The sequence below is a fragment of the Pristis pectinata genome, chromosome 26, assembly GCF_009764475.1.
Source record: "Pristis pectinata isolate sPriPec2 chromosome 26, sPriPec2.1.pri, whole genome shotgun sequence".
Taxonomy (NCBI): Eukaryota; Metazoa; Chordata; class Chondrichthyes; order Rhinopristiformes; family Pristidae; genus Pristis; species Pristis pectinata.
Window position 1 is genome coordinate 11247529 of NC_067430.1, and position 288358 is coordinate 11535886.

The window sequence follows — 288358 nt, forward strand, 5'->3', positions numbered from 1 at the left end:
CCATCTTAAAGGCATCCACTGAAAGGTACAAGGGACATTTTTAAATTCACATCAGTATCTTATATGGATGCATATCTAGCTTGGAGATACTGTTTGCTGAGATAAGACAAAGGGTCTGAAGTTCAGCATTCAGCTTTTTGTAATGATAACAAAAACCACATTAGATTTTAAATATTTGGCATATAAACAAAGACATGCAACTTGATGGATATCCTTCAGCCTCTCAATCCCAACCCCACCATATCTGTGAGCTCCAGCACTTTGATGAGGATGCTGTGTAACAAGAACTGTAAAGAGAGTGGCCCAGAAATTTTATTGTGTACTTCAGTGTTTATGTGCATCAGGTGATGGAATTATCAGAAAGCTGGTCACAGTGATTGGTTACTTACAGTGTGGTTCCTGAAAGAGGCCAAATTTCCACTGGGTTCAGCATGTACATGGCACACTTACACAGAGAGGCTTTTGGACACATGCAATGGCATGTGATAGTGCACAATACACATCTGATTTCCATGTAAAACAGTGGCTATAAACATAGTAGACAAAGTAAAAATTATAGTTCACATCCATATTACATACATCACACAATGTCCCATTTTTAAAAATACCCATTTAACATATTTACAAGTTTAACCAATGCTCCAGTTTCTGTACTCTCTGTGATCTTCACAGCAGCACCAATGTTACTTGTTTTGAAGTTCAACAGGTACTTTTTGGAGTATTTTCATCCTTGAATTTAACAATGTCATCAAATCTCAAATCTTACTTGAAACAGTACTTGGTGACTCCTCTTGAACAATAGTTGACTAACTTCAGAAACATCTTCAATCCCACAGTCCTTGCTAATCTCTCGGATGTCATTTGTTAGGATTAAGTGGTCAATGTGGACTTTAAGGAATTTCTCTCCAGTCTCTGCAAGATAATTCTAGTGTTTATCTGGATAATAGCACTTAACTAATTTTGTGCATTCTCACAAGGTCTGCAGCTGTTCACATCAATGTGTTGAATATTAATCTTTAATTTTGAAATCGCTTTGTTTTCTTTTACCCCTGTTGGTGGTTTATATATGCACTCCTTAATGTCTGTAAAGCTCCTTTACCTCTGTAATTATACCTGTTCCATTGGGACACTGCTTGACTGTCACAGTTTAGGCTTGCTGTACTCTGTTTGGCCCCGCATAAAGAAGCTATGCAACCTTGATTACTACGGTTGAAACATCGTGCTGCTCTGAATTGGCACACTTGTGCTGAATGATACAATAGCAGAACTTATCACCCAACCCACATCTTACACTACTCATGCTCGGTGTCAGAGCACTCATCATTCTTCCTAGCATTAGCCCATGTACTGTACTGACAAAAGTGGTTATGTGCTGGGCTGGCCAAAATGCATTTGCATTTTTAGAGGCCATTTTCATTGATATTTTATATTCTTCATTGAATGTTTGGTAACTTAAACTGATATGTCATTAGTAAAATTACCTTGCTGTGAACAATCCTGAAACATACCAAAGTGGCAAAGATAGATCTTTGGAACAAGTGTATAATTGCTCATAGTTTCACCTGACCTCTGACTACAGGTTTCAAACTGATGTGAAATGGTTTGAAATGGTTTTTCAGATTTTTTATTACTTCATTAAATGGGACATTGATCATCTTTTGGGGAGCAAATTTTGCCAACAGTAAGTATCTGGCTGTTTTCTAACAAGATCACCTTTTCTGCATGCCAGAATCGCCTTAATCTGAGTCTTCTGGCCCATCCTCCAATTTGACATTATTCATCCTCAAAAAAAAGTTATCATCCTGTTCAATGTATGAATAGGAGTGCTCCTGCAATGCAGAGATTTCCAAAATAACTGGGACTGGAATGCCATTTTGTACTGCCTTTCTCTTCAACAAGGATTGCCTTTTCAATTGCATCAAGTTTTCCAGACATTTCCTTTTTCCCTCATGTTCAAATTTGCACCTCAGATTTGTTGTGATTAATTGTGCCTCCACCAATACAGTCAAATATTTGATATCCTCAGTCACTATCACAATCAATGGATGGGTTTCTTTGCAAACCTCTTGCCAGGGTAAGCTATATATCAGTGGGTTCTTAACCTCTAATGAAGTCCATTACAGAATGTACAGTCTTACACACGTGGGACATGAAACTGTGTATAATTTTTTCAAAGACTTTTCACAGACTTTCTCTGGAGCTTTCTATAAACATTGTTATAATCCAAAGAGAAGTTAGTCACATGACAGATACTCAAAGGCCTGGCAGTCTTAAAGTAACAATCATCATTCACACCCACTACATGAACGTAATTTATTAAGTTAGGAAGGAAATGGAACTTGACATCTTCTGATTGGTAAGCTATTGAATATTGTAAACCAGACCCTAATTGCACTACTGCCCCAATTCATATTAAAAAGCTGCAACTGGTCTCTCTTTAAACTGCTATGAAGAACAGTATAGACTGGCTTACAGAGTTTGCCTGAGGCATGTAGGAAATACCATTGATATGAAATTGTTTAATTACATCAAAAGAAGTAGAACAGCACAATTCCATAAAAGCCAATGCTGTAACAGTCAAGTTTGGTAAAACTGCAGCTTTTTGGTACCAGTCATAAATAGAGAAGCTGTGCACATTTATTTTGCTGTCATTAGTGACAAAGGGAGACCTAGACATTGGGAACCAACAACACAAGACCAATAATGATGCCGATTGTATTACCAAGTACTGTTCTAAAGGATCTGATTCAGCAAACCCTTCTCTACCCCCATATGGTGAAATAATGCTTCCATCAAGAATCGCCTCAAGTCTTGCTGACCCACATAGGAAATGGCTCAAAAACTGCTGACTGTAAATTGAGGAGGCAGTGGTCAGAGAGCCATGCATTACATAAATATTTCATCACTGATCCAATGACTGACCTCTTACTTACCTTACTCCAATGGAGGTACAGAACTGGGCTTTCATCAACTAATTAGGATCACCCATAGTAGATCTCAATATCTTATACACAGCTGATATTATATACCCCTAAACACAAATGTGGAGAAGTTCAACAATCCACACTATCCAATCCTAGTACATGGGGTACCATAGGAGTCCTGGAAGCATCACCTGGAGTTGTGAAATGGCCTTTAAAACTGAAAATAAAACATAAGTTTGGTATAAACATGCAAAATTTACTTACTATTCTACGGGTAGATTATTTGGCATGAGACAGGGATTTTAAGAAAAAAGAGAAGATGATGGGGTTTGGGGAGGGGGGCTTCTGGTGAGCCACTGAGAAAGAAAAAGTATGTAATCTATGGATAGTACTATCAGAGGAACTGTACAACAATGTTTTTGCTTTAAGTATTAAAATGGTACATATAAGTATGTATATTGCTCTTTGGCACCTTCCTATGTTACACTTTTTCCTGTCCATATAAACTTTCCGGAATTGTTTTCCAACAGATGATGAAGAATCTTTTCCTGGCAGCCAATTATGATGCTAACAAATAAGCTTTAGCAGTGGCATTTAAACTTGGCATTATTTTCCATTAATTTCTTTGCAACCTGGACCCTGTTTTATGGTAATCCTAGTCCACATGGGTGATTTGACCAAAATGTCATGTCACCCTTGCAATTGGAGTGAATGTTGAGCCTTTATGATCTTGCCAATTTACACAGAAACCAACTGCAGCTTGCAAAGTAAAGATAGAAAATACCCAGTTAGCTTGTTTATTCTCAAAACTCAGATCGACATGTAATAGTAGCTTGTGAAAATAAACCTACAGATTTTTGAATTGGAAGCACAGAGTTCTCTTTGTAAAGTAACTTTATTTGTATGCACCCACTGAGCAAAATTAGCATCTGATAACATTTAAAACATGGTTTCAGTCAACAAAAGAGGTGTGGAAAATGGGCTCTTGGTGAGACACAGGAGGGCTGTTGTTGCCTTTGGATTCATACTTCTGCAAGAATCAATATCCTCAGGAAAAGTAGGAAAATAAATTGGAAACAAAACTATGCAGAATGTTTTGCTGTCTCTTTCTTCACCTCTCCACCAGCTTCTTTCATTCATTCCCCATCAGTCCCTGCAATTGCAACTAATTCACTCATTCTTGGTTAAGGATAATTATGCACAATTCTGACTGACTTTCACAGAAATTAATTTAATAATTTGTAAGTATGGTTTTAAAACCTGCAGAATATATCATTGTGTAGTTGTTAATGATGACAATAAAATTTGGCTGCAATACTATACATGAGTAGAATTGGTACATTCAGCTAAATCATGCTGTTATTGACACACGGTATTTAAAAGTGGTCAGCTTCATGGTAGGTGGAGTTCACTGTGGACAGTACAAAGTGTTATGTATTGAAAGAAGAAATTGGAGATATAATTAATGAAAAATATCTGATATACGAACCCATCCATTCTTTCTAGGGATGATGTTGGATCTGCTCTGCATTTCAAGTTCTTCCGATTTGTATTGTAAATATAGGTATTGGACTAGCTATGAAGGAAACTGAGAGATCGTGGAGTAATAGCAGACTCAGTACTGATCATGTCACTTACTTCCATCAGAAGGTGTGAGAGAATATGTTACTTATAAGTGGAGGAAAAGGGATTTCTCCTAAACACAATCGCGAGTTAAACAAGGTTCTGGAAGCGGGGGCATAGCTAGATTGAGTACTGATATTCAAGAGCGGTATGTTCTCAGATGATCAGTATTTAGGATTGTAGGGTTATGGAGGTAAGAATGTAAGTGGTGGATGCTGTCATGGGGTGTAACAGGCTTCCATTGAAGAAGAGCACAATGGGCTACATTGTCTCCTAAGTCTGTACTTAATTACTTTAGGTACAGTTCTAGCATTAATTTTGCAGCTAGGGGGCGCACACCTATTTCAAATGGTTTAACATTCATCAGGACATATATCAAAGATGCTGATGCAGTGTTTGGATTTTCCTGAGTGGGGCCCCCTACCTGCACTCACCACTCAACTTTCCAATTTCCTTTTTCTTTATTTCCCCCAAACTCATGTTCTCTGGATCCAGAAGACTGATGTTGTTTGTCTACACAGCCCTGCAGTGGTGGCAGGACCTTGATAGGTAACGGGATGACGAGCCCAGCACATGAAACCCCTTTGGCAGATGGCAAAGCCCCATCCCCAATTCTGTCATTTGTCAGAGCTGTCAAATTTTTTCAATCTAACATTAAAAAGTATTAAAAGTGAAATAAACAATTGCAAACATTAAAGTGATTAAATATTTTGGAAAATGATGTATAAAATCAACTAAAATACAAAAACACAAAACATTGAATAAAACACATTACAAAAATGTAACTTACCTTCATGGATACAGTGCTATAGCTACTAGAGCTACTGCCTTGCAGTGCCAGAGATCTGGATTCAATCCTGACCTCAGGTGCTGTCTGAGTGGAGTTTGCATGTTCTCCCTGTGACTGCATGGGTTTCCTCTGGGTGCTTCAGTTTCCTCCCACATCCCAAAGATGTTTGGGTTGGTAGATTAGTTGGCCACTGTAAATTGCCCCTAGTGTGTGGGTGAGTGACAGAAACTGGAGGGATCTCATCAGAATGTGGGGAGAATTTAAAAAAGGGGATTAATGTAGGATGAGTGTAAATGGGTGGTTGATGGTCAGTGTGGACTTGGTGGGCCTGGCACAGGATCCAAGATCAGATTCCCCAGCATAAATGCTGGGAAGTCTCAGTAAGATCCTCTTCTTCTGTTAGACTTCATTTGGAGTCCAGTTGTGAAGTGCAGCCAGGAATTTATTGATGAAACTTCACCAGCAAGTTCAGGGCCTTCCTAATTCACATGGGAGTCCCAAAAACATATGAGCACTCATACTGAGAAATGCTGTCGGCAAAGCCCAGCAAAAACCAAGTCAAATATTCTGGAGGTGTGGTTTGTAAAATAAATCAGATTGAACCTTCTGCAATTAGCTATTAAAAATTATTTGATAATATTGAAAATGTGTCAGAAATACTGCCTAGCTTGTGTTCTATTCAGTTAAGAACCTTATGACTTCTGAAAATTCAACTCAGATTACATACTCCAGCTCTATTGTCTTCAGATAATTTGGCATAATTTAAAATATGGACTTATTACTGCAGTGAGGTATAACAGAGATTGATTCCCTCCTGCTTCTGTTGTCTTCAGAAGGAGTCCTGCAATAAATCTATGGAGTCACCATGTAGGTTGTAAGAATGCTGCACCAGTTGAATGGCTACTCATTGTTGAGACTCAACAGGGTGCAATGACAGTAAACATTATTGCAGTTAAAGGAGGATTATGCTTTTATTTATTAATTATACATTAGCAAGTTTCCCATGGCATGCTTATGTTCCGTTATTCTCCTCCCTCAGCCCATGCTTAGCTTCCAGAGCAGGAGCATTGGTAAAATAAGCAAATATCTCAGAAATTCAATCCTGTAATGCTTTTTTTTTATCAGCTCTACATTATTAAAATAGATTATTTTCACTGAGGAATGCAATCGCAACCACATCCAAGTCAATTTTGAAACTGGTCTCTGCACTTCCAGTCACATTACCTACTTGTGTCGATGACATGTTTATGAATGTGCATTTCTCATGCAACACTATTTTAATGTGTTTCCTGCAGACATTAGGTGACACTGGAATGAAAGCACAACCATCATTGGCCAGTCACAACCCAGTCAAATCTGCTTGCCCTGTAGCAGTGGCACTTGAAGTACCATTTTGAAGATTTGCTGCAGAGTTCTGTAAAGACTAGATAATCATCCTAAAATCTTCTCATCTTAACCATGAAGAATTCTACTGAGCTCATGCAATCCTCTTATAATGGGTACTTCTATGGAAATCCTACTGGCTATGATTTTTGATTGAGAGCTCGGTATTACCACTGCCACAGGCATAGCGTGAAGAAGCATTGAAGTACTCAAGATCAAAGACCTATCCACCCAGAATCTGCAGGGAATAAAGCTTCTGAACCTCCTTCTACTGAGTTTTCCACAGTAATTGTCTCAGAAATATAAAACATTCTGCGGCAGACCTCCAGCCATGCACATGTGCCTGGACTTTGTTGAGCTCAAAGTCATTAACACACTCAACTTCTCAGCCTCTGGATCATTCCAGACAGCCACTGCTGATCTACACCACTCAATACCTCCTACCCCTAACCACTATCGCTACCCAATGCCTCCTATCTCAAACCAATTCTCTACCCATGTCAATAGATACTTACAATGCCAAACATTCTTCATTTTGTCAATGGTCTCCCGTGTGGAACTTAATCAAATCCATTCTGAAAATCCACAAAAATAACTTCTTCAGAGGTTAATGTACCTATGTTGATTGCACCACAGTATTATGGATTCTCTTCACCACAGTGTAATGGAGGTTATTGATTCTCTATACTCCAGGAAGAGAGATATTTTTTTCTTTTTTTTACTTAGTGAAGAAAATGAGGCAGAGTGGGTACATGGATTTTCCAGTATTGTGGGCTTTCTCAAAGTTCAGGCCATGATATTCAGCACTCATCTGGCACTTTAAGCTTTGCATCAGAACCAGGAGCTCTTCATGATTCATATGAGCTACTACTAAACTGTTCAAATCGTGGTTGACCACGAGAAGGTAAAGAACCCAGAAAGCCCATGACCCATTCACTCACAGGGAATCCACTTTATCAGATATCTTTCAGGGCCAATTGCTGGATCTTGAGAGGTAAAACTAACTTTCCCTGACTCCTGATTCCTGTTTATGTTCCATCAATTGCAGCTGAGATTTGTTATATAAAGTGTTTAACTCTGTGCAGACCTTGAGTGGGAGAGTTTCTTTGAAAGAAATATAACAGTACATTATCATTGACCCACACCACCTACCAAACAGCAAAAAAAGAACATTGTCTCATAGGTTTAAATTGTTGGCATCAAGGAATTTTTAACATTCAATCAATTGTATTAACTAATCAGGTCTGGAGGCATCATCCTTGATATATGTCCATGCATTAGCAGAATACCATTACAGTTTCTTCATAATTAGATGGATCATGAGGTTCCTTTAAAATAATTGTTTGAATTAATGCCAATTATCAACATAAATAGTGGATTCAGATAAATGTCCAAAGTCTGCAATGCAGATGTTTTTAAACCAATGACATGCTCTACTAATTTGTGAGAAAAGATTCGGGAAGTGGATGGCTTCTGAACTTCATCATTCTCAATTTGATGTACTTTCTGAGCACCACTCAGTTTATGAGTTCCCTGACAGGCAAAAGACCCCTTATCCTTATAAACTCTCTACCACAATGTAAATAATTTCTACATACAATGCAGCTAACTCCTTGATATTGTTGTCATTTGAGCAGTATAGTCTTACCATATTAGTCAGTTTAAGGGGGCTGGGGATGTGATGAAATGGAAGTCTAAACTGGGTTATTTGAATTTAGATTTTAGCAAACCAACATAAAGAATGACTGTTACTGAAATGTGAACTCTGAATGGGTGGACCAAGCCCACCATACGATTCACTCTTTGTCCATCAAGTTGTACGTTGTTTTGGCTACAATGTCCATTAAAATTGAGCTTCCATTTCCCTCTGTTTCATTGGTATATACCTCTGTAATGAGTAAGCTCCTCAGAATAAACCACACATTGTGCAGAGTGCTTCAGCACCAGTATGTTATACCAACCATTCATGTACCTATTGTCTAAAGGCATAATGTCATGTGGTAATGACTAGCAGTAGTTCATCCTCGCTTCAGTTTATACTCAGGATCTTTAATACACGTGACTCCCGACAACACTTCAACAGAGGCTTTTTTATTATGAGAGAAAGGAGAGTCCACTAGCTGTTTTCTCAGCAATTTCAGAGGATTCTTCATGGTCTCTAAGCTATCATTGAACCGAATGAAGGATTAATGAAACTGAAAGGTAAACTAGCATAACTTGTCTCCATTGCAAAGCAGTGTGTCATTTTTCAGTGCCCTACATCTTAGCTTCATAGAATGTTTCCCAATGAGACAATTATTTTAATTAACATTACAATAGACATGGCTAGGTTTGTGTGGTGCAGTATTACTTTCATGTTACCAACACTCATAGAGTCATACAGCATGGAAACAGGCCATTCGGCCCACCACATCCATGCCAGCCAGTGGGCAACCATTCTATCTTCCAGCACTTGGCTCATAGCCTTCTATGCCTAGGCAATTTAAGTGCTCATCTAAACACTTCTTAAATGCTGTCAGCAAATCTGCTTCCACACTCTCTCAGGCAGTGTATTTCAGGTATTCGCCATTCTTTGGCTGTAGAAGGTCCCCTCAGATCCTTTCTAAATCTGTTACCCATTACCCTAAGCCTATGTCCTAGTGTTTTATCCACAATGTATGTTCTCTAGTTTACCTACAACCTACATCATAGAATCACAGAAACACTCATCCCTCTATGTCTTTTCTATCCAGGTACCTGTCCAAATGCCTTCTAAACGTTGTAATTGTATCTGCCTCTACCACCTCCTCTGGCAGCTTGTTCCAGATATTCACCACCCTCTGTGTGAAAAAATTACCCCTCAGATCTGTATTAAGTTTCTCCCCTCTTACCTTAAACCTGTGCCCTCCAGTTCTAGACTCCTCTGTCCTGGGAAGAAGATTCTGACTATCTATATTATCTATGTCTTTCATAATTTTATGAGGCCATCCCTCAGCCTTTTATGTTCCAATGAGAATTAACCAAGCCTGTCCAACCTCTCCTTATCACCAGAGTCCTCCATTCTAGGCAACATCCTGGTAAATCTCCTCTGCACTTTCTCTATTGCTATCACATCCTTCCTGTAGTGTGGTGACCAGAACTGTACACAATACTCTTAAGTGCAATCTAACCAAGATTTTGTACAACTGCAACATGACACCTTAACTCTTATATTCAATACCTCAGCCTACGAAGGTAAGCAAACTAAATGCAGTTTTCACTACCCTATCCACTTGTGTCACCAATTTCAGGAAGCTTTGGATGAGTATCTCTGTAAATGAAGATTCCTAAGGTCCCTGCCATTTACTCTATATGTCCTACCAGAATTTCACCTTCCATAGTGCATAATTTCACACTCGTCTGAATTAAATTTCATCTGCTACTGCTCCGGCCGACTTTCCAGCTGATCCATCTCCTGCTGTTATCTTATGACGACCTTCTTTGCCGTCTGTGACTCCACCAATTTTTGTGTCATTTGTGTCACTTACTAACCATACCATTTACATTCTCATCCAAGTCATTTATACACATTACAAACCACAAAGGCCCCAACATCATTCCCTGCGGTATGTCACTTGTTACAAATTTCCACCTCTGATGTACTCTAGCTTTATCCACCAGGCTGCAGGAAGACTGATCTCATTCATCAGGGCGAACAGGAGGTATCCACAATGCACACCAATAATCAACTCAAGCCCTGAAAGCATTCCACCGCCGGTGGCTGGGACCATTGGCTATGGAACAAATATGAGTGGATTACCTGAGATTTAGTGGTGGGAGTTGAAATGCTGAGATCCAGCCACACCAAATCTGCATCCTTTATCTACCTGTTCCCTGTAGATAAAGGGTGCAGATCCATGCAAATCCATTGTTACTGACACCAGACCTGTGCTGATGCCAATGACAGCATCTCATATAGCTGCTATCTGAAGGCCTCAGTGTCGTCTCAGGTGTCAGCTTTCTGCTCAGGCAGAACAGCAAATTGCTTTCCAGTGACATCTGGAAACTAATGAGCTCATGCATGTTTTCTATTTGTGAAAACAGCAACCTGTTCACATGTGATTTCTCTGTGGAAGACAACAAGGTGCTCACAGGTGGCTTCTCTCTGTTCTCTTATGACAACAACCTGCTCCCAGTTAAGGTTAGTAGAGCTCTCATGGTGGGGCTCCACAAAGGGCATAAAGACTTTAAATGGTCTTCACTATAGAAGTGTCCAACCACTGTTGAATGGCAGTGTTAATGGACCTGGCATAGAAGTACATGCCTCCCCCAAAGTGGAAGTAATGATCTCCTTGCTCCATGGAGTCTCCTGCAAGAGGTTGGAGATGAACTCCAACATGCTTCTTGCCATCTCCTGCATTCAGTGAGGCAGGTTGGATGAGTGCCAACCATCCAAATATGCACTAATGCCAGTATTCTTGCACTGAGACCCACTATGCTAGATGTCCATAGGTAGATCCACGAGGCAAGAATACTGAAAATTGGCTCCATTCAGTATTTCAGGCCAATATTGTAAGGAATCATGACTAGCTGTCCAGACTGGAGAGCAGCTCTCTTGGACTCTGAATTTCACCAGGTTTAAAGAGAAGGTTCTCTTCCTGACGGGCATTGGAACAATTAAGGTCCATACCAGGCTCACAGCAAAGAAAGCTATCTATTTCCAAGGAAATACTATCTTCTGTAAGATGATTTAGCACTCCAAAACCAGAGAAGATGAATTTCTTGGTATTAATGTTCAGAACTCTTTCAGCCCAACATTTCCATTTTCTTAATTTTGAAAGAGTGAAGTAAGACCTCATAAATTGAGGCTGAAAACTGCTGGCTTTGTGCATTTTCATAAATCTATTTAATGAGGAATGAAGCAATGTCAACCTAATGCTTGGCCCTTGGAATAGATATGAACATCTGACATTGACAGGCAAGGTAAGGTCAGCTGCTCTGCCAAGACCACCCACATAATGGCCAGAACATCATGAGTAAACATTTCTTTTCCTTCCCCTGTCTATCATTTGCTTTGGAACCATGTAATCTGCTAGGAGAACAAAAAAGCACAGGGACAATCGGGGGAAAAATATAACATTTCCCTTCCACCACCAATCCCTCCCAGGTAGTTGAAACATGTCTTAGATTTTACACCAAAATTACCAATATATTTCACTATGTAATATTAGCTACATTTGTAATTTGCATGATAGCATATCATCATGGAAAAGTAATAGTTTGAACTCAGGGCAGCATCCCCTGAACCAAATCAATGACTGCGGCCCTACATGGACATGGACTGAGAATAGATCATCAGACAGAGAGCAAAGGATGGCTCCTTCTCAGGTTGGCATGTGTGTACAGCAGTGACCGGTGCTTGGGCCCTAACTTTTCACAGTCTGATTTGGTTGAGGGGATCAAATGTCATATTTGCAAGTTTGCTGGTGATATTAAAGTGATTTGCAAGTTTGCTGGTGATTGTGGACATGGAGGGGCTTCAATGGATATAGACAAGCTGGGTAAGTGGTGAGCATAGTGGTACAGGAGTAAGGAAATCTTACTTCAATTGTACAGGGCTGTTGTGAGACCGCACCAGGAGTATTGTTTACAGTTTTGCTGTCTGTAATTAAGAAAGGATGTACTTGCTGTTGAAGAGTGCAGTGAAGATTCATTGGACTGGTTTCAGAGATGGCAGGTTCTTCCGATGAGGAGAGATTGATTAGACTGGGTTAATATTCTCTGGAATTTAGGAGAATGAGAGGATATTGAAACTTGCAAAATTCTTACCCAGCGTGACAGGGAGGGTGTTTTACCTGACTGAGGAGTCTAGATCGATGGCTCACAGTCTGTTTAGAGCTGAAATGAGAAGAAATTTCTTGACACAGAGGGTGGCAAATATTTGGAAAGGTCCACTCTGGAGGCCTCTGGAGGCTCAGTTGTTGGATTCACTCAAAAGTGTGATTGAGAGATTTTTGGATGTTAAAAGAATCGAGGGATATGGGGATACTTCAGGAAAATAGTCCAGAGGGAGAAGATCAGCTGTGATCTTGATGAATGGCAGATGTCAAAGGGGCAGATATCTAATGCGCTTGTGTACCAACAGCTATTCCACTGACGTTCCAAGTGAATACAAAGTGCAGAAGCTTAGAACAGCCTAGTTGTGATCCCAGTATCTGGATCTGAACTGGGTAAAGAAGCATAGGTGTAGCCCAGAAACCAAAGCACCGTGAATGTGTAGAGGTTGGGTACAGAAAGATAGAACTAACTTGTTAAAATAAAGTGCAGTTGGAAATCATTCTCATAGTCACTTACTTGTTTGGAGTCTCTGATGTATTTTAGTTAATGGTTAAATGTACTCCATCTGTTGATTATCTTGTTAACGAAAGGTCCTGCACTACTGGAGTTTGATTAAGCTAGTAGGGATATTATGTGATAGACAGGCTCAAAGCTTTCTGCCTTCTGCCATATCTGTTAACCCCTGAAAGTTAGCCACGCTAACAGTTGGGCAAGAAAGTTCAGCTGCAGTGTGATCACCTGGTACCGGGAACACAGCAGAGATGGTTGTACGTATGTTGTTTTCAAATTAATACATCACTGGTGATAAAAATTGCAAAATGCGTTAAGAGATCTGTCAGTACCCTAATGAGGCCATTGTGATGCTGAACATGTGGTACTTTATGCACCTACAGAGCTGGCTGTTTGTCTCGAATCTGTAAGGAATCAGTATCTTGGTTAGGTTATGGAGGTTGGTTAACTACATGTGAGCAAATCACCACCTTCTTCCAGAGAGAGGAGAAAGAAAATGAAGAAGGATACAGTTGGCAACTGCAATCAGATTGGATAAAGATATCAAGTTAATGAATGACATTAACTTGATAACTTTACCCAATCTGATTGCAGCTGCCAATTCTTGCTGTACAGGTTCCATGACATAAGATCAGAAGTGGGAATATTCACTGATGATTGCAGATGTTTAATTTCAAATGACGCAGCACATGCCTGAATGCAGCAGGACCTGCAGAAGGCTGGCAGCCCGGGTCCAATTCTGACCCTGAGGTGCTGTCTGTCAAGTTTGCGTGTCTCCCTGTGACCAGGTGGGTTTCCATAGGTGCTCTGGTTAACTCCCACATCCCAAACACAGTTGGTAAGTGAGTGGTAGGATTTGGGGGAAGTAGATGGGAATGCAGGGAGAATAAGATGGGATTAGTATAGCATTAGTGTAAGTGGGTGTTTGATGGTCAGCATGGATTCAGTGGGCTGCAGGGCCTGTTTCTGTGCTGTGTGGCTCCATAACTCTATGAAATGCTGGCCTTGCCTACGATGCACAGATCCTGAAAACAAATGTAAAAAAATCCAATTGCCCAGACAAACATATTCCTAATTCCAATTTTTTAATAAGTAACATAAGTGTTGAAAAAAAACAAAAGAGTATTTAAAATCCTCTCATAATATTCTCCTTTGCCAACTCATACAGGGGATGAATCTTTAATTCCTGGAAGCTCTAGATCAGTTCTGAAGGATGACAATCCTTAATCGCAAGAGCTTTGGGAAGTACAAGCAACCAGGTTTTGGCTCAGATACATCATCCGTGACCCAGGGCCTCCAATACGGTACACAAGTTCATATATACTGAAATCTGACACCAGCATGAAAACAATCGATGTTCTTGTTACTTGAGAATTTTGCATTTAAGCCTTTTTAAAAGAAACATGGGATGAATTTGAAATAACCCCAAACTCTAAAAACATATCTGAGATTCAGAAAACTTTACAATGAGTGCACAGTACATGTCTGAGATTGGAAGGAATCTGAACATTTCTGAAGTTATTTTGTTTAGTCCATGATGGATTTAAAAGGAATATTGGAAAAGTTAATGGCAACTGACATTGATGTGAACAACATGGAGACCAGAGCACAATTGGTACACATAAAACTGAAGCTGCTTGCTCAACTATCTACGAATAGTTTTGGCTAAACTCTGCATAAGGGATCCTTTCAGCAGCGCACTGCAAAGATAAGTACAGCAATAGTTCTGCACTTTGTTAAACTACAACTGAGGGGTTATATGATAAACAATGAACAAAAGGATGGACTGGTTTTTAAGTCAGTAATATCAAAATAAACCCTCTGCAGTTCTTTCAACTTCGGTCTCATTGCAAGGGAAATTTAAAAAAGAAAAATGTAGTTGTAGTCATCAATTTAAGGAATGTATTGTTTTTATACTATCCACACCCAGAACCAGCATCATGTAAATCAACAGAAAAACTACAGATGCTGGAACTCTCAAACAAAAACAGAAAATGCTGGCAGCATCAGTGAAAAGAGAAGCAGTCAACATTCTGGGTCAGCAACCCTTATCAGAAGAGTTTCCTGGCTACGTTGCAGCATCATTTGGATATAATCTAAAGTACACATTTCTAAAAATGTGCTTTTCTCTGACCGTATAAGAGCATTCATTACTGAAGTGGTGTGAGATTTCCATTTTTAATATCAATAGAAGAGGTTACTACAGTAATATAAATCTCAAGACAAGGCAGGACCAAGGTCCCATAAAGCCCCACATTATCAAATTACTGGGATGTCAAAACTAGCAATCTTAAACTTGGCCCATAATACTGACACCCATGAAACTCCATCCCATCACAATTCTCTATATCTGAGTAGAGAGAATTTTAAAAGCATAAAAGACATACAAAAGTTTTAAACGTTGAAAGGAATATCATAATCTATTTTAAAATTCCTTTCCAGTTTCAGGCTTGCTTGTATCTCAGTATGCCCAACTTCCCTCTCAGTGGAGAGCTGGGAACTTAAGATGGTTCATGAATCCATTACTAAGTACAGGCTGTCAATGGACACAGATCTCCTTTTGTCTGGCAGCTGGTTCCTTATCTGGTGCAGACATCTCTTTTGTGACAACACACTAACTGCATGTGCCCTGTCAGTCCTTGGCATCAATATCTAGTTGCAGTTAATCTTCCCTTTCAAAGTGCAAAGGGTTGTTCCAGAATGCAGCCAGGAACCATAGAAACTCAAGTCTAACATCAAGAAACAGGGTTGGAAAAAAAAGGGTAGAGCAAGCATAACTCAGAGCTCATTGGCGTTCTCTGCTATGTCACAGTGTAATAGGATGTGGTTTATCAGTGTGATTTTTATACATGGTGAGTAACAATTTCAAGTTCTCCTCACACCATCTCCAAACCTACAAGAGTAAGGGCTTAAAATGTGCTACCTATTTTTAGAAGGATGAACAGCTAGGAGAATTTGCAATTGCGAGCTGAGGGGTGAACTAAACAGAAAACAGAAACAATGGCTTATATGTAGAAAAAATGAACAAACTGGCATTTTACTGGGTGAGTGCCCTTCCTGGTGAACCATTGTGCATCACATATTCAAGGATGGCCCCATTTCAGCATTATCACCCCTCAAGCCATCCCTTACTTCAACAATAGTTGATTATAGTACAGGTTCAGATCTATCATTGTCTTCTTTTTAGGCGGAGCTAGATCGAGTGACTTAATGGCCAAATTCTCCATCTTCATTCTTCTATGCAACCACTCACACCCCCCCCCCCCCACCACCACTGCTCCCCTTTGCCTTTGGTGTAAACGCTTTTTCCTCAAAACTTCACCACTGCCCCACCTCCCCATCCTCCCACCAAACCTCCTTGACTTTTTACCTCCTCTAAGATACCTTCTTAATAACATTAATTTTGTCAGCTCTTCAATTCCCTCATTGTGCCATGTTGTACATTATTCCTTTTACTCCTGGAAAAACACCTTATAAATTTTCAGTTTGTTGCGGGAGATACTTAGCAGATCAGGCACCATCTGTTGACAGAAAAAGAGTTAATGTGTCACTTCTTGTCAAAACTGTTTTTGGATGATTGAGGGGAAAATTGATAGAAGTGTACGATATAATGGGTTCAGACATGGTAAATGGAGAGAAGCTTCCTAGTGACAGAGGAGTCAAGGACAGGAGGAAATACATTTAAGGTGATTAACAAAAAATTCACAAGTGACATGAGGAATTTTTTTTTACATGGTATGATTTGGAATGCACTGTTGGAACTGTGAAGGATGTAGACCCAGTTGTGGCTTTAAGCAAAGTAAATAAATATTTGAAGGTAAAAAAAATAAATATTTGAAGGTAAAAGATTTGCAGGGCTTGGGGGGAAAAACACAGGACTATGACTTACTAGGTTACCCACTTGACAAAGATCCAGCACCTGCACAATGAGGCAAATGGTCTTCTTCTGTGTTATAACATTCATATGTTTCTGCTTTTCTTATTACTATTTATAGCATCTTACATGCACTAATTAACTTTTGAATATGCCTTTTTTGCAGCAGAGACTCCATCTTAAGTGTGATTATTGATTATGAACCTTTCTTTAGATATTACATTGAGATACCAGTGCTAAAAATTCACCATTACTAAATGTTAAATCTCCAAAGTTTTATATTCATCACAAAGTCTTATTTGCTACTAAATTAGTGTGTTTTGGATATTATTCCCATTTCTCATTATCCACACCCCTCATACATGAATTTCCAAAATCGCACAGACCAGGAAGCCCAAGATGGAGAGAGTGGCCAAAGTCGACCCATTCTTGCTCTATGCCATGATTCCTAGCTGAAAGTTAGTGAACATTCCATGAGATCAGGATCTGACCTGACTATAGTGTCCCACTGTCAAAAGGCCAGCTGGCCACGGTACCAGAAGACAACCAGTGTTTGTGGGGGTCAATGCCTTCATGAAAAGAAACAAGGGCAATATTGGCAAGTAAAAGTCTTATCCAACCCATAGCATTTTCACAAAGATGAAGAAGCAGGGCTTCAGTTTCACGTGGTATTAAACACAAGAAATTTTTATGGAGAACTGAGACTTGTTCCAAGAAAATCTTGTACCTAGACCAAACAGGTAACATATCGTTGCCCCTAAATGTTCTATTGGGTGTTGCTGGTATAATGGAGTGTGTGATGAATGAGCACAAGCAGGGACTTATGGAGTGTTCCCTCTGGAAATCGAGATGAAAGTGCCAGCCAAGTAAGAAGGCAAAACCACTTAAGAACATAAGAAATAGAAGCAGCATCTGGCCTTGCAATCCCTCGTGCCGTGCTATTCAGCAAGATCATCGCTGACCATTACACCATTTTCCTGCATCAACCCTATATCCTTTAATTCTCACAATATCTAAAAATCTGGTGATCTCTTTCTTAAACATTCTCAGTGACTGAGTGTCCACAGTCCTCTTGGGTACAGAATTCCAAAGATTCACTACCCACTGGGTGAAGACATTTTTCTCATCTCTGTCCTAAATGACTGAACCCCTTAATTTTGAGATTGTAATTTAACAATGGGCTCTAGGCACCAAAGGCAGGGGAAATATCTTCCTGTATTTCCAAAGAATTTTGTACGTTTCATGAGATGAAAGATCTAGGCTGCCTAACCACTCCTCATATGACAAACCTACCACCCAAACAATTAATATGATGAAACTTTATTGCACTCCCTCTATTACAAGCATATCCTTCAGTAGGCAGAGAGCAGACCTCTACATAGGGCTCCAGGTGCAGCTTGATCCAGCCATGCACTGAAATTTATATTTACAGAAGTTACTGAGTAAAGGTCAAGAGCTGGATTATGGGTGATTACTTATTTCCATTATCCAGCAACACAGTAGCAAAAGGGTCGTTTAACTTGATTTAGCAGATGGCAGAAGTTACCCCTTAACCTATCAGAAGCTGTCACATCATCCAGGTTGAGTAATTATGTCTTTCTTCTAAAATTGGGCCAATTGTTAAATACACATAAACAAAATCAAGACATAGCTGAAAGGAGGTCACCCATAAACCGTAATAACATGAAAATGAGATGGATTCAGTTTTATTCTGAATTCCTGACATCAAGGAGAAATGATGGTGAACCGCAGGTTTTTCTCCAAAGGCGACAATGAGACAAACATGGCAAACTGAGCTCCTCTGACCCATTGGCACAGCCACTCCAAAAGGCAAATTATACCAACTATTTCTCTTGCGTCAGATTGTGCTTGTGAAGGTGTTTATCTAAAAGGTCAGAATTAAGTGGCAAGAGTTTTTGATAAATGGTTTGTGCTTTAACAAAAAGAGGCAAATAAGAGAAACAATATTTATCAAAGGCTGTAGTTGGTTTAAGTATTATGAATATTCTATTTCTCAATGTCAAAAAGCATAAAACAACCAACCAATCAAGACTAAAATGATTCATGTCACACCAAATGAAGTAACTTACAATCATGCCAATGCTTTAAAAAAAAGTTTCAAGGTAATTTCATTTTAACCTGCTTTTGCCAGGAGGACTCTTTTACCTATGGAACTTGTGAATCATGACTCTTGTTACAGCTGTGAAATAAACCTTGTGATTTTCCACCAACCAGTTATAATATATCTGAAAGTATTTGCAGAGGAGACAAAAAGTCTTTGAGATTTACAGTACAAAAGTGCCAAAAGATGTATTATTATTGGGTACCCCTCAATCAATGCAACAACTGGGGACACAATTTAGACTTGGTTGGGGGAAGGGAAAATTTAATTAGAATTCTTGCTCCTGATCATCCTCCAGTGGTCCTTAATAGAGAGAGAATGTAAGCCTGAAGATCAAATGTAGACTGTGGCTATCTTGGCTATCAAATTCACAGTGGCTGGTCTTAATATCCAAAGGGTAAATTTTGTAAGGATCTGCCCCAAGAAATCAAGATTGGACAGTTAGGCTCTCGTGCTAAATCTGAGCTCTGGCACATGAACTCTCCCACTGAGGCTGTTTGCCATGAACAGAGGTTCAGTTAATACACCTCTGCAGTGTTCAGACGATAACAACAAATCTACCTTAACATCGTTTTCCAGATGTAAATTCCGACTCTATGAGTCTGCATAACTTAGCTTTCGTTAAACAATTCTTTAAATATGTCCAAATCATACTGGAGTTATTGCATCATTTTCAGAAAATATGATTGGTTCAGCTGTGAAGCACTCAATAGCCAAGGACTTACTGATGCATGTCCAGGCAGACAAATGAAAAATCTACTTTGAATAAAGTACTGAAAGGGTATTAATGCCATGCAATGGAATAAAAGAGGAGAAAGCAGTCCTTTAATCGGGTGCTCTATGTTATTCCTAATCAAGGCATGTCTTTAAATGACCCTTGGTTTTGTGGTGACTCCAATCACAATATGTGTTTTGTTTTGCCTGCACCTTTCAAATGAAAATCAAGCGACTCCGGATGTTGGAAATCTGAAATAAAAACCAAATATGCTGGAAACACTTAACGGGTCAGGCTGCATCTGTGGAATGAGAAACAGGGGGGTTAATATTTCACCTTGAAGACCATCTCTTTTTAAATGCTGTCCAATAAAATCTCTCTTTGAAGCCGTCTTCCCACATTATATTGAAGGGATTTCTAGCATACTAAACTTGGACAAAGACATACAGCAACTTGCCAAACTAGCAATAGCAAAAACAACCCTTTGCCAATGTAAATCCTGGATATGGCTGAAAGAAGGTCACACACTGACTAAGATATCAAGGTCGTCATCTTGTTTAGATTTCAGTGCAATTCAAAAAGGGCTCTCAGCACACTATGCTGTTTTTGCAGGAAAAAAGCTTGTTATTAGACATCTCAAATAATGAAGTATGACAAAACTCTTCAGAAGCATTCAGCATAAAGACTACTAACTCCAGTTTTTGCTTTCAGAAAATCTTTTAACATAAGGATTCAATGTGATCGGTCAGCTTTTAATTGCACACTTTGGGTAAAATCCTGAATGAACTTTTCTCCAGGTTTGTGGCGTGAATTACTTTTCTACAAATAAACAACAAACCGAGAAATGGCAGATGGAGTTTAACCCAGATAAATGTGAAGTGTTGCACCTTGGTAGGACTAATGTCAAGAGGCAATGCACTCTTAAGGGCAAGACCCTTGACAGTGTTGAAGAGCAGAGAGACCTTGGGGTGCAAGTCCATGGCTCATTGAAAGTAGATAGGGTGGTTAAGAAGGCTTATGGAACACTTGCTTTCATTAATCGAGCTATTGAGTATAGGAGTCAAGCAGTTAGGACGCATCTCTAAGAACTCTGGTTAGGCCGCATTTAGAGTATTGTGTGCAATTCTGGTCACCTCACTATAGGAAGAATGTCGAAGCTTTAGAGAGGGTGCAGAGGAGGTTTACTAGGATGCTGCCTGGATTAGAGGGCATGTGCTATCAGGAGAGACTGGACAGACTTGGGCTCTTTTCTCTGGAGCAGTGGAGGCTGAGGGGTGATCTGTTGGAAGTGTATAAGATTATGAGGGGCATAGATAGGGTGGACAAGCAATATCTTTTTCCCATTATTGAGCGATCCAGTACCAGAGGGCATGCATTTAAGGTGAGAGGGGTGAGGTTCAGAGGAGACGTGAGGACTAAGTTTTTTACTCAGAGTGGTGGATGCCTGGAATGCGTTGCCTGATAGGGTGGTGGAGGCAAATTCACTGGGGGCTTTTAAGAGGGGCTTGGATGGGCACATGAATGAGAGGAAAATGGAGGGATATGTGCATTCTGCAGGTGGGAGGGATTAGCTATGTCAGCACAACATTGTGGGCTGAAGGGCCTGTTCTGTGCTGTACTGTTCTATGTTCTTATAAACAGGGATTTGCATTGAAATGACATATTCCACTTCCCTTTCAGGATATCCTGAAGTGCTCTACAGGCAAAGAAGTATGTTTTTGAAGTGTGGTCACCACTACAGAATGCTCAAAGCTTCCTTGAAGAAGCATAGCACCCTGGGAACCTCTGGCCCACATGTATTCAAAGTGAGGAAGAAGCACTTGGGATGGTATAGAGAACCTTGAGCCGATGCATTGGGCACACACAGAAGCCCCGCGCAATTGATAGAAGGAGTGCAGCACCTCCCAAGTTACCCACCTGCAGACCCCATCAGTCACTTCCTTGTTCCATCTGTGGAAGAGTCTGATTGGCCACATTAGCCACCAGAGAACCCACAAAACTGGGGTAAAAGCAAGTTATCCTTGATCCCATCAGACTGCCTAAAGAGAAGAGTAGGAAATCCAGCAGCTAATATGTTCGAGATCCCACAAAGAGCAGTGTGGTACGATCAGGTGAGTGATGTTGAGTGAAGAAGCAACATCAGCCAGGATACAGGAGGTAACTCATTCCCCAGTTCTTCTTTAAAATAGCACAATGGTATCTTTCATATCTACCTGAGCGATCAGACGGAGCCTCGATTTAATATTTCATTCAATAAACAGCACCTCCAATGGTGCAGCTCTGCTCCTGTAGTGCACTGCTGCAGCAACATAAAGTATTTTGCTGAAGTCTCTGAAATGGAACTTGAACTCACTGATTTCTCACCCAGAGGGAAGAGTGCTGCTGACTCAGCCATGGCTGACTTCTGATATTTATTATGGGGTATGATTTGAATGGATTATGAAAAAATAATTGATTCAGGGTTGATCCTGATGCAGGGTTTCGACCCAAAACGTCGACTACTCCTCTCCCCCTCCCCCACAGATGTTGCTCGACCCACGAAGTTCCTCCAGTAGATTGTTGCTCCAGATTCTGGCATTTGCAGTCTGTTGTCCATTGACTCATACACCTCAGAAGTAGACCATTTTGCCCATTTTGTGTGTGTGTGTGTGTGTGTGTGTGTGTGTGTGTGTGTGTGTGTGTGTGTGTGTGTGTGTGTGTGTGTGTGTGTGTGGTTGTTGAAAGAGTTTTTTAAGCAGTCACACAAGCCTGCAGTTTCTAATTGCCCTGCAATTTTTTTCTTTTCAAAATTCAACATCTAATTATGCAATCTGTCATTTAAGAAGGTTAGGAAGGTTCATACTTAAAGCATTGGAATCACAACTAACCATGAAGTAATTCTATTTCTACAATGGTGATTTGAAAATTGTAAAAAAAAAGACTTCTTTCTGCATTGAGTTGTTAAAGTCTGTAGTTGTTATGTGGAAAGGTATGATCTCAGGCTCTGCTCTGGTTACTTTACCTTAACAATTAAAGTTCTGTCATTTTTATGTGAGATTTTAATCTAGGACAGGACTACGTGCACAAACTGAGAACCAAGTTGACTCAATATTGAGTGTGCATTATGTATGGAAAGTTGCATCTTTCAATTCCACCCATGTTATTGGCGGTGCTGGCTGACACCATTGGAAGTTTTTATAATGGAATTTTTGGATGTCCTTGTCCAAAGAAAGGGGACTATAGGTCATCTCAAGGCAGGGAAGGCTTAAGTTTCCCCACTCAGGACAGGGTTAAGAGTACAGCTCGACAAGATAGTTTTCTTTAGATATTTAAAGAAGGACCTCATTGGTTTTTCATAACTGTCCTATGCCTATGATCAGAAGAACAGACTTTTATTCAAGACAATCGAATATGGGTGAACACTGACACTCAAGTTGTCTGGTTGAACCTAAATACCACTCACTTTCCATCCAGGCCAGAATTAAAATCAAATCTATAGTGATAATTAGGGATCTCCCTGAACCCAAGCAAAATGCCAGCAATCACTTTGGTCTCAAGTGTGAAAATTGTCCACTTGGATAAATCCAAAAAGCCTGTGGAATTGCATTCAGCATAAAGTCATTGCCTTTAGAAAAGGAGGTGGTTGGAGGGGGGAGCAATAATGGGAAGGAAAACGGAACTGCGATATCAAACTCCGAAAATGTTACATCTGCCTTTCCCTTTCTACTCAATTACTTTCCAAAGGTTTACCCTCAACTGCCATAATGATTTGATGTTGTTTATACAATAAGGATGAACTCCCAATCTACCTCGTCATGTCCCTTGTTTGTCTACCTGCACTGCACTTTCTCTGCAACTGTGACACTATATTCTGCATTCAGTTTTTTATCCTTTTGTATGACATCAATGTACTTATGTTTGGAATAATCTGTCTGGGTGGCATGCAGACAAAATCTTTTCACTGTATCTTAGTACATGTGACAATGATAAACAAATTACCTATTGCCTCTGCCTTCTTTGTTGGAACCCTGTGATTGACTCGCACTGAGAACAACAGTGATTGAAATCTTGTACATAAAAGTATATGTGAAAATCATTAAAGGCAATTAAGTGTTGAATGAACATGAACCAACACAATCCAGCACATTACTTGGTTTGATCCCCAGCATTTATATCTGTGATCTCTATTTATTGTACTGTTTACCAGAAGTTCAGAGCAGTCAGTTTTGAGAGATGCTTTTTTCTTTGCTAAACAATGGGATAAGTGCAGCTTATCAGTAAAATTGCGGTATACCTTGGAAGAAAATGAGGGATTGAATGAATTGTAGTATTATACACTACTTTTAGAGGATGAAACATGTTCTGAAATGTTGAAGGAAATTTTGTGCATAACCACTTAATCATTGCAGTTTGGGGGCTCAATCCACACTCTACCAAGTTAAAACATTAGAATTAATGATATGTCATTGGAGGTATCATTTAGCATCTCACTAAGCATTATTTTCTGATGAAAGATCATTGACCTGATTCCCTCTCCATAGATGCTGCTCGACCTTCTAAGTATCTCCAGCATCTTTTGTGTTTACTTCAGATTTCCAACATGTGCAGTGTTTTGCTTTTTGATTGTTTCCTGTTTCCTGTGTCATGTCTGCTGCTTCATTTATAATGCAGGATGGCTAAGAAAGGAAAACAATGTTGTTTTTCAGGCTTATTACACATAGCAATCAGGACAATCAGCAGAATATCTATGCAAATATTTAAGAAAACTCAATATTTGTAGCATCTGAAATGCACGTCATATAATCAGAACTCCCCTCGGCCTTCAATGATAATAAAGGGGTGCCCTGTAAGCATATAAACCATGGGACTGGTTTGAAGAATTACCGTGATCAGCCCATTTCTAAGACTTTCAGCCATTAGTTGAAGTTCCACTGCACAAATGCACAGACACCATAACAATACACGGGCAGGTCAACAGTGTCTCACAAAAGTCTACCACCCAGAATCTTACCATGTAGAAGAACAAGGGTAGCAATTACTTGGAAATGGCATTACAAGTAAGTTCCTCTCCAAGTCATTCATCTGAGACTGGAAATATTCCATGGAGGTAAAGCAGCCTCTCTGGAGGCAAAGGGACAGTTGATGTTTCGGGTCGTGAAGGGGGAGGTAGCCAATATAAAGAGGTGAGAGGTGTGAGAGGAAGGGGTTAGACACATGCTGATAGGTGATACATGGAACCAGGCGCGGTGGTGGGGGTTATGGGCAGATGGAGCCAGGTGGATCAGGAGGAGGTGAGTGTGGAGACAGGGGATGGTGGGTGGTAGATAGAAACAGGTAAGGATAAATAATGTGCAGGTGGAGCCGGGGGTGGGGTGGGGTGGCGTGGGGGGAAGGTAGAGACAAAGGTTGGAAGGTGCAATGAGGAGGAGGAACAGCGATGGTTTATGAAGCAAATTCCAGTTGAGGAACAGTTTATTTACCTCCCAACAGGCTTGGGAGTGAATAAAAGGAAGGTGGGTTCTAGCAGAGGGGCCATTTGGAGAAGCGCTGACTTGAGGTCAAAGTGCCACTGTGAGGCCAAACTCCAGGCTTTGGTGAATGCCAGGCTTCTGTGAGGAGGGTGAGCAGTAATGAAGTGAGGCAAGGTAAGATATTTCCTTCACTTTATTCCATTAGTTATTAAAGGGGCAGTAATGGCAGTCAGTGAAGTGGTGTGCTCCTCCTGTGAGATGTGGGAGATCAGGCAGAAGTCAAGTGTCCCTGATGACAGGAAGTGTTTCTGCAGGAAGTGTCCAGCTCCATCTCCTCTCAGACCAAATGGATCAGCTTGAGCAGCAGTTGGACTCACTGAAAGGCATACAGGAGGCAGAGAGTGTTACAGACAGGAATTTCAGGGAGGTGGTCACACCAAAGGTTCAGCCAGATAGATGGGTGACTACCAGAAAGGGCAGGCAGGTAGTGCAGGGATCTCCTGTGGCTGCTCCCCTCTCAAACAAGGATACAGTTTTGGATACTGTAGGGGAGATAGCCTCTCAGGAGAAAATGATAGAAGCAGCCAGATCAGTTGCACCATGAAAGGCTCTGTTGTACAGCATGGCAGGTCAAAGATTAAGTGAGCAATAGTGATAGGGAACTCTTTAGTCAGGGGCACAGATAGCAAGACTCCAGGATGATGAGTTGCCTCTGTGATTGCAGGGTTAAGGATGTCTCTGAACAAGAACAGGACGTTCTGAAAGGGCAGGGTGAGCAGCCAGAAGTCATGGTCCATATTGCTACTAACCACATAGGTAGGTCTTGCCAAGAGAATTTAGTGAGTTAGGTAGAAACCTCTAATGTTGTAATCTCAGGATTATTCCCTGTGCCACATGCTAGCGAGGTAAGAAATAGGAAGATAGTACAGTTCAATGTCAAAATCAAAGTCAAAGTCAAGTTTATTGTCGCATGCACAAGCACATGTATGAATAAGTGCAACGAAAAACACTTGCAGCAGCATCACAGGCATAAAACAGAGACACAACGTTCACAAGAAAAACATAAATTAAACATAAATTAGACCAAATTATGCAAGAAAGAACACAATAAGAACAAAAAAAAACCAAAGTCTGTTGGAGTGCAAAGTTGTCATTGGTGTTGCTTTACTGAGGTAGTGATTAGGGTTGTGCAGGATGGTTCGAGAACTGAATGCTGAAGGGGAGTAGCTGTTCTTGAACATGGTGGTGTGGGACTTCAGACTTCTGTACCTCCTGCCTGATGGCAGCTGTGAGAAGATGGCATGGCCTGGACTGTGGGGATCTTTGATGATAGATGTTACCTTCCTGAGGCAGTGCCTCATGTAGATACTTTCAATGGTGGGGAGGGATGTGCCTGTGATGTATTGGGCTGAGTCATCTGTGCAGCTTCTTACATTCCTGAATTGCCATACCAGACCATGATACCAGACCAACCAGTCAGGATACTTTCAACTGTACATCTGTAGAAGTTTGTTGGAGTGTTCAGTGACATGCTGAAGCTCCTTAATCTTCTAAGAAAGTAAAGACATTGGTGTGCCTTCCTTGCAGCTAAGCTGAATGTGTGGCTAAGGAGCTGGTCTGGGGGAGGACAGGTGGGACCTGTACAATAAGGATGGTTTGCACCTAAACTAGAAGGGTGTCAATATTCTTGCATAAAAGTTTGCAAGTCATATTGAAACTGTGTAAAACTTTGGTTGGGCATGCTTGGAGTACTGTGTGCAGTTCTGATCACTGCATTACAGGAAGGATGTGGAGGCTTTGGAAAGGGTGCAGAAGCAGTTCACCAGGATGTTGTCTGGATTTGAGAAAATTAGCTTTAAGGAGAGGTTAGGCAAAATTGGATATTTTTCTCTGGAGTGTCAGAGACAGAGAGGTGACCTGATTGAAGCATATAAAATTATGAGAGACCTAGGTAGCATAGAAAAACAGAAACATTTTTGCCAGGGTGGGAATGTCAGATATTAAAGGGCACAGCTTTAAGGTGAGGGGGGGAAAGTTTAAAGGAGATATGTGAGGTAAGTTTTTTTACACAGAGAGAGATAGGTGCCTGGAACATGTTGACAGGGGACATTGTGGAAGCAGATACAATACCAACATTTAAGAAGCATTTAGACACATGAACAGGAAGAGAATGGAAGGATATAGACCACATGCATGCAGGTGGGTTTCAATAAAATTGGCATCGTAGTCGGGACAGACATCATGGGCCAAATGGCCCATTCCTATGCTGTACTTTTCTATGAATGTTTTAAGGTGATAGGTGGAACAATAAAGGAGGGATGACGGGAAGATGGAACCAGATGGGGGAGGGGATAGGAAGGGTAGGCCAAGGGAAACCCAGGTGAATTTGTGTGTGGGTGATGGGCAAATGAAAATGGGAAAGGTGAGCAAAACAAGAGAGAACCTAATTGGACTGGTCGGAGTGGGGAAGGAACACAGGGAAAATAGGTCACTGAAAATGGAAAATTCAATGTTCATGACAGTGGGTTGTAGGCTACCTAAGTAGTTCTTCTAGTTTGCTTTTGACAGGGGAGAAGGCTGAGGACAGATAGGTCAGTATGGGAATGGGAAAGGGAGTTGAAGTGATATGTAAAACGGTTGCCTCGTCTATGCTTGGTCTCGCTGACGTAGAGCAGGCCACTTCGAGAGCACCGAATGCAATAGACAAGGTTGAAGGAGGTGCATGTGAATCTCTGCCTCACCTGGAAGGGCTTTCTAGGTCCCTGGATGATGGTTAGGGAAGAGGTGTAGGGACAGGTGCTACACCTCCTACGGTGCAGCGGAAAGTGCCGGGGATGGGGAGGGATGAAAGGGGAGGGATCAGTGGACCAGGGAGTAATGGAGAGAGTGGTTTCTCTGGAAATATACCACCATTACCTCATCTTCACTGGGACAAAATTTTGGAACTCCCTAGCAGCACTTTGAGGGTACCCTTGCTCTTTTCACATCAAGGATTGTAAATGGAACTTATGCAATTATCTGACATTGAGCATGCTGTGACTGGTCAATGGAATTCCCCCTGCTTGGGGATAGAAATGAAAAATGTACTGAAATATTGAAGGTGTGTGTGCCTCAGATAACAGACAAGAGCGTCTGAAGAGGAAGCTCTGGGTGAGTTGTTGATTCAAGGTAATATTCCCCAAGATTATGACTGCTTGCCCTCCCTCACCAGATAGCTTTTAGAAATTCATTGTCAATACCAGTTACACCAGCTGCCTTACAAGTGTCTTGGCAGTTGAATGCAGGGTCCACTTCCTCCCACTGAGTTGCTTCACTAAGGTCTGCAATCTGTGCACAATACATGATCAGTTTTTCCAGGTTTCATGGCCAATTACTGCAGGCCATAAGCCAACAAGGTATAATATTCTGTCCAGATCTTAAGAATGCCTTCACATCGATTTGTTGGGGAACAGAGGACATGCCAGGAATTAGCATGAGACTAAAGCAACCCTTTTGAACATGACAGAATACATACAATGTAAACACAATTTATTCTATTGTACCAAACAACCTGCTGGAGGAAGTCAGGGGGTCAAGCAGCATCTTGGAGGAAAGGAATTGTGGACGTTTCAGATCGAAACCATGCATCGGGATCTGATCCAGTCCTGATGCAGGGTTTCGACCCGAAACGTCAACAGTTCCTTTCCTCCCACAGATGCTGTACGACCTGCTGAGTTCCTCCAATAGATTGTTTGTCAATCCAGATTCCAGCATCTGCAGTCTCTTGTGTTATTCTAAAGTACATTCCTTAACTCAGGACATCTTGGCCAATGATAGTGTCCTACTGCTGCTCCAGTTTAAATGAGAAACACAGATAAACAATGAATGTCTGAGCCTTTCTGCTCTGTATACCACAGTGGAGGATATTCTTGGAGCAATATTTAGTTTCTCATTGTATAAAAAATATTTATTTGTAAGGGAGTTATTTGTGGTCCAGAAACTCTGTTACACAATAGGAAGATCCATCACTTAACTTCTTAAGCACTCCTCTACCTATTTTACCAACAGTACTATGATCTCTGCACCTCTCAATTTATCTTTTATGGTCTAAGCTGCAGAACCAGTATCTGACATATTTTTCTTTGTTCTGGCATCCTCACATTGCTGAAATGAGTTTCCTCTGCTATTTTATTTCAGCAAGGGATGCAAAATCACTGGCTCTTAATCTCCCTCAGTTTTCTCCCTCTGTGTTTAAAATCCAAGCATGGCCTCATCACTGTTTTCTGTTCAGTTTCTTTCTTAGTACTGTCAATTTCAGGCTGTGGTGTGAGTGTTGTTTCTTCATCCGTGCCTCTTTATTTACAATTTGTTTCGTTTTTGCTGTCTCCAACTGCTGTTTTTCTGAAGTAATTGTGCCAAATATAAATGTAGGCTCCATAATAAACCAAGAACTAAAGTTTCCTCTGTGTTATAAGCACATTATGGGCAGATGGTTTTAGTGGAGATAATAGACTCTGAGCTTGCAAGTTATTTTGTTGGCTGCAAAACAAAACAGTGTAACTATCAGTTTATGTCTTGTACCCATAAAGATATGATGAATGAACTGTGTTTTTATGGAGTGTTTACATTCTTTGTAGAGGACTTATAACACTGGCTTATATTCTAAACAATGTGACTGAGGCATTTAATAAAACGGAATAAAAAGTGAAAATTGAAACAGCTGAAAACTGAATTAAAAACAGAAAATGGTAGAAATGGCCTGAATCTGAACTTGTCAGGGCAGACCTTTCAATGGAACCCAATTCTGATCAAGAGTATTACTTTTATCTGATAGTCCATCTGTTAATGTTTTTCTCAAAAGCATGCTTTCCATTGTATTGTAAAACTGTCTTTAACCTGTGTTGTTAAGGAGGAAATGAGAGCACTGGCTGGGAGAACTGAGATCTGAAGATTAATCAATATTTCCCTGTCAAAGTTCTGACGAAATGTCTTCTTACTGAAACATTTACTTTGCTTCTCTTTCCACAGATAATGTCTTGCTTGTTGAATATTTCTGGTATTTACTCATATTTTTATTGTAGTTCCAGCAACCACATTTTCTCTCAAATGGTTCTTAAACCTGCTTTTAATTCCCAGTCAGCTGATTGAACAGGAATTCAAAACAGCTGGACATTCACTAACTGAAGCAGAAAACTGGAGGTTCTGGAAGTCTGGATTGAAAATAGAAAACAGAAAATGCTGGAAGTATTCAGCAGGTCAGGCTGCATCGAAGAGAAGAAAAACAGAGTCAATGTTTCAGGTCAAGGGGCCTTCACTGGAACAAGAAAAGTGAGTAGATAAATGTGTGAAGTTGCAGATGGAGGTAGGGGTGGAGAGAACAGATGGAATGTCTGTGATAGGGTGCAGATCAAAGTTAATTTAATTAGCTAAAAAATAGCAGTTGGAGACAGGAAGAAAAAGGAAGCAAATAGAAGCAGAGAGAGGTAGCCACCTATGTGGAGAGAGAAAACAAAGGTTACTTGTAAACAAGTAAACAAATAGTTACTTGAAATTGTTAAATTCAACATTAAGTTCTGAGGGCTTCAACTTGCCCATTTGGAAGATGAAGTGCTGTTCCTCGAGCCTCAGAACCAGCAAAGGTTGTGGGGGCAAATACATTGGAGACTCTTAGATAGACATGAATAATAGAGAAATGGGGGGGGGGGGCTATGTGGGAGGGAAGGGTTAGAGAGATCTTAGAGCAGGATAAAATGTCGGCACAACATTGTGGGCCGAAGGGCCTGTACTGTGCTGTAATGTTCTATGTTCCATGTTCTTCATTGGAGCAAGCGAGGAGATTGAAGACAGAAAGGTCCAATGGGAGTAGAGCAGAGAATTAAAGTGACAGGCAGGCAACTGAAAGCTCAGAGTCACCCTTGCTGACTGAATGTTCGAACAGAGGTGTTCTGCAATCTGTGTTTGGTATCCCTGATGCAGAGGAAACCAGATCAAGAGTGCTGAATGCAACATGTGAAGTTGGAAGAAGTGTAAGCGAATTGCCTCTGGGGTTTGTCTGGGCCCCTGGAAGGTGGGAAGAGAGGATATTCATTAACCCCAACTATCAATATAACTCTTAACCTGTTGACTGAAATAGCGGCATTTGAGGTGTTGCTGAACTTTCCGTTCTCAACACTACCAGAGAGGAAATTTCACATTTCAGTGAGGGAACTATGGTCAAAAGTTGAACTCCTCTGACAATACTCATAAAAGCTGAGGGTAACTCATTCCCTGAAGTCAGATAGAGAATGGGTCATATATTAGGCATTTGTAAAGGTCTGCAACCTGTATGTCCCCAATGCACAACACCACACCAACCCCCTCCCCCCCCACCAATTAAGGTCCATGACAAGATCCTGGAAAACTTGGAGTACTTCCCATATCTTGGGAACTGCATTTCAGCAAAAGTTCACCAGTGCCTCCAGTGCTCCAGCACAGCTTTTGGCCTCCTGAGGAAAAGAATGTGTGAAGACCAAACTTGGCATAAAACTTATGAGGAGCAGTGATCACACCCTCCGGTGTGCTTCACTGACATGGACCACCTACATCATGCATTGCAAAGCATTGGAAAGTCCCTCTAATCCATAGGCAGGATAAGCAAACCAATGTCAATGTCCATCCCAGGCCAGCATGCCCAGCATCGAGGCTCTAATTGCACCCAGCCAGCTCCAGTGGGAAGGTCACATTGATTGCACGGCAGACACTAGACAATCAAATCAGGCACAATACTCTGTGCTCCATCACAGCAAGAGCTTACCAGGAGGGCAAAGAAAATGCTACAATGATGTTCTCAAAGGTTCTTTGAAAAAATATAACATCCTTACCAATATGTGGGAATCCCTGGCTTTGTCGGCAGCATGCAGAAACCCAACAAAGAGAGTGGTAGAAGCACTCCATCTTCTAGTCTACCCACCCACTTGCTTCTTTAAACACTTCTTGTCCCACTTGTACCGAGTTTGAGGGTCCTACGTAGGACTCTTCATCTACCTCAGAACTCACCAAATTAGAGTGGATATATGTCATTCTTGGTCCAGAGGGACATGACCAATCAAAGCTGGGGGTTGTGCTTCTGACTGATCTATTCCAATTGTGAATCCATTCAATTCAAGTGACTTTATGGTGGTAATCTAAAAATTGTTCTTACATCATTTTGTTTTGAAAAGGAAAACAAATTACAGGAAAGGGATGCACAAAAGTGACCTGGTAAAAATGGTAGATAAGTAAAGAAATAAAAGTATATTTTTAAAAATTTCTGGATATAAATCACCTTAGAAATTTCTGAGCCATTTGACAGACCAATCTATGAAATACAACCGACATTGGTTTCAATTTATTGAATAACTCTAATTACATGAAAGAAATTGAAAATAATAAAATAATGTTCTAAGCATATCTAAATTGATTTTTGTAGCTTCCTGAATTTTACTGATACTTTTCATTGAACATTTTTCCTGTAAATTAAGTGCTTTTTCTGCTGATTTTATGTTTTATCAGAAGTTCAGACAATTTTCAAATTTTATTTTATACACCCTCCCATCCCAATTTTCAACAAATCATTCTCTGCTATCTTGGCTTATTATAACACTCCTTGTGCATGAGCCAGGCGGTTATTCCAAAATAAGGGGAAATCACAGCCAAGACTGATTTTGTCCTTTTGAGATCTCTCATAATCACTCTGTCTTGCATTATCTTTTATATTACATATTTTATATTTTCTTATGACACAGAAGGAGACCATATGGCCCATCAAATCTATGCTCGCTTTCAGAGCAATCTCAATACTTCCCTTCCCCATTTATTTCCCTTTAATCTATTCTCCATCACATGCCTATCAACAGCCCTGCCCCCAATTCTCCTGCCACCCATCTGCAATTTATAGTCTCCAACTAACAACCAGTGCATCTTTGGGATGTGGGAGGAAGCTGGAGCACCTGGGACAGATCCATGTAGTCACTGAGGGAGTGTGCAAATTCCACAAAGACTGCACTTTGGATCAGGATCAAACATGGCCCACCGGAGCTGTGTGGCAGCAGCACTACCCACTGCCAGTTAGTTTAAAAAGAGCATGATTCAAAAGATTTGCTTTTAAATTGTATTTTTCATAATCTCAGAACAACTCAAGGCAATTCAATATTTCTGACTCCTCGTCTCTGTAGTAATGCAGGAAAACACAATTTGTACACAGCATGATTCTTGCAAATGAAAATGTAATGATGACCAAATAAGTAGTTCTGTCAATGTTGACTGAGGAATAAATACTGTCCTAAACAAGAAGGAGAACACTCCCGTTCTTATTCATGTGTGATGCAGTCCTTTACATCCTCTTGAAGGGCCAGTTTCGGTCTTAGTTTGATATCTCATTTAAAAGCAATGCCTTTGGCCTTGTGGTTCTTGCTTGGTACTGTTCTGAAATGGTAGCCTAGAATTTGTACTCAGCTTTGGAATTCCTAGATAACTATAGTGCAGGAAAGTTTCTTCTCTCTAACCCAAATACTGAGCTAGTTATCACTCTACAGATACTGTCAAACATGAGCAAAAAACAAACTGCTGGAGGAACTCAATGAGTCGGGCAGCTTCTGTGGAGTGAAATGGATAGTTGATGTTTTGGGTTGAGACCCTTTATCTGGACTGGCCAGTCCAGACGAAGGATCTCAAACCGAAACATTGACTGTCTGTCTCCCTCCATTGATACTGCCTGACTTGCTGAGTTCCTGCAGCAGTTTGTTTGCTCCATATTCCAGCATCTGCAGTCTCTTGAGTCTCTGTCAAGTAAGAGGGTGGAGATGGAATCTGATGACTTCTTGGCTCTTAAAGCTTGGTTCTGTTCTAATCACTGTCTTCACTGTGACAACTGTGATCAAGCTGTGCTCCACATATTAACACTGTCTAATTTGATGGTGACATTACCAAAACAAATTTCCTCCAAGCTCATCACCTTGGTTGAATTGCAATAACTGTTTGTGCAAACCAAATTGTTGCTACAAGAAAAATAATTGTCTTTACCAACTCAGCCATCTTCTTAATTTTCTGGCATAATTGACCTATTAGAAAAGGGTGAAAATATCCCCAAAACAACAAAATCATTGATCCTTTTAAAATCCATTTAGTCTGTGGTATTCACTGTGACGAGTAAAGCTCTTGTCAAAGAGAAGTACAGTAGTGGAGATAACATATAGACAAACAATTTTAAGGAGTACATTTTCAGTAGGGGCAAAAGTGTCCCCAATGTTGCCCTCATCCTGATGACCACCTTCGTCTGTGGCTGCATCAGGCTGTGCTTGGAACCAAAGTACGTGGGCACCAAGTGTCACTACGTGCCAAGATTCCACCTGTCCCCGGTGTTGCGAAGGATGGGCCTGGCCCCATTGCCGCACAATGTGACAGGTTGTCGCACTACCTGTCCTTCGTGGGAAAGTTCTTCCAGACCAACACCTTTGAGCACAAGTCCTTCGAGCGGTGGTCTGCACATAACATCCTGCAGACACTGCCGGAGATGGACTTGATGGATACTGTGGGGTGGTTCCCTGAGCAAACTGTCCAGACCATCTGGCAGAATGCCTCATTGCCAGAACTCACCAACAAGCACCAAGACCTCGCCTGGCTGGCGGTGAGAGGGGTCCTCCCAGTTCAGATCCTTCCTGCATGGTCGGAACATCACTCCCAGCGTGCACTGCCCCCAGGATGACTGCGCTGGGGACAAGACAGTCACCCACCTCTTTGTGGGCTGTGTGGCGAAAGATGCAAGGGTCCTTGTCACGTTTCATCCCCAGCTGCATAACAGAGGATCCTCTGATCTACGGGCTGTTCCCGGGGATGCACACAGAGACAGACATCAACTGCTGCTGGAAGGTCATCAACTCGGTGAAAGACGCCCTCTGGTCTGCCCGTAACTTGTTGGTCTTTCAGCACTGCAAGATGTCCGTAGGGGAATGCTGCCGACTGGCACATTCCGGACTGCAGGAGTACGTGCCGAGGGACCCACTGAAGCTGGGTGCAGCCAATGCAAGGGCTTGGTGGGGAAAGTGGGGCGAAGAAGCCCCTTAAGTATTGTAAATATGGGATTGGGGTATCACCCCATGGAGCCACATGAGTGGCATCAGTGCTGTTGGTTAAATAAAAAAAGGTAACACTAATGACTGATCCATACATGATGTGAAGGTTTGCACTGTTTTATTGTTGTATATAGTTTTTTTATGATGAATAAAGTTCATTTTGTAATAAAGAAAATCAATATTAGTCCCTCCATCAGTCCAGATTACGTTTACAGCACATGAGAAATACTCTTCTATTAAAAGCAATCTCCGATCTGATGATGAGTTGGCTAGGTGAATCTAAAGAATAACTCAATTGTTTAATTTAGCCATTAGGCAACATAAGGTAAATACAGCTATCTCTGACACTGCACCTCATGACTCACAGATTTTGCTCACTGTTTGACAGTGGTGATTGACAGTTACAGCACAATGATTGACAGTGGTGGAACATGAATAATAATATCCATTTACTATAGGGAGGAGGTTGAGAACAAACCTTTAATTATACACAGCTAACCCTCTATTAACTGTTATTAAACAGAACATTACAATGGCCTTAAACCCGGGGCATTTGGGAGAGACTTTATTAGTCTCATTCCTCTCTGGATGGGAAATGGGGAAAGGCAGGGTTGCTAATTCCAATCACTAATCTGAAAACTACATATGAAAGAAAGTGCACTTGTATGGAAATTGGGTGTGTTGAGTTCACAGCTACAGGTCAATGTTTTACAACGTGCTTATTAAAAATTTTATGGCGATAGAAATACAACGATATTCATTAGTATTTCTAGACTAAGGCACTAATAGTTTAGTTTAAGTAATTGAATAGAAGAGTTATAAGATAATTCAAAGCGAGGACTCCTTACTCGCTACCCACTCAATTACTCCCTAACTCTGATTCATCCAGTCATCCGAGGAACATTAAATCTCGATTGGGTGAAATTCTAAATGGCTTTCCCCAAACACTGGAAGTTTTGTTTTGGGAAAAAGAAAGCATGCGTTGGTGTTTGAACAAGGCCGGCTGAAGGCTTCCCCCCACATCGAGGTCACGCTTGCTTGCTTGCTGTCTCCTGGATACCAGCCTCTAATGAGATCTGCGCATTTGCAAGAATTAAACTTTAACCTCCCGCCCAGTTTTCTTGATGTGTGTGTGTTTTCTCCCCTGGGAAACTGGAAAGTTGGAATGAGACTTCAATTGCAAGATTAGGAAATCCATACAGAAGGGAAAGCCTGGCCCCACGCTGTTCATTACCCGAGCTGAGTTGAGCACAGCAATTGATAAATATTCATTGCCGCAACAAGCGAAGCGCCCTGGAGGATTGTGGAGCAACTTGCAGTGATCCCATTGGTTGTACGGGTGTCCAGCGCTGTGAAGGATCTGAGCTCTTTCTATTGATCAGAGGGAAGGAGAGTAAGAGACCTAGAACACAGCGTCCTGGTTCTGGTGGGAGATTGCTTACGAAGTTGCCAGCAGTTTATTATTAAGGATTTTTTTTTGTGTCACTGTAGGCTGTGTCGACAAGATATGGGATGTAAAATGCTCTGATGCAGAGACTATGAGCAACGAGGATTTATGCTCCCACCCTTGCGATTTAATATCAGTGTTGCAGGAGCCGTACAGCCTCTCGCTCTTTGTACATGGCAACAAAGGCATAGCTCGGTAAGTGGGAAAGTCTGTTTCTGCACCGATAATGTATCTTTAAACATTATTTAGACGAGGCTCTGATAATCGCGTTGCTATCCAGTGTATTGGAACGGGATTGACTGGAACTGACAAAGGCGATCCCAGCTTCGTTAGAGCGGGGGGTGGGGGGAAATGAAAAGGCACTGGGATTAAACGAGCAAATAACGTTTACATTCAAAGCTATGCGTGCAAATAAAATGTGGTACTGGAGAACTGTGACCGAACATGTGCAAAATAACCATCTCAGGTGATCCTTAGGATGTGTATCTGTGCATTTTGTGATAAAGTGGGTGGGGTTTGAGTTCGCTTTATTTTCCTGGAAGTATGAGTGACTCTCGTGTGTGACATGTGGTTGGAGAGGTCAAGGATGACGTGGTGGAGGGTCCGAGAGAATTTGTTGAAACTCTTAGTTGGTTTTGAAGATGCTGGATAGGGCTCATTGTCATTTCTTTGGCTTCTCTTGGGCCCATGCCAGGTACACTGTTAACTCTTTTTGCTGCAAGTCACGAGCCAATTCTCTTCCCATGCTGCAACTTAACAACACTTAACGTGGTTGAGTTACTGGACTAGTACCCAGAGACTTGGCCTATTGATCTGGGGATGAGTTCAAGGCCCTTTATGGCATTGGGGAGTTAAAATATGAATTACTGAATAAACCTGGAATATGAAGGTGGGCAAGAAGTTACTGGAATATTGTTTTTTAAAAAAAAGCTGGTACTCTGATGTCCCTCAGTGAAGGAAATCTGCTGTCCTTGCTTGGGCTGGCCTACCTGTGATTCCAGACTCGCCAATATGATTTGCCTCTCCCACCTCCTAGCAAGTTACTCAGTACGTCCCAGTGGTTATTAGGGATGGACAATAAATGCTGGCTGGTCTTGCAGACCATTCCTACGTCCTGTACAAATAATTTCTAGAAAAATCAAACCTGTAGAATATTGTGACGTTAGGCTGGGCAATGGATCAGTCTGTATTTGATGCCAACTTTTCTAAAATATTTTTATTCTTTGCCATTGTTCTTTCATGTTGGGATTCTAGCAGGGCTCCTGGGTCTAGTTCCTTACAATGTTGTTTTGTGTGGGATTGTATCACTTTGATTAGGGAGGACATCCTTGGGCAGTTGCTTATGCTCAAGAATGCCTTGCTTCCAACTTCAGTTTGGTGTTTTCTTGGGTGACTGATGAGACCAATATGGGACCCACAGACTGCTACAGGTGGAGCAGGAATTACTTGGCAGGCGAGTATTGGGAGGTGGTGTGCTCCTTCTGCTATTTATGCTGGGTTTTTGTGTGCCCCTAGTGCTCAACCTCATCGGTGCCATCCCAAATGCATCATCTTCTCTTTGAGTGGTTGTGTGCCAGGGATCCTGAAGACTGATTGGGGAATGTTGCATTTTTTTTTCCAGAGGCTTTGAAAACATCCTTGAATCCTTTTCTCTTTCTGCCTAGTAACCTCACTGTGAAAAAGCTTGGAATGGAAGTCTGTTTTGGTAGTCTGGTGTTCAGCATGCGAATAATGTCACCTATCCAAATGAAGAAATGTGCAACATCCCCATTGGAATTGACTAAGTTCAATTGGGTCTCAGTGCTGGGTTTGTTGGCATGAGTGAAGATGCTGATATTGGCTCATGTTTCCTACCAGTGCATTTGCAGGATTTTGCAAAGTCAGCATTGGTGGTACCTTTCCAATACTTAAGGTGCCTGCTGTAGTTAGTCTCTGCATCAGAAACATTTAGGAAGGCAAGATCTGTGCTAGTTTTGAGGTCCTGATTTCAAACACTGTTATCCTTAAATGGTCAAACCCTGTCCTGATGCACTAAAGACAATTGTGAATTTCTGTAGTGGTTAGTGTAACGCTATTACAGCACCAGCGTCCCGGGTTCAATTCCAGCCGCTCTCTGTAAGGAGTTTGTACGTTCTTCCCGTGTCTGCGTGGGTTTCCTCTGGGTGCTCCGGTTTCCTCCCACATTCCAAAGACATACAGGTTAGGAAGTTGTGGGCATGCTATGTTGGCGCCAGAAGCGTGGCGACACTTGCGGGCTGCCCCCAGAACACTCTATGCAAAAGGTGCATTTCACTGTGTGTTTCCATGTACATGTGACTAATAAAGATCTTATCTATTGCTGACAGTTGGCTCTTGACCTATGGGCAGTAGTCCATATTTTATAGAGTATCATTGTGGACCTTTTATTGTCAGAGGGTGGTGTTGTAAAGCAGGAGCCAGTTGGTAGAGGACTTTTTGTTTTGGATGCGAAATAATATAAGGTCCACCTTTCATATGCTTCACTGAATGTATTGATATTGATATTGATTTGCAGCTCAGCCTGTGAATACAGGCAAAGTGCAGCTGTGTGACTAAGGTTGGGGTGATCTTACTTCTTGAGTGCCGGTGACAGAGGTTGAACAGTTTCCCATTATACATGTGCGTTAGTTCCACTCCAGGAATCCCATTAGTAATGAAGTGCGATGTTGTATTTGAGAAACACTGTAAAATGTGTTGGGTAAATGTTGCAACCTTGCTTGATGTCAATCCCCATTGAGATTGGTTCTTTCCTGGACCTATTAGGATCATGGTTTGCATGAAATAATGAGGCAAATGTAAGATGGAGGGACTTTTCTATGGACAGTCACTTGGAGGATGCTTGGTATTGGTTTATTATTGTCACTTGTACCGAGGTACAGTGAAAAGCTAGTCTTACAACCGATTGTACAGGTCAGTTCATTACACAGTGCAGTTACATTGGGGTAGTACAGGTAAAAACAATAACAGTACAGAGTAAAGTGATGCTTCGCCATCCCTCTTGATTCATGGAGTTTAAGGTTTTGAGAAAAGCCTTGTATAGTGACTGATACTTTCTGCTGCACTTCTGGAATTGTTCACTGGTGAAGATCATGTCTGTTGTGCCTTTAGATGGACAAAGTCCACACATTGATATGGAGAGCAGCTGTTCAGCCACTGGGAGGAGGTGACTGAGGAGGACCCTGGCAATGATTTTTTTCCCCTGTGGCAGAACAAGGAGACCCCTCAGTAGTTATCACTATTGGATTTGTCATCGTTCTTGATCATGATCCTGATGACAATGTTTCTGTGGACCCCTGGAATGTCCTCCCATTCACAGGCCAGGAAGGTCACAAGTCTCAACTGGTGCACTACCTGAGTTACAGCTCGTTTAAGGTACGCCAGTGTCCTTCAGGGGAAAGTCACACTGCAAATATTAAGAAAAGATAGTGTGGGGCTTTGTCCCATAATAACAGCTTGCCAATAATGTATTTATGCAACTTAAACTGGCATGTGAGGAAGAATGGCAATTTATGCACAATATTAATAGAGGAGGACCAACCTACCACGGCATGACTTCCCAACCAGGGCATTGAAGCAGATTGTAGTCTCTGCTACTACTCCAACTGAGGGCAGAAACTTGGCTCTGACCTGGGATCTTACAATTGAGTGTTAAAATAGATATTTATACTTCCAGCCTTTAATGAATAAAGACCTTGGTTTTAGAATCAACTCGGCTCGGCTTGTCCATGCTGACCAGGTTGCCTACCTGAACTAGTCCCATTTCCCTGTGTTTGGCCCATATCCTTTAAACCTTTTCTATCCATGTAACTGTCTAAAACTCTTCTATAAATGCTGTAATTGTACCAATCTCTACCATTTCCTCTGGCAGCTTGTTCCATATATCCACCACCCTTTGTGTGGAAAAAGTTCCCCATTTAAATCTTTCCCCTCTCACATTAAACTGATGCCCTCTAGCTTTAGACAGCTTTACCCTGGGAAAAAGACTTGTGACCATTTACGTTATCTATCTTCCTCATGATTTTATATACTTCCATAAGGTCACCCCTCAGCTACCAACACTTCGGGGGGGGGGATCCCCTCCCCTTCTCCCCCCCCCCCCCCCCCCCCAGCCTATCCAGTCTCTCCTTATAACTCAAGCCCTCCAGTCCTAGTAACATCCCTGTGAATCTTTTCTCCACCCTTTCTAGTTTAAGGATGTCCTTCCTATAGCTAGGTGACCAGAACTTCCCACAATACTCCAAGTACGGTCTTGCTAATGTCTTATACAGATGTCCCAACTCTTGTACTCAGTGCTCCGACTGATGAAGTCAAGAATGCCAAATGCCTTCTTCACCACCCTGTCTACCTGTGTCACCACTTTGAGGGAACTATGTACCTGTACCCCTAGGTCTTTCTGTTCTGCAGACACTCTATTGGGCCTTACAATTTACTGTGTAAATCTCACCCTGGTTTATTTCCCATGCATTCCCCTGACCTGGTCCCCGATCCAGTAGTTATGATTTTATTAATATAATGAATTGCCTACTGTTTAATAGCAGGTTCTGAATAGCTCAGCAGTCTGGTTTTAAAATTTATGTGAATGTGTCAGAGTGTTCCTAAATATGATGGGATACTAATCATGGAGCATCAGTAGGAGTGAAATGCTGATGACCTGAATAAAAAAGATCTGAAGATGAACTAATTAAGTTAATTTATTTTTGTCTTTTCTGTAGCCAGAAGTTGAGACTGGTGTGCTGAGGAATGAACTTCATTCATTGTTACCGATTGATTCTAAAACAGATCCCACTGCGTTCGGGTTACAGAATTTCGACCTTATACAGATCACTACGCAAAAATTTGTGATGCAGAATAACATTCACTCTCACAGAATTTGTGTGAAAAAATGTAAATAGATAAACACTTTCTTTTCAACTTGCGTAGCTCAATGCATGCGCAGATGACACTGGTGATATGGACCATTTTCTAGGAACACAACCAACAACCCCCCCCCCCCAACTTGCTTGGTGTGGGGGTGACTCTGTTTGAATAAGAAAGTGGCCCATTATGGAAGTGAACCATATACATAAGGAAGTTACCATGTTCTGAACTGTATATGGGACAAGGATAGGAATGATGTAACTGGCCTTAGTATCTGGGACAGTCCAGATGAAGGTCTCAACCCAAAACGTTGACTGTCCATTTCCCTCCGTAGATGCTGCCTGACCCACTGAGTTCCACCAGCTTTTTGTGTGTGCTGCCCCAGATTCCAGCATCTGCAGTCTCTTGTGTCTCCAGTGAGACTTGATGAGCTGTTCATTGCATTGGTAGATACCACACGTTATGGCCCTTGGATGTTAACCCAGGATTCTCATTTAAAACAAAATATGGAATAAATTGAAAGTCTGAGAAGTAGCTTTCTAAGCTACTGGGAAAGTCTAGATGTAAAATTTCAAGTCGGGCACTGGCATGCTATAGGGCTTTCCCAGAAGGAAATCGGGAACTACAGAGAAAGTAAAAGAGAATTCAAGGAGTCTGGAATCAATAGGTAGGATCGGTTATAAAGCTTATTTCAGACTTATTTTTGTGGGGTTGTTGGGTGTTTTGGCTGGTGCCAACATTTTTGATGCATCTTTTGTCCCATTTGCTATTGGGTTGCCCTTGCCAATTTCCAAGCTCCCAGCCCACCCTGCCAGTTCACACAAGGTAAAATGGCAATTCTACTAAAGTTTCTAATACCCGAGGACTTTAGAAGGCTGGAACAATGTAAGGCAGAGGAGCGATTAAGCGGCATGGGAGCTATGCAGAAGAACCACTAACACTCCACTGTAGATCAGGGTCTCTGCAGGAGGTGGGAGGGGGATAGTGAGTGAAATATTGAGCATTTAAGCATATGTAATTATATGTTTAATAATAGTTGTCTGTTTCAAAGATTCCTCCAAAAGCAATCAGATTTAAATTCCTGTGCACTTCCCCCATCCCCAACTGAAGCATTTGTGTTTTTTTTAATGGATCAGAGCATGATCAGACTGCCATTGATTAGTGCTGCATTCTGCAAATTGACTTGTTGGCCACTTTCCCCCCCACAGGCACAACATTGCTGGAGATAGTTAAGATCACAACTGCCCTTAAAAAAAAAAAATTTTAACAAAAGGATGGTTTCTGGCTGCCATTTGTGAACCCAATTGCGTACGGTTTCATTAAGCAAATCATGAATGTGGTTTGCAAGCAAGTTCACATTTTTTCCACACATAGTTGGTAGAGTCGTAGTTTGCACCCACATGTTGTCCTTATCAATGGCCTGCCTACCTCATTGTTTCAATGGACAGTTCATTAAACACTGCTTGATTCAGGAGAATGATCGTTCCTTGGGCACTGCTACAATGGCTTCACTTTAGGGCACTCCACCTACTCTGTGTGCAGCAAGTTGCCAGGTTCTCATTAATGTTGTTTTATAATATCTAATTCCTAACCCATTCAATATAGGCGTGGTTTAATCGGCCAGTGGCAAAGAGGCAGTGTTAGCCACTGAACTTGAAATCCAGACAAACAGAATAAGTGGGGACCGTGTTGTGGACTTCAATTCTTTTTTCCTGATGAGATTTGTAATCGGGCACTAGCTGCTTATGGAGGGTGGGGGGTTTGGGATTGGTGTTTATTGTCCAGCAATGAATAGAGCAAGTGAAAATCAAGTAAACTGCAAATGTTGGAAATCCAAAATAAAACCAGAAAATGCTGGAAATGCCCAGCAGGTGAGGCCACATCTGTGTGAAGAGCAACAGAGTTAATGTCTCAGGTTGAAGACCTTTTGTCAGAACTGACCTCTTGTCAGGTGCTTGAGCTGAAATGTTAACTCTGCTTCTCCTCTCACAGTGCAGCCTGACCTGCTGAGTGTTTCCAACATTTTCCGGTTTTATTTTGGGTGATCAGATAATCATTTTAGATTTCCTGTGGGCAACAAGGAAGTAAAATGCCTGGATTCATAATTAGCTTGTTAATCTACTTCAGAGAAAGAAAAATTTAGAAAAAATTGAAGCTAGAAAATGTTTAAAAACTATGGAATATTTATCAAGCTGTGGAGTGAATGACAATTCACAGGGATAAATTGGTTTTTCAGGGTCTGAGAGATTGTTCAGCAGCAATTACGGCTTAGTATACCACTTACAGATCATCCAATGTGGTTGAAAACTTTCATTGGGTTTTATAATGAAAATAGTGCATAAAGCACTGAAATAATTGATTCTGTTTTGATTGCATGGCAAATATTTCCAACAGTGCATCATGTTGAGGTGTAAGGATACTATTTTGAGTGTGTAGATGCCAGAAGTCAGTCTTACAGAACAGTGATAGTGAAGATACAAAAGGCTGCAGCTGCAAGATGTTGGAGGAACTCCGTGCCTCAGGCAGCATCTGTGGAAAGAAATGGACAGTCGACATTTCGGGTTGAGACCCTTCATTTGGACTGGTGAAAAGGCAGTTTTGCTATGATTGCAGATGCATATTCTGACCCATAACGTTGGTATGAACAACAATTTCAATTCAATCATAATATAAGTAATTTCAATGAAAACATTTATATTTTGTTTGTTCCTGTCACGCATAGGAATACGCTTCCTTTGATGCCATAGTGTGAAGTATGAGATCATGGAAAATTTTCATGCCCTGTCACACCCATTCTGATGTAGTCAGAAATAGTTCAACATGAGTGTCAGCAGATAGACAATGAGGTGTGATGTAATACACAGTTCCTCCCAAGGGTTTTGTAAGCTGAATGTGCGCCGGGATAGGAGTGAAGCAACGTTCCCAGCTAAAGGTTGGGTGTGCCCGTGGCACGACAGACTCAGAGGGAGGCATTAAAGCACATTAGCTTTGTGTGGTGTGTAGGACATTGTAAGTGTGAATAGTGCTTAATTCAATACATTTTAGATGATGTTGATGGGTTGTCCTAGTTTAGCTGTTCAGGCAAATTTACTGAATTACTTCTGGCACCGCCTGGTTGAGCTGGTGTGACGAAAGATGTTATGCAGTGTCTTGGGCATCTCCTGACGTGCTGGACTTATCTTGCTGGGGTCATGAGGATCTCCTTGCCATTGCTCTGTTGGAGTCCCCTTGATGGCTCCATGAACTTTGCAGCTTCAACAACAAGTTTTAATTTGTACAGTATTCTTAATACAGTATTCTTAACTTGCAGTACACAAGAGCTTTGTTAAGCAAGACCCTACCCACTTGAGTACAGGTGACCTTGGTGTTAAGGAGAAAAGAGAGGTGGTGAGATTTTGGAGGCAAATCTAGAGTTTAGGGCATTGGCAGAGATGTCAATGATAGTGATTAACATAATAGATGCAACTTGAATTCTTGCTGAACCAATAACCAATACATGTTGATGAGATGAGGGTTGATTGGGACCAGTGAGAGTTTGGAAAGTGGGAACCCAAAGAGTCTTGGAGCAGTAAAGTTTAGAAATACCATTGCATGGATGAGGGTTTCAGCAGTAGATGAGTTGATGCAAAATTAGCATTGGGGAATGCAAGTTAATGGCCTTGGGTAATAGTTTGGATTTGTGGGTCAGAGCTAAACCTGGGGTCAAATGTGACACCAAAGTTGTGAATGTTTTGCTTCAGCCTTGAACATCACTTGGGTAGAGGGATGAAGATGGTCTGTAGCTAAGGAGGAGAGTTTGTGGGGGTGCTTAATACCAGATCTCACCCTCCATGTTTTAGCTGAAGGCAAGTTTCTACTCATTTGGATATTGATCTCAGGCTGATTTTCATGAACAAGAGCTGCAATGATGATTGTTACTGTCTTCAATCTGCTGCAGACATTTAGATCAATGGCTGAGCTTCAATCGTGATTCTATGTGATGGGCGTATTTTGCCTAAAACTCTCCTTTGATTAATGCTGGAAACCACAGAATGTTTGATCATTGTGCTGAATGGTGGCTATCACTCACTGGCAAACCTTCAGTCAGGTTCCGGATTGCAAATGCCAGCCTCTATGGGGTCCTGAAACATGCTTCCTTCTCCCTGAAACTTTTGCAGAATACTGTGTTGTGTAATCATTGAATCCTGTTGACTATATTATTTTGTTGGGGGCCAATTTCAGAAAGGTTCTTGCTTAACTTCCGTTCTGGGGAATGATTCAATGTGCTACCAGCACAGTGTGATGGGTCGCATGATAACTCCTCTAGTTCACTAGATGCTGAGGTTCTGATTTCAATTCCACCAGCTTGCAAGTTGGACATGGGCAGCTCCCCCACCCACCCAACCAAGAAGTAATAAACTATCAGTAAAAAGTGCTCCTGCAGTTTTGATGGAGATCTGAAATGAATGGTACATAAAGTATTCCCCTGCTGTGGCTCTTTGGTTGGTCAGAGAAGAATGGCAAACATTGCTGCAGACCGCAGTTGCACCAGAGGCTCATTGTGATTGATATTGTGGGTGAGAAGGCACAAGTGGCCCTAAGCTGCCCAACAAGTTGTGAGGGGAGTACACAAAGAAAAGTATAGCTGGAACGATAAAGGTAAAGCTAACACTGTTATGAGACCAAGTTATAAGGTACCAGTATGCTGCTTCACTAGTACTGCAATGCTAAGATAATGTCATTAGCACTTACTAACAAAGAATAGATCTTTGATGCCCTGGGGCACAAGTTGATTTTGGGTAAACTTGCTCAAATAACCTTGCAGAGAGATTTGGAGTGTTTTGGATGAAAATTGTTAATGCGTTGTCTTAAGCATCTTGCGTTATTTTCCGCCTTTTCTCCAATGAGTCACCAACTCCAAAAGAGAATTAATTTTTATTTATTACAAATAACTCTATCCCATGGCGATTGTCAAGACACGCTGTCTCATCTCAGTGGCTTACCTCCCCTTGACCTGTTCCAGACCTCTCTAAAAGTCAAGGATTTTACTCCTCTGATTTCAGAAGAAAGATTAATGCAGATCAACTTTGTCTTTGCAATAACACAACAAAGAAGAAAGCAGAGCCGTTGGATTTGAAACTGCTGGTTGGCGAGGAAGGGGCAAGCTTTCACTTGACAGGTCTGTTGATTCCCAAGGCAGGACTGATGCAGTTTTCAGGAGTCAATGAACGACATGCCATGTTGTGTTGAAGGGGAGGCTGTTTAAGTATTGGGTCCAAATGTTTGGGTGCTCTGCTTATTTGAACCACGTTTACTGTAGCCTAACCAGCAATTCTTGTAAGTCCTGGTGGTAGCACTCGAAGGCATGTTTTTGGGAAAAACTTTGAATAGATGGGAGTAAGTGGAGAGCTCAGAAATACCTCAGTAACACTCCAGCAGGTGAAATCTTCTTTGTCAATATAATTTTATTTGAGAATACATTTGTGAGGGAGTCCATTGTGCTTGGCTTTGGCTCCTTGGCCTGAACTAACTGTTAGTGCTAGATGGGGATTGCTGATTGGCAGCTTTCCGACAGCTGGTGAGCAGGATTTAGGAACCTGTTTGGAGTCTGTCGTTCATTGCAATGCCAAATATGGTTCGGACATCTCAAAGCCAGACTTGGGGAGGTGCTGCAGTGAAAAGCTGACCGACATCCATTTGGGAATGAAGTTGAAAATAACACCAAAGTATCAGGCAACTGAATTTCAAGTGTCAATCTCACTGCTGTCTACGAGCAATTTTCTAGTCAATATATCTGGCTGTGGTGGGTGTCTAGACGAACAAATGGAGCAAACTGCTCCAACAGATTGATTTGTTACTTGGAGTGTTTGTTTTTAATTCTGTTTTGGAATCAGGGTGGTGCTGGCAGGGCCAGCATTTACTAGCCATCCTTAAGTGCCCTTGGTAATGTGATGGTGATCCATGAACTACTGTAGTCCTTCTGCTGAAGGTACTCGCATACTGCTGTTAGGGAGAAAGTTTCAGGATTTAGACCCAGCAATGATGATGGAATGGCAATATATCTCCATGTTTGGATCCTGTGTGGTTTGGAGGGGAACCTGCAGGTGGTGGTGCTCCCAATTGCCTGCAGCCCTTGTGCTGCTTGATGGCAGAGTTGTGGTTTTGGGAGGTGCTTGGGGAAGTAGCTGTCATCTACTTTGTGGATGGTACACACAGGAGCCACTGCTCACTGGTGGTTGAGGGAATGAATGTTTAGGGTGGTTGAAGTACAAATCAAGTAAACCACTCTTTCCTGGGTGGTACTGATCTTCTTGAGAGCCGTTGGAACTGCACTTGTCCATACAAGTGGAGAGCATTGCATTACACTTCTGGCTGTGCCTAGTGGATTGTGGAAAGGCTTTGGGGTGTCAGGAGATAAATTGCTCGCTGCAGGGTACCTAGCTCTGCCGTTTATGTCGATAGTCCAGTTAATGGTGTCCCTTTATTGCTTTCAAAAAAAAAGACTGGATGCTTTGAGCTAAGGCATTGGAATATCGAATATTGACCTTGCAAAATATTGAATGGGGTTGTTGGGTGGCTGGCTGGCTGAGTGTGGTGCTTAAGGTTAAATTTGTTCTGTCAATCCTATTTGAATTGCTAATGAGAGAAAGGATATGGAACAGGTCAGATGATGTATCCAATTATTGGTTAGTTAACGTGCATTTCCGGTGGGATTAACCAATTGTGGCGGTACCTTCAGCAAAAAGAGGGCAAGAATGGGAGAAAGTAGCACTGTACCTTGTTGAGTAAGTACAGTTGAATATGAAGCAATAAAGATGAGTTGTGGCTGAATTAACTGAGGGTACACATATGTATGACCCCTTAATATAGACAACCATGATGTTAATTGAGTGATGTCTTTGATCTGATGGCATTGGCAATGAAATCCCGGGCTTGCTTTTATGATCTGCGCTGAATTTAATACCCTGCGCTGAGTTTATCATTCTTGGTGTTGGGGGTACTATAGTTGATCTATGTCTTGGGATTAAGGAGTAGAAAGACAATAAGCAAGTTTACCTCAGTTGCTTGGCTTCTAAATGGTTTCACGGGAGGCATTAATTACCAGCCAGCTGCTATTGTCCTTGGTAGTGCACTGACTGTTGATATCTGTTTCATTGCTGTTAACTGTGCATGTTTCATTAGTGGGTAATGCTGTAATGTATTAGGAATATCTACTGACACTTCTGGTCTTGAATGAGCATTTTTGTGGGCCTGTGGAACCATACTCTAAGTCAACACCTTTCAATAAAGGAAGGGAAAATATCCCATTTGTGAGATAAATTTAGCCATCATTGTCACGTTCATTTATCCTTGAGTGTGGCAGATTTAACTGTGTTACTGTTATCCGACTCGTCTGTACCACTGGCAGAATGTTTCATGTGTCGCTCTTATAGGTCTCTGCGCGAGCTACATTTTGTAATTTAGCCTAATATCAAATTATAATCCCAAAGGTTTTATTAAAACAAATGTTTCCCACAACAGGAAGGGCCAGGAATCTTCTTGCTGATGTGACAGAAGGCACTGTTTCGTGAAATGGCTTCCTCCGATTCCTCTCTTTTCCATCTGGAAGGTAGGATATTGCTTGCTGAGCTGTGTTCCCACCACCCCTGAACTACTTTTGAAGGTTATTGTAGTAATATAGCATGGGTAGAACTGCATGTAGGAATAGGCCACTGAAGCATAGCCAGTTCAAACTGTAGTTAACCACTATAGTGCAGTATGTTAATGACAGCTGTTCTAGCTGAAGAGACAGTGTCCATTGATTCTCTGGAAACCTTTTGGGACTTCTGGTTACCACTGGGTTGGAGTGCATCCTGGATAAGGATGATTACCTTATAATTTGAGAACAATGTAAACAGTGCAATGCAAGTTATGTAAATAAACCATAAAGAAAAGGACAACCAAAGTTTCCCCTGTCACAAACAAATTGGATTTATATTCTTTGCAGTTTAGAAGAATGAGGGATCTTGCTGAAACGTAAGATCTTAAGGTGATGGGACAGTGTAGATGTTGAGATGTTTCCACTAGTGGAAGAGTCTCAAATGAGGGAACACAGTAACAAGGTAAGGGGACATTCATTTAAAACTGAGGGGTGCAGGATTTTCTTCTTGCAGAGGGCGGTGAATCTCTGGAATTCTCTACCCACAGGGTTGTAGAGGCAAGGTTACTAGAGGTATTTGGAGAAGGGGTGGATAAATTATTAAAAGATTAGGGAATTGAGAACTATGGGGAACTGGCAGAGGAATGGAGCCCTGGGGCAAAGCTATCGAATGGTGGTGCAGGCTTGAGAGGCCAGATAACCTACTCTTATTTTCTTGTGTTCATTTTGTGTTCTTGAAGGTAATCAAAACAGAAAATGTTGGTGTTATTCAGCTGGTCAGCAGCATCTGTGGCAAGAGGATTAGTATTGATATTTCAGGTCAATGATCTTGTATCAGAACTGGAAAAGTAAGAAAACAAGCATGTTTTAAGCTGCAAAGGGAGAGAGGGGTGGAGAGGAATTTCTGAAAGGGTGGAGCCCAAGGATGTCCAGGTGACTTTGAAGGTGTTTTTGTCTATCCTCCAGAGGCAAGCGTGGGTGATGGTAAGGGTGCTGCTGCTGCTATTACGTGATGTCAGGCTGCCTTTATATTCTGATCACGTGCCTGCTGCTTGCTCTTATGCAAATGATGTTTTGCAATGGACTGACTGAAGTTCCTCCTCCAAACTGGTCGTGTCCCTCTTGTCTAAAATGTTAAGGCAAAAATTCCAACCGATGGGCCTATTAATAATTATGGCATTTTTTAAAACTCATTTCTCCACACCCCCCCCCCCCCCCCCCCCCCCCCCCCGTGCTGAACAACCTTGTGGTGAAATCTCTTCTCCAATTAACTGTGATCACTCCTTGATGTTGCATGGTGTACAAGGGAGCCTTGCTACTGCTCTGAAGTTAAATGTGTATGATCCAGAGTATATAATGTCTTCCTGCTATGTTCTTTGGACCTACACTGACTGTAAACACAAAAATTAAAGGCCCCTGTGCAAGAGAATTCTTAAAGCACAACTGTCCTAAACATTAACACTGCATTTGTCTGGTCTCTTGGTGGATTTAATTGAGGAGGATGAAGTCCAATAGGCTGCATTAGAGGAGAATTATTTTACATATTGGTACTCAAATCAGGCATAGGACTCTGCAGTTTTAGAGGGGGCTTGTTTGAGATTCAGTGATGAAGCAATTATAGAAGTGTGCAATCTGTTGCAGGACCACACTTAAGGACAAATGAAGGCTAACAATACCTTCAAACCTCACAGCTGAAGTTAGTAAGAAAACAGTTGTGTTATACTTTTGCATTAAATGGGTGCTTGATGCATTCCTTAGCAGGACTAAGTAGCAGCATTTTTAACTTTCCTTATTAAACCGTGTTTTCACACTGTTGCATGGGGTTCACTGTTACCCATAATAAATCTAAATGAGTTCCTTGAAAATTATGAAGTGTATTGAAAATGAGGTGGATTTTCAAAAGGTATTTAAGAAAATATTAAACCAATCTAGAAAATGCTGAAAATACTTAGGCGGTCAGGCAGCATCTATAGAAGGTTAACGTTTTGGGTCAATGACTTTTCATCTGGACTATGGAAAATCATTGACCTGAAACATTAACTGTTTCTCTCAGCCATAGTTGACCTACTGAGCACTTTCAAATGGTTGTTCATGTTCGAAAGCTTGCAGCCAAAAACAAATTATTGTTGGAATTCTCAAGTGGTCATCTTGGGTCTGGTGCATGCAGATGTGCCTATTTTATTATGATGCAAGGGCAATTAGTATAACAATGGTGGAAATAGTAAGAAGTGATCTAAGTCATGTATAAGAAACACAGCATTGCATGTTTTCATTCTTGTGCTAGATTCTTTTGAATTCTGCATCATTTGGTTTCTCTCTTTAGTGGACATGCAATCTTTACTGCTCATGGATCTGCCAGTACAATGCCTCTGTTGAACTCCTGGCAATGAGAGCCCTTTTTCACTGAACCATATACTGTCACCTCTTGTGCTTCTCTGATCTCCGGAAGGTGATCTGAAGGGCAGGTTAATGAGAGGAGTTTAAATATAAAGGGACAAGTTCAATTTTTCATGCTACAAATTGTGAATGTAGCATTGATTATGGAGACTTGCAGCCCATGATGTGAAAAGTATACTGCACTAGCCTAGTTAGCTAATTATAAATAACATTTCTGGCCAAAAATTTCCCTTAATATCATTGTTACTAAACTTAAAGTGGGTACAGTTATCCTTCATCTACCCCCCACACTAACTCTCCCAAAATGGCTTTTTGGGCAAGTCTTCATTTTGCTCTCAACCTTCCCTAGCTCCGTTTGATTGACCAGCTTAGTCATACAGTTGTACAGCAGTGAAACAGGCCCTTCGGCCCATCGTGCCTATGTTGATCATTCTGCTCATTCAAGTACCTGTCAAGATGTCTCTTAAAAGTTGTTGAAATCTTTTCTGCACCCTCTCTAGCTTAATCACATCCTTCCATGTAGTGTGGTGACCAGAACTGCACGCAATACTCCAAGTGCGGTCTAACCTTCATTTTAAAGAACTGTAACAGTGTGTCCCAACTCTTGTACTCAGTGTCTCAGCCGATGAAGACAAGCATGCTGTCTGTCTTCCTCTCCACCTGTGTTCCCATTTTCAAGGGACGGTGTACTTGTACACCACGGTCTCTCTGTTCAATCACACTCCACAGGGACCTGCCATTCACCGTGCATGTTCTACCCTGGTTTAACCTCCCAAAATTTAGCACTTTACATTAAATTCCATCTGCTATACCGATAAAACTAGCTCATATCCTCTCAGTGAACGTGTGCCCTATCTGAAGACTTGGAACTCTGTTGATTACCTTCACCTGGTAACTATCATTGGGTGTGGTGCATTTTTCCTCAACTGCAAAAATTGGGGAACAGTCAATGTGATAGTGGCCTCCTGTCAGAACTTCTGCATAGCTCTCAACGTTAAGATTGATAAAGTTTGAGTATAAGTGACGTGGGGATCAGGCAGGAAAGCGTGGTTGTGTCATGATCATCAAGAATGTGGAGAGAAACAGGGAAGCAACAAACAGGACCACACTTCCTCCAACAACTTGAGGTGCAGCATTATACAATCTTGTCATTTCTGTGACTATGGGCCTCCATTTAAGTTGTCTTTGATAAATCTTTGTAACAAGTTTTGAAGGTGTCCATGAATGAAAGACATTTTTCTCACTCCAAGCACCAATCTTTTCTTGGCTGCTTCAGACCTATCTAAACTTGCAACAAGTTGTTTCAACAAATTCTCTCCATTTGTGTGCAAACCCATGCAGGACCCAGAGAGAAACTCTTCTTGAAACAGGAACAAAACCTCGAACAGTGAGAAATAAGTTTTATTGTGCTTTTGTTCTTGCCCAGTTGTGGCTATCTATGGAATTTTTGCTCTGCTGTGGCACACCTTGTGTAGCTAAGTATATAGTTTCCCCACGTCAGTGAATCTTGCATTTCTGTAACTACTTGCATGATTTTGGGACACCCAAGATAATACTGCATTAATCCCTCAATACTGTAGTAAAATGCTTGGCTAGAATTTGTGCTGACGTTTTTGGAGTGACCTTCTGACTTGGGCAAGTGTGTTTGTCATTAAGCCAAAAGTGACACCTTGTTAATCTTTTGAGAAGTAAAGTTCTAACCAGTTGTGGCCTTGGTTTTTGGGAGATTGGCATTCTCTTCATCTTCTTGGCCTCCAAATCTGGTGTTGATTACAGATTCCCTGATACTTGGAAATGTCAGAGGAAAAAGCTGTATTTTCTATTAGAATAGACGTTCCAGGCACTCTGATGTGTTTTCCAGCTCTTGTTATAACATCATTCCCAATTCATCAGGAATGTGGATTTATCCTTACAAGGAGGCATTATCAAAGCTCTGGTAACTGGTGCAGGCTAGAGGGTGTGCTGTAACAGACACTGTGCAGGATTTCAATAGTAACAGAGACTTGCATTTACATAGCACTTTTTAGTTACATATTTCAAATGTGTGTGTGTTATGAAGTATTTAAACCACATCAATTATTATGTTGGCAAATCTGATAATGGACCTGCAGTTTCATAATTCCTGAAGCAAACGATTAGGCAAAAAATACAGCATCTCTAAGTGTATTTAAAAATAGTTGCTTTGAATCCCAAGAGGGTCTTGTGGGCATTTGCCATAACTCAAATGGTAGGTGGCTTGAATCCCGATAGAACTTCAGGAATAATTCCTTTCAGGATGTGTTAGAAGAAGAATAAATGGATTTCTTTTTTGATTTGCCCTTCCTCTCCTGAAAGCACCTTCTGATGCTCAGCTGCGGATCCACAGGCGGCAGTCGTTATCTTCTCATGATTGCAGACTCATGAGTTCTAAGCCTCATTATGCTGTTCTCTAAAGTATTGCTGGGTGAAAGTGGGAGCAGGAACTGTGGCTGATTTGCTTTTAAGTGTTAAAGTCAGTTGTGGTGCTTCATTGCTGCTCTGATTTTTAGTTTGGGTAACTAAGTCAGTGCGTTTTGTTTTTGCTCATCTTTGTGGCTCACTGACCTAGATGTCAACAACTTGAACATACTCTAAGGTGAGATGGAATCTTTGAAGTATAAACACAGGCCATAGCAAATGATGGAGTCTATAGAGAAAGATGTAATCAAAGAAATCTTAAAGTATTGAGCAGAGTCAGCATGGATTTGTGCAAGGAAAATCATCTGACTAATCTACTGAAGTTCTTTGATGTGACTGGTAGATGAGAGAACCAGTGGATGTGTTCCTGGATTTTCATAAGGCTTTTGATAATATCCCACACAGGACGATGGTCAACGAGGTTAGATCGCATGAAGTTGAGGTGATATACTGATGCAGATTAAAAATGGATTCTTGGACAGAGAGCAAAGAGTGGGAAAGTGACCGTGATTCTCAGCTTGGCTGGTTGTGACTAGTGGAGTACTGCAGGAATTAGTGTTGGGGCTCCTGCTATTCACACTGTGTATCAATATTTTGGCTGAGAGGACCAAATGTCATATTTCCAAGTTTTTTGATGATACAAAACTGGGTGGGGTTAAGAGTTTGAAAGGAGCTGTAACGAGGCTTCAGTGGGATATCAGCAAGCTGAATGGGTAGTAAGAACATGGCAAACACAATATAGTGTGCAATTATTCACTTTGGTGAACAAAACAGGAAAAAAAAATATTTTAAATGATAAAAGATTGAATAACATTGATGCTCCAGTTGATGTGTGTCCTTGTGCACAGATTACTGACAGCCAAAATGAAGGTGCAGCAAATAATTCTGAGGGTGACCTTTATTACAAAATGCGCTAATTGTTGTGCTCTGTAATTATGGGGTAGACTTTGCTGATCATCTTATTTATGCATGTTGATGTTTGATTTTTTTTTACCGAGGGTGTTGCTGAAAAGGCTTTGGCAAGGGCAATGGGGCATGTTGGGCATTGTGCACTTTGTTGTTCACCAATCTCCTTTAACAGTGGGATTAAAAGATTGAGAAACAGGAGGAAAAACTGAAGTGGATGAATTATCAAAAGAGAAATAGAGAGGGAGACTAAGACTGGATGGAAAGAGAGAGCAATTCAGTAAGGAAATGAAGGAAAATGTTAAGATCAACAATTTGACATGATAAAGATCTCCAATAACAATTTACCATGTGAAGAAATGAAAGCCCATTCTTTCAGTTATGCATATTCTGGGGAGAGAGGTTGATTTTATAGTGAGTTAATAATTGTCCAGTTAAGCTGTAGGTTATTAGCAACAATAAGTCATGGGAAAGGCAATACCATTTATTGAACTCCTGATGGATGGTCCACATCATTTAAGAAATGATCCACATTGTCTGGTATCTATTGCATTAAAGTTTTGGGTACTGGGGAGGAGCCATGCATGAGTCAGTGGCTTTATGTGTGAATATAGATAATTGGGGAGAGGGACTATGGTGGGGGAAGGTGTTCATTGTATGGGAAGTGGTGGTGGGGGAAGAGTTAATGTCGCATCTGGCCTTGCAGGTGAGGTCTACTGTAAACAAAAGGCCCACACATTTCTGTGCATGAAGTCATGGGAACTGTTTCATTGGCCTTGTATGCAACATAGTTTCATGCAAAAAAGAGTGCTTGTATACTACAGAACACTAGCATTCTTTATCTTGAATCTTGACATGGTGTGGTTCAATTCAACTGAAAACAGTGCACATTTAGACCACCCCCCACCCATTGTAACACACACTCTTATAGGCAGGATGGCTGCAATTATACACCAGCAAAAGAGTACCGAAATTGCTGCATATTCATTGGGGACCTGTCTTAATAATCTAATAGTTCAAATGTATGTTTTGAATGAAGGGAAAATGGCAAAGTAAGCTCTGAATTATTCCCCAGCACTTTTCCTTTTCAGAAAGATGCTGATGGCTGCTAACATCATGGTTTTCCAAGTATACTGTATGTGTGGGCCCGGATTTAGCAAGTTGTTCCACCACGGAGTAATGCATCAAGTCATACCTTTTTGCCCTGTGCTCACACATGCATCTCTGCAGCACTAGTCATTGGTTAGCAAGGTTGAAGGGAAAAGCAGCAGACTTTGCACTTGATTTTCTGGGGTGCTGAGGCTAATTGTGGTGAATCTACAGCTGCCCCAGCTTAATACAGCACAGAATCTGGTTCAACGATACTCACTTTGGCTTAGTAATATTCATGCTGTGTCAAGCATTCTTAAAGTGTTAGGCTTTTTTCCCTCCTTGAATTGGTAGGGAATATGGTATAATGCAAAGTATGATGTTTTGATAGATTCAATTCATGATGACCTGGATTCCTAGTTCTAGTCTCCTTCCATGAGGGACATGAAGGTAAGACTGGTGTTTGAGGAATAAGGGAAGTATAGATTTGGGATTACACTGGAAAGATGAAGCACTTAGATTTTCTTTCCTGGCAGAAGCTTATGACTATTGAAATAAAGTATTTCACAGAGTCGTACAACACAGAAACGGACTCCTCAACTCACCATGTCCATGCCAACCCAAGGACCTATCTGTACTGATCCCATTTATCAGTGCTTGGGCCATAGCCTTCTATGCCTTGGCAATTCAAGCACTCAACTAATACTCTTTAAATGCTGTGAGGGTACTTGTCTCCTCCACTTTCACAGGCAATACATTTCAACTTTCTTTTCTGACCCTATGCCCCTCATCGTTTTGTATACCTCTGAGGCTCCACCCTCTGTTTCTTCCATTCCAAAGAAAGCAAACCCAACCTTTGATGGAAGGAAGTTGGTTAGGTACTTCAGAATGAGGTACAAAAGATCAAGGAAGTGGATGGGAAATGGGTTTGAAGTAATTGGCTCCAGTTGAGGAGATAGCATTGTTATGAACTTGACTTGGTTGTAGCAGCCAGAGGGTAGTTTTTCAGAATGGAGGCCGATGACCATTGCTGTGCCACAAGGATCCATGTTGGGTCTCCTCTTGTTTGGTTCATCAATATTAACAACTTAGGTGAGAATGTAGGTTGCATGGTTAAGTATGTGAATGATGCCAAAATTGGTGGTATAATGCACAGTGAATCAAGCTATCTGAGATTACAACAGGATCTAGATCAACCGGGAAAGTGGGCTGAGGAATGGCAGATGGAATTTAACTTGGACAAGTGCAAAGTGATGCATTTTGGGAAGTTAAAGCAGGACAGGGCATGCACAGTGAAAAATGGCAGAGCCCTGGGGAGTGTTGTTGAACTTGAGGTTAAAGTACGTAGTTCTTTGAAAATGGGAATACTGGTAGAATTGGTGGTGAGGAAGGCGTATGGCATGCTTGCCTTCATTGGCTGAGACACTGAGTACAAGTGTTGGGACGTCATGTTACAGCTATGAAAGGTGTTGGTGAAAGTGCACATGGAGTATTGTGTGCAGTTCTGGTTGCCTCGCTATAGAAAGGATGTCCTTAAGCTGGAAAGGGAAAGGGCACAGAAAAGATTCACAAGGGTGTTGCCAGGACCTGAGGGCTTAAGTTATAAAGAGAGATTGGACAGGCAAGGTCTGATTTCCCTGGAGCCAAGGAGGCTGAGAGGTGACCTGATAGAGATGCATAAAGTCGTTAAGGTGAATGGTTACAGTCTTTTTTCCCTAAGGTAGAGGACTCTAAACCTGCAAGGTGTAGGTTGAAGGTGAGAGGGGAAAGATTTAAAGGGGACCTGAGGGGCTAGGTTTTCCAGACAGAGGGTGGTGGGTATATGGAACAAGCTGCAAGGAAGATTCTTTTAAAAAAAAACATTTAGATGTGTACGTGGATAGGAAAGTTTAGAGAGAGATGGGCAAAATGCAGGCAAATGGGACTAGCTCAGGTAGGCACCTTAGACAGCATGAATGGGCTGGGCCAAATGGTCTGTTTCTCTGCTGTATAACTCTGCTTCTATGAACACAGTATGTCACATGAGCCTCATTGAAAGTGTAGTGAATCAATGTTTGGTAATGAACTAATTTGAGTACTACTTTAAAGTACCACTTTGATGTTGATAACCGTACTGAAACACTTTTTTTGAGGAACTGTACTTTAGAAAGACTCACATAACATGATCTAATAGTCTACCTTGTACCGATGCAACACATCCATGGCTGTCCACTCCATTCTGTGCTGCATTGTTTGCCTCTGTGTTAGAATGGATGGCGTTGTCAGGGGAGTGGATGGGTGAGTGGTGAAGGGGAATGCCAGATATATAATTGGGTAGGAAGGAAAATCAGGATTTTACAGCTCAGTGGGTTATTTTCATAAGAGCGTCATTTGGGTGGAGATTGAAATACATGTGTTGAGAGCCAGCTGGCATGCAGTACTAGAAAACATTTTAATTTAAATTTTAATTGAAATATAAAGAACCTGTCCAAATGATAGAAGGAAGTAATGCAACATTTCAAAAAAAAGTCACCAGAAAGTATATTAAGCTATGCAGAAAGTTTTAAATGCAAGATGTGGTGGAAGGTTAAATGTTGTGTACGAAATGTAAGTGAGTGCTCTGAATCCAAGCACACCCTGGCCCGAGATAACAGGAGAGTGGTGCTAATGCTCATTCAGCTGATAAATGCTGATCTTATTTTTTTCCCTTCCTCCACTATTAAATATCTATCATTACTCTTCACTACCTATCCGCCCCACCAATTTTAGCACGGAACCGACAAATATATCGAGGAATGTAGAGGGAAGCTCCTGTCATGGGCAGTACGTAGTGGACCTTCTGATAGATTGCACCAATAGATCATGCCAAGGCTCCCGGGAACGTGGTTTGATCCTGATGTCGGGTGTTGTTGCCACGTGATTGTATGAGTTTCTCCTTGGTGCTCTAGCTTCCTACTATGTCCCAAAGACATGCTAGTTGGTAGACTAATTGGCCACTGCATATTACCCCAAGAGTAGGAGGATGGCAGGAGAATCGGGGAGGAGTTGATGGGCACGTGTGAGAGAATAGGTTACCAGAAAATAAGTGGGCCAATGGATTTGTGCGTTTGCTCTGAGAGCTGGCATAGACTTGATTGGCTGAATGGCCTCTTTTGTTGTGAGGAATCTAACTTGAAATGCCTGGTGTTAACTGTTGCCATGCCTCAGTTCAGGTGAGCACAGATCAGGAGGTACATTATACCATTTACATCAGTAAAATTATCAATAATTGTTCAAGAGCTCTCACCCTGTTGTGCTGGGTGGTTCTTTAAATATATTCTGGAGTAGGACAGAGACCTTCATGAAATAAAATCTATGATAACATTTCTATTTGCCCATGCAGCTATATATTAGTATTTAACATCTGTAGAGTTCCTTCAACATGCAATCAAGAAGCAGAACCCTGGTTTAGTTGGTTAGTGCCTAGTGTAATATTAAACCATAAAGTTCAAAAAGGCCGCAGACCTAATTCCCACTCTGAGATAATTGGTTTTGGCTGGGATGGTGGTAACGTAGGTCAGCTTGGTCTTGGTTCTCTTGGGAATGAGAGAGTTGTGTCATATAGGTTTACAGATCCAGATTATCATCTAGTTATCCTCATGAATGGCAAGCTTTTTATTGTGGTCACTGTAATGTCTCATGCTGTTGTATAGCCCTTGGCACTAACTGTACTCTTGTACAATATAAAACTACTCAGCAGAGTTACTGAGACAGTGTGGAATCAGTGCGTCTTTTTAAAAAAAACAGAGAATTGAAAGGCATGCAAATAAAAATCCCTTGGAGCTGAGGGGACCCTTGAGCCTTAAGTAGTATAATGTGAACAGGCTGTAGGCAGAGCTGTGCGGTTGAATCTTGACAAGATCCTTGTTCCTCTTGTGTCAGATTCCTCTGCTGTCTCTGAAGTTGTTTACTCAATGAGAGCATTGAGGCCTGGAAATTTCTGTCGGGCTGGAACTTGTCTCCTGGCTGATAGCTGACTTCCTGAAAAAAAAGGTCATCAGCTGGAAGACCGAATATTTTTAAGAAAAGGAGTGGGCACGGCCATCTGTTTCCAATTCATTTTCTTAGTTATTGAGAACAAAAACAACCCTCAGTGACTTGCAGTTAGTGGCAGTGAAGACAATAGAAGAATGTCTGAGCTAAATATCAATTTTCTTGGTTAGAGTTCAAACAGTTGATAGCTTTAAAGTGTTTAAAATAAAACTCCCAGATCCAGGAAGGTCGTCTGTTTATTGGAAGTTTTGCATATCAATGTTTATTGTTCTTCATTAATAAAACATCAAGCTTGAAGGCCAACAACCCTTACCTAAAACCTTTCAATCTTTGCCTTTTGTGATAATTTATTTGACTGATTTCCTAGTCTTTGTCTACCAACTTTCTCCTTTCCTCAAGGTGGAAACTCCATGTGGCTTCATAGGAGCCAGTTGCCTCGTATATTGACCCAATTGACATTCTGTTGTAAGTAGCAGGCTGTTGTCATTCGCCACTGCAAGCAAGACTGGTTAAGACCTCCAGCTGACATTTAGTTTCCATAGGGATCACAAGACATCCCTGTACCACCCCTCCCCACCTTCCCAATGCCATCTTCTCCCAATCCCACCCTGAGGAGGATTCGATACCCCTGGGGAAAAATATTCTGAAAGCCATTTCATGTTGCCACAGGCAAAATAATACCGAGACCACCTTGACAATCCAAGTGAGGTACTTACTACCTGAATTAATTAGAGCTTGCAGTGTAATTGTATTGTAATCTTTCCACTTAAGCTTGTCAAATTTTAGTGTCTTAAATTGGGGCACAGGGGGTATTTGCTATTCACTGATCTGTTTAGATGTATTTTGTTAGTATTTGTCATAAAATCTAATTAGCGGTACATTAACATGTGTAAGAGTCACTTGGCCACATGCTCCTTTATTTTTTACTAGGTCCAGGGAAAGCTAAAGTGCCCTCCTTTAATATGACTGACTGCAGTTGAAAAGCGAATTGCTCATGCACATAAACCATCCACTCCCAAGGCTAATCCCACATTGGACCATTGGTCATCCCTCTGCTCCTTTTGGCCATCAGGGTCTGGGACATGCTGTTTCATTCCAGTTCTAAGGTGACTGATGAGTCCTGTGTGGGATGCACATACATTGCTGCAAGTGGGACAGGTGAAGCTTGACAGGGTGGGTTGATTGGATTATTGAGCATTTCTTTTGTTTCTGGTGTTCGAAGAAGCTTGAAGTGCTTGGTACTTTCCTGGCTCTTTCATAGAAAGATAAAACATGGAAGCAGGCCCTTTGCCCCATCAAGTCTGTGCTGACCATCAACTGTTCATTTTACTCTAATCTGACATTAATCCCATTTATTTTAACCTCCTCATTCTTATCAACTCTCCTCCGGTTCTACCTCTCATCTATACACTGGGGACCGTTGATGGTGGCCAACTAACCTATCAACCTGCATGCCTTTGGGATGTGGGAGGAAAGCGGAGCACTTGGAGGAAACCCACGCAATCACAGGGAGAAAGTGCAAACTCCACTTAGACAGCACCCAATGTCAACTGTGGGCTAAAGATTCTCACGACTCAGTGAGGAAGTTGCCTTTTGTCAAGGGGCCTCAGAAGTCTTTCTTCTGTCATTCTGGAAGTTGTTTGCCCAGATGGAACTTGGAACAGAATTCTTGCGGTTGGAGTCTGGTGCAGGCATGGGGATAATGTGGCTCACTGATCATTGCTGCTTCAGCATGACCAGAGGCTCAATGCTGGGAATGTTGGTCCGAGAGAGGACGTTGAGGTTGGTTCATCTATCCTTCCAAATGGATTTGGAAAATTTTGTGGAGACATTGTTAGTGGTATTACTCCAGAGCTTTCAGGTACCTGTTATAAATTGCCTATGTCTTCAATGCATATAGTGAGCAGGGATTTCTATTTCCTTGTATACCATGAGCTTGAATATTCAATCCAAGATTGTGAGTTTCAAATGCTGTTATTTGCACTTGAGATTGGGGATGTGATCCACATTAACCAGGGTTGCGTGGATAATGGTTGTCAGGAGGTAGTGTTGTATGGAGGTTGCAAGTTGGTGGAGGCCTTTAGTCTTTGAATATTTAATGAGGGCCATCCTCTTGTACAGTCCAGCGAAGGAGTTAATAATAGTTTGGAGCCTGTGCTCCGAAGGTGTGCATGTGGAGATGTGTCTGTGTGCTCTAAGGTAATGACTGGCGCTTGTAAAATCAGATTGCAGGTGACCAAGGTTGAACATCTCCCACTTGTCCTGTAGATTAGCTCCGTTCCGGCAATGCTGGGTCACTGTGTCAATGTTCTTTTCAACCTTCATACTTCACCTCACCACCAATATACAACTGTAAACAAATGCACTGGTCTCCTGGAGTTGTGGGGTTATGGGCAATAGGGAAATTCAGGATAGAGCAGCTATGATGGTGCTCAGCGGCAAGGAGATTGAAGGTTTCTTTTAGTAGCCAGGATGTCAGTGATAGCCTACAAGGATTGCTGATTTTCACCAGAAGTGAAAGGAGACCGGAACTAGCAGCTTTACTCCTTTTCACTTTTGATGTTCCCAACCCTCTGGGAAACTTGGACATCAGCACTTTAAATCGGGCTCCAAATTATACTGTGGGAGCCCAATGTTGCATGTTAATTGTGTCCCACCTCTTGATGACACAATGCTGAATCACCTTGGGGGTGATGGGGGGGGGGGGGGGAGGAAATATGATGGGAGTGCAACACTGTTTTTGAGGAGGTATTCTTTGTATTTAACTCGACACTTTCTGATCAGTTGTTGGTTTGGGTGGGTAGCGTTAGTACTGACATCAGTGTGTTGTGTATTCAGTTAGTTTGCTGAATAATGGATCAGATTTGGTGGAGTTGTATTTGTTGAGCTAGACAAGTGCACCAGTATCTTTGAATATATTGGGAGTAGCTTTGGGCAGAATTGGATGGAGATGCTTGAGCTTGGATGCATATTGTAGTTCATGGTCTGGTTCAGTGTGCTGGGGTTTCCAACTGGAGGTTTCATCTTGTGGCCTCTCTCGTGAAACAGCCCTGTCCCCCTACATCGATGCATGTGACACATCCAACCATGTGATATTTTCTCTGGAAAGCAAACGGAATCTTACCAATCTGTGATCCCTACTCAAATGGTCTTTATTAAAATACTGAAGACGGGGAGTAACTAAAATGGAAAACTGTTCAACAAAAGTAGAATATAGACGACACAATTTTTATTTAGTTGCCAATTTTCCTTCCAAATTGCTGGGATTATTTTCCTGGAGATTGGTGTTTCATTCTTGGAGACTTCAGAACAACACGGGATGATTGTGCAGACTGGTGTGCGCTAAGGTGTACAGTATGTACATAGCTTTGTAGAGGCATTAAGTTACATTGGCCATAGTCAGAAAGCATTGGAAGAATTTGCTCACATCAAGTAGATCTTATCCATGCGTCTTGACCTGTGCCATTTTATATTAAGAGAAACCTTGTGTTCCTGAAAAAGGTAGTTTCAGTAGTTTAGCAAGTCCACTTAAAATGCAAACAGTAGTACCTCACCTTGAAGAGCTTTATGTATCGTTGTTATCCAAGGATAACACCAGTAATTGGTGATTTAGTGGCATTGATTGATATGTGAGGTGATTTAAAATAAAAATTATCAAATGAGTTGAGCCTGATTTGATCCTGCTGAACCAGTGCACCTAAATCGGGTTTCAGCTGGAGTGTTGCACACTTGTCAGGTCACCCTGACATAACAGAACCGCTTACACCCCGGAGGTAGTGCAGAGAAGAGCAAGGAGTTGTTCCTGAGGATCAGAGGTCTGTGCAGAGTTTGCACATTCTCTCTCTCTCTCTCTCTCTCTCTCTCTCTCTCTCATTTTCTCTCTCTCTCTCTCATTTTCTCTCTCTCTCTCTCTCTCTCATTTTCTCTCTCTCTCTCTCTCTCTCATTTTCTCTCTCTCTCTCTCTCTCTCTCATTTTCTCTCTCTCTCTCTCTCTCTCTCTCTCTCTCATTTTCTCTCTCTCTCTCTCTCTCTCATTTTCTCTCTCTCTCTCTCTCTCTCATTTTCTCTCTCTCTCTCTCTCTCTCTCATTTTCTCTCTCTCTCTCTCTCTCATTTTCTCTCTCTCTCTCTCTCTCTCTCATTTTCTCTCTCTCTCTCATTTTCTCTCTCTCTCTCATTTTCTCTCTCATTTTCTCTCTCTCTCTCTCTCTCTCTCTCTCTCTCTCATTTTCTTTCTCTCTCTCTCTCTCTCTCTCTCTCTCATTTTCTCTCTCTCTCTCTCTCTCTCTTCCCCCCCCCCCCCCATGCGCCAAAGGTGTGGTAGTGGGTTAAATGGCCCTTGGTGTGGGTTAATGGTAAAAAGAATCAAAGGGGCAGTTGATAGGCATGTATGAGAAAAAATAAATTGCCCATAAGTAAGGAGAGAGAGAAAGGGATCGCTCCCCTGGGTGCTGAAATGGATCCAATGAGTTGAAGGGGCTCCCTCTGTGTTGTCGTAAGTATAAGAAAATAACTAAAAGTTCTTCCAGTTTGAAAAGAGATATTTCAGATGCATGTTTTAATAGGTCACTGTTAACCCTAAACAGTTCATTGAAACATTGCAGGGCAGCAGGCTAATAAGATTCAAGATTTGTGAAGGACGCATTTGGGACAGATGTCTGGAAGTATCTCTTTACACAAGGGTGATCAATAGTTGGAATGGGTTTCCACAAATAGTAGATAAGGTTAGCCTACAGAACCTAATTAAAAACACATTCTGCAATGATTGCAGTGTTTCTTTTCTAGACCAATAAAACCACATGGTCTGAATGCTTTAATAATTCTGAAATGTAGATCATAATTTTTGTCTTGGTTGAAGATGTCAGGAAAATTGAAGTATTTTACCTAGATGTGTCTCAGTTAGATTGTGGATAGAAAGCATTCAGATGCTTTATTATACATTGCACAGTTAAAGGAGTACAGAGGGAAAACATTAATTGTAGGTCAATATTTGGCAACTGTAGCAGGGAAAAGCTACTGAACACAGGTCAAAAAGTCTTTGGATTAACACCAGAACTGAGTTAGCTGATCTCAGTTGGGGTAATCTCAGCAGAGATAAATCAACTAAAGACCTCGCTGATAATCTTTGTCCACCCTTGCTAGAAGACACTTGTGTGTGGATCATACTTGGCTGTGAAGTCCCCTTGGATCCCATTGAACCAGCTCGTTCATGGTCTCTTATGGGTGAAGGCAGGGCCTTTGACAGAAGTGCTGGAGGGGCTGGGGCTGTCTTCATTGCAACAGAGAGTTGGAGAAGATGGAAACTGCATGTTGAGTCAATATATTTAGCAGTGGAGCAAGTTGTTTGTGTGTATTTTTGGAGAGGGAAGGCTGTTGAATGATTTGTTTTCTTTGCAACATAATAGAGGTTTCAGACAGATATTGTACTCTTCCTCTAAGTACTTCTCTGACGTATGTATTTTCCTGAACCTCGGTAGAAACAGCTATAAATCAGGGAGTAAATGTTGTTGTCGCCAAGATTCATAAAGTTCTGATAATTAAAGAAGGAAATGTAGTGGAAAAAAAATTGGAAAGATACAGAATAGGAATTTTGCTCTTCACAGTAATTGTATTCTCGAAAATGAGAGATCCCTGGCTGAGTCATTGTAGTTGGAAACACTGATTTCTTTTGCTTTCCGCTTCCACAGTCTGCATGCATACCGCATCTTCTGCCAAGTCTACAGCACAGGCAGATGGCAGCAGAACTTTGGGATCGAAGCGAAGCAGGGTTCTGAGATTTGCTTTGCTACTGGTGAAATTTGATTGGAAACTTTTACTTTAGTAACATAATCCAAATGCTGGAATCTTTGGGATGTGCTAAGGTCACGATTATAAATGCAAGTTTGCTTTTTCTTTCTGCCAGTTATTATAAACACTGTTTTCAGCCTGGTGAAAGGTCAGTGAACAAAGCACTCGTGCACGGGATGGCTGTGGCCCCTTGCTGGACTGGTAGAATCGTAGAAACATACAGCACAGAAGTGGATCCTTTCTGCCCACCTCGTCCATACCGACCGTTCAGCCGATCTGTGCTGATCCCATTTGCCCACATTAGGTCTGTATCCCTCTACTCCTTTCCTATCTCAGTACCTGTCCAAATGCCTTTTAAACGTTGCAGTTCTATCTGCCTCTACCGTCTTCTCTGATAGCTCATTCCTGATGCCCTCCACCTTTTGTGTGAATAACCTACCCACACTGCCCACCAACCCCCCCCCCCCCCCCCCCCCAGCACAGTAGTGTAGCAGATGAAGTAATGCAATTACAGCACCAGCAACCTGGGTTCAATTCTGGCCACTGTCTGTGAGGAGTTTGTACGTCCTCCCCGTGACTGCGTGGGTTTCCTCCAGGTGCTCCGGTTTCCTCCCACGTTCCAAAAAGACGTACGGGTTAGGAAGTTGTGGGCATGCTATGTAGGCGCAGGAAGCGTGGTGACACTTGCGGGCTTCCCCCAGAACACCCTACGCAAAAGATGTATTGCATTGTGTGTTTCGATGTACATGTGACTAATAAAGATGCCTTAAATTGCTCTACTCTCACCTTAAACCTGAGACTTCCAGTTCTGGATCCCCTGTCCAGGGGGAAAAATGATCTATCCTGTATGCATGTCTCATAACTTTATAAACCTCAGCTTCTATGTTCCAGTACAAATAGACCCAGCCTCTCCAATCTCTCCTTATAACTACAGCCCTGCATTCCAGGCAGCATCCTGGGGAATCACTTTTGCCTCCAGGAACTTTGTTCAGCCATCAGGGAAAGGCAGAGGGATGAAGAATTGCTCTTCAATAATTTTACCTGTTATACCATGTGTAGTAAGTAGAAGACGCTGGAACTGCTCAGAGTGTCAGGCAGCATCTGCGGAAGGGGTTAATATTTCAGGCTGAGGATCCTCCATCAGAATTGGGAAGAGGGTAAAACAAAGAGGTGTGTAGGGCAAAGGGTTGTCATGGTGATAAGCTGTTTATGAAGCCACCTGGTTTCTAGGTCCCTGAGGGTAGTTGGAGAGCAAGCAAACAAAGGGATGTAGAAAAACCATGAAATGCTGATGGAAGCTGTTGTAGATGACCAAAACCAAAAGGAGAAGGCAGGAATTGCCCAGAAGTTCAAGCATTGTGTCTGTGGAGAAAGAGAAAATCCAAGTTAATGTTGCTGGTGGATAACCTTACAGCAGAACTGCTCAGTTCTGATGCACAGTTTAGCCGAAACTGTCAAATTAATTGTTAAGGCCCAAAGGCTGTGTTGTGCCTAGACAGATGCTAAGGTGCTGTTTTTCAGGTTTATATTGGGTTTTGTGGAGCTGTGCAGGAGACCACAGACAAAGGTCCGATGGGTGTGTGACGGAGAACTAAAGTGACAGGCGACCGGAAGCTCACCCCTGCAGACTGAATGGTGATGCTTCTCCAAGCGGTCACCCAATCTGTGTCTGGTTTCTCTGTGTAGAGGAGACCACGTTGTCAGCAGTGAATGCAATGCACTATATTGGAAAGATTGCAAGTAAATTGTTGTTTCACCTGGAAGTTCTGTTTGAGTACTTGGCCGGTGGGGTGGGATGAGGTAATTGAGCAGGTGTGGCTTCTTCTGTGGTTGCTTGTGAAAATATTGTAAGAAGGTGAGTTGTTGGTGGAGTTGGAATAGTGGACCAGGGAATTGTGAAGGGAATGCTGAGAGTGGAGGGATGGGGCTGATGTGTCTGTCAGTGGATTCTTCTTGAAAATGGCAGAAATTGAGAGGGACGATCCGATGAACACTAAGGCAGGTGGAGTGGAAAGTGGAGACCAGGCAGTCTTACCCTTTGGTCTGTGTGGGAGAAGAGGGGTGAGAGTGTGGATGCAGGAAATAGATGAGACACAGACAAGGGCTTTGTCTAAAATGGTAGACTGGAAGACATGGTTAAGGAAAAAGGGAGACATCTCGGAGGCACCCGTGTGGACGGTCCTGTCGTTGGAGCAGATATGAGGGATCCAAGGAGGAAGTATAGCTGAGGTCACTGTGGAAGTCTGTGTAATGAACGTTTGTTACTGAGGCAGATAGATGTGGAAAAGGAACATTTAGAAGTGGACAATGTGAAAGTAAGAGGACAGTGGAGAAGCTGGTAGAACTGCTGACTCCAAGCTCCAGCAACCCAGGTTCAATCCTAACCTCGGGTGCCCTCTGTGGGAGTTTCCTCCAGGTGCTCGGATTTCCTCCCACGTCTCAAAAATTTGTGGCTTGGAAGCTTGACCACTGTAAATTGCCCCTAGAGTGATTGTGAGTGGACACACCTAGGGGGAAATTGATGGGCATATAGGAAAAGTAAAATGGGATTTGTATATGCTTTGTGTAAATGGGTTGGTGATAGTTAGCACTGACTTGGTGGGCTGAAGGGCCTGTTTCCATGCTCTCTCTCTATGTGACTCTATGAAATTGGTAGTAGGAGTAAGACATTTTTGAGTGCAGAAGGCAACACTATTGTAGTCAATTTACCAGAAGAGAAATCGAGAGACAAGGTCTGGGTAAGATTGGATGAGGTTTGTTCCACTTAGAGATGGACGTGGCTTGGACCAATGCAACTTCCCACAGTTACACCTTTGATCTACTGAAAGTGAATAGAGTTGAAGGAAATGTTATTCAATGTGAGAACAAGTTCAGCCAATGTACTGTATGTCATGTATTCTGCAGAATGAACAAGGCAGTGTTTATAGTAACTAGACCCATACTATGTTTAGAAGACAGTTCTCTAATACCATTCCAGCATAAACAAGGGTGATTGAAGTTATGAAAATCTCCCAGGGGCTTTTCAGCTTTGCGTTAACCATTTCTTAACTCCCAATTTGCATTGCAAGGTTCTAGTCCCCTTCATAGACTTGGGTTAATGTTTTAAAGTAGTATTTAGGAATGTTTGGACCATTTGAAGGCGCAGTCTTAAAAATTGAGGCACAACGTGATCTGTGGGCATTTTAAAAACCTGCAGCTCCATGTTAAAGTAGAGCAGGATGTTCTCTCAATGTTCTGGCCAATGTTTCACTCTCAAAACAAAACCCCCACCAAAAACTGGTTGTTCATTCCATTTGGCCACATGGTAGGTGACTATATCCTTACTGAGGGAGCAGTGAGATGTGTCTCCGGTTAGTAGCTTTGATGCAATAAAGGGGAGCTAGATCGGGGGAATGTGTTGGTTGGATGAGATGAGGTAAGGTGGGAAAGAGACTCGTATAGTGGGTAAACACTGGTATAAGCCTGTTGAGAACAGTCATTGTCTTGCAGCACAGAAACAGGCCCTTCGGTCTACCAAGTCCATGCTGACCATCAAGAATCCATTTGTACTAATCCTACACTAAACTCATTTTTTACTCTCCCCATACTAGCATTGACTCCCCCCCCCCCCCCCCCCCCCAAATTCTACCACTTAGCTACCCAGGAAAATTTACAGTGGTCAGTTAACCGACCGATCCATGTGCCTTTGGGATGTGGGAGGAAGCCCACGCGGTCACAGGGAGAACGTGCAAACTCCATATAAACAGCATCGGAGGTCAGGATTGAACTCTGGTCACTGGAGCTGTAAGGCTGTGATTTTTACTAGCTACTGCACTGTCCCACCCTTGCCTCGATCCTTTGATTCTGATCTCTGATTCTGTCTGTGTGGAGTTTGTACCTACTCCCTGTGACTGTGTGGGTTTCACCCCACACCCCAAGGACCTGTGGATTGGTAGGTTAGCTGACTGCTGTAAATTGCCCCTGATGTAGGCAGGTGGCCGGAGAATCAGGGAGGAGTTGATGGGAAGGTATGAGAGAATAGTTACAGGGAAATAAGTGGGGCAATTGATGGGATTGCTCTGAAATCAAGCATGGATGTGATGAACTCAATGACCTCCTTGTATGTTGTAAGGAAATAGAGCATGAAATGTATCTGAGTGGTACGTCTCTGCAGCAAACTTCAGTGTGATTTTTGTTTTGCATGATACACATCGAAGTAGAGCTGGGCCTTGGCCAGATGCTGAGTACATCTTTGGCTAAGTGGAAACAGGAACATGACGGGAAGATCCTGAGTAGCAAATGACTAATGGGGATAATAACAACATATTGGCAATTTTAGATAACCAGTCTTGCCTGTTTGTCAGTCCTGACCAGTTCTGTAACATTAACTCAGTTTCTCTCTCTCTCTCCACAGATTGGCTGTTTCCAGCATTCTCTTCTGTTTCAGTTTTCTAGTCTCTGAATTTTCCTCTCTCGCTCTCTACTGCCCTCAGCCACCTACTTTTAGTTATACACCTACAGACAGATCAGTAGTAATCCACAAACATTCATTTCCTTCTCTTGAGCAGTCACCAAAAGCAATTGTCACCTGGAGCCTTGGTCTCCCAGATGTTTCTTTTTGTTCCCTCCGCCCCCCTGCCCCCCTCTGCAATTTAAAAGACACTTGTTTTCTCATTTATTTTTAGTTCTCATGAAAGGTTATCTGGCGTTCTGTGTTTCTCTCCCTCCACAGATGCTGTCTGACTCATTGAGCATTTTCTGTTCTGTTAGTGAAGTGCCAGAGAATAAATCAGAAAATGGAATTATTCAGCAGGTTAGGCAGCATCTGTGCGAAGAGAAGTATTAGGTTGGTGACTAGACTTTTGCGTCTCCTGAAGATGGCTTCCACTCTTTTCACACTTGGAGCAGTGTGGTGATAAAGTTAAGATCCATATACTATTAATTCCACCCTCAAACTGCAGGATGTTACTGTAGATATTGGAGCCCACTCTTAAGCAACTTTCAGTTTTTGAGATGGCCTCCAGCAAGACTAAGTAAACCAAGGAAAGGAAAACAAAATGGATTGATTGAATCTGTGCTTTTAATTTGAAAGCAGTTCATTTTGCCCTGAACTTAGCCCAGAATATTGTGGCATTGCCCAGCTTTAAGTCGGGTTAAGTTGAGAGGTGCCTTGGAGGCAGAAAACATTTGGATTTTTTTGTTGCTGTCAATTGTATGTAGGTCACAAAGTTGTGTGACAGGCCAGACATCTTCACTTCACGTACGGGATGATGTCTGTGTCATTTTAAAGACTGTGGCCTCGTGTTTACTCAAAGAATCCAGCACATCTCCGATTAACAGGGAGGCTTCTGTTATTGATACAAGTCCATTGAACAGTTGTAGCCTGAATTAAGGAGTAGACCATGGTTTGACCAGAGGACTGGTCAAATTCTCCACATCACAAGGGACAGAACTCTAATGGTTGGTTTACATTTTACTCATTCAGCAAATTCCACTTATAAGCTTGGTGATTATTAACTATCATGAACAGCAGACCAATTATGAAAGGTCTGTAAAGGAGATGGAGAGGTTACAGCCAATTGCGTGTGTAGGGCCCATCACAGTGATGAACTGCCAAAAAGTTCCCATCCGACTCTGGGAGTACTGGTGTAGGTGCAACAGCAGAGTAGAAGGGGTGGGGATGGGGCTCCAGGTGAGAGATCAATCTATAAAGGACTTCCCTTTCTCCCTGTAAGAGCAGAGGCCAGCTAAGTGGGGTCCTAGGGAGGAGTCCTGTCAACCACTGGCATGTCTGCCCATGCCATTCAGATAACTGCCTACGATATGGGCCCATATAAATCTGCCCTCTTGATGACCCTGTCTGCTGTGTTGAGATCATTGCTGGAGGATGCAATCACGGCACTCTCGCCAGCTTCCTATCCTACGGAGTTTCAATGGGCTCTATTGAGTCAGATGGGAGCTCTTTGGCAGTTCACCACTGCGATGGGCCCTACACACGCACTTGGCAGAAACCTCTCCATCTCCTTTACAGACCTTTTATAATTGGTCTGCTCTTCATATACTTAATAATCACTGAGCTTATGGTGGAATTTTCTGTATGAGTAATACGTAAACCAACCATTGGAGTTCTGTACCTTGTGATGTGGAGACTTTTTAAGGTATTGAAGTGTGCTTTCTTTAATGCAATGGCAGCATCAGAACTCAAGCCAACATCCTGTTTCCCTCTGTCACTTTTAGGATTTGTCAATAGCTGATGACCCTACCCTCTTGCAATCGATGAATGTTTTACCTCCGTTATTAACAATGGAAGCCCTTGTTCAAAAGCAGTCAGTCCCAGTTTTTGCACAAAATTCATCATTGAACAGTACCCTTCCATTGTTGGAATGCAGCCAAATGCAGATGGCTGCTTGTCTGGTATTGGCTCCCACACAATCCTCAGGTACAGCTTGACTCACCAAAATGTATATCAGCTCTCAGGATTAGGCCATCTGTTTCAGGAAGTGGGAACTCGTCCCGCATGTTTACACCCCAGGTTTCTGTCCACCTACATGATGGAGCTGAGTAATCCCATGGAAAGTAGTGCATTACTCCAGTAGACATAAGTGCAGAAGAGTATAAAATGTACTGTACAGTGAGTCATGCATGGACAACTGCTATTTCTCCAGAAACAACAAAAGGTTGTAATTCCACAACACACCAGCAGGTGGTAGGATTTCCCCAAACTCCAACTTTCATTTTGCTTGCACTGTTTTGAATATTTCAGCAGAAGATTAACTGCATCAAGACCCCTTAACACTAGAGCTGCTCAAAATTAAAATTACACACTTTTATTTGGCTGTAATATCTATGGATCTGACTCTTTAATGAAATTTGTTTCCTCATTTGCCTTGTAATCACAGAGATTTGACTGGGTGCAAAATGGCTTACTACTTAACCTACATAATGCAGTGCCAGCATTTAATAAAAATAAAAGAATACACAAATGAAAGTAAAAAGGGGAGATGAATAGCAAAGAAATATTGTTGGGATCATGTTGAGGATCTTCCAAGAGATAAAAGGTTCCAAGCATATATTTTGAATCAACTTTACATCAATAATTATTGCAGGGGCTTATTTTACTGTTTCACTAAATATTCAGCCCTGTTTATTTCATTGATGAGCTTGTCTATCGTGTTGGTGCAATTAGCTTGTCATTGAAATGTGCGACAACTTGCTGCTCTGGTCATCTAGTCTCAGAAGAGGTGAGGGGAGCACTGTGCGGAAACCTAATGATATAAGAACCAGGTCCCCCTGCTCACCTGTACATCTGTACAATGTCATTGCCAGATGACAGCTCGTATCTGGGTTCGTGGCAATCGTTGTCCAGCCACCCCTCAATATTTGCTCCATGGGCACTTTCACCTCCGTCCATGTGCTGCTCTGTTTCTGCTAGGCCTGCTGCTGACATTACTTGTCCAAGTTATTATCAGTAAACTCTGGGAAGGTTTGCTCCATGATCTGGTCAGTGTGATTAGTTTTGTCACTTTGTCATTAGAACTTTATTTTACATAGAACAGTACAGGCCCTTTGGCCCACGATGTGCTGACATTTTATCCTGCTCTAATATATATCTAACCCTTCCCTCCCACATAGCCCTCCATTCTCTATCATTCATATGGCTCTCCAAGAGTCTCTTAAATGTCCCTGATGTATCTGTTCCCACACCTCTGTGGGCAGTGTGTTCCACACACCCACTACTTTGTGTAAAAAAAACACTTACCTGTGACATTTCCCCCCCCCCCCCCCCCAATACCTTCCTCCAATCACCATAAAATTATGCCCCCTTGAGTTAGCTATTTTCGTACTGGGAAAAAGTCTCTAACTGTCCACTCGATCTATGCCTCTTGTCACCTTGTATGCCTCTTATCACCTTGTACACCTCTATCAAGTCACCTCTCATCCTCCTTCCCTCCAGAGAGAAAAGCCCTCGCTCACTTAGCCTATCCTCGTAAGAAACACTCTCCAATCCTTTCTTTGTTTATTTTTCACATGTTCCCATTTGGTACCATCAGCCACAAGTGATAACACAGCAGTCAAAGTCGAGTTTTTTGTCAAGTACATGTATGCATAGGTGCAATGAAAATCTTACTTGCAGCAGCATCACAGGCACAGAGCATCAGATAAGCAGCATTCATGAGAAAAAACATAAATTATACACAATTTTTACAAGAAAAAACAATTAAAACAAAGCACATTTTATTGCAAAGTGATCAAAGTGGTTGTTGTGTTGCTTAACTGTAGTGATTAGGTTGGGCTGGTTGGTTCAAGAACCGAATGGTTGAAGGGAACTAGCTGTTCTTGAACCTGGTGGTGTGGGACTTCAGGCTTCTGTACCTCCCGCCTGATGGTAGCTGCTAGAAGATGGCATGGCCTTGATGGTGGGGATCTTTGACTGATGGATGTTGCCGCCTTGAGCATTAAGGTATTTAGAGAGCAGGAGCTTCCCTGATGACTTGGTCAATGTGGCTCATTCAATCAACTCATTAATATCATTCATCTCACTGTTGCTTGAATGACATTCCTAATACTTGCCGGTATAAAAACAGTAAAAGAACTTGCAAAAATAGAAAACTTCTGGGATGATTTGAGAACAAAGACTACAATCAATAGAAGCATAGTTTGTTTTCAAAGCTGTTGATCTGAATTTCAACCAGCTTAATGCCAAAACTGAATTCATCCTTATCCGTCAATGACTCCAAACTCTAAGGTTGTTGTGTCATAGTGAACTTGTGTTATATTTGACCATCTGTGTTCCTTTAACTTAAGACCACTCTATTTGCCTTTGGAACAATATCGCTGATGCTAAAACTCTAATTGCTTGTCACCTTGAGAGTTGATCCCTCTAATACTCCCCATCACTTGTCTCCATCCTCGACTGACAACCAGCCGAGATCTGCCTTTCCCATGCAACATCGTGTCGTTCAAAGTCCTTCTGGATTAACTTTCTCACCCTCTCACTTTGTCATTTTCACCATTGATTGTCCACATTCCTCTGATTCTGCAACATGGCTTGTTATCGTTCCTCATTGGAGGGTGAGTTTTGTTTCAGTCACTATATCCCTGCCCCTTTCAATTCTAACCTCTAATCAATCTGATCTATTGAATGTCCACCCGTTTCTCTGACCTTCCCCCTGGTAAAGTTCTCTGTTTGATGGGTTAGAATGCTTTAACACTTGTTAGCAGTGTGAGTTTTTAAAAATTATTAATGCAACTGGATTTGAATGTCCCTGATAAAGGGAGTGCAACTGTTACCTCTCTTGGCTTAAGTGAATTATTGATGTTCCTTTCAGATAGGAAAGGAGAGGAAATTGAATGCCAATTGTCCAACGCGGCCCTGGGTGAAACTGTGAGAGAAGAGAATATGATTGATGAGGCCTCGGTGTCTGAGGGTCAACTCGAAACGGAAGGACAGAAGCCAAAACCAGGTACATCTGTGGGATGAAATGGAGAATAAGCCTTGAACCCAAAAGAGTTTATTCTGAGCAATAACTTCTTCACTTCCAGAATGTGGCCTGGAACTTGCATTAGATAATGTATCAGTTCGTGCCTTTTTGTTACCTGTCTCTTTGATGGTTGAATTTGTGGTTAGTTGAGTGGTCTGCAGGCGTCTTCCAAAGAACAAGCAACGCTTGGCCTTGTATTCTACGTCTCATGACCTTGGGAGATATTGTTCAGCCATTGAAGTGCAGTAAATGCTTTGTTATCCAGCATTTAAAATCTGGCATGCTCCAGTGACTGGCATTTCATTGGGAGTGCCTGTCAGTGATGTTTTAGGATGTTTAAAGCAAATATTCAGTGGGGTAATGGCTGTAGCCATAACTATGATGTAGGGAAAAATGGAAGAAAGCTTGCCAAAGAGAGAGACACCTTGGAGATTGAGCTGAGTGAAGGAATCCTTTTCAAATTACAAGCTGTTTCATGGATGCTTTTCAGGATTTCAGAAGAAATGTTGTAAGACTCTTACCAGTTTTGGTCAGACTAGAGCATTGTGGTTTTGCATGGGCAAAAAATGTGACCTTTGCTCTCTTTGTACTGATAGGTAACCATTTGACTGAAGAGTTGGAGTCCTCTTCAGATGAAGAATACGGTGAAGAATTTGTTTTCGATAGCCTGGGTGAAGATGATGACAGTATCGAAAACAGGCCCCAGCTGAACTCACCAGAAAAACTGGGTGATAATCAGGCTGCCGATGTTCTACATACAACATCAATATCTGATGCAACAAAGTCAACACAATTTGTACAGGATGATGCCCTCCTAAACACAAGCCAACCTTCCATATTCCCTGCAGAGGAAACTTTGAGCTCTGCGTCTCACCTGAATCCTGCTGTGTCTCCTACAGCTTCGATTGTGCATTCTATTAGCATGGGTAAGAAAAGCAGGAAAGAACCATTCCCGTCTCACAATAACTGAGTCTCAGAATGTATAGCTTCATGGTTAGCTGAGCCATGCGCGGCAGGAAGAAGCCACATTTAAACTGATATCTGCCTTGAATTAGCTGCCTTCAGCTTAAGGAATGTTTGCGCATGGGGAAGTGATGGATCAGTTAATATTTTGTTCCAACCCGTGAATCAGTAGCTGAATGCGTGGTTTGTAAAGTGAATGAGCAAGATATCAAAAGGTTTAACGTCTATTGATTGATCACCAAGATATGTCAGGGCGTTTCCTCTGGAGATCAAGGTGGACGCCTTGATTAGCAAACAAGAAAAAAATAATATAAAAACTGTACTAATAACAACAGTCAGTAACTTCTTTCTATTTTCTTTCAGACTCTGCTACCACAGCCCCCGGGCCAGGGTAAGTCTCCCTCTTTTAAAGGTTTCAGTCTCTAATAGTCAATGTAATTGTTTGAAATATTAAATAAAAGGAAATAAGAATCATCAGCCAACAATGTTCTAAACTAGATTTGAGCAGAACTATGAAGATTAGGCCTAATTACTCTTCCTTAAAAAAAATAAAACTGCCTTTGCTTTCCTCTGTACTAGAAGACGGACCATATCGAGATTTTCCATAATGCAAAGCCACATCATTTGCACGTGCATCAAGAAACACGAGTTGATTTTTATTATAAAATTGTTATTTTTTTCACACAAATTCCGTGAAAGCAAATGTTGTTCCATATCACAAACTTCTGGGTAGTGATTGCTGAGCTCTCTCTAAGGGTGAATTTCTGTAACCCAAACGGCTGTAATATGGTGGTCACCTGTGCAGTCATATTTAAGAATATAGGAGTGGAAAATAAGTTTTTGTTTTGTGCACTTGGAGATGTTTCACCTTATCTTTGCTGACTTCTATGAAGTGATATCTAGACTTGCCTGAAGTGATGAAATTGGGACAAGGTTATTATTTGTTCATAAGACATCTCTGAGCAGGGAAAAGAGTTTCCAGTTCTGAAGGGACTTGGCAGAAAACAGTATCAAATATTGTTTGAAATAAATGAACATTTCAGGAAAACAACTATGAGGACAAACTAGGAGAATTGTCTTCACTCCATCCAGGAAACATCAAGAGTAATAGGAGGCAGGCATAATTCGAAAATTGTATCTCAGTTGGTAAATTCAGTGCTTACCATCCTTATAGTAACAGAAGGGATATTGTTGTAATTCTCTGCATTTTTTTTAAAGAAAAAAATCACTTATTGAATGTGTTTGTACTTTGATCAGGACAGAATTGCTGTGATTAAGTTGAAGTCAAGTACCTTATTCACACTTGGTGTCAAGAATGCAAATGAATAATGTCCATTAGGTGAGGTACCAGAACTTGGGAAATGCTTTTCAGGAGCAGAGTGAAACAAGGAAGTAGGCATTATGGAAAAAACAGTGAAATATTAAATGCAAGAAGCTCATTAGTATTTGATCAATCAACAACTCCCCATATAACTTCTCACTGCTTTACTCAGTCTTTTATTGTTCCAAAAATTAGCGTAAACATTTCTAGAATTGTTTGCATCTCATTCCTTCCCTGATAACTCCTGCTTATAATTTTTTTAGCATTTGGTTTACCAAAAAACCTCACCAGACATAAGTTGAATGCTTACCCTTCACGAACAATTTGGCTGAAAACATGTTGATCAATCTTGAGTGCTTTAATCAGGTCATTTGGGGTCACTTATTTTGTGAATTGCTGCTCAGATGGTCTCCAGATGTCTTTTCGGAAGCAAAATAAAACAGGTCTAGCATTTATAGGAATCTGATTTGGAACACATTCTCTGAAGGAGAAAGACATTCGTGTGTTTGGCTTTATTATTTTTCATTTAGTTTTACTGGAGGGAGGTTGAGCTAAATGTCATTTTGGCTCAGTTTATATTACCCCTTGCCAGAGAATCATTTTGGGGGTTCAAACCTCACTGTGGACAAGTATGTAATCACTTTAGGGCATTTCTTGAGGGAAAATCTACTCTGAGGGCATTGCAGTACACCTTTGAATGTGGCATCAAACTAATATTTAGGTTGCCTACTCAGATAGAAAACCAGGGGAGAGTTGATGTGCACGTGAGGGGGAACAGATCAAGGGGAAATAAGTGGGGGAGTGGGAGTAATGGGGTTGCTTTGAGACCATTGAGCCTATGTCCCATGTATAAGAAAAAGCGATATAAAATAAAATCCCATTTCCCTATTCAAGAAAATAAGAAATTTCTTCCTTTTGTCCTGCTTCAACAAATTCCTCCAAAACGGATAACCTGGTAATTTAGCAGCTTTCTGAGAGCCTTTTTCTATGTGCAAGTTAGCTATTGTGTTTGCCAACTTGACAGTGGTGACTGCTCTTTTAAAACCAAGTAATTCAAGTAATTGGTTATAAGATTTTTAAGATGGATAATCTTTTTTTTAAAAAAATCTTATGACTAAGTAAGTCATTGTATGGAATTTTTATCTTTGTATCTCAAAACAACTGAAACACTGAAGGATTAAATTGCAGGATGTTTTGGTTAATTATACAGGAACAAAACCCTTCAGTTTGAAGCTTCTGTCTAATCTGCTGAGTGCTTCCAGACCTTTCGATTTTGTTTTTTATTTTTGGGAAATAATACCATAGAACAATACAGCACAATACAGGCCCTTTGGCCCACCATGTTGTGCCGACCTTTAAACCACATCTAAGACTATCTAACCCCTTCCTCCCACATATTCCCCCTATTTTAAATTCCTCCATATGCTTATCCAGTAATCTCTTGAACTTGACCAACGTATCTGCCTCCACCACTACCCCAGACAGCGCATTCCACGCACCAACCACTCTCTGGGTAGAAAACCTCCCTCTGATATCTCCTCCCTTAAACTTCCCATCCATTACTTTAAAGCCATGTCCTCTTGTATTGAGCATTGGTGCCCTGGGAAAGAGGCACTGGCTGTCTACTCTATCTATTCCTCTTAATATTTTGTACACCTCTATCATGTCTCCCCTCATGCTCCTCCACTCCAAAGAGTAAAGCCCTAGCTCCCTTAGTCTCTCCTCATAATCCATACTTTCCAATCCAGGCAGCATCCTGGTAAATCTCCTCTGCACCCTTTCCAATGCTTCCACATCCTTCCTATAATGAGGTGACCAGAAATGGACACAGTACTCCAAGTGTGGTCTAACCAGAGTTTTGTAGAGCTGCATCATTACCTCGTGGCTCTTAAACTCGATCCCACGACTTATGAAAGCTAACATCCCATAAGCTTTCTTAACTACCCTATCCACCTGTGAGGCAACTTTCAGTGTGCCTTAAGACTGTGCATAATTCTCATTTCTGACAGTGTGGCCTGGAAATTTGTGTGTGTAACATGGTTTATTCCACCACTGTGCAATGGAAAATGACTTCCTCTGATAATGGCCATGAGAATGGGTACTCTGACAGTACCTGTGTCTGACACGGTTTCTGAGTTAGTTGTGGCATAGCGTTCCATCCAAAGCTCCTTTTGGAGCATTGTGAGGGGAAATTGGACTAAATTAGAGTCATAGAATTGTAGAGAGACACAACAGCACAGAGACAGGCCCTTGGGCCCACCAAGTCCATGACAACCATCAACCACCCATTTTCACACTAATCCCATGTTAGCTCATTTTATTCTCTTCATGTTGCCATCAACTCCCCCTCCCCAAGATTCTACCACTTGCCAATGCCCTTGGGAAAATTTACCATGGCTAATTAAACTACCAAGCTGCACAATTTTGGGAGGAAGCCAGAGGACCCGGGGGAAACCCATGCCATCACAGGGAGAACGTGCAGACTCCACACAGACAGCACCGGAGGTCAGGACTGAATCCACGTTGTTGGAGCTGTGAGGCAGCAGTTCTACTAGCTGCACGGCTATGCTGCCTGTTGTCACTTCCAGGACAACCAAGGCCTGTATAATGCTGCAATGGAGTGGGCCTCCTAAGGCACTCCCATTACTTGTGTTCTATTTCTCAAGCCACAGGCTGAGCACCCACCCAAAGCTGCTGACCCTCATTAGGTTTGGATGGCTGGACTCGCCTCTAGCACTAATTGTGCTTTCAACCTTTCTCTCCCCTGTTTTCCCCACCCAACCCAATCTCACCTCAGACATGGCCTGTCTCCCCCAAGGATAATGTGTAGTAGTGCCCAGGGCCATGGGTGCTGATGCACCTGAACTTTGCAGTGGCAGGTCCACAACTGCTATGGTCATTGATGCACTGGGCAGTGGTTATAGAGGTGCATCCATTTTGAGGCCACTGAGGGTGCAGCAAGGGGGGCTGTCTTAAGGAGTACAGGCAATCCCTGCGTTATGGGAGGGTTGCATTCTGAGAAAACGGTCTGTATCCTGATTTTTGTTTGCCATAACACGAAGCCGTGTCACCTGTGCACATGTCAAAGAACACGAGTTGGGGAAAAATAGATTTGTTTTTATTTACTTTGTTCACCTTAAGCTCTGTGGGAGTGAATTTTATTCTGCATCTCAAATTTTTGGGCAGTGATTTGTGAATTCCATAAGGGCAAATTTCTGCTGCCCAAATGGTCATAACTTATGGGTCACCTGGACCTACCAAACCTTGTGGTTCAAGTGTCTCCAAGCACGACAGTTTCTCATCTGTTACCTTGATGGGTGTAGCTGTCATTGTGCGGTTGCAACATTTGAACTTTGAGGATTGACCTCTCATTATGGATTAAAATTAGGAATGATAAACTTTCAGTATTGTATCAAAGATGCTGGAACTTGTTTCTCTGGAGACCAAATGTTACTGAATACTAGTCAGATGACAAAAGGATAATTGGGAATAAGTTATAAGGTAGGGAACAACCCTTGGGGTCAGGAAGTAGTTGGTGGATGCTTAATGAAGCAATTAAAAATTCTCTGGATTAAATTGCTAATTAAACAATAATATTTTCATTTGACAGTTAATGGGATTTTCCCAGTGAGCTATCTTGAGCATCAGTACACAGGCAGGGCAATTTAGATGCAGAGTTGCTTTTGCTCTTTGAAATTGAAGTATAGAACCATGGCTTCAAACAGAAAATGCTGGGTGAGCTCTGCAGGTCCAACAGCAACTGTAGAGAGAGAAACAGATTTAAATGTTTCTGTTCAATGACCTTTTCATCAGAACTCATCAACTTGAAATGGTATCTGTCTTTCTCTTTCTGCAGTAACTGCCTGACCGGCTGAGTATTTCCAGCATTTCCTATCCTTACAAGATTTTCGACATCTGCAGTAATCTGCTTTAAAATGGGCAGTTGTATCTATTGAGTCAGACTCAAATCTCCCAGCATTTTCATTGATATTTGATTCCAAGTTGAGTGTTCCACTTATTTTCAGAAACGGCTGTGTTTATCCACCTGTTTGCACCTGATTTAAGATGTACAGTAACATGAATAAATAAAGATATCTTTATTAGTCGCATGTACATTGAAACACACAGTGAAATGCATCTTTTGCAGTGTTCTGGGGGCAGCCCACAAGTGTCGCCACGCTTCCGGCACCAACATAACACGCCCACAACTTCCTAACCCGTACATCTTTGGAATGTGGGAGGAAACCGGAGCACCCGGAGGAAACCTACACAGGTACTGGGAGAACGTAAATACTCTTTACAGACAGCGGCCGGAATTGAACCCGGGTCACTGGTGCTGTAATAGCATTACGCTAACCGCTACACTACTGTGCCTGCCCCAAGGACCAAGAACATTGAAGAGTACAAAAAATAGGAGCAGGCCATTTGCCCTTGTAAGCATGTTCTACGATTCAGTAATCATAACTCATCTTCCTGCATTAATCTAATATCTCTTAATTTCCTGGCTATCCGAATGTCTGTTGATCTCGGTTTTGAACTGAATGACAGACTGAACATCTACAGTCATCTGTGGTAGGGTATTCTAAAACTTTGCAACCATATGTGTGAAGAAGTTTCTCCTGTCTGCAATACTCGGCTATTCTGAGACTGTGATCCCTAGTTCTAGATGCTGCCACACTCCTTAAGAATGAGATCAGTACAAGAAAGTGATAAATTAACCAGATAATCTGATTTGGTGAGGTTGATTAATATTGGCCCAGATATCAGGAATAACTGCCCTTTTTTTAAAAGACCATCTACCTGAGTAGATGGGACTTTAAGTCCAGGGATGAAAGTAACTTAATTTCTTAATGATATGGCCTTGTAAGTTTCCTTCTGGTATGATTTGTATCATAAACTCAGCAATGGTCATTTTCTTACAATACACACACTAGTTTCCTTTCCCTTCTCTTTGTTGCTCCACCTCACAAGAAGTTCTCCACACTTCCTGAGTTGTTTTTGTCTGCTAGTATGAAAATGAGCACGGAGTACTTGTTTAATGTTTCTACCATTTCTGTAGTGCCCACTAAAATGATTACTATCTCTCTTTATTTGGGCACACATTTACTTTTGCTAGTCTCTTCCACTTTACATTCCTTTAGAAAATTTAATTATCTGTGTTGATGCCTGTTATTAAGCTGCTTTCATTCTCATTTCCTTGCTTGATTCTGTTTTAACCCTTGTTGAATTCAAAAATGCTTCCAATCTTAAAACAATTATTTTGGTAACATTACAAACTTTAATCTAATGCACCTTAGTTCTAGTACTTGGGTGTGTCTTGTTAGACAGTCAGGTGATCGCAACTGGTGTATCAAATGGCAAAAGTTAGCCAAACCAGAAATTATTACTTAATGGATTGTATAAACCTATTTTGTGTTCTTAAAATCTTCTTATTCCTACTTTGTAGACAATTTGTGACTACAGGCAAAAGTAGCAAAAATATTTCAATAACAAGCTATAATATGGTCATAATGTAACCCCAGTACACAAGCCAGTCTGCATGGTTTTGCAAATTGCATGAGTGCCAATGTTAAAAGCAGTGGGAACTGCAATCACTGTCTCCAGTTTCCTGGGCCTGCTATCTTGATACTGTTGACTTCCAGATTCATCATTCACGTGGCAGTGTTCCTGAATGAAACGAGAGTAGATGCCAGTGGGGCATTGGACTGAAGTTGATATCTTAGCCAAATGTCCTGTCTCCATGGGCATTCATACACATAAACTTCCAGCAAATTGGATCAGGAGTAGGAGTAGAGAAACTAACCAAACTTTCTTTTTGGATGCAGGACAGTTTCTCAGGTAGGATCAGTACTGTGATCATTGGTGAGGACTGATGAGTTGGGGGAGTGGAAAGGAATGTAGGAATGATTAGTTTGTTAAGGGGGAGCGTTACCATTCTCTGCAGTCAGGTCCATGAGTCCTGAAAGCTGTGTTGCCTGCTTGTTCCCAGGGGTAGGGACATCATATCAGGGCTGGAGAGGAGGGAGAAGAGCCAACTGTTGTGGTCCATATAGGAACAGTGATGTAGACAGGATGAAGGAGAATGTTCTTCTGGAAGAGTGTGACCATCTTGGGTTTGAGTTTAAAAACCAGACACCGGTAATAATCTCTGGATTATTACTTGTGCTTGTTCCAAATTGCCACTAGATAAATGAGATCAGAGGTTGAATATGTGGGAGAAATTGGTTTAAGTTCATGGGGCACTGGAAGAAGAAGAAGACGCTGTGCTTCCAGGTCTTCACTTGAATTGGGCTGGTTGGTATCGGTGTCCCAGTGAATCGAATAACGAGGCAGTAGATAAAGTTGTGAACCAAACGGATGGGGGAGGTTTCTGGTGAGGGGAAATTTTAGAATGTTAATGAGAAGGGACAACACAGTAGAATGTGTTATGGGCACCAGTGGTAAGGCCAGCATTTGTCTATCCCTATTTGCCACTGACGCTATTTCAGAGGGTAGATAACAGTTGCCCACATTACCATTTCTGAAGACACACAAAGACCAGACTGTGCTGGCAGATTTCTTTCCCAAAGAGACATTACTGAACTAAATGGGATTTTACCACCACCAATTACTTTCATGGTCACTGTTATCAAAACCAGCATTTTATTTAAAATCCATTTAATTACTTTAACTTCTCCAGCTATTGTGTGGGACTTAGACTCCAGGTCTCTGGATGTTACAGGCATGGTAGTGTAGCGGTTAGCGTAACGCTATTACAGTGCCAGTGACCCGGGTTCAATTCCGGCCGCTGTCTGTAAGGTTTGTATGTTCTCCCCGTGTCTGCGTGGGTTTCCTCCAGGTGTTCCGGCTTCCTCCCACATTCCAAAGACGTACGGGTTAGGAAGTTGTGGGCATGCTATGTTGGTGACAGAAGCGTGGCGACACTTGCGGGCTGCACCCAGAACACTCTACGCAAAAGATGTATTTCGCTGTGTGTTTCGATGGACATGTGACTAATAAAGAAATCTTACCTATGTTGGCTTTGGTTTTCTTTGCTTTTGAAAAGTGATACTCTGGGTTTGCTTATCAGATGAGGAGTGCTAAGTGGCTTGTCCTCCCTGTGGCTCTGTCTCTGTGCCACAATGTGCAGAGTGTAGCACACCACCAATATCCTGGACCCCCAGCTAGTAACTACATGAGGGGATCTCGAGACGTGCCCAGCAACAGAAATGCAACCCGAGTACATGCCGATGGCTTGCAGAATTATACATGGGGTGGTCAGGGGACTCTCATTTTGTCCCTCCAGGTGTTCGTTGCTGGAGGGTCCTTGGGCTGTCATCAGCCATGTCTGAAGTGGTATCTTTTGTTCTGTAGCATTTAGTTTTTAAGGTTATTTCCAGTGCTGAGTGGGACAAAGCTGTTAGACTGCTGCTATGTGTAAATATGATGACAGTTTTGTATGGTTGCACTCTAACAAGAACACAAGAAAATAGCAGGAGTAGGCCACTCGCCACTTCAAGCCTGCCCCACCATTCAATATAATCGTGGCTGATCTACCCCAGGCCTCAATTCCTCTGTGCCAGATCCCCATGGTCCTCAAGCCCCCAATCTTTCAAAAATGTAACTACTTCCACTTTAAGTACTTCCAAAGAGCCATCATCCACAGACCTCCAGGATAGAGAATTCCAAAGATTGCTACCCTCGGCCAGAACAAACTTCAACGTACCTTGACTTTCAGTGACAGGCCCCTGATCTTGAAACTGTGTCTCCTTGTTCGAGACTGTCGCACTCGTGGAAACGTACCGACATCCACCCTGTCGTACTCTCTCGATGAACGTTGTTGGCATGAAAGCCCTTGCAGTTGTGGACTGATCCATCAGAGGTTTTTGTTTGGTTTGCACTGTGGGGAAACAAGTCAAGGATGCAAATACTGCTCATTCTGGTTTCTGTTATCGTAGCCCAGCACTCCGTCCGTTACAGGCCTCGTGCATTTACGTGCAGCCAGCTGCAAGTTCCTCTCTGTAGCATGTGGGCAGGGACCAGAGGCAGAGCAATTGATTCATTAACTAGTGACAATGTATGGCAACAGGCCCAGCAGGAGGCTGGATATTAAAGAGGCTGCAGACATCTGACACCATGATGCACTGAGCCTCCAGAAGTTCTGGAGAAAGCTGAGAATCTCCCGATCAGCTCTCTTAGTGGATTCTGTGGTCTTGATCCCTCAGCTGGTCACGTGCATCTCTCCGCACATGATGCTCTTGCTGCTGGTGGCACTCGTTCTCTTCCACATTGATGGCCCCGTCAAAAGCATCTGTGACGTGAGACATTTTGTTCTCTGCACAACCATCTTCAGACTCTACAAATTTGTCTTCTAAAATTTCTCTTGCCTTTCCAGAGGGAACTGACAAAGTTTTTCCATCTGCCTTTGACCTGCTGAAGTGCCATTCAGTCCTGCTTCCTTTCCACTGCTGTATTTCCTTTCCCCACCCACAATCTCCCCCTCCTCCTCATTAGGATTTTGGGACTCTATTTTAGTCTCGATTCCACCTCCTGTGATAACATATCCGGCCCTGTAAAAAGGGAAATAGTTTCATGTGTGGTGGGTTAGGGTCACTTTATGGTTCTTAGACCCTCTCCTTGGCACGGAGGGGAAGTTAATATTGAGGCTCTTGTCTTTAACTATTACCTTTTTTTGAATTTTAAGCATTTTATAGATTGTCCTTCATTTCTTAAGTAACAATGTTAGAGGCTGGGCAAGACGCAACGCATTTGGGAACTTAAGAATGCATTCTTGGAAATCCTTATAAAAGCTGCTGCTTGCTAACATTTGACCTGTGCCTAACAATGCATTGCTTCAGCCTGACTGGTGCTGAGGTCCTTGGTGAAATTCAGAATGTGTTGGAGTTTATAATTAGGTGGATAAACAAGTTTGGCTTGATGCTCATTTGAAGCGTGCATCCAATATTAAATGTTCCTGCAAACAGGCTTTTATTTTATTGTACTTCACAAATCTCCCGAGGAGTCCAAAAGTATTAGCCACCAAATTTCCAGGCCCTTCCTAATTAACACTACTTCGGACAGGCCATGAGATGGTTTATAGGTAGTGTTCCGTTGTGCTGAACGGACCCGCACATTTGGATTCCAGCTCTGGTCTGACGGGGTTGGGTGAAGTACACTTCTGGTGCTTGGTGTGGAGCCTGGATGTCTACTATTGTGTTAACCAGGGGCCACAAATGGGGATCTGATTTTGTATAATGTCTCCTGATTCAGTTTCGAGGGTTGTGATTTTCATTCATTTAGAGTCCCAAAGTCATAGAATTATACAGCACAGAAACAGGCCCTTCAGCCCAACTTGTCCATGCCGACCAAATTGCTTATCTGAGCTAGTCACATTTGCCTGTGTTTGGCCCATGTGGAGGCGTTGGAAAGGGTGCAGAGGAGATTTACCAGGATGCTGCCTGGATTAGAAAGTATGGATTATGAGGAGAGACTAAAGGAGCTAGGGCTGTTCTCATTGGAGAGGAGGATGAGGGAAGACATGATAGAGGTGTACAAGATATTGAGAGGAATAGATAGAGTGGACAGCCAGCGCCTCTTTCCCAGGGCGCCAATGCTCAATACAAGAGGGCATGGCTTTAAGGTATTGGGTGGGAAGTTCAAGGGTGATGTCAGAGGGAGGTTTTTCACCCAGAGAGTGGTTGGTGCATGGAATGCGCTGCCTGGGGTGGTGGTGGAGGCTGATACATTGGACAAGTTCAAGAGATTGTTAGATAAGCATATGGAGAAATTTAAGTTAGAGGGATGTGGGGGAGGAAGGGGTTAGATAGTCTTAGGTGTGGTTTGAAGGGTGGCACAACATGGTGGGCCGAAGGGCCTGTATTGTTTTGTATGGTTCATATCCCTCTAAACCTTTCCCAACCATGTACCTGTCTAAATGCCTTGGGTGTTTTCCTTAGTGCCTTAGGCCCAAACATATCTTGCCCTGTCCTCCCTTTCAACACCCCAGAACGACAATGGCCTTGGAGCCCCTGATCTATTTCTTTGTTGTGCCCCCAGCTCCTGCTTTCTTTCCCAGTTGGCATCTTCCCTTAGAAACGTGGAATTTTCTGCCAGAATCCTCTCGTCATCTTCCTCACCACTGGCCAGGTCCTTGTATGCTCCTGTTTCGTTTCCACTTGTACTACTTCCAACCTATTTTCTATCATTGCAACTCTCTTCATTGTCTCCCTCTAAGTGAGGCAACCAATCTTTGGGTGATCTCGTACCTCTGTGCCTGCACATGCAATGCTGAGCTCTGGCTGTTTGCTCCTGCAACTTTTTGTCACGCTCCCATTCTGACGCTGGTCTCCTCCACTGTTCCAGTGTGGCTTTAATGCAAGCTTGAGAAACAGAATCATAGGCATACAGCAGAGAAACAGGCACTTTGGCCTAGCATTTGGTCCATAGCCTTCTATGCTTTGGCAATTAAATAGAATCTCAGATTTTTATTGAGGCCTTGCATCTTTCTAAATATTGACCCAAACAACTTCAGATATTAAATCACTGCTCCCACAGATGATCTAGGATGGTGGACCAGAGTTCTGGGAATGGAGTGAGGTCATGTTCTAATGTTTGGATGGGGGTCTTCCATCCATTAATGGCCAGGAGGGTGGTGTCACCTACTTTATTGGTGACCCAGGGCACCAGAGTCTGATTTTCTGTTTCTCTCACCCCCTAGATTCCTGTTTGGAGGCCCGGATTCCAGAGACATTGAGGCCAAACACCCACTACCTCCCAGCCACTCCACCTATCAACCCAGCACTTTTCTCTCTCTCTTCCTTGTTCCCAGCTCTTCCACCATACTATTTATTAGGGAGATAATTGTGGTAAATTCTATATTAGTATTTGATGAGGAAAACATGGGTGGTAATTAAGAGTTAATCCCTTTGGTAGAATGTAAATAATCTGCATGCACCTTTTGACTCTCAGGCATGTCTCATTTCACTGTAGCTTCAGCCCCACCCTGGCAACAGGGAAACACAGGAACTTCCACATCTTTTGTCATTTTAGTTTAGTAGCATGAAGCCAATTCGTTCGACTGGATTCATGGAAGGGATTTTAAAGAGAAGTTCTCTATCGAGAAGGGGTTAGAGGACTGAAGGAGAATATGTGTTGTGTAAGTGAGAGAGCAGGAAGTGGATCTTAACTTAAATGCACAATGACCTTCCTGAAGCAGGCCTGCCACAGGTATGTGCTGGTGTTGTTTCCAAGGCTTTTTTTTTGGTTGCTGTCGTTACCAAGAAGGGGTTCTGCAGTGGAGTGGATCGTATCTTGAATACTATGATTCTGCTGATGGTGTACTTTATTACAAATACGTTCAAACTAATCTCGGAGGAGTCAGGTTTAGTAGAGTAAAATTAAAAGATGAACTTCTTTATATTTTTCTTTTTTATTATGAATACATTTGCCGTCTGCAACTTTACTGTTGTTCAATGGCCTTGAATAAATTTAAAAAAATTAACCCTTTTGAGTGCAGGATTTTCTTTCTGGTCCACAATAACAATCACATTTCTTCTCTCTGATCCTTTTTTTGAAGACTTGTTTCTTGAGGTTTGGGTACTAACCATTCTTCTACACAGTACCCCATCAGTATTCTACATGGTGCCCCATTCTATTAGCTCTTTTGGTGAACATTTGTAAGCTGCTATTCTGTACTGAAGCATAGCTGCGTACAGTCTAGTTCTTACTTTGTATCAAAATATTGGCACTTAGCAGGAGTGTCTCTTGACAGCAAGCAGGAAAGAAAATATTAGCCCCTCACCCCTGCATATCCCAGGCAGTGCATTTACAGCACTAAGCTTCATCCTTATGAATGGTAAAGCAAAAACTGTAAGTCTGAAATAAACATAGAAAATGCCGGCAATTCTCAGCAGGTCAGGCAGCATTTGAGGAGGAGGAACAGATTTGTGATGAAGGATGATCGATCTGCAGTGTTGATTCTATCTTTCCACAGATGCTGCCTGACAACACTTTATAAACTGACTCTCTGAAATAGACTGATTGCTTCCAGACTATTCTACACTATTAGCTGTTAGGAGCTGCTTGGCACAGTATCAATCAATATTTGTAGCAAGGTCTCTAATTTAAAGCTCCAGCTGGACTGTGTTGATTATCCTGACCAGGGGTGATAGACTTCAGTTCTATTAAAGATTAAAGCAGCTGAAATTGTTCTCCATGGAGCTGGACAGCTCAAGTGGAGAGCCAATAAATGACAAGTGATCATGACACTAAGTAAAATGAAGCTTGCCCAGAAATTCTGTTATAAGCCTTGGGTACAACTGTAAATTACAGGAGAGGGGCGCATGAATAAATTGGCCATTAGTGACCTGCTGCCATGCCAATATAATGCACGGGATTTTAAGGCAGCTGCTTCCATGAATGAGGGGTTGGTAACAAAGCAGACAGAGGCAAATAAACCAAAGGGGAGATGGGAAATTTTATTCAACAGCAAGTTATTGTGACCTACCACATGTTGTATGGAAGGATTGTGGTTGCAGATTCATTAGCAGATCAGGCACATGCTCAGAAGAAATCTTTGCAAGTGAAAGATCAGGAGAGTGGGATGAATTGGGATTGAAGAGTCAGTACAGCCACAATGGGCAGAATGGCCTCTATTGGTGTGGTATGAATCTGTTTTCTCTCTCAGTAGAGACTGGGTGCAAAACTACACTGTCAGGACCATGTATTCAGGAGAACATTCTCACCATCATTCCTCGTTTACAAAGTTGGGTCAGTGTGTGCTGAGGCACGGAGAGGGGTGGGCTGAATATCCCAACCTGTGAGCTTGCCCTGCACCTTACCAGCTTTCCCTCATCTTGCCAATATTCCAGTGTCAGGTGCTTGTTATATTTGACTGATGAGGCATTTGTCTGTTTTATTCTAATTTTAAAGCCCTGTAAACAAAAAAATTGATTAGATCTATGAGCTACAACATGCACCATTGACTTGTTCTGTTATTCTTCCTCTTACAACCTGATAGATGTTAAAATTCAAATCTAATATTATCCACAAGATTTTGGCCTAAACATTCTAATGTTTCCCCAAAGGTGGGAGAGATGTTGTGGCGAGAGTCTGTCAATGGTCATTTTGGTTGAGGCCCTGTAATTGCAAACTTCGGTAAGATTTTGGGTGCTATTGAGTGGGGCCCCTTGGGATCAAGGTTGGATCTAGGGTACTGTGTGAGAATGGGTTGGCTGCTGGGTAAGTGGCCAGGGAGATTTGAATGTAACTTGCAGGATGATTAGTTCAAGCTACTGCCTAGTTCACTAATGACCACATAGCTACTGTTTCTTACTCTTTAATTATATATATTTTGTGTACAAAATGGGAACATATGAATTAGGAATATGAGTAGGCCACTTGGATCCTTGAGCCTACTCTGGCATTCAATGATCATGACTCAGCAGACAGTAATTTCAACTGCCTTCCAGTCTACCCACGGTAACCTTTCACCTGCTTCCTTATCAAGACTCTCTTCTGTCTCTGCTTTAAAAGTATTCAAAGACTCTGCTTCCACTACTCTTACGAGAAGAGAGTTCCAAAGATTCTCCTTGTGGGGGAGAAAACTTAGCCTCATCTCTGTCTTAAAGAATGGCCCCTTGTTCTCAATCCTCCTGTGAGGAACCATCTCCGCAGCCATCCTGTCAAGACCCCTCGGGATCCTACATGTTCCAATCAAGTCCCCTCTTGTTCTTCGAAACAACACCAGTGGATACAAGCTCAATTTTTCCGGGTAAGATAACCCACCCATTCCTGGTATCAATCCAGAAAATCTTTTCTGTACTGCTTCCATCATTTAGTTACCAATACTGTACTCCAGATGTGGTCTCACCAATACCCTATACAACCGAGGCATAACCTTCCTACTTTTGTATTCGGTTCCCCTAGCAATGAACGATAACATAGTTAGCTTCCCTAACAGTTTGCTGTACTTGCATATTATCCTTGTGCAAATCTTGCACTAGGGCACACAGATCTCTCTCCATCTCAAAGCTCTATAGTCTCCATTCTGATAGTATGTTTCCTTTTTACTTTTCAAAACAGACAATTTCACATTTCCCCCGGTAAATCCTGCCTTTGAATGTTTGATTAAATAAAATATTGATCTAAGGTTTAAGTAGCTGATTTATTTCCCATAGCTTGTGGTGGTCACTCAGATAGGTTTCCCTTGATGTTTTCCATTGTGTGAGCCAGCTCTTTGCTGCTTTAAGTGGATCCTCTCACAAGCTTGCTGATCCCTGGAATTCAAAAGGCTATGAGCAGTCCTGGTATGGTTGAACTGAACAAGTTAGATGTATTGGGTAATACAGCTCAAGCTATCATGTATGATGAACTATCATCGGGCTAGTGTGTTTTTTCTCTCTCCATAGATGCTGCCGAACATGCTGAATATTAACAGTATTTATTATGTTTATTACAGATTTTAGAACCTGTTGTATTTTGGTTTGTCACATCAGAAATCAAAATTAGTCCTGAGATTTAGGTGAGCTGCAACACTGGGTGTGTGATGCACTCTGAAATCTGCACAAACTTGCCCATCTCTGAAGAGAACTGCAGTACAGTTATTCTCGTATGATTAGATATCACACATTTTGAAACATCCCAAAGTACTTCATGCATAGTCAGGTCTGAAATGCAGTGACTCATTATGTAACCAGTTTCCACAAAACAAAAGCAGGCCATTGGAACTAACATAAGCTGGTAAAAAGATTGCACAATATTACTGTGCTTTGATGTAAGTGCAATTTGATCCCATCTATATTGACGCCAGTATGCCTAATGACAGTCTTGTGATTTACAAGTTGCACTGGTGGCTTAATAGATGGTAATAAACTGTACTATCAGAAGGTCTGGGTTTGTTTGCTGATTATATTAAATTAACTGATCTTAGAGGATGCAGTTTACAGCATAAATATAGGTATCAGAGCTCCCAAGATTAGCTGAACTTCCCCTTATCAATAGCTTGTAATCTTGTAAGGGAACTTGTAAAGATATTAGGTGCAAACAATCAAAAAGAAAACTGCAGGTGCTGGAAATCTAAACTAAAAACTGAAAATGCTGGAAGTACTCATCAGGTAAGGCAACGTGTAGGAAGAGAAACCGTTCATGTTTCAGGTCGACAAAGGGCCTTTGACCTGAAATTTTAAGTCTGTTTCTCTTCCCACTGATGCAGCCAGACCTGCTGAGTATTTCCAGCATTTTCTGTGTCTGTCTTAGGTGCAGACAATGTTAAGGTTGACCAAAACTGCTACCAACTTTACCAAAATTTTTATATTTATTTCAAGCGATTCCAACTTTCATCCTGAAATCTTTTTTTGATGCTATTGATTCTAAAATTCTTTCATATATTTGGCAGAATAAAAACCCAAGGTTAAGTAAGAAATATTTACAAAAACTAAAAAAGGACGGTGGTATGGCCCTGCCTAACTTTAGATTATATTATTGGGCAATTAATATCAGATATTTAATTTTTTGGATACAAGATTCAGATGTAATTCAGTGCCACAAATGGGTACACCTTGAGCACCAATCAGTACTTGAATTTTCATTAGTTTCTATTTTAGGAGCTTCACTCCCTTTTGCACTTAACAAATTAAGTAAATATATCATTAACCCAATTGTTAAGCATACAATACGAATATGGTTTCAATTTCGTGAATTTTTTGGATTGAATAAATTTAATCTGTCAAGTCCCATTCAATCTAATTTTTTATTCATCCATCCAAAGTTGACTCAGCTTTTTCCATATGGAAAAAGAAGGGAATAGTATGTTTTCGTGATTTATTCATTGATAACTGTTTTTCATCTTTTGAACAATTGTCTAACAAATACAATTTGCCTAGATCACACTTTTTTCGATATTTGCAGATTAGAAATTTTTTAAAAGCTACTATACCCTCTTTTCCAACACCTTACAAAACTGAAGTTACGGAAAAAAATTTTAGGTCTTAATCCTTATCAGAAGGGCTTGATAGCAATAATCTATGATTTAATTATGAAAATATGTCCAGAATCACTGGACAAAGTCAAGAATGAATGGGAAAGCGAACTCCAGACATCTTTACCTACAGAGACTTGGAAGAAAATTCTTCATTTAGTTAATACATCTTCAATGTGTGCCAGACACTCGTTGATACAGTTTAAGGTAGTTCACAGGACCCATATGTCAAAAGATAAGCTAGCTTGTTTTTATCACCATATAAATCCTATATGTGACAGATGTAAATCGAATGTGGCTTCTCTGACACATGTTTTGGTCCTGTCCTCTTTTGGGAAAAATATTGGAAAGACATTTTTAACATTATTTCAAATGTATTGAAGATTGATTTACAACCTTACCCTATCACTGCAATTTTTGGACTACCAAGGATAGTCATTCATCTGCTTCCACTAAACGTATGATTGCCTTTGTTACATAAATGGCCAAATAATCCATTTTGCTTAAATGGAAGGATCCAATACCCCCTACTACTTTTCAATGGTTCTCTCAAACTATATCATGTTTAAACTCGGAAAAAATTAGGAGTGGTACTGTTGATCCTTCGCTTAAATTTGAAGGTATTTGGAGTCCATTTATTCAATATTTTCACATGATATAGATCTCTTTTCAATAACTTTCCAACTTAGAGGAACGGAGTTGATGACATAATATTTCTCTGTTTCTACTGAGAAATTTTAGTCCCGTCTTTTTTTTGTTTGTTTTTCATTTGAAATTGTTCTGTTTAGTTTAGTTTCGTGTGATATATTGTTTATAATTTTTCTTATTGATCTGGGGATTTTTTTCTTTTTTTATATAATAAATCTTTTTCTTTCCTTTCTTTCATATTATATTCATTTACTAAGAGATCATTGGATCTACAGATTTTTTATATTTTATTGTTCTTTATGATTATCTATGCCATGATTGTTCTCCTGATCTTTGTATCACATGTACAAACATTGATGTTATATATTAATCTGTATTAATTTGAAAACTAATAAAAAGATTGAAAAAGAAAACTGCTACCAACATTTGAGTAACCCACCAATGCTGAACACTTTCCCCCAGAACCCCATGCAAAGTGTGGCATTTGAGTAAAGTACTAGCACCTGATGTCAGGACATTCCACATTAATGAGCTGTGTTAGCGGTGTGGTCATTGTAGTAATGTTGATAATGCAGCAGATAATTTGCATTTAAAGGTCCCAAAAATGGCCATGTAATAATGACCAGATGATCTGTTTTGTTGGTTGTATTTGATGAGCATTATCCTGTACCCAGGGCATGTTCGACTGTGCTAAAGACAAGAACATTACATAAATCCAATATTTGACTTTATTCTGTGTGATAATCTGACTGCTAGCTATGGTCTAATCCTGATTTCCATCTTATGCATTGTCCCTTTGGCTTCTGTTCCTAGGAGTCCTTCCACTGCTCTGCGCAATGAATCTACCAGTAGCTTTGAGGCTGACATCAAAGATGAATCCTGGAATGAAACCCTCTTGTATAACAGTAAGGTGTCTTAGTGTTTACTTGCATTGTATGTGCATTGGTGATGTGAACAGCAAATTTAACAGCTGCAGGAAATGTTTCTTAACACGGATAGTGACAGGCCACTGGGTCAGAACATGCAAGATGCTGGTTGCGATCAAAACTTTTTTTGTTAGGAAGTGGCTAGACTTTGTATGAAGAAGATGGCAGGGTTGGTTTTTTTTTTAAAAGGGTGAAGGACCACTACCTCTGATTTAACATTCTATTCCTCTGTATCCTCATCCTGCACATCCATCAGTGATATAACTTTGATTCTGCTGTATTATCATTCCTATATTTGCATTACCACTGTCCTAGATACTCAATCAACGAGAGCTTCGCCATAGATGTTCTTTAGATCATCATTGGTCAGAAACTCAAAACCTACAGTGGCTGCAGGAGTAGGTCAGAGGATGGTTATCCTGTAGTGTGTGACTTCATTCATTCTTTCTTTCTTTATTTGTCATTGTACTGTTGCAACAACAACACAACGAGATTACGATGGCACTCCCTTGCCTATTAAAAACTAAAACAGTAAATTGATGAGAACAATTATAACTATATAAAATAAAACAAACATACTTACACAAATATAAAGTGTAAAAAATATAAAAAGGCAGTGTGTAAATGAACCATGATAATAATGATAATCAGCAGCATATCAATATCAATATATTAAATAACACCATGATGAGTCCAGCCGGTAAAGGGGGGAAGACATAGTATGTGTATATATGTATGTATAGGAGGTGTCGGTCCATGTTCAACAATTTAACAGCTTTGGGGGAAAAAAGCTGTGTTTTAGTCTTGTAGTGTGTGCATGTATTGTCCTGTATTGCCTACCAGAGGGGAGTAGTTTAAAAAGGTAGTGAGCAGGGTGAGCTGGTTCTCGAATGATGTTTAAAGCCCTGCTCCGACATCAAGCCTGACAGATGTCCTCCGTCGCTGGTAACCGAGTCCCAATGATGTTTTGGGCTGTCTTGATGACCCTCTGCAGAGCCTTCTGCTCCTTCCTAGTGCAGCTGGCATACCAAGCAGTAATGCTGTATGGCAGGATGCTCTCCACCGCACACTGGTAGAAGTTCACCAGAATGTTCTGAGACAGTCTGGCTCTCTTCAATTTCCTCAAAAAAAAGGTGTTGCTGTGCCTTCCTAATGACAGCTGAGGTGTGTATTGCCCAGGAAAAGTCCTCAGTGACGTATGCCCCCAGGAATTTAAAACTGGAGACTCTCTCCACAGCCTCGCCGCCAATGAACACTGGACTCATCTCCTGACAGCCCAAAGCCTTGCTACCATCAATGTGATCGAATATTCTTCACTTGCCTGGAGAACTGCTACTCTAATAATTCTTTAAAAGGCTTCAAGGACAAAGCAGCCTAGTTGATTGGTACCCCATCACTACCCTAAACATTCATTCCTTCCACCGTTGGTGCATCGTGACAGCAGTTTGTACCATCTTAGATCTACTCAGTTGGGCCACTCCACAACAGTGCCTCACAAACCTGTGACTTCTACCAGCAAGGACAAGGGCCTCTGGTTCATGGGAACACCATTACCTACAGGTTCCCTTCCAAGTCTCACTCCATCCTGACATGCTATTCCTTCACTATCACTGGGTTTAAAATAAGGAACTCCTTCCCATACAGCACTGTGAAAGTACCTTCACCAGAAAGAGAGCAGCAGTCAAGGGAAATTGGGGATAAGCAATAAATGCTGGCATCGAAATCAGTGCCCACATCCTGAAAAATGAATTTCTTTTGTAAAAAAGATTTTAAAAATAATTCTTTTACCCAAATAAAAATGGAAAATACTGAAATACTCAGCAGGTCAGGCAACATCTGTGGAGGGAGACAGAGTTAACATTTTAGGTTGATGATTTCCGATTTGTTGAGTATTTCCAGCATTTTCTGTTTGTACTTCAGACTTCAGTGTTTAACTTCTGCTTCCACATTCTGATCCCCTTTTAAGAGTGGAACAGATGTAGAGTGGTTGGAGCAATTGCATTACACCAGTCATAACCAAGTTGTATTAATAGTCGACTCTTAAACTTGCAAAACCCTTTTGGTGGGAGGAGTGAGCAGTTTCGGAGGTTGAAAACTGTAACAAGAGCAGACACTGAATTAAGAAACAGTGGCAGAGGCCATTTGGTCAATCATGTCCATGTGGACCATAAGTGGTGCACCTGCCATCTCATGGTCTGTAGCTCTGGAAGTCAGAAGTCTTCATGTGATCATTCAGGTACTTAATAAATGTGTGCCTCTATCACCATTTCCAGACAGCAGATTCCAGATCCCTGCCACTTATTGAGAGAAGTAATTTTTTTCTCCTCAAACCCCCTCTAATCCTTGTATCAATTAACAATGAATTGCACAGAATTTCTTCAATATTAGTGCGAAAATTATCCTAAGTAGGATTTGTACCATTCGTTATGGCTCCTTGGGAGTGATCGCCACCTATTGATCTATTCGGTAAGTGATTGGAACCTTTGCAGCATTTGTCCTTTTCTTGCCAATGCAAATAATTTTCCATTTGGCCCGTCATGAAGGTGCTGACCCATTTGAAGATATGGTACTCCTGTAACCGGCAACCCTCCACTATCCTCCTCAACTGGTTCTTCCTCCAGTGCCTGAAGCCCAGGAAATGAGATTGATGGATGCTTTGACCACGCAGAACATCAGTGCTGGGTTTGATCTGCACAGGCAGACTCTTGTATGTCAGTTGCCATGCCCAACTCTTACCCAAACTATGGAGAGCTAATACGTATGGAGTAGGAATCAAGTTTTGGAACTTGCTCATCCGAATGAATCGGTAGACTGGAAACCCCATGCACAGACTGAACTCAAAGGAAGTTCCTGATTTTATTTTAAAGATTTTGAGCAGCAAAAGAGGAAGTAGTTAAAAGTAAATCAATGAAATGTCCATGTTTTTAATTGCCCATTTGTATAGCTCTAGTTATAATAAGTTTATAGACTGGAGTCTTTAAAACTGAGTTTTAAACTTACTGCATCCAGGATATTTCCCCTGATGTTGTGATGAAATCTGCAAAGTATTCACAAAGGGACAGAACAAGGTAACCAGGGACATGGCCACTTAATTAACTGGCTTTAAACTGAAGTAAGGGATTTTTCCTAGTATTTTGTGGATCATTTTCAATGATTCAACCTGTCTCTCTATGCGAATGGACAAGTCAGGAGCCTTGCCTATAATGCTCTTTGAATTCCCCTATAAAGACCCAATAAATTTGTTTGCAAAATACAGCGGTGAACATAAATTTCTTACTGTACTGTCGTAGTACAATCTTCAGCCAATTTCTTACTGATGCATTGTATGGGACTGTACCGGTTCTCTGCTGCTACTTGCATAATGCGGCTTATTTCGGAGCTACACAATTGGAGAAAACACTTTGGGCAGAGGAAACGTAACAATGACTATTTCTGGGTTGTGTCTGGTTTATCCAGAAATTTGATGGGGCACTTCCTGTTATTCACAAAAAAAAATTGTAATGTCAGTTCAGTGGCAGCTGAGGCCTTGGATAGAATTGGGCCTGTGGCCAAAATGGTTATTGGTAAGCCATGCAATGATTAACTGTGCACTACAGTTTCTAGGCTGATATCTCTCATTAAATGGGAAGTTTCCCTGCTCTCTCCTGGATTGCATCTGGTGATTCCGCTGTGTTTGCGTGTAAATAGAAATCGATGGCTGTTGATGTGACTGATTTATTTTTTTTACCCCTCAGGAAAACTAGCCTTACAATTGAGTTGCTAAATATAAAATGAAGGAAGTAGAAGGATTGGAAATAAATGAATAATTGTGGCAAAACGTGATGAAAGAGTCCTCGGAGCACCCTCTGCACTCAAAGTTGCTTTGCTCATCAAGTTTTGATGTGTAACCTCAAAGTTAAAATTGCTTCTTTAGGACAAGTGCCTCAAACCACTTCCCATTTGAAAACACCAGGATGCAATGGGGGCATCTGTAAAGAGGAGTCCAACAATTTGAGACAGGGAATGTCAATCTTTCTGGTCTTTCTATAATCAGGGCGTTCTTTAGTTAAAAAGAGCACGCATGTCCCACACTAATCAATGACTTGTGAGGCAATGTCAATGGTGAGTTTGTACTCTGGCACGAGTCCAATGATCTGCGACGGCACAAGGGAAATTTTAATTTGCAGAATTGTATGTCAACTCTGATTAAACTGCCGCAGCGTTCTTCCAGATGATTGGGAATGATCTGTCCCATTCCTTCTGGGGAGCATGGTTGCAGGGTGGTTTCTAATTGTGAAAATGCACAGAGAAAACTAAAGGAATGTATCCTCTGCTTTCTGGCCTTGCTGAGCCACATGCCTACTTTGGGCTACGTCACTGTTGGCGAATGCGAAGGTTATTTGCAGGAAAGGGATGTGGCATCAAGTACCTTTCTGATTTATTTTTCCTCTCGATCCCAGTGGGCCAGAAGTGGGAAAAATCTGGAAGGAGAGTGATCACTAGGCTGTTCCCTGTTTTACATCCTGTGACCTGATTCAGAGCAACACCATTCATGTCTGGGACCAAGTCGACCACCTCCAATGTTAGTTGCAGCCTGGTGTAAGGCACAAGACGATCCAGATTGAGAGGCAGGGTTACAATGAATATCTGAAGGCCTTCAATAAGGAATCTCACAGAGCCATGGCCATTGTAAGGGACTGACAGATGATGGCAAAACTGAGATTACCAAAGAACAGGAAGCAAATTACCTCTGAGATCTCTGCTGTATTCTCTGTTGATAAATCTATGTTTTTGGGAATTGAAGGTATAATGCCAAACTTTGGTAGATGATACCAAACTGAGAGACCTTGTTTACAGCTATTGATGCAGAGAACTCTACCAAAGTAGGTGCTTGGAGTGTAGGTCAGCAAATTAAATACCATGTAGTAGAGTATGAAGCGAGTTATTTTAATGTGATTAAAGAGGCCTCTTGGAAAATTCCTTTTGAACACTTCAATGACAATGTGCATTTATATGGCACTCTTAAAATAGTGATAATGCCCCAAGGCATAATCAACAAATTTTGACATGCATCAGGGCAGATGACTGAAAACATCAAGGAGTTCAATTCCAGCCACTGTCTGTAAGGAGCTTGTACGTTCTCCCTGTGGGTTTCCTCCAGGTGCTCCGGTTTCCTCCCACATTCCAAAGACGTACGGGTTAGGAAGTTGTGGGCATGCTCTGTTGGCGCCGGAAGTGTGGCGACACTTGTGGGCTGCCCCCAGAACAGTCTATGCAAATGGGGTAGAGATCTGGAAATATATACATTGTTAAATGTAGCAATGCAAGTTCTTGGGTTTATAAAAAATATAACAGTGCCATGGATCAATGCTGAGGAATAGACTAGAAAAGCATAGTGGTAATGTTAAATTTATGAAGAACCTTGGTTAGACCATAGTTGAAGTTCTGTCCATAGTACTGAACTGAAGGAATATTGAAATGTAGGAATGCAGGCATACCAGAGGGCGGAGCTCTTTGCTGTGGGAAAAGGGACATGCAGATAAAGATCTTTAAATTTATGAAGGGGCTTATATCATTGAGTCATACAGTATGGGATGAAGTTCTTTGGCCCACCGAGCCCATTTATTCTAATCCCAGTTTACTCCCTCCCTCCCCCCCACACACACACCATATTTCCTCCCTTCCCAGATTCTACCACTTACTTGCATGCCAGGGGCAATTTACAGTGACCAATTTACCACCTTGCTGTGCCAGTATGCCATTTGATGGGATGGATATGAAAAAGATTAGTATCCATTTTCAGGCAAAGCTAGAGCAAAGGAGCAGAAGTACTAGGGATCCACTGGCAGGGTTGGATAAAGAAACAAGAAATGGATAGTTTGTGGAAAGAATCTAGGATAATGGCACTGATGCATCCACAGGCAGGTTCAATGTTTACCCAAGACAGGAGGAGGTTTTAAAAGAGGGAGAATAATGGGTTGAATGCCCTATTTCTGTTCTGAGGCCTGTTACCTGTTTGTAAGCATGAATCTCAAGTTCTGAATTCCCCAGTTTCGAAATAACAATTTATATCATGCATTCTGTAGCTGGCAAAAGTTATGCAAAGCTCCATTGGAAGTGAATAATGCTGTGGTTGCTCGGAGAGGGATCTGCAATAAGTGCTTGGGTATTTCAAATGTGTGGGTGGTAGTCTCCACATTCCAGCAACACTGCTGAAGCTTAAGGTATTTTTATTAGTCACATGTACATTGAAACACACAGTGAAATGCATCTTTTGCGTAGAGTGTTCTGGGGGCAGCTTTCAAGTGTCGCCACACTTTCACCGCCAACATAGCATACCCACAACTTCCTAACTCATACGTCTTTGGAATGTGGGAGGAAACTGGAGCACCCAGAGGAAACCCACGGGGAGAACATACAAATTCCTTACAGTGGCCGGAATTGAACCCGGGTTGCTGGCGCTGTAATAGCATTACACTAACCACTACACTACCGTCCTTCTCCAACTCTATAATGTCAAAGAGGCTCCACAGAAGGATGCTCACACTCTGCTATCTTTTTGGAGGACTTGATTTGAGTTATCTGGTTAATTTTATGTTGTTTTGAAGTAATGTAAAAGGGGTTACATCGCAACCTTGACTGCCTTCCCAGCAGTGCACGCACCTACAATCTGCACATCAATCTTCAGATTGCTTTTTGCCACTGGTTTGGGATTCATCTGCAGTGTAACTTTAATCTTAACTGGTCTGTATGCAACAGTGTCCTTCTCTCGTCAGATAAGGGAAAGCAAGAATTGTGGGCAGGTTCCTCAGCAGTAGTAGTAGTTCAAATTATAAGGTTGATGCCCACGTTTGTTGGTGGGTCTGCAGTCGCGCGGTATTATTCCTTCCAGTGTGGTCCGAGGTGCAGTCTTCTGCTGGCAGCTCGAATGGTAAGGGATGGGCCAGCCATTGGCTCTCCCGATGTAAAGGGATGGCCACGGGCAAGAGTGGTGAGGCCTCTACCCTGATCTGCTCCACCGTCTCCCCAGTAAACCATCTTAGTGACCAAACCTGTTTAAATTGAATGAAATATATTTTTTAAAATTGTAGATGCTGGAAACCTGACACAAAAACAGGAAATGTTGGAGAAACACGGTAGGTCGGAGATGCTGCCCGTCCTTTGAGTGTTTCTGGTTTTCTTTTGCTTCTATTTAAACTGAATATGTGACATCTGCAATAACTTGGGACCTACCAAAAACTAACGTTAAAATTATTACAAACATTCTTAGATTCTAAAAAATGTACACACTTTGAAACAATTGAGACAATTTAATTTAAACTTTTCTCCCAGCAGCAGTTATCTCCTTTAATTTCAATGGGCCCCTGTATTGGCATCAAGTTAACCTGGTGTAGGTTCAGGGCTGGATCTCCAGCCGAAAAGGTGGGGAGGCTGCAGAGGATCGTTCGGCCCCACTGGACTCTTGGAGGAGTGCAGGACTCCCACTATTGGTGCTATGCTTGGTTGAAAGCTGCACTACCATCTCCACTCTCTCCTGAGCTCTTCTGTTGGTTGATCCTGTGTGGACCACCGCCCCACTATAACAGAGTGCACTTGATTGAGCTTAGATGGCAAACTTCCTAGCTTTAAGAAGATTGATGTTGGTTGCTGCTTGTATGAAATATTCCACAGGATATAATGACTTCTCTGCAGAGAGGAATTGTTGTCAGGAGGCTGAATTACAGAGACATGCAATGGATGAATCCTTTAGAGCCTGTAGAACTGTCATGCAGAACGATGAACGGTTAGTCCAGAGCCTTTAATAGGATAGATCTTATTGAATTGTTGGAATGAGCAGGGAACTGAAGTTTCAAATAATAGTGCCTCTCGCCATTACTGCGTCATGCTGTTGGGTGATAGCTGGAGATGTAGTCTGAAAGTTTCACCAAAAGTACTTTGGGGACTGATGTACGCTCTTCAGATACACCAGTCTAGTCCTGCCTTCCTGCTTTAAAGTAACCTTTCCACCAGAACTTGTGAGCATCTATTTTTTTTATTGAGGCTGATCATCCTTGTAGAGTGAATTCAGTCATCTGGGATGCATCACACCCAAACTTCTCTAACTTGCACAATGCCAACCTGGAAAACTTTTCTACCTTGTCCAATGCCGACCTTTTAATTTAAAACAAAATCTATTTTGATCTAATTTAAAGTCACCTCAATTATTGCTGCATTTGGAGTCCTCACTTCTGTTGTGGAGACAGATATAAATGATTCATTCAGTGCCTCTGTCACACCCACTACCTCTGCAAGCAGGTCACATTTAAGCCCCTGAGCCATTCTATCCTTTGATAATAATTTTATGATGTGATTATAAAATTTGAATTTTTTTTTGTCGACCACTGATTTATTCTCCTTCCCTCTCTTTTTTGCATCTTATTCCATTTTTTCACGTCTTTCTTTACTGTCCATACTCTGCTTAGTTCTCCAGTTTACTTTGAATTACATGTTTTAAATTTTAAATTCGACAACATAGCGATCACTGTTCTCCAAATGTTATTGCGCTGAAACGCATTCCACTTGGCCCACTTCATTAGACACTTAAACACATGAATGATAGAAAAAGACACATGAACGATAGAGAAATGGGGAGCTATGTGGGAGGGAAGGGTTAGGTAGATCTTAAAGCAGGATAAAATGTTGGCACAACATTGTGGGCCGAAGGGCCTGTACTGTGCTGTAATGTTCTATGTTCTATTCCTGAGCCACCAATCTGGCACTCCTCTCTCTTCCAAGTGGACAGAAATACAATTCTGCAGGTACAGGAAACCTAAAATAATAAGAAAAGAAAGTGCTGGTAATAGGTGGCATTGGTGGGGAGACAAATGTGGCACCTTCAACGGAAAGGCTCAGCAATTTCCTGAACTGGGGATCCTTGCTGGGCCACTGAGGGTGGGCAATCTCCCACACCTCGCATGTGAACAATTAAAACTAATCTTTTCCATTCATCCCAAATGCTTGAATCTTGTAATGAAACAGGGCTGTTCAACTCATTGGGTACCTGCAGGCTCCCAGGGGAACTGTCTCATTCCCCCTCCCTGTTCTCCTGCACCTTATTCTTGCCCAAATGCCTTCAACTCCCCTTTGATTCAGTTTGCTACCATCCTCCATCAAGGGGTCATTTACAGCAGTCAGTTACCTACCAGCATGTCTTTGGGATACGGGAGGAAACTGGAGTACCTGGGGGAAACTGGCAGGGCGAATGTACAAACTCCACACAGAAGCACTTGAGATCAGCATCTTCAAGGTCAAAGTCAAATTTATTTTCACATGCACCAGTGCATGTATGTACCGGTGCAATGAAAAACTTATTTGCAGCAGCATCACAGGCACATAGCATCATATAAGCAGCATTCACAAAAAAAACATAAATTAAACATAAACTATACACAATTTTTAAAAGAAAAAACAATTACAACAAAAAGCCCATTTTGGTGCAAAGTGATCAGGGTGGTCATAGTATTGCTAAACTGCAGTGGTGATTGGGTTTTGCTCGTTGGTTCAGGAACCGAATGATTGAAGGGAAGTAGCTGTTTATGAACCTGGTGGTGTGGGACTTCAGGCTTCTGCACCTCTTGTCCAATGGTAGCTGCAAAAAGATGGCACGGCCCAAACGGTGGGGATCTTTGGATGTTGCCGCCTTGAGGCAGCGCCTCCTGTAGATACTACCGATCATGGGGAGGGATGTGCCTGTAATGTATTGTGCAGAGTCCACTATTCTCTGTAGCTTCTTATATCCCTGTACATTTCAATTGCCCTACCGGACTATGATGCAACCAGTCAGGATGCTTTCAATAGTATATCTATAGAAGTTTGTTAGAGTGTTTGGTGACAAGCTGAACCTCCTCAACCTCCTAAGAAAGTAAAGACACTGGCACACTTTCCTAATGATTGCATCTATGTACTGGGCCCAGGACAGATCATTCGATATGTTAAAGCCCAGGAATTTAAAGTGCTGACTCTGTCCACCTCTGATTTCCCCCAGCATAGACTGGCACATGTTCTCCCTCCTTCCCCTTCCTGAAGTCAACAATCAGCTCTTTAGTTTTGCTGATGTTGAGCGAGAGGTTGTTCTTGCTGCACCACTCAACCAGGTGTCCTATCTCGCTCCGGCAAGCTGACTCATCACCACCTGTGATTCATCCAACAACGGTAGTGTCGTTGGCGAATCTGAAAATGGCATTAGAGCTGTGCTTAGCCACACAGTCGTGTGTGTATAGAGAGTAGAGTAGGGGGCTGAGCAAGCAGCCTTGAGGAGCACCTGTGTTGATGATCAGCAAGGAGGAGATGTTGTTGCTGATCCTCACTGATCGAGGTCTGCATGGGTCGCTGGAGCTGTGGGCTGAAGTACTATCCGCTGTGCCACCTTTTGTGGTTCTTCTCTTATGTTACACCCTTTGTATTGCCTGTGACATCAGCCGTTCACACTTATTCTCAGCTGTTTTTGTTCCTCGTTTTCCCATTTTGCTTTTGCACTTGCCCCTCCCCACTGTAACTGGGGAGATGACGGTAAGCTCGGAGTTGGAATGAAGAGGAAGGCTGTTAATTATATCTAATTTATGTGGTCAGCATAACTTCCCGCTGTCCTCAGAACTCCTCCCGAACCCCACCACTGCACACAAAATACCCATTGGGCGACCTTGTGAAGTGAGGGCACTGATCACCGAGATTAATAAAGAGCTTGCAGCCTTCTGCCAGTTTCTTCCAGGCATGGGATGAGTATCAGCCTGGGGATTTGTGATCCCATGTTTTATATACGTGCCTTTTAGTGCAATTAAATTTTCCTGACAGCCACAGTATGGTTCTTGGGTCCAAAGACTGAGAGTTTTAGTGCAATACTAAAACAGCATTTGGCTCATTAGCAAATTTGAAGCCCTTTTATTTGTTCTTTGATGTTGTTGGCTGACCTAGAGTTTGTAAAAGTAAATAAATGCTGTTGTAACTCCATGCTACATTTGTATAAAGCTGCAAGTTTAGAAGGAATTTGCAGAAATCGTGAATGATAGTTGTTTAAAAATTAATCATTACTCCAACAAGAAAAGCAGATCTTCTGTTAGCTTATTAAAATGTGACTGTAGCTTTTATGTTTTTGCTTATCAAATCAATGGGTGTCCGTACTGAGAAACTCAGCACAACCTTAAAGTCTTACAAGTTGAGAATCGATTGAAGTTTTTCTGCATTATAACAATGCAGAACTTGTATAAATCCAGATACGATAAACTGAGGGTCCATTTTAGATGTTCTTTTACATTACAATAAAACTCCAATAATTTGGGGTATTAAGAGAAATAACATCCAATAATCCAGCAGATTTCCCAGACTATTGCATGTTATTTCTCTTAATACCCCAACATACTTTTAATTCACTATTTTTAGATGTTACACAGTATCATAATAAATTTTCCAGTTTAAAGAAAGTGCGGAACTGGGCCTCTGAGTGGAAAGGGAGTGTGGCAAACATTGCCTGGTGAGCCAGATGCCGAACCATTGGGATTTCCAAATAGTTCGATAGTGGATTGTCAGAATTTTACTTTAACAATACTTTTCTCTGCTATAAGCAAACCTCCATCCTTTATTGTTTACTTTTGTTAAGCAGTGTCTCACAATACGTTTGCATAAAGAACTTGGGTTAGAATTGGGGATGGTTAACGATGAGACTGTCTTGTTCATATTGACTAGTGTCTTCCCTTGTGCACCTCCTAGTTTTCTGAATCTGGTCATCTTCACTAATGTGTTAAACTGTCTTAAATCGAGTCATGCTGGAAACACTCAGCAAGTTGGGCGGTATCTGTGTGAAGAGAAGTACAGTTAATGTTTCAGGTCATCAGAACTGAGCGAGAGAAAAGCTCCTTGTTCTGGTAAAGGGACTTTGACATAAAAAGTTAACTCTGTTTCCCTTTCTAGATGTTATTTAGAAATTTATTTATTTATTAGTTACATGTACATTGAAACACACAGTGAAATGCGTCTTTTTGCGTTACTGAGAATGTGCTGGGGGCAGCCCACAAGTGTGGCCATGCTTCCGGCGCCAACATAGCATGCCCACAGTTCCTAACCTGTACGTCTTTGGAATGTGGGAGGAAACCGGAGCACCCGGAGGAAACCCACGCAGACACGGGGAGAACGTACAAACTCTTTACAAACAGCAGCTGGAATTGAACATGGGTCGCTGGCGCTGTAATAGCGTTACGCTAACTGCTACACTACCGTGCCACCCTTGCACTACTGCTGAGTGTTTCTAGTATTTTATGTTGTCATTTTGGATGTCCAACATCTGTAGTTTTTTGATTTGCATTTTCTGGTTTATAGTTGGTTGTGAACATGCAAATCTCAATTAAATTTAACTTGAGTTCTCACAAATAAGAAAAATAATAAACCGTGCCTACGTGGGAACATTTCGTTATGATTAACTTTACAGCTGAGTCAGACTGGGCTTCTCTGGGTATGGTTGGATCTCTTCAGGTAAATTGACCCAACCCTCACACATTTCATATCATTCCAACTAACCGTGAACCAGTGAGTGTATGAATTCTATCTAGTGTGACAGTAATACAGGCACTCAGGCAAAGGTTTTGATGAGGCCTGTAATAACAGGACAAGTGTGTTTGTCTTTAAAGGCTCTGGTAACTTGACCTCCTAAACAGTTTTAAACCACTTACCAGTATGTTTATTTGTAAACTTCAATATTTTTTATATATAAAAATGAAAAATGCTGGAAACACTTAGCAGGTCAGGCAGCATGTGGAAAGAGAAACTGAGTTAACATTTCAGGTCAGAGACCCTTCAGAAGACAGATGTGACCTAACCTACTGAGCGTTTATAGAAATTTTTGTGTCAGATTTTTATCATCTGCATTTTTAAATTATTTTTGTGCATTGTCTAAGTCATATTGTACTATCCCTGCCTGTAATTTTTGTGTGCTCATGATGATACTCATGCTTCTAACACCCTATTCCACTCCTCTCTGATTAAACTTCACCCAGTGCCATCATTTGCCCGCCTTATGGGGTATAATTGCTTTGTTTAAAACTGGCAACATTTGTCACCTTACTGAAGCTTGCCAGTCTGTCTGTTGCTCCCCAGACACTTTGTGCTACTGCAGCGAAGTTTACATTTTAACAGATCATTGACGATAATGGTTGCCTGTGCATTTGGAGTAACAAAACTACAATTTTTAAAAGGCAAAAATCCTATCTCATGAACTTCTGAAACAAATTAGAAATGTTTAAATTCCAGCAACCTTGCTAAGTTGGATGCTGAAACATGCTCCTCAGTTTGGATTTATTTTACTAATTGCTCATTATTAATGGCAGCTGAGTTCCATTCCCTATCTGATCCATTTTCACCCTGCCTGCGATAGAAGCTGTGTGTGTTTGTACATTTTGTTTTATTTCTGACTTTCTGCTTGTTAGCATGAGGTGCTTGTGTTGCATTTCTTCTGGTGATTCCTCCTGTCTGCATTTTGAGTGTTTTTTTTTTGTCTTGGCTGTATTCCCTGCAAGTTTCATTTTGTGCCACCATTAGGCTATGGAATTCTTTTCAAGCCTAAATTTTGGTCAGATACCTTATTTATTTTATTCATCCCTCTCTATTTTACAAAATTCAGCACTCGTTCTTCTGTTTGGTTTCAACATATCACAATTGTTTTTAAATTGCATTAACTTGAAACTTTCAATTGCGTTCACTTTTCCAATGTGCCTTTTGTATCTTATGATCATAAAAATATTTTTAATTTATAGGTCTGCCCCCGCTTCCTATTTTTGGGAATTGTGAGTGACCCTTCTCCCAAGGCCTCTGCTAATGCAAGTTGTGGGAAGAGGCAAAGGATTTTCTGAAAAGTGCCTTCAGCTCGTGTATTAACCTCTTCTGCCTTGTCATTTCCCTTTCACATGATGGTTTTTTTGGTTTCCTACAGTGGACTGGTAAAGTTTTACTCAAAGTCCATTTAGGAAAAGTTTTTTGTATTGTATGTCTGAGTCAACATTTTAGTGCTACTTGTATGAAGTGTAACCTCCCTGTTTCACTCCAGCATTTTTATGTAAAGTCAGCAATTTAGAAGGAAGGAAGTAGAGCAAAAGTTTTATTTGCCACATTAAAGTACCTCAGATTTAGTAAGTTCTTAGAGGAGGGTTTGAACCATAGGGCAACAAATTGGGATTGGTCTAAATGTGCCTATGTGTTTAGTTAGCATATAACTAATAGGCCCTGTTTTGTGGCTTGTATTTCTGATCTCCATTTGACAGTCTCTATATTGTTTCAGCCCAGTGAGATCTTCTGGAAGTTCCACTTCCCCCTACATGTGTATGGTTAAGTTGATATCACAGGTAGTTCGAGTAGATGCTGTAGTTATTCAAATTGATCACAGCAGTGCCATTCTCTACTTTGAAATCATTATCCCCATTTCTTTGCAGCTCAGCCTCCTGTGGATCCCTGTACATCACCAGATATGCAGGCTGATGTCATCTATGATGATGTTGCTCATGACGATCGATCTCCTCAGGAGCAGGGTAGGAACTTGCTCTATCACGTGTGCACAAGCAAATGGATATTGCACTTTACCAGCTTGTTTTCTTGCCCCCTATCTCCAGGTTTGGAACTAAAAGGATACCGTTGACACTTGGCAGCTTAACTGGCCATATCCCTGTGTCCTTCAATACTTGAGTGTTGTCATCGCCCAGAATGCTGAATCTCATTGCGGTATCAGCTTTGATCCATTAATGTGGCAAAGGCTGGGGCTCAGTTTTTACTGCATATTGCTATTTATTTTTAAGTTTTACCCAACATTTTCCTTGTACGTCTTGTGCTTCATCTCCTCCTCAAGCCCTATGCCACCAATAATCAAGAAGCAGGGCAGTGAAATGAGAAATAGCAAGGGGTTGAAATTTGTCCTCTGTAGTATGTGCTGAAAGTTCTAATGTGTCCTCCGTGGGAAAGGATTTCAGAAGCTGAGCGCCATATATACACTACAACGCTGCACATTTAGTGCATGAAACTGAGGATGATTTTCGGTCCCTTTATACGTGCATGCTATCAGTGACTTTGAACACTGAATCCTAAGTACACATCAATGCCCAACTTCCTCCACGGGGCACACAAAGCCTTTTTTGCATTTTGGTCCCTTTTGGTCATCAATTTTTAAATCGTTCATAGCACTAAGCATCATGCATATAATTTTATCAAGAACACAGTCACAGGTAGGGGTTTTTTGTAATGGTATCAAATTTGTATTCTAGCTGTAGCTATTGATGTTATATAAATAATTATTGGCAGATATCTGATTGTAATTCCCTAGTGTCCTTGATAAGCTTCTGGCGGTTAATTATTTTCATTTTAATTCCACTCAAAGCATTTTGATAATGTCACTGGTTGTGTTATCAGTCAATGGTGCTCAAAATGTTACCGGTAATTTCACATCTCGCAGTGCCGATGGATGAATTGATCTACGAAGATGTACAACGAGAAACTGGTTGCGTCAGTCCAAATCAGCTGGAGGAAGGCTGGAGTTCCAGTGAGTTTGAGAGCTATGATGAACACTCTGATGAAGAAAATAAACCTGGAGGCGAGCAGCAAAAATACAAAGCGGTCCTTCAGCCAAAGGTAAAAATTGTGGTGATCGATAATGCCATTGAATACATTGGGACAGAAGTCATGTCGGTAGGCTGATTGGTGATAGTAAATTACCACTTAATGTAACCTAATGGTAAAGAGAATCCAAACACACATGGAGAATTAATGGACACGTGAGAGAGAATGAATTGCAGGGGTACAGGGAAGAAGGGCAGGGAAAATGGGACCTTTGGGTTTGCTCGCCAGGAGCCACCGTGGAGCCAATGGGCCAAATGGTCTACTTCTGTACCATTACAAGTTTGGCTTTGCGGACAAGATTAGATTTCAGTGTCTCAGGAGATGAGGTCTGGGCTTGGAACTGTGCCACCTATAGAAGTTTGGATGTTGGTTGCTTAGCAGAGCATAATACGTGAAGTACAGACAAGCTTTTGTGAAATGGATGGACATCTACATTTGGAATGAATTAAAAGAAAAATACAATGGCCTAGTAATTCAATGATGGGCAATCCTGTCCTGAATTAGACTTGCCCAGAATGGCCAGTTCCTGTCAAACTTGAAAGTAATATTGCTGTTCTCCTTTTAAAAGTAATGCCAGGAGAGATTGGTTCATGTTGTTTTGTAGTGTGCACCCTCAGCTCAGCTAGGTTTGATTTTGAGCTGAATGCTCTGCAATGGCACAATTAGTGCTGCTGAAGCAAACGTGTCAGCTGGTAATTGAAGGACATGGTTGGTTAAGTTATCAGACTAAGATCCAGTGGTCTGCACCATAGATCCAAGAGCATGAGTTCAAATCCCACCATGGTAGGTACATACTTAACTGAAGGTTTAGTTAATTGAATTTATCAGTAAAAATAACATTATAACTAAAAGCTTGATGTGAAATTCCATCTCATTCATAATGCTCCATAGGGAAGGAAATCCTATCTAATCTAGTCTGATGATTGCCCCTGACCCTACAATGTGTTTGATTCTTAATCCTCTCAATTGAGGGGTAATGAGAGATGGGCAATAATTCCTGATACTGCTGGTAAGGTGAGATGGCCTCAGGATGACTTAGAGATCAATGTTGCTGGGAATCTTTAGAGTTCCCTTCCCTGGATAGCTGTGGCTAGATCATTGGAGGTAGATAATTTTTTTCAAACATTGTGGCATTGAGGGCTCTGGTGAACTGGCACAGAAGAGGGGTTGTGCCTGGCACAGATCAGCTATGATCATACTGAATGGCACTGCAGTCCTGAGAGGGCCAGGTGGTCACCTCAAGTTCCTAATTTCCAGTGATTTTTTTTTTGTGAATTAATGACATTTTTAGGAAAAAAAAACTAGCAACATTGAAGAAATTCTGGACTCAACGATGGGTAGATGCTCTTTGCCATAATGCATTCGCAACTAGGAGTGGAATGTTATGGGAGAGTTTCATGAGGGAATGTGATTGAGTGCAAGGGTCTTTCTCTGTGATACTGGAGATTCTTTTCAATGCTAAACATGCCATCCACATGCAGCTGCTTGTCAAAGAATAGAAATGAACGGAGACCAAGAACGTTGGGGAGTAGAAAATAAAACTAAACTCTGGATGTATTTTAGGGGAAGTTGAACAAACATGCAAAGGGGAAAGGAACAGAGAGTCACGCTGATAGATTTACTTCAGGAAAGACTGGAGGAAGTTTGAGAGGAGCACTAATGCTGGCTTGGGCGAGTTCAGCTGAATGGTCTGTCACCTTGCAGTAATCCTGACTGTATCTTTCAAATAATTTCTTACAAAAAAAGTCTGCAATGTACTTAAATATGGTTACAAAAGAATAAGACTAGTCGTACAAAACTGTGGGTTAAAAAAAATCCCCACTTCAACCATGGGTGCATTGCTTCTCCAGCAGAGGCTGAAAATGAAAGCAAATCTTATTAATTTTTATTACAATTTTGGTGCACCCATTTTCAGTTTGCATTTTGCTAATGTGCTGATGTTCTAAGTGTAACTTAGAAATACTTGGTGTCAGGACTTCATTACTTCCTGACCACTCTGATTCTTTGTGCAAGGACACTGCTTGCCCTAGGTAACTCAAACAGTTTGACTAACAATAATGTTATTATTTTCTATGATCTTTCATGAACTCTAATGCAATGTCAACATTTTATTTTAAATGCAATAGGCTATTGTACTTTTAGCTGCATTACTGACAGTTTTAAGATGCTTGTCACTTAAAGATGAATTGGTTGTATGTGGATGGTGATGGGTTGCTGGTAACATGGCTGAGGCTGGAGACCAAATGCTTGACATATTTTGATGGACTGCTTGCTCCTTCTGTTGGGAATAAAGACCCACGCTGTGTCTGAGACCGGGATTGCACAGCAAGTGCTTTCCATAATACAGCTGTGGACACTTCAAAATAGGAGATTGTAAAAGAAATAACATTACTGAAGAAATATTGTTTAACACAACCAAGTTACTGAATCAGGACGAAAACTAATTTTGTGCAGTGCAATGTTTGAGGTGTGTCGTGAAGTCTGTAATTCGTTAAGGCTGAGATGGAATTAATCCTGACTGCTCTTGTAAATGCAGTACCAAGTGTAAAACTGAATCATACACTCAAGCAAACATTGGGTTTGATTACCTCCTCTCTACAGTTGCTTATTTTCCACTGAGACAGCCTTAGGGATGGCTTTAAGTAGGGATCGATCTTGCTGGGTTGGGGTTTGTGCTTTTCTGATCTTCATTGTACCATAATAATTGAACTGTTGCTGAGCTGGCATACGTGGATTTAGAAGAACGTCTCAGTAGTGGCACGTTTGAGGCTACATTGCAGATGTGCACTATCATGTGACACTATAATGATAGAACGCTTCCAGATTTATTTTGTATATTTAGTTTTATTTTTCAATTGATTACCATTCTGGATCCATTACTACTTGTCCCAGGCTTTTGGGTATTTGACTTTTCTGCATTGGACAGTGTCTTTTGCTTCAAATGTGCATGTTCCACCCTTGCGCATAATACTGCCTAATCTTCAGTGATAGTACGCCTCACATACAGATGTCACTTGTTGGTTCAGTATGGGTAAAGCAGCCTTGTATTTAACCTCACCAAGTTTTAAGAGAGATTTAACCATCAGGACGTGACCCCCTAGCATTAATCGCATTTCTGCTTGCAGTTCTTTTATCTCTGCAGTATCAATACTGGACTTTCATTGAATGTTAAAGCACACAGTGTCTTCACATACTACGTCACTAACTCTCATGCACTTCTATTCCTCTGCTGCCCATCTTTCTTTCTCTTTCCTGTGCTCGTCCTCCTCTCCTGGTTGCTGCTCAGCTTTCCCCGGATCTCAGTAGACTGAAGGAGAAGTACGCCAGGACTAAGAGAGAATTCCTGGCCATGAAAGTCAGGGGCAGAGACGTGCAGGAGCTGAAACAGCGATATGATTGCAAGGTATCTCTCTGTCTTTCTACTTCTCTCGGGTTAGAGAAGCCAAGCAACACTTGCTGTGCTAAAGAGCAATGCTTCTTCATGCCACTTAAAAACAAAATCTGGATGCTGAGATCTGGGACAGTCTCAGCCCAGTTGTTCTTGGGCATAATTCCCACTGTAACTCCAGGCCACAGGATAGCTGGTTGGGAAAGGAGATACTTCTGCATTAGAGCTATTTTCAGAGGTTGGTGTTGAAGATTGTTGTTGCAGTTTAATTCAAAACCTTCACTCTGCAACAGACTCTTTAGCCCATGACTTGGGAAGTGCTTGAACTAAGACTGGATACCTGAAATGGGCAATCCTCTGTTTCTCAGCACTGACATTCCTCACCTTTACGAACTTTTGTACAAATCCACTAAATGGTTCACATTGTGGTCCTGCATTTAATTAAAAGGAGTACTTTTTGTCTTGCGTTTCCCAACACTTCTGAGCTTCCACAATGAAGGAGATTGACCAAGTCAGGCAGAAGTAGTTTGCTGCTGGAAATCATGGGTTTTAGCTGGTTACAAGGGAAGAGCAGGCAGTAGTATATGTTGATTTCAACACCTTGGGATAGAGGAGGTGCATGTGAAGCGGTTGTCAAAGCTTTGGTGAAAGCTGAGAGAAGCCCTGACCTTAGCAGCATGACTGAAATGGAGAAGAAAGTAATGGAAAGAAATTTTAAAGATCAAATTTGGTTTGTTGGACTTTTTGCAACAGAGAAACTGCTTGTTGGAACAATCTTAATTGAAGTTTGCTTTGCTTTTGAAATAAGAATGACCCTAATAGGTAATGGCAGATATCGGCATCAAACTTTTATTGGCATCTCTGGGAATAAGTGTCATGGCTCCACTGTGAACACGTTAACCATTGCATTGTTCCTCACATTAGATGCAGCAGCTCATGAAGGCGGCAAGGAATGGGACTAAAGACGGATTGGAGAAGACAAAAAATGCAGTAATGCGCAAAGTATCCTTCCTCCAAAGGAGAGAGTCTCAAGGTATTGTCAGTAATTGGTTTGAATCATGTCATGGACTCATTCTGTGGACTAATACAGTTACTTTCCAGGAATTTGGTACTAAATTGCAACTTATCTGTTTGTAGCTTCTTCAAATATGTTTTGAAAGCTTTGTTTCTATGTTAGAGAGTTGATGTTGTGTGCCAGCAGCAGTCTGCTGGTCTCTTGATGTCTGTGTTTATCCATGATCCATGACCTGATCATTATTTAATAAAACTTCTACACTCTTTTAAACACTCTTTGCTCATTGTCATGGAAACAGATATTAGAAGCCAGCATCGGCCATTAATCCCTTCAGACCTGCGTCACCGTTCAATATGATCATGGTTGACCATCCACTTCATTGCCCTGTTCCTGCTTTGTCCCCATGTCCCATTATTCCTTTAGCATTAAGACCATATCTACCTCCCCTGTATTTAAGGACTTGACCTCCACTGCCTTCAGCAGTAATGAATTCCACAGGTTCACCCGCCGTCTGGATGAAGAAACTTCTCATCTCTGTTCTGAATGGCACACTCCCTATCCTGAGGCTGTGACCCTGGCTCTGGACACCTGAGCCATCGTAAATCCTCCCAGCATCTGGTCTGTTTAGTCCTGTTAGAATTTTATAGATTTTCCATTGTTGTGAAAAATACTAAAATTATGAGAAACCTATTTGGTCCAACAAACGTGTGCTAATTGGTTTCCCTTTGACGCATCATTCAGTCTTTTTACCATCGACCTTGAACTTTTCTGGTTCACCTACTTTGCTCCTTCATATTAACCCAGTTAATTGCAGAAAGAGAATCTGAGTTAACATTTTGGGGTCAATGACTTGTTCATCATAACCGATGAAACATCATCAGATTGAATTATTAACTCTGTTTCTCTCCAAGGTGCTGCCCAAGCTGCCGAGTTTTTTTTCCAACATTTCCTGTTTCTATTTCAGATTTCCAGCATCCCTGGTCATAGAGCATAGAGTTGTACATCACAAAAATGGGCTCAACACCTGTTGTCCATCTACACAAATCCTATTCGCTTGCGCTGAGTCCGTATCCTTCCATGCCTCGCCTTGTCTAAATGTCCCTTAAATATAGTGATTGTATTGAACTCTGCCATCTCTGGCTGTGCCTTCCAGATATCAACCACTCTCTGTGGGGTGGGTGGTCAGGGCTCAAGTCCCTTTTAACACTCCTTCCTCTCACCTTAAACCTATGCTTTTGGGAGGAACGTTCTGCCTATCTGATCTATGCCTCTTATCACTTTATATACTTCTGTGAGGTCACCACTCGGCCTCCTGTCCCAGGGAAAACAAAGCAGCGTATTAGATCAGTGCTCCAATCCAGGCAACATCTTGGTGGATCTTCAGTGCAGCCATGTCCCTTCTATAGTGTGGTGACCAGAACTGCATACAATGCAGTAAGTGTGGTCTAACCAGTGTTTTGTAAAGTTGCAACATAACGTCCCAACTTTTATATTCTGTGCCTAGGTCTATGAAGGTAAGTATACCACGTGCCACTTTTATCCTCTGTCTACTTGTGTTGTTGCTTTCAGGGATCTAAGGACTAGAATCTCAAGGTCTCTCTGTCCATCCACATTCCTTAGTGCCCTACCACTTATTGTCTATATCCTACCCTTATTTGCCTTGCCAAAATGCATCACCAGGTACTTAATGAGATTAAATTCCGTCTGCCAATGTTCTGTCCAACTATCCATCTGATCAATATCCTGCTGTAGCCTTAGACAACCTTCCTCGCTCTCTGCACCACCACCAACTTTCATCTCATCCGCAGGCTTACGAATCGCATGTCCTGCATTCACATCCAAGTTGTTCACGTATCTCACAAACAACACAGGCCCCAACACCGATCCCTACGGTAAACCACTGGTCACAGACTTCCAATCAGAACAGTGTGGTTCCACCACTACCCTCTGCCTCCTATCACCAAGCCAATTTTATAGCATTGATTATCTTCCCTCGTAATTTGTTCTATAAAGTCTAATACTGTTAGTGTGAAAAAAATGACTTCTATGCTACTTTTTGCTGCTCCCCTCTGATCATGTCCCTTTCTCCCATCCCCCACCATCTCCACACCTCCTTGTTTTAAAGATGCCAAAACTAATAAACAGTAGACTGGGCAAGTTGAAGAATGGACTTTCCCTCAGTGATCTAGAACAATGCTAGCGTAGACACAAGAAGCTGCAGATGCTGGAATCTGCAGCAACAAACAATCTGCTGGAGGAACTCAGCGGGTCGAGCAGCATCTGTGGGAGGAAAGGAACTGTCGATGTTTCAGGTCAAAACCCTGCATCAGGATAACACTAGTGTAGCTGGCTTTAGTCAGTGTGACAGGACAGACACTAATGCTGTTGACATTCCTGTGGAACAGAAGGGGAATCACAAGCATTTCTCATAACTATTGAGAGGCTGTTCAGACAAGGTGCCAGAGGAAGGTGAGAGCTAACTGACTGCTTGCGATGGATTTTGTCAGTGATGGAGTGATGTGCTGTGACTCTGGGGATGGATTTTGTCTCTTGAGCACAGTGAATGCTAACGAATCGAATATTTGCATTGGGCTGTATCACTTGCTTGAAAGGCTGGAGCTATTGGCTGTCGTGGTCTGCTTCTGAAGGGTAGCATCACTCCCACATTCTCGGATTACGCAAGGTGCCCAAGGGCAGCTGATACTATAGGAGTGGGTAATCAGCACATTTAGACAAGTGTTGGTAGGAAGTGGATGGGTGAATCTTGAAGGCAGATGGTGACAATTTGTCCTATATCGAGAGTGGCAGGAAATCTTTCAAAAATAAATGTGTTCTTCATTTATGGATCTGTGGCTGCACCATTCAATATTCAAATAGCTATTAATCTGTAGAGTGTGGGCTTACTTCTCAACAATAGATGGTTTCCCGTATAATCTTATTGTGCTGTGCCAATAGCGAGGGACCATCTTTCAGAATATTTGCTATTGCATTGCGCCCAACAGTTGTGGATTGAGTTATGCCAACTGTACTGGAAACAGCAGGAGGTGTTATCTTAAAATGGTAATTTGTTGTAGACTTCAAATTTGGACAGCTTGTATAAGTGAAGCAGTCACGGTCTCCAGCAGAGTAGAAGTTTCCCTTCCCTTGCTCTTTGTGCTGAATCAGTACGGGCAATACCACAAATGTGAGCTTCTCTCCTCACTCACAGGCTCATTCTTCGTGACAAAGTCAGACTTATTGGTCTGCAGCTGCGACTTGGCAATTGGTTTGTTTCTGGCCTTACCCAGCCTAAATCTGAACAAAGCACGGGTTGGTGACTAACGGGTTAGCAACAGGAAGCTTGGCTCATTTTATTTTTAATCCAATGAATTCTTCTTGCTTATCCAGAGACCCAGAATCTGCTGTAGCCCTACTAATGTCCTGGCTCATGGAGTTAACTGAGAACAGGCTCTGAATCCAAATGGGCATATGCCTCATAAACTAAAGCCGTTGAGAAGCTACAGCTCCTGGAAATCTGAAATGCTGCAGTCAGCAGGTCTGTTAGCAACAGGGGAGAGAACAGGCGGGGACGAAGGGATATTGGCGTTTAAAAGGGAGAAAGAGCAAAGAGAGGAGGAATACTCTTGATGACCAGTTTGATCCATGCTCTGTCCTTGTTTCCCTAATTTTCCCTTGTTACATTCTGTTTTATATAATGTTCTGCATTTCTAATGTAATCACTTAATGTATTTCTTGTATGCAAAAGGTATAAAATGCAGAATGAGGCTGTTTGGTGCACCATAGTGGATGAAATAGAGTGATTTGAGATTAATCACAATATCCAGCCCTTGGCATGTAGCCTTGTGAGTTATGGGCACATCAGGTTTTTATCCAAGTACTTTTCAAATGCAAAGAATCTTTCTTTCTCACCTATCTGCCTCTTTTGGACAGCAAGTTCTGCACTGCACTTCCTCTCTCTCATTCTCAATTCCCCTCCTAATATTTTTGCCAATCACCTTAAATCTGTGTTGTCTGGTTATTGACATCTCTGCTGGGATCTTCCTATCCTCCATATTCAAGACCTCTCGTAACGTTATGTACCTGCTTAAATTTCCGCTTGATCTTTTATTCTAAAAATAAGGAGCTACAGTCTGGCCAATCCCTTGTAGCTATTTAACAGTAATAACTACTTCTAGTGCTTAGTAAATAAGTTTGAAACTTCATTTTTTTTTCTTTCAGATCAGTATGAAGAGGATGATGCTGGATATCTCGATGTTCAGGTGTCGGACTCGAAACATCCTCCACCGGAGCTTAGTCCGATGCCACCAGGGCTGAGTCCTCAGCAGGTCAGTACCTTCTAATCCTTCTGCTCTCCAGGATGATGCTAGGATGTATTTTTGTTTGGTAGTGGTGTGTCTTTTTTTTCTTGCACAGTTGAGTGACTTAATCTGGACAAAGAATGTTCTGACTGATGATTAAATGGTTATTAGCAGATCGCAGCTTGAGCAAGGTTGGGATGGATTGCCATTAGTCTCAGCTGGCCCCTGCTGAAGAAGGAGGGTACAATCTATAAAATACTGCTTTTTGGTTGTTATGCACTGATTTTACATAGAACATAACAGCACAATACAGGCCCTTTGGCCTGCAATACTGTGCCGACATTTTATCCTGCTCTACCTAACCCTTCCCCCCCACATAGCCCCGTATTACTTTATCATTTATGTGTCTATCTAAGAGTCTCTTAAATGTCCCTAATGTATCTGCCTCCACAACCTCTGCTGGCAGTGCGTTCCACGCACCCACCACTCTCTGTGTAAAATAAACTTACCCCTGACATCCCCCTTGTATCTTCCTCCAATCACCTTAAAATTATGCCCCCTTGTGTTAGCCATTGTTGCCCTGGGAAAAAGTCTCTGACTCTGATTTTCTTACGTTTTCCATAAAAAGTTGGGATGGTGAAATCCCAGTGAGTGGCCAATGTCAATTGAGTCAATCCTTAAGTCAGAAGAGGCTGGGTGGAAATAAAGAACAGAGCTAGCAAGTGACTTGTTTCCGTGGCTGGATAATGGCTCTCTTGAATTGTTCATCGGGATGTAGCTTGATCTCGTTTACCTTTTTCCTCCTTGTTAGGTCACCCCACCACCCCTTGTCCCCGTGCCTATGGTCCAATGCTCTTAGTGACCCACTTGAATAGCGCTCGAGGCCCAGTAGGATAATGGCTCAGCTGGCTCTTTGGAGCTGACCTTGTCTTTGACACAAACGTTCAGGAGGTCACGCATCCCAAAGTGTGCATTTTCGGAGCTGGAGTAGGTTGCATTGGAAGGCTACCCTATCTCCTTGGTCTGGATCTTAACCTCTATAGTCACTTCTACTAGGTACACGTTCCTACATCACGTTTCTAAGAGTTATATAGAATAAGGTCTATAATGTGAAATGCTGAAGGTCTTTTATAGTCTATAAACTTGATTCTGGGACAAAATTTTATGCCTGTTTTGCTTAACAGATTGTACGAAGGCACATCTTGAGTTCAATTGTACAAAGTGAACGGAGTTATGTCGAATCTCTGAAACGAATACTACAGGTAAGAGTTTAGAATTCAGTTGTGCGTTGTGATGAATGTTCTACTCCAAAGGTTTGAAAAAGGAGCAGAGAAGCAGCAGAATACATCCAAGCATGTGCTGAGAGACTTGTACTGCTCATCTCATTTGTGAGGGTGACACTGTTATTCCAGCAAAAGGATTTGCAGAAATGTTTGACAATTTGCGGGGAGCTGAGGAAAAATATTTTCACTCCGTGTCGAGGTTTTGGAACTCTCTGAAAGGGTGATGGAGACAGCTAACTTCATTATATTTTCTTGCTCTTGCAAGGCAATTTCAGAGCTTTGGATTAAGGATTGATTAACAGAAAAGGGCAACACAGTGGCACAGTTACTAGAGCTCCTGCTCAATTGAACCCAGGTTCAATCCTGACCTCCAGTGCTCTCTGTGTAGAGTTTGCACGTTCTCCCTATAACCATGTAGGTTTTCTCTGGATGCTCCTGTTTCGTCCTGTTTCCTTCCACATCCCAGAGATGTGCAGGTTGGGAGCTTAACTGGACACTGGGTTTATTATATGGGGAGAAATTGAGTAGTCTAGGTCTGTGCCATCACTAGAGTTTAGAAGAATGGGAGCATATGTCACAGAAATGTAAAAGGTTCTTATAAGGCTCGAAGGGGTGGATACAGAGCTCTAGAGATGTTCCTCCTGACTGAGGGGGGGGGTTACTGTCTCAAGATGAGGGGTAGGTAGGCCTTCTCAGACTGAGATGAAGAAAGGTGTCTTCACTCAGAGAGGGTGGTGAATCTTTGGAATCCTTCGGAGGGCTGTGGAAGCTTGGTCATGGAGTTCATTAAAACGAGGAAAGTGAGGTATGTGGGGGTAGTCCAGGGAAATGGTGCTGGGATAGAAGAAGAGCAGAAGAACGGGCTGGATGGACCAGCAGTTTTACTCCTAACACCCAATCTACCTTGTCGTGGACCTTGCACTTTATTTGACTGCCAGCACTGCCCTTTCTCTGTAGCTCTAACACTATATTCTGCATTCAGTTTTCCTTTTTACTACCTCGCTGTAATTATGTATGGAATGATCTGTCTGGATGGCATGTAAAACAAAAGATTTTCACTGCCTCTTGGTACAGGTGATAATAATAAACCATTTCCAGTTCCAATTCTTGTGCCTCTGTTGTCCACGCAGGAGTATAAGAAGCCATTGCTGGAGGCTGAGCCCAAGCTGATGAGCCTGAGGAAGTTGCGGGTGGTGTTTTACCGTCTAAGGGAAGTTCTTCAATGCCATTCAATGTTTCAGATTGCCTTGTCTTCACGGGTGGCCGAGTGGGATGTCACAGAGAAAATTGGAGATCTCTTTGTAGCTTCAGTAAGTGGTCATGATGCTAACGATACTTCTCATTTCTCTGCTCGACCTCTCGCAGTTTTGTGTATCACCTTGTACTAGAGGAGGTGGGGTGGCCACTGTAAAATAACTCCATCCAATCTTACAGGGCTACTTGAGTGCATGAAGTTCACTGATAATATTGAAGGGTATTATTGAAAGCTGGGGTTCTTTCTAATTGTGTCCTTTATCATATAATTTAGGTTTAATTTATTTTTTTCTTTAAGGCTATGTGCCTGTGATGCACACAGTTTTTCATTGTTTTTAATTTCTTTCATTGTTTTTTGTTTTTCATTGCACTTGTGCATATGTGTACTTGTGCATATGACAATAAACTTGACTTTGAAAGGGTAGTTCACAGTACCTTCGTTGGATACAGTAGGGGGAATGAATCTATTTGCAGAAGAGATTGACTGAAATGATTACAGGGCTGAGGGACTACCCAGCTGCAACTTAGCAGAAGTCATGTTATTTTTCTCTTCCAGTTCTCAAAGTCAATGGTGCTGGATGTATATAGTGACTATGTGAATAACTTCACCAACGCCATGGCTCTCATTAAGAAAGCCTGCCTAACTAAACCTGCTTTTCTGGAATTCCTGAAGGTGAGTCTGAATGCAAGGGACAACTCTTGGTTGATGACAGTAAAAGCAGGAAATGCTGGAAATGCTTAACAGGTCGGGCAGCATCTGTGGAGAGAGAAACAGAGTGAATGTTTCAAGTCAATGATCCTTCATCAGAACTCTTCTTGTTAACTGTGTTTCTCTATCTGCAGAGCTGAGCACCTCCAGCATTTTCTGGTTTTATTTCAGCTTTCGAGCATCTGTAGTGTTTTGCTTATGGGTTGATTTTTGTTCCTTCAAATTAATTAGTTTTAAGGTGGTTTTAGTTGATTCTTCTTCTTAATAGTTTTAGCCATTCCAATAACCTGAAGGGGTGTGGTGGAAGAGAGAAAACTTGGAGAGATGGTGAAGTGCAAGGAGAACAATAAACGCATCAAGGAAATGTAGGCAAGCTGGTGAGATGGGTGGCAGGTGAATTGTGAAGTGTTACATTTTGGTAAAAAGAGTGGGAAGAGGCAAGATAAACTAGAGGGTACAACTCTAACAGGGGGAAGAGAACAGATATCTGGGGGTGTATGTGCATAGTTTATTGTTAGTGGGAAGGCAGGTTGAAATAGTTTAACTAAAAGCATATTGGATCCTTGGATTTATTTTGGAGAGCATAAGAGCAAGGAAATCATGATGAAACTTATAAAACACTGCAGAATATTGCACATGTTCTGGATGCCACACTTTAGGAATGATGTGAAGACTTTGGAGAGGGTGCAGTAAAGATTTACTGAAATGGTTACGGGAATAAGGGACGTGGATAAACTGGAGAAGCCGCAGTTGTTCTCAAAACAGGTGATTATGAGGAGATCTGACAGGCATTTAAAATGATGAAGGGCATAGATAGAGTAGGTAGAGAGAAACTGTTCCCATTGGTGGAGGGGTCAAGAACCAGAAGACATGGAATGAATGTGATTGGCAAAAGGACCAAAACTGACAGAAGGAAAAACTTTTTTTAAACACAGCAAACGGTTGGGTTGGGAATGCATTGCTGGGGAGAAGTGGAGGCAGATTCAGCCATAGCATGAGAAAGGGGGCTAGATAAGAATCTGAAAGGAAAGACCTTGCAAGGTTTTGGAGGGAGGGTGGAGGAATGGACCGATATACACTACTGTTGCACACATTGGAAATGGACTTGATGAATTGCCTCCTTCAATGCTGCAACTATTCTGTGAAACTATTAATAGACTGTTGTAGCTTTTCATATAAAGGCAAAGTTTCTTAGAAAACTTGATTTTTTTTCTCTCTCAACTTCCAAAGGGCCCCAATGGGATTATTTAATACTGTTCAACAGACAACAACAATTTATTCTTTCTCCCCACTGCAACCTTCCTCTCTTATACTTAAGGATATTGAAAGTACTGCTTGTATCCACTGCCCACTACCAAATGCTGGTTAAGCTGAGATCAAATGGCTCAGCGGAGACTGGGTATTCCTTGGAAGTCCTGCTCTGGGTTATTCTATACTGGTGCAGATATTGATCATCCAAAAGCCTTTTGATTTCCTTCACGAGGGAGTGATTGCAAATCCCCGCTTATTGTCAAAGAGAAAGGTAATATCATTACGGTTAGAAAATTTCTGTGGAATTGCTTTAACAATGGAGGAATTTAAAATAGGGGGATATGTGGGAGGAAGGGGTTAGATGGTCTTAGGCATGGTTTAAAGTTCAGCACAACGTGGTGGGCCGAAGGGCCTGTGTTGCGCAGTACTGTTCTAAATATTTATTGTGAAGAATGCTGGGACTCAATTCCACAAGGGGGCAGCAAATCCAATCTTTTGTCCCTGGTCTTGACGTAAACCTGGCACTTTGGGAAGGTGATGACAATGTGTTACATTGCTCATTAAAATGATTTAGATACACCTTGTTAAACATTTTATGTCCTATATTAATCTTCCGGAGAGGATGTTAACCAGTTTCTGTCATTATGTTCTATTCATTTCATTAGAAGCTCTTGTATTGTGGCTGTTGTTTTTGAAGAAAGGATTCTAGCTTTTCCCAAGACTCAGGGAAGGTGGGCTGGGAAATTGGGTCGAGGTCCGCTGTTTGCTTTATTGGGATGGTATTGAACACCTTGAGTCCCTTTGATTGGAGCAAGCAGAGGCCAAGTGAAAATAATGGGAGATCAAAAGTTACCAAACTGCTCACCTGCCCTGTCCAGCATCTTCTGCCTCAGTTGTGGCAGAGTCTGTGGGCCCCATATCAGGTACCTCAGTACTAGAGTGGAAGCAAGTCATCCTTGACCCTGAGAGACTGCATGTGAAGAAGGCAGGGACAACCGGAACAATTCTAATTTTATTTCTTATGGCTTAAATAAAAAAGCTGCTTATAAAAATCATTGATGTTCCCACTGCTTGTGATATTTTAAGAGAAACTGGTCTAATTAATCCTGATCTGCACTGATGGAGTTGATGTTTTGAAGTGGCAATCGCCCAGTGAATGGTTGCACCTTTTATCCTAACTGTTCTGAATAATGTATACATATGTGCAAGAAGTTAGAAGCTAACATTGTACCCAGGTCCATATAATCTTGGTATGGATCCATAAAGGTAGTGGCAGTTTGTGTGGGTGTCTAACATGGAGTGTCATTCTTGAAATGTTTTTGTGATTTTTGACTGTAGCTGGTGCATATGTTCACTCTCTAAGCATTGACTGGAGGACATCACAAACTTATGACAAGTGCTTGGGGTTAGGTGAAAATTTGAATTGTTCCACTATTGCCCACACCCAAGGACATGCTGTAGTTTTGTAATGTAGCCTGGTTATTGTTCAGTGTTTGACAAGTTATCTCTGCACCGGATATTATAGAGTTTCTCTTTTATAGGTTTGTATTGGTGGTTATCAGCATGAAGTTCTCTCTACTGTGGTAATGCAGTATAAGCAGCTCTCACTAGCCTTATCATCTTTCTACATCTATTCCCTCACGTAAGAACATAAGAAGCAAAAGGAATCACTGAAACTCTTGAAGTCTGTTGTGCAAATCCTGGATGGTCCTGTAGCCTGTCGACTTTCCCACCTTGTTCCCCTAAAAATGTGTGGCCCTCCATGGTGAATGCATTCCTCTGGGATTGTGAGTGCTACAAATGTACAACCCTTGGTTTTCTCCTCATCTCAATCCTAAACAGCGTGAACTATTCTTGGAATGATCATCCTTGGCAGAGATGACAGCTTAAACCTATGAAACTAATAGAAATGGTGAAATGGAACAATAAAGACATGACATGCAACATTTGTTCTGTCAGTGTATCCTAAGAATCACATGGCCTATTCCACTTCGCCTACAGCCTTCTGCACCCTTGCACCCTCCTGTGCATAATAATCGCTTCCTGATTGCGATCATAATGGGGTTGAATACAGTTCCCTCTCTTGCAGTTCCTTGTTCGGTTTTGTTAGAAATCAATTTATAATTGGAATTATGCTAAATTGGTGGTAACCTTGGAAGAGGGTGAGTGGATAGGCAGTTTAGGTTGAACAGTTTTGCTGAATTGTTGACAGCAGGAATGGGAAGCACAAGGGCTGATTTGTATCAACAAATTCAATAGATTATGTAAAGTGTTGTAGTAAATTTTCATGGGGTATATTTTCCAGACACTGATGTGGGCTGCATGATATCTTCTGGTTCTATGTTGTAAAAGGATCCCTACTGCATTGTTGATATTCAAGTTTTACTGTTACTGCTTTGTTTGTCTCTCTGCCTGGCCCCATCTAACACAAATCCATTTCTTCCATCTCCAAGTGTCTTGGAGATCGACTCTTGGTCAAGACAAAGCTCACAGTTGTGCACCCTTCAAATGTTTGTGTGATGTGGTGAAGATGATACATATGATTTGTTTCCCCAGTATTAACACTTCATTACAAAGCACCATTTGGGAGGTGCAGGTTGGCCATGTAAAGGTTATGCTACCTGTCCAGAACAAGTAGCAAGTGCTAAGACTAATGGACGTGAGATGGTAAATTACTGAACGTCTGTCTGATCTTTTATAGAGGAAACAAGCCTCCAACTCTGACCGGATAACGCTCTATGGGTTGATGGTGAAGCCAATCCAACGGTTCCCACAATTTATTCTATTGCTTCAGGTGAGAGAAAATAATTTTATAGTGATGTTTAAGCTCAACGTTCAAAATGATTGGTTTGCGATCTCTACTGTTAAGTGTGTTAATATGTAGCCTGTACAGCATTCGGCCAGAGGTGGCAGACTAAATGGTTGGCCCTTAGCGAGCTCAACAAAAGTGAGGGGTGGGGTGGGCGGGACATGGGGGTTGGGGGAATGAGATGGAATTACTCAAAATTCGTGTGGAACTTGGAAGAGAAAGGACGGAAGGCCACAGGGAGACTAAACTGGCAATAAGATCTCTTGAACCAAAGAGGTTGCTGACAGATTTACAAATGCCTGTGAACAATTGATACCTTTTTGGGGGGAAAATGAAATGTTGCTATAATGCTGAAAATAATTCCTGTCACTTTCATTTTCTTCAGTGCTGTGGGTGAGGTAGGCCCCACGGAGGCCAGAACTTCAGGGTCTTTCACAAAGGACCTAAAGAAAAAAACAAAAATGCTAGAAATACTCAGCAGATCATTTCTGGAGAGAGAAACACAGTTGATCTTTCAGATTGGTGAAACACACTCTGTTTCTCCTTCTGTAGAAGCTGCTTGATCAGCTGGGTATTTCCAGCATATACCATATTATTTCACATTTCTAACATCTGCAGTATTTATTTTTGGAAGGTCAAAATGGGATTTATATAAAACTTAGTCTGCTCTTTATTTCATGTTGACTTTGTCCTCCCAAGTTGTGCTCAAGTTTCAAAGCTTAAATCATTATGAATCTGCCTCCGGTGTTTGGAAACCAGGCTGCCTCCTCTATCATTGTTTCTTCTCCTTCTCCTGTTTTGACTGCCCCAGGATATGCTGAAGAACACACCAAGGGGGCACCCCGACCGGCTCTCCTTGCAGCTCGCTCTGACGGAGCTGGAAACCCTGGCTGAGAAGCTCAACGAGCAAAAGAGAGTGGTGGATCAGATAGCTGAAATTCAGCAGCTGGCAAAGAGTGTGGGAGACCGCAACCTCAACAAGGTGACGAAGGGGGAGGAATCCGGGAGATAAATGTGTGGCGGCAACTGCATCTAAACTGGCTTCAAAAGCCTGATATAATAGTGATGGTCACTTATAGAATCATGGAATTATTTGGCCCCTCTGGCTCCTAGTAGCACAGTCAAATTACTTCCATTCCCTCATTCTTTCCCCTAAGCTCATTATTCCTTCTCAGATGCCTATCCAATTCTCCTCTGAAGGCTCTGGCTATCCGTCCGTCACCCTTGCATGGAGTGAATTCCACATCGTAACTGTTATATGTATTAAGAAGTTTGTTCTTGCTGTATCTTGTATCCACAATTTTAAGTATGTGTCCCCTAGTCCCTGGGCTCTCCGCCAATGGGAACAGCTCACTTCTGTCCTATCTAATCCAACGTAATTCTGTACTTTGCTATCAAAACTACTCTCAAGAGCCTGGGGTTGTTTTCCCTCAATCCGTCATTGTACACTGAAATTCTTCATCCATGGAACAATTATCATACTAGCCAGTCCGGATGAAGGGGCTCAACCCGAAATGTCGACTGTCTATTTCCCTGCACAGATGCTGCCTGACCCACTGAGTTCCTCCAGCATTTTGTGTATTGCTCCAGGTTCCAGCATCTGCAGTCTCCTGTGTCTCCATAGTATTTTCTGCACCCTCCCCTGCACCTTCACGTCCTTAATATGCCTGAAATTGGAAGCAATTCTGCAATGTAGCCTAATTGCAGCCCTAAAATCTGAACCATGTTATTGGTTGAAAAGCATTGAGACCTATCATCAAGACCACAGTCTAACGAAAAACAGTCTGAATTCCAGGGAGGTGACCACAATAATACATTATCACTTGTGATGCCTTGTTGCAGGCTGTAAGAATGTTAGCTGTGGCTCAGCTTTAACACTCTCACTGGGTCAGAAGTTTGTGGGTTCGTGCCCCGATCCAGAGACTTGAGAATGGCTGCAGATGTGTTTAGGACAGGAAAACAGCAAATGTGGGAAATATGGGATAGAAAGAGTAATTTTAGGCCAATCAGCAAACTAGTCATGGGCAATTTTGGCAAAAAAAATTCTTGTGGGACTGTCATTTAGAAAGGCAGATGTTATTCAAGGGTGGTCAGCATGGATCTGTCAGACACAGACTTCTTTTAACTAATGACTGAATTATTTGAGTAGAAAAAGGGCTGACGAGGGTAGCATGTTTGGTTTGGTCAGTGTAGATTTTACCAAGGCTGTTGACATGTGGCGAACTAATCAACAAAGTCAAAGCTTTTGGTATCCAAGGGAAAGAGACAAGCTGGATCTGAAAAGCAAAAAAAAAAATCTGGAGATGAAATTTAAAAAAAAGAATGCTGGAAACACTCAGCAGGTCAGGCAGCACCTGTGGAAAAAGAAACGAGAGTTAATGTTTCAGGTTCAAGACCCTTTCAGACAGCGAGGTATTTGCAGTGAGGTTAACATTGGACATGGTCTTTTAAATTTTGTCTGCGTGTTGTGATGGGTGGGTAGACACACATGGAGCCATCGGTGACCAGAGTGTTGCATTTCCCGATTGTTAACCCTGAGTCACGTGATCCCTGTCTCCTCACTTTTAACGCAGTCTTTACTCAGAGGGCTTTATACGCTTGTCTTTGGAAACTAATTTATGGAAACTTATACTTGTCAGAGGTGCTGCTTTGCAAGAAATTTGCAATGAGTTTAACATAATTTGACAACAGCAATAGATTTGTACAGGAGGCCAATGCAAGATGTTAACCTATTAAGAAATGGTTATTTTGCATCTCTTTCCTCTGTGGGGCTATGAGGTCTTCGTCCCCTTCACACAGGATTTATATGTCAAGCATGGAGTATTTGGGTTGGCAACAATCAGAGTTAATGATGCTAGAATCGCTGTGAAATTTCACTTGTTACATCAGGCAAGCACTCTGTCTAAGTTTTGTATTTTTTTATTTGGTTCAGTGGCTGATGAAATAAATTGCAGCAAAAAGATTGCAGCATTTTCTCTGAAATCCATTATAGAAGAAAAATCTAATTGACCCTTCTGCTGTCTAATTGACCCTTCTGCAATTATCTCAGTCTGCAGAGTGCTGTCTATAGAATGAGATAATGTGCTATGCAGATCCGAAGGGTCCCATGTTTGTGCCAATGGAATTTGCAGGGGCAGTAGGATTGTGATGGTTGGTTTTAGCATCCAGCAAGTAGGCAGGAAGGGGCTTGGTTCTTGCCTGTTACTCAGCCAATTGATGGACCAGTGCTGCTTTCTGTGGTGGAATAGTCAGCAAGCACTTGCTGTGCAAGTTTGAAAGTGATTTAATGCCATTTGTCTGAGATACTGCAGGCAACTCAACAGTGCATCAGGTGGTTAGTTGACTGAAGAATACGGGTGTCGCCAAACAGTGAGTAAGGATCCCGACTAACGACTCCGGATCGAACAGCTCGCTGAGGTAGGGGTGTGGTGTGAGGAGTGGTCTGGGGTCTTTCGGGAGAGGGGTGTGAGATGGGCAAAATATACAGACAGGAAGTTACGGGCAGCACGTTAGCATAATGCCATTACAGCGCCAGCGATTTTGGTTCAATTCCTGCCGCTGTCTTGAGTTTGTACGTTCTTCCTGTGACTGCATGGGTTTCCAATGGGTGCTCCGGTTTCCTCCCAAATTCCAGAGACGTACGGGTTAGTAGGTTAACGTGGGTGTGATCGGACGGCACGGTCTTTTTGGAACGGAAGGGCCTGTTACTGTGCTGTATAACTAATAATAAAAGAAGAAAGTTAAAATCCTCTTACCAACATGCCAGGGATAAATTGATTTGGTATAACTGGCAATCAAGTGCAAGATTTTCCTATACCATCTGGCCTGGGTTGCATATCAGCAACACACAACCGCTTCATGAGAGAAATTGTTTACTGTGGACTTGCAATTCTTTTTTATAGAAACATTCTACAGTTTGGATTATATAATTAACTTGTGTATGGAGATTTACCAAATGCTGAACAGTGATGCCCTTTTAGAATTCTGTTCTGCTTTTATATTTAAATTGGGTTCTGGAAATGTTGAACTTCACCAGGTGTTGGTGCCTGCAGGGCAGCCAATCATGAAATATAGTATAATAAGGAATTTAATCATCTAATCTGAAATATTGACATTAGGTTATTTAATAAGCGGTAAATTGACATCCTTCATGCAGCACACAGTGATGTGACACATGGTCTTCAGAAACTGTGACGGATCCCACTGGATCAGATTTGTTTGCAAGCAGCTTAATGCGGAGACTTGGAAGATGAGCAAAGTTAATGACTTTCATGTAAATGGCACAGACTTTATTTTAAAAAAAATCAGGGGAAAAGAGTCTGGCAGATGTTCAACATGATGTGCGTTTGGCAGCAGCATTTTGCAATGGTTTTTGCATTATCTTCATGTAGTGTGACAAAATTGCACAAATTTTCTCCTTTCCTGTAAAGATAACATTCTTTACTCAAATCCCACGCTCTTGCCTAAAAATGCTGACTCTTTTGTATTTAAATTGAATTCTAAAAATGTAGAACTCCACAGAGTATCTTCTCTCCTTCTGGCACTAAGCACAAAATGTAGGAAAATAAAAGTTTTGATCACATAATCTGTTGTTGCGATATTTGAAGTCACTGCACAGGAACGTGACAAATTTGGGTTCAATTCTGCCCCAAGGGCACTTTGCCAATTCATTGCCCAAGGAACTATTCATCATATTAAGTATAGATAGTAACTGTCAGAAGCATGTGATTATTGTCCCTGTGGGTCACTTTCGTCCCTGCCTCAGGATCGCCCATTGTCCAAATCACGGGTTACCTGTCAGGCACGAGAACATGCATGGACTTTATTCCCCACTCCCTGTTGTTATCTGGAAAGAGATCAATATTAAGTTCAGTATCTTCACATCCTGAATTGTATGGTCAGTGGCTGAGTAAGTCGAGAAAGACCCTGTGCATTAATCATAAATAGACCACGTCCATTGGACAGGCAAGATTTCAAATGGATGCACCTCCTGTTAAGATGCAACTATACATCTTTCTCACCTGTGTCTTCAATTTGTACAAGTCCTTGTGTCACAGAATGTAAAGCTAATATGCACACTAGTACATATGTTTCTAATACCTCTTCTGCCCCTGTGCAGTTGCTAGGTTCTGGCCAGCGGCAGGTGGTCCTGTGTGAGACTCTGACAGAAACGGTTTATGGAGAGAGGGGACAGATCCTAAAATCCAAGGAGCGGCGGGTGTTCCTGTTGAATGACCTGCTCGTCTGTGCCAACATCAATGTAAAGTAAGTATGCAGTCTGTGGTCACAGTCCACTCCATGTCAGGTTTGTGGTTCCATTTCCTTTTGGGCCACTCTTCCTGTACTTGCCTAACTCTCTGATGTCAACAGAGCAGAAGTTCAGTGTTTTCCTCTCCTTTCCATGCGTTGTGCAAACACGGCAAATTAAAGTGCGTGGGATACATTAGTCTCTTGGTGCCAGCCTTGTCTCCCCCGGCAGGTGTCTACTCTGTCGTGGTGTGAGAAATCTCCATTGCTGACCCAGATACCTTCATGGGGAGGTAAAGGGTTCAAGCTAATACTTCCAATTCAACCCTTGACACTGGAAATACTAGAAAAGGAAACTAGTAGTGGCTGTTACTGGACTTATAGCAAATCTCTGACCCAGAACAAGCTTCTAACCAAAAGCCTTGTGCTGCATATTTAAAATTTTCAAGTCTCTTGTCTTTTTGCAGTCCTCCTTTGCTTTCTCTCACTGCAGCGTGAATAACGTGGAATTCCAGCTCAGTCGCAATCCCTCAGCCAGGCCAATGACAAATGGAGACGTGAGACTGTATGCTGGAATCTGGAGCAACACACAAGAAGCTGGAGGAACACAGCGGGTCAGGCAGCATCCATGGAGGGAAATGGACAGTTGACGTTTCGCGTCGAGACCCTTCACCTGGGCTGTAAAGTAGAGGGAAGACGGCTGTATAAAAAGGTGGAGGGAAGGGGTGGAGCAAGAGCTCAGTCTAGATGAAGGGTCTCGACCCAAAGCGTCGACTGTCCATTTCCCTCCATTGATGCTGCTGAGTTCCTCCAACTCTTTGTGTGTTGCTCAATAACAAGTAAACTTGTGCTCAGAGGTAAAGTCCCAGGTCTGCTGAGAGTCACTGGAAAGGAAATCTGGTTCACAAAAGGAACTTGGTGTAAAGGGATAATTGGGCTCCCTTGAGGTGTGGGTTAACATCTAGCCTAGCCCAGACTGATGAGTGAAAGCCCCCTCGAGCATTGCTCAGTGAATATTTCCAGTATCAGTCCAGTTTATGCATTGATCTGTTGGTCACTGCACCAGACTGGTTCCCACTTGACACAGTTAGAGCTCATTTGTAACCTTGCTATGACAAAATGTGGGAGTGGGCTGGAGGGGAGATGCATTTTACTATGTTTCAGCTGGCAGAGGGGTGTTCCAATGCATCACAAGGTTGTGCAATGCACTCTATATTACTAACATTATTGCAGAGTAAAATATTTCTTCTTTGCACATATGTGGCCTCGAGCAAACTTTATTAAACTATCTTAGGTGTTACTTTCTTTGCCGATTTCTATGCATGAATGCACTGTAACAGAGGCCACAAAGATGATTGATTTGATCTCCTGATCGTAATAGTAGATTGAAAGGTCCTTGGGATCAATCTGAGATATCAGAAGAAATTAAGCAGCCATCAGCCTATGACCCCTCTTCCACCCCACCCGCAGTAAATCAAAGGGTGTGGACCCAGAATTGGGCTTGACTTCGATAACACCATGGGCAAACAGTCTTCCAATATTTGCCCGAAGTTTGAGCACCCAAGTTGGGTACATGAGGATGGCTGAGGCCCAGGAAACTACTGTCCAGTACTAGCTGAGGCCATTCTGACAACATTTCTCTACCAGCAAGAGGAACAGGGACAGCAGGAACACTGGGGCACCACCCCCTCCTATTTGGCAGCCCATTCCGATTCTTAAACACTGGAATTCCCTAAGTATCAACGATGGGAGAACTGGGGAGTGGTAGTTTCTTCCTTCCCTCTGTCCCTTTTTTTTTGCCAGTCAGTCACTTCATTCCTGTTGTGTTACTCTCTTCCAGGAGCCAGCCAGACATCGGCAGCCTGGTCCCAGTTGGCCCAAAGTACACTGTGAAATGGAGTGCCCCACTGCTGCAGGTTCAGGTAGTGGAGGTTGGCCAAGAAGGGAAAGGCTACGACAAGGACACAATAATCTTTCAGCATCCAGGGAGTAAAAAGACCTCCTCTACCTCTCTATCAAGTAAGTCTGGCTTGCTGTGTCTTTTATCATCTGGAATTTGCTTACAAATCTATTAACAAGACTTAAAGGATCTTGAAGCTTTGTGAGATACAAATTTTTCAAAACCTTTTATGACTTGCAGCCGTTATTGGCGATGCCATCCCTAGTTGCCTTTGATAATGGTGGTGAATTGTCTTCTTGAGCTGCTGCAGTCCTTCTGGTGAAGGTACTCCCATGGTTGATGGTTAAAGAGTTCCAGGGATTTAAACCCAGCAGTAATGAAGGAAAGGTGATACTTTGTAATTTGGAATGGGGTCCTATCGGAGAGGAACCTGTGTGTCTGCTGCTCCTGTCCTTTCCGCTGGAAGAGGAAGTGGGTTTGGGAGTAGCCTCAACAAGTAACTGCAGTGCGTTTTGCAACTGGTCAAGGAACATAAAGCAGAGTTGTTTTTGTCATTTGGTTAACATTGTCCAAATCCATGGAGGTAACAGATTTAATATTAATTTTTTTACAAGGGTATTGGATAAATACTTGGAAGAGGAAAATATTAGGAAGGCTCCAGCAAAAGATGTGGGGAGTGGGACAAATAGAGCTTTTACAAAGAGATAGCACATGCACATGATCAAAGCTGAACAACTTCCTTCTATGAGGTATCTTTCTACGGTATAGTAGTAGTTAAAACCAGAGTAAAATAGGCTATGTGCCACCATTTAGGTGATTATGGCTCTTCTATTGGTGAATATGCTGTTACTCACCAATGCCCTGTAGAGTATCAGGTGTGTATCATTTCCTGATCGGTTCTCTGCATGAACACCACAATAAGAATGAACTTGAGTGTTCTGATTTCTCTCTTCCCACCCCACACCTTCTACTAGTTGATCCTCAGTCTTGGCTAGGGCATGAAGAATGACATCCTAGATAAAGATGTGCCTTTGAACCTACACAGCAGTAAGGATTGATATCTTCAATCATGAATGAGCGAGTTTATGCTTCCTGGGACTGGAATGAATTTTCTGTTGATGCACTGGAGTTCTGACATCCCTGTGTATTATCTGCAAATTAAGCTCCTGCCCTGCATTAATTTTCCTTTTCTTCCTCAGCTAAGATTTACATGGGTCCTCCTCGGCTATACCAGGAACTTCGGGAACTACAACAGGATCTGGTTGTTGTAAATCAGATAATGCAGCTTATTAGCACCCTTAATGGCACTTATCGGGTAAGACCACCTTCTATAAAAAGTAACAATTTCCTACTTCTAAAAAGCACATTCCTTTTTTTAACCCTTGAAAAATTGGTCATCTTGGCATAGAATGTGGGACAGATGTCCATTTTGTTAGCTTGTGAATGTGCAAGTATGTGTGAACTAAGACCTACCCAGATCATTGAAGAACTGTATCCGGGACAATTCCACTATATTAAGAAAGCGAAGCTTGGACTTGGGGATATTTCTGGTCTGGTGACTTGGGCATAACTGCATGAGGATCATCATTACTTAAGGTTATTCAGAGATTGCTTTAAGTGCGTAACAGAACACAGACGCCTTCTCTTTGAATTTACATAATTGCTTTTGGTGTAGCCTTAACTCTTTGGATGAGGTTTTCTGAAGGGTTGGACTGAAGACTTGGGATGTGCTGCAACTCTTTGAGCAGCACTGCGAAAGATTTTCCCATTACTGGGCTCTGGATGTTAGATTCTTCGAAGTAACATTTGTACCACTGAAGTTTCGGCGGTGACAGCCTTCATTAAGGCAGGGAGTCTCGTCTACTCCCTTTGACATTTCAATTACATTAACAACATTGAGCCAAACCCCAGCCAATTCACCATTTTCAGTATCTTGGTGGGGGGAGCACCTATAACTATAAGCATAATTGGGCCAGCCACATATATACTTGTGGCTACAAGAGTGGGTCAAAGGCTGGGTATCCTGTGGAGAGTGATTTGCCTCCTGATATTCCAAAGCCTTTCTGGCTGCTAAAAGGCACAAGTGGTACACATGATGGAATAAACTCCCACTTGTCTGGATGAATGCCACTATTCACTGTTTGGTCAGTGTATTCATTCCCTCTCTCCCTTGTGCACAGTGAGAGTTCCCTTCACTTTCACACATGATCCCATTCTTTTCTAGTCCTTGAGCACTGGATCCAAGTCCTGGAACTACATATTTAACATTACAGCACTTTCACCTGAAGTTGTTGTGTTTCAAGAAGGCAGCTCACCAGCACCTCCATGAGGACAATTGGGGATGGACAATAAACATTTGTCCTGTTTGCAAAAAAAAATTAAATCACCAGAATAGCTGGTCTAAAAGCAATTGAAATGGGACACCACACCAGAGACTCTAGCTCAGAATCTAGGTTAATAACTAGGGTACCATTGGAGTGCTGCAGTGTTGGAGGTCTCTCTTACCTCAATGGGGATATCAGGTTGGATCGGGTTGCACCTCAAGGTCTTCCCCATGCCATAGCTCCGTGATCCCACTGCTATTTTGTGGATGTGTGGCTCCTAATGACCACCGCCATGGTTGTTCTGTGAGGTCAATGGGGTTCACATCCTATCTAGTCCTAGACTCCTGGACCTGGGACTCAGCAACTCCCTGTGCAACTGGATCCTTGATTTCCTGACCGACAGACTGCATTCAGTAAAGCTAGGCAGCAACACCTCTGCCATGATTATCCTTCACACTGGTGCCTCACAAGGCTGCGTCCTCAGCTCACTGCTTTAATCCCTATACACTCACGACTACATGGCCAAATTCTGCTCTAGCTCCATCTGTTAGTTTGCAGATGACACCACCGTCGTGGGCCGAATCTCAGATAAAGATGGGTTGGAGTACAGGAAGGAGATGGAGAGCCCAGTGACATGGTGTTATGACAACAAACTTCCCCTCAATGTCAGCAAAACAAAAGAGCTGGTCATTAACTTCAGGAAGGGGGGGGGCGGTACACATGCTCCTGCTTTTCATCAGCAGTGCTGAGGTCGACAGGGTTGTGAGCTTCAAGTTCCTTGGAATGAACATCACCAATAGCCTGTCCTGGTCCAACCCCATAGACCCCATGGCCAAGAATGTGCACCTGCACCTCTACTTCCTTGGAGCTAAAGAGATTTGGCATGTCCCCATTGACTCTCCCCAATTTTTTGGATGCACCTGAGAAAGTATCCTATCCGTATGCATCATAGCTTGGTGTGGCAACTGCTCTGCCCGAGACCACAAGAAACTGCGGAGAGTTATGGACACAGCTCAGCACAATACAGAAACCAGCCTCCCATCCGTGGACTCTCTATACTTCCAGCTGCCTCGGTAAAGCAGCCAACGTAATCAAAGACAATAATAAACCAACTTGCATCCCAAGGCTCCAGAGACCTGCGGGAATTGCTCTGCTACAGATGTGAATGGAGTGTGTGGCAGCTCTACTGGAACCTGCTGCTCCACACTTTAGGAAGCAGCTAGGTTCCTGGTGGTGGCTTCCACCTCCACAGTTCCACAGATGAGAGCTCTGTCAGCAGGTTGTCAGCATCCCTGAGCTCATGCTGTCAGAAAGCCTCTTCACTGTTTCAAAATATCTTTGATCTGAGAAGTTTCAAAACAGTTGCAAAAAAATTTAAATCATTTATGGGGGGAGAAAAAACAAAAACACATTAATATGCCATTAATTAAAAATATTAATATGTAGATATGTATGTACATTTTAACTTGATCTCACATTAATCTACTATTCTGGTTATGTTATACAGCTAAATGTATACCTTCCCACTATATAATATATGTAGATACCAGATAAAATGAAGAAAAACAAACAACTTATCTAAAATTAGCTTTTTAATTAAGTTTGACTCCATTCAACTATGTGGATGCTTCCATTATGGCTGGTATAGAGCTGAGGGGCCAGGTACAAAGTGCATCTGGCCCCTTGGTTTGGGTCACTAAGGAATGTCCCCAAACTGATGGTGAGACCGGAGGCAGAGGGAGAGCTCGGGCGCCTTCATCTGACCTCGAGTGCCATCCCATGTGGAGGTGTGGAAGGTGCTGATGTGTGCATTGAGTAGTCAGTGGTTCCCTATGTTACTGAGTTCAAACCCTTTAAACCAAGGCCCCCTCTGAACCCACAGCTGGGTCAATCCATGACAATATTCAAAGAGGAGCAAGCAAAGTTCTCCTGCTGTGTTCACCAATATGTAATCGTGAGCCAATGTCACTCAAACACTGGTCAGATAATCCATTCTGATTGCTTGTTAAAGCTTGCTGTGCACAAAACTACCACACTCCTTTCCAACCTTACAATAGTGACAATATGTCAAATACACCTTGTTACTGTAAAAGCCGCTCGCGGCATCTTGAGACCTGTCAAAGTCACTATTTAAATGCATGTCTTTGCTGTAGAGGATCATAGTGAAGATATACAGATCAGAATCACTCTGCCTCCTTGACTGGGGATACAGAAATGTATGCCCCACACCCTACACAGTACATGCCCCAAATGTATGTACATACAGCAGTTTCAAGTGCTGGTACTCAAACTTGCCATCAGCAATGTGTGAAGCAGGCAACATGAAAGGCAGCCTGGGTCTTCAATCTGGTACCCAGAAGCTGACTAATCTGTTAGCATGGCTCTAATCTGTGGAAGCCACCTGCTGATCCTTCAGTGTTTCCTAAATTGTGGTCTACAACATGTTCCAGTGATTCCATGGGGTATCTGCAGTCATGGGATGTGAATGCCATAGACATGCACGTTCCTTGCTGCCCAGCTGTGGGAGACAAAGGAGGGCGCTCAGTATATGGTTGTGGTTGAGGCGGTACCTCCTATGTTGCAGCATTCCCCTAGTGCTCAGTATTGAAAACTTCCCATTGAGTAAAGTGGCAGGTTTGGAAGAGGAGTCTATACAGCACAAGGTGCTCTCAATTACACAGTGCTGAAATATATTCATCAAGTGGGTTGTGGTGATTTTTTTTTCCTTGAGCAAAGATCTTCTAATTATCCTTTTATTTAAAATAAGTATTTTCATACTTCAAAAGTAAAATACTTCACACAAAGTAAAAGAAGGCAATTGAAGTGAATCTTTGGTAGAGTGTTCAAGTGCAGAGAGAAGGGGTTAAAGGGATTTGGTAAGAAAACAACCAAACCAGGTTTATGTCTGACCAAGGGAAAGGTTTGTTGAATATAATGGCTCTTTTGGCCACTTTTTTTTTTAGTGATGTAACTGGTGTTGTACTTGTTCTATCACTCATCTAACATCTTCACAGGATCTTTGTAATTATAGCTGTATAATTATTCTGATTTGTCCTATTCTCAGAACCTAAACCTTACTGTTGCCCAGGACTGGACGAGAGCCCTGCAGAGGCTGATCAGGATTAAGGAGGATGAGATCCAGTCAGCAAACAAGTGCCACCTCCGTCTCCTGTTACCAGGGAAACCAGACAAGTAAGGGGGGTGGTGGTGGTAAGAGGAGTAGAGCAGTGTCCTACAAAATCACTTTAATCTAAGCAATTTGAATTTGTCATCAAGTTTGTGTGCCAATGAGCTATAGTGGGAATTATTTCCCTAGATACTGCTGCAGATATTTTTAAACTACAATCTAAAGATACAGTACTGTAAAATGTTTTTGAAGGAACTGGGCTATTCTGGTGACTCTTTCCATTACGCAGGTTGCAGAGCACGTTGAAAATTTAAAGAAAGCACTAGAGTCACTGTAAGTCTGAAATAAAAACAAAAAAATGCTGGAAACACTCAGCAAGTTAGACAGCACCTGTGGAAAGAAAAACGGTTTACTTTTCAGCTTGAACACCCTTCATCAGAACTGGGAGAGAAAGAAACAATTTAGTTTAAAGTTAGAGAGTTTGGAGGAGGGATCCTATTGAAGACAGTCCCTTTTGTCCTATCTCTCCCTCCTCTACCCTCTCCAGAACTTAAGACTAACTTTTCTCTCTTTCCCAGTCTTGATGAACCTTCAACCTGAAACATTAACTCTGTTTCTCCTTCCACAGCTGCTGCCTGACCTGCTGAGTGTTTCCAGTATTTTGTCTTTATTGCAGAACTCATTGCCAGCCAGTTTTGTGCAATTGTTTTTGCTTTCCTTCTGCTTTATTAATCTGACTAGCAAATGTTCCACTGAATTGTCCCACTCAAAACTTTTCCTTTTGGTGTTGCTTGGCCTACAATGTATTTGTTGTGTTCGGTTCGTAATGCTGACAGCTTCATTGGTGCTTTACCTTTCAATAATGCAGTTAAACCTTTTTTGATTCTTCTTCCTTTTTGGAGGCTTCTGATCTTAGAGCAGGATAAAATGTCGGTACGACATTGTGGACCGAAGGGTCTGTGCTGTGCTGTAATGTTCTATTGTGAACAGTATGATCCAAGACCCCAGCTATGCAAGTTGGGTTTCTCTGGCAGTGGGATATGAACCACGGGAGAGCCGTCTGCATTTACTAAGATGTCCTAAATAGGTCAAATGGCATTTTCTTTATGTGACTGGTTAAAGTTTCTTAAAATAAAAAGGCATCTCTGTGGCTTTTGCTGTTAAATGTCTTAGTTAATAACTAATTTAGTAGAATTTCTCCATTTTTTTTAAAAAGAGTTGCCATTTTCTAAATCTGCTTGCAGGAGTGCCTTTTGAATGGTTGTAAACGGGTTTAGCTTTTAATCTATAATTCACAGCAACTTGCACCCTGAGAGAGCCGTACAAAACTTGCTTAATAATGAGTAAACCTCCTTGACTTTCTGAGAGTTGTTTAAGATTTCTTCTGTCTAGTAAACTAAACTGTGATTAATTCTTCTTTTCCTCCCAAACCTCCTTTCCCTTCCCTCCAGGTCTGGAAGGCCGGTTAGCTTTATGGTGGTGTTCAACACGCCAAACCCTCGCAGCAAAATCTCTTGGGTGAATCAGCTGCACATGGCTAAAATTGCACTAAGTAGGTAATGGTCTGGTGATGTGTGAACTTATAGCCCAATACTTGTCCCTCCCCATACACCACCTAACGAGAGTTAATGTTGTTTGCTTTATACTCTGGTGATTGAGTTCAGGTACCAGTGACAGTGAGCACTGTGATTTGCCGTATGTGTGTGCACGCAGGGGCTTATGTATTCTCATCTGAGTTGAGTAGGCAGAGTTATTCTTGCCTCCATAACTTCACTGATTCTCTAATCAATAGCTGGAGCAGCAAGGATGTGTTCTTTGACTTTGTCCACACTCTTAACCATGTCCAAGTCAGCACAATGTGAATGAGCTCCAGTGAGGAGCCTTTTCCCACCAGACCCCTGACCCTTGGCTTTTACCAAGTGAAAAATTTAGTTGCGAGATGGGCAGTGGGATCATGCCCAGTATTAATTGAATTGTGGCTGGAAGATTTTTCAAAATCCTAATAATGGTGTAAATAACAGGCAATTTTCTATATATATAAAAAAAAAGTAAGAAAATTGGAGCATAGACATTCAGTTTTTAAAATAAAAATTTCAGGCAACCAGTTCAAACGATTTGATGAAGGCATTGGTGGATGGCAACCTTTTTATCCTTGGTCTGGAGCTAGTAATTACATGAGTCACTGTAAACGGAGTTCTTCAAAGCAGAAATATTTCGTCCTGGAGGGAGGAAGATAGGATGGAAGTGCATGAAACCACTGTTTACTCTTCACCAGCAGATGGTGAAGTGTTCTTCTCCCCACTACTCTCACAGTACATTGTCGAACAATTACATGTTCTGAATTGACCTGGAACGACAAACACCCCCTGCTGGACAGTGTGTGTCTGTACTCTGACACCAAGTAATTACAACATCTGACACAACTCGCTTTATAAATTTGATCCGTCAGCTGGTTTTCGAGATTAATTAGCTTTCCTATTACGGTGTGTAGGTCGCTTTTCATTTTGAAGGCATTTAATTACCTAGCAATTCATAGCACAGAACGGATTTTAATGGTTTCTGATCTACATACCATGAAATGGTCTCATAACTACTCACTGAAATTGTTAGGACATTCACATTATGGATAAGTGGGAATTATTTAGCATCAGAACTTTAATCAGGATTTAAAGGCTTGGTTGTCTTGAAAGCTGCTATGGTAAATCTTTGCCTAGCTTAACTCTGAAACATGCAGATTGGAAGACACTAGGTTCAATCTCCCACCAGCCAGTAAGTGCAATGTTTTCAGCGAGATCTGACAATGGGTGTTGCACAGCTGGAGTTGCTACTTGCAGCTGGGAATGTTTGGTAGTGGCTGGATTGAGACATGCTCATGGGTGTCATAGTTGAGACTTGGCACAATGAATAGCCATGTGCACAAGGATTCAGGAAGACCAGGTGCTGTGCCACTGTTTGGTAACATAAGTCAGTCACTTCTGGAGAAGATGATGAAGAAAGCTAGGTGATTTTCAAAGGGCACTATTTTGAACCACTTAAAGCTAATTATAGCTGAATTAGAATTAATAGTTGAAACTTGATGATTGAAATGTTCTGAGTATCTTGTAGTAGCTTTAGAGTACGTGCTTTTTTATTTTTAAAAATTGATTGATTTATCTTCCTTTTCTTTCTCATGTCCCCAGCAACAGAGAACCAGCCTGGCTGGTTCTGTATCGAGGATGATGGAAAGACAAAGGCTCCTTTTTGGTGCCCTTTGCTCGCCTGTCGTATGCCCATGTATGGCTCAAAGTGTCAGGACCTTAAGGTAAGCCAAGAAAAGGCATCAAGCAGTCCTGTGCTCTTTAAAATGTCTACATTTTATACATGTTTAGCTACATGTAAGTGTTTCAGTCTTTTTATTCTTAAAGAAGGATCATGTATTCAAGTAGCACATTTTGCAATAAAAGGGCAGCATGATGATGCAGCAGTTAGTACTGCTGCCTGATATCTCCAGGGTTCTGACCTTGGATGGTGTCTGGAGTCTGTACGTACTCTCCGTAATCATCTGGGTTTCAGTGGGTGCTTGGATTTTGTCCCACATCCCAAACAGCTGCTGGTAGGTTACTCTAAAGTGTCCTTTAGTGTAGATTAGTGGCAAAAAGAATCAAGAGGGGAGATGATGGACAGGTGTGAGAGAAAATAAGATGCAGGAGTACAGGGTAATAAGGAGAGGGAGTGGGACTAATGGGAGCCAGTGTAGACCTGATGGGCCAAATGGTCACCTCTTTTGCCAGTACAAATATAAGAACATACCAAATCATTTACAACCACTTGAGGATAATTGACATGGTGTCACTGTGATAAAATGGATGCCACTGCAGACACAGTTTTATGTAACCATATTTGTTTTTGGGAATTATTTTTCAAAATTTTACTAATCCCTGTTCAAGGTCTGTATCACCAGTCCTCCTGGGCAAGGGATGGCATGAGTGGAGTCTGCCTCTGTTTGCAGCAAAGTGTTGTAGAGTAATTTGTAGGAAATTCATTCAGTCTACTTTGTGCCTCAAGTGACAGGCAAGGGTACCACTGGTGTCGGTCTGTGACCTCCTGGATGCCACTGTCTCAAATAAGGCCAAATGACTTATGTTCTCACTTTTCTGCCCACTTGGGCAAGTTCCAAGTACATTTTGATTTGACATCCAGCATTGGTTACTCCAGACAGTGTGTATGATGGCATTCAGCACGATACCCAAGTATCCCCACCCTTTCCTTTTCATCATTTGGGCACCCGGTTTTGCCTTTGTCTGTTATTAGTGTGAGGCACTCCTCATCAGAAAATTTGCAGCAGAATGGTTTGATTTTCAGAGCCAGGGAGAAGCAATGTGGCCAAAGAAACCCATGCCTCTTCCAAAGAAGAACCCTAAAATTGGCTACCTTGTAATGTTTCTTGGTTCCTTTTCTCCCCAGAAGTCTTGAACCCATTTGTAGCGTTCACTTTTGTAGCCTTCCTGGCTACTTTCTCCATTTTCCTTCTGGATCTCTGGTGTTTAGTTTTTACACAAATAGCGTAATGTGTCGGATTGTGTATGATAGGAGTGGACACAAATCTTGGCTTCAAATAGGGGCCAAAAAAAAGTTAATTGATTCCAAGTCAAAGACATTTGAAAAAGTACATAGGAAAGGTTTGGAGGGATATCGGCTAAATGTGGGCAAATGCAACTAGCTTAGGTGGGTGTGTTGGTCGGCATGGAAGAGTTGGGCTGAAGGGCTTGTTTCCATGTTGTTGTACTCTGTGACTCTAAGTCATCATCATGGGTGAAGCTGTTTGTTAAGGTGCCCTGCACTTCTAATTTGCAATTCTCCCAGGCTGGCACTGAAGAAAATTTGCTTTCCATCGTACCACAATTCACATTGTGATGCATTTAGCAATTGAACTAACTGGGAAGGGATTAAAGGAAAATATCTTTTGGATGTTGGATGCTTGTGCGGGGTAACCCCTGAATTAAATGTCATCTTTGTTGATTGTGAGTGGGGGTGGGGTGAGGGAGAGGAGAGTGGGTAAAAGATGAATTGTGTAATATACTCCACTTGTGCCTCCCACTGTGTTATATGGGCAATCGTCCTTGGCCTTTTTGACTCCAATATTTTGGATTTGCAAGATTAAAATATATCAATCTCCAAATAGCAGTCTGAAATCCAATGTTATCTAAATGCTAATCACTAATTGGAAGCTGGAAGGGGAATGTAGTGAATGAATCTAAGTGGAACATTTGGCTGATGGCTTATTAAAACATAAATTTTTATTTGTGATTTGCTTTTGGGTGGGTGGAAGAGGTGGACTGGCAGTTTGGTAAGGTGAAATGGATGTACTTGGAGCCCTATAGGCAGCTGTTTTGCATGCAGCAAGGTGTGGCAAAAAGCAAATAGGATGAATGAGCATTTGACATATTTTTGCTAGCACTTTATAAAGAGGCCTTGTAAGCTGTGATGCTAGAAATCTTCCCTGCTCTGAGTGGTCCCAAGGATCATTTGTGTTCATTTCAAAGAGCAGAGCAGGTAGACGGAGACTTCCTTTCAGGTGTAGTCTCATTGGAGAGATGGTCTCAGTATATCATGGGGAAATGTTGACAGTAACTTGAGCCATTTGCCTGCTCAACTGACAATAATTCTGGGACTTCCATGCAAATACAAAAGTTCTGAAGTTATAGTCTGTTGTTAGCAATATTTTTCACAAGTTTGACTCCTCGTGAAGTCTAGCACAAAGTTGCAACAATTCCCCAGCAATTGTATTGGGGAATTTTGTCAAAATAACCTGTGCCAGATTAGATGTGATGCAGGAACGGTGTCTTTATCCATTTGTAGGGAGAGGCTAAATATAATTTTAATTGTTTTAATTTATTTTAATGTTTTAGTTATTTTTAAGTATATTTAAGTAATATTTTTATTATTTATTTTTTCTACACCTTGTGCATTAATAATTTTAGAATGCTTTGAATGATTCCGAATGTTAGACTATCAGAAACATGCAGAGTCTTTAATAGTTGACTAAGCTGGGAGGCATGGTTTGGCCATCTCTGGCTATTTCATGGACAAATCTTTTTCTGGTTCCCTGCTCTGTCATGTGGCATTATTTAGACATGGAGCATCCTTCAATTAGTCTTCCTTCCTGTCAAGTACTCTTGTTTGACATACTTTTAGTTGATGTCCAAAGACGGAGCCTTGGGTTAAGAAACTGGCATCTGGTAGGTGCTCTTAGATCTGTGCTCCAGCATTAGTCAACAGCAACAGCTCCTGTTTGCATTGTATTTTAATGTATTTTAACACCCTGCCCCACACACAGTTCACATATACAACTAACACACACCCAGCCCCCCACATAAACCTCCCCCGCCCCCCACATAAACCTCCCCCACCCCCCACACACATTGTCCCTCACACACACTCCCACCCCACAGACATCTCGTGTATGCATTTCTCTCACCCACCCCACACACCAACCACACATGTATACCATTTGGACTGTGAAATCATAAATACGAATATATAAGTCATAAATATGATTTTATAATATAAGCAAAGTAGGACAATGCAAATGTTTGTAAAGCATATCATTTTTCCAGTGGAATATTGACTGTCAGTGACACTGTTTGTGTCGATCTATATTGGTGGATGGAGGAGGGAAGCAAATGGGAGTATTAGTCAAAAAAGATCTATGGAGAAGAAGAGAGGGGATGTGTTACTGTTAAAGGTAACAAATTAACTGGAAAATTAGTGCTAGTCATGTTTAGGAGCTGCAGTCACTACTAATGCGATAAATGTTCTCGCAGCATTGCCACAGCTTGACAAGAGAAAGAAGGTTTATTTTGGAAAGTGTTAGAACTCAGATGATTCGCTGCATAAACATACTCAAATTTCTGTGACATTCCAATCCTCAGAGTATTGAACTAGTCAGAATAAATTGTTGAAAGAAATATGCCATGAAGTGCCTGTGTGTGTGGTTGATGGTGGGTTGTGAGAAATGTATGTAAGAGTACATAAAAACCGGTCACATGAGAGTTGTGTTAACACTTGCAAAACTGTTTGCATGATGTTGGTTATGATATTGTTTGCAGCTTATTGTTTCAAAATTCAAAATGTGAATTCAAATGGGAAGACAAGATATACTGGAAAATTTATACTTACCAACTGTTACTGGAATATGTATGATCACTTTTTATTTAAAAGGATGGTCTAGCTGCGAGAATTAAAAGGAACAATGCACTTTGGTCCATGATTGTTTGATGCTACAGATAATGGGCAGATCGTGCTAATGGCTGGCTGGTGGTGTCTTGAGTCAAAAGACCTACAGTAATGATCTGAACTGAGAGTTGGATACACTTCTCATCTGACACCTCAGCTTTAGGTCAACCATGGCTGCTACATCTAAAGCGTTCCAAATGGTGGAAAGCAGTTTGTTTTCTATAACTTTAATTAACATTGATAGGAGATCAATGGTGCCGGAGCATGGCGACTCATTGCAAGCTGCTCTACTCTTTTAAATTTAAGTTCTATTATAATCGTTCTACTCTTTTAAATTTAAGTTCTATGACTCTAAGATGACCTTGCACCTTATTTGTCTGCCTGTACTGCACTTTGTAATTGTAACACTCTTTATTCTGCATTCTGTTATTGCTTTCCTTTGTACTACCTCAATGCACTGTTGTAATGAAATGATCTGTATGGATGGCAAAGATTTTTCACTGTACCTCAGTACATGTGACAATAATAAACCAATTTAATAATGCATCTCAAAAGAAGGAAGAGAGCTTCATTAAAAATTATGATTGGTCCAATATGAAAATGAGGAAGTGGGAATTACTGTTTTATTGCCCTCATTGGAACATAAATAGGAGCATGAAGAGGCCAAATGGCTATTGGAGCTTGATTCAACTTTCAGTACAATTATGCTGGATCACTTCTTGACCTCAGCTCTACTTTCCTCCTGCTTACCACAATATTCAACTTTCCCGTGGACCAAAAATCTGTCTTGACCTTGAATATATTCGATGACTCCACCTCTGCAGCTCAGTGGGGTAGAGAATCCAAAGATTCGCGATCGTCTGAAAATAGAAATTCTTCTTCGTCCCCATCTCAACTGGGTGCTGCATTATTCCTCTGCTTTTAGATGCTCCCATTTCTCTCTGTCTATCCTGTCAAGCCTTTCAATAAGATCTCATTCCACTAAACTCTAACGAGTATAGGGCCAACTTGCTTGACCAATCTTCATAGGACAATCCCATTAATCACAGGAATCAACCAAGTGATCCTTCTCTCCTCAGCCTCCAATGAAGGTAAATTCTTCCTTAAATCAGGAAAGCAAACAATACAGTACTCAAGGTATGATCTCATCTATATCCTGTATAGTTGTACAAAAACATCCTGCCTTTTGCACTCTACCTCCTTGCAATAGAGGTCTTGTTGACATCTGTTGGTCTTTGCCTCCCTACCCTTCAGCTGTCGGTTATCAGCTTTGTAGGGAAGACCTGCCACAGCTGAAACACTGGATTAATGTGAGAAATGGAGGTTGTTACTTCAAATTTGTTGACAGGCTATGAACTTTAGGTCAATGTTCTACCTGACCTTCTGATCAAGGGTACAAACTCAAAATGTTAACTTCCTTTTTCAGAGAGTTTTCCACTTTTTATAGTGCACCTCCAGCATTTTCTGTCTTTGCTTATTGTCTAAGATTTGCAGTCATCTTTTCTCATTACTGTTTAGTAGCCATTATTGGCGAATTGCTGTTTTGAGCTTGCACGAATCTAGTTTATTTGGCAACTGACCACAGCTCCCAGTTAACAGATTGATAAGTCCACCTGTTTCTCCCCTGAGTGGATTCAAGCTCTCCTGCGACCTTTCTCTCTCAATTATCAAAGCATTTAAGATGCATTAGGTGTCATTTTCCTGCCTTGTTTGTGTTGAGCTAACATCATGAAATGTTGACTGCTGACCCCCAATTCGAGGGCTGTGAATTGCCAAACCATGAATGAATACTCGAAGATGAGGTTGAAAACTGATTCTCTGTCTGAGTCTATTTCAGTGCACTTTCTGATATGTTCCAAAATATGTTGTTTAAAGTTAGACTTTTTGCTTTATTCTGCTGTCTAATAGCACCATATTATGTGTGGATAATTGATGTTGACGTGATATGTGTTTATTACCGTAACAATACCAGACACTTAAGAATTTGAGCCTTTGGGTCCACTGATATGGTGACTGAATAAGTGGGATCTAGTGAGCTTTTCTGGTTTGAGGGTCATTTTCCATGAGTTGCATTTATTTGTCTCTGTAAACCAAATTACAATTTTTGTTTCATAACCCCAGCTGATACTTCAGTACAGTGGTGAGGGGGTGTTCCAACCTCGAAGATTCCTCTCCTACTAAGATACTAAGCTAATGAACAAACACAAAAACAGTAAATAAATAATTGACCAGGTCAGCTGTTTAAGTGACAATTGGTTGAGGAATAAATGATGATGAAGTCACCTTGCTGTTTGAAATAATGCCACCTAAAGGGCTGATGGGGCCTTGGTGTAATGTTTTTCCCAGCTGACAATACCTCTGGTGTAGCACCCTCTTCGCCCAATATTAGAGAGTCAACCTAGATAATGCACTTCAATCTCAGGAATGTGGATTCGACCCTTGACTTTCTAATTCAGGAGTGTTCCGCTGAGCCAGGACTGATTGCTGAATTGCCAGTGCAAAACTTGTGGAGTAAGCCGATCTACTTTGAGATTAGTTGTTTGGGAAAGATCTGCAGGATATGTTAAAATGTTAAATCTGTTAAATAAGTAAATAGTTGATAGAAGTGGAATTTGTGTATTAAATTACACTTGCGTTATTGATAATCTTGTAGTGTCTGTAAGCAGGAAATAATTGGATCCAGTGACAAATGTCTAAATGTTTATTTTGAATGATAATCAGAAAATATGTCCCATCATGGTTGTACTAATCTGAAAAAGTTACCTAGCCTAATCTCAACATGCAGCATTGGGTCTGCAGCCCTGCTGGTCACGAATCCCAAGCATTATTTAAATATGGTGAGAGTTTTTTTTTACACCCCTCTAGGCAGTGAGCTCCAGACTCCCACCGTCATCTGGGTGAAAACAGTTTTCTTCATCCCCCCTCTAAGCCATTTGTCACTTATTTCAACTCTGTACCTCTTTGCCAAGGGAACTAGCTACTTGCTACTTTCTCTAATTAGGCCCTTAAAAAAATTTTACACAACTCAATTGTCTCCTTCTGCCTCCATTTCAAAAAGAATCAACCACATTTTTTTCCAATCTTTCCTTGTAGCTAAATTCTCCAGTCCTGGCAACATCCAAGTAAATCTACTCTGCATCCTCTCCATTGCATTCTCATCTTTCCTGTTGTGGCCAGAACAGTACACAGTTCCCAGGTGGTATTCTAACTGGTAGTGAATTTGATCCTAGCATAACCTCACTGTTCTTGTATTCCATGCCTCAGCTGATTAAAGAAAGCCGCCTTAACCACCTTATTGAGATCTATATTTAAATTTCTATGGATGTACGTTCTCAATTCTCTTCGATCCTCCACACTTTAGATTAATCTCCCATTTACTGTACAGTCCCTCGCCATGCTGCACATTATCATATGCATTACCTCTCTCTTTCCTAATTGATGAGATGATCCACATTTTCCTGCAGTCTAACTCTTTCCTCCTCACTCAATCACGTGGCCAATTTTTGTATCGCTGCAAGCTGCTTTATCCTGGCTCTCTACATTTAAGTTAAATTAATAATATATTTAAAAAGAAAGGAAGTGAGTGGTGAGCCTTCTGGAACCCCATTAATAATGGTCTTCCAGTCACAAAAGCACTTGTCAAACATTACCCTCTACTTCCTGCCACTGATTAAGTTTTGCATCCAGTTTGTTGCTCTTCCTTCAATCCTATGGACTTTTTATTCTTTGACCGGTTTGCCATAGAACAAAAGTCCTGCTAAAGTCCTTGTGGACTGCATCAAGCACATTACACTCTTTGCCCCTACTTGCTGCTACTTCAAAAATTTGATCAGGGTAGCCAGAACATTCTCTTAACAAATTCTTGCTGACTCTTTTAATTAGTGTCTGCCATGCTACAAATTGACCATTAGAATTGATTCCAATAATGTTTCCAACTTGAAGTTAACCTAATTCATCTGTAATTACTTGCTTATTTCTTCATCCCTTTTCCTAGAGTGATATGATATTAGAGGTCCTCCAGTCTTCTGACAATCCTCTGTGACCACAGGAGTCTTGAAGAATGCTGTTCAGAGCCTCTGCAGTTCCCTTTGTTTAACTGCTTGGGACACATTTCATCCAGGCCTGACGACTTATCCACTTTCAAAGACGCTATGTCCCTTAACAGGTCCTCCCTTACTACTTTTACATTAGCTAATTTTTCACACACTCAACAGTAGCATCAGTATTGTCTCCCTCAAGACAATCGATGGATTTAGAACAAGCATTTGGAGACTTTACTTTGTCCAGGTTTTTCAATTAGCCAACTCATTTAGACATGCATCTGCAAGATGAGATTACAATTTATTGGAAAGTTGTCATTCTATATTGTATTATTAATAACAGGGATGGAATGTTGGTATAAGGCAGTTACCGTAGACAAAGGGACTACTATGGATACAGCTTCCTACTGGTTACTTGTCAGAAGGATTTTGGTGGGTAGCTGGGGATAATGACAGTAGATTTCATAGACTCTGCTTCTCCATCAGCCTTGAACTGATGGAGGTGTTGTTGAACATGAGACATGGTCCATAATGGTGAGCCCTGCATTCACAATAGTATCTGTTCCCAGACCGTTAATATTTCTGGGCACTTGATGGTTTGGACAGACTTGGTCATGAATGGTGAGGGATGGGACACCATGAGGAGAAGACTGAGCACGTACTTGGACATGACAGGATATAGGATGTGTACCAGCTGCTGCCTACTCCCTGGCGACATCTTGGTGCTGGCAGCAAGCAACTAATTTTTAAAAATAGTAAGATGGAGGGAAATCAGAAATATATTTCTGTACTGTTGGCATCCTGTCCAGTGGAAGTCTGTGGTTTTACATTTGGTTTCCCTGTGATTATTTCCATTTCAATTCTCTTCTGTAAATTAGTTTGTCCTTTCTGAGATTTAACAGAAAAATAGGTTTATCAGTGATGTAATTATATTTAAGAAAGTAAATGCAGAAAGGTCCATATGGTTGTGCTATTTCTTTTAAGAACTGATGGGCTATTTGCTTGTAGCCTGAGTGGAGGGAATCCTTCAATAGGTAACTTCACCAGGAGTGACTATGGGGGAAGAACCAATTTAAATTTCTTATCAGTACAATTATATTGCTAACATTACTGATTTAACCCATTTGTATTGATTGTCTATGCCCCTTTCTTACGGTAAGGCCATAACAGCTGAGTGACTTAAGATTAGGAACATGAAGCTCAGCTTGGAATCCCTCCACTGCTTGTGGAATGTAACTGACTCAGGCTGATATCTGGGGTTTTCTGACTGTGTAGCTCAGTTCCACACTGGGCAGAACAGCTAGCAACTTCCAAATCAAGGCATGTGTTTGTCCTGTAGCTGACGGTTGTGAGCAGGGCCAGGACCGCACTGAAGGCACACCGATCCTTCATGCAAGAGGACTGGCAGATGGGTTTATAATATTTTTCTAATTGCATGGACCATGCAGAAGCAAACTGCAGCTGTCTGGGCTTTGTGTAGTGACTGATGGAAACGGATAATTACAGCTTTTAATTATCTTGCAGCATAAATAACAGTAATTTGCATGAGTGACTTCTACCTGTGTCCCTCGTGCAGAGAAAATTCAAACCATCTGTTAACTATTACACTGCGTTTATTTTCTAACTACCTTAATCAAATATGAGGGAAGCTGATGGCAGCTTTCATTGTATAACAGTATCCTGCTACTCAACCCTTTTGTTGCCTCAAGGTAGGAGTCTTTCCTGTTTCAGTCAATTTTGGTTTCTGTACTGTGAAACTGAGTCTAAATAGCACCTGTTATAAAATCATTGAACTGTTGGAATATAGGCCACAGAAGGAGGCCATTTGGCCTGTTGTGTTCACTGCAACCTTAGTGGATAAAGCTGTACAAAAATAAAATACAGTGGATGCTGAAAATCTGAAATTGAAACCAGAATTGCTGGAAATGCTCAGGGCAACATCTGGGGAGAGAGGAAGAGTGTTAGCATTTCAGCTCAATGATCTTCCACTAGAACTGGGTCATTGAGTTAAAAGTGAACTCTGGTTCTCCCTAAACTAATATACCTTCACTTTTGTTTGAGAGGAGTGGGCACTGAAGTTGATTATATATTCTTCACACCGTTTTGCATCAAAGCAGTCAAATCCAAGAATATTTCTCAAACTTGTCATGCTATGAATGAGCTTTATGATCCATACTACACTGGCCAACTCCTCCTGGGATTGGGCACAGCAATTTTATTTCAATGGCAATTCCAAGACCAGTTATTTCAATTTGGTTCTGCCTTCCAGTCACGTGAGGAGCTTCTCTTTTAATGGATAATGTGCGATGGAGGCTGAGAATTGGATAAAGGGAGATGGTTTGCTTGGTTACAGCAATTCCCATTCCCTTTGTGATGTTTCTCTGGAGTGGATACACTTCTCCAACCTTGAATTTCCTTATTATTAAATGATCACAGATCATGCAATTGGCAAAGTTCACTCTGTTGCAATTGTTCAGGATGCAGTATGTCGCTATCTTATTCCTCATGTTTATCAGGAGTTGGCTCACTCTTCTCCTCTTTGAGGCCAATTCTACCATATTAGCTGGGGAACTCCATACACAACCGCAGTGTGGAAATAGAGAAACAAGGGACTGCAGATGCTGGAATCTGGAGCAACACACAAAGTGCTGGAGGAACTCAGCAGGTCAAGCAGCATCTATGGAGGGAAATGGACAGTCAATATTTTGGGCTTTGACCCGTAACGTCGACTGTCCATTTCCTCCATAGCTGCTGCCCGACCTGTGTAGAAGTACAACAACTCAAGTCAGCTCGCCACCAACTTCTTTGTGGCAATTGGAGATGGGTAGAAAATGCTGGTCTTGCCTGTGACACACACATCTAGAAAAATGAATTTAGAAAAAGTTGATTTTCCCTAGTCTAGCAGAATAAATCCAGTTTCTGGAGAATGTATGCTATTCTTAAACTTGATTTATTGCAGAGTGGTTAGAACGTTCTTAAGTTATCAACAGACGAGAGAACTGTAAACCTAAAAAATTTATTTGAATTGCTTGCACGATTAAAAATGCACTGTCCCTTGCCCTACTAAAAATACATCCTCCGGAGACTTGGCTGGGTTTATCTGCTAACCTTCTGAAATGTTAACATGATATTTACAATGCAGTAAGCGACAGTCCATTGGGATGGTTGTCTAGCTCTGTGACCTTCAGCTGGGAGAGGACAGTGCTATCTTCTGGAGAATGATTAATCCCTATCACTCTGAAGTGGGAGGCATGTCTGATGCTTTGTAGGTGGAGGGTTTCATTTCCACAGGGCTTTTCTTGGTTTACTTACAATGGTGGAGATCTGGAATATTGGATCTTGGGCCTTGCTTTAATGGCTGGTATCAACGCTTGCATTTCGGGAGCTACCAGGTGAAGTGTGTGCTGAATTTCAACCTTTTCTGTGATGACAGGCATGTGCATTGGATGAGTACTGGGAGGGGGAAGGAGACATACCACTATTCCCATTAGCCTGATCTTTCAAAGGCCCACTTAATAACCATCTCTGTGGCTACCAGTACTTTACATCCTTAGTAGGAAGGTGTAGAGATAGCTACTGGTGCCCACAAGCAGGCATCTACCAGTCTCCCAGACTCATTACATGAGGATCTTCTTGTGTCATTAATCTCCCCACAGCACTCAGTGGCCAAGGGTATCACCTGGTTCTTGAGTCAGCAGATGGTCCTGTTACTGGACGTATAGGGAGTGCCAACAACGAGTCTGTGCACCTGTTCTGTTGAATGATGAGAGGCCTTGCAAGCGAAGCTGTGGCCTTCCCAGGCTTCCTGGTCTCCAGCCTCTCTGTAGCCGCCTCCTCTGGACCCAACATTTCTGGAGACTGGACCCTGCCATCCAGGGCCCGACGTTGGGCAAGACTCTGCCATCCAGGGCAGGCACAACCCCAACAACAAGGGACACCTGCTGTAAACTGAGCCTAGTTGGAGTTAGACTTGCAGGACTACAGTCAAGGAAGCACTTCTAGTTGATAAGGCTGCAGTAAAAATAACGAGAATTAAGAAGCTTGAGCTTCTTCAAGTTGACTTCATACAAGTAATCCTGGTCACCAAACACTTCAGGCCTTCCACGTTTCCCTTAAGCTTCATGGTTACATCACTGCTCAGTCCTTTGGCGTTTGGGCTGGTCTGGGGATTACCAGCTCCACATCTCCCCCCCCACCCCCATCACTCCCCCTCTGGCGACGAGAAAGTTGGCAACAAGAAAGTTGGCAACAAATATTAAAAGAGATTCAGCAGTCAAGTTTCCTTTCAGGTACAGAACTGTTGGTTACCCTGGTTGTAGGTAAATCTAATTTAAAACGAAGGTATATGGAAATTTCTTTTCACAAACAAAAGTGAATCTCTGGAATTCTTTACCCCCAGAAAGTTGTAGAGACTAGCTAGTTAGAAGTATTTTAAGTGGAGGTACTTAAAGTTTTGAAAGATTGGGGAGTTGAGGGCTATGGGGATCAGGCACAGATGAAGAATTGATGCCTGGGGCAAATCAGCCTTGATCACATTGAATGATGGGGCAGGCTTAAGGGGCCAGGTGGCCTATTCCTGCTCCTATTTTGTTCCTGTGCAATGAAAATTCACAAAGCTCTTGAGTTAACGTGGGCATTGTGTTTTTTATTCTAAAATTCAACTCCATTCGTGTCCAGGAAGCTAGATTTTGAAAGGAAAATTTCAGTCGATGCAGGCTATTATATCACACACCTAGCATGTGCAATTGTGGACAAATTTCTGGCCTCTTGTGTTTGTGGTGCTCATTAGGAATTGATTCATTAATTGGAGAAAGCAAGATTAAGTTCACAACCAAAGAAAATGGGTGTGAACCTGGAAGTATGTCAGAGAGGGGAAAGTTAGGTGGCACCAAGTTCTGCACTTACCTGACTAGAGGCAAAGATTGATTAAGTTTTGGAACACAAGGAATTGAGTGCCGTGAGATCATGGAGAGAAACACAATTTTGATTTTTGAGTCTAAGTGAAATGCTATACTTGGGGCTAGGGCCATTTGGGATGGATGTTCATGAGGAGAGAGTGCGGGTTCCAATTTTTATATTCTCGAGGCTGTTGCTGGCTTTGATTTGCTGTTTTCCTGCTCAACACAGTTATACAGGTGCACATGGCTGTTCCTCCCACATTGAGGGGAAGGAAATGTTCATTCGGAGAGCGAGGATTCCACGAGTCTGGGGAGCTTTATTGGAGCATATTTCACAGGTGGTTGTGAAAGGATGTGTGAGTTTTAACCGCTTCAACTTATTTTCTCTCCATCCAGCCTGAAGCAGCTCTTCACACTCCAGTGCAATCATCCTTACTTGGGATTTCCACTGCCAGCACCTGTCTGGCACAGGGATACCTTTGGGTAAGTTATTTTATAGGAGGTGGGAAGCTATAAATTATTTCTCTGCTGTGTGAGAACTTCTAAATTTCATGGCATACTGTTTACTGAATGGTTGGTTTTCAGGCAGGTTAGTGATGACTTGTGTTTCTCTCCATTCTTTGTAGATCGGCAGTGGGCGAGAACAGGGCCAAGGGCAGGTTGACCTTTTCTCACTAAACAGATCCACTCCCAGGCACGTCAAGTCTTTCCAGGTCACCTCCCGGGTCTTGTGCATGGAGTATATCCCTCAAAAGGTCAGGGGTGAAGAGGATATTGATTGTCCATTGGAGAAGTCTGCAGACAACCCAGTTATTGTTATGGGACTTCAAGATGGAAGGTAAGCACCCATCTTGTGTTGGTAGGTTTGTTGTAGGAGGGGAGATTAAGTGGACTGGGCTTCTCTTAGCTTAGGAGAATGGGAGGTGATCTCATTGAAATGTACAAAATCTGATGCGGCTTGACAGGGTAGATGTGGAGTTGATGTTTCTCAGCTGAAGCCAGTGTGCATGGTTTCAAAAGGGGTCAGAGCTGAAGAAATTCCTTCGTGCAGAGGGCAGTGGGTCTTTAAAAATTTATACCCAAGAGGGCTGAAGAGGTCGAGCCTCTGAATGCATTCAAGACAGACTGGTAAGTCTTTGAAATTAAATTGAGGGAATATGCGGTTAGCAAGAAAGTAATGTTCATCTATAATCCTCTTGAATGACAAAGCAGGCACTAGAAGCTGAGTGGCTGCTCTGCTATTTTTTGCATTCTGATAATATTGTCACCAGTTGTCTGGCAATCAATTCATCTCATCAGTATAGGGGCACACACAAGCAGCAGGGGGAGCAGAGAGGAACTGATATCTCCACTCACTCCTCCCTTTCTGCCCCCCCCCCCCCCCCCCCCCCCATTTTCACATACAACACAACTTGAAGGGGTGGGAAGATGTAACTTGAGCAATAAATTGCTTCTGTCACAAATGAAGAAGGAGCTGGCGGTCATGTTGTGTCACAGCATCGATCTTGAGTAATCTTGTAGCAGTTTGAAGTGAATTAGCTTTGAGTTTAAATCTCCATGTGTTAGGGAAGGGTGCCAGTCAGCCATTTTATTCTCAAAATAAGATTTCGCAAGCAACAATCAAATGAATGATGCGTCAAAGAATTGTTGAATGGCGCAATGTATAGAGCAATGGTGTCAAACAATACTGAAACGGGCCCTTTGGCCCACTGAGACCAAATGAACATCAAACATCCATTTACACTGATCCCATTTTATTCTCTCCGCATTCCTATCAGCTCCCTCTGCTCATGCCCCCAGATTCTAGCACTTACCTACACCCCAGAGGCAAGTTCCGGTGGCCAATTAACCTGTACATCTTTGGGATGTTGCAGGAAACTGGAGCATTCGGAGGAAACCCATGCAGTCGTAGAGAGAGAGTACAAATTTTACACAGACAACACCGGTGGTTAGGATTGAACCCAAGTCACTTGAGTTGAGGCAACAACTCTACTAGCTCCACCACAGGGGTATTCAGCTTTCACTTGATCTGTGGCATTTTGAACTTGCAGCACCTTTGGCAGTGTGGCATTCTCCATTGCTACTGTATTCTATCAGCCGTGAACTTTGTGCTCAAGTCTTGCAATAGGAAGTGAATCCTCCACTATCTTGTACTGTGAGGGCTTGCACCCAAGTCAAACTGTCAAGGGATTGTTTCCCAAGCCTCTGAAGGGATCCTGCTGGCCTGCATCTTCTGTTTACACCACAGCAATATTAACCATGTTGAATTCTGCAGTCTGACCTGTTACTTGCCAGGTTAGGCCAAGGTGATTCAGACTTAAACTTCCTGACTCCAGTCTTCTTAGCCATATGTTCTGGAAGATCCATTTTGGAAAATAATGATGCATTTTATGATTATCAAGTGAATGGATGCACAAGGTCATGTGTGTTTAGTTTTGTTAATGTTGCTGGTCTTGTATAATCCAGCGTGCATTATAAATAAATTGCATGCCACAGCACCCATGGTTTCTCTGGGGTGGTGCTATATCGTTTTAAAAAAAAGATATTTGAGGGCACAGTTATATAATAACATAGCAACACTGTAAACTTTTGCACTCCAGCCTTGAAGTTGCCTGTTCTTTGTGTGAAATTTTCTTGGCTATTTTAACAAAGGTTTATTTTAAACAGTTTGATCCCTTCCTTTGAAACTCCAGGCTGAGCAATTGCATCAGAGACATTAATTTTGCATGAAAGAGTTTCAAAGCTTCAGCATTTTGGGACTTCCCTGATCTCCTTAGTTTTATCCTGCCTCTGCTTTGCAATGTTAAGTGTACTCACTGTGATCTAATCCTGTTACTTAGATCATATTTGTTTTGCTGGTAATCCGTGCCACATTTCTTGAACAGTTTGTGTGGAAGCTTTTTTTTTCTGAAAAAAATATAGGCATGAAATTGTCCATCTCACCCTGAGACAATGATGGGAATGGGGAAAGATGAGAATCTGATGTGGTGAAATTTTCTTGCAAGCTTGAAGAAAGTAGTTCAGTCAGTTTGGGGAGAGTTTTATCTGTATTGTATAGTAATTTGAATGAGTTCCATTCACTGCATTTCCCCTGATTAACACACAATGGACAGAAAGAATGGATAAAATGTTTAAATGCCTTGGTACAGGCATGGTTAGAAGGTCAAAGCTGCAGGTCTTTGTATGTTGAATTGCAAACTTGACATCGTCAGATGCTGGGTCCATGCACAGACGAAAGCCTCGTCTCTCTGGTCCCCTTTTCAATGGACAAACAAATAAGCGTCCTTGTTCTCGTGTCTGGTGTGGAAAGTTGCAGAAGAACACTTTTTTTCCCATTTCGGCAATGAAGCATCAACCAGAACATCCAATAAAACTCTGCTTGGATAACAAAGAGTGTACTGTTCAATGGCTTCCCTTCTAAAGGGTCCTGCCTAAGGCTGTGCTTAATGCTTCTAATTGTGGTTTCAGATTCCAAAGGGCTGTTGAAGCTGCTTAATATCAGTTATGTCACTGAGCTATACGGGCTCTAAGCTGTGTTGAGTTTATAATCTCAGTTGGCAATATTTCAGGTCCAGTGTTGCAAATGGAGAGGGGAATTGGGTGGGGTTCCCACTGATCTTTGTGCTTGCTAAAAACTGTGTGAGTGAGATACATTGCCATTTAAGAAGTGGTGCTGCGGCAAGAGCTTGAGCCCATTAGAAGGGAGGAGGTGAAATACCGGAGACATTTTCTTAACTATGTAGTCTCATAAAATCAATGCAATTTTTTTTAACAATTTTCCAAATTCTTTTTATATTCTGAATGCTTGGGGAAACTTGCAAACCAGATAAACGAGAATGAATGTGATTTATTTGGATGTCTCTTGCAGCCATTTGTCAACCTTATTGCATTTGTCTTTCACTGTCACTTACAATAATCCATTGGAATATGAAATTTTCATGGTGATCTGGGTGCTATAAAAATGGAAGTTGATCTTTTACTTGGAGCAATTTCCCTGTAACATCAAGTTGGAACAGAAGAGGTCCAGCCAAGTTATGTCTGTTTTTTTTTGTAAACTCCTAATTGTGGCTTCTTCCTGTAATCTCCCAAAATGTGTCCCTGGTTTAAATGATGTACCTGGAGCTTAGACCATTCTAATGATCTTATTTCTGAAATATTTAATTAGTTAATTCGTTCACGGTGAGCTTGCTTTACTTTGATCATCAATTGTGGCTTAGTTGGTAGAATTCTCATTCCTGGATTAGAAGGTTGTGAATTCCATTCTACTCTACAAACTAGAGCATGTCTTTCCCTCCACAATGGCTGTCTGACCTGCTGAGTTCCTCCAGCAGTTTGTTTTATGCTCCAGATTCTGGCATCTGTGGCGTCTAGCATCACTAGACTTGTCACTCCAACAGTGCAGCATTCCTTCAGGGCTGCGCGAGAGGTTTTATCTTTTGAATGAGTAGATAAAGCAATTCCCAGAGATAGATAAGGTCCCATGGCATTATCTTGAAGAAGAAAAGGGAAGTTCTAGCTCATATTTATGTTTCACGTGGACAAAACCTGTATCATAGGCCTTTGGTATTCAATTCCCAAGGTCCCATGGGGATACTTGCTGTCTAGTTCTCATCCTTCACTTTGCCTGCTTAATGAAGTATTAATCCCAGTCCACATCGAAACCAGTAAAAAGCTCGCACGAAGTTGACCATGCCTGCAGGTTATCTTCTTTAGAGCAGCAGATATAACATGTATCAGTAATCTATGCTGCACCAAATAAGTGAGAGGGATTTAATAACAAATTATTTTCCCTCCAAGAAGAATCTCTGCCTCATGTAGCCAGTCGGTGTTGTTCATAGTTTCAGAGCGATTCAATGCATATTGTCTCATCTGATGTGCTGGTAAGGATCTGTGGAAACACAAAGAGGGATCATTCATTCCAAGCAAATGGAATCATTAATCATCCTTACAAGGAAACGCTGTGCCTTGGTTTGCAGAACTGCAAAGTCAATAATGCAAAGATAATTGGCTGTCGCTGCTCATAGAGTCATACAGCACTGAAACAGGCCCTTTGGCTCACCAAGTCTCTGCTGAATATCAAGCACCCATTTGGGTCAATCGTACACAGGAACCCAGTCTATTGTAGAACATAGAACACTGAAGTGCAGGAAGAGGCCCTTCAGCCCACCATGTCTATACCGACCATGACGCCAGTCAAAAACTAATCCCATCTGCCTGCACGTGCTCCATATCCCTCCATTCCCTGCCTGTTCATGTGTCTGTCTAAGTGCCTCTTAAACGTCACTATCTTTTCTGCTTCTACCACCTCCCTGGCAGGGCGTTCCACTCTCTATGTAAACAAAAAAACTTGCCTTGCACGTCTCCTTGAAATTTTCCCCCTCTCACCTTAATACTATCACCTCGAATCTTCGACCTTTCCACCCTGGGGTGAAAAGACTCCTATCTACCCTATCTATGCCTCTCCATAATTTATCAGGTCACCCCCTCAGCCTCTGCTCCAGCAAAAACGATCCAAGTTTGTCCAACCCCTTTATAGTTAATACTCTCCAATCCAGGCAGCATCCTGGTGAACCTCCTTAGCACCCTCTCCAAAGCCTCCACGTCCTTCCTACAGTGTGGTGACTAGAACTGCACACGTTACTCCAAATGTGACCTAACTAACTAAGTTTATACAGCTGCCACGTGACTTCCTGACTTTTGTACTCAGTGCCATGAAGTGAATGCAAGCGTGCCATACACCGCCTTATACTACCCTGTCCTCATGTTGCCACCTCTAGGGAGTCTCCCCAAATTCCCATCAATCCCCCCCCCCACAGATTTTACCAGTTGCTTACACATTAGGGGCAATTTACAGTGGCCAATTAAACCACTGACTTGCATGGCTTTGGAATGTGGGAGGAAAGTGGAGCACCCAGAGGAAACCATACTGCACACAGACAACACCCAAGGTCGGGTTTGAACCTGAGTAGCTGGCACTGTGAGCTCAATGAACTGTGCTGCATGAGCAATTGAAGCCAGTCATGTTGAAAATCAGTGTGGTACAGGACCACAGGTCAGGCAGCAAACTCTCCAAGCCAAAGTGGAAGGGTGAAGTATTGAGGCCAAGGGAATCTGTTATCTCATGGATCAACAAGGATTAAAACTGCTGACCTGTGACTTTGGGAAATCAATGCTGTCAAGTGGAACACAATTACAGAGTGCTATACAGAGCCAGAGAAACAAAGGACTGCAGATGCTGGAATCTAGATGAAAAACACAATGATGCTGGAGGAACTCAGCAGGCCAGGCAGCATCCGTGGGGAAAAGCAGGTGGTCAACGTTTCAGGTCAGGACCCTTCGTCAGGACTAAAGATAGGAAAAGGGGAAGCCCAATATATAGGAGGGAAAAGCAGAGCAGTGATAGGTGGACAAAAGAGGGGAGGTGGGGTGGGCACAAGGTGGTGATAGGTAGATGCAGGTTCTCTCCTTACCCTGGTGGATCTGCTCTCCCCTCCTCTCCCGCACCTGCCTATCACTTTCTCTTACCTGCATCAACCTATCACCACCCTGTGCCCACCCCACCTCCCCTCTTTTGTCCACCCATCACTGCTGTGCTTTTCCCTCCTATATATTGGGCTTCCCCTTTTTCCTATATTCAGTCCCGAAGAAGGGTCCCACCTGAATGTTGACCGCTGGTTTTCTCCATAGATACTGCCTGGCCTGCTGAGTTCCTCCTGCTATACAAAGCTGGTGGTCGAAATGTTGATGATAAATAATGCAGCTAACAAGTGACACGAGTAAACATGCCCACTCATCCAACGTTTATGGCCTTGATGTCTGCAGGGCAGTGCCAATAATTTGCCCGAACCCTTGTCATGAACTGATCAATGTACAAGGATTATTAATAAAATGAGAAAGTCACCCCATTCCACTTGAGCATTTGATCTGTCATTTGAGAAATCCAAATGCGAACGTTGATCAGTTGACCTTTAACTTGCCAACATTTCTGTGCTTCAGGTTACACGAGTAAATGAAACCTCCAGCCTGCCCAAAGGCTTTGGTGGTGTGCTGGAGGGATGGCAGTGCAAGTAGCCTTTAGATTGCCTTGTCCTTCCACATGCACAGTGATTGCCTGCATTTGATTTCCAACAGAAGCCATGGCAGTAACTCAGCGTTAAGGGAGGCGGACAGTGTGCGCTGCTTCTGATTGGGCTGATGTAATCTCACATCCCAAGAATGTGTAGATAGTGGGTGAACTGGCCACTGTAAATTGCCTTTGGTGCATAGGTGAGTGGTAGAATCTGGAAATGTCAAGGGGCAACGTCAATTATCTGATTTTGTGTGATAAGTAGTCAGTATAAGGGAGCTTTAATACTGCCATGTCATTAAGTCCTGCAGTGTTAATCCTCTTCTAAATTTGCTGCTGGATTTTAGTACAAGCCATGGTCAGAGAGAGATGCAGCATGAAAATAGGCCCTACAGCCCATGTGGGGAGAATGAAATGGGTTAGGGTTAGATTAGTGTAAAAAAAAATGGGTGCTTGATAGGCAGCACAGACTCTGTGCTGTTTCCACACTGTCTCTCTTTAGGCATAAACCCTGCAGGATTTGATGACGTGGCAATGTTAAAGCTCCCTTATACTGATCACTCATCACACAAAGCCAGATTATTGACACTACCCCTTCACATCTCCATCTCCTGGAAGCAGCAAGATACCGAAGGAACTGCCACACTTAAGAAATAATAGTGGGCTACCAATCGGGTTTGTCTGCTTTAAAGCAAATCTAAAAATTAAGTGAACAACAAAGGTTGCGCATGGGAAGATCAGTGCAGCAGACGTCACACCATCTTTGGGAGTCCTTGTACTCCATCAGGACTTTGTATAGACACTTTGCTAGAATGATTGAACGTAAAACTTTTAAAGCAATCGCAAAACAAAAATGACAAAGGGAATGTGCAAGTTGTTATCACCCTAGTATTTCCCTTTTGAAAGTACTTTTCAATGGTGCTTGCTAGGTCCACTGTTTCAATGGTGCATCCCCTCTTGTATCTACAATGCTGTGGGAGGTATGCTGCTCTCTGTTGGTTAGGCTGACTGATGCTGGTTGTGTTGGATGCTCATGAACATCTGAAGAAGGCAACGTCCATCATCAAAGTTCCCCACACAGTCCAGGCCATGCCATCTTCTCTCAGCTGCCATGGGGCAGGAGGTATAGAAGCCTGAAGTCCCACACCACCAGGTTCAAGAACAGCTACTTCCCTTCAACCATTCGGTTCTTGAACCAACCTGCACAACCCTAATCACTACCTCAGTACAGCAACACTATGACCACTTTGCACATAGTCAATTATAGTTCTTATTGTTCTAATTCTGTTCTGTCTTGTATAATTTTGTATAATTCATGCTTAATTTATGCTTTTCTTGTGAATGTTGTGTATCTGATGCTATGTGCCTGTGACGCTGCTGCAAGTAAGATTTTCATTGCACCTGTGCATATGACAATAAACTCGACTTTGACAGTGACAGCAGCATCTCGGGATGAGTGGCTGTGGTCTGGGATAGCTGGCTATGGGGCACAGACAACAGTATTGCCTGAGAACCAGTGGTGGAAGTAAAGTGCTGACATCCTGAGAGGGAGCAGGATTTTCCTGCTCCACAATGCCACTAGAACTCACCTGGGACTGATGGACCAGGGTCTGGGTGTTTGGTATGAACCATATCACATAGCTACAGTCAGAGCTCCAGAACTATTTCAACATAAGCGATCAATTCCTTCATGGTGTTTGACAGACTGTGATAAGGTGCAGGGAAGGACTGGGTAGAAGCTTTCTCTTGAGAGTCTGCAGTGATAAAGAGAATTCGAAATAAATCAATTAGCAAATCAGACATTACAATTGCCCCCAAGGCTGGTGGTGTTTTTCAATGGAGGCCAGTTACAAATAAACTTGCATCGTAATGTTATTTACTGTGAATAAAGTCATCAGTCAAACACTCCCCTATGAATGAAGGAAATTTATCAATGTGCAATATATAATCCCCTGTGAGAAAAGCAAAGAAAAATAGTTTCTTTCTAGTCCTGTCAAACCATGTAGCAAATTAACTTTTCTTTTGTGCAAAACTTCCTCCTCCTCCTTCCCCTCTGATGTCAATTGTCTAATTTTTTTCATATCCACAGGTGAAGCGCAGACATTAATCCATCTTTTTCTTTCCAGTGTGGTGGGATATGGTGGTGTTGACATGGCAACCCAGTCTCTGTTTACATTTAAAAGCCCCGCGGAGATACCTGTTGTGTGCCTCAAGCATTTGCTGGATGTTCTGTTTGCTGGGCTACAGGACGGGACTGTTGCAGTGTACGCCAGGTCAGCCGGTAAGGATGATGCATAATATCCCTTCCTGTGTACAGTCATAGAATGGTACGGCACAGAAACAGGCCCTTCGGCCCAGCATGTCTGTGCTGACCGTGATGCCAATCTAACTTGTCCCATCTGCCTGCATGTGGTCTGTACCCCTCTTCTCTGCCTGTTCATACTTTATGTCTGTCTTAATGCCTCTTAAACATTGCTATTGTATCTGTTTCTACCACTTCCCCTGGTAGTGAGTTCCAGGCACCCACCCCTCTCTGTGTAAATAAAACAAAACTTGCCTTGCAAATCTCCTTTCAACTTGCCCGCTCTCACCTTAAACTCATGTCCTTTTAATATTTGACATTTCCAGCTTGGGGTGGGAGGAAGACTCTTAACTATCCACACTATCTATACCTCTCATAATTTAATACACTTCTATTAGGTTGCCCCTCAGCCTCCAACATTCCTGAGAAAACAATCCAAGTTTGTTCAACCTCACCTTATAGCTAATACTCTCCATCTTGATGAACCTCTGCTGCACCCTCTCCAAAGCCTCCACATTGTCCTTGTAGTCTGGTGACCAGAACTGTACACAATACTCCTCCAAATGTGGCCTAACTAAAGTTTTAGGCAACTGCAACATGACTTCCCAACTTTTATAATCAGTACCCCAACTGATGAAGGCAAGCATTTCGTACACCTTTACCATCCTATCTACTAGTGTTACTTTCAGGGAGCTATGAACTTGCACCCTAAGATCCTTCTGTACACCAATGTGCCCTAGGCCTGCCATTCACTATATATTTCTTGCATTTGACCTCCCAAAATGCCACACTTCACACGTCTGGATTAAACTCCATTTGCCGTTTCTCTGCCCAAATTTCCAATTGATCTATATCCTGCTATATCCTTTGACAATTTTCTTCACTATCCACAACTCCACTGATGGTTGTTTTCTGCAAAATTACTAATCAGACCATCTACGTTTTCACCCTAATCATTTATATTCATCACAAACAAGAGGTCCCAGCACTGATCCCCTGGGAACACCACTGGTCACAGACCTCCAGTCAGAGAAACTCTCCTCCACCACTACCCTCTGTCTTCTATGACCAAGCCAACTTACCTACTCACTATGGGTCCCATGTGACTTAATCTTCTGGACCAGCCCACCAGTCAAGTGTTTTACTGACTTTTGATTTTTGTGCAAGCATTTCTCCTGATTGCTTTGCGCCAACAACTTAAAAGATGATATCAGGTTTGAGCAAAATTGGTCATTGTGGATAGAGAGTTGGGATGGTCTTTGTGACGAGTACTGTCCACTTTCAGACTTGGGTCCCTGTAGTCTTGAAGGTGCTCACAGAGCAGGTTTGCCGAAATAGATTTCTTGTCCCTTCTGCAACTTCGCCCATTGGAAGTTGTAATCACCAGTGAAGTGTATGGACTCACTGCAGGTGCATTTGGCTACTTTTACATCCTTGCATGGAATGACTCTGGACCAAAGGCAATTCCTGTATTGTTGACCAATATAAGGGACTGTGGGTTATTATTGGGTGTCCACGAGGGCAATTCAATTTAGCTTTTTTAATATAGATTTCCCTCTCCTCTATCATAGTGATTTTAAAAGTTACATTGAGGTAGATTTCATTTTGGGTTGGCTCTGAATTGGGTCCACTTTACAACTACAGTTTGAGAGAGATGGGAAATGCTGGACGTTCTCTGGAGTCTTTCCATGAATCTTAATTACCAGACCTGGATCCAGGTCACCAGGTTGGTTGAGGACATTGGTCTCCTGAATATGAAACAATAGTCCCACTTGGCTTGGCAAATGTGCTGATAAATCTCTGAAGATCTTTGTATGGATCAACGTACATTAGAGCATCGTTAGCACACTGAAGATCGAACTGGTGGATTTGATACTAGATTGGAGAATATTTGTTTTTGAGGTCTAATAGTTCAGGTTGTTGAAATTGCTCTGTGAATTACAACCTGCTTGAATTCTTCCTTCATTTTCCTTATTTCCATTTTTCAGAGGGAAGCTGGGAATGGGATTCTCCCCGATCTGTAAAAGTTGGTTCGGCTCCAATCCTTTCACTCCTGGCGGTGGACGATATGATGTGGGCTGGCTGTGGGAATCGGGTCACTCTGATCAACGTCAATTGCTTCACTACACGGGTATGAGCACTGGTATTGCTGCCAGATCGTGAGCCTCCTTTCCCTTGAAGCTTTGAGCTACATCAAAGGAAACCATTGATCGAATTAGTGAGACCTAGATTCCTCCTTTCTGTTGTAGGTGTTTGATCTAAAATCAAATCCTCTAAAGCCCAACTTGTCTTGAAGAAAAAGCCAAATTTGTACATAGAATAAGGCCATTCAGCACATTAGGATCACAGGGAAACAATTGGTCTCATTCTCTTCATTTTCCTGTACCAATGCTACTTATTCTCCCTCGCATGTGCCCATCAACTATCCCTTGATTCTTTTAACCTACATGATGGCAATTTACACTGACTGTTTAATCTACCGGTACATCTTTGGGATGTGGGAGGAAACTGGAGCACTCTGAGGAAACCCACATGTTCACAGAGAGCACATGCAAACTCTGCATAGACAGCACCTGAGGTCAGGATCAAACTCTGTCACTGGAACTTTGAGGCAGCAGCACTAACTGCTTTGCCATTGTGTTGTCCACAATTCATAATAACAATTCATTTAAGTGGCCATGTTATTTTCTCAGTCACCTAGTAATGGTTAATCCTGATACCTTGAACCTAATCAGACATGTGGAGGCCTTTATTTACAATGATACACTCTGGTAGTAAACACAACCAATATAAATTAAAGTATGGACAAAGGTACCTGGCCACCATATTGCGAAAGCTACATCTTTGAACTTGCTGTAAGGTGTTAACTAGTTATTTGTGATTTATAATATTAACAAGGAACAAGCTTAAATTCTTTGCATTTTTATCAGTGCCGCATTCTTGTTTACCTTCAATGGTAGCGTAAAGATTGTTGGATAAATCATTGGTTGAAATGGTGCTCTCTTTAACAAATGGGTCAACAGTAGTCCTGATTTGCCCATAAATGCAATAAGAATAGGTCAGTAGAAATTGCACCTAGCGGATTTTGCTACATGACTTGTATTGTTGAAGTTCATAATCAAAGTGAATTGTTAAGACCCTTTGTGCAGGTCTCCAGGTGATAGTGAGCTGTTGTTCAAAAATCAAAAAAAAATGCAGATACTAGAAATCTGAAATAAAAATAGAAAATTCTGGAAATTCGGGCAGTATCTGTGGAAAGAGAAACAGAGTTAGGGTTAAACAGAGACCCTTCCTCTGCAGTAGTTTGGAGTCGCCAATTTTCAATGAACTGTCTCCATTCTCCAATCCAGTATCAACACCAGCAGTCATCAACCTTCAGTGTGCTAACGATGCTTTAATGTATGCTAACCCATACAAAGACCTTCAGAGATTTATCAACACATGTACTAAGGCAAAATGTGCTGTCAAAGTTGACCCAGATGCTTGAGATAATGCCAGTAAGATTGATGAAAGGGCGAGTGAAGATTTAATGGATAAAATGGCAATAACAAAGGAAGAAAGGATTTCTATAATCTTAAGGACTTGTTAGGGAGTGTTGGAAATTGATGACTTCAAACTGATGAGTGAAGACTGTGAGAAGGTGGTAGAGTGTGTAGGATGGTGTATTTGCAACTTGGAACACAAAGGAAAAATTCAGAGTATAGACTGCTATCGGAACAGAGTAGAAGTGGGGAAGCGAGAACAGAATGTGCACATTATTTTATTTGATCAATCTACTACTGAAATATCTGTTGCCGGCATTGAAACAAAAATGTGCACCTAGTGCAGACATGACTGTTCCCAACTAGTGCACCAAAAACCCTTTGTTGGTGCGCTGAATAGCTGCCTTCCCTGACAGACAGTAAGATCTTCGCACAGCTGGAGCCGTAAACTCATCTCCTTGACGATATAGGACAATTTAAAAATGCATTTTTTAAATGATATGATCTCTTAAGACTTTGCAAAAAACATTAAAAATTCATATTAGCTATGAGAAGCTTGAGCCATTTGCATTACAAAGTGGGCAGGAGAGTGTGCTGCAGAAAATGATCTTTGATTAATTTCTGTGAGAATATTTTATGAAAGCCACATGAAGCAAAAGTGGATTTAGATGCTCCCACAAGCAGCAATAGAATTAACTAGCAGATGTTGCTTTCTGCTGTAGCACCAGAGTATCGAGGCAGCTCCTTTTGACACAAAGCATGCTCTTATTCATTCGACCTTAAAGGGGCACTGTTGTCTTACTTGGGAGACTTTGATATGCAACACAGTTCTTCGGTGCCTGTAGACTTAGCAACAACAGCAATTTCTATGTTAGAAAAATCCATTAAACCTTAGGCTTTTGCCTTATTCTTCAATTCCTTCATTTTCCAGCAATGCCCCACGTTACCCCTTGAATTCATTTTTATGCTTCAATGACCTCCCAAACACAGTTCTATTGCCTTTGAGGAGAAATAAATTCTGCCAGACTTTTCTTAAATTTTTGATTTGCATCTACTGGGATTTGAACCACATATAATGCAATAAACTGATCTCTACTCATGCAGTTTTATATACAGAAGGCAGGGGAGTATATTTTTTCCTCTTGCCACATTTCCCCTCTTGGCATTATGAAACTCTTTCTGAGGATTGTTTATATTAGCGTCTATGCTCTCTCCCCCTGGAAATTCCTGCCAAATGTACTATGCCACCAACAACCTTACTTTCTTGCTTGCTGCCAAACTGTCCTTCCCAGGAAGGACTGAACACAATAATTACACAGCAAAGTCAATGGGAATGAAATGCTGCCAGTCCTTCTGTTTGGGGCAGGGAACTTGCCATACTCCCCTACAGAAGGGAAAAGGTAGTGTTGTTATCCCACGCTGCATTGCAGTTCTGCGCAGAAAGCAGATAGAAGGACTGCATTTGTATAACCCCTTTCACAACCTTGGGACATCCTAAATTACTTCGTAGCCAAGGATGTACGAATGTAATGTAAAGAATGCAACTCCCACAAATAGCCATGAAATAAATGACTTATTCGTGTCTTTAGGGGTCAATTGAGGGATAACTATTGGCCAGGAAACTGAGGGATAACACCCTTGATCATATAATAGTGATGTGGGATGTTTTCATGTACTTGTGTGGGGAGACTAGGGCCTCGCTGTGATAATTCATCTGTTTTTTTTTTGACAGTGAAGCAGTCCTTCATTACTTCAGTTGTATGCAAGTTTCTGGAGGGGATTTTGAACCCATAACCTTCTGCCAGGATTAGAGTACCATCACTGTGTGATAACAGCTAATCTGCAACAGATACTCACTGAATGCTGTTGCCAACATTATCTTGGTTGCTCCTTCAAACCACAAGTTACCTGATCTATAGAATTAACTTTTGACTCAATTTGCATTTGATTTTTAACCTAATTTGCTTTTCCTTAGCATACAATGATGTAGTTTGGGATTAATTGAGGTTGGATAACATCAAGAGCAATTTGCCTCTGCATGAAGCTGAAGATAAGGGAGAGAGGGTATTCTTGATTTCAGCTGGTTTATTCCAGTATGCCTCTTATTCTCTTGGAACTGGATGTACCGTATCGGTGAAAGCATCTGTCAGCAGTGAACCAAAAGAATTAGTTATGCTTGCAAGGCTGACTTTGCTATTCCGTCATCTTTGTATAAATTTTTTTAAAAATCAGAATAGTTCTTCATAGAGTTGGCAGGATTTGACAGCCTTGGCTATAAATTCTAAATGTGTGTGTTGTAAATTCTTATTTGTGTGTGTCTGTATGTGTTCATTCTCCACTGCTCATTTGAACACTGATTCTTACTGAGTGTGATTCTTATTGAGGATGGTCTTAACAGTACTGATTGCCTTTGTGTTGCCCAGAAAAGGATGTTTGTCAAATCTAAATGAATGGCAAGAAAACTATTCTGATGTTCAGGGCATCACAGTAAGCTTAGTCCTATCCCTCTCAGTAGTTGTTTCCAGCTGTGGGCCAGCAATAGCAAGTGGGAATGATGGCTGACTCGGCTTCCAACCCAAGGATGCTGTGGCCAAGCTTATATCCGTGGAGATACCATGATTAAGTGGAGAAAGCTTCATGTATGTGAAAGCATGCAAGAGGGACCTTTGAGAAATATGCACTCAATACATCAAGCAGTGCAAGTGTCACAGATCTGTTTGGGGGTATCTTGAATGTGCTTGTGTTATATGGAGTTTGTTTGGCATTCAGTAATTATTCTCATTGATTTTCTTTTAAATTATAAAAGCTTTGTCCATGAAGCATTGCTGCCAATTACAGTAATGTTCATGTTACTTCTGAAGTAAATGAATGCATTACTGTTTTATGTTGTAGTCGATGGCCAATCTGCCAGTTTTACAAAAAGAATGGGGTTGTGGTGTGCATGTGATTGAATAGACTCTGCATTAGAATATGGGTAGGAAGACCTGATTTAAATTGCAAGGTAACATTTGGGGATATTAATAGGCTCTGAGTTTGCCATTACAAAGCTGTGCTAACTCAATCACTCATGGCACCTATTAATGAAGACTCTGGGATGAACTGCCTTTCTATCGATTGGGCAAGTTTTCCATTTTTCTCTGCCAAGAACTTGGGAATTGGTACTTTTTGTCCTCTGGATTGTATTGTGTTTAGGCCACTTAAGTAATTGGTTCGTGTAGAGGAAGCTAATGGGATACCTCACTGTTTGCCCACTTGTCTTCTGTCTGCACTTGGCCTGTGATCTCCATTCTTGTGCAATTAGTCCATTTGACTTGTCAGAGTTCTGTCGGAGATATTTATCTTCAGGTGAAACTGGTTGCTTTCAGTTTCACCATTTAAATCTGATTGAGACAGAGTTTAAGTTGATTTCTTCTCCCCTGTTTGTGAGTAAAGTGCACACTGTTCACTTAGCTTGTCTTATTCCAATCCTTGAAGTCCCACAACAAAACTGCCTGAATTGAACAATCTCACACCCAGAGAGATATGATTGATAAGGCTGGAAAAGGAAAATGTACAGGACAATCCTCTTCTGGGATAGGGCAGTATAGGGAAAACTTTTCCCTACAACTAATTGGGTTGCATCTAACCCAGAAGATTTTGATGCTGATTCTGTATACTCAGTAAGATGAAGACTCTGGACAATGTAACCATAACAGTTCAACTGTGATTCATTATATAGACTCATTACTCAACATGCTGTACCAATGGCTTTCTTTGTTGCCTTGCCCAAGATACTGGGCATGCCCCAAACTTTACACAGATATAAGATAAGATATCTTTATTAGTCACATGTACATGAAAACACTCAGTGAAATGCACCTTTACGTAGAGTGTTCTGGGGGCTGCCCGCAAGTGTCGCCACACTTCCGGCGCCAACTTAGCATGCCCGCAACTTCCTAACCTGTACGTCTTTGGAATGTGGGATGAAACCGGAGCACCCGGAGGAAACCCACGCAGACATGGGGAGAACGTACAAACTCCTTACAGACAGTGGCGGGAATTGAGCCCAGGTTGCTGGCACCGTAATAGCGTTACACTAACAGCTACACTACCATGCCTGTGGTAAAGAGGAAACAAGCAAATGTATAAATACAGTGTAACAAAATAACAGCCCAGAGGTAAGCAATGAACTGTCCTTTGCTTGCCATGTAAGACCCAGTTGAGTTTGCCTGCTCTGGCTTAATCTGTTGGCTGTCCAAACCCATTGGGAATGAGCAGCAGCCAGGGGTCATTGCCAGTGACTGGAACAATCTAAATGAAGAGTTAACTTTCCCCAGGGTCTCAGAAAGGCACTCAGCTCTCTCAGCCCCAGAAGTGTAAAAATTATCCAGTCAATGCTTGGTGCCCACGGTTACAGTGGTAGCCAAGCTACAATTATATTCTGAGCCCAAGCTGTATAATTGGAGAATTCCACCTGAGAAGAGCAGGTTACTGTGAAACTGTGTGATCAGTGCTGCATGGCAGCAGGAGATTTTATTGTCCATTGTCCAAAGCTAAACCAGTGATTTGTGCGTCTGGGATAAAAAGACACTTTATTCATCTTTGCTTGCTGGTGCTAAAGCACATGGCAGAGTATCAGCTAGGCATTGCACTGTCCTCTGACTTCAGTGGAACTAGTCATTGGCAGGGGAGTGCCGTGTCCACTGATACTTTAACTCCCATTTAGCAATAACAGCCAAGGATGACTTTGTTTTTCTGTCTGAAGTCGATAAATTTAGATGAAATGTTGGAATGAATAACAATGGGGGGTCCTCTTTCTAATTTTCAGTTTCTCTAAAAATTAAAATTATCTGGCTTTGAATGGCTTTGAAAACAGTTAAGAGGGTGGGAGATGTAGTGGAAACTTCCTCATCTGTGTGCACTGAATGCATCATACAGTAGTGGAGAACTTGGTTTCTGAAAATCATTTTATTTTCTTTGCCACTAAAGAAACTGAATTTCAGAAGCAGAGCTCAATGCACTTGCATTCCCATAACCGTGCGTTTAGCGCTTGTAACAAATGACTGATTTCTACCCTCGTGGGGTTTCTCTATTTGTTAATGAAAGCTGCCCCTTCTATCCCCCCCACCCTCCCTGCTGTTTTGGCAGTGCTTGGATGCCCATCCCGATGAAGACATGAATGTGACCCACATGATGAAGGCTGGCGGTGGGGTGTGGATGGCCTTTTCTGCAGGATCCTCAATCCGATTATTTCACACGGAAACCCTGGAACATTTGCAGGAAATCAATGTCGTTCCACGCAATGCACTCTTCACTCCAGGTAAAAAGGTCATCTTTGTGCTACGTACCCGAGGCTTCGTTGTTGTACACTGGCCTTTCTTTTTTGGATGTCATGCACAACTTATCACTTGAACTCAAGTGTTCTTCCTGTGACGGCACAGGTTTCCCTGGGTGCTCTGGTTTCCTTCCACGTCCCAAAGATGTGCAGGTTGGTAGGTTAATTGTCTACTGCAAATTAGCCCTAGTTGTAGGTTGATAGCAGGAGAATTAGTGGGGTTATTACTTCAACTTTATTGTCATGGGCATACATATCTAGGGTATAAGTGCCCTGAAAATGAGCTTTTTGCAGCAGCAGCACGGTGCAAGACAAACACAAACATAAATTAACATAAATTGTACATAACTTGCATGACCAAATAAACAAGTACGTTAGTGCAAATTGAGCGAAATACAGTCTGAGGTATAGTAGGCATGTGACAGAGGATGAATTGTGGGGGAATGGGATTGATGAGATTGCTCTGAGAGCTGGCAAAGACTTGATGGGCCAAATGTCATAAGGAAATATGAAAAGTAAAATGAATCCAGTCTAAATTGCAGTAATCATGACACAAAACTAAAAATATTTACAATCTGCTTGTTAAAGTTCTTGGGTTCAAATAGAATTTAATGTTTCCAGTGATTTTTTTTTCCCCTCTGCAATTTTATCTCAGTTTAGGAACTGCATTTACAGCTGTGTTGTGTCATCCAAAGCAGAAGAGCTGATCAAATAGTTTTTGGATGGAAACTGTTCTCCCTGTCGCTTGCTGAACCATATCATATAGCAGTTATAGATGTGCTGAATGTGGAGTGTGACCATACAAGTCTCTGAGATGGTGATGGGTTGGGAAAAATGTAGTGGGACAGGAGGAATTCTTAAAGATGGGTCACAGGAGGAGGGACTGATGGGAATCAGCAGACACACTGGGTTGTATGATGGCCTCCTATGTTGTTAGAAAATATAAAACGTATGAGTAGGAAAGATGAAGATTCATTGGGTGGTGCAGTGGCACAGCTACTGCCTGACGACTCTAGTGACCTGTGTTTGATTCTGGTCTTTGCTGCTGTCTTTGTGGAGTTTGCATCTTCTCCCTCAGACTATGGGTTTCACCTGGGTGCTCCACTTTCCTCCCACATCCTAAAGACATGCTAGTTGGTAGGTTAATTGTCCACTGTAAAATACCCTTAATGTAGATGGTGGTAGGAGAGAGAATAGGATGGGAATGGAAATAATGGCATTGTTCTGAGTGGTAGCATGAACTCGATGGGCTGAATGGCCTCCTGTGTCATGGGAAAACAATTCCAATCTCCAACCCCAATACAAATTACAATACAATCTGAAGGTATGCACGGTAGTGTAGTGGTTAGCGTGACGCTTTTACAGCGCCAGCGATTGGGGTTCAAATCCCGTTGCTGCCTGTAAGGAATTTGTACATTCTCCCCGTGTCTGCGTGGGTTTCCTCCAGGTTCTCCGGTTTCCTCCCACATTCCAAAGACATATGGGTAGGTTAACATGGGTTTAAATGGGTGGCGTGTTCTCGTTGGGTCGGAAGGGCCTGTTACCATGCTGTATAAAGTTTTAAAAACATGCATTTTATTATATATTTGCATTGACTGGTTAATAATATGTCTCTGATGAATCTGAATAACCATGGTTTCTGGTAATTCAGAGAGATATATTACCTCATGATCATGAGACACCAATTAAGAAAAAGGGTCAGATTTGCTTAATTGGCTGGGGAGGCTGGCTAAATATGTTTTGAAAGCTCCTGAGTTAGAATGTCTTCCAATCACTGTTCTATAACAAAGTTTTATTACTTCTTGAAGAATCTGTAATTGGATCAAGGACTGAAGAAGTCCACAGGGAGAACATTATGTTCAATAGATCTATCTAAGTATTGGAACAAACAACAGAGAACTACTGAATCTCCTGCTTTAAATGTGTCTGAGTCAGTCTATATTAATTGTGTATCTTTGTTTCTCCTGTCTAGGCCAAAAGAACATTTTGGTGACATGTTTGCTGGTTTGTCAAGGAATGCTGTGGGTTGGAACCAATCAAGGAATTTTAATTACTTTACCAGTACCGAAACTTGAAGGAATTCCAAAAGTAACAGGTAAAAACTTTCTTTCTAATACATACTCTCATAATTTTGTACTTTCTTTTAATTCAAGATGAGCCTTGTTGGAGTGGTAGACAGAACAAAGAAGGGGCAATATAGTTACTCAACAGCAAAAAGTAAAGGAGAGCTAATCTTGTGAAACTGCACCATAGGAGATAAAAAAAAGAATATGTTGGCCCTGTGCTCAGCAGGTGAGGAACATCTGGAGAGTGAGGCACAGAGATAACATTACAGTTCAATAACCTTTTACAAAATGAAGAAAATAGAAATTTGATCCAACATCACGCGTGACATCACTTGGCATCTGACAGGTTCAAATTCTAAAAGAATGAGCTTAACGAAAGGCAGTGCTTTTTAGTTGCAGCAATGAATGTTGTTTGGATTGAAGGATAAACACAGTTTAAAGTACGTTGCTGGGCAGTGTAAATGGTTGAAATCAGTTCTAACATTGCCTGGTTGGGAGCAGTTTTATCTTCCAGCTAATCTGCATCATTCTTGGATTGATGGCATACTGTGGAAGATGCAGGGAGTTTTGCTGCAGCTGACCTACCTCATATTAAGATACTATTTTAAATGCTATGCCATCCTTTTGTCTTGACGTTTAAACTGACCTTGGCATGATTGTAGCCAACTTCATAGAACGGGGACATTGGGAGAAGTGAGACTGAGGCAGTTTTGCGTTGTATATTTGTTCATTTTGCCAATCAATTACAGTGCTTTATCTTTTCAAAGGAAAGGGGATGATCTCGTTAAATGCCCACTGTGGACCTGTAGAGTTTCTGATCCCAACCACTGGCTCTCTGGACTTGGAATTATTGAAAAGCGAATCCACTGAGGATGTGCATGAATGCCAAGAGACAGATAGCAAAGGAGATTCTTCCTCCCAGGAGTCCATTCAGGATCTGCATCAGGATAAAAAGCAAGGGATCTCCCTGTGTTACAACCTACACTCAACCTCCCACCTACCCGGTCAGTTACTGTCTGCGTATGACGACGAGGTCCAGGCCAGTGGCAATTCTCCAGAGCACAGCATCGAGGATGGTTCCATATACGAGATAGTGGATGACCCGGACGTGTGGGTTCGAAGCAGGTCTTCGACCCGAGAGGTTGCCAAAAAGGAGAAAGTCAGCTCGGTGGCTATTGCCTCTGGAGGCAGGGGCTATCAGAACTTTAACAGAGACTTCAAGCCAACTGTGCACAGCAGCAGCGAGAACATGTTGTTGATCTGGCAGATTCCATTGACTCTGTAGTGTTGCAGCATTGTGCACATTTGTAGAATGTGACCACTGGAAGTCTAGGATCGTGCCGTGTTTAGTTGTCTGTAACTCTTAAGGGTTTTAAAGGGAAACATCTCTTTTGCAGAGTTACACACTCAATCGGGAAGTTGTACTTCCCTAATATACTCAGCATGAGGATTTCAAAGCGTTCTAGAGTGACCTCTTTCACATTGGGCACTCCCTTTTGAAGGAGGATTCAAAGCCATCACTTTTTTGCCCTTTGTTTTCTAAGGTCGGTGAACTGGGCACTGCATAGAAAGCAGGCGGGGAGGATATTTTGTGCCATAATTTTATTTTTCTCTCTCCTTTCCTCCCTCCCTTATTCTTTGTCTTTTTTTCCCACCTGAGTCACCCCATGCCTTGAAGAAAAGGGAACGCCGAAGTTACTTCCTCTTGATTTTTCACACTCCTTCCCACCCTTTCCCCCACAAGGTGCGGCCATGCTGGGGAATGATTCTATGGGCGCTGGCAGCCCTTTAGTGCTGCACCTAAATGGCTTATCCTCACATGGGAGCTTGGACATTGAATGTCTTCAGGCTAATTGACTTTGGAGGGCATTGAAGCTGAACTTGAGCAGGTATTTATACGCATGCACTTTCCAGCAGAGGTCACTGGATTGCAGTCAGGAATGGGAACGCTGGTGGTTAATATCTTTCCTTTCTCACGTTTTTGGCCACCTTCTTCCAACCAAGGAGCAGTGTGCTAATCACCTTGCATCACTCTTGCATTCTGAAATACTGACTTACAAATGGCAGTGGTGGAAGCTTCTTCAGTCATTTAGAAAGATAATTTGGAGCAGAGGGTTTTGTGAAAATAAAGATCTTTGTCGGTCGCGACTTGTCATCTTGATAACTCAGCGATTTCTTTTTTCAACCTTTGAATGTGTGCTGTAATAGTTCAACAGCTTGATAGCTGGTGTCAGTGTTCCTACTATTGATGAAGGATGGATGCAGACAGCCAGTTTATAAAACATTGTATAACATTCTACACTTACCAAATCACAAATAATCTACTACGTACTACATGACCCAACAATTGTGACTCTTGTACTCCTATTATTATTGAGGTTACAAACCCATCCTATTATCTGACCAAATCTTTAACAACCTTGCCTGCTAGGGAACACAACATCTCAGGCCTTCAGCAGTACTTTGCACTGTTGGTTTTGAAGAATGCAAATAGCCAGGACCCCATTCTTTGATACTCTTCTTTGGTGTGAATGTAGAATCTATTCAACAGGCTCTTATGTTATTGTGGCTGAGACAATGAATGCACTGGGCAGGATATCACAAGTTCCAGCCTACTTTTTAAACACACATTGCCAAATGTTTGCTTGCATCAGATTTAAATGTACAAAATGAATAGAAGGCTATTCAGCTGATCAAAACAAAATAGATGTTTTATGAATGGAAAATGGGTAAGAATACAAAGGCCGTTCCTATCATATTTTTCACCAAGTAGGAAATCTCATCGCTCTTGTGTTGGATGGCAAGAGTGCCAACTTTATTACAACCTCCAGGATTTTGATAATATGGGCAAATATTTTAGTGTTGACTTTGAACCAAGATCTGAGAGAATATCTGTATTTATGGAGTAAAATACCAGTCCTTGGAAGCAGTGATCTCCATGAAGGGCAACATTTAGAATGCTGCATGATAATTGATATCATAATTTGGGAGTTCGTGGTCTCATTTTAGAATCATGCAACTATGTAAGTTTACAGCACAGAAGGTTATTTTGTCATTGTATCTGTGCCAGTTCTTTGCTACTGACATATTGCTACAATATGTAAATATTGACTGTATTTGAAAGCTGTTGCAATAGTATTTACTCAGGGTTTGAGATCCCCAAAAAGGATGTCTTTGCATGCTGAAAATATTCAAGAGCAATATTCCACTTTCTCCTCTACCATCACACAAGCAACTGTGTAAACATGGGCTAATATTGTTCCACATCTATTTGATAGAAGGTAGCCTATTCAAAACCACCCTTCTATCCAGTATAATAGCTTTGTTTAAAATAAGTCCAAAAATCTAATTGGGATCCAAAATTTCAATCTGCTGAATTACTGGGCAGCAGCAGAGCCCAAATCATTCTTTTGGGAATTGAGGCATTAAGGGTTTATGCTGAGAACTGGAGCCTCTTGCACTAACTTGCTTGTTCGTTCTATCAATGGAATTGGTTTGATAAATGATTTGGAAGGCCCCATCTATTTCTGGTGAGTTCCAATCATCAGTGGTCTTTGATGTGTGATGACTTAATTCTGTTGCCTACTGATAAGCCCGCTCTGAGTGTTGGGGAGAAAACAATGAATCATGTGGTCCTTAACAAAAATTACTTACCAACATTGTTTAGAAAGTTGCAGGAAAAAGTCTACAAAGGGTTCAATCAATGATATACAGGCCTTTTTGGGATATGTATGTTCACTTACCATCAACTGTCATATTGGTCAGGAACTACAGAATTGATTTTCAGAGCTCTCCAGACCCTGAGGTCGTTCATCGTTGACCATTAACTGCAATAGGCAGGGATGGGAGTATGCTGTAGAACTAATATAATTTGCCTTTCAAGGTAACTGCCACTGTGCAATAAAAGTGTCATTAAGAGGAAACAAAATGCAGTCTCTGGTCAATCAGCTCCTTAAGCAGAATCCTGAACTGTTTGTACTTCAGTGTCTTTGCATTCAAGTTATTTACATAACTTTACAGAGTGTTGCTTTCGTCAAGGGACGAGTGAATCTTAGATCATAACTATTCACGGCATTTGTGTGAATTATTCACTTGAAATAGGGTAATTCTTATGAACCCCATATCTATTAACTTTGCATCAAAGATGATGCCCATCTTAAACAGGTGCCCAGTTAAAAGACACAAAGTTTGCCGTATGTCAAGTTTGTTTTTGACAGAAGTATTTTGTTACTCTTCAGACTATAAGATGAACTGTGCAGGAGCTTCCATTAGGGAGTGTTTTATTTCATTATAGTGATTCATCTATCTGCATTATTCATTCAGTGATCTACATGTCCGTACACAATGTACGGACATGTTAGCAAAAGCCAAGAAAGCTCAGATGGGGATTGTAACGTGCATTTGCAGATTTGTTTTGTTTGTTTCCAGCATCTGCAGAATTTTTTTGTGTCACAGATTTGTTTTGAGCTGACGGGTGCATGTGGTCAGGATTCCCAAGCATCACTTATCAAATAAAAACAAAAAATGCTGGGGGTGCCCAGCAGGTCGTGCAGCAAATGTGTAGGGAGATACAGCGTCAGTGTTTCAGATGGAACCCCTTTCAACAAAACCAGGAAAAGTTAAAAATCAAAGCTCTCAGACATTTTGGAGAAGGGAGGTGGGTAGTGGAAAGAATTATAAGGAATGTCTGAGATAGGCTGGAAGCCAAATGATGCAGATGGGTGTGCTAGCGGCTAAGAGGGTGGTGAGGGTTACTTGCAGCTGATGTGACTGGAGAAGGATGTCAATGGAGGGAAATGATTGAGGGGAAAAAAAAAACAAGGTCAAGGATAGAAGCAAAGAGGACAGGAAGATATTTAATTGGGGGAAGGGCAAATTATGAGGCTATAAGGGCGAGAACTTGCGAGTGTAAATTGGGATGACATTTTGAAGGGAAATGTACTATGGAGAAGCGGTTCACTGTTCAGGGATCTCTTGCAGGATGTTAGGGATACATTTGTCTCGGTGAGGCAAGAAAGATTGGCAGGGTGAAGGAACCATGGGTGACAAAAGAGGTGGAACATCTAGTTAGGTAGGAAGAAGGCATCATACATAAGGTTTAGGCAGCAAGGATCAGATGGGGCTCTTGAGGAATATAGGGTAGCAAGGAGGAACTTGCTGAGGAGAACAAGAAGGGGACATGAAAAGGCCTTGGCGAGTAGGGTTAAGGAAAACCCCAAGGTTTTTTTCACATTGCGTGAAGAGCAGAAGGATGACGGGAGTAAAGGTAGGACCGATTAGAGACAAAGGTGGGAAGATGTGCCTGGAAGCTGTGGAAGTGGGTGAGGTCCTCAATGAATACTTCTCATTCAGTATTCACCAAGGAGAGGGCCTTGATGACGCTGAGGACAGTGTTGGTAAGGTTAGTGTTCTAGAGCATGTTGATATCAAGAGAGAATGTGTTGGAGCTGTTAGAAAGTATTAGGACGGATAAGTCCCCCGGGCCTGATGGAATATTCCCCGGCTGCTGCGTGAGGCGAGGGAAGGAGATTGCTGAACCTTTTGGCTAGGATCTTTGAGTCCTTGTTGTCCACGGGAATGGTACGGAGGATTGGAGGGTGGCAAATGTTGTCCCCTTATTCAAAAAGGTAGTAGGGATAATCCAGGGAATTATAGACCAGTGAGCCTTACGCCTGTGGTGGGCAGCTGTTGGAAAGGATTCTTAGAAATAGGATCTATGGGCATTTAGAGAATCCATGGTCTGATCAGGGACAGCCAGTATGGCTTTGTGAAGGGCAGATCATGTCTCACAAGCCTGATAGGGTTCTTTGAGGAGGTGACCAGACAGATTGATGAGGTTAGTGCAGTAGATGTGGTCCACATGAATTTTAGTAAGGCATTTGACAAGGTTCCACATGGTAGGCTTCTTCAGAAGGTCAGAGGGCATGGGATCCAGGGAAGCTTGACCGTATGGATTTAGAATTCGGGCTTGCCTTCAGAAAAGCAGAGGGGTTGTGGTGGAGGGAGTGCATTCAGATTGGGAGGACTGTGACTATGGTGTCACACAAAGATCGGTTCTGGAACCTCTGCTTTTTGTGATTTTTTTATTAATGACTTGGATGAGGGAGTAGAAGGGTGGGTTGGCAAGTTTGCAGATGACACAAAGGTTGGTGGTGTTGTGGATAGTGTGGAGGATTGTCGAAGATTGCGGAGGGACGTTGATAGGATGCAGAGCTGGGCTGACAAGTGGCAGATGGAGTTCAATCTGGAGAAGTGTGAGGTGGTACACTTTGGAAGGGACAAACTCCAAGGCAGAGTACAAAGTTAATAGCAGATTCTTAGTAGTGTGGAGGAGCAGAGGGATCTGGGGGGTCCATATCCACAGATCCCTGAAAGGTTGCCTCACAGGTGGCTAGGGTAGTTAAGAAAGCTTATGGGATGTTAGCATTCATAAGTCGTGGGATCGAGTTTAAGAACTGAGAGGTAATGATGCAGCTCTACAAAACTCTGGTTAGACCACACTTAGAGTACTGTGTCCAGTTCTGATCATCTCATAGGAAGGATGTGGAAGCATTGGAAAGGGTGCAGAGAGATGATTTACCAGATGCTGCTGGTTTAGAGAGTAATGGATTATGAGGAGAGACTAAGGGAGCTTAGGGCTTTATTCTGGAGAGAAGAGGATGAGAGGAGACATAATAGAGGTGTACGGCAATATTAGAGGAATAGATAGAGTGGACAGCCAGCGCCCCTTTCCCAGGGCACCAATGCTCAATACAAGAGGGCATGGCTTGAAAGTAATGGGTAGGAAGTTCAAGGAAAATATCAGAGGAAGGTTTTTTTGCCCAGAGAGTGGTTGGGGCATGGAATCCGCTGCCTGGGGCAGTGGTGGAGGCAGGTACATTGGTCAAATTCAGGAGATTGCTAGATAAGCATATGGAGGAGTTTAAAATAGAGGGATATGTGGGAGGAAGGGGTTAGATAGTCTTAGGTGAGGTTTAAAGGTCGGCACAACACTGTGGGCTGAAGGGCCTGCATTGTGCTGTACTGTTCTATGATTCTATGAAAACAAACAAAAAATGATGCTGGAACTAGGGTAAAGCACTGCAATTGCTGGAAATCTAATGGAAACAAATTAGTGGCAGTTCAGGCAACAACCTATGGGAAAGAACAATGAACTTAGTGTTACAGGTTGGCGACACGAGACTGCAGATGCTGGACCCTTTATCTTTCAGTCCAGATGAAGGGTCTCAACCTGAAATGTCGACTGTCCATTTCCCTCCACAGATCTGCCTGACCTGCTGAGTTCCTCCAGCAGTTTGTTTTTTGCTCTAGTGTTACAGGTTGATGATCTTTCATCAGGATAGGATGGTCCATGCACAAACCAGAAGAACCTTGTTGAAAATTGTGTTATGCCCTAACGTGTCTGGTCAGAAGCTGATTTGCTTTCCTCAAGTTGCAAGAGCTTTTCTGACTGTCAGTTCAAAATGGCCTGGACTGAAGTTAAGTTTCCATCCCAATGTTCCTCCTCATCTGATCAATGCCATTAAATTTGTGCTCGATTAGGCCTTTCTCCTGTGGCTTGCCATGGTAGTAGTTGTGGTACACTCCTGATAGTTGTTTAGTGGCTGGAACATAGGGAGACACAGACTGCAGATGCTGGAGGAACTCAGTGGGTCAGGCAGCATCCGTGGAGGGAAATGGACAGTCGATGTTTCTGATTGAGACTTCATTTAAACTGCATTTGTAGAAGATAGATTTGGGATTGTCTATGATTCCCTCCATAACCACTCAACCATCATAGATGATCTACTGGAGGGTGTCAACTCCCTTAGAGCCCTAAAGCACTCAAATTCAGAGAGTAAATTCCTGGGAACAAGGACAAACTGAAATGTACATTGCAACATCAGAACAGATGAGCATTTTATGGTTTTAACAGTTTAATGAAAATATTTGCATGAGAATGATGACTATGTGATCCAGATGATAAATCACTTTTGCTTTAGTGTCACAGTTTGAGAACATCTGAATTTCTTGAGAAATATTTTATTATAATCACACCCACTGCTGTTCTACCTGTAATAAACATGGTACATTGAGTAATGGCCTGTTATATATAAGAAAAAAGTTGCACAGTTAGAAACCAGTTTTAAAAATTTTAAGTGTGCTAATGGAAAGCTGGCTGGATGGAAATTGTTCAAGTGGCTCGCTGTCACCTTCTCGAGGGCAATTTGAGATGGGCAGTAAATGTTGGCCTTGCCGGTCAAGTCCAGATTCTGAAAGATGAACGAAGTGAATTGTTTACTCCTGTGGTCACAATGGAGGGTCATTCTTAAAGGGAGACAAATGTCCAGATGAAGGATGTTGACCCAAAACATCAACTGTTCACTTCTCTCCACAGATGCTGCCCGACCCACTGAGTTCCTCCAGCTTTTTGTGTGTTGTTCCAGATTCCAGCAACTGCAGTCTCTTGTGTCTCCATTCTTAATGGGAGATTAGTTGAAAATTGAGCTACAACATCCACCAATCCTCCTGACCAGAGGGACTCCCAGTTTGTTTCAGTCACATAGGATGGGTTGGTCAGTCAGTTGTTACATTGTTTAGTAATGAATTTTGGAAATTCAGATGCCAGGAATGAGAATGTCATCAGGAAGGGACACTTATGATGCCATATATCAATCTCTATTAATTTGAAAACTAATAAAAAGATTGAAAAAGAAAGGAAGGGACACTTCTTCCCCAGCCTTCTCCCTAAGATGGAAAATAAGATGGATGTGGCATTCTGGACTAAAGTCACTGGGGGATGCAAAAATAAAAGTGGAATTGGTAGAGGCTGGGTGAAGATTCAAGGTTACAGATGGTCCAGAACAGCCTCTCACTTTCTTTGAATATCAAGTTCAATGTTTCACACCATTTGTCCTCCTAGCTAGAACATCTAGAAGAATAATTGAGACACAAGAGACTGCAGATGCTGGAATCTGCATCAAAGAACAAAATGCTAGGGAACTCAGTGAGTCAGGCAGCATCTGTGGAGGGAAATGGACAGTCAACATTTCTGCTTGAGACCCTTTGGCAGTCCAGATGAAGGGTCTCAACCCAAAATGCCAACTGTCCATCTCCCTCTACAGATGCTGCCTGACCCGCTGAGTTCTCCAGCATTTTGTTGCTTTTGCTTGCAGAAGACTAGTTGATCTGTGTACACAACAACAAAAAAAAAGTACAATGTGTCTAATATGCTTCAGAAAGACACACCAGGCATTGCCCAAGGGCTTGGAAGAATTAAGGAACATGGTTAGAGGTACTGATTTTAGAGGCAGGGAGAAATTGAAGAATGGTTTTACAAGTTAATATGCAAAAGTAAAACTTTTAAGATGTATATGAAGTAAGAGTAAATTCTTCTGTCAGGCTGCAGATGATTAAATGTAATCCTTTGAACATCTCCTACCCATTGATTCTCAGCTTGATGCTGATAGAGGAAAGTCGGCTTCATTTGATTGCTTCTATTGGTTGCCAATACCATGATGGAGCCTTGAAAGAGTTTTGGGAAAATGGAAATATTTTTCGCCATCTGGATAAACATTTGAATCACTCTATCTGTGAATCCAGTATACTCTTGATTGCTTGCAACATTTCCTTTCCAAACAGGTTAGGCCCAGTCCTATCAGAGTGTATTCAGCAGTCATCACAACTTGTCACATTCCTATTGATGGTTATTCAATAGAAGAAAATTCTTTTTCATATCTCATGAAAGAATCAAAGCAATTCAAAAATTGCTCAATTGCTGATTTGCATCATTGGAACCTCCATTTAGTATTGTGTGAATTTGTCATTGTGCTCTCTATCTCCATAATGAGGGACTGATTGTTTGACACAGTATTTTTTTTAACTGTTTCAAACTTGGTTGGCTTTGCAACTCTGGATCTTTTTCTCACTCTTATTCCTAATCTTCCATACAACCCATCTTGTCCACATGTTAGAGTTCTATTATCATTTGTGGGAACTTCCTGTGCACGAGTTCTCTGGATTGCATTTTTTTAAAAAAAAGCACTTCATAAGTTGTATTGTGCATTGGATTTTCCTGAAGTTCTGGAAAGCTGTTTGTAAATTCAGGAGTTTCTTTCATATGCCAGATCCAAAACCTGTCAGGTTTATATGATGATTAATAACATACATTAAATTTTAGCAAAACAGTTGAACAGCTCATGAACAGGCCCAAGGTGAAGGCTTGTGGCCATGTTTGCCACAAACTACCTCTTCGTGTGTCATGCATTCTTCCATCAACAGTCACAAAGCAACAGTGAAGTGGAGACACGAGACTGCAGATGCTGGAATCTGGGTCAACACACAAAGCACTGGAGGAACTTGGCGGGTCAGGCAGCATCTATGGAGGGAAATTGACAGTCAAGGTTTCTGGTCAAGACCCTTCATCTGGACAGAGACTCTGGTCCATACTTCATCTGGTCCAGATGAAGGGTCTCAACCTGAAATGTCAACTGTCCATTTCCCTCCATAGATGCTGCCTGACCTGCTGAGTTCCTCCAGCGCTTGTTGTGTTGGTCCAGTGAAATGGGGATGAAGATCAAAAAATTCAGATGCTGGAAATCTGAAATAAAAATGGAAAATGAAAAATTTCAGCAGGTCAGGTGCCAGACTGCAAAACAAAGAGAAAATCTAAGCCAAAGTAATGACTAGCAACAATGGTTAGTTCTGATACAGACATAAAGAGCAAGTTACGTAAAGATGGACAATTCAATATGGAGTCCAGTAGCTAGAGCTGAGAGAATATCTGAATTTTCTTCATAAGTTAATAACTTTTAAAACATTTAAGTTTAAATGTGATCCTCATTGTCCAGGATACACTTCAGCCCCGCAGTGGCGTCCAGCAAGCCAGCGGACATCACTTGCTCTGTCTTCAAGGACACCTGGACATAGATGTATCCTTGGAAGAAGGACAGGGCTGGACAACCCACTGCTTGGATCTGTAAATACCACCTTGGGTAGGCCCAGGAACAGAATGATGAGCAGGTCCCTTAACTGATGGGCTCTTCTCTGCAATGGATGCTCAAAGATTAGAAGCATGGGGCTGAGGTATAATCAAAATCTGAAGAAGCCTCCTTCATGTCTCTAACACAGGCTGAAACCTCCCACTCTCCATATGTATGTGGAATGCAGGCTCCTCCAGGCCACAAAGATGGCAGCCAACCACCCACTTCACCATGTTGCCTCTTGACCTGAGCATGGAGGTGGGGCTCAGGGCTCTCCAGTGAGTCCATTTCTCCTCCTGCTCTTGCAGGAAGCTGTTCAGCAGCCTGACCCCATGTCAAGGTCCACAAGTACTTGGTGATGTTGACAGCAATAAGTTTGGTCACCTAGGTTGCCATGGAGAAGCTCTGGCCCAACCTCTGGAGCAGTGTGACTACGGAGAGGTGTCTGGCAACTGCTGCTACTTGGGTTTCCCTTGGCCAGCCATTACTCTCAAGGTACCTGATGGTGCTATTCCAGAGAAACTATAAGCTGTTAATCTGGTTTGGATAAGGCAGCTAGTTATGATTCTACACTCTTGTTCAGTATTGGATCAATGTTTTCAAGTTGTAGGGAGTCCCTATAACAGGTAAACATAGATGGAGTATAAATATCAAATTATGGATTGGGTGCCAATTTGAATTTGCAAGCTTCTGGATGATGATGTTTCAAATCAACACAGCAGTTTTTGAAATGCTTTGATTTTTTCATAAGATACGAATAAGAATTTTCCACTATTGACTACTGTAAATGGGAATATGACAGGCATATAGATGGCTGCTGAATACACTCTGATAGGACTTGGCTTAACGTGTTTGGTACTCTCATCTTAATGCTGCTCTTCTGGAGAACGTGCGACACAGGGTTATGCTGAGGTTCACGGTGGGTTTGTACAGAGTCAGCTGGGGGTGTTGCAGTTGCTGCTCAGCCTTTTATTTGGATCACAATCATGGAGATGGGAGTGACTGATCTGTAGAATGTTGTTCTTCCCTTCCCTTCAAAAAATACAAAAGGTTGTGTTGTGTTGGCCATCTCCACCTTTGGTGGATTTATTCTGCTCTCTCGATAGACTATATTTTGACACTAGATCCACTTTTTTGTGAATACTTGATCAAGGTGCAAAGCTTCCAGCAACAGCCCTCATCCAGAAATACGCTGAATACAGTTCATCTAAGATCTGCATTTTCAAGGCATTGTGGATGTCACCACTTCCAACATCCTTGATCAGAGGACAATTCAAATCCTCTGTTGAAAAATGGTTGCATTTCCAGAGTTGGACACTTTTTTCAAATTGATCCAATCTGCGTATGTGCTCATTGACTAGTTCCAGAAGAAGAGCTTTGAGCTGATTTCTGTAGCTGTGACTGAAAGTAGGCATCCAGTAGTTGTAGAGACAAGAGACTGCTGATGCTGGAATCTGGAGCAACACACAAAATGCTGGAGGAATTCAGAAGGTCAGGCAGCATCCATGGAGGGAAATAGTTGACATTTTGGGTCAGGACCCCAGAAAGGGTCTTAACCTGAAACATCGACTGTCCATTTCCCTCCATAGCGCTTTGTGTGTTGATCCACTAGTTGTAAGTTAGGTCACTTTGACAGAGCCTTGATGTGGTAGTCTGCATTAAACATCTGCAGTTATGATTTTGGAAGTCCGACATCATTTAGGGATAAGGAATCGCCCATCTCTGCATTCGAGTAGGGATCATGTTTGCAATTGCTAATTTTGGGTCCATAATGACTAGCAGGCATTTATAATCCATGACCTGAGGAAAAGATCTTCTCAATAGGAACTGGTGAAACCTTTTCATTCCTAAAATGATGCTCGCTTTTTCTACCTGCACATAATTCTATTTGCTTTTATTTAAAGTGCAAGACATAAATGTTGTTGACTTCTCATGGCCATTGTCCATATATGACCAATAACAATGTCCTTTGCATAATTTGTGGCATCTCATGCAATCTTCAATGTCCTTGACATGACAAAATCTATTAGTAGGGATTTGCTGCTTAAGCTCTGTTTATACTCTGTTGATCTTCACTCCATCTCCAATTTTCATTCTTTTTCAGCAGCTGGTGTGCGTGCCCTTGCTAAATCTGATAACATTGAAACATCACCAAAAAGGATCTGAGCTTTGCCACTTTTTCTGGTATCTTCACCTTTACAATGACTCCATCTTTATCACTAATGGGTTGTAAACCACATTTAATCTGAGGACGCCAACCTTCATGTGGTTGTACAAAAGTGCATTTTTATTCCATTGGAGTTTCATGTTATGATGGTGTAATTATTTGAAAACCTTTTAGAATGTGAAGAATGTCTTCCTCAGTAGGGGCCATGAGGGGTTCCTCCTGGTTACCTAGGCAACAGTATATGCTTTGCAGAGGCATTGTTGACTGGAAAATATTTGATGACAACTTAATCCTGATTTGCAATTTTCTTTAAGGGCAAAGGGCTTCATACATATTTATGGTGAGATAATGTTGACTCTCTCTGTTTAGTTTAATTGAGCATGTGTGTGAGCCTAAAGGTGTGAACAACAAGACTTCTGCCAATTCTGCATAAGAGTCTTGAGATATGAGTAATGGGTATTGCTCGTCATTGACTACCTGGTTGAAGATCAGTTTAGAGACGCTGTAAAATCTAATTGTCTTGTCTGCTATGGGAAACAGTACAAACGGGGCTGCCCATTCACTTTGAGTCATTTTCAGTAGGACTCTATTTTAGCTTGTCCAGTTCTTTTTCTACTTGACATTTTGGCAATTATGGCACTAATGTTTACAACAGAACATAAAGCAATAATAGCAGGAGTAGGCCATCTGGAGAAGCCTGTTCTGTCAGTCATCAAGACTGGTCTGATCTTCTACCTCAGTGCCTTTTTCCAGCACTATTCCCATATCTTTTGATTCCTTTAATGACCAGAAGTCTACCAATCTCTGTTTTGAATGTATACGAACACCAACTTCCACAGCCTTCTGGAGTGGAGAATTCTGAAGGTTGATCAACTTCTGAAGGGAAAAAATTTCTCCTCATTTCAGTCCTAATCATTCAGGCACTATTCCCCCTTGCCTTTGACTCCTCCAACAAGGGGAAACAGCTTCTCTGTATCTGGACTATCAAACCTTTAAGAATTTTGTATGTTTCAATGAGATCTTTTCTAAACTTGAGAATGTAGTTTCCTGTCCACCAATCACTCGTATGCAATCCTGCCAGCCCTAGAATCAGAGCATCTATGCTGCACTCCCTCAATGGCAATGTCTTAGTTAAGAAGACCAAAACTATGCAAAAACATCCAAGATGTGGTCTCATCAAGACCATATACAATTAAAATAAGACTTCTTTACTTCTACATTCAAATCCTCTCATAATAAAGGCTAACATACTATTTGTCCTGATGAAAAACACAATGATGCCGGAGGAACTCAGCAGGCCAGGCAGCATCCGTGGAGAAAAACAGATGGTCAACATTTCGGCTCAGGACTCTGAAGAAGGGTCCTGGCCTGCTGAGTTCCTCCAGCATCATTGTGTTCATCTAGATTCCAGCATCTACAGTCCTTTGTTTCTCTAGCAATACTATTAGTCCTCTTATTTGCTTGCTTCACCTGCATGTTGGCCTTCAGTACAAGGACACCTAGGTCCCTGTGAACATCTACACAACCCAATCTCTCACCATTTCATAAATTTTTCTGTTATGTGAACAACCTCACATTTTTACACACATATTTCATTTGCCATATTCTTGTCCACTTACTCAACCTATTCCCTCCATGCTCCCTTATATCCTCAGCCATACACACAGTCTCACCTAGTTTAATATTATCAGCTTCTCTGTGGATTGCCACCTTGTTGTGGTGGAGAAGCTTGTGTGGTTCTGAGAGCGATGCCGTCTGGAGCTATGCTCCTGGTACGGTCACCCATGGTGGTAAGGTCGATGGTGAGGTCCTTGACAGAACAATCTAACCAAGACCTCAACGGTGGAACAGGCGGACGAAGTTACTTCGAACTCAACGGCTGTGAAGGCGGATGAAGGCTGCAACAAATCCATCAGCTCTAATCGTTGTGGTTTCCATGCCATTGGAATCAGTTAGTTGATTTGTGAAGTATCGTGTGCTTTTTGTAGTGCAACATCAAGTACACGTTAAACAAATACACGCACAGGCGTCTTCACTCTGTGGGCTACGTGAGAGCCCATAAACAGATCAATGGAAGGAAGACCATCATCCTCGACTTCGAGGGTTAACCACGACAATGAGTATTATCAGCCAACTTGGAAATATGAGCTTTGATCCCTTCAGCCATATTGTTAATATAAATTGTGAAAAGCTGGGGCCCAGCCACTAACCTTGTCATCCCCTAAGCTTAAAACAATCTATTTTATTCCCTCTTTGCTTTCCATCTGATACCCAATTTTCAATCTATGTCAGGATGTGCCAGACCTTATCGAAAGCCTTCTGAAAATCCAAATACGTCACATCCACTGGTTTTCCCCCATATCTGTTCTACCAGTTACATCCTCAAAGATCTCCAGTAGATTAGTCAAATGTGATTTTCCTTTCACAAATCCATATCGGCTCTGCTCAATCAAATTATTGTTTTCAAGATGTTCTGTTATTATATCCTTCATTACAGATTCAAGCATTTTCCTACTAGTGTCATTAAGCTAATTGGTTTTTCTCACCTTTCTTAAAGATTGGGACCTCATTTTCTACTCTCCACTCCACAGGAATCGCAGAATCAATAAAACTTTGGAAGGTGATAACCAGATCATCCACTATCTTTAAAGTCACATTTTTTTCAAAACTTGGGGTTTATCAGCTCATTAACTTCCCCAGCACTATTTTTTGACATAATTATTTTTCGTCAGTTCTCCATTCTTGCAGGACTCTTGATTCACCAAAATATCTGACGAGTCTTGTGTATCTCTGCTATTTCCATATTCCTCATTATAAATTCTCCTGTCTCTATCTGCATGGGGCCCACATTTGCCCTTTTTAGACTTTTCCTTTTAATGTACTATAATAGCTCTTAATTTTTATGTTTCTCTAGTCTACTGTCATACTCAACCTTGTCTTTCTTTATCAACTTCTTGGCCCTTCCATGCCAAGTACTAAAAAACTCCCAGTCCTCAAATCTACTGTTGTTTCTAGCAAAGCATTTTCCCTCAGATTTACCCCTCTGCTTATCCACCGTCTTACCTTTCAATGTACTCTCCCAATCAACTACAGTCAATTCTTCTCTCATCCCTTCATAGTTTCCTTTGTTTGGATGTAAGAGCATAATTTCACCCTGAAGCTTATCACTTTCCAACTCAATGGCAGATGCCATCATTATAGTCGCTCTTTTCTCCCTGCACAGGTCATCTCCAGGTTACGGCAGGGTTCCGTTCCCGTGAACTGTTCGTAACCCGAACAGTTTGCAAGTCAGAAATGCGGTCGCAAACTGAGTTCCCAGGCGGCAGAAGATGCCTGCAGCCCCGCAGCAGCCGGCAGATCCATCCTGCTGGTCTCTCAAACAATCGTTCGTATGCACAGGCTGCATGTAAGTCGCGTGTTCGTACCCTGGGGAGGACCTGTACTGGTTTGGCATCAACCTTGATGTGGATGTGTGCCTTGCAGCCTGTATGTCAGTATAAATAACATTAAAGATTTTTTAATATTTTTGCAAGAATGTATCCTAGTGTAATTTCACAGTATCTGCATGGGTACCAAGCAAATCTTTCTGACTGATCCTTAGTTTTCTCAGCCAATCTTATTTAGTAATATCAGTCATTTTGTGCAGTCAACTACAACCGATGGCGATTCTAATTGTTGACTATTGTAGTACACGATGCATTGTCTGTGACCTAATTCCTTCAGTACTTTAGGACATATCTTGAAACTTAAACGAAGGTGGCTGTATTTCCTGCCGTAACTATCTCTCTCAGGTCAGTTTGCTGCTGTATCAGTGTTGATTTTCACTGACTGGTTGTTGATATGTAATTTTATCTTGAACTGCCATTTCCATATGAAACACAAGGCTCCATATGAGTCTAATTCTACCCTATCCAAATTGACTACAATGTTATACAGACTCCATTTCTATAGTTCCTTGGTCACATTATTAACTTGCTGCTGGTTAGTTGCTTTGGGTTTGGATTAACATGCCAGTACACACGTTCCTCCTTCTGACATATATAACACTTCACCACTCTAAAGAAAAGGCCTACTGTGAATGGCTCCCTTTGCATCTGAAGCAAGACTCTGTGCAATCATGTAATGCTGGCTTCGTTACAAGAGCTGGCTTTCGCTGCTGTCTTCTGACTGTAAATTACCATTGTGTTTGTGCCAGGTAATGGATGAAATTCCTTGACACTTTTATTTTGCAGCCATTTTTAGAGTTTGCAATTTTGCAAGCTGGATCAGACACAAGACTCCACATGCTTAATGATTTGGACTGAATCTCTTCACCATTTTAGCCACATACAAATCTATCCTGCAATGTATGGTTTAAGAATTCATCAAAGTTGCAATATCTGGATAAATCCTTTAATGCAACAATATAGTTGCTGCTTCTGCTTTTTGATTCCTTGTGTGAAACTTGTAACTTTCTATTGTTTTGTATGGTTGAGGATTAACATAATCCTTCAATTTTTTCACTATTTGAGTGAAACATCTTTGGCATTTTGTGGGTCTACTAGATTAGTAGTCATATGATAGAGCCTATCTCCTTTTAACTGTTAGTATTCTGGGCCTGTGCATTTTCAAGGCAATCCTTTAGTTCCAAATTATTACTAACAGTAAAGAGCATTTAATTCTTTTATGCTGTAAAGGCCTCGCATGCTCAAATGTACACTCCCAGACTGTCTCTTGATCCTACCCGAATCTGAGCTGCCAGTTTGTCCTGTTTCCTATCTAACCAGTGACACTGAAGCAAAAAGCAGTCTGCTGGAGGAACTCAGCGGGTTGAGCAGCATCAGTGGGGGTGGGCAAAGGAGTTGACGACATTTTGGGTCAAAACCCTGCATCAAGACTGAGAGTGGAGAGGGAAGGTAGCCGGTGTGAAGAGGAGAGGGGGAGGGACGAGACAGGGGCCTCTAGGTGATACATGGACTGAGAAGGGGCGATGCTGCTGCACTCAAGGCTGCACATAATGACCACTTCTCCAGCATTCAATTCTTCTGCCATCGGTGTATCTCTGACAGCAACGCTGACCGCTGGGGCCTTTTTAATTACCACTGTCTGAATGCTGGATGCAGGTTTAATGACTCATTGTATACCCAGGAAAACCTGAATGCTCCAGAAAATTTCTTGTCCCCGCCTGTGAAGTTTTGAGATCCTGTGGCCAGTAATGTCAATCAGCAATACTCAGTAGGTGCTTTAAAGAAAAAAAACTACCAATGTTTTTCTGGACCCAAAACACCTTGGTCCTACTGACTACCTTCGTCGCCAGTTGTGATGTTTTGGGAGACACCTGTGAGCCACGATTGAGCTGGTAATTACTCTCTCTCATAATTTCCAGGAGATATCAGGAGCTCCAGAATAAGTGTTAACTCTGTGTTGCAGACTAACAGTTATCATGTGGGCTTATGGCACATATGAGATCATTACACTGTGCATACACACCTACACACACACCTACACACACTTCTCCACACCTGCTCAACTTCAAAAGTATCCTTAAATACTTCCAAATTTTCCATCTCATTTCAATTCCCTCCTTCTGTTTGGGGCTCACCTCAGTTATAAAATGTTCAAAACAACCCAGGTAATTGCAGTATATGCCCATTAACAATTTTTCAACCAAATCCAGACATGAACCTAACAAACCACAAACCAGATCCAAACATGAGTTTAAGTAATTTGATACCAATTGGGTTACACATATGACATTTGTTTCCCTTTAATGCTTATTTAATGAAGAATAAATACATTGATACATATAATGATCCTGTGTATGTTTCTGATTATAGGACAAAATTAGCTTTTGGCTTAAATGCGATTTTGAATATTTTAGGATGGCTTTGTTTGCTGTGCTGGAATTTAGAATGAATCTCTACCAGACCTGATGGTCATAATTTTCTAATGTCAGAGCCTTGGAGAAGAAGCTTTCATAAAGTTAATAAACTGCTGAATACATTCCTTCAATTCTCCCCGTCTGGCCGCATTCCCGGGTCCATGTGGATATTCGAAGGCTCTGTTTGAGTTTGATAGATTCAGTGGTGGAGCACAAGTCGGCTGGGACTGGAGCATAGGAAAGGGTGGAGTCCTTCAGTCCTAAGAGCCTGTTTTACCATTAAATCAGATTATAGCTAATCTGTATAATATGTACATTTATTTGCCATTATTTTATAACCGTTGATATCCTTAACTCGGGTCTTGAAAAGCTTAGCTCTAATTTTAAACCTGTATCCTTTTGTTTTGGGTACCCCAAAAGAGGAAATAGTTTCTCTCTACTCTTTGTTTTATTCAGCGTAAAGATCTCAATTGAAACTCCACTTAATCCCATTAATTATTTTTGTACCATTCCACAGGTTTCCTCCACAATCCTAGCTTCCTTCCTCCATCTGGATAATAACCTGATACCTTTTGGTGCTAAATGGACAACTTAAGACTTCCTCCATGTATAAAACCATGTGAAAAGGCCAGATGTTTCATTTAGCTTGTGCTATGCATGATTTCTGGGGTCAAATTCTACCATCTAGAATACACAGCCATTACCTCTTCTCCCCAACTTGTACCTCCTAATCAATTCCCTACACACAACACCAATTCAATAAGATTTAATTTTTGTTAACCATCTCTAACGGGGAATCATATTAAATGTCTTCTGGAAACCCATACAAGTCACATCCACAGACCCTCTCTTAATTGCCATATTGGTTACCTCATCAAAAAATTCAGGTAGGTTGGATATAACTTTAGAAATCCACACAGGATCTCTCAAATCAGTTCATCTTTGTCTAAGTGCTGAGTCACTCTCTCCCTAATAATAGATTCCAAAAGCTTCCAAGCAGCAGATGTAAGACCAACAGGCCTATAATTTCCTAGTTTATCTATTTTACTCTTCTTAAATAGCGGAATGACACTAGTAATTTTCCAATCCAAGGTGATAATTCCTGAAATGAGAGAGATGTGCAAGACAGTGCTAGGAGAATGGTAATTAGAGAGTACAGATCCCCCAGTGTGGTTCATTCCTGCTGCTTTAATGTATTGAGAAGACTTGAGACTCAAGGACATCATTGGAGTCTACTGCTCAGGACCCAATAGGATATAAGGTGTGGTAGTTCAAAGACAAGTGGTTAAACAGAAGCACAATTTTGGATTTAAGAAGCTATAGAACAGGAGAAAGAAGGATATAAGTTGTCAATCATCATGATCTTCTGAAATGGAGAGTAGGAGATGATGCGTTAAGGTTTGATTTCAACACATCAAAGGCAAGAGCTCAAAGAAAATAGGACAGGAAATTACACAGAAGCAACAACTGTAAAAGAATTAATGAAATACAGTAGGAAAAAAGTAGTTGTGAGGGAGTGAAGCTGGCTGGAGACTAGAAAAAGGGAAAGAGAAAACCCATTAGTTGGTGAAATGCATGCTTTCAGTTATATAATCAGGGTGCCACTGAAAAACTGTTCAACTCATTGCTGAAGGAACTTTCAGGCCATGTGAAAACCTTTGGAAGTGCAATGGATTGGATTTTCCTTCGATGTCCCCTTTAAAGTATGTAAGGATGCACTTAACACTTCTCATAACTCCAAGAATGTACCAAAGTGCTTCTCAGTGTCATTCCTTTGCATGTAGTCTGTTTTAGTGCAATAGACATGGCTGCCAATTTGTGCACAGCAAGCTCCCACAGACAGCGTTGTGGTAGTCCTCAATTCTATTCCTTTCAATTGCACTAACGTGTAGACAATCACTTGGGTCAGTTCTCCAAATGAAACATTTTTATTTTGCAATTGACAAATGCACACAGGTGATGTTATAGAGGTGTATAAAATCATGAGGGGCATAGATAGGGTGAATGCACACAGTCTTTTTTCCCCAGGGAAAAGAAATCAAAAACTTAGAGGGCATAGATTTAACGTGAGAGGGGAAAGGTTTAAAAGGTGACCTGAAGGGCAACTTATTCATACAGAGGGTGGTGGGTATATGGAATGAGCTGTCAGAGGAAGTGGTTGAGGCAGGTCCAATTATAACATTTAAAAGACACTTGGATAGGTACATGGGATGGAAAGGGTTACGGGCTGGGTGCAGGTAAATGGGACTAGCGGAATAACATTTCGGCACAGTCTGGAAGGGCCGAATGGCCTGTTTTCTGTGCTGTAGTGTTCTATGGTTTAGGGGGATATGGGCCAAATGCAAGCAAATGAGACTAGCTCAGTTAGGCAACTTGGTCGGCATGGACGAGTTGGGCCAAAGGGCCTGTTTCCATGATGTATTACTCTATGACTCTATAAGATTGAATTGTGGCAAATTACATGATAATGCAAATAATCTGTTTTAGTGATGTTGTTTAGGGGATAGATATTGGTCAGGTCAAGAAAGAAAGCCAGCAGACAGTGTGGGAAAATCTGCTGCTAGTTTCCTCTATTTCCCTCGATCTCCATTTGGGCTCAAAGAAATCTCCTACAATCTGGGCTGTTCTTCCCTCATGAAACACTCTTTGCTCCCTTAGACGTAGCAGCTTAAATCTCACTGCAGTGCTACGAGTATTTTCTGAACTTGTGATGGGGATTCTGTCGTGTCATGGGAATCTCAGCTTCTGAGCACAGTTAAGAAGCTGGGTTGTGGCTGGGATCAAAAGTGGGCAGTCAAGGTCATAACCTGCTGACATCAAGAACATCTGAGTTGACATGCCTTCAAAACCAAGGCAGATAAATCAAAATAGAATGCGGGCTAGCATCAATGATCACAATGTTGGTCTATTTTTTTTCCTCAGGATGTGAAAATATTTCTTTGAAATGAGCAAAAAAGAGTTTAACTGGGTTTAAATGAGAAATTGATTTCCCACCGAGCTTGAATCTTCATTTAATTAAATGAATTGCTCTCAAAATGGCAGCAAATGCAGAGGCCCTCAGGAGCTGATGAACCTCGTGAATTAACTGGACTATTATCGAGACTGAGGCCTCAACTCTATTCCTTTCAATTGCACCAACATGTAGGGAACTCGTGATGTATCTGTGATCCATTACCTGGGTCAGTGCTCCTGGTGAGACTATTTTTTTTGCAGTTGACAAATGCACATGAGATTGAATTGTGGCAAATTACATTATAATGCATATAATTTAGCCTCATGAAGCTATGAATAGTCTGCCCTAAGGCAGGGGTCCACAGAATATGATGCTAAAATCGCTGAAAAATATGAGAAGCTCATTAAACTCTAGAAAAAAAAGGAAAGCTCAATTTGGAGAGGAATACCTGAAAGGCATATCTGTACTCTGTGTTAGAAGGCAATGTTCTATTCCACAAGTACTCTCATATGTAACTGCACTTCCTTGCACAGTTATGTAGCAAGCAACACATAAGGACTCAAGATCTTAGTTTTGTTTGTTAATTAGCTCTTCTCAAAGTTCTTGGGATGTGGAGAAAGTCAACCAAGGTCAGCATTCCTGATGCCCATGCAGTGATTTTTGCTGCAAAGTGGATTTGTATTCACGTTGTGTTAGGACAAGGACGAGGTGGTTGCAGTCCCTTTCAAGGTTAAATGCAATATCAACAATAATGTCTACGTAGGAGCTTTGATGAAGTGAAACATTCCAAAGCACTTTGCATTTGGTCTAGCAAACAATATTTGACACAGAGTTAGGTAAGGAGACATAAGGGAAAGTGAAGAAGTATGTTTTATACAGTGTCTTAAAGGAAGAAAAGATGCTAGAGAGGTGTAGTGAGGGAATTCCAGTAAAAGTAAAGCTGTCAATGGTGCTGCAAGTAAAATGGGGAATGCACAAGAGGTCTGAATTGGTCCATGCTTGATATTTAGGCTTACGTATAAGGAATGGTCGGTGGTATGGATGGACAGAGGTGGCTATAGAGTAATACCCTGGGGCATCAGTGCCTTTAGGAAAGTGAGGGGAGAGAAAATTAGATGTTGGGGGAGGAAGGAGAGAAATATTTAAAGTTTGATTGTGAGCTATCCTTGGATAATCACCATCAGACAAAGAACTGGGGTTAAGGAGAGCCAGGCATGATAAAGGAGGTGGGAAACTGAAAGATCACGTTACATGAATACTTATCTTCTTAGATAGAAAAACATCCTTCACAACATTCCCTTAGGCATTTACAACTGGCTTCAAACCACCAACCATGTGTACACATGGAATAATTCTCACTTGAGTAATGAAGACGATTGCGCCTTCAGTGGACAATCTGTCTTTTCGCTCAGCCACTTTTATTCTGATTAAATCTCCACATGAATAATTAAACAGCCTCCAGGTGAAGATTTGCAATTTACCTTTTTTACCTGCTGTTTGTAAAACTCCATAACTAAGCACAAATTCTTATGGTAATGTATCAATATATTCCATTTCTTTAATGATATGTGTGTAATAACATACCTTGTGTCCTCATTAAAAATGTGTTACAGTGAATCAAAAAGACTTAATACCCCATTTATATTCTATACCCTTGGACCATTCCCCAGAAAGTGCATTGTATATCACTTGCCTTTGGTTCGGTTTATAGTAGCGTCAGCACTAATTTTTCTTGTTGAGATGCCCTTTCCAATGTTTGCGAGGCTCTCTCTACTGCTGCAGGTGGTGCACCTCAAACTAAATGCCTCTTCAATTTCTCAGGGTTAAGAAGAGGGTGGCAAAGGACCTTTGGAAGTCTTGCCTCAACCTTAAAGGTGAAAAATTCCTCTTGTATTGCTCATTTTCTTTTGCTTTTTTCTAAAGCTCCCTCTTCAAGGTGAGTTATCCACCTTCAAGGTGAATTATTTAAAGCTGGTCTGTCCACTTTCCCTGTAAGTATTCTGGTTTTAATTATTGTCTGGAATTCACTGCATGAAAAGTTGGTGGAAGTAGAACCTATAGCAATTATAGGGAGGCAATAGAGATAAAACTCAAAAAAGGATCTGCAGAGCAGTAGGGAGAGGGTGCATTTGGATGGTTCTTCCATTGAGACTGCAATGATTATATTATTTATATATAGATTTAAATATTTATGTGGTGTAGATGTGACATATTCAGTTTTTATGATCCATCTCTCTTCACTATGGAAAAGGTGGTGATGAGCTGCTGCCTTGAATGCAGCAGTCTTTGTAGTGAAAGTATTCTCACCAGCGCTGTTAGGTAGTGAGTTCCATGATTCTGAACCAGCGATGATGGTGCTTTATGTCCAAGGCAGGATTGTATGCGTCTTGTAGAGGATCTTGGTGATCCTATGTGCTTGGTGTCCCTGTTCTACTTTGTAATAGGGGTATGGATTTAGAAAGTTGTATTGAAGAATCTTTGATGAGCTGGTGCAGTGCAGCTTGTAGATGAGGTACCATGGGAGGTAAGAGTGGAACTTCTCCCAGTTCTTTAATAGGCACATCTGCAGGTAAAATGGTAATTTTCTGTCATTCAATGTCAGGCTTGTTTTGAAGCACACCATTTTGTTAAAACTGATCTCATGGGATTGTGGCCATTGGTATTTAGCATAAAAACATATGTATGAAATAGGAGCAGGAAAAGTTCTCTTGGAAACTCCGGACTTGTTCTGCCATTCAATAAGGACATGACTGATCTGACTGTAACCTGAACTCCAAATTTCTGTCTACCACCTCCTTGTGTATCAACAAACTATCTGCCTCCTCATTAAAAATATACATGGACTCTGCTTCTAGCACCCTTTGAGGAAGACAGTTCCAAAGATTCATGACCCCTAAGGGAAGAAAATTCACCTCATCTCTGTCTTAGATGGGCAACCCTTATCTTTAAACAATGACCCCCTGGTAGTATATTCACCCACAAGAGGAAAAATCCTCACTACATCCAACCTGTCAAGACTTTTCGGGTTTTATATGCTTCAATCAAATCATCTCTAAACTAAGTACAAACCTAGATTATTCAGACAATCAACCCATTCCAGCTATCAGTTTATGAACCTTCTGCATTGCTTCCATTGTAGTCCCTTAATTCTCTCACGTATGTCATATGTTTTGACAGAAAAGGGATAAAGGACTTAACGTCCTGATTAACTCTAGACAGCTTCTCAGTTTTTGCTTGTCCCTTGGTGCTTTCATCTCATCATTGGCCGTGACTTGATCTGTGCTTGGCTTAATTCTCTGCTGTGTGTGACACTCTGAAGAACTAGCATTCTTTCTGCTTTATGGTGCAGTTACCAGGGTTCACCTTGCCTTTCTGGGACTTTCCATTGTCTCATGGAGATTACACCATGGGCTTTGTCATCACTCTATAAATTGGATGTCATTTATTGTGCCTAATGTAGCTTCCATCCTCCGTAACTCTCACTTTCTGCTGAAACGCATCCTAACTTATAATAAAGCCAAAAGGTAAATGGTGGAACAAGAATGAGTTAATTGGTGTGTTAAGTGTTGTCAGCAGTGAAGATATCTCATTAAATTTCACATCCCAGCAACATGTTTGGCATAAAATTTGCTGAAAACTGCTGATGCTGGTGTGTTTACTTCCAGAGCTGTGCTTGGGTGGAAACCCCCCCCCCCCCCTTGATTACCTGATCCAAGACTTCTGGGTCATTGTTCATACTTAGCTTTCCATTAGGCTGCTCCCTCACAATAATGGAGTTGACTCTGTTGGTAGGTTAAACAATTCTAGCTATTTCCACTTTGGGTCAATCTCTCCAAGATCCTTTCCAAGCTTCCTCTTTAACTCAGCTGGCAGTCTACATGGGACTGCGGCATAGTTCGCTCACTTCACTCAGGGATTAAAATGATCCAAAATCCTCAAAGCATCCAACTGTTTCATCAAAATGTTCTGAGGACATTTGGACAAACTGATTTGGTTTCTTTTCCATTGATCCTTTTACTCTTCCTTTGTCATTTCCTCCATATGTTTTATCTTTCAATTTGCACATTTTCTCCCACAGGTTGAGTTTGCCACATAATCCAGAGTTTGATCTGTATGCTGGGCACTTCTTTTACTCTGAACTCATGTGGAAGCCCAAAGTCCTGCAATGCTTTGTTTCAGCCTGCAATTTTTTTTCTGATGTCTAACTGCACCAATCTTGCTTCCTTGCCCTGAGGTCAGCAGCCTGAGTGGTCTCTGTCTTCATTTATCCGTCTGTGGCTCTTTTTCAGAGATTTTTTTGTATTCTGTCTGATCTAGAGCCTGTGCTACCAGGCACTCATTTCTCCCTGTTCAAGGGTATCTGCGCATTTTGCTGAGCCCCCTTTGTGTTTGCCTACTAGCCTCTCATCCATTTCTTTGAATTTGCATTTACTTGTTTGTTTCCCAGCCTTGTAATGAATTTGTCAACAGGCTTTGGTACTTGTATCTGCGGATCTGATGATTCAATTTCAGCTCAAGCTGTGTGCTGAACTTTGCAAAGATCTTGACGAGATTTTTACTTTTTGACTCATTCATTTTGCAGCTGTTGAAAGTATCTAATCCTTTCCCTCCTAGCTACATAATGATGTCACTGACCTTCACTTCATCACGTGTGCCTTTCAGGAAAGAATTGGGTATACTTACGGTTTTTTGAATATTAGCACAAAGTTAGCAGCCTTCCAAATTATCATGGGCTGGAACTTTGTAGTCAGCACGGCTTTCCTTCACACATTCAATAAACGTAAACACCACAGATCTTGGTTAATGCATTCTAGATCTTTGATTTGCATTGGTTATGCACCGTGGAATATTACTCACTAGAATGCTGCATACATCTTGTTGTTTCCAGTACTCTGTTTCTCAATAACACTTCAAGGCTCAAATCTGTGGCTTACATTGAGTTTATATACAGACTACAGACCATATGCTACTGAGAAGTCAAATTCCTACAAAGAATGTAATGCACTAGTGAGTGATCTGGTATAATAAGTAAGTATATTTGTGCCGATTACAATATGCTTGCAATAATATAAAACAGCCATTTTTTTGAATAAGAGTGTTACATTTGCCAATTTCCAGTCCTCAGTGCATCCCCCTATGTTTGGGGAGGATTGGAAGATTATGGTGAACCAAGCTGGAACTTCACTTCCATCTCAAAAAGCAACCTGGGATGTTTCCCATCCAGACCTGGTGACTTGTTTAATCATAGCCAGACTTCCTAGTACCTCCTTACCAGTTTCACCTGTCCATCATCTCCAGGACCACTCCACGCACTGTGACTTTGGCAGCGTCCTCGTCCTGGGTAAGGTTTCTATTTAGTATCAGGAGCAACAAACAATCTGCTGGAGGAACTCAGTGGTCGAGCAACATCTGTGGGGGGGGAAGGAATTGTCGATGTTTCAAGTCAAAACCCTGCATCAGGACTCTTTATATATAGTATTCCAACTGAGCGCTCTGCCTCTATACAGAGATGACCTTCTGTCACCCAAATTGATCCCACCCCTTCTCTTACTACTCAGTTACTATTCATAAGCCTGTAGGCTTCCCTTTTATGTTAATTGCACTTCTCTTTGATCACATCTTCATTTTCATTTCCTCTTTCAGCTTACTGTATTTAGCCAAATTTTCACATGTGTTATTCATGTATCATACACTTTTTTCCCTTTTTCATCACTTTCTCTACCTCTTTTAGGAGATCTGGCTTTGCTTCACTTGTCTTTCTTCCTTGTGGCAATGTACTTAGTCCGTAGCTGAAACTTTTGCTCTTTAAAGGCTATCTGTTCTTCCCCTCCAGTTTTACATGCCAATGTTTGGTTCCCCTGAATCCTGTCTAGACCCCATCTCCAACTATTGAAGCTAGCCCTCCTCCAGTTTAGAACCTCCACTTTCAATATTATCTTGCTCCTTTGTTAATTAGTCTCAATCTTTTGATCTGATGATCACTTTCCAGAGTGTTCTTCCACATGGCCCATCTCATTCCCCAGACGAAGATCCAGCAATGACCCCTTCCTCAATGTGTTGGAAATGAACACGTTTCAAGAAGTCTTCCCCTAGGCCCAATAGTCTAACACTGCTCCAATCAATATTAGGGAACTGAAATCATAGCTCTATAGCTCTTGCATATCCCTGTAATTTTCCTGCAGATTTTTTCCTTTATCTCTCTCTCTAATTAATACCTTATAGAATATCTCCAGTAGTATGATAGCTCCCTTTTTGCACTAAACAAATCTATTCTATATCTGGCTTCCCAAATACATTATCTCTTTTCAGCACTATAAAGTCTTCCTGAATCAGTATTGTCACCCTACTTCCATTTTTACCTTCCCTGTCTTTTCTGAACACATTGTTTCCTGGAATATTAAATGCACAGTCCTGCCCTTTATTGGAGGCAGGCACGGTAGTGTAGTGGTTACCATAACGCACCAGCGACCCGAGTTCAATTCCGGCCACTCTCTGTAAGGAGTTTGTACGTTCTCCCCGTATCTGTGTGGGTTTCCTCCCGGTGCTCGGGTTTCCTCCCACATTCCAAAGATGTACGGGTTAGAAAGTTGTGGGCATCCTATGTTGGCGCTGGAAGTGTGGTGACACTTGCGGGCTGCCTCCAGAACACTCTACGCAAAAAGGTGCATTTCACTGCATGCTTCGACGTTCATGTGACTAATAAAGATATCTTATATTAGAGATCTTATATCTTATTGAAACATGATTCAGTTATTGCAAGTGTGTCAAAATCCCAGATGACTATTAGTACTTCTGATTAACACTACATGTGTGTTTCCATACATTTGTTCTAAATTTATTTTTGTATTCCATGTAGTTTCTCTTAGCCTACTGTCATCTAACAATGCAAAACTCCCTTCTCTATTCCTACTTCATGCTCCCATTCCTTTGTGCACCTTATTCCTTTGTTCTATTACTTTCTGCTGATTTTCCATCCCTCTGTTGGTTCAGCTCAACCCCTCCCCAACTGCACTAGTGAACTTCCCTGTTAGGACATTGGTCTCAGCCCTGTGAGGGTACAACCCATCCATCTTGAAAAGGTCCCAATGCCCCAAGGATCTGAAGCCCTCCTTCCTGGCCCTCACTAATTTCCCAGAGATTCCTATTTCTCCTCTCCTTAGTATGTGGCACTGGGAGTATCTCGAGACTACTACCTTTGAGATTCTACTTTTTATTTTCCTCCCTACCTCCTGAAAGTCTGACTGTCCGATCTGTATTCCTACTGCCTTCCTCTCCTACTGATTCGATCCCTTTACACCCTTAAAATAATAAGCATTCCCTCAGTGATGTCTTTTCCCTGGCACCTGGGAGGCAACACACCATTTGGGATTCATGTTAACAGTTAACAAAACACCCTTGACCCCTAGCAGTTCTATGTTACCCCCTAATGCAGTCCTTTGCACTGTGGAACCACTTTCTGGATTTTACTCTTGTAAGGTATCATTGCCTCTTTTAGTCTTAATGATTAAGTACTAATTTGAGATTGATATACGTCTTGAAGATTCATGTTCTTCTTACCTCTTCTTCCAGTTTCAAATGGTCACCCACTCGTTATCCTGAACTCTCAGGATAACTACGGGGTGACCAACCCTGGAGTCTATGATCCAGGAAACTCTCAGCTTCCCTGATGCTCCACAATGACTCCAGCTGCCCCTCAAGCTCAGAAAACCCAAGCTTGAGATCAGACATCCTGCACAGTTGGGGGTCACAGCCTCAAAGTAAAGGTTAGCCATTCAGGACTAAGATGCACAGAAATCTCTTCACTCATAGGATAGTGAATTTCTAGAATTTCTTCAGAAGTACTAACCATTAGCTCCCTGCTGATGACTACCAAATTCCTTTTCTTTATATAGAAGCTGCACTCTGTGCTGTGTCCCTAATGAATCTGGGTCCCGGTGATCTTTACAGAAAACAAACATCAATAAACAGGTCATTGGTGCATAAGTGCAGCATTTATCAGTGCCAGTGATACTTTGCATCATTTTACTACTGACTTGGAGTAGGCTGAAAAGCCAGCAATTGGCCAAATTGGATTAGCTGAGGGAACTTCGGAGGAGTGCCAATTTTCAGCTGTTAGGTCTGTTCTCAGTTTACCCTGTTTAGGATGGTGATGGCAGCACATTGCACGATGAGGCCAAGTTGATTTCCCACATGCTGTTTCTCTCACTTGCTAGCAGTATGGTAGCTATGGCCTTCAGCATTTGGCCACCTCTGGCAGTGATGGTTCCACCAAACCACTCTTAGAGATGGACGTTAAGGAATCCATTCCGCTAAAACCATTCCTTTGTACTTCGTCCAAAAGCTGCTGAACATGTGTGAATACACGAAAATCAAAAAAGCTGAAGATGTTGAAAATCTGAAATAAAAACAGAAAATGCTGGTTGGACAGCATCTGTGGAGGGAGAACCAGTAAATGTTTTAGGTTGAAGACATCTTGACAGAAGTGGGAAAGAAAGAAAGTAAGTTGGTTTTGAGTTTTAGAGAGGGTGGAGCAAGGAAGGGATAGGATAAAGGGAATATCTGTGATAGGGTTAAGGTCTGGGTTACCATGGAGATAAGCCGTTGGTGGAACCATCTATCTAGTTGATAGGTTAATGAGGGCAGTTTTAGAGAGAGAGAGAGGGAACACAAAGAAATGAACATGCAAAAAGTGTGAAACGTCGAGCTGTAGGAAATGCCCAGCAGATCAGGTCAATGTGGACAACCTTCAACAGAACTGGCGCATTCTGGTGCAAACGGAGAAAACAAGTTACTGGAAACAGTTGAATTCAATATTGAGTCTAGAAGGTTGCAATGTGCCCTCATAACTGCTTCTCTTTCTACAAATATTGCCTGACCCGCTGAGTGTTTCTGGCATTTTCTGGTTTTATTTAAGTGGCATTACATGTTGGAAGGATGATCATGTTGCTCATGCATGGTTGAGGATTGAGAGACATTCCTTCCCCACTGAACACCACTGTCCACCAGCTCCAATGTGTTCAACCTGCTGGTAATTTTTCTCGGGTGTGATAATGGGACATCGACTGGTGGGTGTGGTTCGTGACTGGAACAATGTATGGCAGCTGTCTGGTTGGTCTGTGGAACAGCTTTCATATATCTGGGCACAGGCCCCCAATGCAGCCGTGTAGGAGTTTTCAGGATCAGCAGGACAGTGTATATCTTATCCAAATCATTTTTTAAATTGAATCACAGTTGCTCATCTAGTTTTGATCTTGGTTATTTTTAGTAATTTTCCAGACTTGGAACCTTGCGTTGATGCTCCAAATTTATACCTGTTGTAAATAATTTCTTGTTGAATAGTGTTAGTCATGCCTTAAAACCACCTGAAAAATCTTATTCTGTAATATATTTAGTAGACAGTGTAATCTGTGGATAGAAAAGTGGAACTCTATTTTGACTCAAACATATTTTTCACATTCCTGAAGGCAGACTGATCAGAGGTGGTACGGTGAAGCCAGAAGCAGAAATGAGCCTTTATATACCTTTTGGGCAATGTTGGAGCTGTTATGATGAGACTTAATCTGATTCAATCTGTAATATGTTATTCATTTTCTGTTATATCTGATAATTGGTACACTTTTGCTTCAATAAATTAATGCTGTATTTTTATGGGGGAGGCGTTCTGAAAACCTAATGTTGCATTCCCTCCCATTTTACCCCCTTTGAGTTCTCCACCCTTTCTCTGACCTCAACTCGCCCACTTCTCCCTGCATCCCTCAGTCCCTTTCCCCTGCTCCTTTGTGCTCTCATTGATCTACTTGCCTTATAACCAGCTCAACTTATAAAGAACCCTGAAGCAAGAGCAAAAGAAATGTAGGAAATAGTTGCAGGAGTGGGCCACAGGGCCCCTTGAGTCTGATCTGCAATTCTTTCAGAACATGGCTGATTCCTGCCTTCTACTCCACCAACCTGCTCATTTCCTGCACTTCTTGATTCCCTTGGTGTCCATGTTAAATGCACTCATCAATTGAACATTAGTGGTCTTCTGAGGTAGAAAATCCCAAAGATTAACAGCCCTCTAACCCTCCATGCATCATTCCTTACAGGCCAACATTTATCCCAAGGCTATGCTCACTAGTTCTAGATTCTCCATCCAGAGAAAACAATCTCTCATCATCCACATCATCAAGACACTGGATGCTTTAAATATTTAAATAAGGCCACTTCTCATTCATCTAAACCTCAGAAGCTATGGTTCTATTTTGCTCTATCTCTCCTCATAGGAAAACTCATCACACATTGCGTGCATATTCTACAGAAGATCAATTAGTTTATACAAAATAAAATTCAGGTCATGTTGCAGAACATCAAACAGAGATAGCTTCCACCTGTCCACCAGTACTTTTAGCCTCGCTTCTGAAGTAAAATTCCTCCCAATTTTCTTTGTTAAGCCTGACTGCTTTCACAGTTTCCCGTTTCAAAAAAACCTTTTGAAATAATCCTTCATTTCTCTCTTTTCTTTTAATTCTTTGCTACTCCCAGTCAGAAGGAAAATGCCATCCACAATTTTGGAGCAATTGATGCAGGCAACTCCCCAACACAACAGTGGAAAAGGAGGGCAAAATATTGGGAGAAAGTACAGGCATTGCCCACCCCTCCAATAATTATCAAAAAACAGGAGGTTATGGAGATGAACACAGGCTTCTAATATGAGTGATTGGCACACATTCGCCCTTCCACATGACTTAACATTTAAATTCCTATGCAACCGCCTTGCTGTCTGGCGTTTATTGATAGCCAAGACAACAAAGTAGTTATTAATTAGTCTATGAGGAAACTAAAACAGATTTAGCCAATTTGCATTGTAACTACCTCTTGCTGCTTTTAAAATTTAATCTAAATCTTTTAGCAAGTCCTTTTGGTGGAAATAGGGTTAAAAAGTATTGAAGTGTGTAAGCACATCAAAGAACACCAATTACTTTCAGGCAGTCCCTCACGTATCATACACAGCTGGCCTGCTTAGGATTAGTCCATTATTTACATTCCACCTTGCTCAATTTTGTATCTTTCGTAACTTCATTTTATCTCCATTTGCAGATTATTTTGTAGGTTGTCTGATTACAACAGAAAGGGACATTTGACCCATCACCAGTAACTGTAGTTTCCCCATTTTTCCTTGTGCGAGAATCACCATAAGTTAGTGTGTTAGTTACAGCAGATAATTAAGAAGGCAAATAGTATGTTGGCGTAAAAACAGAAAATGCTGGAAACCCTCAGCAGCTCAGACAGTGCCTGTGGAAAGAGAAATAGAGTGAATGTCAAAGTTCCTGCTGGCCTTTGTTGGAAGAGGATTTGAGTACAAGAGTTGGGATATCTTACTCTATTCATATCGTGTCTTGGTGAGATGACATCTGGAATACCGTGTACCCAAGGAAGACTATATTTGATGCGATGAAGATTTGCCATATTGATTCCTTTGATGGTGAGTTTGTTAAATGAAGAGAGATTAAGTAGAGTGGGCCTTTATTCTTTTGAGTTGGGAAGAATGAGATGAGGAATTAAAAAAAAATTACAAAGTTTGCTAGGGTAGATATGGGAATGATGTTTTCACTGGTTGTGGTGTCTAGAACCAGCCTCAAACTAAGTGATTGGCCATTTGGGGTTGTGATGAGAAGAATTTTCTTCACCCAGAGGGTGGGGAATCTTTGGAATTCTTTACCCCAAGAGGGCTGTGGAGGACTGGTTGCTGAGTACATTCAAGTCTGAGATTGATGGAGATTTGGAAATTGAAGGGTTATGCAGGAAAGTAACACCAAAGTAAAAGATCAGCCGTGATCTTATTGAATGCACGGAGTGCTAAACAGCCTCCACCTGGTTCTATTTCTTATGTTCTTCAACATGAGCTATGTAAACAATTGACACCCAACATACACATCGTTCATTTGCTTTTATTCTGATACTGTTCTACAAACGATAGTCACTTGCTTCCTCAGACCGAGTCAAATTCTGATACATGCACCACCTTTTACCACCAACTCTTTCAATTCTGTAACTTTGGATCTCATTCATCACTTTCCAGTTGGCACTGTGTCTAAAGCCTCACCGGTATCTTAATAAAACACGTTTACTTTGTTTTACCTCATTTACTGGCAACACATTCTCAAATAGGTCCAGCACATCTATCAGGTATAAATTCCCCTTGCAAAATCTATACTGATTCAATATTCCCTGATTCGGGGAGTGCTTTGATCTTTGGCCTACAAGCCTTGTAGGCCTGCAGTTCTCAGGATTATTTAAATGCAACTCTTTGTTAATTGGCTTTGCCTTTGCAATTCTCCAATCCACAGGCACTTTACTTGGTTCCAACAAATCTCTAAAATTGCCTGCCTGGAAGCAACTTTATTAGCCAATTCCTCAAGTACTCTACTGTGCATGCAATCCATGTAAGATGCGAGCTTCATGTATTTTTAAGGTGTCTGCCTGTGCGTTCTATCCTTATTTGGAATTTATGGCATTCTTAATATCTGCTGCTTTCTTTCAGGGAACTCTAACTCTGTATTCAGAAGGCCTGGAAATACTATTTAAAATACTGGCACTTGTTTGGGTTCCTTTATGTGGTCCAGTCATCCCCTATTTTCTATGAATATATTTCCGAAAGCATTTTACTTTGTTCTCATGTTCCACACAGTTCTTTCTCTAGTGTTCTGTGTGCCAGTTACTGTGTGCCAGATTTGTTTTTCAACTTATTGCAGTCCTGTGATCTTCCTGTCAGTTTATAATTTCACGTATTTCCTTACACAGATCCCTGAAAGGTTGCCTCACAGGTGGATAGGGTAGTTAAGAAAGCTTATGGGGTGTTAATTTTCATAAGTCGAGGGATCGAGTTTAAGAGCCGCGAGGTAATGATGCAGCTCTATAAAACTCTGGTTAGACCACACTTAGAGTACTGTGTCCAGTTCTGGTCATCTCATTATAGGAAGGATGTGGAAGCGTTGGAAAGGGTGCAGAGGAGATTTACCAGGATACTGCCTGGTTTAGAGAGTATGGATTATGAGGAGAGACTAAGGGAGCTAGGACTTTAATCTTTGGAGAGAAGGAGGATGAGAGGAGACATGATAGAGGTGTACGAAATATTAAGAGGAATAGATAGAGTGGACAGCTAGCGCCTCTTTCCCAGGGCACCAATGCTCAATACAAGAGGGCATGGTTTTAAAGTAATGGGTGGGAAGTTCAAGGGAGATATCAGAGGAAGGCTTTTTACCCAGAGAGTTGTTGGGGCATGGAATGCGCTGCCTGGGGCGGTGGTGGAGGCAGGTACATTGGTCAAATTCAAGAGATTACTGGATAAGCATATGGAGGAATTTAAAATAGAGGGATATGCGGGAGGAAGGGGTTAGATAGTCTTAGGCGAGGTTTAAAGGTCGGCACAACATTGTGGGCTGAAGGGCCTGTATTGTGCTGTACTGTTCTATGTTCCTTATGGTGTAAAAGGAGGCCATTCAACCCATTAAGTCTCTATTGGCTTCCATAGCAGTCCCATTTCCCCACTTATTTCCCTGTAACCCAATCTCTCACACGTACAGTACCTGTTAACACCCCTGGATACTCCCACCAGCCAGCCAACAGTGGGGTAACTCACAGTAACTAAGTAACCACAAACAATCAGCCCATTTTGGGATGTGGGAGGAAACCAGAGCACCTGGATGAAACCCATGCAGTCACGGGGAGAATGAGCAAACTCCATACAGAGGTCAGGATTGAACCCAGGTTGCTTGAGCTGTGAGATATCTGCACTACTAGCAGCACCACTGGGCCACCCAGAAGGAGAGTGCCCTATGTGTCTCTCATTTGGGCTATTGTCTACCCTCATCCTTATCCCCAGCTCTCTCTCAGTGGGATGTGGTTAGTTTGTGTTCTCTGTAATGTTGTTCTAAATGTGGAGAGGATGCTTCCTTTTGTGGTAGAATCTAGAACTGTTTAATAATAAGGGTCATCTATTTAACATAGAGATGAGGCAATTTCTTTTCTCTTGAGGTCATGAATTTTTGGAAATCTCTGCTTCAAAGGATAGAGGAATCAGAGCCTATTAGTATTTTTAAGAAGTAGCCTTATAGATTCTTGATAAATACTGGGGTGAAAGTTTATTGGGGTAGGCAGGAGTGTGTGGCTGAAGGTACAATCAGATCACACGGTCATGGAATCATACAATAGGGAAACAGATCTTTTGGCCCACTGAATTTGTAAGCATCATGCACCCATTTGTATTAATCCTATGCTAATTCCATTTTTTATTCTCCCCATATTCCCATCAACTCCTTCCAGATTCTACCACTCACCTACACACTAGGGGCAATTTACAGTGGACAATTGATCTACTAATCTGCATATCTTTGGATGTGGGAGGAAACCAGAGCACCCGGAGGAAACCCACACATTGACAGGGAGATCGTGCAAGCTCCACACAGACAGCACCAGAGATCAGGATTGAACCCAGGACCCTGGAGCTGTGAGGCAGCAGCTGTGCCGTTGTGCTGCCCTGAAAGGTGGAGGGGCTGAGTGAATAGATGGACGATTGTGAATTGGCCAGAGTGACCAACTTGGCCATTTGGCCATGTTCATCTAATCTTCTGCATTCCCCTCCTCCCAATAACGTTCATAGATCATTACACGATCCTCAATTTATTTCCTTGCTATATGGCAACCAGAAGAAGGAGACACTTTCTCAGTAGACAACAAAAGGATAAAACACAGGCTTCCAGATTAGCAACGTCCCATGAATGAGACACTGAATAACACAGAGATTAATACCAAAGTTTGTTCAGGATCCCATGTGATGATGGTTCCAATAGCTTCGGGTCACAAAACAAGCACTGTAATGTATTATGACAGGAAGGAGTTTTCATAAAGATTGGCATTAATGAGGGAACCCCAGGCATCAACAAACCTTGCCATCACTGCTTTTGAACGACACCACAATTGCCTTCGTTACTGCTTCTCAAAACACCCTTTCATGCATTAATCATTCTGTGTATCTTTGTGTTGATTTGTACAGTATTTGCTACTCTTGAATTAGAATTTATTCTAATTTTAGGAAGTTTATCCTTTCTTAAGTCTAGAATTATTGTTTGTTTTTTCCACCTGGTAGAAATGTCAAATATTGAGGGCATAGCTTTAAGGTGAGAGGGGGAAGGTTTACAGGACATTTGCGAGGCAAGTTTTTTACATGGTGAGTGGTAGGTGCCTGGAACGTACTGCCAGGGGTGGTGGTGGAAACGTGTACAATGGCAATGTTTAAGAGGCATTTAGATAGGAACAGGAACAGACAGGGAATGGAGGGATACACACCATGTGCAGACAGATGGGATTAGTATGGATTGGCATCATGGTCAGCACAGACATTGTGGGCTGAAGGGCCTGTTCCTGTGCTGGACTGCTCTATATTCTATGTTCTAAGTTCTAAGAAGGAACATTGAATATACACGTATAGAATGGACACAGAAATTCCATTCAAATGTACCAAAATGTTGACTTGTTACTCATTAATAGCAACAATAGTTTTTGAAATAATGGTACAAGTAGGAAAGCACAAGATAAGATGGGTAATAAATACCAGTTTTGCCAGTGATTTTGAGAATGGATAAAACAAAAGGCCATATTCCATCATCCCTGAAGTTATCAAGTATTCATTCATTTTCACAATTTAATCTGGCCTCCACAAGTAAGTGTTCTCGAGTCATTGTATCACACTGACTATTTGATTTTTCAGTCCCTGTCCCATAAAGTTGTTTCCAAAACACATAATGATTGTTATTGTCTTGCCCTTGAGCTCAGACCAGATTGAATAGTGTTATACTAGCATGGAGGGATAAACTCCCAGAACTAGGAAGGATGCCAGTATGTCCTCAATGCAGTGACTGTCAACCCTCTGATAGGCTCCACATACAAGAGAATAGACTGCTCATTTTTGGTTGTGAAATCAAAATGGGACTTTGGCAACACACTCTGTGACAGAGGCAGGTTCATAAAAATGGTTGATGGAGCTGTAATGAGATTGAAAATACATTTCCCGATTCAAAATCCTTTGAAATCTTTCTGCCCATGAAAATTGCTACATAAATATAAGTTCTTCTTTGTGTTAAAGCTCAATATATGTGTCTGTAAGCAGTGTGTGTGTGTCTGTCTGCGTGTGTCCATGGTGTGTGGTATGCATGGTGAGCGTGTGGAGGTGGGGGTCAGTGGTGGAGAGGATGGAGATTGGATAGGATGATGTACCTCTGGTCTTCAGCCAAAAGACCTTCTAATCTCAGTGACCTACACCTGATGCCAGTGATTTTGCTCTTTCCCTCGGCAGTAACTTGCTTTAAACAACAGAGATGCCAGTGATCCTGGATTGGATAGTCAGGCTCACAGGCACCCTTAGGGATTCAGGATGTGATCCCTCAGCATAAAATCTGGGAAAATAGTGTGCTTGTCATAGTGCCATATCAAGCAACAAAACCCAAAGATATGTTCATTTTATCTACAAGGTTTTTGACTGTTAACCAATTCAACACTGAGTGTTTTTCACACGTCTATAGAACAGTAGGACAGATGGTCAGTTCCTTAAATCCATTGGATTGACCTCCTTTGTTGTTTTTCATCAACTGTTTGTCTAAATAAGGACAAACTAGCTGCTTAAAATGTCAGCAAAGTCTTCATGAGTCCCAGTGGCATTGTTTCCACAATGTGTGTTTTTGCTCAGTCTTGGGATGTGTTCCAACCATTTCCCACATGTAATGAATGACAATCGATGAGTGACTCAGCCCAGGTTTCTGTTACATATATATGAAAGATAACTTTCTGTGGATGCTGGGAGTCTGAAAGCTGAGCAGAGATTGCTGGATATAGCCAGCAGATCAGGCAGCATCTACGGGGAGCGAAATGGCAGGTGACAGGTCACGACTGACTGAAACATTAATTCTGTTTCTCTCTCTGGGATGGGGCCTGACCTACTGAGTATTTGCAGCACTGTTTCTGCAACCGTGGTTACAGATTTTTTTTTAAAGAGCATTGGTGAGGTCTTGGGAAAGGTCAGCTGGAAGATTTATCTTGGAAAAGTTTTCAAGGAACAACATGCAAGCAAGGATACAGTCCTAACGTGGGCAAGTGGGATTGATATAGAGGGGAAAAAGGGTCAGCACGGATGTGGTGATCAGAAGGGTCCGTGTCTGTGTGTACGACTCTGACTCTATGACAAAATGGCCATCCCCATTTCCTTCATTCCAACACCACCAAGTTCTTCATTCTCCTCTGCTGTATTGCCGTCCCCGTTGTAACACTCCACAAGGTCTATAAACATTATTGGACTGATTCCTGTTCTTACATCTAATTTCTTACTTTTATCAGTGTCCTTGGAAAACAAATCTTTTGATGAAATGCGGTGATACCAAGTAATTTCATAATTGCTTGTTAGGTTAGTTGGTAAGTTAATTGGTCACTGTAAAATTGTCCCTGGTGTGCAGCTCAAAGATAGATTCTAGGGGGAGTTGGTGGGAAGAATAAAAAAATGGGGCTTGGTGTAAATAAGTGGTTGGTGTGGACTTGATGGGCTTTATAATCTGGTAAACTTCAATTAGAAGACTCCGTCAAAGAGCGGAGCTTAGACTACTGAGGTACTCCAGGGAGGATTAGTGGAAGCATAATTCCTCTTCTATCGGGTAGAAGATACAGGAGCCTGAGGGCACGTACCACCAGGCTTAAGGACAGCTTCTACCCCACTGTGGTAAGACTATTGAACAGTTCCTTTATACAATGAGATGGACTCTGACCTCACGATCTACCTTGTTGTGACCTCGCACCTTATTGCACTGCACTTTCTCTGTAGCTGTGACACTTTACTCTGTACTGTTATTGTTTTTACCTGTACTACCTCAATGCACTCTGTACTGACTCAATGTACCTGCACTATGTAATGAATTGACCTGTATGATCGGTTTGTAAGACAAGCTTTTCACTGTACCTCGGTACAAGTGACAATAATAAACCAATAGCAATACTAATTGGACTCCTCTAATGCTTCAGTATTTATATGTGGAATAGAGAGTTGTGGACCTAATTCCATTCACTGCTCTGCTGAGTTATCAGGTCTCACCCAATACATTAGTGAAGGCCAGACATTGGTTTCACTGGGTCATGTCAGAGAGAAATCAGCCGGGTTTCTCACATCTACGTAGTGGACAGAGGTTCTTGCTGGAAAGTCCATGTGCTGACATTGGATGAAGTTATGATTATGCTCATGTGATCTCCTTGATGATCATATGTGCTCCTTTCCTAGACTCACATGGGAAGTATGACCTCTTAAATGGAGGTGTTGAGGATCTTTGTGAATTGCACAGATAGGGTAGATGGTCATACTCTTTTCGCTGGGTGGAAATGTCAAATACTAGAGGGCGTAGATTTAAGATGAGAGGGGGAATTCTCTGCTATCATCCTGGTAGTGGTGTACGTTCCACCCCTGGCAAATGTCAACTGGCACTGGAGGAACTGAACACTATGATCAACAGTCACGAGACAGCACACCCTGATGCCTTCCCGATCATCGCAGGGGACTTCAACCAGGCTAGCTTGAAGAAGTCTCTGACAAACTACCACCAACGTGTCACCTGTGAAACCAGAGGAGCCAACACACTCAAACACAGCTACACCACCATCAAGAACGCTTACTGTGCCATCCTGTGCCCGCACTTTGGCAAGTCTGATCACCTGGCTGTACTTTTACTCCTGGCATATAAGGCAAAGACTAAGGACTGCAGCACCAGTGGTGAGGACTATGGTCTAGGGAGGCGGAGGAATAGTTACAGGACTGCTTTGAATCGGTGGACAGGACCACATTCAAGGATTCATCTTCGGATCGGAACGAATATGCCATGGCCATCACTGACTTCTTCAAGGGATGCGTGGATGAGTGTGTGCCAGCGAGAACATACTGAGTTTTCCCAAACCAGAAGTATATGGATTGAACCAGGAGGTTCGCAGTCTGCTGAGGGCTGATCCGTGGCGTTGAAAACCGGCTATTCAGAATCCTACAAGAAGTCCAGATACAACCTACGGAAGGCCACCGTGAAAGTGAAAAGGCAATTCAGTGTGAAGTTAGAGACACAATCAGATGCACGACAGCTGTGGCAGGGTTTGCATGCCATTACTTCCTATAAGGCGAAACCTAACCGCATAAATGGCAGTGATGCTTCACTCCCCGATTAGCTCAACACCTCTTATGCACGCTTTGAAAGGGAGAATAACACTACACCTGTGCAAGTCCCACAGCGTCTGGCGACCCTGTGATCTCTGTCTCAGAGGGCCGATGTCAGAACATCCTTCAAGAGGGTGAACCCTCGCAAGGTGTCAGGCCCCGACAGTGTACCTGGCAGGGTACTGAAAATCTGTGCTGAACAACTGGCTGGACTGTTCAAGGACATCTTCAACCCCTCATGGCTGCGTTCTGAGGTTCCCACCTGCTTCAAAAGGGCATCAATCATACCAGTGCCCAAGAATAGCAGGGTGAGCTGCCTCAACGACTATCACTCGGTAGCACTCACATCTACTGTGATGAAGTACTTTGAGAGGTTGATTATGGCTAGAATTAACTCCTGTCTGAGTCAGGACCTGGGCACACTGCAATTTGCCTACCACCACAACAGGTCTACAGCGGACGCAATCTCCCTGGCTCTCCGCTCAGCTTTGGAGCACCTAGACAACAGCAAAACATACGTCAGGCTGCTGTTTATCGATTACAGCTCGACGTTCAACACCATCATCCCCTCAGTACTAATCAACAAGCTTCAAAACCTGAGCCTCTGTACCTCCTTCTGCAACTGGATCCTTGACTTCCTCATCAGGAGACCACAGTCAGAGCGGATCGGTGATAACATCTCCTCCTCGCTGATGATTAACATAGGTGCACCTCTAGGATGCATGCTTAGCCCACTGCTCTATTGTCTCTACACTCATGACTGTGTGACTAGGCACAGCTCAAATACCATCTATAAATTCAATTATTACACCACTGTTGTCGGCAGAATCTCAGATGGCAACGAGGAAGCGTACAGGAGTGAGTTAGATCGGCTGGTTGAGTGGTGTCACAACAGCAACCTCACACTCAATGTCAGTAAGACCAAGGAATTGATTGTGGACTTCAGGAAGGGGAAGTCGGGAGAACACACACCAGTCCTCATTGAGGGGTCAGCAGTAGAAAGGGTGAGCAGCTTCAAGTTCCTGGGTGTCAACATCTCAGAGGATCTATTTTGGGCCCAACACATTGAAGCAATCATGAAGAAGGTATCTCAGTGGCTCTACTTTGTTAAGAGTTTGAGGAGATTTGGCATGTCACCAAAGACTCTTGGACATTTCTACAGAGAGCATTCTGACTGGTTGCATCACCGCCTGGTATGGAGGCTCCAATGTGCAGGATCAAAAAAGGCTGCAGAAGGTTGTAGACTCAGCCAGCTCCATCATGGGCATAACCCTCCCCGCCATCGAGGACATCTTCAAGAGGCGGTGCCTCAAGAAGGCGGCATCCATCATTGAGGACCCTCACCACCCGGGACATGCCCTCTTCGTGTTACTACCATTGGGGAGGAGGTACAGGAGCCTGAAGACCCACACTCAATGTTTCAGGAACAGCTTCTTCCCCTCTGCCATCAGATTTCTGAATGGTCCATGAACCCATGAACACTACCTTGTTATTCCTCTTTTGCACTATTTATTTATTTTTGTAACTTATAGTAATTTGTATGTCTTGCACTGTACTGCTGCCATTAAACAACACATTTCACGACATATGTCAGTGACAATAAGCCTGACTCTGATTCTGATTCGGAAAGTTTAAAGGAGATTTGCAAGGGAAGATTTTTTACACAGAGTGGTAGATGCCTGGAACGCGCTTCCAGGGAAGGTGGGGGAAGCAGATATGACTGTAACACTTAAGAGTCATTTAGACGGGCACATGAACAGGCAGGGCCTGATGGGATATGGACCATGTGCAGGCAGATGGGATTAAATTGGCATCATGGTTGGCACAAACATTGTGGGCTGAAGGGCCTGTTCCTGTGCTGTTCTGGAATATGTTCCATGTTCTATGTGTCTATCCCAGCAAGTGCCCCAAAGTAATAGTACAGATAATTGAAAAAAATACAATTACCATGCAAAATTTACTAAAGAATTGAGTTGGTTCACAGTCAGGAATCTGCTGTAGAATGTGGAATGATATTGTCTTCACAAAATTAAGCTAACATTCAAATTAGTGACAGAACAGTGTGGACGTGAGGTATAGTGCTTGCTGTTTGTGTTAAACAGGCCTGCAATTATTGCCACTGTTTCTGTTGAATTTTCACTGTTGGACCATATTCCAATAATTAGATGGGAAGAAAAATGTTTTTTTCTGTTTACTTGGAAGAAAAGATGAGAAATGTGTTGCATTTGAACATGCAGGTTAAGTAATCCATGGTGCTGCTCAATTCACACAGAGATTTTATTTAGGTATCAGAAGAAAAGCTAGTTATCTAACATAAAAAAAGAACAGCAGAAGTAGATTTTCCAATTTTTGTTTCTGTATCTTAAGGCATAATCTTATCACATTTCTCATCAGGACAGTGAGTATTGATAACAGGATAAATATCACATTCCCAAGTACTGGCAAGATGGGGGCGGAAGGGGAGGGGTGGAATGAGATGGGGCATAGACCCAGAGATGGGGAGAAAAATTGTCAATTTCTCCTGAGGACAAGACTCATCAAAGTTTAAAAGAACCCTCAGCAACAGGAATGTTTCATTGGTAATATCTCCAGTATGTGTAAGTAGATAATGTGTACCAAGGGGTATTGTTTTGAAGCAAGAACTGACAACATCAGCAATCATTGTTGAAGGACAGATTTTTATGAGGGCTTAAAAAAAAGTATACTTGTCAGTCTAATGGCTGGGTAATGAATCATTCTTAAGGCAACAGTTCTAAAGCATGATATTTATGATGAAAATTATTACATGTTTACACAATTTCATAAGTACTGAAATTTATCTCACTCTATTATTTCTACATCAGCTGTGATAACCTGCTTAAAACTGATACTGTACCTGTTCTTTTCAATTGCTGTTTGGTCCTGAGATTTGTATCCCACGGGGACATGCATTCTCACCGCAGTTTCTGGTATCAGTTTTCCCTTCCATTTTGTTCAATTAAGCTTTGAACATGGAGGTTTAGGCTTTCCATGGCTCACTTGATTTGACCCTGAATTACACTGGACCCAAGTGCCAACCTTGACCAATGCTTGGGCGCTTCATTTGGCCCAAGTGCTCCTGGGATTATTAGAGGAAAAGAAGAAACATAAATCAATAGCCAGTCCAAAAAGGTGCAACGGTATAATGGGCTCAATAGCCCCTTTCTGGGCTGTGTAAGCCTCTGATAATCCCTGGCTTGTGTGTACCTGATCACTTGCCTGGGCAGTGCTTGTTCATGGATGTTGGTGAGGGTGTGATGGTACTGGGTGAGCCCTGTCTACTCAGTGGTGGAATCACTTCACAACTTCCATTCTCTGTATTAGAGATGCTGGATAATATGAAATTTAGTTCAGATTTTATTACGATTAAAAGTCATTTTCAGAGATGTACTGAATTAGCTAGCAGTGATTGAGTGTGAACCTGGCAGTAATACTGGTGCCCCAGTCTCCATTCAAAGGTGGTACCATGGCACAGCTGGTAGAGCTGCTGCCTTGCAGTGCCAGAGACCTAAGTTCAATCCTGACTACTGGTGCTGTCTGTGTGGAGTTTGTATTGGACCCTGTGGGTTTCTGCTGGGTGCTCCTGTTTCTTCCCACGTCCCCAAGACGTACAGTTTGGTAGATTAATTGGTTGTTCTAAGTTGTCTCTCATGTGTATGTGAGTGATGGGAATATGGCAAGAATAATTTTTAAAAATTGATTCATGTAGGATTAGTGTAAATGGGTGGTCGGTGGTCTGTGTTGACACGGTGGGCTGAATCTCTCTATGACTCTATGAGATTTAGAAGCTATGACCTTCTAATGGTCATAGCTTCTTCTTTTCTGTAAATATAAGTAGATAAGCTCTGACCTGAGAACAAGCTGTGGAGACTTGCTCCTCCTGATGCCAAGAGACAGAGAACAGAAGAATTGAACTAATGAGTACCTTGTGTAACTAGGAGAAAGAGGTAAGAAATAGGAATAAGCAACAGTGAAGGATAAAATTGTAAATGATAGCAATAAGGAGCAAGTACTCCTGTGTTTAAAATCTTCATTCCCAGCACATTGGTAGGAACGTTAAGATTGTCTTTAGAGCACACAGGAGACTGGACTTATATGGATGAGTCACCAGAGGAATGAGAAGGAACTCAATGGGAATTCAGGAGCTCTTGTCCTTGAAGGAACCTTTCCTTTGCTGTACATCACTGGCTCATTATTATCTAATCTGGTTAACCCAGGATAAAATGGTGCCTGTGTGTGGCAGATTTCCAAACTGAATTGTCTGGGAATGAGCTGATTCAGATCCATTCCCATCCTGATTCAGCTAATTCTGCCTCTAAAGATTTCCACAAACCAACAGGCTAATCTAATTGAGAAACACATCTTTTACAGGAGGTTATTAAGAGTTAAGATTTTTTTCTCTTTAAATAGCATGCCAATGGCCCTGCACTCACAGATGAAACACAGGAAACAAAAAGCAGTATTTTCCTGGGCTTGACTTTATAAGATTAACATTGGCTTAAATCTATTGTTGTCTGTTAGATGCAATCGCTTCTCCTCACCTGTTGACATTGACCATATTGTCAGTTGGCTGCTTCCTTCTGTTCTATCTGCTGTGTAATTAATTTATACCATCTTGAGGGACAATTATATCTCAACTACAGTGAAGTGAAGACAAATGGAGCTCTCAGAGGTGCAGCATGTGCTTTGACTTCACAAGCTCCTTCCATTCACTTGAAAAATAGAAATCATGTATCTAAACAAAGTTACAGCTTCTCATCGTGTAGCTGGAACTAGATAAACATTATGAAATTCTGTGTGGGTGTAGACAATGTCCTAACATGACTCTGGTGTGTCCCACAGCAACATAGCATCGACCTAGTGGCACCATATCTCTGCCATTCCTCCACATTTATTCATTAACTTGTAGGTGGTGGAGCTTCTGCTCAACTCTGTCAAGGCAAACGATAAGCATTAAGCAGAGCAAGGGAGTTCCTGATATTGTTTACGTGGCAGTTGATATGCTGACAGGTGTGCATCAGCCTCTACAAATTTGGGCCCCACCAGGTCAGGGCCCTGGACCCCTAACACAGATCTTTTGGACCAACAATTTTGCTTGATGGGCTAATGTGATGCAGTGGTGAAAATCCCAAACCTGGTAGTTATGGAACTATGCCAGTGGTTTCCAGCCACAAGAAAGGCAAAAGGGAAGTGTCAGTCTTACACCCATCCTCCATTCCTCCATTCCCCCCCGCCACCAACCCCCAACCATCCCATGCCAATGAAGTGCCCTTTTCCTGACCTTGCAACTGGAGCAGAGCCAGCACTGGAGGAAGCCACTGGGGATTCTGGAGACCATCATTTCTATTGATCTCACAATCTGCTTTCCTATTTGGAAATGGTTCCCTTCTCTTTATTTACGACTTCATTGAAAGCTTTGTTGTCAAATTTTGTCTACCCTTCTGAGTCTCATAAATATTTGGGGGGTTGTTTCCAGAATTGTGTGTGACTATTCTCCAAGGTGTATGAGAGTGCAGCTGGTGAATGTTGGCACGTTGTTGGACAGTGGAGCTGTAAGTCGATCAGACAAAGCATACATGCATGCAAGTGTGTACACCTGCCCTGCACGTGTTGCACTGATGTATATCCAAACCGGTACATGTGCACAGATATTCATGAACACATATATACTGTACATATTCATAACTGCATAATCATGCACATGTACTCTTAGACACAAACACACATATTCATACACATGTACATATACATGAATATAAGCACGCACACATATGATATCACACATGTATGCTCAGCAACACATACAGTACATAGCCATGCACTCTCACAGATATGGGGATGCACTCTCACAGATGCACATGCAAACACACATTAGTACATGCCTAGCCATGTACACATATGTGTGCGCACTCACACATACACACACATGCACACACCAGACACACACATGCACACACACAGACACACACACACATGTATCCTGTAGAACTGAAAAAGATTCCACATTTCAGAAACATCATCCAATGAGTAATGAAAACAAAATAAATCCAGCATTTAATTGTAATCCAGGCACCAAGAGTGCTGACCAAACAAGAGCTACTGATGAGCGAGACATCCAGCTGTTGCATAGTAACATTTTTGCTTGTTGCTGCTTTAGTTACTGCTCTTACTTCACAGTTCCTTTATACTCTCTTCACTTTCCTTCTCTCTCTCACACCTTTTCTCCTATTCTCCTCATTTTCATTCTTTTTGCCTAACCTCTTGTTCCTCATTCTCTCCCTTACCCTCCGTTTCTCTCCTCCTCCACCATTGTCATTCCTGTCTACCTCACATCGGCTCCCTGACCATAAAAAAACTTCTTTTACATCTCCCAAGTGACTATGTTTAATGTATGAGCCACTGCAAGTGGGTATGATAGAGTCAGGAGTCAAGGAGTCATACAACATGGAAACAGGCCATTCAGTCCACAACGCCCATGTGTGATATTCTATTGCAAAAGGCATTAAGAACCATCACCTGACTTCATCTGATGCTTACATATGACAATCATGTGAGAGTGATCAGGAGTGGAAATTCTGGATGACCCAGGTGGACACGACAAATTGTAGCAATCCTACGCTGTTGCCGTGATCGGTTTACTTTGTGCGGGCCAGAGTTCAGTGAGGACCTTCCTGGATTGTGAACCTCAGTTAGACTTGATGTAGTGACGTACCCCACTGTGCCAGTCTGGTGCTGATTTGCACAGAGACTGTGCTGGATGTAGGTTTCAATGATGGAGAAACAATACAACACCCAACTAATGGACCACATTGAGAGATCTCTTCGGGAGTACGAATTTTCTGCTCATTAACACACTACCTGTAGACGGAAGAATTTATTTGGAATCCGGGATTTACCTACAGAACAAACTTAAGCTGATGTTAACAGGGGAGTCACTCATCCTAGAACGAATTCTTCCCAACCTGAAGTTTACATTATTTTTACGCTATTTCTTATCTACTTTTCCTCCCTTGTCTTTCTACCCTGCTTGCGATATGAGTACATAGTGTTGTGCAAAGCAGTTTGCAGTGCCAAGCTTTAAAATTTCATGTGCTACACGCACCATGTGCTGTTCGGCCTTTCCCTTATATGTACAATGGCAAGATCCCGACCTGGAGCTCATGGGATGGTTGCTATACCAGTAACCATGGTATAATTGTGACCTGCAATGCGTTGCAGAGCCTGTTCAAACCAATGTCAACTAATCCTATTTACCTTATCCTGCAGCCATCCTATTATCTTCCCTACTTCACTGCTGTTTGTGGGAGCACAGATCTGTTGGTGCATATCTTACACTACAACAGAGGTGATTCATTAAAGTGAAATGTATTGAGATCCCGCAGTTGTGAAGGGTGTTGGATTAATGCATCTTTCTTTCTGTGTATGGCATTGCTTTTATGTAGACAGTCCAGTAGTGCATTGTTATTCAGGTCATGGTGACTAAAAGAGCTGTCCTCCCCCATTCTTTCTGTTCATCAGTTGGACCCATACCATTCTGGCTTCAGTATATTGTCAAAGGCACGGAATCTGGGTCACCTACATTGGCTGGATTCACTTGTGTTAGGAACAAAGACCCGTACTGCCAGCTACCATGTTATTAATCTAAAGTCACCAAATTATTGCACAGAATTAAAGAAAGACACATTCATTTGTCCCCATCATAACTCTTGAAAATCTCTCAAAGTTCTTCTTTGATAATGAGATACTTGAGGTGTTGATATGTAATGACTACCTTACACACAGGAACATCTCAGTAAAGCTTTTACTTGGCATTTGTTTTCTTATTGTCACTTGTACCGAGGTACAGTGAAAAACTTGTCTCGCATACCATTCGTACAGGTCAATTCATTACACAGTGCAGTTACATTGAGTTAGTACAGAGTGTATTGAGGTAGTACAGGTAAAAACAATAACAATACAGAGTAAAGTGTCACAGCTACAGAGGAAGTGCAGTGCAGGTAGACAATAAGGTGCAAGGTCACAACAAGGTAGATTGTGAGGTCAAGAGTCCATCTCGTCGTATAAGGGAACTAACTGTTCAATAGTCTTATCACAGTGGGATAGAAGCTGTCCTTGAGCCTGATGGTATGTGCCCTCAGGCTCCTGTATCTTCTGTCTGGTGGGAGAGGAGCGAAGAGAGAATGACCTGGGTGGGTGGGGTCTTTGATTATTTAATGCAGTATTAGATAAAGCGGAAATGTTGGCCAGAACACTGGGAGGCATGGAGGTGCTGTGGTTAGAGTTGCTGCCACATAGCTCAGTGATCCAGGTTCGATCCTGACTCCAGGTGCTATCTGTGTAAAGTTTGCACGGATTTCCCCTGCGCACTGATTTTCCACCACGCCTCAAAAGATATGCTGGTTGGTAGACCAATTAGCCACTATAAAATATCCATAACGTAGGCAGATGACAGGAGAATCAGAAAGGAGATGATGGGGAGATGAGAGAGAACAGGTTACATGGAAATAAGTGGGGGAATGGGACTGAGAATTGCTTTGAGAGCTGCCATAGACTCATTGGGTCTAATGATCTCCTTCTAAGTTGCGACAAGATAAACATATAAAAAGTAGTTCTATTGGATCCCTACTGTCCTCTCTAGCGTTAGGCACAGAAACAAATGAGCCTCAAAAATAGCACCTTTGGCAATGTGGCACTCGCTTAGTACGGTGACCGATTACACAGAATTGATAATCTCTTGGCCCAGAGGGAAGAATGATATCCATCGACAGTACAGGTGACTTTTGTCTCTGCTTAGTTGGGCCACACTGCTGTCCCCTGCAGGCTACAGCAGAGACAGCACAATTTGCTGTCAAACAACTATATCTTTAATTAACATCTTTAATGAGATTCTGTTCATTAATGCAACAACTAAATGCTTAAAGAGATTAACTTTTATTCTCATTACAGTTTATGATGAGAAATGCAAAGATATTAAATTAAACTATTTGTAAACACATATTTCTTCATCATTAAAGAATGGCAATTACCCTACAGAACCTTTCTCAACAACTTACAAATATTTTGATTATCGGCAGAGAGAAAATGAGTCATGTGATTTTACTTTCAAATAAAGCACAAACATCTGGAAGTGCTAAGCATCACATCAATTTTTTGTCCCAATCTCAGTTAATTGTCCTGTCTGGAAGTGTGTGTTCTCATTTGTATAGCAGCTGTCAAGATCCCAAACATACCCCATTTGTATTGCAGTCATGCACAACAGAAGTAAAGCAAGTTTGGAACTTCAGTCTCTTGGCTCCTGACCTGCTTTACTGTCACTACCATGTTATTGATCCGTGGAGATAGGCTGACTACATGGAACAGAATTTCTTGCTTTTAATCCCAATTCCATGCCAAAATGGAATCTTCAGGAGAGCTGGAAACAGTTACACGATAAAGTCAAGGTGAGAACTTACTGTGATGGCCTTCCATTTGATTAATCTGTCAAACACAGGGATCAAGTTAATGCATGCCCCCTGCCAACAGCTGCATATAGGGTTGGACTCCTCACAATGTTCCACATTAAAACTAATGGTGATTGTGTGAAATAAACCAACAATTTCATGATGTGTGTTTCTTGCAGGTGAGGGTTTTTGGCCATTCCAGTGCCCAGACCTGACCAACATGAGGTAGCAAGGCTGTGGTGAAGGATCATCAAGTCCAGTGAGAATACCTAGGCATCAAAATACATCCAGGTTGATGTGCAGGGGTGTGGAGACTTGCCCTGAAATTGCTCTGAAAATTCTGTTTCCTCTCTGTACATTGTAACCTTTTAAATTGACCAATTAAGCAAGCTGGCCTGGAAACAGGACTCCATCCTTCTGTGGTTGTGCTGAAACATTGTGTTTAGCAGTTGTGCCCAGTTGAGTCCCCGGAAACAAATTGTGGAATTGGCCACACCAGTCCTTAAGTGATTTACACCTGGGAAAAAGATCTAAAATGGGAACTGCACCATTGATCATGGGACCTCACCCAATTCCTCACATTCTCCTAATGGGACGTGCAAATCCAGGCCAAGGGAAAATGTGCCAGAAGGAAGATTGTGCATGCCAGAGGATCCACCACCTCTGGCATGCACAAAACACTCACCAGATCCACCATAAGATCAGAAGGCCATTAGATCATCATTCCTCAAGAATGACCACCAGTTTCCAGTTGCCTGTCACTTTAATTCTCCATTTCACTCTCCTCTGACCTCTTTGTCTTTTGCGTTCTACACTGTTCCAGCAAAACCCAAAGTAAGTTCAAGGAACAATGCTTCACCTTCTAACTAGGCACAGTGCAGCCTTTGGGATTCAACAGTAAATGCAACTATTTCAGATAACCAACTTTTCCAATTTGTGTCAGAACTAACCAACTCTGATGTTGGGCATCCACCTATAACATTAACTCAGTTTTCATTTCTCTCTCTACAGATGTTGCCTGACCTATTGAGCATTTCCAGCATTTTCTGTTTTATTTTCTGGCAGGAGCTAGCTACAGAGGTCTCCTCCAGGAGTGAGAACCCCTGCACATTGGAGCAATGCAGGAAGAGACTTCATGATCTCAAGAGGAACACCACAGTGATCTGCACAGCATCCTATGCATCAGAAATGTGCAGATCATCACAGAAAATTTTAATGCAGAGGTCTGAATTCTTTAAGTGCAGTGCCACTCATTGGGAAGTACAGAGATAGCTGCTGCAGGTTATTAAAGTAATTGGTGCAAGGGTTCATTTATTCACCTATTACAATCAGGACAGATATGAACATTCAAACATATGAATTAGGAGAAGGAGTTGGCTGCTTGGTCCTTCTAGCTTGCTCTGTCTTTCAATAAAATAACAACCAATCTGATTATACCCTCAACTTCACAGTCCCATCTACCCATGGGAACCTTTCCTCCCCTTGCTTATCAAGAACCTGTCAATCTCTTCCTCAAAAATATACAAAGAATCTGTCCCACTGCCCTTTGAGGAAGAGGGTTCCAAATACTTGATTCTTTGAGAGAGACAAATTCAACTTATCTCTGCCTTAAATGGATGACCTCTTTGTGGTACACAGCAACCCTGGTTCGAGTTTCTCCCACAAGAAGAAACATCCTCTTTACACCCACCCATGATATTATGTGTTTCAATCAAGTTGCCACGCACTCTTTTAGGCCAGTGGATTCATAAAACAATCCACCCCATCCATTCGAGTAAACCTCCTCTGAACTGTTTCCAACACATTTACATCCTTCCTTAAATAAGGAGACCAATATTTTGCAGAGGGACTTGTGGGGAGTTTGTGAGCTGTCTGTCCTCTCCTGGCTTGAAATTGATTTAATGATTGGAGTGTGAGGGGACAGTCATTGGGGAAATTGTATTTTGCAGGATCCTAATGAATGACTCTGTCAAAGGAAATCCATACATCTCTTGCAGCCAGTGATGGTCCTATCCAGTCAGCTGGGAGATGAAGCTATGGATGCTGGCAGCCGCCTTCTTCCAGCTCTTTTTGCACTTGTTGTTGCTCAGACTCTGCCCTTGGGCTCCAGATCTCCTCGCTGCTCTTCCTCAGGCACTGACTGCTAGATACAATGCAGCGCACATGATACAGCACATGATACTGGCGACTGCATCTGGTACAGCAGGCAATGAAATCTCATCTTGAGGAGACAACTGTGACTACTATCCTGGTAGCTGTATGGCTCTCTTTGTGTCTGTGCTCAGCTGTTGTAGATGGAGAGCAGACTGGTACAAGGAGATTACTGCTGATCCATCCTGATGGGCAGTGCTGGCCACTGAATATGCCCAGTAATGTGAACACCTTTAGGATGGAGGTATCATGTGCTCTTTCCAGAGCACCATGAGGAAATTCTTCCCATGATCTGTGCAGTGAGAGAACAGAAACCTTCCGTTGGTTATTAATGAGAACCCTGATGGGCACATAATGAGTACAGTCAAAGGTTGCCAGTACTCATGAGAAGCCAACAATGCTGGCAAATCTGAGGTCCTACCTGCTCCTCACTGAAACTGATGGAGATCAAGTCATTTCTTCCCGAATACAGTGCCTGGTGACCACCGTGAGAGCAGTTTGGGAGACATAGCAGAGATGATAATGAGGAGCAGTACAGTGGTACAGCCAGTAGAACTACAGCATCACAACACCAGTGATCCAGGTTTAATTCTGACCTCTGGAGCTGTCTGTGTGGAGTTTGCATGTGCTCTCTCTCTCTCCCTTTCTCTCTCTTTCTTTCTAAGATCACTACAGCTGCTTTTAAGTATCCTTTGGGGACAAAGGTCATGGATCTTCACATATCTCCATGATGACAGGCTTGGAAAATCTGTGGATATGTTTTTCATCAGGGACGTCCACATAGGATGTCTCTGAAGACATACTGGGAGTTGGCTCTTGACTGATGGCATGTCTCTGCCTCCAGTCCTGTGATCCCATACACACCCTGCTTGACCTGTTGTTGCAATAATGGCACCTCTAGTAATGGAATGCAGTTATTGGTGTCACCACTAAGGCTCTCTTGGTTTAGTATCTCAGCAGCTAAATGCTCCAGTACCACTGTTAATTGTCAGAATCAGGTTTATTATCACTGACATGTGTTGTGAAATTTGTTGTTTTGTGGCAGCAGTACAGTGCAAGACCTAAAGACATAAAAATTACTATAAATTACAAAATAATAAATAGTGCAAAAAAAAGGAATAATGAGGTAGTGTTGATGGGTTCATGGACTGTTCAGAAGTCTGATGGGGAGGGGAAGAAGCTGTTCCTGAATCGTTGAGTGTGGATCTTTGCCTCCTACCCTGTGATCCCATTCACACCCTGCTTGACCTGCAATTGCCATAATAGCACCTCTAGTAACAGAATGCAGTTATTGGTGTCACCACTGAGACACTGGTGAGGGTCTTTAGTGATGGATGGTGTCTTCTTGAGGCACCGTCTCTTGAAGATGTCCTCGATGGTGGGGAGGGTTATGTCCGTGATGGAGCTGGCTGACTGAACACACTGACTGGACTTTGACAAAGGCACAAGAGTAATTTGTAATGAGTTTTCAAACTACCTAATCAGGCTTCTTAATGTCAGTAAATAACAATAAAAGCAATAAATAAGCACAATGTGTTCCCAGTTAATCCATGACTGTTCTATGACAGTTGGAGATTTTACCCAAATATTGGGAAGGGTGGAAATAATGATGTCATTAAGTGTGCAATTGACACCAGAAGTACTTCAGGCATTAACTTGAAAAGCGTTCAGAACTACACTGTTCAATTTTGCGAATGATGCAATTTCCCCTGGAAGTGATCGCTTGCATGACCTACCTTGCATTAAATCAATTTTTTTACTGATTTACTCATAAAAAGAGGGTGCTAATTGATCCAGCTTCTAATAAATTGAATTGATAACTAATTAAGATTGCCAGATCTAGTTGTATAGACTCCCAGGGATTTAGCACGTGATATCATTCTCATTACCTACTATAACTATAGTGTCAATTACTTAGGGCCAGAGAGGTTGCAAAGGAGTAACCAGTAAAATCTCACACCTCATGTTATACTTTCAGGGGGTTTTACATCTTGGACAGTTCATAAATATTTGACGTTCCTATTAGGTCACTGATTTCTCATTTTACGCTGGAGGAAGTTAATAAGCAACATGCTCTTTGGAGGGTGTGTCATTTATTCCTGCATTTAACGGGTTTTGCATTTAAACTTGCACTTGGTATCAGGGTTTAATGTCTGCAGATGCTGACAGTTTCATTTTCGTTACAACAGCAAAATTGGAGCCACAGTTAATTCAAAGTAATTAAACTGGATACACAATTTAAAAATATTAATCCAATGATTTTCCACCCAGTTTGATTGCTGGTATATCTGGGAGATTAAACCTTAATCCAGGGTAATCCTAGAGGATAGTGACTTGAAAACTAGTGGAGCTGCATTTTTGAATCCACATTATCAATGCTTGTGGCACACTCTGCAAGTTAAACAGTGTAGATCGGAGCTGCCAAATATCATAGCGTGATATGAGGAAAAACTCAGAAAGAAACTGTCATGCACAGAGCTGCTGAACACAAAACCATTGCAGCATGAGAACTTGACATTAATTGTGCAGTTTGGCTTTATGTGAGTGACAGGCAGGACAACAGCATCACAGTGACACCATCCCAATTAGCAAACTCTGCAGAAAACATTGATTGTAAATAGACCAGGAACAATTGTGGCTTCACCAACAGGTTTCAGCATTACATAAAGAATAAAACAACAGAACAAATGAAACAATTAAGTGGTCAAGTAGGTCATATAATGATTAAAATACAAAAATTAATAGGTTGCTTGGAGATAGGTCTACAGTCCCAGTTCACAACCACTGAGTTCTGGTCCATGAGCAACAGACAATCTGCTGGAGGAACTCAGCGATCGAGCAGCATCTGTGGGAGGAAAGGAATTGTTGATGTTTCAGGTCAAAATCCTCTGATCCTTGGTTGAGGGAGACGGAGAAGATAGAGATTGAGGTCTTTTCTTGTAGTGAGAGAAAATATTCCCACAAGTAATGTTGCAGAATTACCTTTCACAGGAGTGGTTGCAGAATATGGTGGGTCTACCAAAATTAATATTCCCCTATTTACCCCTGAAGTGAGCCTCAAACCCCATAACCTCCATAGCATGCCACCTGCTGACCTCCATCTCTACAGCACTTACTGCCCACCATCCAAATTTAGCTCCATTGCCATTAAACTTTTTATATGTGCTTCCATTGACTGCAGACTTAAATACACATCTTCGGAGGCTTCCCTTCTTGCACATTCCATAAACCCCAACACGTCGAAAACTCTGCTGCTTTTATCCTGTTCTGCACAAAATACAAGTGTCCCAGGATCCCAGAGCTTACAGTGCCTCAGATTTAAAATCCCCATATTTATCTTTAATCCCAAGGCATGACCTCGATTACTACAACCTCCTGCATCCCTAGATCTCTGAATTCTTCATTTCTCTCACTCATGGGGTTTCTTCATCTCACTCATTTCACTCCACCATTGAAGGAGAATCTCTAGCCAGTAGGATAGTATTATCTGAAATTCTCTCCTTCAAGCTACTTAACCCTTTAAAACCTGGCTCAAAATACCGTCGCGTTTGTTCAATGCCCTAAACTCATTATTCCTGACTCAGCATCTGTTTTCTTCAAGCTTTTCTGTGAAGGGTGTTTGGATTTGTGTGGGCTGTAACCCTATTTTCTTCAGACTAGTAAGGAGGGTTAACAAGGAACCAAGGAGAAATCAATGCCCAGCTTGAGGTTCTAACTGCTGATATCAACCTGAGATGTTGGGGATAATTTTAATCAGGCCATAGTTGGCGGGAGAGGCTGGTGGAGTGATATCAGGTTTGAAGCAATGTAGAACCTACAATGAAAGTGGAGGGTTCCCTTTAACTTCAGTGGGTCTGGGGTTGGTTCAGTAATTCACTCATGTAGTGTAGATTCATAATAGCAATGGGCAACTGTGTCTTTGAACATATCATGAATTTGACATAATACCTGCTGGATGGGATTCTCAATGCTCGGGCAAGCCAACAGCTAAATAGGGATGGGCCAATGCAGCCAGTAAGTGCTAATTCAGTGCTGATGGTGGTCCAAGAGAATAAAAGTTCTTTTCAATCCATGCCAGCTCACTCAAATAACATTATTGCGTTCCTTCCATGTCCTGCCATTGGCTAACCTACCCATCCCTCCGTGAAAAACACTAAGATGCTGGAGGAACTCAGCAGGCCAGGCAGCATCCGTGGAGAAAAGTAGGTGGTCAACGTTTCGGGTCAGGACCCTTCCTCAGGACTGCAGATAAGAAAAAGGGAAGCCCAATATATAGGAGGGAAAAGCAGAGCAGTGATAGGTGGACAAAAGAGGGGAGGCGGGGTGGGCACAAGGTGGTGATAGGTAGATGCAGGTAAGAGATAGTGATAGGCAGGTGTGGGGGAGGAGGGGAGAGCAGATCCACCGGGGGATGGATCAAAGGGAAGGAGAGAAAGGAAAAAATAGGGGTAGAAAGAAGAGAGATAGGCTAGGAAAGTGAAGAAGAGAAGAAACATGGTGGGGGGGTTGTTGTGGGGAAGGGGGGGTGGGGATGACTTAAAGTGGGAGAATTCAATGTTCATGCCGTTAGGCTGCAAGGTTCCAAGATGGAAAATGAGGTGCTGTTCCTCCAGGTTGCACTTGAAATCCCTCCATGTTGTCCCAATCCCCCATAATCTCTACTTCTGCTGCAATCTCCCTTGTTGTGAAATTGCTTCCTGCAATACCTTATCCTGATGTGATCCTTAAGCCCCAAGGCCTCTTCTCCTGCTGCATTCTCTCTTGCCTCGCTATTTCTCCCCCAGTATTTCCTTGCTTTACCCTGTTTCTCTCTCCTTCCTAACTTTACTTTCTCTTTTTCCTTTCCTCAGTGCTCTGTCATCTCCCACTGCTATCGACTTTGGTCTGTCTGTAGAACACTGAACAAATGATCAAACACCTTATTGCTAGGTATTTGAGGAAAGTTATGATGCTTAATGGAACACTAAAAACTGCTCTGGGGATTACTTGCTAACTCTAGTACAGTACTTATGGCACAATTTACCTCAGAAACCATGGACAACTGAAGGAGAAGTAGAGACTTTAGAATCATTTATTGGGTAATATCTGTCAAGTTAACACAAAATTATTCCTGTTGAAAGTCAGAGACAGGCTGAGCTATAACTTCAAAGTTAAGCTGATACCGGAGTGCTTTGAAATATATAAATTAAACATAATAACTTTTTGAAATTAACGGCATAATTTGTAACTGAGGAAGATAGCACTTAACTGGCCGGAAACATCTTGGCCACAAAATTGAGTTCTGCACAGATTACAGAGTTACTCACTGACCCTGTATAAACGGCGTGGAGCAGAAGATGGATCGATGAGCAGAGTAACAAGACATGTATTTCTAGAGGCTTGCACAGCAGTTTATCTTGTCAATTGAACTTTGTGAATAAATGTTGAGTAACAGTGAGAATTTTGGGATGTTGCAGGAAAAAGAGGAACAGGAAGGATGAAATATACAAACCCATTTTAAAAGGGAACAGTGAAGACCATTCCAGCAGCAATTTTAATAAAGAAAAAGGACTTTGCCAATAGATATTGCAGTTGATTAATCAGATATCTAACTTGTGGAAGATTCATCCAGGAGGCCAAATTTGAAATATGCACAAAATCATATTCAGCAATATATTTCTCCTGTCTGAGAATCTGATCTTGCAAAGTAATTTATTATGTTCCCTAATGGCCCTTGATCCCTTTAATCTCTGGGACTGGGATTCCACCTTACTGTGCAGAATTATCCACCCACCACTCATCCAGACAGCCGTCAATCTGGCAGCCTGCAGGTCCACAATAGATTAAAATCTTACTGAGGTCCTGCTGTTACAATCGATAGGGCATCCACACTGCCAGCAGCTCCAGGCCACTAACAAACAGCCTGCTCACCATCCCACCACCTCTCTGCAGATACTATCCAATCTGACCGTTCTGATTTCAGGTTCTAACCATCTGAAGTATATCGCTTTTGTATCAGAATTATGTAATTTGCTTTTACAAAACCACACAATTTCCAGCAAAGCTGCTTTAAGTGGTTTAATTAACATTAGCGACACTGACTTATTCACTCTGTCTGTCAGTAATCTGCTTAAATAAAAGTCATTCTGCTCTAACTTATTCACTGTAAATCTTTAGAAGTTAAATATTAAGAGAATGAGCGTGTGTTGATTTTCCGACGCAGGCAAGTCAATTAATTGAGGGATGAACATTGGCCAAATCACTAAAGATAACGGCCTGGTCTTCAAATTGTGCCTTGGAAATTTTATGGTCTAAGAGATGACACCTCTGGCAACGCAGCTTTCCCTTGCTGTGGCACAGCTGTGTGGGTTAGGAGGTAGACTTGAATACAAATATTACTTCTGACATGCAAACGAATGGAAATAAAAAAAAAGCCGCAGATGCTGTAAACCTGAAACATAAACAGGAAATGCTGGAAACACTCAGCAGATCAGGCAGCATCTGTGGAAAGGGAAACAGAGTTAATCCAGAAGATGATTTTGCACACATTTAAGATTTGATTTCCTAGATGAATCTTCCATAAATCAGAAAGATTCTTTGTCAGAAAGATCATTGTCAGTGTCTTCGACCTGAAACGTTGACTCTTGTTTCTCTTTCCACAGATGCTGCTGGCCTGCTGAGCGTTTCCAGTATTCTCTGGTTTTGTTATCATGCTCTTCCTTGTGGAAGCTCTCAGTGTGCACAACTACTGCATTTACAATACAAAGGAGTGAAAGAATCCTTCTTCATCACATTGGGCTATGTGAGTGTATGTGTTTGAGATTTGGTATATGTGTTGGTGTGTCTGTGTTTGGGTACGTATTTACATCTATCTTCGGTCTATGTGCATGTGTGTTTGAGTGTTTGCCAGCCTTTAGGCATCTGTGTGAAGGGCTGTCTGAGTATTTGCATGTGTATGTATATATAGTGTGGGTTTCTATGTTCAATTTTTCCCCTTTGTATTGGGTTCATGTATACATAGTTAACTCTAAATGTTTAAGTCCAAATATGTTTGTGTATAGCTGTGTCTGTCTGTATAAGTTTCCACACATATATTTATTTGCGTTTAAGTCTCAGTGTCTGTTTTTCTATGTATTTGTCTTATACTGGTGAGGGGACTTAATTGCTCAAACTGTGTGAAGCTTTTATCTGGATTATGTAACAGCTATGCTGTTTAGTGACATTTGGCACAAAGCTCTCAAAGGCCTTCATCACCAGTCAGACAACAAATTTATAGCCCACACAGCTATTAAACTTCACACCTTGTTATCTTTCACTAAATTGATCCCTGAAGGGTTCAGAATTACTGCAAAGAGACTTTTAATCAAAAATCATTAGCTGAAGATGTTCAGGTGTCAGTCTGAGCACAGCAGCAACAAAATACTAATCTCCATGGCCTTTAAAGAGCCCTAAGTACCTTGCCTCTTGTATGCCTAATTCTGTTTTCCTCATATTCTCCCTTGGCAGTCAAATTTCATCATCTCTGAATAGTGGGACATTCTCACTGTCAATTCAGGAGGGGAGATTTACCTAAAGCCTTTTAAAATCTTGAAGGCATTTGATAGAATACATAAGGACAAAACATTTTTTTTGGATAGAAGGTGAGTTATTATTAGACAAGGACTAAGATAAAAGAATCAGAGGGGTGGTGAGGAGACTTTTTTATCGATACAGTAACACCTTGATAATCTCCCATCTGACTATTTGGAAATTCTGGCGATTTGGCATCTGGCTGCCATGGAATGCTTGCTGAGTTCCCTTTTTCATTCACCAAAGCCCCTTTTCGGTGCATCCTTTCCACCCACCAGGGCCCAGTTCCCACACTCTCTTTCTATCCTACTGGGGATCCAGTTCCCGCACTCCTTTTCCACTCACTAGGCCCCTGGTTCCCACGTTTCCTTTCCACTTGCAAGAGCCCCAGTTCCCCATTGGCCAGGTCTTCCCCACGTTCCAAACTCTAGGAGAGGGCCTCGGGTTTGGAACATGGGGAAGACCTCGCCAACGTCCAATGCCTAGGCTTTCACATGGATGCTGGACAATAGTGTCAAAGGGGTTGTTGAAATCTGCCTGTGCAATCACAATAAGCAGAGCCATGCTGGGATAAATAGTGAATTATTAAAATTGTTGCATCTGGCAAGAAAAAGTTCCTCAAACATCTTTTCGTCAGAAATTAGGTGATCTCTTTAATTCAGAGCTGAGACCTTTGGGAGCTTGCAGTGTAGCGACAGATGTGATAGCCTCAGCATTACATCTGTCACTGTAACTGTTAAGGGGAAAAACTAGAGCCAGCTGAATCAATGGTTTGCAAGTATCACATTGAAAAATCAGCATAAAATACTAAGGGAGGCAGGCATTTTCGTCCTAGATTCTGCCACCAGAGAAAGCAGTTCCTTTGCATGTAGTCTAACAATCTCTTTCTAAATCTGATATGTTTCAATGAGACCACCGTTCATTCTTCTAAACTCCAGTTTAAACCAGCTTTAGCTGATCTCAAATTACAGAATGATCCCCTCAGCCAAGAAAGCCTTTGATGCTGCTGTCAGCAAGTTGTTCATTGTACCTGTACCTCACTGTACTTGTGCATATGACAATAAACTTGACTTGACTTGAAAGATATATTTTTCTTTAGTTCTGGAGATACATGATGCCCAGAGTATTGTAGATATAGTTTAGTAAGATGTCCTTACTGTTTCACTGTTTTTCTAAACTCCAACACGGGTTAAAACTTCAAAGTACCATTGTCTGCTCCAGTGTCAGGACTTTCAAACTATCTGCTTCAATCTGTTGTCTTCTTTTTCAAATTATAAGGTTTTTAAATTCAGATGTAATCTTACTGATATTTTGTGATTCACAGTATCCTTGTGTCTGCTTTTTAGTCTTGATAAGGTCCTTTAGTTTAGGCTTTGTCACTTTATTTGGCTCTGCTGAAAGCATATTTATTGCTCTGTCTGTTCGTTAATCCTCATCTTGTTCTTTCTTCCTGAGTATCTCTGTTGAATTAATTTATTCCTTCAGAATGATGGCTTCCAAATCTTGCCAACCCCTGGACTAATCTGCATCCGAAGTAAACACAAACAAAAAAATACAATGAAATGGATGGGGGAGGAATTTGGAAGTGCAAATTTAATCTTCTTTGTAACACATCTTCAGACAAAGTATTGATATTGCAAAGATTCTTTCAAAATGAATTTAATTATTCAGTAATTCTTGGATCATCTGGTCTTCAGAATTGTTATCAAGTCAAACGGGGGGCGGATGGAGAAGGCATCTGCTGAAGAGTTGATGGACAACCTTTCAGCTTGTCACTGATATGGGTGGAGCCAGCTTTTAAGAAGCTATTGATCACTTGCAGTGTTCCTGAATCCCTGAAGGGAATTAATCATTCCATCAGATCTGTATTCCTCACACATCCGGTGAACGTGTCATGGTCTGTAATCAGGTGCAGTTCTTGACTCCTACACAGACTTTTCACAGTTCTCTACAATATAATTCAATTACATTTGTATTTTTATTGAACAATTCCTTATCTGTGAATTAATACACCATGTCCTTATCTGAAGCAGCAAATTGTGCACTGCCTGATTCCTCTAACGTTTGATATTATTGGCCTGGGGAGAAATTGCTTTATCAGAATACGTGCAGACAGGTCCCAGACATGGCATTTTTCATTCAAAATGGGAACATCTACATGACAAGCATTGAGCAGTTTGCTGTCTAAACCCTAGTGTCTTTTTAATGACTGGTTGCAATTAAATCACATTCTGAGTTGCATTCTTAAACAGAGTAAACCACAATTGGGAAATCAGATCCCAGAATTCAAAAACAAATTTGGCAGGTGGCTGCTTGACGCTTCCCCTGCTGACTTGCTGTTTCAATTATTTGATTCTTCAGGAACAGGCTGCCTGTTTTTAGATTGGGCAACTGTGGATGTTTGACTGCTGTCATTTATCACTCGTGACCCTGTGGAGTGAGAGTCAGTGGGCTGTTCTGCTTTGGGACATGATCTACCACTGGCTGTGCAAGATAGTCCATTTCAGGAATTTAGATCCTTTGAAGTTAAAGGAAGTAAATTTCAGAAGTGGAGTAGCAAGTGACTGAGGTTTGTTCTCAGATATTTTCTTGAGTTCAGTGTCATTGGTAAATCTATAAGTAGACATAGCAGGCTCTATGATTCAGATGTACCTTAACCTATCTGCTCTGTAGGTGGACAGAGAACAGTAAACTTTGTTCTGGAGACACAAGAGTCTGCAGATGCTGGAATCTGGAGCAACACACAATCTGTCAGAGGAACTCAGCGAGTCGAGCAGCATCTGTGGGGGAAAGGAACTGTCGACGTTTCAGGTGGAAACCTTCATCAGAACTCTATACTGGCTACTGGAATATATTAGGGTCACCACATAATTCTTCACTCTTTGCCAAACTGACTGAAGTTGCACGTTTACACTTGTCAGCTCTGGCTCATTCGGTTGAACACTTGCCTCTGAGCCAGAAGCTTGTGCATTCAAATCTCACATAAACATATGGTCTACGCTAGCACTTCAGTGTAGTGCTGAGGGCGTGCGGCATTGTTGGAAGTGCTGCCATTCCTATGAGATATTTAACTGAGGCTCCATCATTACTGTCTGAAGAGTATAAAAAGCCACTGTCTGATTATTTCAAACAAGGGCAGGAGAGTTTCCTTTAGCATCATGTCCATTATTTAATTCCTCAATCAACTTCACTAAAACAAATTGCTTGGTCACTGTCAAGTTGCTATTTGTGAGACCACGCTATGCACAATTTAGGTGTTGTACATTTTTACACTTTAGATGCACTTCATTAGCTTCAAAGTGCATGAGGTGAAGCTGTGAAGGGGGGGCTACGAAAATGCAAATTTTTCTTTTTTCTGATGAAATATTGTCATTTTATTTAATGTCAACAAAAGAGCTGGTCATTGACTTCAGGAAAGGGGGCGGTGTACATGCATCTGTCTACGTCAACGGTGCTGAGGTCGAGGGGGTTGAGAGCTTCAAGTTCCTGGGAGTGAGCATCACCAATCGCCTGTCCTGGTCAAATCATGTAGATGCCATGGCCAAGAAAGCTCACCAGTGCCTCTACTTCCTTAGGAGGCTAAAGAAATTTGGTATGTCCCCTTTGACTCTCACCAACTTTTATCAATGCACCATAGAAAGCATCCTATCTGGATGTATCACAGCTTGGTACGGCAACTGCTCTGTCCAGGACTACAAGAAGCTGCAGGGAGTTGTGGACACAGCCCAGTGCGTCACGGAAACCAGCCTCCCCTCCTTGGACTTTGTCTTTACCTCTTGCTGCCTTGGTGAAGCAGCCAACATAATCAAAGACCCCACCCACCTGGGTCATTCTCTCTTCTCTCCTCTTCCATCAGGTAGAAGATACAGGAGCCTGAGGGCATGTACCACCAGACTTAAGGACAGCTTCTATCCCACTGTGATAAGACTATTGAATGGTTCCCTTATACAATGAGATGGACTCTGACCTCACGATCTACCTTGTGTGAGCTTGCACCTTATTGCACTGCACTTTCTCTGTAGCTGTGACACTTTACTCTGTACTGTTATTGTTTTTACCTGCACTACGTCAATGCACTCTGTACTAACTCAATGTAACTGCACTGTGTAATGAATTGACCTGTACGATCGGTATGCAAGACAAGTTTTTCACTGTGCCTCGGTACAAGTGACAATAATAAACCAATACCAATACCAATACCAAAGTATCCTTAAGCTGTATGATAGAGTGAAATGAGCTTTGTAATACTCATTTTGAAATGTAAAGCAATAAAAATGCCACTTCATTTTAGCAGTTACTGCATGGAAGTACACTGTTCCCTCAATCTTTCTTTGATTTTAAGCTTATCTTGGAAACTGATGGGATTTTTCTTTGTAGATATAGATCTGCTGCATTGACACCAGTGGGGCCTTTTAACCATGGGCTTGAGTGAGGAGCCACCTATGGCTTTCCTGCAGGGTTATCCTCTTGAGAAGGGAAACCCAAAGAGGTGAATGCTGTTATCTGTGCAATCCTGCAGGGACAGGAGCAAGTGTAGTGTTCTGCCTGGTTGCAAACCCCTCACCCACTCTGCCCCTTCCACCTACATCATGCACCTCTTGTTGTTTGTCATTTCATTCTTGCATTCTGGCCAGATGCTAGCGCCAAGCAGATGGCATTAGGTCCTTGCCACCTGTTCTCACTTTGTTAAACTCAGGGTTGAAGATTTTCAACTATAATGAACCCAATTTAATGCCACAATGAATTGATTATATATTCGCTGCAAACCAAGCACCAGGGCACAATGATTCCAATTATAAACCCTCTCAAACCCCATTGCAAATGCTGTATAACCTCACTACAATCCCAAAATAAACCCTTTTCTCACTTTGTAGCACACACAAACATTCGGAAATTATCTCAGCTCTTCCTGCCGGCTGGTGAAGCCTTTTAGTGGTTGCCTGTTACAAAATAGCACCTAATTGCAGACTGTCTCTCAGGCAGACAATCTTTCCAGAATTACAATCCAACTTCAATTGAAATGTTTCAGAAGCCAAAGGCAGTCAACAGATGCACTTAGAATTGCACGAGACCAAGCAGTTGTTATATTGATTGAATTGTCTGCCTTATGACAATAGCAAACATTTTTGTGTAATGTGTCTGGATTGCTTAACTACTTGCTGTGTGTGTTTGCCCACACAAATACCATGTCCATTCTGGTGAAGAGTGGATACTTGTCAATCTGTGATCAACTTGGCCAGCAGAGAATTGAATCAATCAACTCTTGAAGTGTTTACAAAGCATTCCTGAAGCACATTTCTTCTGAAGTGACCTCTTTAGTATACTGTTTTCTCTGCTTAACTTAAGAGTAAATAGTCACAGCTGATTTAACCCATTAAATGTCAGCTAAAGCTGAGGAACAGAGATGCAAAGTGATTTTTACCACAGTGGCCAACAGTAAGTGTGAGTCAGGAAATTACTTTCTTCAGGAGATTCTGGAGAGCAACAATAAAAATAAAACAGCAGATGCTGAAAATCTGAAATAAAAACAGATGATGCTGGAAACACTTAGCAGGTCAGGTATTTCGTTAGGAGTCTGAGAAGATTTGGTACGTCACCAAAGACTCTTGCAAATTCCTGTACATGTATGGTGCATTCTGACTGGTTTCATCACAGCCTGGTATGGAGGCTCCAAAGCACAGGATCGCAAGAGGCTGCAGAGGGTTGTAGACTCAGCCAGCTCCATCACGGGCACAACCCTCCCCGCCATCGAGGACATCTTCAAGAGGTGGTGCCTCAAGAAGGCGGCATCCATCACAAAGGACCCTCACAATCTGGGACATGCTCGCTTCTCGTTGCTGCCATCGGGGAGGAGGTACAGGAGGAGGTACACTCAGTGATTAAGGAACAGCTTCTTCCCCTCCGCCGTCCGATTTCTGAACTGTCCATGAACCCATGAACATTACTTCGTTGTTCCTTTCTTTTCGCACTATTTATTTATTTTGTAATTTACAGTAATTTTATGTCTTCGCACTGTACTGCTGTGACAAAACAACAAATTTCACGTCAATGTAAGACAGTGATAATAAACCTGATCCTGAGCATCTGTGGAAAGAGAATCAAACCACCAGCACCAGAGAAAGGGTAAGTGATGTGAGTACTGGACAGTATCATGAATGAGTCTCCATGTGTACACTTTCCAACAAGAATCACTGTGCAGTGATTCAGTGGAAGCCTGCTGTGATTTTATCTATAACTGAAGCAGTGCAAGGATGATAAATAAGAAAGCCAATGCTTTTTTGAGACTTCTCCCCAAACTCCATCCCTACGTCTGCAACACTGGTTGTCCCGAGGTGAAATGTCATCATTCAAGAGACCAAATCTACCTCCCACCCAACAGGCCATTCTTAAAGAGGCAGTCACCAAAAATGTAAGATTTTGACATGTACTTCTCTAAGTAGGGAGCTGGGAGATGCCCAGTTGGATCTTTTTGACTCTTCTGACCTCACTTCTTACTCTGTGATGACTGCCACATTACCAGCATCTGAACAACTGCCTGGTCCATTTCTTCCTTTTTACTTCCCACCACCTACCCTGTCACTGGTGCTAGTGGTTTGATCACCATTGACCACCACTGGAGAGTTGCCTCTTAGTGTTCTCAGCTCATTCTCTGAAGGTGTTGAGGTCCAAGCTCCAATGCTGGGTGTTCACACATCAGGCACAGGGACTGGACCTCACACCTGAGCTTCCAACGCAAACAGCCGCATACAGTTTCAAGACATCAAAAGGAGAAATGGAATCCCACTTCCCTCAATAAAACTGAGATTAGAGCTCACCTGTTGATGTGAAACTGAAGCAGTTGGGTTCTTTGATCAATCGATGAACCAGAAGGCAGCAGCTTGGCTGTCAACACTAATCAAGTTGTTAGTCCTCTGAGGGCTAATAGCCATTTGATTTGGAAACTCCAACTCCTACTCATCAGTTAAAGGCATGATTTCAACTTCTGGCTAGTGTTTGAAGTATGACAACTAACAGATGAATCCCTTACGTATTAAATGACTCAAGCATCGAGAGACCACTGTTCTAAAATAAAGTGCAGATTGGAGACAGCATTGACAGAGCATTGACAGATATATAAAAGCAAGGCCAGCAAACTAATTCTTAGACTTTACATCAAAGAAAGACCATCCAGTAGAATTCATAGGACTGTTTTCTGATTTGTACTGCAATGTAATGTGCCTGGCAGTGGTTCTGCACAACCAAACATCTTCTGTCTACAAGATAGTCAATTAAAATATGTGAAAGAGAACCACAATAATTCTGGATTGCCTCCTTCTGCTTTGGAAGGAGCCTTTACATTATAGAGCAAAAATTTGGCTACTTGTATTCTTGATGCATCTTTCATTAGGTACATGTAAATAAATTTCACCTGCAGTTTTAGTCTTACATATTTCTCTGATGTTTTAGTATTAAGATAAGATAAGATAAGATATCTTTATTAGTCACATGTACATTGAAACACACAGTGAAATGCTTTATGAAATTCAGTGCTTTATGGTGTAAATAAGACAATTGGGTAGGCATACCACCTGGCCTCTGTTGCACATTTATGGGGTATATATTAATCTTGCAGTATTCTATCCTGTCTCTGACATACATTTTGATGGAAGTGTGTTTTTCAGCTTATGACAACTGACCTTTGCTGTGATTGCATGTTAAACAGGTCCTCTTGAACTGCAGCACCTAAACACAGAGGGGGCTTAATAGGATGGATCATTGCATTATTTGGAACATTAGGAGAGCAATCATGTGAAACAAAGCCCTTATTGGTTTGTGACTCTTTTTATGTTGGCCTGAACACTTCTTTTAGTGGCAGAGACAGCTTGTTTGTGTAGCTTGTGAGTATGCAAGATGTGTGTAAAATGAGTATATTTGTGGTTTATTGCTTATACTGTGAGTGTGTGAGAGATGTATGGTATAGGATTTATTGTGAGCTTTTCTGTATGGTGTGTATGTAACTTTTGTGTATTTGTATATGTGTATGTGTGGTAATTAGGATGTGAAACACATGCATATGCAGTGTGAATGTGAGATGTGTGTTGTATGATATATTGTGTATATAGAAATATATTATATATATATATATATATATGTGTGTGTGTGTGTGTGTGTGTGTGTGTGTGTGTGTGTGTGTGTGTGTGTATACAATAGCTCCCTATTTAGAGAAATGCATGTCAAAATCTTACATTTTTGGTGACTGCCTCTTTAAGAATGGCCTGTTGGGTGGGAGGTAGATTTGGTTTCTTGAATGATGACATTTCACCTCAGGACAACCAGTGTAGCTGACGTAGGGATGGAGTTTGGGGAGAAGTCTCAAAAAAGCATTGGCTTTCTTATTTATCATCCTTACACTGCTTCAGTTATAGATAAAATCATGACAGGCTTCCACTGATTCACTGCACAGTGATTTTTGTTGGAAAGTGTACACATGGAGACTCATTCATGATACTGTCCAGAATATAAAGTGAAGCTGCTGGAAATACTCAGCAGGTGAGGCAAAATGGCAAAGAGAGAAATGGTGTTAACTTTTCCAGTTGGAGACACACACACACACACACACACACACACACACACACACACACACACACACACACACACTTACACACACAGATACTATATATATAGTGTGTGCGTTTGCATGAGTGCATGTGTGATGTTTCTGGTGTGTGAAATATATACACGTGGCATGTGAATGTGTGTTTGTAGATGACTGATTTGTAAGGTGTTTGTGTGTTGCAATCAAAACTATGAGTTGTGTGCCTATGGTGTATGTGTGTGTATGTGTATGAAATGTCTGTAAGTGTAGTGTGTGTGGAATGTGTGTGAGTGGTAATGTAAGCATGCTTTCTGACTCATGTGGCACTCAGTGAAAGAAATGATAGCTGCCTGCTATCATCAGGGTTCCACAAGTCCATTCATTACCCTAGCTGGCTGGCATAAACCCCATAAGTGTTCTCCCTCTTTTAATTTTTAATAGCAGGTAGCTCTGTCTCATGAATAAACTAAGCTAATTCAATTAAGGAAATTCTGTCAAACACATGAAGCCAACACTTTTTATCCAGCCACAGGAGCTCCTGAGATTTAATTACAGCTTTTGTAACTCTCCCAGGTAGTTGTTATTTTACATGAAACACACAATAGCGGGATAGGTGCTTGTCATGAGTTTTGGGCTAAATGGGTCAAAGGTTTTTGCAGAATATTTAATAAAACATTTGATGAAATGATATGTTTGGTTAAAATAATCAAGATAGGAAATGTAAACACTGGGCTTTCATCTACATGATCCAACTCAGACCTCTACGCTCTGATCTCCATGGGAATGATGAGGAGATTGCCGTGAAGCAATGTCTCCTCTGGAAACCAAGGAGACTGACCTCTGACCTAAGGTGAGTGGTCTGGATGTGATAGCAGTGGGTGGTGAAACCATGGGACAGGGGAGGTCCCTGTTTTCTGAGTGAGACCTTTGTGAAGGCACTGCAGCCTGATGTTTCAGAGGTATCCCACTTGCCAGGTACCAAACATGATGAAAACCCAACAGTTTTGACCCAGCATTGAGCACCGTGGCTACAGAATGGGATTATGTGCCCCTTCCATGCTACCCTTCATGTCTGTTGAGCACAGGTTTGCCACCCTACCTGTGCTCAGCATGGTCGGAGCAAGAACAGGCTGGAATTTTATTTCTTAAGCATTTTCCATGATTACATCTCATATTATTCTCATATTTCTCACGACATGGAAGGAGGCCATTCAGACTATCAGGTCTATGCTGGCTTTCAAGCAAGTTCGCCAATCCAATCACCCCACTCTCCCATGCCCATTAACTCCCCCCTTGATTCTTCCGCAACTCACTTACACCAGGGGTAATTCACATAGAAACTACCAGCCAGCATGTCTTTGACATGTGACAGATACCAGAACATTTGGGGGAAACTAGTCACAGGGAAAATGTGTAAATTCCACACAGACACCACAGAGGGCCAGGATTGAACCCAGGCTGCGGAGCAATGAGGCTGGAAAGCCAGCTAATGTTGCAGCAGTTTACTTGTAAGCATCTCAGAGGTTAAATGGCAATGCCACAGTTCTGATCTCCACTTTAACCACCCTGCCACAATCAGTCGAGCGGGGTTAAAATTAGGCCTGGACATTCTGTATGTTGGTGATAAAATTTAACTTTGAGAGAATAAGAAAGATGCTAAATGCTAAGTATTGCCTGTTGCAAAGGAAAGGTCAATGGATTGGGAGATTTTCAGACCTATACCAGCAACAAACATCATATATAATTTGGGTGAAAAACTTCCTGTAGGTGATTACATTTCAAATATGTTTAATTGATTGCATTGCGGTTAACAGAGGTTAAAGTGGCGACATAAATATGTACCTTTTTCTTTTTTTATACAAAAATGTATTTGGGAAGTGAGGGCAATTCAGTAATTCTTCCTGTCATATGTATCTCCACAGTGAATGAGCAAAGTTTAATGGATTCTCTGGCAGCCTCTTTAATGACAGGATAGGTATCACTTAGCTGATATTAAGACCAAGATTATGCAAGACCTCCTAAAAAATTTGGTGGCATAGCTAGTAGAGCTGCTGACTCACAATGCCAGAAACCTGGGTTCACTCCTGACTTCAGGTGCTATCGGTGTGAAGTTTGCATTCTTTCCCTGTGACTGCATGGGTTTCCTCTGGTTTGCTCCCACACCCCAAAGACAGGTAGGTTGGTAGGTTAATTGCAGACACAAGAGACTGCAGATGCTGGAATCTGGAGCAAAAAACAAACTACTGGAGGAATTTAGCAGATCAGGCAACATCTGTAGAGGGAAGTGGACAGTCGGCAGTCCGGATGAAGGGTTTAGACCCAAAACTTCAGCTGTCCATTTCCCTCTGTAGGCCAATGCAAATTGCCTGTGATATGTGGGTGAGTGGTAGAATCTGGGAAAAGTGGATGGTAATATGGGGAAGAATAGATAAATATAAAATAAGTGTAACTTGTTGGTGTAGACTCGGTGGGCCGAAGGGCCTGTATCCATGCTGTGTGACTTTATGACTCAATGAACATCCAGAGATCCATCCGGTGCCTTATGACTTTCAATCTGTTGTGGAGAGCTGTCCCTCTCGATGATCTTTACTAGCATTTATTTATCAGTAAGTAGAGCTTTGGATGTGCTTGGCCATGGAGTTGGTAATATAACTCACATCTGCTGTCTGTCCTCTTGCACTGTTGTTCTTGGCTGCTGTCAGTCTCCAGCCAATACTGCAGTATTGTAAGGGAGCTGTGTGAGTGCTTTTACTTCCTATCCATAATCAGAAATGTTTTTCATCTGAAGTAAAACTAGAAAGTGCTGGAAACAGTCAGCAGGTCAGGTGGCATTTGTTGAAAGAGAAACAGAGGTGATGTTTCAGGTCGAAGACCCCATCTCAGAACTAAACCTTTCTGGTCTGCTTAACACTACAGGATTTTATTTTTTGCTGTCAGCTTCTAAGCCACAGTATAATACTCGATATGAACAGAATAGATAATATTTTTTAATAATGTATTCCTGCCTCACTTTTCCTTGTGATATGCATTATGCCAATAACCCCATTCTTTGACCTGCAAGTCTCTGCATTAACAGTGAGGGCCACCTGTTCATTTCCTATCCAATAATGATGTGAAGCCATGGGCAAGCTGCTTAATATAGTGCCACACTGGGCAAATCTGTTCACTCCTTATCAGTGATAGTTCAGAAACCCCTCTGGGACCTAAATGCTTGATTTCTTTGCTTATACTGTCTTCATTTCACAAGAAATTCTCTTGGAGTTCATCTCAACTTTCATGTCAATTGCTGAGTGAGGCGGGTACCTTTATGATTGGGAAACAGCAGAATATTTTAAGGAACCTGTGGAATTCCCAGCAAGAAATCAAGGATGCAACAGGTCCTGACACTGGGAATATGAACTTCGAAAATTGCCCTTGTGTTATTTTCAACCTGTTCCTAGGTTGGGTGCAGCACTTTGCTCGACACAAAGCTCTTTCTGTTCTGTTGTTTCTGTAAGCAGCAACTAGATGCAGAGCTAATATAATGTCATTGCATAATTTCAGGCTAGATATGGTAGCCAAGAAATTGGATCAATTAACAATTGGGATCTAGTGCCATCTAATCTGGGTTAAATCACATGAGTGATTAGATCGCACTAGCGATCATTTCTGGGTGAAATCATGCCTGTTGAATTCCTGGCCCCCAGGCACTCCTGTGCACAATTCACCTCAGCATATCTGGTGGTCTCCCGTAGCAGTTGCGCACCTAATGATGTCACAAGTTGCAGGCCACATACTTCCTCTCCTACCTTCATAAACTTGGAGTTTTAGGGTGCAATGTACAATCTTCACTGAACACTCCCAGCAGAACTAAAAACACATGCGGTACTTTGTCACCCTTGTGTCTTTTTAAAGAGGCACTCTGCAAACACTGGGAAACTTGAGCAGGCTGCTCAAACACATTTCAAATTACACCAGGTTTGCTTCAATGACAGGGGCTGGGTTTTTTCTGTACTTAGTTGCTGAGATATTCATTCAAAGTGGCTGATAGGTAACATTCATGCCATAAAGGTACCATACTCTATGACCATTTCGAACAAGAGAGAATCCACATATCCAGCCCTGACATTCAATGACATTACTGACGCTGAGTCTTCCCATCATCAGCATCCTGGGGGGTGGGTGGGGAGGGGCGATCATCACTGACCAGAAACTCATTTGGATGAGCAACATAAATCCAGTGGTTACAAGAGCAGTTTAGATATAGGAGCAGCTGACTCACCTCCTGACACTCCAAAGCCTTTCTGCCATCCACAGGACGCATGTCAGAGGTATAATGGAATGCTTTTGCCTGGGTGAGCGCAGTTCCAACAACTCTCGAGAAGCTCGACATCATCCAGGCAAAGCAGGCACTTGACCAGTTCCTCGTCTTCCACCGGTGCACCATGACTGTACTGTGCACCGTCTATGAATGGACTGCAGTAACTCACACAAGGTACTCTAACCACAACCCTCAAACCCATGATCTCTTCCAAGTAGGACAAGGGCAGCAGGTGCTTGGTAACACCATCACCTGCATGTTCCCTTCCAAGTTACATGCCATACTGACTTGGATGTACATTGCTGTTCTTATCATTGATGTCATTACCAATGATATCATTATCATTGGAATTGCCTATACTATGGCACTGTGGGAGTACCTTCTCCTGAATAACTGCAGTGGTTCAAGAAGGCAGCTCAGCAGCAAATTCTACAGGGAATTTAGTAATTAAAACTGGCCTTGTCGGCAATGACCAAATCTGGGAAAATGAAGACATTTACAAAATCCACAACACATTAATTAACATCTTCTTCCAAAATGTCTCACTAATCCACTAACCCCACACTAAAGGTCAAAACTGTATTGATCATAAAGGTAGTGGCCATGTCATATGATCCCTGAGTCTGTAAAATTAGAAGAAGAACAAATTATTTCTTTTAGCCAGTTTAAAGCTAACCTAAGTCCTCTGGGAACACTCTTATTGCTGAAGCAGATGGCAAGGGATGAATAGCAAGAAGGGGCATGGTTGAGGATAGAGGCACAAGAGTCAAGAATGGGAAATGGTAGTGGGTGGCATGGTGGGGAGGGAATATAGTGCAGTGATTGGCAAGAGAAGGGGCGGATGATGGAGGAGATGGGGAGGGGTTGGCATGGTAGGTGACAGTGATGGTTGGAACGGTGGTGGTGATGGAGGGGAATTGGAGGGGATGGCGATGGTGGGGAATGGCAATGGAGAACGGGGTGAAGTGATGGTGACAGGGTTAATGAGAGTGGAGTGGAAGGTCATCGGGGAGGGGATGGAGTAATGGGGATGGCGGTCGTGTAGGGGATGGAGTGATCAGGATACATGATGGGGGATGGTGGTGGTGGACGGGAGGGTGATGGGGCTGGTGATGGTAGGAGTGGTGTTGACAAAGAATGGTGGAGGGCCATAACTGCTAAGGACCGGGGGTTGATCATATTGTTCACTCCTCCCTTCAGTTGTTAGCCAGCAGCTTACTATGAAGAATATTGTGTTGACCAGAAGCCAGTACACAGTGCAAACCAGTGAGTCTCAGTTCCTTCAGCAGAGGGAAAAGAAAACAATTTTAAAAGATCATACCAGCCTTCGGTTCCATGGCTAAGCCACGGAGCATGTCTGTGTTAGTGCAACAGCTGAGGCCCATCTACAGGGGAGTTGGGGGAGGCAGCTTGAGATATTCTATCGTACTGAGAAATCACGGCTGGAGTCACTTCCTCTTTCTCTTCACCCACATCTTAATTACCTAGCATTACATTTGTAAGTGCTGTGGGACAGCACAGCAGATGAGTGGAAAACAAAGATAAATTTGCCGTATCGAACCCAATCAGAGTAAAGCAGCAAGTTACCCATCATAACATCAGGGAAATGTAGAGGCAATCGATCAAACTATCTTATAAAGCCAGACTATTTTAAGGGGCCAGGCCCCTAAAATGATGACAAAAACAGAAGATATAGATGCAGACAGGCTGTGTGAACAGCAGGGCCTCCTTAATGTGAAGATCTTCCTTATGTTGCCTGAGTTTTTCTGATCCATGTGGGGTTGTCCACTCTGCAGGTCTGCTCTGAAGACTCCAGGAGTTAAAGAGTAATTCAGCAATGAAAGATTAACCTTCAGGACTCTGCAGCAACAATCCAATGATGAGGAATAGAGAGGAATTTTAAACAGAACATTACTTTTCAATATTCAAGCTATAAAAGTATTTGAATTGGGGATGGTGGGGAGATGGTGTTTGATGAAGTGGGATTTCGTGCACTCAAGGTTCCAGGAATTTGTTCAGAGAAAGCAGATTGCTACACATCAGGAGGATCAATACACTAGAAAATCCAACACTGTTCACACAGACATTGTGGAGCTATTCCTGTCATAACTTTTGGGGCCAGCTATCCTGGATCCAAATCACATTAACAAGGGCAGCGAAAACATCCTAACTGGGAATTCTCAAGTGCTGTTTTTGCTTTTATTTTAATTGTCTAGGAATTGGAGGGACTCCATAACAATCCACTCTGTGAGAATGCCACGCAGACAGCGAAGAAGAGAATTTTACCCCTCTGTGCCCAATGAACCTCTCCCATTTATCATCAGTGTAGTACTATAAAAGTCATTGATGAAGATCTTTATCCCACTCCAATGCCAATAAAATATTATCAGATCTTCTGCTAAATTAGCTGGAGCATACTGCCTATCACCAAACTAACAGCAAACAAACTGAATGTAAAATATCTGTGCCTAGGGCAATAATGATTTCAGGAGAGGATAGGTAAAGGGAGCAAGGCACTGTCTGTCTGTTGCTCTGCGACTTCTTCTTATTAACCTTAATCCTCCTTGAACACTGAACCTGTTGACTCAAAGTTAAAGTCAAAATCAAGTTTATTGTCATATGCACAAGTACATTTCCACAGGCGCAATGAAAAACTTGCCTGCAGCAGCATCACAGGCACTTAGCATCAGATAAGCAGCATTCAGAAGTAAAAGATAAATTAAACCTAAATTATATGTACTTTTAGCAAGAAAGAACACAATTAAAACCAAAAAAATAGCCAAAGTCCGTTACAGTGTAGTGTGATGCTGGGTATACAATTTGTGAAGAGTCAGCAGCCATCCATTCTACGTGGAGGTTTCTTGCTCTGTTGTCAGGACTGTCAGCCTGATTTTCCTATCACCATTATTTTGATACCATTATGAACACAAGGCAAGCATTTTGTTTGATGATGGGCAGTACATTCCAGCCAAACTTGCAAAAGATCTGACAATATTTTATGAGTATTGGAGTGAGATAAGTGACTTTTCCCTCTCTGCAATCTCTCTGACACACCCGACTACCAGTTCGAGCTGTAGTTGTTGGGAGAGTGAGTCCTGTGCCACTTAACATCATCCTAACCCGAGAGAACCAAGGCCAATGGCTGACCCATGAGATTATACAACAGCAACTTTTAAGAGACATTTAGGCAGGCACATGAACAGGTAGGGAATGGAGGAATACAGACCACATGCAGGCAGATGGGATTGGTTTGGATTGTCATCATGGTTGGCACAGACATGGTGGGCCGAAGGGCCTGTTCCTGTGCTGTACTGCTCTATGTTCTGTACAGAGGTCAACTAAGCCTGGACAGATTCAGCTACATTGGCCTTACTGATGGAGGCAGCTGTTTAATTTTGGGGGATCTGAGATTCCAATCTTGTTCCTGAAGCAGGACCAAACTTATCAGGCCTCTGGGCTTCTCAACTTTTTTGTTTTCAGCTCATGATATTATTTCTCTCTTACAGACTGAGGAGGTTGTCATGCTAAAGCCCTGGCCCACCATGAGGATATTCCACTGGTGTCCCTGGAGGACATTTTCAACCAGAAAACGTTACATTTAATGGTGTCCAATTACAGGTTAGCACTGTCATAGCAGGATCTTGTAGCTTTTAATTACAGACTGACGAAAGACATTATCTTATCATTCAAAATTAAAATGATCCTAAAGCAATTGAGGCTTCATTGAAAATTTACATAAGGGAATAATATTCAAGGTCATTGCTTTGTGTAAAACATTCTGCTATTATTTTAAATGCAATCTTTGCAATGTGAAATAGCAACATTTCTCTTGGCTAACTTACAGTGGCATTGCTTTAGTGGATAGATTTTGACTGGGTGGAAATGAGACAAGTGGATCAGGAACAGTCTAGGTTTACTCCCTCATTACCACTGATTCGGTTAATCTCAGGTGGTAACATGAGTCTCGACATCCAGGGACAATCAGCACTCAAGATCTTCCTCATTCTTCCTCCAACATTGCCTGCTCCTTGATAACTCCTGGAGTCAGAGGGAAGGAAGGAAGTGAAGAGAGGCTTGTACCAATCACTATCTGAGCACACTTGGTGGAAAGCATCCAAATCAATTGGTCACACTGCTATGGTCAGAATGCACACATGAACATGAGCTAACTACTCGGGGACTGAAGGTAAAGAGTCCTCTGTGGGAGTCTCCTCCAGGATGAGCTGCTGCCTTCTGGAAAGGAGACATAAAAGTGGGAGATTGGGGAGAAGAGGAGGAAAATTAGTTTATGTGACAAACTGCAGATGAAGTTGTTTCCTAGATAATCATCTTTGGATGGTAAAATCTGCAAATGATCAAAAGGGTTAAAAGACAGGCTATTCTTCTTGTGTGAATCTTTGTTTCTGAAAGGGAAAGGTATTAGCTACTGTAGATTGGAAGACAGTTTGGGGAATCCCTTGTATGATGGAACTGAACTATTGGTATTGGTATTGGTTTATTATTGTCACGTACCGAGTTACAGTGAAAAACCTGTCTTGCATACCTTTCATACAGATCAATTCATTACACAGTGCAGATACATTAAGTTAGTATGGAGTGCATTGAGGCAGTACAGGGTAAAAACAATAACAGAATACAGAGTAAAGTGTCACAGCTACAGGGAAGTGCATTGCAGGTGGACAACAAGGTGCAAGTTCAAACAAGATAGATTGTGAGGTCAAGACTCCATCTCATCGTAAAAGGGAACCATTCAATAGTCTTATCATCGTGGGATAGAAGCTGTCCTTGACCGTGGTGGTATATGCCCTCAGACTCCTGTATCTTCTGCCTGATGGGAGAGGAGAGAAGAGAGAATGGCTTGGGTGTGTGTGGTGTGAACTGTGAGGAAGGTTGGCGGGGAGGGAGTATTGTTGAAGAAAGAGTGTAAAAGCAGTGAGACTGCATCATGAATTTGTGTGACATTTAGAATGGGCAATAGTGGTCAGGCAGCCCTGACACAACTTGCCCCATTTCTACATCCACTGGGGTAGGTGGGTGCAGCAGGTAGTGCTACTGCCTCACAGCTCCTGTGAACCCAGGTTTGTTTCTGACCTCCAGTGCTGGCTGAGTGGAGTTTGCATGTTCTCCCTGTTATGGTGTGGGTTTCACACAAGTGCTCTAGTTTCCTTCCGAATCCCAAAGTTAGGTTAGTTAGCTACTGTGTAGATGAGTGGCAACTGAATCAGAGGGGGAGAGGGGATGTCGATGGATATGTGTGGGAGAGAAGGTTACAGGGAGGCATGTGGGGGCATGGACTTCAAGGGATTGCCGTGTGAGCCAGCATAGACTCAATGGGCCAAATGGCCCCCTATTCTGTTAAAAATTATGAGAAATGGATTTCTAATTTGCTGTCTGCCAAATTTCACACTGTTGCACAAAGACAACATTACACTCGACACCCAACACCCTGGAATCATTGTTGATGTAATAATCACAACAGAATCTATATCTCCGAATCAGTAAAGATTAGAGTCATAGATTCTTGGAGTTATATAGTGACGAAACAGGTCCACCGGCCTAACTCATCCATGCCAACCAAGTTGTCTACCAGAGCTCGTCCCATTTGCCTGCATTTGGCCCATATCCCTCTGAGCCTTTCCTATCCACGTATCTGTCCAAATGTCTTTTAAATGTTGCATTTGTACCTGCCTCTATCACTCCCTTTGGCAGCTCGTTCCTTATACCCACCACCCTCTGTGTGAAAAAGTTCCCCCTCACATCCCCTTTAAATTTTTCCTCTCTCACTTTAAATCTATGTCCTTTAGTTTTAGATGTCCCTACCCTGGGAAAAAGACTTACCATTCACTCTGTCTATGCCCCTCATGATTTTATATGTAAGGTCACCCCTCAGTTTCTCTACGGTCCAGAGAAAAAGCCCCCAGCCTATCCAATCTCTGCTTATAACTGAAGCCCTCCAGTCCCGGTAACATCCTTGTGAATCTTTTCTGCACCCTTTCCAGCTTAATGACATCCTTCCTCTAGCTCGGCAACCAGAACTGCACACAATACTCCAAGAGTGATCTCAACAATGTCTTGTACAGTTGTAAAATGATGTCCCAACTCTTGGACTCAGTGTTCTGACTGATGAAGGCAAGTGTGCCAAACACCTTCTTCACCAAAGGTTATGGTGCTAAATTTGCATAGTGGTCTGGTCAGACTGCATCATGAATAGAGTTCACTCACCATAGCACGGGGACCCTCCAAGATCTCAGTGATGTTGGACAAAAGGATTGGAAGATTGATCTCTGGTGTCAAAGGATAGATTTAATTAAGATCGATTAAAATAAAACTTGGAACACTTCAACTCTGAAAGAAATTGTCCTCTAGGTGGGGCAGTGGAGTCATATTGCAGGAGGTCTGACGCTGAGTAGGAGGTTTCAATGCAAGGGTAGGCATGATGGATGGAATGGTTTCATCTACGTGTTGGCGGAGGGACCAAATCACAGCTCATGCCAATTGTGTCCTCAAGCAATGTGCAAACAGAATCATACCCAAGGCAATAGAAAGTATTGAAGTGCGAAAATCATACCACATAATGATGAGAGCCTTTAATCTAATTGCAGCATCATTGTAACCACCTTCACTGAGATCAGCTGATTTAGCAGAGATCAGGGACTGAACCTGTATTGCTTCAGAATGAGGTATGGGAGGAGAAAGTCAACTATGCTCTCAGTGAATAAAAATGCTCTGCCAAAAAATATCTGGAAGTAATTGGAAACTCTGCAGCACAGATGAAATGTAGGAAACGACTAAGGCCCTGAGATACTGTCAAGGTAAAAGAGGGAGGAAGGCAGATTGAGCCGATAACATTACACCATGTTTTAATTTTCAAATCCTGTCGAAGCTGGGAAGACCAAGACCATATTCACTGTTTTGATATGAGGTACTCAGCAAGTCTGTGGAGAGAAACAGGAGCAACTATTTTGCACACTATTTGTTTTAATTTGCAGAGAGAGGGAGGAGAGAATAAAGGGACTGTTGCGATAGGGTGCAAAGAAGGTTTCAGGTGATGCAATTCCTTTAAGGGCCATCTTGTTAATCCATTTGGAGGAGTCTAAATAGAGGGAGATGAATGAGAGCAGTTAGAGAGATAATATTCCAAGAGACAACAGCATGCTGGAGCTATGAGACATCCTAATAAAGATAGAGTGGAAGACAACGAAAGACTGGAGGTTCAGCAAAGGTGGAATTGCAAAATGAATGGTTTGCAATGGCTGGTTGTTATATATGCTCCCTGCTATTCAGTTGCATTGAAGGTTATTGAAATAAATATTGTTATGGCAGGTGGCCAATACAGTCCTGAATGGAGCACTGGCCTCTAAGGCTAAAATCTGCCCCCAGAAATTCTTAATTACAATTTGGTGGGAAAGAAAGAATAACAAAAAGCATGTGCACTGGATTGATTACAATTGAAGAGGAACAAAGGACAAAAGTTCAGTGGACCAATGAACACTGTAGGAACAAATGGGTACAAACATTGTGTGGCAGAGAGAGAGAAATATATTATTTGATACATGCTATTTCTCAGTGAATTAGATAATGAAAACAATATATTAAGTATTCACACCCTTCACTTTAATGCAGTGAAATATTTAGCCTGTTAGTTCCCTGCCTCTGTTTTGCAATTAATGGATTCCTGTTTATTCTGTCAGTTTCCTGTTGCATTACTGCAGATATCTACCATAAATTAAAACATTTCAATAAGAACATGACCGCTTGGAGCTTGCGCCCATTCAAAGATGTCAAGCAATGTCTTCTACTGTCCCTTTACCGAAGCTTGTTCTTCTTCCTGGTTTGTTTCTCGGCTTAGGTTTTGCAGATAGAATTCCTGTGAACTGCCTTCTTGTTACTACTAAGCTACATATATTATAGTCTTGTACATTATGCTTCCTTCCTGCATCCACACTATTTTTGAGATTACGCTTCACTGCATCTAATTCCAACATTTATTCTCAGGAGTTATCTCTATGGAACTCCTTACCTAAATCCTCTCATCTACTAGAAGATGAGAAGTAGAGTCAAATTCAGAAAGGGTGTTTTCAAGGACACATTGGTGAAATATGAAATTGGCAGGGATGAAAAGACCAGCTGTCTATCAAAAACAGAAAATGGTCAGCAGGTCAGGCAGCATCTGTGAAAGAGAAATAGGGTTAACGTTTCAGGTCTGAAGTTCTTTGTCAGAACTCTGGCCTGGTCTATCCAGCTTTCCTGTACCCACAACAGCAGAAGCAACATGACTTAGTAACAGACAGGTGACATTGAGTTCAACTTTTAAAAGCTATAAATTGTAGGGGGAAATGAGGACCTGTGGGGAGGAGGGGCAGGACAGTAAGGATTGAATGTAAAAGACGGTACAATGAATCACCACACTGAGGATGTAGGGGAAAGGTGTGGAGCATGGAATCTGTTGCTGAGGTGGAGAAGAGGGGAAAATTCTGAGCAGCATTAAACCATATCAGCTTTAATGCAAGAAATAGAGGGAGTAGGTTTGACTCAAGGGCTGTGGTTTTGGAGTGTAAAGGAATTGGCTGTCAGATCATTTTGTGTGTTCATGAGGGAGGTTCTCTGAAATTGCCAGAATGTTAACTGTTATATGTCAAAGCTGTTGGACCCCCTTGTGGCACTATCCTGATGCAAGTTATGGCTCCCCTGCTAACAAATAGGACCATGGATAAATCTGGCATAAACAAGTGAAAACACATATACATTTCTGGAAATTGGACAGAGTATAAATACAGTATGCCCTAAGGCATCAAAATATTGAAGGGTGGACATTATTATTGGAAAACCATGATATGTGAACACCTATGAGGTCCTCATTCACTGCTTCTTTTAATTCAGTCTTGGAATATGAGTGTTGTGGGTGTTGGATCCGGTTATTTTGAATCCGCAGGTTCTTTCAGGAGTCCAGGAACGAGTTGAAAACAACTTGATGCTTCACAAAGTTTTACTGCAAAAGTTTAAAACAAAGAAACAGTCACAGAGCACATGGCACTAGCTTTACCACTGGGAGATGAGCTGAGACAAAAGGAACTAAAGGTGAGCTAGGGCTGGGGGGGAGTTGGGGGGGAAGGGGAAGAGAGCAAGAGATAGAGGCAAGAGAGCAAGAGATAGAGGCAAGAGAGAGAGGCAAGAGAGATAAGCAAGAGAGTGATTAACAAAAAGCGACACCTTTTATACCTGAGATAAGAGGTACTCCTTAGCTAACAATAGTCCAGTCAGGAAACCTATTAGATGCCTGTGGCCAAACCAACCAATGAGAACACACATATTCACCTGATGGATGACCCAATAAGCTAGGAAGCGACCATTCCTTGTGCAGCCACTTGAGGTGTATTAAACACTATACATGTTAAAAAAACTACTTCAAACAGTCAAGTGCAACATGGGCAAGCTTGACATCTTATTGCCCAACTCTGTTGGTGCAACAGAATGGTTCTTAAAGCCACTTTAGAGGGCAGATAAAAAAATCAGGTAAAAATGGACTTACATATAGACCAGGCCATGTAAGAGTTACAAATTTCCTTCTCTAAGGGACATTATTGAAATATTACTGTTTTTGCACAAGACCAATAAATATATAATAGTTTTCTAAACTGAATTGTAACTCATACATGACCGCACTGGAATTTGAATGTATATTCACTAGATTATTAGTCTTGACCTTAGACTACTATTTCAGTGAAACATAACACTGGGAGGTAGATATTTAAATAAGATAAAAGGAAGATGTAACTAGTCTGCAACTTTTGAGGAAATCTGGAACACTTCATGTGCCTTGGATTACCTTAGGTATGATGTGCTTCTGAGATCATGAGAATGGGTAGGGAGATGGTGGGTGGGGTGGAGGCAGGTGGATTGATGGGTCATGGGAGAGAGATCTGGGAGACATCAGAAGAGCAGTGGAGGGGAGTGATCATGCAGCTTTGCGGGTGATTGGTGGGGTTGATCATGGAGGATCTTAACAGTGTGGCTTGGAGAACAGGAACTTCATTTGAGGAAGAACAACCCATATTACTGGAAACTTCATGGCTGGATTCCTCAGCAGTGGCCTGGGTAGGTTTGGGGGACTTCTGTAATGAGAAACAGGTTTTAACCCTCTGGTCAGCCCTACTCCTGCTGTTGAACTTTGCACCATGTGTGTACACAAGTCTGCAAAAGTGATATCAGTCATGAGTAGTTCCTTCATTGATGTGCCAGTGACCTCTGAGTGTCCACACTAGAACCAGGATAGAACTTCCTGAAGCAAGCTAAAAGTACACAAAGTGACTGATAGACCTTAGCAATCAAGTTTTAGATAAAATTCTGCAGCATATCACACAAAGTGATTGCATTATACTCATTTCAAAATCTGGAACTCTCCCATAAAGACTGTGGATGCTGAGAAAACTCAGGGCTGAGACTGATAGATTTTTGTAAGTTGAGGGTGTCAAGGAATACAGAGCAAAGGCAAGTATTGGAGATGATACAGTTGGAACATAGAACAGTACAGCACAGGAAGAGGCCCTTTGGCCCACAATGTTGTGCTGAACTAATTAAACTAGTAATTAAACTAGTTCTATAATCTAAATTAAATGGCAGAACTGGTGCAGGCAGCTGAGTTGTTTGGGGATGTTAGGCCTACACAAGTTGGAGGTGCTGTATATTATGACCTAGTTGTGGTATGTTTGCCAATCTCAGGCTGAGCAGAGGTAGATTCACTATAATTGGCTCCAGTCTTTATTAAGGAGAAAATGAAAATGAAATGGAGAAACATAAACGAGTGAGTTAAAATAGCTAGGTAGAGAAATGAGTAAATAGGCAAAGAGATACATAGGTCTGGGCAGAGAGAGAGAGAGAAAAAAGATGAATAGATTAAAAAAATGGAAAATGTTAGAAACACTCAGTAAGGGAGGCAGCACACGTGGAAACAGGAACAGTTAATATTTCAGTTCAAGGAACTGGGAAGGAGATAATGTTAGTTTTCCTAAAATCTAACTCGTTTCTCTCTTTCTCAGTCCTAGATCTGAAATGTGAACTGTTTCTCTCTACTGGTGCAGCTCTGACTTGCTGAGTATTTCCAGCATTTTCAGTTTTTATTTCAGATTTCCAGCATCTGCAGTTTTTTGATTTTCATTAGATTGATAGACAGACATGTGGACGGATAGCTGGACAGATAGATAATGTCATTCTTGAAAATGCATTTAATCTAACACAGCTCACAGCAGGGTGCAAGAAATATATCCTACCCAACCCCCACTGTAAAATTTATTAAAATTTTATTATTTACATATATGCAGATTAAGTACCTGTAAGGCATATGGCAGTCAGACCATGTGATGTACAGTCTCTGAAGTGAAGTGGGAAGGTATTCAGCACTTTAAACACCTTGATGTATGCCTTTCATAAATCTGAGTATAGGGCAGGAGGTCATGTTGCAAAATGATAAAGAGACTGGACTACCATTGGTTCCCAACTGCACAAGAAGGCCATCCAATATCACCACTGGAGACGGTAGTTAGGTAGTTACCTGAAGAGAGTTGCTGGCTGCTCTTTCACAGATCCTCCAAAGTGAAGGGACATATTGCAATTTATACAGGTCTCTCTGCCCACCCAGCAGACTCGTTAGAAAATGTGGAAGGTGTTATATGACTCCTACATCATAAGCATGACATTTCAATACATCTGTCTCTTTCCGATGAGAACTTCTGCCTGTGAACCAAACACTGTACACTAATACAAACAGATTGGAGATCTGTCAATATGGGTCTGCATTCTTGTTCCTAAAACAGTTGGAACTAAACATATTGATGCTGAGTATGTGTTCTAATTCTGTGTCTTAGCCTGGGATTGTGACTTTTCTGTGTATTGGGTTAGGGTTATGCTCTCTTTCTGTGTGTTGAACTGGGGCTGTACTGTCTGTCTGTGTCTTCGCCTGGGATTGTACTCTCTCTGTATATTGGACTGGGGTTCAATTTTCAGTTTTTGGGAGGTGGGTATGATTGGCAAGGCCAGCATTTATTGCTCATCCCTACTTATAAGATAAGATCAGATATCTTTATTAGTCACATGTACGTCGAAACACACAGTGAAATGCATCTTTGCGTAGAGTGTTCTGGGGCAGCCTGCAAGTGTCACCACGCTTCTGGCGCCAACATAGCATGCCCACAACTTCCTAACCCATATGTCTTTGGAATATCCCTGAGAAGGTGGTGATGAGTCATTTTCCTGAACTGCTACTGTTCCTCTGGTGAAGGTACTCTTATAATACTATTGGGTAAGGAACTCTAGGGTTTACACAGAATGACATTTAAGGAACAGCAAAATATTTCCAAGTCAGGATACTGTGCTATATGGAGGTGAACTTGCAGGTGGTAGTGTTCCCATGCATTTGCTATACTTCTTCAAGTTGTTGGTAGAGATCGCAGGTTTGGGATGTGCTGTTGGAGTAGTCTTGGCAAGTAACTGGGCTGTATTTTGTAGATGATACACATAACAGTTACACTATGCTGGTGGAGGAGATACCAGATTCTTAGGGTGATGCATGCAGTCCAATCAAGCAGACAGCTTTGTTTTGGATGGTATAAAGATTCTTTAGTATTGCTGGAGTCCTACTCACCTAAGCAAGTGGGCAGTATTCCATCATAGCATTGTGCATTGTGGATGTTGGATAATTTTGGGGTGTCGGGAGGTGACTCATTCATTGCAGGATACCCAGCCTCTGACCTGCTCTTGTAGCCATAGTATTTATGTGGCTAGTCTAGCTGAGTTTCTGTCAATGGTTATCCCCAGGATGTTGATGGTGGCGGATTACAGTGATGATAAATCAACTGAATATCAAGGGTCGGCAATTTGTCTTTTTTGCTGGAGATAGCCACTGCCTGACACTGTTATGGTGTAAGTGTTACTTGCCTTTTAACAGCCTATGCCTAAACATTGTGTGTTCATGATGGGGTGGTATGACTCTAGTCATTGGAGTGTTTTTACTCAATATCCATTAACTTCAGTGTACATATACATATCCAGCATCTCCTTAAATGTATCCAGATGGTCCTTCATGCCACACTCAATTAACTCTGTCTGAATGTCAAGGGTAGTCACCTACAACACACCACTGGAATTCAAATCTTTAGCTGTGATGATGGCTAGAAATGATTGATCCTAACATTGTGCCCAGTTCTGGTTGCCACACAACAGGAAGGATATGGTGGCATTAGAAAGTACAGAAGAGATTCAACAGGATGTTGCCTGGAATGGATGCTTTACTTATAAGGAGAGATTGGGTAGGCTGGGTTTATTCTCCCTGGAACATAGGATACAGAGGGTGCCCTTATAGAGGTTTATAAGATTACGAGGGACACAGATAGGGTAGATAGCCAGTCTTTTTCCCCAGGGTGGGGAAATCTAGAGGGCATAGGTTTCAGGTGAGAGGGGAGAGATCCGAGGGGCAAGTTTTTCAGAATTACCTTCTTTAGTTGTAACGGCGAGAATTTGAAATTTAGTACCATTTGGATGCATTTAAGGAGATGCTGGATATGTGTATGAGGGAGAATGGAACAAAAGGTTACTTTGAATGGGTGGGATGAAGGAAGGTGGGAGGAAGCTGCTCCAGGAGAGACTGGATAAGCTAAATAGCCTCTTTTATATAATTCTATGCATGGGACTGGTTTAATTGGTCATAATCATCTACTTTGGTTAATAACTGTAGAGCTTGTGTTCTTCAACCATAAAGATTTTCCTACTTTTAAGTGGCAGTTCATGTGTTAGCTAGAGGAGGCTGTTTTACACGGTGTTACACCACAACCCACAAACTCGTTCCAGCTGGACTTGGTGAGTCAGTGCTAAGTTTTCATGAGTAGGAGGTCTGACTTATTCAACGGCAGCAATAAGGATTCTTATTTGCTCTTGTTGCAGAACTTGGCTGATGCGACTGCCAGATAACAGTGGTGACCAGACAACATGGGCTGTGAAGCACTTTGGAAAATCTAGGATTGCAAAAATGCAAGGAGTTTTTAACTGTGCCAGCACAACCTGGCTCTGGTTGCTGAGGATACTGCACTGCCACCCTGTCCCAACAAACCCTGGCCGTTCTTTGTTTGTATAAACCAGCATCTCACCTGACAGTGTGACACCTGGACTAGCTAACACTCCAAGGAGCTCATCAAAGAACAAGGTCATATTCCCAGTGTATGGAGCTTTATACTGGGGGTTAATATGAGGGAAGCATTTTTTGATTTTGTTATAAAAGTAAACATTGCATTTCCTTAATCTATGTATCCAAAATAATTTGTTCACCTATGAAATATTGGGGGAATCTGATTAGTAGTTTTTAACTAATGTGATAGTTTGGTGAAGTTTATTCTTCCAGCTATTGAGTATAAGGAAACATTGGATGGCATATCCAGCAAAGCAAAAATGGAGAAAATCACAAAAACTTCAGGTGCTGGATATCTAAAATAAAAACAGAAAATGCTGGGACTATCGAGGAGGCTGGCCGCATCTGTGGCAAGAGAAACAGAGTTAACGTTTCTGGTAGAAGACCCTGTGTAAGACCCTTCATCAGACCCTTCAATTTGACCTGAGACGTTAATTCTGTTTCTCTTCCCACAAATTCAGACTGACCTGCTGAGTGTTTCCAGTACTTTCTGGTGCAGGCACTGGGAGGGGTCGTGGAGAACTTGCTATAAGAAGTCCCATGCTATCTATTACCTGGAGCAATATAGTTAAACTTACTTAATTTTCATCACCTAAAGATAAAAGGATGGTGTTCTATTTCACTCTGCTTTTATCCTTCCCTCTCCCTGTGATCATCTCCCCTCTCCCCTATCCCACTACGCTTCCCCTCCCCTCTTTCTACTCCTCTCTCTCCCTTTTCCCCTCTCCCTTTTCATCCCATTGGTCTCTCACTTCTCCATCTCTCCTCATCTCCTGTATTTCAATGTTACCTTACGACATACAAGGGGGCCATTCAGTCTAGCGAGTCAATGCCAACTCACACAGCAATCCCATTCTCCACTAATTTTCCCGGTAACCTATTCTCCCCATATTCCCATCAGCTCCCACAGATTCTACCATTTGCACACACTAGGGGCAATTTATAATAGCCAACTAACCTACCAGCCTGCACATCTTTGGGACGTGGGACGAAACTGGAGCACCCAGAGGAAGTCCACAGAGTCACAGGGATATCGTGCAAACTCCGAAAGTCAGGATTGAACCCAGGTCACTGGAGCTATGAGGCAGCAGCTCTATTAACTGCACCACTGTGCTGACTGACTCTCCCTTCTAGCTTCTTTCTTCTTCTTCTATCTCCCCCCTCTCCTATTGTCCAACACTCCTTTCCCCCAATGTGCTCGACTCCCCTCTCCCCATTGCTTCTGCCTTTCCCCTCTCTCACTGTGCCCCATTTCTAGATCCTTCCACCACCCGCACCCCCTCCCCCCCCCCCCCCCCCCCCCCCCCGTGTTTTGCTCAGCTCTCCAGCTCAGAGGACTCAGACTGCGAATATGCAGTTCACAGGTAATACCACCAGGCAAGAAAAAGAAGGAATCCCTTGAACCAATTCAGGTAGTTTATTGGATGAAAAACACTATGATGTTGAAGGAACTCAGCAGGCCAGGCAGAATCCGTGGAGAAAAGCAGGTGGTCACTCATCCTGAAGAAGAGTCCTGACCCAAAACATTGACCACCTGCTTTTCTCCACGGATGCTGCCTGACCTGCTGAGTTCCTCCAACATCATAGTGATTTTCGTCTAGATCCCAGCATCTACAGTCCTTTGTTTCTCTAGTTTATTGGACATTTACTATTTTTCCTTAGACCTAAGTAAGCATATAATTCATTTTTTTTCTGATCACTGTGATGTTGCTATACATTACATATATTTTCTGTACTTTGTAAATGAGAGATTATTACTCACTGATGTGAAAAGTTACCATTATACAACCTTAGAGGAAATCAAATGTTGAGTTCCTGTTCATTTGTTGCCATACTATTATTTAACCTCTGATGAAGAAAGGAAATGAATTCAAGAAATCTATCATCATATTGAAACAATCCCGTCCTCATCCTCAAGTAGAAACAGAAAATGCTGAAAATACTCAGCAGGTCAGTCAGCATCTGTGGATGCCTTGGTTTTGATGAGGAGTCTTGGACTTGAAACATTGACTCTGTTTCTCTTTCTGCAGATGCTGTCTAACCTGCTGAGTATTTCTAACATCTTCTGTTCTTATTTAAAATTTCCACCATCTCCAGTACTCTTTTGATCATCCTCCTCAAGTTCTTCATAACGGGTTGTTCAATGGGTCCTCTTAGTGAGCTAACAACTATCACAGTGACATGCCATGTCCATGCACATGAGCCAGCAAACTCTTTAAATGAGAAATGCCTTGTCTCCATTCATGCTTTTCTTTGTGGAGGCAGAGATTAGCCCAGTTGAGCGTGGATCATCGATTGAAACTTGCGACCTCTAACCATTGTGGTCTCATAGCACAATTTCCCCTCAGGACGAGAGTAGGTGAGAGAATCTGGGGACAGTTGCTTGGAATGTGGGGAGAATTGGTTACAGGGAAAATTAGGGATTGCTCTTTGAGCCAGCATAGACTTGATGAACTGAATGGCCTCCTTTTATGTCATAAGATAATATGGAAATGAGGGGAGATGGAGAAGGGAGAGGGGAAACAGTGGAGTGAGTGAAATATTAGTGGTAATAGAGCCCAACCTTTCCTTCTTTCCCAAATAACCACACCCCCCCCCCACCCAATTTCCCCCTTCTCACCCCTCATAACTGTTTGCCCTATGGTCAACATAAGATGTTCTCTGGGCTAACATGCTTACCAAGTAAAAATAGGTGCGGGGATGAAATATGCACAACGCTTGGGTGCATACATGAAGATTTTGGCAATTAATTATAAGAGGCTGTTAGTGATAACATGATCTAACAGCTAGCTTTCATGTCTTTCTGAAGCAAATTGAAGGCTTAGCTGGAAAGTACACTTTAGTAGCACACTTAGAAGTAACAAGAACAGGGTAGACATAAGAAGATATAATGGGTTGGCAGCATAGATATAAAATTGAATAGGGTCACTCCTCTAACTGTTAAAGTAAAGCCATTCAAAGATTCAGTATGTGTGATGCTGTGCAGAGACTATCAGTTCTGATAATTACTCCAGACTCACCGCTCACTGAATTACAGAACCACTATGCACTCCGTCCCTCTTTGTCCTTTAATCTTCCAATTCGGTAATAGGATAATTATCTTCCAGCAAGAAAATTGCAGGGCAAATTTGGGATTAATGAGTGGTAGCACTATCACACTGAGAATGCTATAAAACTGGGTGTAATCTTTCTTTTAAAGGTCTCTCTACCTTATGCCAAAGATGGGAAGATCCAATCAGTGCATTAAGAGAGTTTGTGTCAGATTCTCTGACCTATGACAGCTTTGAGCATGATTTTCCTTTGTGAATATGGGATTGCTGAATTTGAATATATAAATAGATGTACATATATGGAGAGAATGATGTGAACAAATATATGCGTACTGCATGGAAACAAGTCCTTCACCGACCATCAAGCATCCATTTATACTGATCCCATTTTATTCATAGAATCATAGAATCATAGAACAGTACAGCACAATACAGGCCCTTCGGCCCACAATGTTGTGCCGACCTTTAAACCTCACCTAAGACTATCTAACCCCTTCCTCCCACATATCCCTCCATTTTAAATTCCTCCATATGCTTATCGAGCAATCTCTTGAATTTGACCAATGTACCTGCCTCCACCACCACCCCAGGCAGCGCATTCCATGCCCCAACCACTCTCTGGGTAAAAAACCTTCCTCTGATATCTCCCATTACTTTAAAGCCATGCCCTCTTGTATTGAGCATTCATGCCCTGGGAAAGAGGTGCTGGCTGTCTACTCTATCTATTCCTCTTAATATTTTGTACACCTCTATCATGTCTCCTCTCATCCTCCCTCTCTCCAAAGAGTAAAGCCCTAGCTCCCTTTGTCTCTCCTCATAATGCACACTCTCTAAACTAGGCAGCATCCTGGTAAATCTCCTCTGCACCCTTTTCAACACTTCCACATCCTTGCTATAATGAGGTGACCAGAACACAGTACTCTAAGTGTGGTCTAACCAAAGTTTTGTAGAGCTGCATCATTAGCTTGTGGCTCTTAAACTCGATCCCACGACTTATGAATGCTAACATCCCATAAACTTTCTTAACTACCCTATCCACCTGTGAGGCAACTTTCAGGGATCTGTGGATACGAACCCCCAGATCCCTCTGCTCCTCCACACTACCCAGAATCCTGCCATTAACTTTGTACTCCACCTTGGAGTTTGTCCTTCCAAAGTGTGCTACCTCACACTTCTCCGGATTGAACTCTATCTGCTACTTCTCAGCCCAGCTCTGCATCCTATCAACGTCCCTCTGCAATCTTCGACAATCCTCCACACTATCCACAACACCACCAACCTTTGTGTCATCTGCAAACCCTTCTACCCCCTCATCCAAGTCATTAATAAAAATCACAAAAAACAGAGGTCCTAGAACCGATCCTTGTGGGACACCACTAGTCACAGCCCTCCAATCTGAATGCACTCCCTCCACCACAACCCTCTGCTTTCTACAGGCAAGCCAATTCTGAATCCACACAGCCAAGCTTCCCTGGATCCCATGCCCTCTGACCTTCTGAAGAAGCCTACCATGTGGAACCTTGTCAAATGCCTTACTAAAATCAATTTAGACCACATCTACTGCACTACCCTCATCAATCTGTCTGGTCACCTCCTCAAAGAAACCTATCAGGCATGTGAGACATGATCTGCCCTTCACAAAGCCATGCTGGCTGTCCCTGATCGGACCATGATTCTCTAAATGCCCATAGATCCTATCTCTAAGAATCCTTTCCAACAGCTTGCCCACCACAGATGTAAGGCTCAGTGGTCTATAATTCCCTGGATTATCCCTATTACCTTTTTTGAATAAGGGGACAACATTTGTCCCACATTTTTCTCCCCACATTCCCATCATCTCCTCCCAGATTCTACCCCTCACCTACACACTAGGGGCAATCTGCAGTGGGCAATTAACCTACCAACCTGCATGTCCTTGGGATGTGGGAGGAAACTGGAGCACCCAGGACAAATCCATGCAGTCACATGTGTGCAAGCTTCACGCAGACAGCGCCTGAGGTCAGGATTGAACCACTGGAACTGAGAGGTACCCACTGTACCTCTTCACCAGCCGGCAAGAAGTTGAAGAAAAATGACAATTTCTTTTATGTTTCGCTTTCATTTCTGTAACTGGATCTTGGCCCCACTGCTTTCAGCTGCTGCCTGATCCAATTTTGCCCAAATAAAAGCAGAAAGTGCTAAAAAAAAAATACTCAGCAGGTCAGGCAGCACCTGTTCAACAGTAATCCAAAAAAACAACTGCAGGTGCTGGAAACGGGAAGCGAAACAGAAAAGGCTGAAAATTCACAGCAGGTTTGGCTGTCCCTGAGCACACAAAGCAGGTGTACCGCGTGGTTTTTGACTATGAAAGGGTTTAAAGTGATTGACTGAGGACAGTTGTGGATGTCATGCTCAGCAGCCTGCAGCCTTTCCCACAGATAAAAGCCCTCATCACAGCTCCAGTTCATCCCACTTTGCTGCCACAAAGCCAGTCTTTATATATAAACCTAGGTAGTGGCAGCAAGAAGGCTATTCAACCTAACAGTAGTTCGTGACCTCAGAGCATTCTAAAACATTTTTTAGTCAGTGGAACTGCAGTCATCTTTTGCAGCTGTGAATTTGCACTTGATATCTGAATTCACAGCTGTAAAAGATGACTGTAGTCCGATACTGACCTGATTATTTGTTAAAGTGGCTGAGGGGAAAACCCCCCCACCTCTTTTTTATGCCTACTTGAGAAGGGATATCATGCTTAAATTTAATGTCTCCTCAGTCTTCACCTTCCTTTCCTCTTTTGCCTAGCCAGTCCTCAAAATGGAGGCTATCTTGCTTTCTTCACTTCTGAGGTGGCTGGGGAATCCCATGTGGGATCCTCAGGTCTGCCAAAGTTGGAGAAGGTGATGCTTGGAAGGACAGGTGGGTGGGTTGTTTGGCATGTTGCCTGCTCTTTCTGCCATTTGTGCTTGGTCTTGATGTGCTGCTATCATAGACATTCGAAGTGTTCAATGCCTTTCTCCATTTTGAGTTTACAGGCCAAAGATTTCCATGAGTCGGTAAGAATGAATCACAAATGTTTCTGCTGTTCTCCTGGAAATTTCATTCCAACATGGAGCTTAGGTTGTTTCAGGAGTCTGGAGTACAGATGACGTGGCCTGTCTTTCAGAGCTGGTGAGACATGATCAGAACCACAGTGATGTGGAGCATGGCCGATGAAGGCACAATGACGATGGTTTGACTATCCTGCCAATGGAGTTGGAGGATTTTGCAGAGATAACATTACTTGTACTTCTCCAGTAACGTGGAGAACTTACTGTAGGTTGTCTACATCTGGAATTATACAGGGGTACAGGGATCAATATTGTTCAGTAGACCTTGAATTTGGTGCTGAGTTTAAGATCTTGGACTTTGAACTTTCTTTTTTGCTTGTCAATTGAAGCCTGTGATTGCACACTACAAGTGCTAATAGATGTTCTTAGTGCTGAGAAGTGGATCCTAAGATACTGAAAGTGTTCCATGCTTTCCAGGGACTTATTGTGAATCTTGACATTCGGGGGAGGGGATGGGGTGGGGAGGCAGTTGTGGGAGTAGGTTGGTAGAGGACCTATGTCTTCAGTGTCTTTAGTGTAAGTCTCATCCTCAAACACCTTAAAGGCAAGTCAGATGAAATGATGCCCTCAAATCTCTGGAATTGGGACATGAATCATTTGACAGAGGCATCCACTGAGCCAAGGCTGATATCTTCAGAGGATATGGGGTATGTGGCATCATAGCTTGGTTCAACCTTAACCTCAGTGCATTCACTGGACAATGACTGGGAATGGGAATCACAACCCAGGAATGCTGAGGCAAATGGAACTATGCCAACCAGCCCACCCCGTTGACATTGGTCCTTATCTTTTATGTGGGTAAAAAAGTAATGGGAAAGAACTATTAACCTTTCATGAATTTAAGCATTGTTGGCAAGGCTAGCATTTATTGCCCACCTTTAATTGTCTTTGACAATGTGTCGGGAAACCACTTTCATGAAATATCTACAGTCTATTCAGTGAAGGTGTGCACATCGTATTAGCAAACAGAAAATGGTAGAAATACTCAATAGGTCAGGCAGCATCTGTAGAGAAAGAAACAGAGCTAACATTTCAGGCCAATAGCCTTTCATCCACAAATGCTTCCTGATCTGCTGATTGTATCAAAAGTGTTCTGTTTTACTTCAGATTTCTACAATTTTGCTTTTGAACACACATAACATAACAGGTTTTGAAACAACCAGATAGCTTGTCAGGCTATTTAAGAGTGAAGCACAATGCTGTGGGACTGGAAAACATATTGTCCAGAAATCATGGGAGATTTCCCTCCCTTCAGAACATTAGTGAACAATGAGATGTTATAACAATTCAGTAGTCACTATTATTGCCATTAGCTTATTATTCCAGATTTATTTAATTGATTAAGTCAAGTTAAATTTCTCAGTGCTGTGCTGGGATTTAAATTCAGGAGTACTAGTTTAAATTCTGGATGAGTCGTTTAATGAAGTACTATTGTTTTTTCATACCCTATATCCCTATACTACTGATTCCCTATATAATTACCCTTCCCTTCAACTGTCTGCCTAACCAATTCTTATAGGTGGAGATGATATCTATACTTGCACCAGCTATGTTTTTGAACCATTGTCTGAGCTCAAATTCTCACAATTGCAAGACTGAACCTGAAAGCTCCTGGGGTGCCTTATACAAATACTTACACATAATACACATATTTGCTTACAGTATAGAAGGAGGCCCTTTAGCCCATTGGGCCTATGATGGCTCTCAGAGCATTCTAGTGAGTCCCATTTTCCCAATTGTTTCCCTACAAACTATTCTCTCTTCTTTGCCCATTAACTCCCCATTGTTTCTCCTGCCACCCACCTACCATGGGGGCAAATTACAGTAGCCAGCACATCTTTGGGATGTGGCTGTGAACTGCAGCACCCCAGGGGGAAACCCACAAAGTCACAGAGAGAACGTGCACTCGGACGGCACCCAAGGATCAAACCTGAGTTGCTTGAGCTATACAGCAGCAGCACTAACTGCTGCACCACTGTGCTGCCCTATGATTTCAACAGTCCAGCAGGGAAAACTGTGACCAACAAGGCTTTGTTTCAATGGGATCTATAACCAAAAGGAATAGGGTTCAAATTCCTGAAATGATAGGTATGCATGAAATCAAATCTCTCAGGACTCTAAGAGCATAAAGCTACTGCTTTAATATGACTGTGTATTAACTTTGTTTGAACAAATAAAACTGTCCTTAAACATATGGATATCTGGTTGAATCATTGAATTCAGAAGACCTTCTGACCCCATAAAAGTTTAAATCATATGCATTCCTCTGAAAGCTATTCCTTGTGGTCATATTCCAATAAAAATAAGCCTTCACTGAACAGTTCCTTTTAAATTTTTACTTTTAAGCAGTAATTTCTCATTTAATAACATTTTAATTAAAACTTTATGAGGAGGGCATTATGAATTTTTAACAAAGACATTCTGAAGATGCAAAGCTCAACTAACTGCACCCAAGAAGTGGGTAAGGATTAGTCAAGTTGTCACAAGTTACCTTTCCCAGGAGGGATGAGAATTTAACCAAAATAGGAGACTGTGTGATTAGCAATTTTCATAATGCTGAGTGTGGGAGACTCTCCTATTTATCTTTATTCCATCAAGTTTTCTTTTAATAATGCTAGGATTGACTCTGGTTTTGCAGTTTTCTTGCAAATAAAAGATATTTCTTCATCATTCAAACATCAACATATTTTACTACCTACTTCAATCATAATATTTTACCTGCCCAATGACTCAGTTGATGAAGGTACTGCAAAGTGTGGTTTGCTCATACAATGCAAAAAAATCTCGGGTCAGTAGGACGGGAGTCTTCTCCTACCTACCTGTGTGCACAATGAGGCAGTGATTGAATTACGGTTGGATATGCAAAAGATCTGATTAGGGACTTGTAGTAAATGACAAAAAAAGGAATTCCTTATTTTGCTGTGAAATGAGGTTGACAGTTTGTAATGACATTGATATAATGGCAGGCATGAGAGTATCCTATCCTTTCTCTTTACCACTCTACGTTAAGAGCTGGGCCCACGTACACTCACAACCATCCTAGCAGTCAATCCACTGATGGGATACAACTTTTGGGGTGGACCAGATCGCAGCCTCATTCCAGTGGTCCACCTGACAATATCTGTTGGTGACTGAGCAGGTCCCCTATCCTGACTGCAGTACTCCTGGTCTAAGTAAGGTCTTAAAACTCTGTTACCATGAACAATAGTAATTGCAGCTTTTCCTTGATCTAACACTAAGTTCTGCAGTCTCCCTGCACCCACCAGGCCTGAGGAAATAAACTTCAACTCTTTTCTCCTAACTTGCCTGACTATCCATGCTAACCGTGTGATACAATCTTTGTTGCTACAAAGTCATAATTTCTGAATTACATTCCAGAAGGTCAAACACAATTCCAGTTGTTACAATGGGATTTCTAAAATTCAGTAGGGTTGCAAGTGAGAAGAGAACTTCTGTGGAATTATATAGTCTCAATAGGGTGCATTCCAGATTGGGAAATAACTTTTAAAACTTCCCTGCACCTGCCTTTTGTTCCTACATGTTGTTTCAACAGATCAATTTTATTTGTTTGTATAAATGCTCTTTCTCTTGCTCTTTTTCGGGACTTTTTCCTTCAAAATAGCTCCTGACTATTGGGAGGCTATTTTACTACAAAGTTAGGTATATCAAAGCTCTGTGGAGATTCACAAACCAGAGGGAGTCTGACACACACCTCCCATTCTTTCTTTTTCTCTCTCTATATCTCTCACATATTCTGTTCCCTCAGTTTGCATTTTACACAGAGCCCTGATTCCCTCAGGGATCTTCAACTTTTTGTCACTTTCTGAGATTTATGGACACAAACTGTTTTTCCCGCACAGCCACATGTAACACCATGCAGTCAGGCGTTTAGCCTTGTTGATGTGGGTTGTTAGCCGCTCTTCCTGCAGGCATCGCTACAGGTTCCATCTTCTTTTTTTATGCTGAGCTGATTCAACTCAGCCAAGGCCTAAGTGGCAGGTTGTGCAATTTGTCTTGATGGGGAAGAAAATGTCAAAGCAGAGCTCTTTGCACCAATTGAGATCTGCTATTCCTGCTGCAAAGTATAAATGTTGGAAGAGAATGGGATCATGCTCAGCTGTAAAATATCTGCAATAGCCTGTCATAAAACAGCAAATATTCAGCAGGACAGGCAGCATCTGTGTCAGGACAAACAGAGTTAACGTGTCAATTCAATGCTAGAAAATGGTTATGTTTTAATTTGTAGAGAAAGGGGAAGGGATGAGAGAGCAAAGGGGCTGTTTGTGATAGGTTGGAGACCAAGCGAGACCAAATGATGCTGAATCGGGGAGGTGAAATCTTCTTAGTCACATCTGATCTTTGGATAAATAAATGGATAAGAATGAAAACGGAAGAGAGAGAAGAGAACCAATGTTGGCAGTGTAAGATACTGAAGCAAAAGAGAACGCTGGAAATACTCAGCAGACTGAGCGGCACATATGGAGAGACTCTGAGTCAGACTCACAATCAGTTTTATTATCACAGACTTAGATGATGTGAAATTTGTTGTTTTTGCAGCAGCAGTACAGTGCAAAGGCATAAAGTTACTATAAATTACAATAATAAATAAATAGTGCAGGAAAAAAGGAATAATGAGGTAATGTTCATGGGTTCATAAACCATTCAGAAATCTGATGGCGGAGGGGAAGAAGCTGTATTTGAATTGTTGAGTGTGGGTCTTCAGGCTCCTGTACCTCCTCCCTGATGGTAGTAATGAGCAGAGGGCATGTCCTGGATATGGCAAGGCTACAGGTTGGTTGATGACATTCCATGAGAACTGGCCAGTTCTGATATAAACTGGAAAGGTCGATTGTCTGAAATTGTTGAATTCAGTGTTTAGATCGAAGGTATGTAATGGGACTAGTTGAAAGATGAGACAATGTTCTTTCAGCTCACGTTACTGGACCTGAGAAGTATTTCCAGAACTTCACTTTTCATTTTAGATTTCCAGCATCAGTATATTTTCATGCTGAACTTTCCAGACAGGGTGTCTACTGAGAGGAAATCTTGAAGAACCAGTTTATATAGGATCAAAAACCTTCTCTGGACTCCTGAAGTATGGATATCCCTAAAGTCAACATATAAGTGATAAACCTGTGGTATATTTACTTCTGTTCCCAATGGGCTTTTGAAAGTGGTAAATATCAGAATCACCACCGGAATAAAACCTATTTACTGACTTTTCAGAATAATAAGTTTGGACTTATGCTTATCATTGAGGAATCGTGGCCTGGGCAATGATCTTATTGAAGGGCGGGCAGACTTGAGGAACCAGTGGCCTGCTCCTGCTGCTATTTTCTTATGTGCTTGTGTATTCCCACCAAGGCACTTTTATTATGCTAACAGTCAGGCACCAAACATTTCTTTCTCGAGCAATTAATGATCTTGCAGTAGGCAAACAAGATTCTACAATTAAAAGGGGAATGTTAATCAAATTGTCATGGATTGGGTTTTGTGTTATAAAATAAGAAGGACTCATGGCAGATTTTGGCATTTTACAGGTAGTTGTAGACAAGAATGATCCCTGTCTATATTCCCAGCAAGCATCGGAGTGAATCATGTTCAAAATCATCCAGAGTTAACAAGTGAGTAATATTTAAAGGAGAGACTAAGGGAGCTAAGACTTTACTCTTTGGAGAGAAGGAGGATGAGAAGAGACATGATAGAGGTGTATAAAATATTAAGAGGAATAGATAGAGTGGACAGCCAGCGCCTCTTTCCCAGGGCACCAATGCTCAATACAAGAGGGCATGGCTTTAAAGTGATGGGTGGGAAGTTCAAGGGAGATATCAGAGGAAGGTTTTTTACCCAGAGAGTGGTTGGAGCATGGAATGCGCTGTCTGGGGCAGTGGTGGAGGCAGGTACATTGGTCAAATTCAAGGGATTGCTAGATAAGCATATGGAGGAATTTAAAATAGAGGGATATGTGGGAGGAAGGGTTAGATAGTCTTAGGCGAGGTTTAAAGGTCGGCACAACATTGTGGGCTGAAGGGCCTGTATTGTGCTGTACTGTTCTATGTTCTATGTAAAGTTGAAGAAGAGCTTGCGAGTCTGCATAATCAACTGTCGTATGAACTATTCAGGAATAAATCATGTAAGACACAGACTACAGCTGTCATATCAGTGTTCAATAATTTGAAGTATTTTTGATAATATAGCCTTAGTAATTTTATATACCAGCTTATGTCATGTTATTTGTAGTGTCTGCATTTATATTATTTCATTTGTGTAGTTTTGTCCAGCCTTATTAAACTTCCAAAAGAGTTCTGGTTTGTACTGCTCTGTGAGCCCAGACCAACTTTACCTCATCGGAATGGATTCAGTCCAAGCCTAGAGGACAGATGAAAGAGTAACTGCCTACAATATACAGGGGTTATGATTCAGAAGTTGGCAGAATGGCTGTGGATTTGATAGTGAGGAGGAAAGCTATATACTGCAGGAGGCCAGAAAAGTGGTAAGTGGTATTGTGAAAAGGGAAACAAAGCAAGATAATATGTAATAAATGCAGGGGAACTGAGAGGTATAACACAAAAGTGGGGAGAGGTCATGTTAGAGAAACAGAGTGAACATTTCAGGTTGAAGGCTCTGTCAAAACTGAGGAGAGAAAACAAATCACCATCAAGCTGCCGGGAGGGTGGAAAAGAGATGAATTGGACAAAGGGAATATCTCTGATAGCATGAGGACAGGTTGAAGCCAAGGTTACCTGGCAGATCAACAAAACGTTAGGTCATCAGGCCAGAGGGTTATTGAGGAAGGGAGGGAGGAGGAGGGAGGGAGGAGGAGGGAGGGAGGAGGAGGGAGGGAGGGAGGGAGGGAGGGAGGGAGGGAGAGAGAGAGAGAGAGAGAGAGAGAGAGAGAGAGAGAGAGAATGGTTTTTTGTTCATAAAAGCTGTGGTGAGGGCAGTTAGAGGGTAAGAACGCAGATGAGACAAAAGAATGTAAGAACTGCTTATCCTATATGGCACTGGACAGGGTTCTGTGGAGATTTCTGAGGATGTTACCAAGGTTGGGGATGTTTAGTTCCAAAGAAATGTTGGCTGGGTTGGGGTCTTTTGAACAGTTGAGGCAGTGGGAAGGTTTAATTGAAGCGTATAAAATATGAGAGGCTCAGAAAGGGAGAACAGCAAGAAGATATTTCCTTTAGCAGAGGGGTCAATAACAAGGCGACATAGATTTAAGGTAATGTACAGAAGGATTAGAGGAGAGTTGAAAAAAAAAGTGATACCAAACTGACATTTTAACACTCTTCAGAAAGAAACTTCATTCAGATTAAAGAATTGCCAGCTGAACATCCTGACCAGGAGTCTCACAGATGGGTGCTCTTTCTGAGATTGGTCTCTTCAAAACTAATGGACGAAATATGGGTGACGGCACCTTTCCTAACCAATTACTCCTCCTATTAGTTGTTGCCATCACCTGGTCTTCCTGCCCACCACATTTCCCTGCTATCCCAGCCACTAACCATCGACGTTTAATATTTCCGTTGCTGGCTGGGCATATGTTCCTCAAGCCTATCCAAGAAACATCATGCCTTTCTATTTTTCATTACACTTACAATGCTAGTTGTTGATGAGGTGTTGGACATGTTTCACTATAGTGCATAATTTCCCTTCACTTCTGTTCCTCACTCCACCTTTGTGGTACCAGTAATGTGCATGGATATTGTTTAATTTATCGTTCTGCCATGAGAAAGGTGTGAAATTGAAAAAAAAACACAATTTCATAACTCTTTAATCCACATTTTTAATAAATATTAATGACTACTCTCAAAAAGATTATGAAGATTAATAGCAATCTATCTTAATATGTTAAAGGTAGATAATCACCATTTGTGTCCTGCTCTCCAAAGTCAGAGAATTATGTGTTCTACTCAATAGGATTGGATGTCTGCTATCAGAGGAACTCCACTTTGATTAAGAAATGCTTCAACAGTGTGACTAACTTATATATTACTGCCATGGTGTGTTTACAGCAGAAATTAGACTCTGCATTTGATTCCTGGGTGTTTTACACATTGGATGCTGTACTTAATAACGAGCAGGATAATTTCCCCAGAGGATGAATTTCCAGAGGATTGAGAGTATTTCACAAATAAAAATGCAATGATTTGTGCTTAGAAACATATGGTAAAATATTCAGGTTGGTAAGGTTGCTGTGCCCAAATGAAATAGAGTTTAGTAATAACCTAATTTCAAAAGAGGTTCCTCTTTTCAGCAGAATATATATCCATGCTAGACTGTCTTTGTTGTTTTATTTTGCCCACATTACTAGGTGAGGGATTTCAGCATTAGGATTATGCATGAATCAGGAATAATGGGGTTTGGGCAAACAAGTGGAGTTAAGGCCCATGATCAGTTCAGTCCTGAATAGTGAAGCAGGCACGAGTAGACATATGGCCTGCTAGTGCTCCTATTTCTTACCCTCTTAAGAGTTTCACAAGGTGCCAGTACTAAGCTCTCCCAAGCCAGGTCTAGCAATGTCAGATATAAAGCTCCTATTCTACATAAACAATGTGCTTAGCCCCAAATGCAGAAGGCCACATTTTGTTGTTGCATTCTCCCCAAAACCCACTCTCTATGATGTCTCTGAATTATTCTGCCAGTTTGTGCCTGCTGTGAGTCTGCTCCATTCCCTCCAGCACCTGCCAGCTCGGCCATTCTCCATGGCTCAGCCAAAGTTAACATTGCTCGGTGCCCTCCCTGAACAACATTAAGACCCATTTAGTTGACAAACAGCAGAGACACTGATACCTTAGGCTGGGGGATGTTTCACTCAGCAGCTTTAACTCACTCTATGAAGAAACCTTCACCCACTGTGTCATTGATTATCCGATTCAGAGCCCCTTAAGCACCAGCCTTCTGGAGCAGTCAGAACTCCTAAACCCCCACAAACCAGTAACTGTTGACACATTATGCCATCCTCATCTTATCCTGAACATTATTACCCCACTGTATTTGATATTACCTTTAAATAACTGATCTGCCAAACCATTAGCCAGCTCTTCTACACTGTAACATAGCAACGAAACATTAAGCCACAACTGTGTCTATTACTTAAAACCCATACTACTTCACCACATAGTCCTTATTGCATTGTCCAATACCACAGTACCACACATAGAATCTTTAAACCCACAATACCAATTAGTAACTCTAACCCCCATTACTATGATCCTGTTTCCTTTTTTGTTTCATGCTTCTTTACAAGTAAGATAAGATAAGATAAGATAAAGTTTCTTCATTAGTCACATGTACATCGAAACACACAGTGAAATGCATCTTTGTGTAGAATATTCTGGGGGCAGCCCGCAAATGTCGCCACGCTTCCGGCGCCCACATAGCATGCCCACAACTTCCTAACCTGTATGTGTTTGGAACATGGGAGGAAACCGGAGCACCCGGAGGAAACCCACGCAGTCACGTACAAACTCCTTACAGACAGCAGCTGGAATTGATCCCAGGTCGTTAGCGCTGTAATAGCGTTACGCTAACAGGATCCATAGAGATAATCACTAAAATGTCATAGGAGGTAACAAAAGTAATCGAGAAAGCTGATGGAGTGCTAGCTCTTGTATCTAGTGTGTGAGATTGAAGTAGAAATCATGCTCCTGCTATACAAGGTCCTTATTAGGCTATGCTATGTTCAGATCTGGAAACCTATCTTGAGTAGGTAAATTGGTCTTGGGAACTGTACAGCATAAGATTTAATAGATTGATACCTGGGCTCCCACAGTTGAGTTAGCAAAATGGATTTGGAAATTAAAGGATACCAGATTAAGTTTTCAAGATATTAAAGTGGTTAATAATGAAGATAGAGAGAAGGTTTGTTATTTGGAGAACCTAAATAAAAGGAACATAGTCTAAAAATCAGAACCAGATCTTTGAGTTAAAGTGAAGAAACAATTCTGCACAAGATGTGGTAAACGTTTGAAAATCCTCCTTACCAATTAGATGATATTAGGCCAATTATTAATTTAAAATCTGAGACTGATATATTTATTTTAAACAAAGGTATTAAGAATAGGAGGCAAAGGGTCTAGTTGATGGGATTCAACCTTCAAAGTTTAAGTTCCAATCCAGATCACAGCTTTTCCTCAAACATTGCAGGACCAAAATGCATACACACCTGAGTGTTGTAGCCTGAGAAATAGGCTTGTTACCCTGAAGGTACAGACGAGTGCTATTTTACTGTGTGGTGTTGGTATGGCAACACACAATCCGAGCATATGTCTTGAGAGAAAAGCTGAAATGTTCAGTACCAGAAATTGTCATATCATACGTTAATGAAGAGCCAGCTGGAACACCTTTCTTTACAGTCATAAAACATCTAATCAGTTCAGCAACATTATCTCTCCTGGCAGATGTGCAACACCGAGCACATTTTCCCACTGCAGTTTCTTTCAGTGGAATTTCAGCTTGATTCTACTGCTTAAGATGGCTTAAGTCAATGGTTGTTAAATCCGCGACCAAGTCTGGGCCACATCTTTTTTTTTAGTGCTCCCTTTTATCAGTTCGTGTGTTCTTAATCCCCCGTTATTTTTAAGCCACACTTTCACTTATTTCAAAGTCTCTTGGCAGCCCAGCATCCTTCCCTCCAGCTGCAAGCTTTGTTCCTCTACTCCGGTTGGCACTAACTCTTTTTGCTGGGGTGCAGTTGTCTGAGGGATACAGATCAGCAAGGTCACTGTTTAATCTTCAGTATGTGCTGGGTTATCTATGAACAGGAGGGTCTCAGAATGCCTGAGCCATGAATGGCAAAAAAGTTTGACTGCATTTCAGTGCAAAAGAGACTTTGCCCTGCACTTACTTTGAGCGTGGCTCCCTGCCAGATATAACATTTTGATTAATTTTACTTTAGACAGAGGCACTGCCCAGAATTGTAATGTACCTAAAAACACATGCTAATAGAACACTGCACTGGGAGCCATGCCGTTTTATGCTAGCCCTGCTGTCTATTATATTCGATTACACACGTGGACCAAGGCACCACTTATCACAGAATTGATCCTGCATGAGAAAATCCACACAGATCTTCCCTCCATGATCTCTTGCCATTATGGATGGTGGAGATTTCAGAGCTGGGAATTAGATTCAGGAGAAGGAAAAGGTCCCAACCTGAGGGTGCTGGAAAGTGATAGCCTGTGGGTTCCTGTGATCAGCCTAAGGTCTGACAGAGACAGAGAAGAACGTGTGTGAAATACATTTATACTGCAGCTGGATAACTACTTGTGGCATGGGGGAGACACGGGACTTAAGGTACTTAATGAGGCAGTGCAGTTTCTTTTGGATTGCTCGAGCACACACACAGTATAGATAAATGAGACTTGTGACTTCTTTCTGCTAAACATCTATTCTTTATGTTTTGATGGCACAGGATATGAATACCAATCTAATTGTTATTCTGTAAAGCTCCAGTGCAATGGAATGGAATGGCAGTGGAAGATTTGGACAATTCTCAGCCTAATGTGCAGTTTAGGTCTCCTTGTCCATGGAAGGAAATATGTCCAGGTCAACAATGCTTTACTGGATTGATTCCTGAGATTTGGGGATTGTCCTATGAGGAGTGATTAATTGCCATAGGGCTATACCTTAAAAGAAGAGTTGATCTCATTGAAAAATAAGAAACACTGAGAGAAACTGACAATCTGGATGCTGAGGGTTGTGTTTCCTCAGTCTAGAATAGGGGACTTTATCTCAGGATAAAGGGTCAGACATTTAGAGTAGGGATGAGGAGAAATTTCTTTGCTCAGATGATTAGAATTCTTTGGAATTCTCTGTCCCAAAGGGTCATTGAGAATATTTAAGGCTGGACTCAGAGGGAATCAAGGCATAGAGGGATCCAGCAGAATGGGAGGTGAGGCCAGAGATCAGCCATGTGAGCAGGCTTAAGGACATATGTGTCCTATTCCTGTTTCTTATGTTCTTAATACCATGCATTTTATCTACATAGGATACTCCTTGATCTCCTAGTGTATGCCCATAATCAGGACTACTTTATCTGTTGAGCCACAAGCTCCTATAGTTATTTAGAGCGTTGTTCAAAATATATTAGTAAAAATACAGGACTATTCTATTCTCAACTTTGTGTAGTTTATGTAATTGGCTTTACCTCAGTTAATTGTATAAAGTATGTCAGCTACTTATTTCCTGAAGTTCTTCTGTTTATTTTTTGTAACTGTGTTTCCTGTCCACAGATTTATGTTAGGACCCTGGGGTAGGGTTTGTACGTTCTGCTGAAAGTGCATCATGTTCCTCACTTGCTCCCATCGCTTTCAGATACCTGTCAGATGTTAACGCAGCTGCGATTTAAAAAATAAAGATATGACTCTCACTTACTTTTTCCATGTATGACCAAATGAATATCTGAGTTTTACCTTCTCAAAGATTCATTTATAATGCATAGACATGGAGAAAAAAAGATCATATTTTGCCAGAGAAAGACCTCCATTAACGCTGAAGATAAGAAAAGTCCATTCAGCCCATCAATGAAATTTATGCACCATATTTAATCCACAAATCAGAAACCCTCTTTTATTTAAACTTCAGATATACTGTTTCCAAAGTTATTCAAAGAAACTTCCAAAATATTCCTCCACCAGCCTTGGTCTGCTGCTCTTTGCAGTCACCACTGCTCCAAGGATTTTTCCCCTAAACTCCAGACATCCTCATCCATCTTTCCTGCTCAAAACTCAGAACCTTAAAATAACCATCTAGTTCCACATTCCCACTATTCAAAAGGCTCATTCATCCCTCAAAAGGCCTCTCCCCTCTAGTTCCTCCTTTCTGTCACCATTGCTTCTTGTGAGGTGTTCATCAGCTCAGCATATAACTGAGCGTAAACTATTCACAACCCATTTTTAACCCAGCTCCCTTTTAGTTTCCTCAGTCTGTGCTGCTTCAGCCAGTAGACTACCTAATGCAGTCTGCCCAGAGGGAAAAACGTTGCTTAGGTTAATAGTGGAGTCACTTCAGGCTTGTGAATGTTAAACACCTGTCTCCCATTTCCTTGCTCAATGTCTAAGTCAAGCTATCTGCTTAAGTATGACCTCAGGCATGTTAAAGGACTTGTTCTTCTCTTTGGTTTTCAGGACTGCTGTGTAGTAAGAAAATATGAACAAAAGAAGAGGAAACAACAACAGCCATTCAGTGCTTCTCATGCCTGTATCACAATTCAAAGGCTGATCTTTTAACTGATCACTGGGCTAATCCCATATCCCTCGATTCCCTTAATATCCAAACATCAATTGATCTCTGTCCCAAATATACTCAAGACACTGAGCTTCCACAAACTACTGGGAAAAGAATTTCAAAGATTCATTACTCTCTTCTCCTCTCTGTCCTGAAAAGTTGACCCCTTATTTGGAGACTGTGATTCCTGGTTATAGACATTACCATCATGGGAGGCATCATCCCCAGATCTGACCTGTCAAGTTCCATAAGATTTTTGTATGCTCCAATGAAATCATCTTTCATCCTTATTTAAACTGAGGAGAGTATAGGTCCAGTTCTCTCCTTGCTGGGCAATCCACCATCCATCAATCTGGTGAACCCTTTCTTCATTCCTCTATCAAAAGTATATCCTTCCTAAGGTAAGAAGACCAGATCTGTAAACTCTCATCCTGGTACCTAAGAAAAATAAGGTATCTCCCCGGCCCTACACTCATCTCTGGAACATCTGGACAGTAAAGACACCTACGTTAGACTATTGTTTATTGACTACAGCTCCGCCTTCAATACCATAATTCCAAGTAAAGTCATCTCCAAGTTCCTCGGTCTGGGACTCAACACCTCTCTTTGCAGCTGGATCCTTGTCTTCCTGACCAACAGACTGCAATCAGCAAGGATAGGCAGCAACACCTCCACCACGATTATCGTCAACACTGGTGCCCCACAATGCTGTGTCCTCAGCCCCCTACTTCACTCCCTATACACTCATGACAGCATGGCCAGATTCTCCTCTAACTCCACGTACAAGTTTGCCCATAGTGGGCCATAGTGGGCCAAATCACAAGTTCCTAGGAGTGAACATCACCAATATCCTGTCCTGGTCCAACCACGTGAACCAAGAGAGCTCACCAGTGCCTCTACTTCCTCAGGAGGCTAAAGAAATTTGGCATGTCCCCTTTGGCACTCACCAATTTTTATAGATGCACCATAGAAAGCATCCTATCCAGATGCATCATGGCTTGGTATGGAAACTATTCTTCCCAACACTGCAAAAAACTGCAGAGTGTTGTGGACACAGCTCAACACACCACAGAAACCAGCCTCCCCTCCATGTCTATTCTTCTTGTTGCCTCGGTAAAGCAGCCAACATAATCAAAGACCCCACCCACCCCGGACATTCTCTCTTCTCCACCCTCTCATCAGGCAGAAGATACAAAAGCCTGAAAGCACATACCACCAGGCACAAGGACAACTTCTATCCCACTGTTATAGGACTATTGAATGGTCCCCTAGTATGATAAGATGGACTCTTGACCTCACAATCTACCTCGCTATGGCCTTGCACCTTATTGTCTGCCTGCACTGCACTTTCTCTGTAACTGTAACACTTTATTCTGCATTCTGTTATTGTTTTACCTTTCTACTACCTCAATGCACTGATGTGATGAAATGATCCGTATGGATGGCGTGCAGAACAAAGTTTTTCACTTTACCTTGGTACACGTGACATCGATAAACCAATAATAATAAACCAATTTACCAATGTTCCAGATGCTGTCTCACCAGGCTTCTATATGACTGGAGCAAGATATCTCTTATACTCAAATCCTCTTGCAATAAAAGTTACCATACCATTTGCCAACTTAACTGCTTGCTGTACCTGCATGGTGATTTTCAGTGATTCATGTACAAGGAAACTCAGGTCTCTCTGAATCCAAATACTCTTCAGCCTCTCACCACTTAAAAATAATCTACATTTCCTATTTTTTCTACCAAAGTGGTTGGCCTCACATTTTTCAAAGTATATTCCATCTTTCTTATCCTTGCGCATTCACTTAGACTGTCTTTAATCCCCTGAAACCTCTCTGTATCCTATTCAGAACTCACAATGTCACAAAGCTTTGTTTCGTCACCAAACCTGAATATATTACACTTATCAGAAGGCAAACTGCTGATTCCCCAGCACCAATCACCATGGCACACCACTAGACACAACTACCAACCCAAAATTGACCCTTCTATTCTTGGTCTTTGATCTTTCCCTCTCTGAGCCCAAATGCAGAGTCCTTGGTAGAAGCCTCATCTTCACTCCCTAAGTCCTTACTTTAATGAATTCCAAGCTTATAATGACTTTGTCATCTCCTTCCACCACCTCTGCTCCATTCCCACTCTGACTTAGCTGTTTGTGGATCCGCTACTGTAATAACAAAGCCTAAAGTAAGCTTGAAGAATAGCACTTCATCCACCAGCTGGGCATTTTGTAGCTTTTCAGACTCAATACTGAATCCAATAAATTCAGGTAACTTGTTTTCTCTGTTGGTAAATCTCATTCATTTACAATGTTGGCTCAGTATTTCTGTTTCCACCAGCAGGGCTAGTCCTGCGGCCATTTCCTACAACTCTGCTTTTACATTCCTTTGTTCAAGTTCGTTCTCTCCAACATTCATCATCAGACAACTTATTTAATAGATCAACTCCAAGGCAACCCTGGTCTCACCCTCTCAGAGATATTTCCTTTGTCCTATCCAACCCTCTCTCACCCTCTCTTCAATTTCAAGCTATCTTGTTCTTTTTTCTTTCTAAGTTCTGATGAAGGGTCTTTGACTGAAATATTAACTCTGTGCCTCTGTCTACTTGCAGAGTATTTCCACCATTTTTTGTTTTTATTTCAGAATTCTAGTATCTGCAATTTTTTCATTTTCATTTTTACCTTCCGGTTTCTGTCCATGAAGCAATCCTCAATCCACTCCAGTACATTACACCCACCCCCCTTCGTATGCGTTCTAATTTTATGTAATAACTTCTTGGTTGACACCTAATTGAAAGCTTCTGAAGGTCTAAGTACACCACATCACTTATCTATTATGTTAGTTACAACCTCAGATTTGTCAAGCACGATTTTTTTTCATAAATCCATATTGACTCTGCCAAATCCTATAATTATATTCTAAGTTCCCAGCTACTATCTTCTTAATAATAGATTCCAGCAATCTCCATACCACTGTTGTCAGGCTGACTGGTCTATAGTTCCTTGTTTTCTCTCTCCCTCTTTGTGTCTATTTTTACCGTCTGCTATTTGGAATATATGCGAAACATTTTAGTCAAAGTCATTAAGATCTGGGACTCGCCATCTGGAAGCTGTCAGTAATATTTAAAAATATATTACTTTTATTGCACTGTGATTTTTATTTTGTTGGATCCAAATACCGCTCCTCTCTTCATGTGTAGAAATAACAGGCTAGCTGCAAGGAGATTGAGCATATTATTTGTCATGAATTCTGTACCTATTAAGGGGAGGGATGCTTAGTGCTGGGCAGTTAAATATTTTGCAATTCAGGCACTTATTGCCAAAAACAACACTGCCTGGTTGGGTAAAGTATGGTTTGGATATCGGGGCTATGGTAACATAGGGATTAAGTCACTAGGCTGGCAATATTTCATCAATTTTTCAATCAATATGCATCAATATGCATCCATTTTTTGGGATGTGGGTATCATTGGCGATGGTTATTGCCCATCCTAAGTTCTCTTGAGAAGGTGGTGGTGAGCTGCCTGCTTCCTGAGTCACTACAATTCCTCTGGTGAAGGTGCTCCCACAGTACCATTGGGTAGAACATTCGAGGATTCAGACCCAGCGACGATAAAGCAATGGAGAGCCAGGATGGTGTGCGACTGGGAGGGAGATCTGCAGTCAGTGATGCTTGCCTGCACCAGGCAAGTATTCCATCGCATCCCTGTGCCTTGTAGATGATGGAAAGACTTGTGGTGTCAGGGGGTGAGTCAGTCACCACAGGATACCTGGACCCTGGCCTGCTCTTATGGCCATGGTAGTTATATAGCTGATCAATGGTGACCCACAGGATACTGATGGTGGGGGACATGGTGATGGTGATGCCATTGAACGTCAAGGGTAGGTTGTTAGACCCCTTGTTCGATAATGTCATAACCCTAGCACTTTTGATGCACAGATGTTACTTGCCACCTAATATTAAGTGGTATTTATGCCACAAAAATGGCAGGCAAGGATCAGTCTTTGCTTGAATGCTCCATACAGCCATGGACCACTTCATTTACTGGTGAGCTGCAATTGGAATCGTAATTGCAAGTGAACAGCCCCACTTCTGACCTAATGATGGAAAGACGGCCCATTCAAAGGCTTATTATTGGATTATTAATACTAAAATTCATCAGCACAAATCCTCCAATGAGGAATTTAAACTTAAATAATTAAATAAAATCTAGAATTAAAAGGCTGGTATAGATAGATGCAGACATGTGCAAGGCTCAAAGGCTGTTTGCTTGGCCAGGGTTAAGAAGATCTCCTTGTGCCTGGAGACTAACTTGGAGTGGGAGGGGAAAGACCCAGTTGTCTTGATCCAGGTGGGAACCAAGAACATAGATAAGACAGAGGAGGAAGATCAGCTGTTATGAGTATGAGCAGTTAGAGTCCAAATTAGAAAGCAGAACATCAAAGGTAATAATCTCTTGTTTACTGGCAGAAATCATTAGTATGAGTTGTTTACAGGTCCCTGGACAGTAATGATAATGCAGAGCATTATAAAATTAGAGGTGCATATAACACAGATAACACAAAAGGATGGGGGAGAGAATGGGCAAGCCAAATTAATGAAAATAGCCTAGAGAATGAATTTATAGATTGTATAATAGATAGTTTCATAAATGAGTATGCTGAGGAACCAATGAAAGAACAGGCTAATTTAAATCTAGTGTAGTGCAATGAGAAGGGGTTATTTAATAACCCTGCATTGCCTGCTTCTACCTCCTCACCAGGATCCGCAAAGAGTATTGATAGATCCAAGGTTTCACCCTGTTCTTATCCCACAGTACTTATTCAATTCGTTCTCCACTTGTCCAGTCCCTTCTCACTCACAACTGTGACACCTCTGATGTTCTTTGTCATTATGAATGCTTCTACCTTCCTGGCCCCCACCCCAGCTCACCTTCATCGTGGACGTCCCAGTCCTTCTGCAGCTCCATCCATACAGTATGGCCTGAGGGCCCTCGTTGTCTCTTTGAACAGAAGGCCAACAGAGGGAACTGGTTGGCCCTCCGTTGTCTCCACCTGGCTGAACTTGTCATCACATTGAACAACTTCTCTCACACTTCCGCTCTCATCGAAGAGAACAGATAGAATTCCCCTTGTCTTCATTTCCACACCACCAAACTCCACATTCAAGGAATATCCTCTGTAATTTCTGCCACATTCAACAAGGTACCACCACCAGACGTATCTTGCCCTCCCCTACTCTTTCAGCATTCCATAGGGACCATTCAGCCCACAACTCACAGGTAAACTCTTCTATTTCTATTATCACCCACTCCCCTTCTCAAAGCACCTTCCTGTGCTCCTGCCCTTTTATCTCATCCTTTCCCATTGTCCACTAAGTTAAACAGTGCTGCTTCCAGGTGAAGCAGCAATTCACATCTTCCAATTTAGTGTATGGTGTAGGCACCTTTGCACTGGAGAAAACAAACACAGGCTGGGTGTCTTCTTTACAGAACGCCTCCATTCAGTCCACAAGGATGATCCCCACCCTCCAGTTCCTGCTTTAATTTTCCATCCCAGTCTGACCTCTCTGTCTTTGTCCTCTTACTCTGTCCCAGAAGACCCCAAGAGCTTGGGGAATTGCAGCTCACCTTCAGTCTAAACAGGCACAGTAGTGTAGTGGTTAACATAACACTATTACAGTGCCAGCAACCTGGGTTCAGTTCCAGCCACTGTCTGTAAGGAGTTTGTATGTTCTCCCCGTGTCTGCGTGGGTTTCCTCCGGGTGCTCCGGTTTCCTCCCACGTTCGAAAGACATACGGGTTAGGAAGTTGTGGGCATGCTATGTTGGCGCCGGAAGCATGGCGACACGTGCAGGCTGCCCCCAGAACACTCTACGTGAAAGATGCATTTCACTGTGTTTCAATGTACATGTGACTAATAAAGAAAGCTTATAAACACATTGCAGTTG

At 41.9% G+C, this 288358-nt stretch overlaps 1 protein-coding gene and 1 long non-coding RNA gene across 6 annotated transcripts; both read left to right on the forward strand.

Moving 5' to 3' along the window:
- Positions 1-36485: 36485 nt before the first annotated feature.
- Positions 36486-177833, forward strand: LOC127583433 (rho guanine nucleotide exchange factor 10-like protein). Of its 5 annotated transcripts, XM_052039438.1 has the most exons (30): positions 36486-36647; positions 36746-36896; positions 49077-49164; positions 75129-75263; positions 75878-76207; positions 76608-76635; positions 94982-95073; positions 109524-109619; positions 110534-110709; positions 113984-114100; positions 115010-115118; positions 119319-119425; positions 120583-120660; positions 121812-121991; positions 122492-122608; positions 126597-126689; positions 127516-127686; positions 131824-131969; positions 133792-133970; positions 135051-135166; positions 139240-139367; positions 140754-140854; positions 142482-142603; positions 155852-155938; positions 156082-156293; positions 164648-164802; positions 166812-166954; positions 173433-173604; positions 175592-175714; positions 176453-177833. In XM_052039438.1, exons 3-30 carry the CDS (start codon positions 49128-49130, stop codon positions 176968-176970), a joined length of 4068 nt encoding a protein of 1355 aa, XP_051895398.1. In that variant the 5' UTR covers positions 36486-36647; positions 36746-36896; positions 49077-49127; the 3' UTR covers positions 176971-177833. The 5 variants fall into 5 exon arrangements, with proteins under 5 accessions (XP_051895398.1, XP_051895400.1, XP_051895397.1 ...); XM_052039440.1 differs by lacking the exon at positions 113984-114100; XM_052039437.1 differs by having other exon boundaries at positions 36502-36896.
- Positions 177834-208809: 30976 nt separating this feature from the next.
- Positions 208810-240109, forward strand: LOC127583485 (uncharacterized). The gene is made up of 3 exons (XR_007958261.1): positions 208810-209087; positions 235084-235223; positions 238664-240109. It is a non-coding gene; the product is annotated as an uncharacterized LOC127583485 (long non-coding RNA).
- Positions 240110-288358: the final 48249 nt, after the last annotated feature.

Excerpts from the sequence above, each read along its gene's own strand:
- LOC127583433 (XM_052039438.1), top strand. The coding sequence starts at position 49,128 with ATGGCTTCCTCCGATTCCTCTCTTTTCCATCTGGAAG. Across the intron at positions 76,208-76,607 it reads TGTGCATTCTATTAGCATGG|ACTCTGCTACCACAGCCCCC; the intron begins GTAAGAAAAGCA and ends ATTTTCTTTCAG. Across the intron at positions 139,368-140,753 it reads TTACCAGGGAAACCAGACAA|GTCTGGAAGGCCGGTTAGCT; the intron begins GTAAGGGGGGTG and ends CCTTCCCTCCAG.